Source organism: Heloderma suspectum, chromosome W (genome assembly GCF_057233095.1).
Source record: "Heloderma suspectum isolate Gila_16-S chromosome W, 16-S_ref, whole genome shotgun sequence".
In the NCBI taxonomy this organism is placed as follows: Eukaryota; Metazoa; Chordata; class Lepidosauria; order Squamata; family Helodermatidae; genus Heloderma; species Heloderma suspectum.
The window spans coordinates 55,772,518-56,060,875 of record NC_139475.1 but is presented as its reverse complement, the minus strand read 5'-3'; the positions used below and the strand labels follow the sequence as shown (position 1 = coordinate 56,060,875).

The following is a 288,358-nucleotide window of genomic DNA, read 5'->3' as shown; positions in this document are numbered from 1 at the left end:
AAAGCATCTCGAGGGAGGAGACTCAGCATTGGGTCATGTCCATGGGTTCCAGACTTCAGGCAGTCACTGGCTGCAAAGGATTTTCATCTAGGTATTAAAGGCGATCCTTAAGTTTGAAATGATGTTGGTTTGTTCCATTACTTATGAGCCACCAACGATGGGTGTGTGTGTATGCCACTGGCTGTACTTTCTGAATGGTTAGTGCCCCACTTTTGTCAAGCCCCTTGAATTACAGCTGGAAGTCCTGACTTCACTCCCACCTGGGTGTGTCTCCTTTCAACTTCAATGTGGTGGTGTGCAGAGGCCAACTGCCAAAACAGTTATCCTTGTTCCAGTATTTCTGGCCCTGACGGTATATATAGTATCCACTGTGAATGGATACTTATTTGGATATTTGGTCTGCTTTTGTTGAGGTTTATGTATAGTTCTCAGAAACCTATATTTTCTCTCTGTCTCTGTCTCTCTCTCTCTCTCTCTTTCTCTCTCTCTCACACACACACACACACACACACACAGTATATGCATTGAAATTAATATATTAAAATCTATGTAGGCACCTTTTTTCTTATTTCTTTCTTTTCTTTTGTCAAAACTGTATAATAAAAAATAAGTTTTTAAAAAATCAGCCATGGTCTATTTGTGATTTCCACCCCCTCTCCTTCAGTAGATTGGAGATGGGGGAAGATGGCGACGGAGTAACATCGACTAGACGCAGCTCCCACCTACACTGGGACAAGTGAAGCCGCAAACATGAAAAATAATAAGGCTTTATTCACAGCCAAAGGGAGGAGGAGATTAAGAAAGAGACGGCAAACTATAAGTCCCAGAGAAGAAAAGTTGGAAAAGGAGAGGAAGAAGGAACAGCTTAGAATCAGAAGCTTCCTTCCCTCAAATGGGGCTACGTATGCCGTGAGTATCAAAAACAGTACTAAGAATGGACTGGCGGCATTGGCCACAACCCCTATAAGCACCTCAGTCTGCCAAGAGATAGAAAGCAGCCTATTAATTAAAACCCCTGTGAAGGAGAATGCAGGAAAGCATAAATCGCTGGGACGGGAAGTAAAGAAGGCAGGATATGCAAATATGCACATCCAAATTGCCCTCCTCAACAGCTGGGTGAAATCTGCTTTATATCTGCAGAAATGCCAATCTTAATTCTAGACCATTTAAATAGAATTGAAGGGCAATTAGGAGCCTTAATCCAAACGCACACTCACCCAGTATCCAAGTTAGAGCAAAGAGGTGAGAACAAGGACCATTGTTACACGCCCCCCCTCTTTTAACCCTGAGCGAACGCAGTATGTACAACACAAGACAAAAGGGAGAGTACAAAGAATACTCCAAACAAATCACAAATCATATGCTTCCCAAAGAAAGATGCACAGCTTTGGTCAAATAAGAAAAGAATCCTTACCTCTCTGGCAGAATTACTGAATTGTGTTATACCCCCATTGGATTTAAAACACTTCCACTTTCTGCCATCTCAAATGGACTGCAAAAGATTATTCCTAGACTTTAAGTCAACAACTGTGCCTTTGCAACTTTTCCACTCAGCACAGTACCTAAGAGGATATAGTATAACCCCTCAGAGAGTTTTTAAAGAGCTTGGAGTTAGAGCCCTTGCCAGAGTCAGAAGGGTTAACTATGGCACCACTTTATCATCGACAATTCGGACAGCTGTGGAGGAGTCTAGCCATGATAAGAAAGATAAACTGCTAAAAAAGGAGCCTGGGGAAGGAGGACCAGCCAGCAGCTGCACCAGGTGGATCCTGAGCCTGCTCCTGCCCCCGCCAACAGGTACTTAAGGTGGGGCTACCAGAGGCAGCGCCTCGACGTGCGCCTCGGCGTCGCGCCAAGTGCGAGGCTAAGTGCGCACTTAGTGTCGCACTTGGAGTCGCGTAGAACAGGACCTGAAGACCCACCCACCTGCCTCTCCAGAGACACCAGCAGCCACAGATACCAGCAGCAAATAGCAGCAGCAGAGGGCAGCAGCTTTGAAGTCCAGGGAGAAAGGGGCAAACGTGGACTTTATCTGCTCCTTCTTAGCTGCTGTTCTCTTTTATCTCTTTTATCTTTTATAATGTTGAACATTTTATACCCTACCATTTTAATATGTGCCTGGGAGGACTATTGGGCAACTCAGGGGGTCGGGGGGGTGCCACTATAACTGTGGTCACGGGCAGGGGGAGGTATGGCGTTGGGGGATTAACAGGCCAGCTGAGGAGAAGAGGGGCTGGACACCTTACAGCTGTCCCCTCTTCTGGTTCTTCCCCCAACCTGATGGTTCCTGGCAGCCTTACCACCCTGCCCTCGGGTCTGGTGGTGCTGCTGCTGAATGCCAGGTCGGCCCAGAATAAGACCTCCCTCATCCATGATTTCATTGTGGATGAGGGGGCTGACCCGGCATGTATTACTGAGACCTTGGTGGGGGAACTGGGAGGGGTCACTCTCTCCCAGCTGTGCCCTCCTGGGTACTCCGTGCAGCACCAACACCGACTTGAGGGTCGGGGAGGGGGGCTTGCCGTGGTCTATAGTAGGGGTGGACGAAAGTCACTTACCTGTCATCGAAGCTTGTTCGCGGTGGGGGGGAGGCGCTTCGCTGCTCCCCTCGCGAAGTTCAGGCCAGGGGGGGGAGGCTTCCCACCTCGCCCGGCCGAAATTCAGGCCGGGGGGAGGCTTCCTGCCTCGCCTGGCCGCGAACTCCAAAGTTTTTTTTTTTAAAAAAAAACGCCCCCGTGATAGGCTACGTGACGATTAAAGTAGCCTTTCACGGCTAGATCTGCAAAGTCAGCCGTGATAGGCTATGTTAATCGTCACGTAGCCTATCACGGGTGACTTTAAAAAAAAAAGCGCGTACGCTAATGGCGGCCCCCATAGGGAGCCGCCATTCGCGTTCCTTATTTGGTCGCTGTAGTCTACGTAAATCTTTACGTAGACTACGACGAAAATAAGGGCAACACAAATAGCATTGCCCTTATTTTCACCATAGTCTACGTAAATCTTTACGTAGACTACAGCAACCAAATAAGGAACGGGAATGGCGGCTCCCTATGGGGGCCGCCATTACCCGTACGCGCTTTTTTTTTTAAAGTCACCTGTGATAGGCTACGTGTCGATTTACGTAGCCTATCACGGCTGACTTTGCAAATCTAGCCGTGATAGGCTACGTTAATCGTCACATAGCCTATCACGGGGGCGTTTTTTTTTTTTCTTTCTTTTATTGGAATGGCGGCGTTGGCGGCAGCCGGTCGAAAGACCGGCTGCCGCTCCCGCCCCGCACGAACACCCGCCGAACCGCCGGCCAGACCCGCCGCTGGGAGGGACATTCGGCGAAGGTAAGTCCCGTCGCGGGGGGCGGGGGGGTGCGGAGAATTTCTCCCCAAAACTTGTTCGGGGGGCCGAACACGTTGGCGCTCGGCCCCCCGAAGTTTCGGGGAGAAATTCTCCGCCATCCGTAGTCTATAGGAATTCAATCTCCCTCTCCAGGCTTCCTGCTCATTCGAGTGCAGATCTTCAGTGCTTGTACCTTGTGTTGGGTACCCGGGACAGTTTAGGGATTCTGTTGGTGTACCGCCCACCCCGCTGCCCGTCAGACTCCCTGCCTGAGCTGACGGAGGTGGTCTCGGGCTTGGTGTTGAGGACCCCTGGGATGATGGTCCTGGGGGACCTCAACTTCTACGCCAGGGCTGCTGTATCCAGGGCGGCTCAGGACTTCATGGCTGCCATGACAACCATGGGGCTGTCCCAACATGTCATCGGCCCAATGCATATAAAAGGACACACGCTTGATCTGGTGTTCTCGACTGGGCAGGAGGATGGTGATCTGAAAGTGGAGGAATTAACATCTGTCCCTTTGTCGTGGTCAGATCACTTCCTGCTGAGGTTTAGACTCCTGGCGGCCTTCCCCCTCTGCAAGGGTGGGGGACCTATTAAAATGGTCCGCCCCCGGAGATTAATGGATTCCAGAGGGCTCTGGGGGATTTTCCTGCTGGTATGGCTGGTGCTCCTGTCGAAGCCCAGGTCGCTCTGTGGAATGCAGAGATGACTCGGGCGGTTGACACCATCGCGCCCAAGCGCCCTCTCCCTCTGAGCAGAGCCCGGCCAGCTCCTTGGTATACACCTGAGCTGAGGGCAATGAAGCAAGAGGGGAGACGGCTGGAACACAGGTGGAGGAAAACTTGTGCAGAGTCTGACCGAGCACAGGTAAGAGCCCACTATCGAGCCTACTCTGTGGCACTGAGGGTGGCAAAGAGACAGTTCTTTTCCACCAGCATTGCATCTTCTCAGTGTCATCCAGCGGAGATTTTCCGAGTGGTTCGCAGCCTGTTACATTCTGGGCCAGGGAGAGAGATGGTGGAACCCTTGGTGGCACGCTGTGACGAGTTTGCACGGCACTTTGAAGATAAAGTCGCTCAGATCCGTCATGAATTGGACACCACCATTAATGCCGTTCCGTTGGTAGAGGCGTTCAGAGCACCGTCTGGTCCAGTTTTATTGGATGAGTTTCAGTTACTGAGGCCTGAGGATGCGGACAAGGTGCTTGGCCAAGTCCGATCGACCACTTGTGTGCTTGACCCTTGCCCTTCATGGCTTATTAAATCAAACAAGGAGGGGATGTCCGGCTGGGTCCAGGAGGTTGTAAATTCCTCCTTGAGAGAGGGAGTGGTGCCGGCCGCTTTAAAAGAGGCAGTAATTAGACCACTCCTGAAAAAGCCTAACCTGGACCCAGAGGATGTTAACAATTATAGGCCAGTGGCCGACATCCCCTTCCTGGGCAAGGTGCTTGATCGGGTAGTTGTAGAACAGCTTCAGGCACTGTTGAATGAAACGGATTATCTAGATCCATTTCAATCGGGCTTCAGGCCTGGTTTTGGAATGGAAACTGCCTTGGTCGCCCTGTGGGATGACTTCTGCCAGGAGAGGGACAGGGGGAGTGCGACCCTGTTGATTCTCCTGGACCTCTCAGCGGCTTTCGATACCAGCGACCATGGTATCCTTCTGGATAGGTTGTCTGGGTTGGGAGTTGGAGGCACTGCACTGCAGTGGTTCCGCTCCTACTTGGATGGCCGATTCCAGAAGGTGGTGCTGGGGGATTATTGCTCTGTGCCATGGCAATTGTGCCATGGGGTTCCACAGGGCTCTATTTTATCCCCCATGCTGTTTAACATCTACATGAAACCGCTGGGGGAGGTTATCCGGAGGTGTGGGCTGAGGTGCCGTCAAGATGCGGATGACCCCCAGCTCTACCTCTCTTTCTCATCAAAGCCAGGTGAGGCAGTGGCTGTTCTGAATCAGGGCCTGGGCATGGTAATGGGCTGGATGAGGGCTGATAAACTGAAACTCAATCCAGACAAGACGGAGGTACTGTTAGTGGGTGGTTCGTCTGCCCGGCTAGGTGATATTCAACCTGTTCTGGAGGGGGTTGCACTCCCCCTAAAGGATCAGGTTCGTAGTTTGGGGGTGCTCTTGGATCCAGACCTGTCACTTGAGGCACAGGTGAACTCAGTGGCACGGAGCACTTTTTATCAGCTTAGGCTGGTATACCAACTGTGCCCTTCTCTGGACAGAGAGAGCCTAGCTCCAGTTATCCGTGCTCTGAGAACTTCTCGTCTGGATTGCTGCAATGCGTTATACGTGGGGCTGCCTTTGAAAACGGTCCGGAAACTTCAGCTGGTCCAAAATAGGGCAGCAAGATTGTTAACAGGGACTGGCCTGCAAGCTCATATTACGCCAGTACTTTTCCAGCTGCACTGGCTGCCAGTCCATTTCCAGGCCTGATTCAAAGTGCTGGTGTTAACATTCAAAGCCCTTAACGGCTTGGGGCCAGGTTAACTGAAGGATGGCCTCCTCCCATGTGCGCCTGCCCGGACCTAAAGATCATCGTCAGCGGCCCTTCTCCATGAGCCCCTGCCAAAGGAAGTGAGGCGGGTGGCTACTAGGAGGAGGGCTTTTTCTGCTGTGGCACACCGGCTCTGGAATGAGCTCCCTAGTGAGGTTCGCCTGGCGCCTACATTGTATTCCTTTCGGCGCCAGGTGAAGACCTTCTTATTTCCCCAGGCATTTTAGCATTTTAGCTTTCTAAATTTTTATCTTTGCTGTTTTAAATCTGTATTTTAAACTCTTGCACTGCTGCTAGGTTTTATTGTGGTTGTATTGTTATATTGTGGTTTTAATGTTCTGTATATTTTAAATTGTTTTATTGTGTGTTGTTTGGTTTTAATTTTTGTGAACCGCCCAGAGAGCTTCGGCTATTGGGCGGTATAGAAATGAAATATATACATACATACATACATACATACATAAAGAATAATTACCGTGAGCTGGCTGCTAACCACCCAGTTGAGCAGGATGGACTCTTAAAATTAAGGAACAAACTGGATGAGCTACTAATGCCAACGAGAATCAGATTACATGAAGAAGATCTGGCTTTGGAGAGAGATAGTGATACTTTAGAACTTGACACTTCTACCCACACAAGTCTAGCCCTTATGAGCTCCCTGGACCTAAATTTGGGCACCCCTGATAATCATTTAGACTCCGATATGAACCAGCTGATAATGTGGGACTGGATAATAGACTGCTCCACTTCTTATTGACCAAGGAAAAGCCTATGGTAACAATAACCCCAGAAATAACAGCAATATCAAACCTACAATCCTATTGCAGAATGGCTAAACCTGACACTGGAAATTCACCTGAGCTATGTATGCCACCCCTTCATTGATCACTGCCTTGTTGTGGTGAAGGGGCTTGCATAACTCAGTGAAGCCATAAGCTATGCCGTGCAGGGCCACCCAGGACCAACAGGTCATGGTGGAGAGTTCTAACAAAATGTGGTCCAATGGAGAAGGAAATGGCAACCCACTCCAGTATTCCTGCCAAGAAAACCCCATGGAACGTATCACAAGGCTAAAAGACATGACGCCGGAAGATGAGCCCCTCAGGTCGGAAGGTGTCCAATATACTACTGGGGAAGAGCAGAGGGAATTTCCAAGTAGGGCCAGAAAGAGTGAAGCAGCTGGGCCAAAGCCGAAAGGACACTCAGCTGTGGATGTGTCTGGTGGTGAAAAGGAAGTCCAATGCTGTTAAGAACAATATGGTTTAGGAACATGGAATGTAAGATCCATGAATCAAGGTAAGCTGGAGGTGGTCAAACATGAGATGGCAAGATTGAACATCGACATCTTGGGAATCAGCGAACTAAAATGGACAAGCATGGGCGAATTTAGTTCAGGTGACCATCATATCTACTACTGTGGGCAAGAATCCCTTAGAAGAAATGGAGTAGCACTCATAGTCAACAGAAGGGTGGGAAAAGCAGTCCTGGGGTACAATCTCAAAAACGACAGAATGATCTCAGTACGAATCCAAGGCAAACCATTCAACATCACAGTAATTCAAGTCTATGCCCCAAGCACTGATGCCGAAGAAGCTGAGGTTGATCGGTTCTATGAAGACCTACAACACCTTCTAGAACTAACACCCAAAAAAGATGTCTTCTTCATCATAGGGGATTGGAATGCTAAAGTAGGAAGTCAAGACATAACCGGGATAACAGGCAAGCATGGCCGTGGTGTACAAAATGAAGCAGGACAAAGGCTAATAGAGTTTTGCCAAGAGAACACGCTGATCATAGCAAACACTCTTTTCCAAAAGCACAAGAGGTGACTCTACACATGGACATCACCAGATGGTCAATATCGAAATCAGATTGATTATGTCCTTTGCAGCCAAAGATGGAGAAGCTCTATACAGTCAGTCAAAACCAGACCTGGAGCTGACTGTGGCTCAGATCATGAGCTGCTTCTTGCAAAATTTCGGCTTAAATTGAAGAACGTAGGGAAAACCACTAAACCATTCAGGTATGACCTCAATCATATCCCTTCTGAATATACAGTGGAGGTGAGGAATAGATTTAAGGGATTAGACCTGATAGACAGAGCGCCTGAGGAACGATGGATGGAAGTCCGTAACATTGTTCAGGAGGCAGCAACGAAATCCATCCCAAAGAAAAAGAAATGCAAGAAAGCCAAGTGGCTGTCTGAGGAGGCTTTCCAAGTAGCTGAGGAAAGAAGGGAAGCGAAAAGCAAGGGAGAAAGGGGAGGATATATCCAACTGAATGCAGAGTTCCAGAGAATAGCAAGAAGAGACAAGAAGGCCTTCTTCAATGAACAATGCAAAGAAATCGAAGAAAACAATAGAATGGGAAATACTAGAGATCTCTTCAAGAAAATCGGAGCTATCAAGGGAACGTTTTGTGCAAAGACAGGCATGATAAAGGACAAAGAAGGCAGGGACCTAACAGAAGCAGATGAGATTAAGAAGAGGTGGAAAGAATGCACAGAAGAACTATACAGGAAAGATCTGAATGTCCCTGATAGCCGCGATGGTGAGGTCACTGAACTTGAGCCGGACATCCTCGAGAGTGAAGTCAAGTGGGCCTTAGGAAGCATTACTAACAACAAAGCTAGCGGAGATGACAGTATTCCAGCTGAGCTATTTAAGATCCTAAAAGATGATGCTGTTAAAGTGCTGCACTCAATATGCCAACAAATTTGGAACACTCAACAATGGCCACAAGACTGGAAAAGGTCAGTTTACATTCCAATTCCAAAGAAGGGCAATGCCAAAGAGTGTTCAAACTACCGTACAATTGTGCTCATTTCACACGCCAGCAAGGTGATGCTCAAAATCCTACAAGCTAGGCTTCAGCAGTATGCGAACCGAGAACTACCGGAAGTACAAGCTGGGTTTCAAAGAGGCAGAGGAACTAGAGAGCAAATCGCCAACGTTCGCTGGATCATGGAGAAAGCAAGAGAATTCCAGAAAAACATCTATTTCTGCTTCATTGACTATGCTAAAGCCTTTGATTGTGTGGATCACAACAAACTGTGGCAAATTCTGAAAGAGATGGGGGTACCAGACCACCTTACCTGTCTCCTGAGAAACCTGTACGAGGGTCAAGAAGCAACAGTAAGAACCGGACATGGAACAACCGATTGGTTCAAAATTAGGGATGTATGAAACCCCACTTACCTGGCTCTGCCGGGTTCCGCTGGGGGGGGGGGAGGCTCTCCGTCCCTCCCCCCGGAATCCTGGCCGGCCGGCTCCGTGATAGGCTACGTGAATTCAGCCGTGATAGTCTACGTAAAGAGTTACGTAGACAATGGAGACTATCAAGCAGCACATTGCAGATATTGAGAGACAAAGTGACCTCAATAGTGCCCCAGAATTCTATCTCAGGGAGGACTATAGATACATTGTAACAGCTGCACCCTATCTTGAACACCTGGAACTGCATAAACATAGAAGGGCATTTACCTTGGCCCGCCTAAATGGACTCCCCTCGGCAGTTTTGGAGGGACAGTACAAAAAGATCCCCTGGTCAGACCGCCTCTGCCCCTGTGGCATGCAACAGATAGAAACTACAGAGCACGTTTTGCTGTGGTGTATATTTTATAGAGATATTCATGCCTCACTCATCTCCCCACTGATGAATCGCTTTCTGGGACGTACAGGACAACAATATGCCTACATATTGTTGTCTGACACTAATTCGACATTTGCGTATAGTGTTGCCAGTTTTTTTGCGGCCGCGATAGGTGTTCGAAGAAGGATGCTGAGGGAGCTCAGACTTACCTAGCTGGATGGAAGACAAAGTCTGGGGAGTAATGCCGTTCACCCAATATGGCTGATATGCATTACATTAGTACTACACTGTGTTGAAGTGTCTATTAATTTGATTGGGGATATATGGCAGATAATTTTAATGTAGTTCCTTTTTTGAGCTGGTCTTTGACCGTAATAAAGTTTTATTCTATTCTATTCATATAGTGTCACCAATTTTTTTGCGGCCGCGATAGGTGTTCGAAGAAGGATGCTGAGGGAGCTCACACTTACCTAGCTGGATGAAAGACAAAGTCTGGGGAGTAATGCCATCCACCCAGTATGGCTGATATGCATTACATTGGTACTACACTGTGTTGAAGTGTCTATTAACGTGATTGGGGATATATGGCAGATAATTTTAATGTATTTCCTTTTTTGAGCTGGTCTTTGACCGTAATAAAGTTTCATTCTACTCTATTCTTCAGTAGATTTGAATTCCCCTTGAGCACAGTTTGGGAGTTTTCTTTCCTTCCATTCGGCCCAGAACAGAGGCTGCTAATTCCACACTGTGTGTCCAGCACCAAGTCCTACAACTTCCAGTGCCATTCGTCTTTCTGTCATCACTTATCTAGGAGGGCACCCGGCCAGCCAACTTTCCCAGCATGAGATAAAGAGAGGTGAACTGTCAGCTCCTGCCAGCTGACTGCAGCTGGCGGCAATAAATCACTGGCCGATAACAGGGTCGTAAACATGTCCAAGGCTGGGGGAGCGAAAAAGGGGCTTGGAGCAAGGAATATTTTACCCAGGCAGTGAATCCAAAGAGTCAAGGCAAAGAGAAGTCTGTTGTCCAGTCCAAAGTCCAAAACACAAGAGAGCATGAGCAGGGTTCAGGTCCAGGGTCGAGGCTGAGTTCTGGCATGTGATACCAATGTTGTTCTCCAGCAGCCTTGCTCCTGCCTGCTTCCTGCTTTTAACTGCTGTGTCCTGAAGCAGCTGCATACTATCAGTCCCTCTTGCTTCTGAGAGTTTCCATGTCTTAAACGGACAGAGGCTTGCCTACGCTGCTCTCTTACATGCAGCCGCCTTCGCTCTGTGGGGGTCAGGGGCATTTTGCCCTCTGAATCCGGGGGGGGGCTCAAGCTCCTTCTGTGCCAGTCCCTTCCCCTGGGGCCAGAGCCTGCCATTCCCCTCTGTCCTCAAAGGAGTCCGAGGGAGGCATGACATCAACAAGCGAGTGCACGCCCAGCGATTGCCACCATCCTGCCCACAGCAACCCCTACAGTTGCCATTTTTTTTTGCTGGCCCACACTGCTGAGTCCTTAAGTACAGCTCTACCTGCAGTTATGAGCAACTGACCCTCAACCTGTTAACCTTGGGAAAGCTTGAAAAGATTTTTGAAAATTGAGCTACTCTCACAAGAGCAAGCCATGCCTATTCTGCCCCCGCCCCAGTAAGATGGCAACCTGACCCTTGCAAAGCTCCTCAGGATGTTTTGTGTACTGCCAGGAAGGGAAGTTGGAAAGAAGGAAGCCAGCCCCTTCCCTGGGCTCCTTCACACTGAGCTTTTATCCTGCGATTGAGATTGCTCCTTCACAGATGTTTGCAGGCTCTTAAATGATGCCGTGAACCTCCAAGGCATCTCCTGCACTAAATGCCCTCTGTTCCGTTTTTAAATAGATTGCAGATAATGATCTATCAAATTACCCCACTGTGTTCCACTTGAGTTCCCTCCATCAAAAGAGGAAAAGTGGCAAGAAGAGGCGCGAGAACAACAACAGATAATGGAAGGCTCAGATACGGGGAGAAGGGGGGCACATGTAAAGGGAGTCAGTAGTGATCCTGCATTTAAAATGGAAGCAGAAAGCCCCATTTTAAATGCAGGATTTTAGGCTGGTGTAGAGATGCCCCCTGTGGCTTTTCAGATAACTGAGTGTGGACCAAAGTACAATGTACCAAAAGTACAGTGTGTACCAAAGTACAGTGAACAGAAGCAAGCAGACTAAGTGTCTGGGTGGAAGGAAGTGTCGGGGTAAAGGAGGAAAATGCCAAGCCCCAAGTTTCAATGCCACCTGAGAAGCCAGATAAAACCAGAACAGTAAGAACTGCTTATCACACTGGCAACTAATACTCATTGTTTTGCTATGTGGCAGCTATGAACCAATCAGAAGTATAATACAACTCATCCTGCCTTTGCAGTGTTCATAGAATCATAGAACAGTAGGGTTGGAAGGGGCCTACAAGGCCATCGAGTCCAACCCCCTGCTCAATGCAGGAATCCAAGTCAGAGCATCCCCGACAGATGGCTGTCCAGCCTCGTCTTGAAGGCCTCCAGTGTGGGAGAGCCCACCGCCTCCCTAGGGAACTGGTTCCATCGTCGTATTGCTCTAACAGTCAGGAAGTTTGTCCTGATGTTCAGCTGGAATCTGGCTTCCTGTCACTTGAGCCCATTATTCCATGTCCTGCACTGATGGAGAAGAGATCCTGGCCTTCCTCTCTGGGACAACCTTTCAAGGACTTGAAGAGCGCCATCCTGTCTCCCCTCAGTCTTCTCTTCTCAAGGCTAAACATGCCCAGTTCTTTCAGTCTCTCCTCATAGGGCTTTATTTCCAGTCCCCTGATCATCTTTGTTGCCCTCCTCTGAACCCTCTCCAGCTTGTCTGCATCCTTTTTAAAATGGATGTGTCCAGAACTGGACACACTACTCCAGATGAGGCCTAACCAGTGCTGAGTAGAGGGGAACTCGTACTTCCCGGGATTTGGAAGGTATGCTTCTATTAATGCAGCCCAAAAGAGCATTGGCCTTTTTTTGCAGCCACATCCCATTGTTGGCTCATATTCAGCTTCTGATCGACAACAATTCCAAGATCCTTCTCGCTTGTCGTATTGCTGAGCCACGTATCCCCCATCTTGTAATTGTGCATTTGGTTTCCTCTTCCTAGGTGCAGAATGTCATGAGCGCCCTAGCGGCCTCTTTTTCAGTACACTCCAATAGCCAACTCAAGACACAGATGAAAGGATTCTTTTCAAGGCTTTAATCCTTTTACAACTTAATGACTCTTTCAGATGCTAATCACCAGCGACTAAGCAAGGAACAGCAGAGTAGCCTATGCTCCGAGTAGGCAGTTGATCCCCGTTTGAAGGAGAATCACTTGAAGACCCTGAACTTATGGGCTAGGGAGAGATCCTCCCTCTTTCCCTTGGGTCCATGGGAGGCGGCCGTTGCTTGCGCGCCAAATGTGTGCTATGCCTCCTTTCCGCGTCCTCCATTGCTTGGTCAGTCCCTGCATCTGCGTCGAGCGTCTAGCAAGCCCCGTTCCTGCACTTTCTCACTGCCAGGATCACTATCTATCTCAGGAATGCCGGCAGGAGGAATCTCTGCCAGCTGCTGTGCCTGTGAGGGAGGAGGTGGCTCCTCTCCCACGGATTGCTGATCCTCCTCAGAATCAGAACTGCTCTGGGGTTCTATCAGCTCAGTTTCCACACTGACACAGAACTTGGCATTGATCCCTATTAAATGCCATTCTGTTGTTTTCTGCCCAGCGCTCCAGTCTATCAAGATCACTTTGAATTTTGTTTCTGTCTTCCAAAGTATTAGCTATCCTGCCCAATTTTGTGTCATCTGCAAATTTGATCAGCATTCCCTGCACCTCCTCCTCCAAGTCATTAATAAAAATGTGGAAGAGCACTGGGGCCAGGACTGAGCCCTGCGGTACCCCGCTCGTTCCCTCTCCCCAGTTTGAGAAGGCCCCATTGATAAGCACTCTTTGAGTCCGATTCTGTAGCCAACTGTGGATCCACCAGATCGTTGTTTCATCTAGCCAACTTTGAGCTAGTTTGCTCATCAGGAGATCATGGGGCACTTTGTCGAAAGCTTTGCTGAAGTCGAGGTATATGTTGTCTACAGCATTCCCACGGTCCACCAGGGAGGTGACCTGATCAAAAAATGAGGTCAGATTTGTCTGGCAGGATTTGTTCTTGACAAATCCATGTTGGCTTCGAGGAATCACGGCATTGTTGTTAAGGTGCTTCCAGATGGATTGCTTTATGACCTGCTCCAGAATTTTCCCAGGGATTGATGTCAGACTGACTGCTCTGTAGTTCCCAAGTTCCTCCTTTTTGCCCTTTTTGAAGATAGGGACAACGTTAGTCCTCCTCCAGTCATCTGGCACTTCCCCCGTCCTCCATGGTTGCTCAAAGAGAATAGACAGCGGTTCTGAGAGTTCTTCTGCCAGTTTCTCTCTCTCTCTCCCTCTCCCTCTCTCCCTCTCTCCCCCTCCCTCTCTCTCCCCCCTCTCCCCCCCTCTCCCCCTCTCTCCTCTCCCCCCCTCTCCCCCCTCTCCCCCTCTCCCCTCTCCCCCCTCTCTCCCTCTCTCCTCTCCCCCCCTCTCCCTCCTCTCTCCCTCTCTCTCTCCCCCCTCTTCCTCTCTCTCCCCCCCTCTTCCTCTCTCTCCCTCTCCCCCCTCTCTCTCCCTCTCCCCCCTCTCTCTCCCTCTCCCCCCTCTCTCTCCCTCTCCCCCCTCTCTCTCCCCCTCTCTCCCCCTCCCCCCCTCTCCCCCTCCCCCCCTCTCTCCCCCCTCTCTCCCCCCTCTCTCCCCCCTCTCTCCCCCCTCTCTCTCCCTCTCCCCCCTCTCTCCCCCCTCTCTCCCCCCTCTCTCCCCCCTCTCTCCCCCCTCTCTCCCCTCTCTCCCTTTCTCTCTCCCTCTCTCCGTCTCCCCCTCTCTCTTCCCCCCCTCTCTCTTCCCCCCCTCTCTTCCCCCCCTCTCTTCCCCCCCTCTCTCTCTCCCCCCCTCTCTCTGGAAAGCAATGACACTAGCTGGGGATGGGTGGCTTTCCCCAATTTTAGTCCTTCATTGCTCTAGGGCTGCAGAGCTGAAGGGAAGCGCACGCTGGCCTCTGCCATCAGCCAGGGGACCAGGGGTTGCTGGGAGGTTGTGCCCCCTGCCTCCTCCCAGGATGAATGTAATGGCAAGGGGGAGACTTCCAAAGTTGCAAAGTTTCAGCATTTCATACAAAAATGAGAGAAATGTAACTGCTTGGGGGGGGGGGGTTCCCAGAGGGAGCGGACAGTGGGGTGAGCAACACTGTTGTCATTCAAAAACATCCTGCCAGGGTGCACCTACCAGTGTAATGGCAGGTAGCATTACGCAGTTAAAGAAAAACTAGCTGCGTAACAAGCCCATTTAAATCCTGAAAAGAATCCAGAAGAAGAAGGTGCAGTAAGTTGTGGGATAAAATCTTCTGTATGAAGGAGCCCTAAGTGGCTTGTCTCTGAGCCCTGTCAGTTCACTTTTTGTGAAATGAGTGTTGGAGCAGAAAACTGTGGGTTCAAAAGAGTGTGAAGGTTCAGATCCCACCTCTATCTCATACTTGGGCTTTTAGGCAAGTTGTTTTTCTTCTAGTCTCATGTGTTTGCTGTATGGGAAATAGGTGCTTTGTGACCAGCAGCACCCACCATGGCAAGTTGGCAACCATTTTGTGAATGGGCAAGGTCCCCCATGGCAGCCATTTTGTAAGAGCACCCACAACAGACTCCCAAAATCTGCCCAACCACCCAAAAAGGTTGGGGACCCTAAACAACCTAGCACAGAAGAATTCAGATGTAAAATAAGGTGTTGCGGTGAAGATGGACATAAGATAAAAACTGAGTGGGTCCCCCAGCTGCAGTGTAAGCGTGCTCCCTTCTGTCTTCTGAACTGAAATTACAAGGCATGCATACCAACAAATTGAACGTTGGCTCAACCATCAGGCAGGCACCCTTTTGAACCTTGGTATGAAGGTTCATGCATTTATCTGATCATTTTTTTGCTTTGTTAATTTTACAAAAAACTAAAAGTCTTTCAGTGATTGATTGTAAGCCACTCCAGGAAACCAGTTCTGAGCAGAGGAGCAGCATAAAAATACTTCAAGGGCATAATCCTATGCATGTTTAGCCAGAAAAAAAGTCCTACAACTCCCAGCATTCCCCAGCCATCATTGTTGGCTGGGGAATGCTGGGAGTTGTAGGTCTTTATCTAAACAGGCATAGGAGTGTGCTAAATCAATCAATCAATGAGCCCAGCCAAACTTCATTTAACTGAGAAAGTGCTCCAGAGATTGGTGCATCCTGTTTCTGCTTCACACTGGCAGAACTGTTTTGTACTCCCCACCCCACCAAAGCTCAGAGAGGAAACGCAGGTCCAGACTGAGCGCTATGAGGGTGCTGCTTGAAGCAGGCAAAACTCTCCAGCGATCTAACTTCAGAGGGGAGTTCCCTCATGAAAAGAGGAGGTGGTGCAATAAGAGGTACTAGCCATCTATTGGCTGTATAATGAAACATATAGGACATGCAGATAAGAGGGGGAAGGGGCGGGAACAGAAGCACATGTAAAGGGAGCCTATTGTGATCCTGCATTGAAAAAGAAACCAGAAAACACTGGTAAAGTTGCGGGACTTTAGGCTGGTATAGAAATGTTCTACATCCTGTGGTAGCGAATTCCATAGTTTAACGCCGCACTATGTGAAGAAGTTCTTCCTTTTGTCTGTCTTGAATCTCTTACTATTCATCTTCATGGGATGACCCCACGGGGTTCTAATATTATGAGAGAGGAAGAAAAACCTCTCCCTATCCACTTGCTCTACACCATGCATAACTGTGTACACCTCTATCATGTCTCCCCTTCCTAATCCTTGTTTCTAAGCTAAATAGTCCCAGATGTTGTAAGCTTTCCTCATTGGGGAGTTGCTCCAGCCCCTTTATCACTTCGGTCACTCTATTTCTTCCCCACTCTTACTATGAAATGCAAATGCCAAATATTAATGATGAATTTAAAAAATGTAAATAAGTAAAAAGTAGTAATTGTATTAAATGGAAGATACACAAAGACCCAAGCAGGTTCACAAAGAATTCTGGGTAACTGGTATAAAAAATAATTGTCAAGATGACCTGGAGAGTATCCAAAGAGAAAATGCTTAATTAAAGCCCTATTACTTGGGCCAAAGAGTTATTTGAGTAATGAACAGGTGTGAGACTATTATTCCAGGTCAAAAGTGTTTGCTTATCAATTAATGAGCAAACAATATCATTTAAGGTATACACATTAAAAAGCTTAATATACAGATATCTAGAAAAGTATAGACTTAGGTTTAATTAGACTTGGGTTTAATTGGCAAATTCTGAGTAAGAAGTTATCCTCTCAAAGGTATAATTTGGAATTGATTGTACCTAGCCTGAAAGGTGTGTGCGTAAGCCTTTTTTGTATGTTTTAATTATGTAGGAATGTTTAATAATAATGAGATAATTAAGACTGTGAGCCTTAATTATGGGACAGTAAATAATATCAGCTATGAGGTAATTTCTACACACAAAAATATTTACATATGTTCTGATTTTGGAATGCAGAGCTGCTTATTAGAAGCTCACCAGGCCTGTGTACCTATCAGCTGAGTAGCCTGTTCAGTACTGAATGGGGAACTTGGTTCTTAGATTAAGATCTCTGCTTTTTAAGCTATTAGGACCAGAAGTCTAACAACAAGAAATGTTTAGGAAATTCTATTTCCTGTTAAGCTATTAAGATTTAAGAATCTTTAGCAAAGCTCTGTTAACAACAAGAAATGTTTTAATGTTATTTTATGCAAGTTACATTTTAATGTGATGTTACAAGTATATTTCTAATAAACATGATAAGTGAATCAAAAGATATTTCCTTTCCTTTATTAATTCTTGTTAGTACAAAACCAAAATTGAATCCACCTAAAACAATTTTTGGTGTATGCTTTGGGTACTCTCCAATGTTAGATCTACATAGACTTAACCCATTGAAATGAATGAGACTTAAGTTAGTCACAACTGAGACTTAAGTTTGTCACAACTAACTTAAGTCCCATTCATTTCAATGGGTCTACTCTACCTAGTACTAACATAGGATACTACCCTTTGTTTGAAGTGTATTCATCAGCTATAGACAGTTAACTGGCAGCCAACAGCTTCCTAAATACTGGAACTATAGTTGGAAAATGCTCAGCAAAGGCCAAATCTGTAACACCAATCTTGATTTTTAAAAAGGTAATTATCTGAGCATGTGCAGTTTCCCATTTTAAATCATGGCACCACCATGACTATAGGAATAAAACAGAGTTTGCCTCTGCTGACCGGATGCTAAACACATTTACTGGGGAATAAGCACCATTTTGTTGCAGAAAAGGAGAATATATTTTTAAAGTAAAAATCATAAAATGAGCACACCTGCCTATAAAATGATTTTTAAAAGGAGAAGAAAGGATGGTACTGAGTGTCAGGCTCCCCAACCCCACCAGCGCACACCCTCAGGCAATCTGACACCGGACACCCAAATGGTGAGATTTCTTTATTGCAGGGAATCCCACGGCAAAAGCTTCATGGTTACACTCTTCAGAGATCATATAGCTGAGGGTCAGTAGCTGTAGGCTCCGTATAATTCCAGAACAGTCCAAAGCTAAACGCTACTACCGGGACTGAGAGCCTCATCAGCGTGGTTTCCCCGTTGCCATCTCCACGGTTCTGAACACAAGGGAAGGGCCTCTGGATTCCTGGGTACCTGACCCAGGCAATCCTTTCACGGGGCACCAACACAAGACATGGAAAGGGAACGATTCCTGGAATGAACCCATCAGGCAATCGGGGGATAACTTCTTGAAGGGCCTAAACAACCCACACCCATAGAGAGTACTTTGAATCTTTTCTTGGTAACTCCAGGCTACATGGTCGAGGCCCATCAAGATCAAGGGAAGGGCATATCCACACATGCAAGGAGCTCCTGGCCACCGGTTTTGCATTGTCAACTCCACGCTGCACGAGTTCTGGCAGGGGGAAGTCCAAAAGTCATAGATCAAACCCATCCTGCCGTATACTGAGCTGACCACAAACACGGACACATGATCCACAGCAATGAGAGTTCAAGTCTCCGAAAAGCCTCGCAGCGCTTTTCACGGCAAGGCCTCAACAGTCCAAAGTTCCAGTCCATGTGCAGAGTGCCTCCAAACGCCCAGACGATGACGGATCCAAGCAGGGAAGGCTTCGGGCAATGAGGACACGGTGTTCCTAGCAGGGGCTCGTCGCTCTGGCGCCAGCTTAAGAGGGGAGGCGTGACTGCAGGACACCCCCTCCGCATCCCTGGATGGACAAGGGCCTTCAGCCTTCCGGCAAGGCCCCTGTGGAAACAGGGCGGCGCTGCTCAGCCCCCCAGCATTGACGCCTCAACCTGGGCGGCCCTTCTGCCAAGCCCGCCCCACCTGTGTCTGGTGCTCACGGACAGCCTCCAGCCTCCCTGCCTGCCACGGCCAGACCAGCGGGCGGACAGGGAGTCGGGTGACTCCCCCTGGCTCTGCTCTGGGAACACTGGCAGCGAGACGCTCGCGCAGACTCTGGTCCTGGGAAACCCCAGGACACTTGTCCTGGGGGATTTCAGTATCCGTGTTGAGGCCACCTTAGGAGGGCCTGATTGGGACTTCATGGCTGCCATGACAACCATTGGTCTGTTGCAATAGGTGATCAGCCAGACACACTCTTGACTGGGTATTTTCAACCAAGCAGGGGGCTGGTGGGCTGGAATGGCAGGGAGTGTGTGTGTGTGTTCCCTTTAACCCCATTGTCATGGTCAGAGCATTTCTGGGTGGGATTTAGGTTGATGGTGGCTTCCCCTTCTGTGGTGGTGGGGGTCTCGTTAAGTTGGTCTGCCCTAGACACATATGGAATCCAATGGATTCCTGAAATTTTCCTATTGACACAGCTGGTGCTCCTGCCAGAGCCATGGCCTCATTATGGCATGGTGTGATGGCTAGGGCTGTCGATATGATTGCTCTCCAGCACTGTGGAGCCCAGCCAGCTCCCTGGTTTTCACTGTAGTGCATTGGCAAGGATTTCTGCCTCTCAGTTGTTCAACAATTTCAGCAACAAAAAGACTCCCTTCCCTTACCCTAGGTTGTACTGCTGTAATGAAGAAAGCTTGGAGTAACCAGGAGAGGATGATTGTGTGGAAGTACTGGAAGGCTCTTTTCAGTCCTCAAATTCAGGTACTCAAATCAAATTCCTGGGCTCAGAATTCTTTAAGTCTAAGCATGTCTTTTGCATCAGGCTCTGGTTAACAGTTCCAGTAAAGCGGGGGTGGGCCACATGTGGGCTCTGGCACTGCTCACAGCACCCCCCTGCTGCCCCCTGAATTCAGTTTTTTTTTATAAGCCACTAGAAAGCACCAAAAGGTCCAAATTAGCTTGCAAAGAAGCTAATTTTGAACCTTCGGGTGCCCCATAGCTGCTATGGACACCATTTACATTTATTGTGGTTTCACTTGTACCTGCAGGGTCAGTTTCAGAAGGTAGCACTGGGGGATTGTTGCTCAACCCCATAGCATTTGAGTGGTGGAGTCCCACATTGTATTCTCCATACTCTTTAACATCTATATGAAGCTGCTGGGTGAGGTCATCCAGGGATTTAGAGTGAAGTGTCATCAGTGCACTGATGATGCCCAACTGTATTTCTCATCAGATTTAGGTGAAGCTGTGAAGGTGCTAAGCCACGGCTTGTAGAAATGGGATAGGATGAGTTAGGGCCAGTAAATTGAAGCTAGATCTTGACAAGGTGAAGGCACCATGGGTAGGGGGTTCCCAGGTCCAGGAAGTTGGTGTACAACCTCTTCTGGATGGGTTGCACTCCCCCTGAAGGAGCAGGTGTGAAGCTTGGGGGTATTCGTGGATCCAATATTGTCTTTTGAGGCCCAAGTCGCTGTCAGGAGCACCCCAGCTGCCTCTTAAAGTCCCTCCCAGTAGCCCAAACAAGACGTAGACAACAGGGATTCTCTCCAAGGCTTTATTCCTTTACAGCTTAATGACTCTTTCAGATGCTAATTGCCAGTGACTAAGCAAGGAACTGCAAATGGCGTAGATGGAGCTTAGGTTACCCTGTTAGGATTAACAGGGTAACCTAAGCTCCATCTATGCCATTGGTCCCTGTTTGGAGGAGAAGGGTGGGAAAGCTCTGGAACTTATGGGCTAGGAGGGGAGGCTCCCCCCTTACTCGTGGGGCATCGGGGCACAGCCGTTGCCGTAGCGCCAAGCAGGCTGAGCGCCTCCTCTCGGCGCACTCCACCTCGCGCCTCTCTGCGCGCCGGTGCCTTGCGTCCAGCAACAACCGATCTCCCACTCTTTCGCTGCCAGGGTCACTATCTCTCTCAGGAATGCGAGCAGGGGGGCCTCTCCCTGCAGCTGCGCCTCTGGGAGACGAGCGGCTCTTCTCCCACGGGTTGCAGCTCTTCCTCAGAATCAGAGCTGCTTTGGGGCTCCATGGGCTCAGTTCCAACCCTGACAGTCGCCTCCATGGCTCGGAGCACCTTTTTCCAGCATCATCTAGTTTGTCAGCCTTTAGTTTGTCAGCCTTCATTTTGCCTTTCCTGGATGGGGATAGTCTGGCTACAGTGATCCCTGCTCTAGTAATCTCCAGGATGGATTACTGTAATGCACTATATGTGGGGCTGGAAGCTTCAAAGAGTATTCTGCTAGAATTCTGGCTGGTTTGCCTAGGTAGAGCCATATCACATCAGTTCTGAAGGAGCTACATTTGCTGCCTATTTGCTACTGAGCCTGATTCAAGGTGCTGGTGCTTACCTTTAAAGCCCTAAATGCTTTGGGGCCCAAATATCTGAAGGAGAGCCTCCTCCCATATCAACCTGCCTGTGGATTAAGGTCATCAGAGGAGGCTCTTCTCTGCACTCCTTCTATAAAAGACGTACATTAAACATGTACAGAAGAGAGGGCCTTTTCTGTGGTGGTGCTCCAACTGTAGAATGCCCTCCCACAGGAGATCTGTCTGGTGCCAACACTGCATTTTTTTCAGTGCCAGATAAAAATCTTTTTATTTGCACATAGGCATTTTAAAACAAACTTTCAGGCCAAATAGGGCAGGGGAAACCCAGGGCGCCTTGGGCAGGATCTCCTAATCCCCAGGCTCCTTCCGTGGGGCTTGAGTTGGGGAGAACAGGGGCTTTGGGCTTCACCTCAGAGCACACCATCATGACTTTACGATACTGACCTTTACATTTTCTTATCCAATTAGGATTTTTTTCAACATCTAAGCATCAATACAAGGAAATTGGTCTCAGTGACAGTCAGTAGTTACTTTAACATAAACCTTGGCAATAACAATATTTTCCCACTTCCCTTAGTCAGCCAGCCAACACTAAAAATTACTAATTCTCTGTTACAAAAATTTTATGAGCTCTTCTTTTGTCATTTTAACACCATAATCCAGCTTGAACAATTAAAAATTCCTAAGCATGCATCCTAGTGGGTCTTGGCCCTTCACTTCCATGGATTGTCCTGATCCCATCCCTGCTGGTCTAACATATATTCAACTGCTGCTTAAGCAAGTCTCAGCTGAATGAAATGGGAGGTTTTCACTCCCCAAATGGCCCAGACAAGGATGGATTTAACTCACCTCATGATTTTAGCTTCAAACAACCCCTCAGACAGTGTCCTGTCTTCCAAAAGACCTCTACTTGCCTCGTCTCTTCAGGAGTTCTTTGTTAGCCGGGTTGCCAGGCAACAACTGCCTCAAACCTCAGGGTGAACCAAACAAGGTCCAGGGCACCCTCTGCTTGGGTTGATCCATCATTTGCCCAGCTCCCAGGTCACACAGGGAGTCCCATCTGGGGTGCCAGAAATTGTTACAAAAACTGTGTTCTATCCCTGGTGGTTGTTGTTGTTCAGTCGTGTCCGACTCTTCGTGACCCCATGGACCATAGCACGCCAGGCCTTCCTGTCCTCTGCTCTCTCCCGGAGCGTGCTCAAGTCCATATTCATTGCATCAGTGATGCTATCTAGCCATCTCATCCTCTGCCGTCCCCTTCTCCTTTTGCCTTCAGTCTTTCCCAGCATCAGGCTCTTTTCCAGAGAGTTTTCTCTTCGCATTAGGTGGCCAAAATATTTGAGCTTCAGCTTCAGTCTCTGTCCTTCCAATGAGCAGTCAGGGGTGATTTCCTTTAGGATGGACTGATTTGACCTCCTTGCAGTCCAGGGGACTCGTAAGGGTCTTCTCCAGCACCACAGTTCGAAGGCATCAATTCTTCGGCGCTCATCCTTCCTTATAGTCCAGCTCTCACAGCCATACATTACTACTGGGAAAACCATAGCTTTGATTATACAAACCTTTGTCGGCAAGGTGATGTCTCCGCTTCTTACTATGCTGTCTAGGTTTGCCATAGCTTTCCTCCCAAGGAGCAAGCGTCTTTTAATTTCATGAGTTTCAAACCAGTTTTTGCAATTTTGAATTTGAGTTTCAAGCTAGCTTTTGCACTTTCCTCTTTCACCCTCAACAAGAGGCTCTTGAGATCCTCTTCGCTTTCTGCCATTAGGGTGGTATCATCTGTGTATCTGAGGTTGTTGATAATTCTCCCGGCAATCTTAATTCTGACCTGTGATTCATCCAGCCCGGCGTTTCTCATGATATACTCTGCATATAAGTTAAATAAGCAGGGTGACAATATGCAGCCTTGTCGTACTCCTTTCCCAATTTTGAACCAATTGGTTGTTCCATGTCTGGTTCTTACTGTTGCTTCTTGACCCTCGTACAGGTTTCTCAGGAGACAGGTAAGGTGGTCTGGTACCCCCATCTCTTTAAGAATTTGCCACAGTTTGTTGTGATCCACACAATCAAAGGCTTTAGCGTAGTCAATGAAGCAGAAATAGACGTTTTTCTGGAATTCTCTTGCTTTCTCCATGATCCAGCGAATGTTGGTGATTTGCTCTCTAGTTCCTCTGCCTCTTCGAAACCCAGCTTGTACTTCTGGTAGTTCTCGGTTCGTATACTGCTGAAGCCTAGCTTGTAGGATTTTGAGCATCACCTTGCTGGCATGTGAAATGAGCACAATTGTACGGTAGTTTGAACACTCTTTGGCGTTGCCCTTCTTTGGAACTGGAATGTAAACTGACCTTTTCCAGTCTTGTGGCCACTGCTGAGTGTTCCAAATTTGTTGGCATATTGAGTGCAGCACTTTAATAGCATCATCTTTTAGGATCTTAAATAGCTCAGCTGGAATGCTGTCATCTCCGCTAGCTTTGTTGTTAGTAATGCTTCCTAAGGCCCACTTGACTTCACTCTCGAGGATGTCCGGCTCAAGTTCAGTGACCGCACTAACATGGCTATAAGGGACATTCAGATCTTTCCTGTATAGTTCTTCTGTGTATTCTTTCCACCTCTTCTTAATTTCATCTGCTTCTGTTAGGTCCCTGCCTTCTTTGTCCTTTATCATGCCTGTCTTTGCACAAAACGTTCCCTTGAGATCTCCGATTCTCTTGAAGAGATCTCTAGTCTTTCCCATTCTGTTGTTTTCCTCCATTTCTTTGCATTGTTCATTTAAGAAGGCCTTCTTGTCTCTCCTTGCTATTCTCTGGAACTCTGCATTCAGTTGGATATATCCTCCCCTTTCTCCCTTGCTTTTCGCTTCCCTTCTTTCCTCAGCTACTTGTAAAGCCTCCTCAGACAGCCACTTTGCTTTCTTGCATTTCTTGTTCTTTGGGATCTATCCCTGGTAGACTCATCCAATTTGTTTACCAAGAACAAGAGGAGGCAGAGATCTGGTGCAACACGATTTTATTCTGCAGAATAAGGCAACCTTTGGGGCTAAATGCATCAACAAAGATGGCAACCAAGTAATGTGATCCAGAAGCTTATATACACAAAGTCTTTGAGGGTTGTCTTAGGCCTGCTCTCTACTAATTTCTTTGTCTAGCTGGCACAAACAACGCTCCTCCACACTCAAGCATGTGTAGAGAGACAGCAGAGAGATAGTCACGTACTCTTGCATACATTCTTGACATTCTGGAGTCTCTGATAAGGCACTGTGTCTTTGCCAGGATGGCAGTTTTATACAGAGGTAGAATAGACATAGCATAGCTTATAAATCATGGGATAATAAACATATTACAACTGAAATTTCTATAACAAACTGACTTCCCTTTCTCTCTCAGAGACTTGTGAGATACGATTTACTGACTGTTTGGAATGTAATTTGCCTGGAAACAAGATTGTTTTTTTTTTCTTTCTCTTCCTTTGAAGCGACTTGTTTGCTGCACAGTATAAAAGTGTGTAACACCCTTTGTTCACTGCTCATGTCTCTTTGAGACTTCTGCCTTGCTATAGCAATAAACACGTGTCTGATCCAGAAGCTTACCCATGTCTAGTTGATTACTAGCTAGCCAATGAACCGAGGGACCTTTTCCCTCTTACCACAATATCTGATTAGAAAAAGGACTTTACTACTGGCCTGAAGCATGAGAGAGGGGGCCCACTGAATTTATCTAGAAAAGAAGTTCCATAACTTGCATGCCACACTAGAAAAGGCCCTGCTTACTGGTGTCTTGACTGCAAGTGCTCATGAATGTGGTGGGACACATAGCAGAGCCTCCGATGTTGAATGCAGCAGACAGGCTGGAACATAATGAGAGAGCCAGCGTGGTGTAGTGGTGAGCCGGGAGATCCGGGTTCTAGTCCCCACTTGGCCATGGAAGCTCACTGGGTGACTTTGGGCCAGTCACAGACTCTCAGCCCAACCTACCTCACAGGGCTGTTGTTGTGAGAATAAAATGGTGAGGAGGAGGATTATATATGCTGCCTTGGGTTCCCTGCAAGAGGAAAAAAGGTGGGATATAAATGCAATAAATAAATACATAATAATAAATAATGGGAGGAGGCAGTCCTTTGAATGCCTGGGTCCCAAACTGTTTCCTAGGTAAGGATGAGCACTTTGGATTGCATTCAGAAAGCCAGTGCAGATGAAGCAAAACGGGTGATAAGGATCAGCGAAGCGAGCTCCAGGAAACAAGATGGCCACCACGTTTTGCAGCAGCTGAATGGTTTTCAGACACCCCCAAACACTCCCAACAGGTCTTGTTTACCAGGGATGGTCCTCTTTTCTGCCTCACATATGGCCCCAAAGTTAGTAGGGTCCCATCATTCTATGATCTTTGCTGTTCTCAGAAACACCAGGCTGCAATCCCCAATGTCTCAGGCATTCTGGAGATCTCCAATTCTCTCTGGCTGATTGCAAGAGCATGAGAAAGAAAGCAGATGCACGCCGATCTCGATGCTGTGGTTTTCCTCTAAAGTTCTGACAACTCTGCAAGGCCCGGGGGGGGGGGGGGGAGACCCAGCATAAGAACTCTAATGTGCACATTTTCTCCTGGAACAAGAGACTTAGCAGTTGTATCCCTCTGCTTCCTCCAGATAGACAGCTACGTAAATCCTTCCTGTCTGGACCAGCAGGAAGGAGAGTTTGAGGGCAGCCATGCAAAGCTCACTGGTAATACGGTGCAACAGCTGGGTTGAGGAGCGGCAACAAGGGCTTTGGTAGTAGCTGGCCCTTCTGAGGCAGCAGGGCCTGTGCAAGCACCTTGAGAAAATGCTGCCGAACAGCTATCTTGGTGTGCATACAGCTCCAATTGCATGAAATAAGATTCTTTCTGTGCCATGTTTTACTGATGCACATGTTTTAGAAGTGGAGCGTGCATAGTCTGCCACAGCCTTTGGCAGACCACATTCCCCTGTTCTGCACTTAAGTTTAGAAATTTCCCTCGTTAAGCCAGGGCTAAGAAGGAGTGTGAACTGCAGAACAGAGCAAAAGTCCCAGAACAATAACAGGACAGAATGAGGGAAATCCATGACTTGCACAAGTGGGATTGATGAATCCTTACTACCCCCCTAGAAGGTAAGCCCCCCTTGTAGAATGGAAAGGACTTTTGCCTTCACATCCTGCTTTGTCACTCTTCAGAAACTGCTGGCTGGCTACTGTTGGAAACGGGATGCTTGGTTAGATGGACCTTTTGGTCTGATCCCACAAGGCCCACAACTGCAGGCTTTGAGGCCAGCTCTCTTGGCTCCATCTCTCCACCTACTTGCAAGTTTTCTTCTCTTGCTCCTCTCATGTCAGCCATAGCCTTCTTCGCACATGGCCCCAGCAGCTTTCCTTCTCTGTGATCTGCCAGGGCTGTTTCAGCTATCCTTCTGGAGCCAAGCTGTTCCATTTTGCATTGGCATGCTCCCAGGCACATAATTCCCTCTCTAGGGAATGGGTGGCTCCACAGCCTTGATGCCAGAGCCCCCCTCAGAGCAACCCAAGGCAGCAATGCCAGGAACCATCCATTTTTCAGACCAAGAGGTCATCTGCCTCCCAGGCCTGAAACATCTTTTCCCTTTTTCCAAACTCCGCTTCACAGGAGTGACAGGACAGGGGAGGGAGGGACAGGGAGCCAAGCTCTTCCTCCAAATAAGTGGCAGCAGCAGTGACTGCTCTTCCTAGGCTTTGACAGATCTGGTTGTGTGGAAAGTGTGCTGCCGCCCTCTGGCAAGCATGATGAACCGCCAGCCATCTTATTTATTTATTCTAAAATCTATAAACTGCTCCACATTGGGAAATATCAGACTAGTGTACAATAATCTAAACACAAAATACAAAAAGTTAATAGTAAAACAAATAGATCAATAAGGTGGTGGCTGAAATTTATTCATCAGTCAGGCAATGTTTGCCTGAAAAGAAAAGTCTTCCGTAAATACTGAAAACAAAGTTTTCAGTGCCTGATCTCAGTTGGGAAGGCATTCCATAAGGTGGGAGCCAACACACTCAAGGCCCTTCTCCTGGTGGTTTGCAAGTGAATCTCTGACCCATGTGGGATCGCCAAGACTGCCTCTTCAGAAGACCCTGGTGATGATGATCAGACAGGATGAGAAGGGAGAAGGAACGTCCTCAAGTATCCTTGTCCCGATGAGCAGGTGCAGAGCCTTCAGCAGAGGTGTACATGTTGATATGGAGTAGCACCTGGCAACAGCTAGGCAGCTGCATTCTGCACTAGCTGTAGCTTATGGACCAGCCTCAAGGGCAGCCCCACATAGAGCACATTGCAATAGTCAAGGCTTGAGGTTACCATCATGGCCAAGCTATCTCCATTCAGGAGTGGTTGTAGCTGGGGTATCAGCTGAAGCTGGAAAAAGGCACTCTGAGCCTCCAGGGTCACTTGGACCTCCATCAACAACAATGGATCCAGGAGTACCCCCAGGCTATGAACCTGCTCCTTCAGGGGGAACACAACCCCATCTAGAATAGGTAATGAGCCCCTTTTCTTGACATGGGTGTCACTCACCCACCTTGTAACTGAAAGGGGGAGGGAGATTGTTTGGCAGTTGCACAGCAGCCTGCACCACCTCCCTGGCTCCAAAGCTGAGTGGAAGGCCAGGAGTGGTTTGACAGTTGTGGAGCAGAAAAGGTCGGCAGGGAAAGTTGCGCACTGCTCCCTGAAAGCACCAACCGGCTGATCTCCCACCAGCCCTTCTTTGGGGAAAGGCCCACGTGGGGGATGTTGCTCGGAGGCATTTGGGCTCCAACCAACAGTGCCCAACTTGATATGTTTCCTGTGCCCTTTTGCCAGGCAAGGCTGCGGGATGGAGACTTGCTTGGGAAGAAGGGGACTGGCAGCAACAATTTTTGGTTTAGCCAGCAAAAATTGGCTTTTCCTCTTTTTCCTCCTCCTCATCCTCCAGCAGCGCTGGCACTCTGGATGACTGAGTGTGCATCTGTAATGGCCAGGAGGAGTAATGATCATTCTGAGGCTGGCCACTGAAGGCATCTTCCCACCCCCACCTCCTGAGCCTCCACACTTTTCAACCTTCCACAAATGAAACGAGGGCTGTGTCAGAACACTCCCTCCTACTTCCATGATGACGCCTTGGGGAAAACCACACACTGCCTTCGTGCACTCTGTAATATCCTGTCCTCCACTGATCTAAAACACAAAGGGAAAATGCAGTAAAACATGTACTAAAAAGAAAAACACTGCTCTACGGAACAGACCTCGGCAGCTGAAGTGCGCGAAACTGCAGGCTGCACACTGCGTGATGACTTGATGTCCATGTGCTTACTTGCTGAAGACAAGAGGCACCCATCCATGCATATGCCCCTCAGAGACCATTTCTAAAGCAGCCTTCCCTAACTTGGTATGCTCTAGAAACTTTGGGCCACAAGTCTTGACATTCCTGATTTTTGGCCATACTGCCTGCGACTGATGGGAGCTGAGGGGGTCAGTTTTACTCCCCTGATCAATGCTAAGTGTGGATAGCCAAAGGTTGGTCAAAATGTTTGAACAGCACTTGGCTAGACTGGCCAAGGGGTCCTCCACAGTGGAAGGAGCTTGGGAATGTTCTAGATCAGAAGGACTCCCCCCCCGCCGCCCTCCCAATAAAACTCATGAGGTGTCAGTGGGAAAACCCTCGTAGTGCTGGCACGTTCCAGGGTCCCTCAACATCTGGCAAGTTGCTTTCTCACTCCTTCTTTAGAATGTCCTCCCATGACTCATTTCCTTAGCCCCATCCTCAATTCTGGTCCCAGGCCTTTGGAATGGGGTGAGCACTGTGGCCTTTTTCCATGCTCTGTGGGGTGCACATGTGTGCACGTGTGTTCTCTCCTAGCTGCCTGGGAAGACCCTCCAGAACTGCCTTCCCTAAAGGTCACCAGTCAAAGTGATCCTCCTTTTCCTGCCTTCCATGTGCGATCCTTTCTCTGCAGGGGGTGGAGGGCAGCGGGCGGGGGAGAGATAGCATCTTAAAAAGCAGCCAGCCTCTCTGCTCTGGGTCCCTCCTCCTTCCTGCCCACCTCTTTTCTCAAGTGTTCCTTCTCTCTCTCTTTGTACAGTTGCAGCAGGAAAAGCCACAGGACAGAACTGCTTGCTGCCTCCGCAGCACAACCCACCAGCTTTTCAAAACCCAGGCTGAAAGTTATGTGTAACCAATATAATTGTCTGCTTATTTTTTGCTGTACTGCATTTATAATAATTTTAGCAAGGGTCATATTTGACATACACAACTGGCAGAAATCAACAGTTTCATGAAATGTTCTAGATCAGTGGTTCTCAACCTTCCTAATGCCGTGACCCTTTAATACAGTTCCTCATGTTGTGGTGACCCTCAACCATAAAATTATTTTCATTGCTACTTCATAACTGTAATTTTGCTACTGTTATGAATCCTAATGTAAATATCTGATATGCAGGATGTATTTTCATTGTTACAAATTGAACATAATTAAAGCATAGTGATTAATCACAAAACCAATATGTAATTATATATTGTGAAATATTTATTTCTAATTACAAATAAATGAAATTTTGTCTTGAAGCATGGTGTAGCATGGGTAACAGTCTTAATATAACAACCCCAAATTGGGACTGGAGTATTGGACTGGAGAGGAGCAGACAGCATCTACAACTTACATAACTCATCAGATCAGACATGAACTCAGCTGGTGGAATTCAAGATGGTCAGAAAATAAGACACTTGGGTCTGGAAGTCCAAGAGCCTCCTCCTTGATTAGGTATCTCCCCGCTTGATTAGGGATCTCGGCAGGATGAAAGACATCCTCTGTGGTGAAAGAGACTCACCTTCTATCTAGGCCACTTTCCACAACCTGCTGCCTTCCTGATGTGCTGAACAACAACTCCTAGCATCCCCAGCCTGTTCAGTTGGCCAAGCTGGCTGGGGATGATGGGAGATGCTGTGCAACACATTGGGAAGGCACCAGATTGGGGAAGGCTATGTAGCATCCATGTCAGAGATCAGACTAAGTGGATTTATGTTCTTGCTGAGCTGGCATGATTTAGCAAGAACCACAATGTGGAAATTCCCTAAATTATTAACAGGACGAGGTCTCTCTGACTCTGATTTCTGCTACATAAATGGTGCCGTGACTCGGATGTGGCAGGCTCTGAGCCAGACTGGTGGCATTTGCCTGCTCTTAATCACCGCACCAGGAAGACGAGCTCAGTGCACGCCTCCCTTTCTTGGTGCCACCAACCTTTTTGTTGGGTGAACAGGAGAAAGCCTGCACTGGGATCGCCCGAACGGCAGCAAGCGGCAAGAGAACCTTGGGAAGCGGAGGAAGGAACTTGAGCCCTGCCTGTATTGCAGCTACAATTGAGTTGAAACCCACATTGGAAGCCTTCAGGAGAAAGGCAAGTATATGGGAAAAAGAGGGCCCCGCCTTTTGGGAGAAAGGCCACTGGGCAGAAAAAAAGAGGGCCCCGCCTTATGAAGAAGGTCAGTGTTAGTATACATATACGAAAAGAACCTACTCCTTGCAGGTAGAAGGGGGGCCTGATCACACCCCCGAGTGGGCGCCAGTACTCAGCACAGCCAGTACTCAGTAGGAAGCTGAGGAAGCCGCTTTCCGCTCTGGTAAAAAGTGGGGAAAGTGGGTGGCAGGGACATATGGATGCAGTGGAGAGATTGATGATCGTGTGAGTGGCTACTGCGGTTTCTGACGCATACCGTTGACCGTCCGGGTGCCCAGGCCAGTAGCAAAGTGTGTGGTGTGTAAAATCCTCTTGTGTCGGCCAGTGAGACCCCTTACACACTGACCAATTCCCCTTCCCTAATTGTGTCTGTCTTCAATTTAGGAGGGAGGCTATGGGTGGTGGGGGAAGCAAACCTTGCACCCCCTTGGGATGTATGCTAGCGAATTTTAAGAAAGGTTTTAGTGGAGATTATGGGGATCCCCCCATGAATCCTCAACAGTTGCGGACTTTGTGTGAAATAGAGTGGCCGTCTTTCGGTGTAGGATGGCTTACTGAAGGCTCTTTGGAGCCCAGCAAAATCAGCTGTGTATATGCCATTGTAGTTGGGAAACCTGGGCACCCCGACCAATTTCCCTACATAGACTCGTGGGATTCCATAGTCCGCATTTCTCCTCCATGGCTAAAGAAATGCCTAGAATCCCAGGCAAAAGTTTTGGTGCTCAGGAAAGAAAAATTGGCCAAGAAATTACAACCAGTGTTAGAAGCCCCGTGTGAGGATCTGGCAGAGCTAACGGCGTTTCCACCTGCTTATGCCCCGCTTCCACCACGGGCCCATGTTACTGTGAGACCGCCCCATCGAGATCCAGATCCAGAGGCTCCTGAGCCCCTGCCATCCCCCCCTTCCAGAGGCACTGCTCCTCGCTTTGACCTAGAACTGACGCCATCAGTTTCAAGCCCCACCGGCAGTAATTCGCCAATTTCAGCTACAGTCCTCAACTCTCAGATATTGCCTGCCGAGACTTTCATCTCTACGGGATCGGGAGGTTCCCCTCTTACACTTCAATCAGCATTAATAAAGGAAACGGAAGACTTGAAGAGTTGGATAGATGATTTAGTAAGATCAGCAGTGACCCTTACAGAGATGTGTTCTAAAAAGAAAGAGGAGGCGTGTCCGTCTACTACTCATCAGTCAGGGAGTGAAGCCCAGCCTCTGCTTCCTCTGAGGCAGGTAACTCAGATGGTGCACAACCCGGATCTCGAGGCGGCAGAGCATTATATCCCCGTCCAAGCTTACACCTATGCACCTTTCACAACTTCAGACTTATTGAATTGGAAAACCCATTATGCTTCATATACCACAAAGCCTCATGAGCTAGTGGAGCTATGCTCCAGCATTATGGCCTCGCATATGCCTAATTGGCAGGATTGCCAACAGCTGCTCTTGACCTTGTTCACCACAGAGGAAAGGCGATGAATCCATCAACAAATGGAACGTATCGCCCTAGAAAGAGCCCCAGAAAATCATGTAAATCCCCAAGGATGGATGAGAGAGAGAGTGCCCTTAGAAAATCCCAATTGGGATCCCAACACATCAGCAGGATTAGAACGCATCACCCAGTACCAAACCTTGCTGTTACAAGCCATGAGAGAGGGAATGAAAAAGTCTATTAACATGACAAAAGTCTCTGAAGTGCTGCAAGGTGCAACCGAAGCCCCTGGAGAATATTTAGAACGTCTCCTGGATGCATATCGCCAGTACACCCCTCTCGACCCAGAAGCCCAAGAGAACCTGAAAGTGGTTAATATGGCCTTTGTCGCTCAGAGTTATAAAGATATCTGAAGGAAGCTACAAAAGTTGAATGGTTTTGCCGGGAAGAATTTGACGGAATTATTAGAAGTCGCTCAGAAGGTGTACATGAATCGGGACCAAGAAGAAAAGAAAAAGAAGGAGAAGAGAATGGTTAGAAAAGCGGAACTGCTCGCTGCAGCACTAGTAGGGCCGCAAGATGGAGGACAGGGCAGAGGCAGAGGGCAAAGAGGACGTGGATGGGGGAGAGAGAGAGGAGGAAGAAGAAATTTTTTTGAGAAGGAATCAGTGTGCCCAGTGTGGACAAGATGGGCATTGGTGGCGTGAGTGTCCAAATGGAACCAACCAGACGTACGAGGAAGAAAATTGAGGGGGCTACCATGGGCAAGGGAGGGGACAGCCATGCTGGCAACCGAATAACTGGCAGATGCAAAGAGAATCAACTGAAAGATATGAAATGAATCCCTTCACGGGAATGGCCGCAACTGAAAGTCTCGAATAGGACAGACCGGGCCCCTTTAATCTTGGCCCCAGGGAGCCTATGGACACTGCCACTGTGGGGGGCCGAAATATTGATTTCATGATTGACACTGGAGCAGCTTCATCAGTGGTGACCTACCCAGTTGCTCCCCTCACCCATCAAAAAGTGTGGGTGATAGGGGCAACTGGTGTGGTAGAAGAAAAGCATTTGCTGCAGCAGAGGACTTGTTGGCTTGGGAGCCACATAGTAGAGCATCAGTTCTTATATTTGCCTGAATGTCCAATGCCATTGTTAGGACGTGATTTGTTGTCAAAACTGAGGGCCCAAATATCCTTTGAAGAAGATGGAACAGCTGCCGTCGCCTTCCATAGACCCCAGGAAGGCAAGCTTCTATCACTCACCTATCCACAGGAGGAGGAGTGGAGGCTACATTGGACCATGCCTGTACTCGATGAAGAGCCATGGGAGGCTTTCCATGTGCCTGGGGTGTGGGCTGAAGATAATCCGCCAGGAATGGCAAGATGTGTGCCCCCTGTTGTAGTTGAATTAAAACCAGGTGCAATACCAGTGCATGTACGTCAGTATCCACTGCCGCGACGAGCGGTGCTAGGACCGTCTGTTACAATATGGTATCCTCCGAGAATGTCAGTCTACATGGAATACACCCCTCTTGCCAATCAAGAAACCTGGCACTGAAGAGTATCATCCAGTGCAAGACCTGAGGCTGGTCAACCAAGCAACCGTAATGATACATCCGGTGGTCCCGAACCCATATCTCTTGTTGGGGTTGATTCCATCTGAAGCTACTCACTTTACTACCTTAGACTTAAAAGATGCCTTTTTCTGCATCCAACTGGCGCCTAAGAGCCAAACTATCTTCGCCTTTCAATGGGAAGATCAAATAACTGGGAGAAAGACCCAACTAACCTGGTCCCGTCTTCCCCAAGGTTTCAAAAATTCCCCCACCCTGTTTGGGACAGCCCTAAGTCAAGACCTCCAAAATTTTCACTCCGAACCGGGAAAAGGGTTTTGTTGCAGTACGTAGATGATTTGCTGCTGGCAGCATTGTCAAGACTTGAATGCTGGCAAAGCACCCAGGAACTGCTACAACTTCTGTGGGAACGGGGATACAAGGTATCTCGAAAAAAGGCGCAATTATGTAAAACCCAGGTCCGATATCTAGGGTTCATGGTGTCTCAACATCAGCGGGAATTGGGTCCTGAATGGAAAGAGACTGTGTGTGCCCTGCCGGAGCCAACCACTAGGAGACAGGTGCAGGAGTTCCTTGGGGCCGCCGGGTTTTGCAGAATCTGGATTCCTAACTTTGCTGTAATGAGTAAGCCTCTGTATGAAGCCACCAAAGGTCCGGAGGCAGCTCTGTTTCAGTGGGAAAAGCCACAAAGACAAGCTTTCATGAACATCAAGAAAGCGCTACTCCAAGCACCCGCTCTGGGACTTCCTGATGTGGCCAAGCCTTTTCTGTTGTATGTACATGAGCGAGACAATGTAGCCGTCGGAGTGCTGACACAGCAACTTGGATCATGGCAGCGACCTGTTGCATATTTATCCAAGCAATTAGATGCAGTTGCCAGAGGCTGGCCAGCATGCCTGAAAGCCATTGCCGCAACAGCCCTCCTGGTTAAAGAAGCAGATAAGTTGTCGATGGGACAAGAGCTAACCGTCCGGGTTCCACATGCAGTACTCACGCTAATGGAGTATAAAGGAAATTATTGGTTCACCAATGCGCGCATGACCAGGTACCAAGCTATGCTCTGTGAAAACCCGCGTATCAAGCTAGAAGTGTCTTCCAACTTAAATCCAGCCACGCTGCTGCCAATAGAGCCAGGAGGTCAGCCTGAGCACAATTGTATCAAAACTATGGATGAAGTTTACTCCAGCCGTCCAGACTTGCGTGATAGCCCATGGCCTCACCCAGACGTCACCTACTTTACTGATGGAAGTAGTTTTGTCCGAGATGGGAAAAGGTATGCCGGCTATGCAGTAGTAACTAAAGACAAGATCATCGAGGCCAGCCCTCTGTCTGTAGGAACTTCAGCCCAAAAGGCAGAGTTAATTGCCCTCATTCGAGCCTTAACGCTGGCTGCTGGACTCACGGTAAATATTTACATGGACTCTAAGTACGCCTTCAGCACCCTCCATGCCCATGGAGCATTATACCGTGAGAAAGGATTAATAAACTCAGCAGGACAAGGTATCAAAAATATAACAGAAATATCGGCTCTATTAGATGTCGTGTGGCACCCCAAACACGTGGCAGTAATACATTGCTGAGGACATCAAAAGGGAACTAGTGATGTGGCAGAAGGCAATCGATGGGCAGATCAAGTAGCAAAGGAAGTTGCCCTCAGAGGCGAGCAAGATAAAAAACAAGATGAGATAACAATCTCAGAAGCCCCATTATTCCAGGTTGACTTGACAGATGTGTGTCCAACCTACACTCCGGAAGGAGATCAAATGGCTGTTGAGACCCTACAAGCTAAGAAGATAGCCCAGAAGTGGTGGGAACTGCCAGATGGACGGATCTACGTGCCACAGCGGCTGGCTTGGAGTATTGTACAGACTGCACATAAAGCTACCCATCTAGGTAAAAGTGCCCTGGCAGCACTACTACAAAAGCAGGTCTACATCAATGGAATACACAGTTATGCCAATTCAGCATCTATGCGATGCATAGAATGTTCCAGAAATAACCCCAGACAAGGAAAGGGACCCCCGCCAGGAATTCAGCAACATGGCACACTCCTTTTTGAGGCCCTGGTTGTTGACTTTACCGACATGCCTGGAGTAGGACATTATCGCCATCTATTAGTTTTTGTGTGTTCTTATACAAGATGGGTAGAGGCCTATCCCACCCGAACTGAGAAAGCACGAGAAGTTATAAAAGCCTTAATGAAGGACATAATTCCGAGACACGGACTACCTCTATCTATTGGATCTGATAACGGCCCTGCATTCGTTGACAAAGTGTTACAAGGAGTTAACCATTTATTAGGCATCCAGTGGAAACTCCATTGTGCGTACCACCCACAAAGTTCTGGACAAGTGGAGAGGATGAATCAAACCCTCAAGACCCACTTGGCCAAGCTGTGTCAAGAAACCAAGCAAAAATGGATAGAAATGCTGCCCTTAGCTTTGTTCAGAGTTCGATGCACTCCCCACAAAACTACTGGTCTGTCTCCGTTTGAATTAATGTATGGTAGGCCTCCCCAAATTCTGGTGGGATTGAGGGGAGACCTACAAGAATTGGCCAATGTTAGTTTAACACAGGAGATTCAGGCGCTGGGCAAAGTTCTCCAAGCCCAGCACCGGTATGTCTTAGAAAACAGACCCCTGATTCCTATTACAGAGGTTCATCCTTTCCAGCCGGGAGACGAAGTGTGGGTCAAAGATTGGAAAAATGACCCTTTGACTCCCAGATGGAGAGGACCAAACACTGTTATACTTTCCACCCCTACAGCTGTAAAAGTAGCTGGAGTTAAACCCTGGATACATTGGACGCGAGTCAAGAGAGCAAAAGGGGGGGAGTGGATTGCAAACAGGAATCCCGAAGATCCTTTAAAAATTGTGTTAAAAAAAAAAAAGCAGTAAAAGAAGACTCAGGCTAGACCTTACTGGGGACGCACCAGGAGATTGTTCCCCCTGCGTAGGGTCAGACCTGCAGCTGGAGAATTGAAGAGGGGGACTAGACCCTACTGCAGCTTGCCACGTGAACAGCTGCCCAGCGTACGGTCAGATCCCAAAAGAAGATTAAACATGCATGTTGTAGTGTTAGTAGTGTTGAGTTGTACCTGTTCAGTATTGCGTGCTAAAGGGGGGGCTACCCTGGGAGAGGGAAGTATGCCCCAGAGGTTCGCTGGTAATTACTGGCTTCACCTAGCTAATATCACTGGAGTAAAGCATTTTTGTCTGCCAGAAGATATACCGGCCAATAGGCTTATTAGTTCCTGTTTAATACCTGTTTGTAAGCATCCTGAGGGAATTCAAAATGATACTATGTTGAGCCATTATAATATAAATTTGACTTATTCCCAAAATGCTAACTGGGGTGCAGTTACAAACACCCTGCCCCCTACTGAATTTACTTTGCGCACTCCCATTATGGCTGGCATAATTGCCACTTGTGCACGTATGATTAATTGTCAAAAATCCTCTGGAAAATGTAAAGCTATCCCTGGTCCCCCCTTCCACTGTACTGAAATTCAAAACGTATCTTTTAATTATGCACATATACTTCTGCCGCATGGGTGGTTTTGGACCTGTGGTTCCCGTACCTGGTCATTCATCCCAGCCAACTTGTCTGATAACCACCCATGTTGCCTTAGCCGTCTGGTGCCAATTCTCCCCCGTGGCCTGAGAAAATTCGCCAACGACAGCCTCGAGCACTCCAACTAACTGAGAGCTGTACTAGTCGTGTAAGCCTGTACTCTGATTCGGAAAAACTGGCATTGGCAGCATCTCTAGTTGGAGTGCCAGGCCTGGCCTTAGCCGATGGTCTGGAGATCAACAGGTTAGCCTGTAGCTTATCCAAGAGTATAAATGCCACCTCAAGAGCTCTGTCATTATTAAATAAAGAATTGCGTGACCTGAGAGGTGCCGTTCTAGAAAATAGAGCTGGTATAGATTATCTTTTCCTTCTCCATCACCTGGGCTGTGAGTCACACCAAAAGCTTTGTTGTTTTAATTTAACTGATAACAGCAACACTGTAAATCTTCAGATCAATAATTTGCGTAATATAGTGGCTGATATAACAATAGGAAAACATGATTGGCTCGACTGGTTAACCTCTTGGCTTCCAGATTTCAGGTGGCTAAAAGCATTGTTTGTTCTGATTTTACCAGTAGGTCTGGTAGGAATGCTGTTATGCTTCTGCATCCCCTGGTTCATGCGTTGCTTGAAAAATCAATTCACTGCCTCAGCCACAAAAACAGCCGCCCGCTACACTTTAATAGCTCAACAAGATATAAAATATAAGTTGCTATAATACTCCTGTGTTATGCTTCACCAACTACTTGTGTAACAAAATGCTATAATTGTAGTAAAATTATGCATTTAAGGGGGGAATGTAGCATCCATGTCAGAGATCAGACTAAGTGGATTCATGTTCTTGCTGAGCCGGCATGATTTAGCAAGAACCGCAATGTGGAAATTCCCTAAATTATTAACAGGACGAGGTTTCTCTGACTCTGATTTCTGCTACAGCTAAGCACCTCATCATATTCTCAACACATGGAAAAAGAGACTTTGATTGTTTATTATTTATTTCATAGATTTATTTATCTCTTATCATATTTTTAAAAAATATATCTGAGCAGTTAAAGATGTCAGGAGTGGGGGCTTTGGAGAAAGGAGGTGGGGCTTCAGGAGAGAGTGAGCCCACCCCAACATCATCCTGCCCCCAGAGGTTGTCCCAGGAGGCAATCCGGCCCCTGGGGCCAGAACAGTTCCCCATCCCTGGACCAGAGTTCATTCCAACTCTGATGGTATAATTTTATCCCTCTGCATCTTTATGTTCTCCTCCTGGTCTTTTCCTTTTCCTTCTCCCTTACTCCCTCACCCCACATCTTGCCATTTGCTTTGTGTCATTGCTCCCTTAAAAAACTGAAAGTTACTATAAAACTTTATAAACTAAAACACATACAGCAGTTGGAGGCAGATGGTCTGATCTCTGGCGCACAACCCACCAGGGTGTTCCTCTGTGTGTGCCCCACACTGAAAGCACTTGCCCTTTCAATGGGGCTTGTGCAGGAGCATGTCTTGGTGGGTCAGGTCCCATGTTAGCATGAATTTGGTAGCAGGAAGAATTATGTTTGGATGTTCTGCTTCAGGCACCCAAATACCTTGGTCCTGCCCAGGAAGTGAGCCCCACTGTCAGTTCAATAGGGGCTTACTCTCAAGTAAGCTTACTCCCACATAAGCACAAATTTAATTGCAGCCTTAATGACACCCATAGCTCACTCACCCCATTTGACTTCCTCTCCAGTGTTCCCTTCCAACAGGGCCATTTTGCACATGCCCAAGACCTTTTCACATGCTCAAGAGGCCCACTCTGCATCTTCTCACAGCTGCAACTCTGCACACGCTCAGAGACACTGTTCCTCTCTTTACGTAAAAGGCCAAGACAGGGGCGGGAAGCCAGGCAATAACTTCAAAATCCACAGCTGGGCAATTGGGCAACTCTGGATAAAATCCAACTAAAGCCCTTCTTAGAGTAGACCCATTAAAATGAACGGGACTTAAAACCGTCATGACTACCTTGGGGTTGGACTTGATGGCCTTATAGGACCCTTTCTACCCTACTATTCTATGATTCTATGAACGTCAGTCCCATTCATTTCAATGCGACCTCCTCATCCCATTCATTTCACGCAATAAGTAGGGCTTTAGTTGGATTTTACTCAAAGATTTTGGGCTTCTTTTGATGGTTAACCTCGAAGGGTTGGCTCAAGACCGACCTCCTCATCTCCATCCCTATCCTCTCTCACCTCCTGGATAGGCCCGTCTCTGGAACTCTTCACATGGTCGGAGGCAAGCCCTGGGCCTGTTGCGGAGCCTGCCCACGAAGCCTGCCACGAAACTCCACCGGTCCTGTCCAGCGCCTGGCGCCCCTCCGAGCTCACCCCGGAGCAGCGGGACACAACAGCGATGCCTTTGTGTAGCGAAGAGACGAGAGCGAGGCGAGACGGGAGCGGGGTGGCGAGGGAGAGAGAAGCCGGCGGGGGCGGGCAGAAAAGTCCCCTCGGGGGCAGCAGCTTGCCGTCGGCCCGACGCCTCCTCCACTCACCTTCGGAGCTGAGCGTATCGTATGCGTCGCGCTGGCGAGACACGCAGCGCACCCCGTCGGAGCCGCCGGGCTCGCTGTAACCCACCCAGCTGAGCCCTTCCAAGTTGTCGTAGTGATGGTCTAAGGCGACCCCTGTGAAAGGGTCGTTCGACCCCCAAAGGGGTCGCGAGATGAAATATTATCCTCTCCATCACAATAAAATAAATAACAGAAAGAGAGAGAGGGAGAGGGATGGTGGAGGCAAGGTGAGGCAGAGGGTGGGAGGGTGAGAGACAAAAGGAAAGGAAAAGAAGCCAAGTGGGAGAAGGAAAAGTTTCTGTCAGTCTAACTCCAAAATAATTACTTACAAAACAAACCCAATACCAATCCAACTAGGTTTAACACAGAGGGAAATTTCAAAGAGACTCAGCCAGCAAAGTAACAACAAAAAATTATGATAACATTACCAGTGGTCAATCAACAAAGAATAGCTGAACAACCTCTCAGGGTGTGAATCTGGCTTAATCTACACTAGTCACAAACTGGAACCAAGCTCCCAGAAATGCCTCTGGCTTTGCCTAAACTCACCTTTTGATGAATCAATTTCTCCATTTTAAAAAAAATGCCCCAGACTTTACTAATCACTACAATTTGGAGGAATTTCATTAGCATGCCACCTACTTGTCTGTTGTGATTTTTTATTGTAATTTGTATTGCTGTCATCAAACTGTGGGTCATATCTTTTTCAAAAAGAGACATGCCAAAGATCAAAACCAGCCTGCAAGCTACATTTACTAACCGAGAAGCTTCGATCTGTAATTCCAGTTGTTTGGGGTCTCAGAGTCATAGCTTAATGGCAAGGGAGATGTACTTTGCCCATGACCCAGGTACTGGATGCCCTGACTGCTCTTGTAGAAGGCAGGGCAAGTGATACAATACATTAACCCTCAGTTCCCAAGAGCCGAGTCTCCCACTGATATTTAAGATGCATCCTGGAGGTCATGTTTGATGTGTTCCAGCTCTGTTGTGTCTCTGTCAACACCACCAGAAATAATCTCTTCTTCACACAATGCACACTTTGACTGATGGAACTCAGTGCCACAATATGTGACAATGACCTTAAAAGGGATTACATTAATTCACTGAGGAGGAGGACTATCAACGGCTGTTAGCTGAGATGGCTATAAGGGGCTGCCATGTTCAGAGGCAGGGTGCCCCAGAAGCCAAACAACTGAGAAGCAGCAACAGGAGAGGACCATTGCTTTTACCCCCTGCTTGTGGGCTTCCTGGGGGAATCTGGCTGGACCCTGTGTGCAAGCAGGATGGCAGATGACATGAGCCCTGGGTCTTGATTCTGCAGGGCTATTTTTATGTTCTCTTCCAGGGTTCATCCCTGCATGGTGTGGTGAGGCTACTAGCTTCAACCAGCCTCGCCCAACCTGGCGCCATCCAGATGTTTTGGACTATTAATCTCATCAGCCCCAGCCAGCATAGCCAATGGTCTGGGATGATGGGAGTTGTCATCTGCAACATCTGGACAGCACCAGGTTCGGGGAGGCTGGATGAGACAAATGCACAGACAAGATCTATTTATTGACAGCTGTTAGCTCAGATAGCTAAAATGAAACTCCCTGTCCAGAGGCAGTCTACCCTGGAACACCAAAGTTGGTAATAAACAACAGGGAAGGGCTGTTTCCATCACAGCCTGCTTATGATCATAAGGGCTACCCACTCTTGGAAACAGGATGCTGGGCTAGATGAACCTTCAGGCTGATCCATTTGCTGCCACCTGTAGGCCCCCAGGCCTGTAAACAAGCTAACAGTAGTTTTAGAGAGGCTTAGAGACCCATAATGCTCTCTGCTTTGGTTCAGTATTTGCTGCAATCCCCTGCAGTTGGGCCTCTCAGCTCATAGGATGAGTCAAAGGCCAGTGTAGTACCCCCTCAGCACATTCCGTGCTAACGAGCTCTGGTACCGTTTATCTCATCAGAGCCTGGGATGTGCCTGAGAAGTGAAGCTCTGCTTATCTTGAGCCACAGGTGTCCATGCTGAGAAAATTACGATAGTCTCGCTTCTGCCAAATATGTTACTATGCACTGTTAGGCTATGCTGGGAAAGTTGTAGATGAGCTCTAATTAATGCTTGCACCCATCATACGACCTCACTGCTATGCCTGAATAACATGTATGATATAAAAGTCACCTTGTGGCACAACTCTTGGTTCAGAGCTTTTGTCTGATCCAACGACTGGGTATGCCTGTGCGCTGTAGGTACTCAATAAACGTCTCCTTGTAAGCAAACCTGGATCTGGCTTATCACTTTCTCGGCACCCCCAAATCTTGGAAGCCCACGGCCGGGGCATACAGGGATGAACAAAACTACTGTATGTAGATAAGCTGTTGGTCTGTCTTGTTCTGCGTCAGTTTCAAGCTTCTAGTCCTCTGTTGCTGCTGCTTCTTTTGGGTTTCTAACTACTCTATTTTATTGCTTGGGCCTTGTTCTTTTTAATGGGTTATATTTTATTGATTTGAACATTCTTATCAGCATATATATATTGTGAGCTGCTCTAAGGATGCTTTTGAAGTGTATTAGCATGGGAGAAATTTCAAAAATAAAACCAATTTTAAAATTAATTAATTCTGCCCTGAAAAGAATTCCCCTTCACCCCCTCCCTCAAAGATCTGGACTGAATTTTGGTTGTAGAAGAATAGGCTGTCATGCTTGGAAATTAATATTATGAATGGACTTTCTGCTTAATGGTGGTGGTGGGATATTTGAAAATGGTCTTCTGGTGCCATTTAGTGTTAAGGCAGAACAAAATCTTGCAGGGTGGAGTGTTCCTGTTCAGGGGGTCAGCTGGGCCCTCTTCCAACATACTCCATTACATTTCTCCTCCCTCCCTGCTGGTTTTCCATCCCCACACAGCATTCCATGCCCTCTGTGCATGCTCAGATGCACACTCAGACCTCATTGGGCGGTTTGTTTGTTTTTCTCCCCTAAAGATTTTTTGTACTTCTGCGAACCTCAGGGTTCCCTCAAGCCTGCGGATACCTCCCATTTGTGCCAGGATGGTGCCATTTTGGCTACAAATCTATCCAAACGCAGATAATTCAATTTCCTCTTAGTACATGCGTTATAGTATATATGCACTATATCCAGCAGATTGGGAAGGATTTATCACTTGCAATTGTTTAGCAGTGGAAGCAACAAAAGGACCCTATCCCCTAGTTTAAATTATACCACTGAAATGAAGAAAGGTTGGTGTAACCCAGAGCAGACTTTTGTGCAGAAGCTCTGTTCTGCTCTGGTCCAAACCAATTCCTGGGCTCAGAATTCTTTAATTCTAAGTGTTTGTCTTTCTGCACTAGGCTCCAGCTGGGGGTTTCAGGTCCTAGTAAAAAAGCAACATAGATCCTGCAAGACTGAAGTCTGCACACCCCTGGTATATATGGTAACTTCTTTAGGATTTGCAGATTATTTAAAAAATAGAGAGATAATGAAATCCCCTAAATAGCCCCCCTGCACACACATTTTCTTTGTTCCCGGGGTTAGCCAGAGAACCTGTGGCAGACCTAAAAATGAAATCCTCATGTCCCCACCCCCCCTCCACAGTTTAAATGACAAGTTTTAATTTTAATTTCCCCCTCCCCCCTTTAATCTGGCTCACACCAGACTTCATCCATGCTCAAGGAACCAGATTGAAAAAAATCAGTACTGACACATGGCAGAGAGGGGCCCAGGGAGCCTAGATGGATTTTCCTCTGTCCCTATCTGTGGATGCGGGGGGGGGGGGGATTACTGCTGTAGCCAGTAGGGGTCCATGGAAACCACAGGCTTCTAAAGAGTGTGGGAACTTCATCTCCCATCATCCTACATTAGAAAATATGTCCCATTCGCCTGTATAATGAATGACAGTGTCTGTCCTTCTCAGAGCACTCTTTCTGTGCACCTCCTGGCAGACCTCTGACCTAGAGTTGTGAAAAGTTGCAAAGCAGGCAGAAATCCAACCAGTGGTTTCCTCTGATTGCATTTCCATTTCATGGGAGAGCTGCACCTGTTGAATTTTTTTTTCAGGAAGTGGTTTTGAAGGTGCAGGAAAAGGTGGCAACCAGAGTCCATTACATTGTCCTTTTAAAGGTTAATCCACGCCCCTTTCAAGTCCTTTAAGGGGGTAACAAAATTCCATTGCTCTAATCCTTGGAGGGTGAGCCAATTCTCCCCTTCAGTCCTTTAACAGTTAAGCCCTTCCTCGCCTCTACTCCTAGTGGCTCTGATCCTTTAAGGATTAATCCCCCCTCCAGTCCTTTTAAGGTTTACCCAGTTTCCCACCCATCAATATTCCCCCCTCCCACACCACCCCCAAGTTTTTAAAGGGTTAATTGTCCCACCCTCTACCAACACTCCAGACCTCCAAGGGTTAAATCAATTCCCTCTTCTAGTCCTCCCCCTGGCCTAGCCCAATTTCCTTTTCCAGTCCTATTAAGTCAGTGCTCTCCCATCCCTCACTGAATGTTCCAGTCCTTTGTAGGCATTAACCAGTCCCACATGCCTAGTCCCTTTAAGGGTTAAACCAATTTGCCACCCCCTTCCCACTCTGCTATGGTATCTTCAGCCCTTTTAAGGGTTAAAGCAATTCCCCTCCCCCACAGCCCTCCAGACCTTTAAGGGCTAACCTGCTCCTGTCCTTTAAGGGCTTAACCAATTTCCCCCTTTCCTCCCCAACTTTAAGGGTAGTTTCCATGCTGCTGCACTACTGAATTTCGGCACTGCCGCAGTGTAGCCCACCCTTGTTCTAAAGGTTAATCAAATCTCTCTCCCTGCTGTTTAAAGAGTTAAACCCAGTGGAAGCTGGTGGCTCCGATTTCTGTGGGGCAGTGAATCCATTCTGGGTTTCAGTCAGAACCACCTCAAACTCTAAAGGAGCTGTCTAAGGCACTGAACCTAATTTGGGGATAGGGTTCAGCATATTCATTCACCAGCCTCCACTGGTTAAACCAAATTTCTCTCCCAGACCTTTAAGGGTTAAGCCACCCCCTTTATGTACCTGTCGTCCCCCAGTTTTTTAAAAGTTAATCAACTCCATAACCTCTGGTCCATTTAAAGTTAGAGCAAGCCCCCCCACCCCGCAACCTTCAAAGGTTACTCAACCTGCCCTCCTGCTCTTTTAAAGCTTAAGCCCCTCCCACCTTGCCCATGCCCTCCAGTCATTTATGGGTCAATCACCTCCTTCCCCCTCTGGTCCTTTTAAGGGTTAAGCCAAATCTTCCCCTCCCCTCCCAACCTTTAAGGGTTCATAGAATCGTAGAATGGTAGGGTTGGAAGGGGCCTACAAGGCCATCGAGTCCAACCCCCTGCTCAGTGCAGGAGTCCAAGTCAGAGCATCCCTGACAGGTGGCTGTCCAGCCTCGTCTTGAACGCCTCCAGTGTGGGAGAGCCCACCACCTCCCCAGGTAATTGGTTCCATTGTCGTATTGCTCTGACAGTCAGGAAGTTTCTCCTGATGTTCAGCCGGAATCTGGCTTCCTGTCACTGGAGCCCATTATTCCGTGTCCTGCACTCTGGGCTGATGGAGAAGAGATCCTGGCCTTCCTCTCTGGGACAACCTTTCAAGTCCGTGAAGAGCGCCATCCTGTCTCCCCTCAGTCTTCTCTTCTCAAGGCTAAACATGCCCGGTTCTTTCAGTGTCTACTCATAGTGTTACAGAAATTTCAGCTTTAATATGTCTGGCTTGGCCTGGGCTGTTCTGTGTAGCTAGATTTTTGTGTGTTCTACCTCTGTGTGAAACCACCATGCTGGCAAGATATAGTGCCTTATCAGGGACTCAAGAATGCCAAGAATGTATCATGTAAGAGAGCACGTGACTAGCTTCCTGTGCATGCTTGAGCGCTAAAAGGCGTTGTCTTTCTCCTGCCTCCTTCCAACTAGACAAAGAGTTTAGTAGGGATGTACGAAAGTGACTTACCTTTCCGCGGATTATGTTGATGGTGGGGTGAGGTGTTCTGTCCCTCCCCCCCGGAATCCTAGTCGGCCGGCTGTGCTCCGCAGCAATTCTGCGGAGCCACCGGCCGGCTCCGCCAGCAGCCGGACATCCGGCCGCTGGCTAACAGGGACGCAAATGGCAGCGGCCGTAGCCGCTGCCGTTTGCGTCCCTGCAGTCAGCTGTGATAGGCTACATAAATGTTTACGTAGCCTATCACAGCTGATTAAAAAAACAAACACACACATACGCAAATGGCGGCGGCCATGGCTGCCGCCATTTGTGTACGCGTGTTTTTTTGGTTTTTTTTTAAGTCAGCCGTGATAGGCTACGTAAATCTTTACGTAGCCTATCATGTTTTTTTGTTTTTTTTAACCTGGAAATGGCGGTGGTGGCAGCCGGTTGGAAGATCAGCCGCCGCCGCCACCGCACTGCCGCCGCCGCACCGCCGCCGCAGCCGTCGCCGGAGCCGCCACCGCCAGGAAGATCCGCCCCAGGTAAGTCTCCTCCGGGGGGGTGGGGGGGCATACCGTTCCGCCACCGATTTCGGGGGGCCGAATGCGCTGGCATTCGGCCTCCCCGAGATCCGTGGCGGAATTCTCTGACATCCCTAGAGTTTAGCAGAGAGCAGGCGTAAGACAGCCCCCAAAGACTTTGTGTATATAAGCCTCTGAGTCACATTGTTTAATCTGCGGTCTTTGTCTGGTGCACTAGCCCCAAAGATGGCCTTATTCTGCAGAATAAAATCGTGTTGAACTGACTTCCAGTTGGAACCAGTGTCGCCCTGGCAGCATCCCACGATCTCCGTGGGAGCTTTTTATTTTTTATTTATTTATTATTAAATTTATTAATCGCCCATCTGGCTGGTCACCCAGCCACTCTGGGCGATGTACAACGTACAATAAAACAGTTTAAAACAATAAAATTCTACCATAAAAACATTTTCTAAAATACCCTAACCCACCCCAAATGCCTGCCTGAACAAGCACGTTTTTAATGCATGACGGAAGCTCATTAAAGAGGGGGCATGACGGAGTTCCCTAGGGAGGGAGTTCCACAGAGTGGGGGCCACCACAGAAAAGGCCCTCTCTCTCGTCCCCACCAGTCTAGCTGTCCTGGCTGATGGGACTGAGAGAAGGCCATCCGAGGCTGATCTTGTTAAGCGGCCTGTCTGGTGTTGCTGGAGGCGCTCCTTAAGATAGGCTGGGCCAGAACCATATAGGGTTTTAAAGGTCAAAACCAACACCTTGCATTTGGCCTGGAAAACAACTGGTAACCAGTGCAACTCCTTCAGCACTGGAGTGATGTGATCTTGCCGGCGGCTGCCTTTAATCAGGTGAGCTGCCGCGTTCTGTACCAGTTGCAGTTTCCGAACCGTCTTCAAGGGTAACCCCACGTAGAGCGCATTGCAGTAGTCTAAACGAGAGGAGACCAGGGCATGTACTACCGATGGGAGCAGATGGTCGGGAAGGAAGGGGCGCAGCTGCCGTATCAGATGGAGTTGATACAGCGCTGTCCGGCACACAGCTGACACCTGAGCCTTCATGGACAGCTGGGAGTCCAAAATGACCCCCAGGCTGCGGACCTGGTCTTTCAAGGGTAGCCGTACCCCATTCAACACCAGGTCAACATCCCCCAGCCTCCTCTTGTCTCCCACCAAAAGTACCTCGGTCTTGTCAGGGTTCAGCTTCAGCTTATTCCTCCCCATCCAGCCACTCACCGTCTCCAGACATTTGGACAGGGATTCCACGGCCAACCTTGGTGAAGATTTGAATGAGAGGTAGAGCTGCGTGTCATCCGCATATTGATGACACCGCACCCCAAACCTCCTGATGATAGCCCTCAGCGGGTTCACATAGATGTTAAATAGCATCGGGGAGAGGATGGAATCCTGTGGCACCACACAAGTAAGTGGCCACGGGTCCGAAACCTCCTCTCCCAGTGCTACCCTCTGGTACCTGCCGGAAAGGAAGGACCGGAACCACCGCAATACGGTGTCTCCAATGCCCAACCCCTCCAGGCGGTCCAGGAGGATACCATGGTCAACGGTATCAAAAGCCACTGTGAGGTCGAGGAGAACAAGGAAGGAGCATTCACCCCTATCCAGAGCCCTCCTCATATCATCTACCAAGGCGACCAAGGCCATTTCTGTCCCATGCCCAAGCCTGAAGCCCGACGGAAATGGGTCTAGATAATCCGTTTCTTCCAAGTGTGCCTTCAACTGCACCGCCACCACCCGCTCAATCACCTTGCCCAAAAATGGCAGATTCGAGACTGGGCGAAAGTTGTTCAGAACTTGAGGATCCAAGGAGGGCTTCTTCAAGAGCGGTCTTATCACTGCCTCCTTGAGGGCTGATGGCATCACTCCCTCCTCAAGGGAGGCGTTCACCACCGCCCTGATCCCCTCACCCAGTCTCTCTCTGCAGCCCATAATGAGCCAAGATGGGCAAGGATCAAGTAAGCAGGTGGTCGGCCTTACAGATGAAAGCACCTTGTCCACTTCCTCAGGAGGAAGAAGCTGGAACCGATCCCACAAAACTGGTTTGCCACAGGCCGCCTCTTGCTCACTAACTGTATCCACAGTGTGCAGAGTAACACACCTAATCTGATCAATTTTATCTGCAAAGTGCCTTGCCAAGGCCTCACAGGAGGCCTTAGAATGCTCCAGTGGTTCCGGAGCCACAGGACCGACCAGGATCCGGACCACTTGGAACAGCCTCCTGGGACAGCACTCTGCAGACGCGATAGAGGCAGCATAATATTCCTTTTTTGCTGCCTTCACCGCCACGTGATAGGCTGAAGATGCAGCTCTAGCCCATGTCTGATCATCTTTGGAGCGAGACTTCCGCCACCGGCGCTCTAGCCGTCTCACCTCCTGTTTCAGAGCTCGTAACCGTGGATTGAACCATGGTGCAGTCCGAGCCCTGTTCAGGGGGAGAGGGCGTTTCGGAGCCACCTGATCTAATGCCCCAGTGATTGCAGCATTCCAGCCATCCACCAGGGTCTCGACTGAGTGGCCGTTGGCGTGCCCCAGAGAATCCCCAAGCACGTTCAGGAATCCATTTGGATCCATAAGACGCATGGGGCGGACCATTTTAATGGGTCCTCCACCCCTGCGGAGGGGTTGTGGAACCGAGAAGTCCAACGTCACCAGATAGTGACCTGACCATGACAAGGGGGTGGTGGATATACCCCCGACTTCCAGATCACTCCCCGCTTCTCCAGAAACAAACACAAGGTCTAGTGCATGACCGGATACATGGGTGGGCCCAGTTAGAATATGGTGCAGCTCCCAGGAGGCCATGGTCTCCATGAAGTCCCGAGGTGCTCCTGTGAGGATGGCCTCCGAATGTACGTTGAAGTCCCCCAACACCAATAAGTTAGGGGACTGCACACGCACATCAGAGACCACCTCAAGCACCTCGGCCAGGGAGTCAGTTGTGCAGCAGGGTGGACGGTACATGAGCAGAATCCCCAGACTGCCCTTCGGGTCCAACCTCCAGTACATGCAGTACATGCAGTACATGCAGTACAGCTTTCTAAAAGGTTGAAAAACCTTTTCATCTCCCCCCTGGAATTAAAAGGGGGGCAAGGCAGCATCTGGATAACATCTTGGAGAAAAGTACTCCCCACAAGATAGCAGGGGGGGGGCTGGATTCCAGGATTATCTCCCCAGAGCTTTACCAACACAAAAAGCTGTTCTGAAACTCCTATTTAATAGGAGATAACAGGCTGACGTGTTCCATTGTAATATGTTTTAAGAAATATCAACAACTCCTGAGGGATGTTTTAAGAAATATTAACAATATTTGAGAACATCTGAGGACCTGAAATATCTGTTTGAAGAGAAACTTGGCTACACTGAGGAGAAGAAAGGGGCTGGCATCACCGCCAAGTCCCCCTGTACCTCCTGTGTCAAAAGTTTAGAAAACAGAAGATATAGGGGAGTTATTTGCTCTGATAAAGACTTTATCTTCACAATTTACGGAGCAAGCCAAAAGGTTGGATTTAATCTAAAATTCCATCACCGCCTTGCAAGGAGCTGTGGATCTAATTAATGCATCTTGGCAAAAAATGGAGACGAAAATTAACGAGCTAGAAGACCGAGTGGCAGGGAATGAAACTGCAATACAAGTTTGTTTTAAAAATGCCTCTGACAGAATTTCTCAACTGGAGGCCTTCACGCGAAGATCCAATGTACATATTATTGGGATTAAAAATCTGTCTAATTATGTAAAATTGCCTATTTTTGTGGATAAACTTTTGCATGAGTTACTCCCTGCCCCATCTGATTATTTACTTGATATTGAGCAGGCATTTCATGTGCCAAATGCTAAAGGGACTGACTATACGATCATAGACCAATTTGCAAAACTCTCCACAAAGAATTATATCCTGCGTTCGGCAAGAGAGGGTGGAAGTCGTTCCTGGAAACAAGATAAAGTTATGTTATTTCCAGACTACATCAAAGAGGTGGTGAATAACAGAAGGCAATTCATCAAAGCAAAAAATATGGCAAAACAAATGAACTTACAATATCACTTAAAATATCCTGCTACACTTTGTATTGTGTCTGAAGGTCAGATGAAGAACTTTCTAAATCATGAAATGGTGGAGGCATAGCTGAACGTAAAAATGCGTGAGATTTCTGTCACAACCCCATGAACTGGAATCTTTAAACAAGCTTTGTTAACTGCTTGTGTTTAGTCTACATGATCTAGGCTAGGTCGGAAGATAAATGATTATACATATATTCGTTTATTCTCTTTCATCTTTCTTTTCTTTTCTTTCTTTTCTTTTTTATTTCTTTATTCCAAAATAGATAGGATATGCTTTATTTAAATATATTGTTTGAGGGTGTATTGTGCACATGCATTTATATATCTAGTATAAAATATATTACTGATTGTTGGAGGTTTATTTTAAGTTTTATTATTATATAACACTATATTTCTTTTTAATCATCATCATTATTATTATTAATATAGGCTCCTGGGAATGAACTGTAGGCCTGTTTCTTTGATATAAGATTGATGATATGATATTGAAATGTAAGGTTGTTTATTAAACTGTAAGACTGTCAATGTTATAGCTATAGTTTTTAAAAGAGAATGGCATTGGAGGCCGGGGGGTATTGGAGTTTTAACTTAATCCTATAAAGGGGAGGGGGAGGGAAAAGGAAAGAATTTTCTTTTCTTTCTCTTTACTTCTTTTCCTCTTTTTTAATTTTCCTTTCTTTTCCGTTTTCCTTCTCTTTTTGTTATTGTGGTGTCCTCATTAGAAAATTGTATTGCTGGGAAATTGTAGTATTGATCAGGTTGCTGGTATTTTTGGTATTGTTTATTTCATTTATAAAGATAAAATAAATAAAATATATTAAAAATAATAATAAAATAAAATCATGTTGAACCAAACCTATGCTTCTTTTTTGTTTGTTGTGTGCATGTGATATTTGCAAAACGTCTTTGCTGTTAGTTGCAACTCCAGATGACACTGAGTGTAGTTCCCAACAGTTGGTGTTAGTGCCACCCAAGACAAAGACAAAGAAAGTGTGAAGAGAGATAGAGTAAGTAGCAGACAAGGCAGAAGAAAGAAGAGGAAGGAGGCAAAGAGAAAGAACATTTGTAGAGAAAAAGTGTAGCCGTAGTTGCCCCCAGAGTGAATTGCCCCCAGGGTGAATTGGAAGCAGCTGATGCCTAGAGCCCATTGCCTAGGAGTGAAGTAGCCACAATAATGTAAGAGTTCTTTCAGATGAGAAAGTGTGACTAGAAAGAAAAGGGAGCTTATCCCAAATGTGTGTCGTTGAGATTAATGTAAGGCAAGAAGGTTTAAAAAGTGAGTTTCTGTTGAGACAATGGCAAACAGCCTAACTTGCAGAGAAGACAAGTACAGAGTTTGAAACATGATGTGCAGAACAGGCAAGTCAGAAAAATGAGTGTGCCTATTGCAAAGAGAAAAAGATATTGGCGAAAAGACTGCCTGAAGCTGAAGGGGCAGAAGAGGGAGGCCATGGTAGCCATAAAAAGAGAAGAACCAGACTGACGAAGACCAGGGTCCGGAACCTGCACCCTGAAGGGCTGCTTGGCTCTGAAGAACCCTTTAGTTACAATAAGAGTAAAAAGAAAAGAAAGAATGAGACTTGCTGACACAAGAGCGACTTATTGCATGAATTCGTTGTGTCTAAAAGGTGCCCAGTTGCACTACTCAGTCGAGACTTGTTGACAAAAATTACAAGCAGAGATTTTCTTTCAAGGTAATGCGATGGCTGTCAAGTTGCTTGCCAAACTTGCAAAAGAACAATACCAGAGTGTCGTTGTGGCGAGCAAAGCCCCTAAGAGAGTGTAAGCAAAAAGGCGCCTGCCAGGGCAGAGTTTGTTAAGCCCGTACAGACTGACCTTAAGCACAGAGCTCAATCGATAAAGGTTAAACAATACCCTTTGTCATTAGAAGTTAAAAAGAGACTGAAACCTTTGATTGACCTGATTACAGAAAGAAGGCGAAGCCCCTGTATGAAGCTTTGACAAAAGAAAATATTACCCACTAGAAGTGGACAATTGAAATAAAAAGGCTTTTCTTAAATTGAAGCAAGCCTTGATATCACCACCTGCTTTAGCCTTATCAGACCCCAGATCATGAAATTTTTAGATGCCTTGACAAAGCCAAAAGAAGTAGCTGCGATGCACGTGAGAGCACACAGAAAGAGTGCCATTCTGAAGAAAGAAAAGGCAATGCTTTGGCAGATAAGGCTGCAAAGGAAGCAGCACGGATGAGAGGTGAAGAAGTACATTATGAAGGAGCCCTAATCCCATACTTGAGCACAGACTTGGCTCCAATGTACTCCCTGGCTAAAAATGAAAAAGCCCTTGAATACAAGGCAAAACATTATTTCCTTCTTAAGTTTAGTTGTCTTAACACTCTCCACTCAAGTAAAAAGAAATTAGTTTGAGAGGTATGCTGAGTTTATGTTTAAGCAGAATAGAAATGATTCTGTTCTTTATTATAAACACCCATCAACTGTCAGAGACTTCACTTTGTTGTCTGCCTTGATTAGAGAACCGCATAGCTAAAGCAGCTTACAGTTGGTGTAGTTTTATTTGTTAATGATGGTTTGTGTGTTTAAGTGTGTAGTCCACTGTTGGGCCAAAGAAAAGTATAGGATTTAGGGATGTACGGAAGTTCCTCCACGGATCTCGGGGAGGCCGAATGCCAGTGCATTTGGCCCCCTGAAATTGGTGGCGGAACGGCCCGCCACCCCCCCGGGACGGGACTTACCTGGGGCGGATCTTCCTGGAGGTGGCGGCTGCGGCAGCAGCTGCGGCGGCGGTTCGGTCGTGGCGGCTGCTACGGCAGCCGGTCTTCCGACCGGCTGCCACCGCCGCCATTTCCAGTTTTTTTTAAAAAAAAAACGTGATAGGCTACGTAAAGATTTATGTAGCCTATCACAGCTAGATTTTTTTAAAAAAACACCGTGATGGGCTACGTAAATGTTTACGTAGCCTATCATGGCTGACGTAAAAAAAAACAATGCGCATACACAAATGGCGGCGGCCATGGGCGCCGCCATTTGCGTTCCTTATTTTGGCACGTCTTAGTCTACGTAAACATTTACGTAGACTAAGACGGCGAAAATAAGGGGAACGCAAATAGCGTAGCGTCTACGCTATTTGTGTTCCCCATATTTTCGCCGTCTTAGTCTACGTAAATGTTTACGTAGACTAAGACGTGCCAAAATAAGGAACGCAAATGGCGGCGCCCATGGCCGCCACCATTTGCGTACGCGCGTTGTTGTTTTTTTAAGTCAGACATGATAGGTTACGTAAACATTTACGTAGCCTATCACGGCTGACTGCAGGGACGCAAACGGCGGCGGCTATGGTCGCCGCCATTTGCGTCCCTCCTAGCCAGCGGCCAGATGTCCGGCTGCTGGCGGAGCCGGCCAGCGGCTCTGCAGAATCGCTGCGGAGCACGGCTGGCTGGCTAGGATTCCGGGGGGAGGGACGGAATGCCTCCCCCCGCACCATCAGCATAATCCCCGAAAGGTAAGTACCTTTCGTACATCCCTAATTAGGATTTGAGAAAAGCATTTTGAGGGGGGAGTGTTATACAAATTTCAGCTTTAATATGTCTAGCTTAGCTTAAGCTGTTCTATGTCGCTAGATTTTTGTGTGTGTTCTACCTCTGTTTGAAACTGCCACGCTGGCAAAGACACAGTGCCTTATCAGAGACTCAGGAATGTCAAGAATGTAGTATGCAAGAGTACATGACTACCTCTCTGCTGTCTCTCTACGCACGCTTGAGTGTTGAGGGGCGTTGTTTGTGCCAGCTAGACAAAGAAATTAGTAGGGAGCAGGGATAAGACAACCTCCAAAGACTTTGTGTAGATAAGCTTCTGAATCACACTACTTGATTGCCGTCTTTGCTGGTGCACTAGCCCCAAAGATTGCCTTATTCTGCAGAATAAAATCGTGTTGGACCAGATCTTGGTAAACAAATTGGATGAGTCTACCAGGGATAGTAACAGTTACACCTATCAAGCCATAATTTCCCTCCTGTATTGAGAGTCCAAGTTCGTTCTGTTTGTTTCCCATACTCTGGGCATTCATGTATAGACATCGAAGGCCATGTGCTTTATAGTCTGGCTTTCTTCCTACATGTTTCGGAAAACTATTATTGGGCACTCTTAGAGCTGTTCTCTGTGTTGCAGTGCATGAGCCTTCGTCCATTGTTACCCCCAACTTTACATCTCCCTACCCCATAGGATTCAGTTTAAAGCCCTCCTGATGAAGTTCTTCATGCTGTGGCCAAACACATTCTTCCCAGCCTTTGTGAGGTGCAACCCGTCCCTTGCCAACAGCCCATCTTCCAGGACGTATAGGCCGTGGTCCCAGAATCCAAATCTCTCATGCCAGCACCACCTTTGTGGCCAGTCATTCACCCAGAGTATTTTTCATTCCCTTTCCATCCCTCTTCTAACTACTGGAAGGATGGATGAGAAAACTATCTGGGGTTAGAGTTAGGGTTCTTGAGTTTCTTTCCCAAAGCTTCAAAGTCTGATGTGATTTATTTGTAGGTCTGCTTGGAGGTATCATTTGTTCCCACGTGGATGAGAAGAAAGGGATACCTGTCAGTGGACTTTCTGAGTGCAGGCAACCCTCCAGTCACGTCTCTAATCCATCCTCCTGGCAGACAGCATACCTGGCGAGTCCATAGGTCTTAGTGACATACTTGGGTTTCGATCCCATGCAGCAAGGAGTCTCCCACTACTGCTACTCTTCTCTTCTTCTTGTTGTAGGTTTCATCTGCTCTGCTTGGCTGACCTTCAGCCTCTTGCTCACTCTCCTGAGGGGTGTAATTCTTCCTCTGCAGGCTGCCCTCCAGTCTCACCCTCAAGTACCTGGAAACGGTCCCCTAGCTCCACGGCCTCCACGGGTGCAGAGTGGCATCTAGTTCTTGTGCTCCTAACTGTCACCCTTTTCCACGAAGTATCCTCTCCTTCATTTTTCCTCGCCTCAGCATTTTTCCTCTTCTGCCTCAGTTTGCTGTTGCTCTTCTGGCTCCTGTACTTCCCTTTGCTGCTGCAGTTCCCCTGTTCTGTCCAAGAACTATTCCCCGGAGGGCCGACAGTCACCGCTCCAGTCCTCTTACTTTCTCTTCCAGCAGCGTGATCAACTTGCACTTGTTGCAGGTGTGGGCCATGTTGGTCTCAGGCAAGAGAACAAACCTTGCACACACCTTGCAGGTCACCACCACTGGAGAGTCTTGTCCTCCCATGGTCTCCATTCCCTTTTTGTTTCTAGCTTTCTGGGATAGCCTGTGTTATCTACCGAGAGTCCTTGGTCTTCACCAGACCCCCTCTCTGGGAGACCAAGGTTGCTGAGTGCATGTACTGGAGGTTGGGCCCGAAGGGCAGACTGGGGATTCTGCTCGTGTAATATCCACTCCGCTGCACGACTGACTCCCTGGCCGAGGTGCTTGAGGTGGTCTCTGATGTGCGTGTGCAGTCCCCTAACTTATTGGTGTTGGGGGACTTCAACGTACATTCGGAGGCCATCCTCACAGGAGCACCTCGGGACTTCATGGAGACCATGGCCTCCTGGGAACTGCACCATATTCTAACTGGGCCCACCCATGTATCCGGTCATGCGCTAGACCTTGTGTTTGTTTCTGGAGAAGCGGGGAGTGATCTGGAAGTCGGGGGTATATCCACCACCCCCTTGTCATGGTCAGGTCACTATCTGGTGACGTTGGACTTCTCGGTTCCACAACCCCTCCGCAGGGGTGGAGGACCCATTAAAATGGTCCGCCCCATGCGTCTTATGGATCCAAATGGATTCCTGAACGCGCTTGGGGATTCTCTGGGGCACACCAACTGTTCCAAGTGGTCCGGAGCCTGGTCGGTCCTGTGGCTCCGGAACCACTGGAGCATTCTAAGGCCTCCTGTGAGGCCTTGGCAAGGCACTTTGCAGATAAAATTGATCAGATTAGGTGTGTTACTCTGCAAGCTATGGATACGGTTAGTGAGCAAGAGGCGGCCTGTGGCAAACCGGTTTTGTGGGATCAGTTCCAGCTTCTTCCTCCTGAGGAAGTGGACAAGGTGCTTTCATCTGTAAGGCCGAGCACCTGCTTACTTGATCCTTGCCCATCTTGGCTCATTATGGGCTGCAGAGAGAGACTGGGTGAGGGGATCAGGGCGGTGGTGAACGCCTCCCTTGAGGAGGGAGTGATGCCATCAGCCCTCAAGGAGGCAGTGATAAGACCGCTCTTGAAGAAGCCCTCCTTGGATCCTCAAGTTCTGAACAACTTTCGCCCTGTCTTGAATCTGCCATTTTTGGGCAAGGTGATTGAGCGGGTGGTGGCGGTGCAGTTGAAGGCACACTTGGAAGAAATGGATTATCTAGACCCATTTCAGTCGGGCTTCAGGCTTGGGCATGGGACAGAAACGGCCTTGGTCGCCTTGGTGGATGATATGAGGAGGGCTCTGGATAGGGGTGAATGCTCCTTTCTTGTTCTCCTCGACCTCTCAGCGGCTTTTGATACCGTTGACCACGGTATCCTCCTGGACCACCTGGAGGGGTTGGGCATTGGAGACACCGTATTGCGGTGGTTCCGGTCCTTCCTCTCCGGCAGGTACCAGAGGGTAGCACTGGGAGAGGAGGTTTCAGACCCATGGCCACTCACTTGTGGGGTGCCACAGGGTTCCATCCTCTCCCCGATGCTATTTAATATCTATGTGAAGCCACTGGGGGCTATCATCAGGAGGTTTGGGGTGCAGTGTCATCAATATGTGGATGACACGCAGCTCTACCTCTCATTCAAATCTTCACCAAGGTTGGCCGTAGAATCCCTGTCCAAATGTCTGGAGATGGTGAGTGGCTGGATGGGGAGGAATAAGCTGAAGCTGAACCCTGACAAGACCGAGGTACTTTTGGTGGGAGACAAGAGGAGGCTGGGGGATGTTGACCTGGTGTTGAATGGGGTACGGCTACCCTTGAAAGACCAGGTCCGTAGCCTGGGGGTCATTTTGGACTCCCAGCTGTCCATGGAGGCTCAGGTGTCAGCTGTGAGCCGGACAGCGCTGTATCAACTCCATCTGATACGGCAGCTGCGCCCCTTCCTTCCCGACCATCTGCTCCCATCGGTAGTACATGCCCTGGTCTCCTCTCGTTTAGACTACTGCAATGCGCTCTACGTGGGGTTACCCTTGAAGACGGTTCGGAAACTGCAACTAGTACAGAACGCGGCAGCTCACCTGATTAAAGGCAGCCGCCGGCAAGATCACATCACTCCAGTGCTGAAGGAGTTGCACTGGTTACCAGTTGTTTTCCAGGCCAAATGCAAGGTGTTGGTTTTGACCTTTAAAACCCTATATGGTTCTGGCCCAGCCTATCTTAAGGAGCGCCTCCAGCAACACCAGACAGGCCGCTTAACAAGATCAGCCTCGGATGGCCTTCTCTCAGTCCCATCAGCCAGGACAGCTAGACTGGTGGGGACGAGAGAGAGGGCCTTTTCTGTGGTGGCCCCCACTCTGTGGAACTCCCTCCCTAGGGAACTCCGCCATGCCCCCTTTTTAATGAGCTTCCGTGGTGCATTAAAAACGTGGTTGTTCAGGCAGGCATTTGGGGTGGGTTAGGGTATTTTAGAAAATGTTTTTACTGTAGAATTTTATTGTTTTAAACTGTTTTATTGTATGTTATACATCGCCCAGAGTGGCTGGGTGACCAGCCAGATGGGCGATTAATAAATTTAATAATAATAATAATAATAATAATAATAATAATAATAATTTGTCCTCTAGTCACTGGAGATTAACAACAGAGTCCCACTGGTATGGAAGTGTGTGTTACAAGAAAAATAATTTTTTAAAAGAAGTTAGGGGCCTACCCCTTGACCTCCCCTGCCAAACTCCTGTTTGCTCTCCCTGTTCACTCGCTCTGATCGCTCTCTCTCTGGGAGCTTGCTTCATTGTGTAGCTGGGGCAGCTTCCTCTGCTCTGCTCTGCTCTGCTCTGCTCAGCTAAGAGACGGGAAACAGAAAACCCTGGGCCCAGTGCTCTTCAACATTTTTATTAATGACTTGGAGGAGGAGGTTCAGGGAACGCTGATCAAATTTGCAGATGACACAATGTTGGGCGGGAGAGCTAATACTTTGGAAGACAGAAGTAAAATTCAAAGTGACCTTGATAGACTGGAGCGCTGGGCAGAAAACAACAGAATGACCTTTAATAGAGATCAATGCCAAGTTCTGCACCTAGGAAAAAGAAACCAAATGCACAGTAACAAGATGGGGCATACGGAAACTTCCGGTAAGGAGCCATGTTGTCCTGGCAGTGACTTGCGGGGTGCCGCAGGTCGCTTCTTTCAAACAGCTGTGAAAAGGTTGAGAAACTTTTCCCCCCCCCTGGAAGCAGTACCATCCGGATGAAATCTTAGAACCGCTGCCTTTGCAGAGGATGCAAAGGGGCTCAAAACTAAGGTCGATGTCAGGGTGGAAACTGAGCCCATAGAGCCCCAGAGCAGTTCTGATTCTGAGGAAGAGCAACAACCCATGGGAGAGGAGCCCGCTCATCTCTCACAGGCACAGCGGCAGGGAGAGATTCCTCCTGCCTGCATTCCTGAGAGAGAGAGTGACCCTGGCAGTGACAGAGCGGGGGATGGGGCCTTGTTGGATGCTTGGCGCAGACGCAGGGAGCGGCACCAGATGGAGGGCGCCGAGAGGGGGCGCTCTGCTCGCTTGGCGCTAAAACAACGGTAGCATCCCGAGAACCCACGGGAAAGAGGGAGGACCTCTCCCTAGCCCATAAGTTCAGAATCTTCCCACGGTTCCCCTTCAAATGGGGACCAACTGCCTTACCTGGAGCTTAGGCTACTCTGCTAACTACCCCAGGGCAGTTCCTTGCTTAGTCTGTTCCTTGCTTAGCCCTTGCTGTTTCGCGTCTCCCAGCTGAGCAGAGCAGAGCAGAGCAAGCAGCTCCAGCTGGTCCAGGGACTACAGAAGCAAGCAAGCGACCAGAGAGCGAGCGACCAGAGCGAGCGAGCAGGGGGAGCAAACAGGAGTTGGCCAGGGGAGTTCGGCAGGGGAGGCCAAGGGGGAGGCCCCTAACATTTTTTTTCTTTTTTAACAAACTTTTTCCCATTTATTTGTCTTGTAACACACACTTCCACACCAGTGGGACTCTGCTTTTAACCTCTACTGAGTTTAACAGGCACAGGCTAGTCTAGAACAGTCACAAAGCTAGACACAAAAAGGGAAAAGAGGCAATGGAAGGACAAGACTCTCCAGTGGTGGTGACCTGCAAGGTGTGTGCAAGGTTTGTTCTCTTGCCTGAGAACAACATGGCCTACACCTGCAACAGGTGCAAGGTGCTGCTGGAAGAGAAATTAAGAGGACTGGAGCGGCGACTGTCGGACCTCCGGGGAATAAGAGAACACGAAGAGTTCTTGGACAGAACGGGGGAACTGCAGCAGCAAAGGGAAGACCAGAAGCTTGAAGAGCAACAGCAAGCTGAGGCAGAAGTGGGAGATGCTGAGGTGAGGAAAAATGGAGCAGAGGATACTCCTTGGAAAGGGGTGACAGTTAGGAGCAGAAGAACTAGACGCCACTCGGCACCACTGGAGGCAGTGGAACTAGGGAACCGATTCCAGGTACTCAAGGATGAGACTGGAGGACAGCCTGCAGAGGAAGAATCACAGGGGAACCTGCACGAGAGCGAGCAAGAGGCTGAAGGTCAGTCAAGCAGAGGCGATGAAACCCAGGCCTACAACAACAAGAAGAGAAGAGTGGTAGTAGTGGAAGACTCCTTGCTGCGTGGGATCGAGATCCAAGTATGTCTCAAAGTCCCGTGGACTCACCAGGTATGTTGTCTTCCAGGAGGATGGATTAGAGACGTGACTGAAAGGTTGCCTGCACTCATAAAGCCCACTGACAGGTATCCCTTTCTTCTCATCCATGTGGGAACAAATGATACCGCCAAGCGGAGCTACGAAGAGATCACGTCAGACTTTGAAGCTTTGGGAAGGAAACTCAAGAACTTTGGGGCCCAGATAGTTTTCTCATCCATCCTTCCAGTAGTTAGAAGAGGGATAGAAAGGGAACGAAAAATACTCCGGGTGAATGACGAAGGTGGTGCCGATGAGAGAGATTTGGATTCTGGGACCATGGGCTGTACTTCCTGGAAGATGGGCTGTTGGCAAGGGATGGATTTCCGGCCGCGGAGGGATCTGGGTAAAAAAACAAAAAAACACAAAAAAACACAACCGCGTACGCAAATGGCGGTGGCTACGGCCGCCGCCATTTGCGTTCCTTCTTTTTTACCGTCTCAATCTAAGTAAATATTTACGTAGACTATGACGGCGAAAATAAAGGGGAACGCAAATAGTGTAGCGGGCGCTATTTGTGTCCCCTTTTGGTTCGCCATTTTAGCCTATGTAAATATTTACGTAGGCTAAAATGGTGAATGAAAAAGGGACGCAAATAGCGCCCACTACGCTATTTGCATTCCCCTTTATTTTCGCCATCGTAGTCTACGTAAATATTTACGTAGATTAAGATGGCCAAAAAGAAGGAACGCAAATGGCGGCGGCCATAGCCGCCGCCATTTGCGTACGCGGTTGTGTTTTTTTGTGTTTTATTGTTTTTTTACCCAGAGCCCTCCGTGGCCAGAAATCCGGCTGCGGACGGCTCTGGCCTGGCCGGGCCGGGCCTGGCCGGCTGCTCCACAGAGCTGCCGCGGAGCACAGCCGGCCATTCGAGGATTCCAGGGGGAAGAACAAAGCACCTCCCCCCCCAGCCAGGATTCCGGGGGGAGGGACGGAATGCCTCCCCCCCCACCATCAACATAATCCGCGAAAGGTAAGTCACTTTCGTACATCCCTAGAAGAGACTGAATCAAATCAGAGGCCCCATTTTGTTGGACAAGTGACACAAGCAGTGGCCCAGGCATTACAAATTAACTGGAAGCTACACCCTCTTGGATACCTCAATCCACAATTCAAGTTAAGAGGATGAACCACACCCTGAAGTCAACGTTTACTAGAAAATTTGTTCAGAGACTAAGTTGAAATGCTCACAGTTCTTGCCAATCACCTTGACTCTAGAATGGTGCACTCCCAAGGGAAGTATTAAATTGACACCTTTAAAATGTTATATGGGCACCCACCTCAGATAGTACCTATGGCTGATAGCTTAAATGTGAATTTCAAAGTAAGAGCTTTAGAGATCCACGAATATGTTACTGCCTTGCAGTCTGTTTTGTTTTGTCTTTACAGGTTCATAGTACCACACCAATCCTTGTCTTTAGATGCTCCAGTGCATAGTTTCAATCCCAGTGATTGGGTGCTGATCCAGTCCTAGAAAGATGAACCACCTACCAAGAAGCAGAAAGGTCCATTTCAGTTCCTACTCATCGCTCATTACACTTAAGTAAAGGCATCACCTGCACCAGAGAGGGTCACACCGGAAGCTGACCCACCAGAAGGCCACCGTTGGAGTAAGAAACCCTTAGAAGGACTCAAGTATTTGTTCATAAAAGAGCTTTCTCTTAACGTTTACTCATGTGCATTATTCTTTCCTTCTTATGTCTAGTTGTCTTAATACTCTTCACTCGAATAAAAATAAATTAGTTTAAGAGGCATGCTGAGTTAACGTTTAAGCAAGATAGAGATAATTCTATTATCTGTTACAAACACCCATCAGCTGTTAGAGACTTCACTTTGTTGCCTGTCTTGACTAGAGAACCGCAAGTAATAGAGCTCTACAAAAAGAGGGCACTCTCTTTTCAAGAGTTCCTGATGAATTAGACAAAACTAAGTTTTAAAAGTTCAAACTCCAGACTACACCTAGAGAATGTATTTTTGTTGTCAACATTCTGACAGCTAGAACAGAAAAAGCATCCTAGGCCTCACTTGTCATTTAGGGAAGGCCATGCAATCCAAAATTGAAAATCTCAGCCAGCAAGTGATCCTTAGTTATGGTTGATTTCCTGGCTCCCTGATTTTGCATAGTTAAAACAGCTTGTAATTGGCGCAGTTCTGTTTGTTATGATACTGTTGATAATAGTTTGCACCTTTAAGTGTGTAGTCCACTGCTGGATGAAAAAGAGGTATGAGATTTGAGAAAGCCTTTTGAGGGGGGAGTGTTGTAGAAATGTCAGTTGTAATATGTCTGTTATCCCATGATTTTATAAGCTAGGCTATGTCTATTCTACCTCTGTATGAAATTGCCATGCTAAACAAAGACACAGTGCCTTGTCAGAGACTCAGAAATGCCAAGAATGTAATTACGGTAGAGTACACAACTATCTCTCTGCCGCTTCTCTCTCTCCATGCATGCCTGAGTATGTAAAAGGTGTTGTCTGGTTCCTATCTCCCTTTCAGCTAGAAAAGAAAGTGGTAGAGAGCAGGCGTAAGACAGCCCCCAGAGACTTTGTGTATATAAGCATCTGGATCACATTACTTGACTGTGACCTTTGTTGGAGCGTTAGCCCCAAGGGTTGACTTATTCTGCAGAATAAAATTGTGTTGGACCAGATCTCTGCCTCCTCTCATTCTTGGTAAACAAACTGGAAAGTCTACCAGGGAAAGAACACAATTTTTGTAACATTATGACCAACATTTTGTGCCCCTTTTATCATACAATCTTTATTTATTTATTTATTTATTTATTTATTTATTTATTTATTTATTTCATTTCTATACCGCCCAATAGCCGAAGCTCTCTGGGCGGTTCACAAAAATTAAAACCAAACAACACACAATAAAACAATTTAAAATATGTAGAACATTAAAACCACAATATAACAATACAACCACAATAAAACCTAGCAGCAGTGCAGGAGTTTAAAATACAGATTTTAAACAGCAAAGCTAAAAGTCTAGAAAGCTAAAATGCTAAAATGCCTGGGAAAATAAAAAGGTCTTCACCTGGCGCCGAAAGGAATACAATGTAGGCGCCAGGCGAACCTCACTAGGGAGCTCATTCCAGAGCTGGGGTGCCACAGCAGAAAAAGCCCTCCTCCTAGTAGCCACCCGCCTCACTTCCTTTGGCAGGGGCTCACGGAGAAGGGCCGCTGATGATGATCTTAAGGTCCGGGCAGGCACACATGGGAGGAGGCGATCCTTCAGGTAACCTGGCCCCAAGCCGTTAAGGGCTTTGAATGTTAACACCAGCACTTTGAATCGGGCCCGGAAATGGACTGGCAGCCAGTGCAGCTGGAAAAGTACTGGCGTAATATGAGCTTGCAGGCCAGTCCCTGTTAACAATCTTGCTGCCCTATTTTGGACCAGCTGAAGTTTCCGGACCGTTTCCAAAGGCAGCCCCACGTATAACGCATTGCAGCAATCCAGACGAGAAGTTATCAGAGCATGGATAACTGTAGCTAGGCTATCTCTGTCCAGATAAGGACGTAGTTGGTATACAATCTTTTACTTGTTCATCTTCTGTCTCATACCTTAACAGTAATTTATACAGTTTAGCAATAACAGGTTCATCATTTGTACACAGTGCTGTTTCAAACTCAGATTCTGTTTGTTCAAATCCACCATTTTTCTCATCTATTTTAAATCTTTCTTTAACTTGCAAATATGAAAACCACTGACAGACATGACTAGGGATGTACGAAAATTCCACCACGGATCTCGGGGAGGCCGAATTCCAGCGCATTTGGCCCCCTGAAATCGGTGGCGGAACGGCCTGCCCCCCCACCCCCCGGGACGAGACTTACCTTGGGCGGATCTTCCTGGCGGCGGCGGCGGCTGCGGCGGTGGTTTGGCAGCGGCGGCTGCGGCGGCTGCGGCAGCCGGTCTTCCAACCAGCTGCCACCGCCGCCATTTCCAGTTAAAAAAAAAACAAAAACATGATAGGCTATGTAAAGATTTACGTAGCCTATCATGGCTAGGTTTTTTTAAAAAAAAACGTGATAGGCTACGTAAATCTTTACGTAGCCTATCACGGCTGACTTTAAAACAAAAAAACAACGCGCGTACGCAAATGGGTATTTGAGGAACATTTGCGTTCCTCATTTTGGCACGTCTTAGTCTACATAAACATTTACGTAGACTAAGATGGCGAAAATAAGGGGAACACAAATAGCGTAGACGCTACGCTATTAGCGTTCCCCTCATTTGCTGTCTTAGTCTACATAAGTCTTGACGTAGACTAAGACATGCCAAAATAAGGAATGCAAATGGCGGTGGCCATGGCCGCTGCCATTTGCGTACGCGCGTGTTGTTGTTGTTTTTTTAAGTCAGCCGTGATAGGTCCCTGCTAGCCAGCGTCCCTGCTAGCCAGCGGCCGGATGTCCGGCTGCTGGCGGAGCCGGCTGGCGGCTCCGCAGAATCGCTGCGGAGCACAGCTGGCCGGCCAGGATTCCGGGGGGGGGAGGAACGGAGCGCCTCCCCCCCAGCCATAAACATAATCCGCGAAAGGTAAGTGCCTTTCGTACATCCCTAGACATGACCTTCTTCCAATAAGCTTTCCCTCGATTTTAACTTAGATTCCCCTTGTGACAGTTCCATTAAATCGTTGTATCTTATCCATTTATGTGTGCTATCAAATTCTCTTCTATGCATTGCTTCTTTTGAAGATATCCAACGTGGTATTTTTTGATAGAACCTTAATTTATATTTATTCCAAATTCTTAATACAGCCCTTCTTATATAGTGATTATTAAAATCTACATTCCCTTTTGTTTTATCGTACCGCAAATAACCATGCCACCCGTATCTCAATTCATGTCCTTCTAGTTCTAAAAGTCTTCTATTTTTCAATGTCACCCATTCCTTCATCCCCATCAAGCAGCAGGCAGAAAAATAGGTTTTCAAATCTGATAATCCCAAGCCACCTCTTTCCTTTGCATCTTGTAAAATTTGTATTTTAACTCTTGGTTTTTTGCTTGCCATATAAACTTTGTTATATCTCTCTGCCACTGCTTAAAAGGTAAATCTGATGTAATAATGAAACAAAATAACATTCTAGAAATACATTCATTTTGATCATTGCAATTCTTCCCAAAAGTGATAGTTGTAATTTTCCCCATTTTAATAGGTCTTGTTTAATTTTATTCCACACTTTAACATAGTTATTTTGAAAAAGCATACAATTCATATTTGTCAAAATTCTCCCAAATATTTTACCTTTGTTTCAATTTGGAAGCCAGTCTTATCCATCAACTTTTTTTTTCTTGAACTTTCATATTCTTTGTTAAATTTTTTGTTTTCTGTTTATTAACTTTGAACCCTGCCACTGCTCCAAATCCTTTTAATTTTTTCATTAAAATTTCAATTCCCTTTACAGGTTCTTCCAACATAAACACCAAGTCATCTGCAAAAGCCCTCAGCTTACATTTCTCCTTTTTAATCTTTATTCCTGTAATTCAATCATCTTGTCTTATATCTCTGTTCAATAGTTCTAGAACCAATATAAACAGTAGCGGTGACAATGGGCAACCTTGTCTTGTTCCTCTTTGTATCTCACAAGGTTTAGTCAGATTCCCATTTATAATTATTTGAGCCTTTTGATCGGTATATACCGATTTCACCGATTTTATAAAGTTTTCTCCAAAGTCCATTTCTTCTAAAGTCTTAATTAAAAATTTCCAGTTGAGATTATCAAATGCTTTCTCTGCATCTAAAAAGATCAGAGCGGCTTGTTTTTCTGGATGTTCTGCTTTGTTTTGATTTTCTGGATGTTTTTCCAAATATTCCACCCCATTCAAGACCGTTCTTACATTATCTCTCATCTGTCTCCCTGGTAAGAAACCACTTTGGTCCTCATATACAAACTCCTGCAATATTTGCTTGAGCCTTTCTGCCAAAATTGTTGCAAATATCTTATAGTCATTGTTTAATAATGGGATTGGTCTGTAGTTTTTTGTCAAGGTTAAATCCTGTCCTTCTTTAGGTATTAATGTTATATATGCTGTTTTCCATGTTTCCAGTATCTCCCCCTTTTCTAAAATACTGTCCATATTTTTCAATGGTTGTAACATTTCTTCTTCACACTTCTTATAATATAATCCTGATATTCTATCTGGTCCCAGAGTTTTTCCCAATTTAATTTTTTTTAATGCTTCCACCATTTCATTTACTGTTATTGGGCCATTCATCATCTGTTTTTGTTCCTTAGTAATTTTTGGTAAATTTTGTTTATGAATATATTTATCCATTAATTCTGGGGAGATATCCTGTCCTTTATACAAATTTGAGTAATATTGATAAAAGGCTTTCTGAATTGCCACATTATCAGTTAATTCTAATCTACTTTCGCTTATTTTCACAATTGTTTTCTTTTTCTTTTCTAAGTTTATAGGCCAACCATCTTCCTGGTTTATTAGCAAATACAAAATGTCTTTGTTTCACAAAGTTTTATTTTTTTTGCATATCCTGGACTGTTAACATCGACAATTGTTGTTGGAGTAATTTAATCTGTCATAGAATAGTAATAGGGTTGGAAGGGGCCTACAAGGCCATCGAGTCCAACCCCCTGCTCAATGCAGGAATCCAGGTCAGAGCATCCCTGACAAGTGGCTGTCCAGCCTCGTCTTGAACGCCTCCAGTGTGGAAGAGCCCACCGCCTCCCTAGGTAACTGTTTCCATTGTCGTATTGCTCTGACAGTCAGGAAGTTTTTCCTGATGTTCAGCCGGAATCTGGCTTCCTGTCACTGGAGCCCATTCTTCCGTGTCCTGCACTCTGGCATGATTGAGAAGAGATCCTGGCCTTCCTCTCTGGGGCGACCTTTCAAGGGCTTGAAGAGCGCTCTCCTATCTCCCCTCAGTCTTCTCTTCTCAAGGCTAAACATGCCCAGTTCTTTCAGTCTCTCCTCATAGGGCTTTGTTTCCAGTCCCCTGATCATCTTTGTTGCCCTCCTCTGAACCCTCTCCAGTTTGTCTGCGTCCTTCTTAATGTGCAGTGCCCAGAACTGGACACAGTACTCCAGATGAGGCCTCAGCAGTGCTGAGTAGAGGGGAACTAGTACTTCCCAGGATTTGGAAGCTATGCTTCTATTAATGCAGCCCCAAATAGCATTTGCCTTTTTTGCAGCCACATCACATTGCTAGCTCATATTCAGCTTGTGATGGACAACAATTCCAAGATCCTTCTCGCTTGTAGTTTGTGAGCCACGTATCTCCCATCTTGTAGCTGTGCATTTGGTTTCTTTTTCCTAGGTGCAGAACTTGGCATTTATCCCTATTAAATGTCATTCTGTTGTCGGAGGACACTTGCCTTTCCCGGTTTTTTCTTTAGGAATTCTTCTTTCCCCTTTATCTGTTTTAGAATATTTTGTACCTTCTCTTCTCTTTTCTTTTTCAGTTGTATGTTTTGTTCTATAAAATCTCATATAGTCCTTACTTGCATCCCATACTGTTCGGATATTTGTTCCCTTGTCCAGATTCAATTCAAAAAATTCTCTCAATTTATTTTTAGTGTCATCCACAATACTTTTATTTTGAAATATCATTTCATTCAATCTTCATCTAAAAGTATTCTTTTCACATATGACATAGATATAGGGTTAAGGTCTGAAAATGATCTTGGTAGAACTTGTATTTTGCCAATCTTTGTAGCAAGCTCTTTGGTTGTCAAAGTCATATCAATCCTTGAAAAAGATTTATGTCTTTCTGAAAAATATGTATATTCTTTTGAGTTTCCATTTTTATCTCTCCATACATCTACTAAGGCCAATTGTCCATCAGTTCAAAAAAAACTTTTAGGCAATTTCCCTTGATTACTCTTTATTTTTTTCTCCCACATTCTATCAATTTGAGGTGCAGTCACCCCATTCCAATCTCCCATTAAACACCAACTGTCAAAAGTTAGATCCACAAGTTTAGATAAGAAATCCTCATAAAATTCTGCTTTGTGGTCATTTGGTGCATAAACCCCTAAAATCAACGTTGATACACCATTCAGTGTAATTTTAACTCCCACAAAATGACCTTGTTCATCTGACAATACCAATTCCGGTCCCAAATGTGGCTTAATATATAAAACTACTCCGTTTTTCTTTTTTTGGCTTGCAGTTATAAACTCTTCACCTAATTTTTTATTAATTAAATATTTGGTATCTTCATTCTTAATAAGAGTTTCTTGTAAGCATATTATATCTTGTTTCAATTTTTGTAAATAGTAAAATATTTTCTTTCTCTTTTGAGGAGCATTCGGCCCATTAATGTTCCAAGTTAAACATTTATAATCCATTTTTTATAAAATAAAAGATTAAGGTACATTCTTAATTTCCACCTGTTGCACCCTGAGTGCTGTCCTCTTCTTGTACATCAGGTTGTAGGTCTGTCCAGTCTTCTCCATAAGTTCGAAGGAACTCTCTTGCTTTTTGAACTGAGTTCAACTTAAATCTCTGTTCTCTGTAAGAGAAGACCCTAGGGGTGCACGAAAGTCACTTACCTGGTCTCGCAGCTTTTCGCGGTGGGGGGGAGGCGCTTCGCTGCTCTCCCTGCGAAGTTCAGGCTGGGGGGGGAGGCTTCCCGCCTCGCCCGGCTGAAATTCAGGCCGGGTGGGAGGCTTCCTGCCTTGCCCGGCCGAAATTCCGCGAAATTAAAAGTAAAAAAACCCAAAACAACTCCCCCGTGATAGGCTACGTGATGATTAACGTAGCCTATCATGGCTAGATCTGCAAAGTCAGCCATGATAGGCTACGTAAATCGTCACGTAGCCTATCACGGGTGACTTAAAAAAAAAAAAAGCGCGTATGCAAATGGCGGCCCCTATAGGGAGCCGCCATTCACATTCCTTATTTGGTCGCTGTAGTCTACGTAATCTTTACGTAGACTACAGCGACCAAATAAGGAACGGGAATGGCGGCTCCCTATGGGGGCTGCCATTATCCGTATGCGCTTTTTTTTTTTTAAGTCACCCGTGATAGGCTACGTGACGATTTACGTAGCCTATCACGGCTGACTTTGCAAATCTAGCCGTGATAGGCTACGTTAATCGTCACGTAGCCTATCACGGTGGCGTTTTTTTTTCTTTTATTGGAATGGCGGCGGCGGCAGCCGGTCGAAAGACCGGCTGCCGCTCCCGCCCTGGATGAAGACCCGACGAACCACCGGCCGGACCCGCCGCCGGGAGGGACATTCGGGAAAGGTAAGTCCCGTCCCGGGGGGGGTGCGGAGAATTTCTCCCCGAAACTTGTTCGGGGGGCCGAACACGTTGGCGCTCAGCCCCCCGAAGTTTTGGGGAGAAATTCTCCGCCATCCCTAAAGACCACACCTGGGAATTCCCCTCTAAACATGATCTTTTTCTGTTTCAGGATTGTTGTTAAAAATGCATACTCTCTCCTTTTCCTCAGAAATCTTACAGGAATTTCTTTCATGACAATAATCTCTTTGCCCACCATCTTCAATTTAGTTTTATAGTGTTTCTGGAGAATTGAATCCCTTGTAGTTTTCTTTACAAAATGGACAATAATATCTCTGGGTAGACCTTTCGTTTTTGCATATGTCAAATTCAGTCCATAAGCTTGATCTGTTTCCATTTCCATGATTTCTCTTCTTTACTCAAAAAGGCCGCTATAGTCTTTACCAATTCCATTCTGAGGTCAGGTTCTGCACTGCCATAACTTTCTGTGACCCCTCTAAAATGTAACGAGAGTTTCATGTCTTTAAGCTCAAGCCAAGCTAAGTGTAGGGATGTACGAAAGTCACTTACCTTTTCGAAGGGTGACATTCACGGTGGGGGGGGTGCTCTGTCCCTCCCCCCGAAATTCTCCCCGGCCAGCTCCGCTCTACAGCGACTCCATGGAGCCGCCATCTGGGGCTGCCTGCAGCCAGACATCCAACCACTGGGCAGCCTGCACAGGGATGCAAATGGCAGCCACCGTAGCCACCGCCATTTGCATCCCTGTATTTTGCCGTGATAGGCTATGTAAATATTTACGTAGCCTATCATGGCAAAAAAAAGGGGGGGAACGCAAATGGCGGTGGCTACAGTGGCCGCCATTTGCATTCCCTTTTTTTTTGCCGTGATAGGCTACGTAAATATTTCGTAGCCTATTACGGCAAAAGACAGGGGTGCAAATGGCGGCCACTACGCCATTTGCGCCCCTGTCTTTTGCTGTGATAGGCTACGTAAGTATTTACGTAGCCTATCACGGCTATAATGAAGAAGCGAATGGTGGCCGCAGATGCGGCCGCCATTCGCAAAGCAGCGCGAATGGCAGCAGGTAAGTGCTCCGTTTTGTGCGCTTTTCACGGGGTGGGGGGTGGGGGCGGGGGGCTTCGTTCCACCATGTACTTCGGGGGGCCGAATGCACTGGCATTCGGCCTCACCGTGATCTGTGGCGGAATTCTCTGACATCCCTAGCTAAGTGTCAGGAGCGCCCTAGCTGCCTCTTGCAGTCCCCTCCAATAGCCAACTGAGGACACAGGTGACGAGGATTCTTTCCGAGGCTTTATTCCTTTATGACTCTTACAGATATTAATCACTAGTGACTAAGCAAGGAACTGCACTGGGGAGATAGCAGGGTAGCCTAAGCTCCAGGTAAGGCAGTTGGTCCTCGTTTGAAGGAGAATCACTTGCAGACCCTGAACTCATGGGCTAGGGAGAGTTCCTCCCTCTTTCCCTTGGGTCCATGGGAGGCGGCCGTTGCTTGCGCGCCAAACGGGCGCTACGGCTCCTTTCCGCGCCCTCCATCGCTCGTTGCTTTTTGCATCTGTGTCGAGCATCTAAGAAGCCCCCCTCCCGCACTCCCTCACTGCCAGGGTCACTCTCTCTCCCAGGAATGCTGGCAGGAGGAATCTCTGCCAGCCGCTGTGGTTGTGAGAGATGAGCGAGCTCCTCTCCCACGGATTGCTGATCCTCCTCAGAATCAGAACTGCTCTGGGGCTCTATGGGCTCAGTCTCCACCCTGACACTAAGGCATCCTGCTCACATTCTAACTCCATAGTTACAAGTTCTACATTATTTTCCAGTACTTCCACTCTGTTTGTCATTATTTTAAATTCTTCTGTTTTTTGATTTAATGCATCATCTAATTTCTTAAATTCTTGTCTCAATTCTTCCTTCGTGTCTTTAATCTCCTCCTTTACTTCCAATACTTGCCTTTCCATCCATTTTTCTATACGTTGTTCAAAGGTGCCCATCCTTTGTTCTATGCATAGTTCAAAAGCCTCCATCTTTTTGCTTATAGCATCTATAATATTCTGTGTTTGTTCATCCAAGGCCATCTTCTGTATATCTTGCTTCTGCTCAGGTACCTCTTCCTTGCTTATAGACGTTGCTTTCACCGATAATTTCGTAGCTCCCATCGGAGTCTCGTTTAAGGAGCCTTTCCTGGATTTAGTATTTCTACTTAGATGTTCTGTAGGCATCTCCCAGGTATTCACTCTACTACGAGTTGTTCTGATATCCTTTGCTGGTTTATCCGAATTCATAGCACTCATTCAATTATCTTCTTCATTGCTTCCTTTATAAATTAATCTATCTGGATATCCAGTAAGTTATTGATCCTCCAATGCCAAAAGAGATCTCTTTCAGTATCAAAAGGAGAAAAAGAGATAAAAAAGAACACGAAAAGAACCATTTTTCATAAGCTGCTGGTTTTTTAACATCCAACAGGTGTCAGCAATGCGCCTTCTTTAGTCAGTTGATATATTATTCCAGCCTCTTCAAGGCTTTCTGCCAAAGATTTATTTATTTTGACTTCATCGCTTTCTCAAGGTCATGCAGAAGATAAAGGCAACAGGACAAAAACATAGTTTTCAGCCATATAAATTCAAACATTAAAACCTTCAAACAACGCTTTAAAGAAATAGAAAGTAAATTAGATTGTAATACTTATTCAAAAATGCAAACAGCCTTAGTATCTTTCTTTTTTCTTCTTTTGAAAGGACCTCTTGAGCTAAATTCACTTTGTAAAAGTCTGCAACTCCTTGATTTTAATTCCGGTTAGATTTATACAACTGCCATACTTTCGCTTTTTGCTGTGCAAGTGGTGCTTGGTGGTAGTTGAAGTATCCAAATACTATGTAAGATTGGAGCACGTCCTCCTTATATTCTCTTAATTAATTGTTTCAAAACAGCATTTCAGTAGGTGTTTATCTCTGGCGACTGACTGTCAGGAGCGCCCTAGCTACCTCTTACAGTCCCCTCCAATAGCCAACTCAAAACACAGACAAAAAGAATTCTTTCCAAGGCTTTATTCCTTTTACAACTTAATGACTCTTTCAGATGCTAATCACCAGCGACTAGAATCATAGAATCATAGAATAGTAGGGTTGGAAGGGGAATACAAGGCCATATACAAGGAATATGGTAGTAGGGTTGGAAGGGGAATACAAGGCCTACAAGGCCATCGAGTCCAACCCCCTGCTCAATGCAGGAATCCAAGACAGAGCATCCCCGACAGATGGCTGTCCAGCCTCGTCTTGAACGCCTCCAGTGTGGGAGAGCCCACCGCCTCCCTAGGGAATTGGTTCCATTGTCGTATTGCTCTAACAGTCAGGACGTTTTTCCTGATGTTCAGCCGGAATCTGGCTTCCTGTAACTTGAGCCCATGATTCCGTCTCCTGCACTCTGGGCTGATGGAGAAGAGATCCTGGCCTTCCTTTCTGGGACAACCTTTCAAGGACTTGAAGAGCGCTATCCTATCTCCCCTGAGTCTTCTCTTCTCAAAGCTGAACATGCCCAGTTCTTTCAGTCTCTCCTCACAGGGCTTTGTTTCCAGTCCCCTGAACATCTTCATTGCCCTCCTCTGAACCCTCTCCAGTTTGTCTGCATACTTCTTAAAGTGTGGTGCCCAGAACTGGACACAGTACTCCAGATGAGGCCTAACCAGTGCTGAGTAGAGGGGAACTAGTACTTCCCGGGATTTGGAAGCGATGCTTCTATTAATGCAGCCCAAAAGAGCATTGGCCTTTTTTGCAGCCACATCACATTGTTGGCTCATATTCAGTTTGTGATCTGCAACAATTCCAAGATCCTTCTCACTTTTAGTTTGTGAGCCACGTATCCCCCATCTTGTAAATGTGCATTTGGTTTCTTTTTCCAAGGTGCAGAACTTGGCATTGATTCCTACTCAATGTCATTCTGTTGTTTTCTGCCCAGCGCTCCAGTCTATCCAGATCGCTTTGAATTTTGTTTCTGTCTTCCGAAGTATTAGCTATCCCGCCCAATTTTGTGTCATCTGCAAATCTGATAAGCATTCCCTGCACCTCCACCTCCAAGTCATTAATAAAAATGTGGAAGAGCACTGGGCCCAGGACTGAGCCCTGCGGTACCCCGCTCATTCCCTCTCCGCAGTTTGAGAAGGCCCCATTGAGAAGCACTCTTTGAGTCCGATTCTGTAGCCAACTGTGGTTCCACTGGATCATTGTTTCATCTAGCCCACTTTGAGCTAGTTGGCTCATCATGGGGGCACTTTGTCGAAAGCTTTGCTGAAGTCGAGGTATATGATGTCTACAGCATTCCCACGGTCCACAAGGGAGGTTACTTGATCCAAAAATGAGATCAGATTCATCTGGCAGGACTTGTTTTTGACAGATCCATGTTGGCTTCGAGTAATCACTGCATTGTTTTCAAGGTGCTTCCAGATGGATTGCTTTATCATCTGCTCCAGAATTTCCACAGGGATTGATGTCAGACTGACTGGTCTGTAGTTCCCAGGTTCCTCCTTTTTACCCTTTTTGAAGATAGGGACAACATTAGCCCTCATCCAGTCATCTGGCACTTCCCCCATCCTCCGTGGTTGCTCAAAGAGAATAGACAGCGGTTCTGAGAGTTCTCCTGCCAGTTCCTTTCTTACTCTAGGATGCAGTTCATCTGGCCCTGGAGATTTATGCTCATTCAAAGTAATTCAGTGTTCCTTGACCGTATGCCTATCAATCTCAAGCTGCAATCCTGTCCCTTCCGCCTGTACTTCGCCTTTTCCAGGGGGGTCATAGACCCTCTTTCGGGAGAAGACTGAGCCAACGCAGGAATGGAGCTCCTCTGCCTTTTCTTTGTCATCTGTTATCGTTTTGCCATCCTTATTTAATAGCTGAACCACCATTTCTTGCCTTTGCCTTTTACTATGCACGTAGCTGAAGGAAGCCTTTTTGTTGCTTTTAGCCTCCCTCACTAACCTCAGCTCATTCTCAGCTTTAGCCTTCCTGACGCCATCCCTGCAATTCTGTGCTACCTGCCTGTACTCTTCCTTTGTTACTTGGCCTTCTTTCCACTTCCTATATGTGTCCTTTTTTGTTTTCAGGTAATCTCTAAGCTTTTTGTGAAGTCACATTGGCTTCTTCTGTTGTCTTCCACCTTTTCTTCTTTTTGGAATTGTTTGTAATTGTGCCTTGAGAATTTCCTTTTTTAAAAGCTCCCACCCATCTTGGACTCCTTTTCTCGTTAGCGTCGCTTGCCATGGGACTTTACTGATCATTGTTCTGAGTTTATTAAAATCAGCTTTCCTAAAATCCAGGGTACGCGTTTTGACTACACTCATCTTTCGCTTCCCTTACAACCAAGAACTCAAGTACAACATGGTCGCTTTCCCCCAGAGTTCCTGTAACTGCTACTTTATCCACTAAGCCATCTCTGTTGGTTAGGATCAAGTCAAGGATAGCCAATCCTCTAGTTCCTTCCTCTGCTTTCTGTAGGTGGAAGTTATCCTCCACACAAGTCAGGAATTTCCTGGAGGGGCTATGTTTTGCAGAATTGTCTCCCAACAAATATCGGGGAAATTGAAGTCCCCCATTACTACTACATCATGCTTCCTTGAAACACTGGCTATTTGCTTTTCAAAAGCCGGAGCCGCCGCCGCCAGGAAGATCCGCCCAAGGTAAGTCTCATCCCGGGGGGGGGGGAGGCCGTTCCGCCACCGATTTCAGGGGGCCAAATGCGCTGGAATTCGGCCTCCCCGAGATCCGTGGTGGAATTTTCGTACATCCCTAGTCTTGTCTGTCAGTGGTTTTCATATTTGCAAGTTAAAGAAAGGTTTAAAATAGATGAGAAAAATGGTGGATTTGAACAAACAGAATCCTAGTTTGAAACAGCACTGTGTACAAATGATGAACCTGTTATTGCTAAACTGTATAAATTACTGTTAAGGTATGAGACAGAAGATGAACAAGTAAAAGATGGTATGATAAAAGGGGCATAAAATGTTGGTCATAATATTTCTTCTCAGTGTAGCCAAGTTTCTCTTCAAACAGATCTTTCAGGTCCTCAGATGTTCTCAAATATTGTTAATATTTCTTAAATCATCCGTCAGGAGTTGTTGATATTTCTTAAAACATATTACAATGGAACACGTCAGCCTGTTTTCTCCTATTAAATAGGAGTTTCAGAACAGCTTTTTGTGTTGGTAAAGCTCTGGGGAGATAATCCTGGAATCCAGCCCCCCCCCCCGCTATCTTGTGGGGAGTACTTTTCTCCAAGATGTTATCCAGATGCTGCCTTGCCCCCCCTTTTATTTCCAGGGGGGAGATGAAAAGGTTTTTCAACCTTTTAGAAAGCTGTACTGCATGTACTGCATGTACTGGAGCTTGGGCCACAGAAAATGAAAAATGCTGAGGCGAGGAGAAATGAAGGAGAGGATATTTCATGGAAAAGGATGACAGTTAGGAGCACAAGAACTAGACACCACTCTGCACCCGTGGAGGCCATGGAGCTAGGGGACCGTTTCCAGGTACTTGAGGATGAGACTGGAGGGCAGCCTGCAGAGGAAGAATTACACCCCTCAGGAGAGCGAGTAAGAGGCTGAAGGTCAGCCAGGCAGAGCAGATGAAACCTACAACAAGAAGAAGAGAAGAGTAGCAGTAGCGGGAGACCCTTTCTTCTCATCCACGTGGGAACAAATGATACCTCCAAGCAGACCGACAAATAAATCACATCAGACTTTGAAGCTTTGGGAAAGAAACTCAAGAACCCTAACTCTAACCCCAGTTAGTTTTCTCATCCATCCTTCCAGTAGTTAGAAGAGGGATGGAAAGGAAAAGGAAAATACTCTGGGTGAATGACAGGCCACAAAGGTGGTGCTGGCGTGAGAGATTTGGATTCTGGGATCATGGAGGGCTCTGGGTAAAAAATACAAAAAAAACCCCAAAACAACCACATACGCAAATGGCGGCGGCTACGGCCGCCACCATTTGAGTTCCTCCTTTTTGGCCATCTTAATCTACATAAATATTTACATAGACTACGACGGCGAAAATAAAGGGGAATGCAAATAGCGTAGTGGGTGCTATTTGCGTCCCTTTTTCATTCACCATTTTAGCCTACCTAAATATTTACATAGGCTAAAATGGCCGTAGCTACCGCCATTTGTGTACGCGGTTGTTGTTTTTTTAAACCCACCCAACCATGATAAACTATGTAAAGATTTACGTAGCCTATCACGTCTTTTTTTTTTTTTTTAAACCTAGCCATGATAGGCTACGTAAATCTTTACATAGCCTATCACGTCTTTTTTTTTTTTTTTTTACACAAGCCTGGAAATGGTGGTGGTGGCAGCCGGTCAGAAGACCGGCTGCCGCAGCTGCCGCCACAGCCGCCACCGGAGCCGCCGCCGCCTGGAAGATCTGCCCCAGCTGAGTCTCGTCCCGGGGGGGATCCGCGGGGGGGTGGCAGGCCGTTTCGCCACGGAGTTCGGGGGGCCGAATGCACTGGCATTCGGCCTCACCGAGATCCGTGGTGGAATTCTCTGACATTCCTAGTCTCTTCAGGTAACAGGAACCCAGGGACTACTTTTAACAGGATCTTGGCTACTGTCTCTGCGAGTTGGGTATGCCTCAACCCATCTGGTCAATTGGTTTACTATTACTAGCAGGTACCGATAGCCATGAATCTGGGGCAAGTCTGAAAAGTCAATTTGAAGTCTCTGAAAAGGACAGTAGGCCCATGGGCGACTTTTCATTTCAGCTGGGGGCTCAAACATCTTTGGATTGTTTTTGAGGCACAAAGGGCAATTAACCACTGCTCTCAGGTCTTGCACCAACCTGAAAGAGGTGCTATCTGCCTTGGGCACATCCAAAATCCAGGGCCTGCAGGAGAAGCCACCACCACCGGGGAAGAGGCGTGCCTGCTGCTGCTGGGCTTGCTGCCGCTGCCACCACCACCACCACCAGGCCTTCCCTGCAGACTTCTGCTTGGCAGACCACCGGTCCCTGCAGGACCAGGCCCCCAGGTACCGAGCCAGCTGTGCTGCTTCCACCTGCCCCTCCCTGGAGGGGCTACATAAGCTGGCTGACTGAGGTGGCCTGGGAGAGCCAGGGCCTGCAGGAGAAGCCACCACCACCAGGGAAGAGGTGTGCCTGCTGCTGCTGGGCCTGCTGCTGCCACCGCTGCCACCACCACCACCACCAGGCCTTCCCTGCTGCAGACTTCTGCCTAGCATTATTTTAAGGGGATTTTTAATTGTTTTTTTTTAACTGTTTTTTGTTGTTGTTGTTTTCTGGGGGATTTTGTTGTGTTTTTAGGGGTGGGTAGCCTGCCTGATAGGCGGGAGCGAGGGGGCATGTGTCCACCTGATGGAGGTAGTAGAGGGGAGTGTTGGGGGCCAGAACATACCGAGGCTGGGCAGCAGGCGCTGGCGGAGCGCTAGGAGCAGGCCATGCCAGGTAAGGGGAACAAGGGGGAGATGTGTAGTATCTGTCCCCTGCTCCGGGCCTGTCTAGAGCCAAAGGATGGCTGGGGGAGGCATGACCCCATCTTCTGGCCTTCGTTTGCTTCTCTGCAATGCCAGGTCTGTTACCCAGAAAACCTCCCTCATCCATGACATGATCCTGGATGAGGGTGCAGACCTGGCATGTATTACGGAGACCTGGCTGGCCGAGGCTGCTGCTCCAACCCTTGCAGCCATGTGTCCAGCGGGATTTTCATCTGCACAGCAGCCGAGGGCTGGGGATCGGGGAGGGGGAGTGGCTGTTATCGACCAAGAGTCCTTGGTCTTCACCAGACCCCCTCTCCGGGAGACCAAGGTTGCTGAGTGCATGTACTGGAGGTTGGGCCCGAAGGGCAGACTGGGGATTCTGCTCATGTACCGTCCACCCCGCTGCATGACTGACTCCCTGGCCGAGGCGCTTGAGGTGGTCTCTGATGTGCGTGTGCAGTCCCCTAACTTATTGGTGTTGGGGGACTTCAACGTACATTCGGAGGCCATCCTCACAGGAGCACCTCGGGACTTCATGGAGACCATGGCCTCCTGGGAGCTGCACCATATTCCACCTGGGCCCACCCATGTAGCCGGTCATGCGCTAGACCTTGTGTTTGTTTCTGGAGAAGTGGGGAGTGATCTGGAAGTCGGGCGTATATCCACCACCCCCTTGTCATGGTCAGGTCACTATCTGGTGACGTTGGACTTCTCGGTTCCACAACCCCTCCGCAGGGGTGGAGGACCCATTAAAATGAATCGCCCCATGCGTCTTATGGATCCAAATGGATTCCTGAACGCGCTTGGGGATTCTCTGGGGCATGCCAACGGCCACTTGGTCAAGACCCTGGTGGGTGGCTGGAATGCCGCAATCACTGGGGCATTAGATCAGGTGGCTCCGAAACGCCCTCTCCCCCTGAACAGGGCTCGGACTGCACCATGGTTCAATCCACGGTTACGAGCTCTGAAACAGGAGGTGAGACAGCTAGAGCGCCGGTGGCGGAGGTCTCGCTCCAAAGACCATCAGACATGGGCTAGAGCTGTATCTTCAGCCTATCACGTGGCGGTGAAGGCAGCAAAAAAGGAATATTATGCTGCCTCTATCGCGTCTGCAGAGTGCTGTTCCAGGAGGCTGTTCCAAGTGGTCCAGAGCCTGGTCGGTCCAGTGGCTCCGGAACTGCTGGCACATTCTAAGGCCTCCTGTGAGGCCTTGGCAAGGCACTTTGCAGATAAAATTGATCAGATTAGGTGTGTTACTCTGCACGCTGTGGATACAGTTAGTGAGCAAGAGGCGGCCTGTGGCAAACCGGTTTTGTGGGATCAGTTCCGGCTTCTTCCTCCTGAGGAAGTGGACAAGGTGCTTTCATCTGTAAGGCTGACCACCTGCTTACTTGATCCTTGCCCATCTTGGCTCGTTATGGGCTGCAGAGAGATATTTTAAAGCCGCCGGTGAGATCACATCACTCCAGTGCTGAAGGAGTTGCACTGGTTACCAGTTGTTTTCCGGGCCAAATTCAAGGTGTTGGTTTTGACCTTTAAAACCCTATGTGGTTCCAGCCCAGCCTATCTCAAGGAGCGCCTCCAGCAGCACCAGACAGGCCGCTTAACAAGATCAGCCTCGGATGGCCTTCTCTCAGTCCCATCAGCCAGGACAGCTAGACTGGTGGGGACGAGGGAGAGGGCCTTTTCTGTGGTGGCCCCCACTCTGTGGAACTCCCTCCCTAGGGAACTCCGCCATGCCCCCTCTTTAATGAGCTTCCGCCGTGCATTAAAAACGTGGTTGTTCAGGCAGGCATTTGGGGTGGGTTAGGGTATTTTAGAAAATGTTTTTACTGTAGAATTTTATTGTTTTAAACTGTTTTATTGTACGTTGTACATCACCCAGAGTGGCTGGGTGACCAGCCAGATGGGCGATTAATAAATTTAATAATAAATAAAAATAAATAAAAATTGAGGTGTTAAAGGGAGATGAGCCCTTTATTAGCCAACCATAATGTTTTAAACTTCTCAGTGAGTGGCTTCAAGCCTGCACGGGTGGCTTTCTTCAGAGGATACTGCCTCACGCACACAGGGCTCTCTCCCTTCTTTAAGAAGATTTTAACTGGTGTTATGCATTTTGCTCAGGCAGGGGTTGTCTGCCCACACACATGGGTCAATGTTCTCTAAAATCTCAGTCCTTCTGGCCTCTGACACAATCTCGATTGCCTGAAGGGCCATCTATAATTTGAGCCCTGCTTTACTGGTAGCTGTACTACAATCTGATAATCACGGAAGAAGATTTCAGTTTTGTCAACAAATCTCCTCCCAAGAGGACAACTGGGCATGCGGGTGAAACTACAAAGGCATGTTCCAGTATGCTATTTCCAATCTTTGTGAGGAGGGGCTTACACACGGTCAATCTAGTTCTTCTTTTTTTAAAAATTCCTTCTACAGTCACATGCTTTCCACTTTTTAGGCAGAGGGGGTTTCATAGGGATCATAGAAAATGTGGCTCCAGTATTTACTAGGGCCTCACAGTCTCTGCCACCAACCCTTACCTTTATCATGGGATCCTCCCGAGCGTTTGCTCATAGGGTGGTGGTCTTAGATCCCAGTCCTCTTCAGCTAGACTCCCCCCACCAAAGGACTCTGCCCGCATTTGGCAGCCTTCGGGGTGAGTCTCTTTTCTCTTCTCTTTCAACTCTGGACAATCCTTTTTCCAATGTCTCTTCTCTCGACAATACGCACATTTATCGAGTCCCGGTCAGCCCTTTCCTTTTCTGCCCCCCCCCCCGTCGCTTTTGTGCTCTCCAGCCGCGGTTTATATCTCCGCCCATGGTGGCTGCCAGCATTGCCTTTTCCTTTTTTCAGGAATGGCACTCTTTTCAAGTGCTCTCATGTGCACCATAGCTACTTCTTTTGGCTTCATCAAAGCATTTAAAAATTTCATGATCTGGGGTCTGACAAGAGTAAAAGAGGTGGCGATATCAAGGCTTGCTTCAATTTAAGAAAAGCCTTTTTATTTCAATTGTCCGCTCGTAGTAGGTAATATTTTTGTCAAAGCTTCATATGGCAGCTTCACCTTCTTTCTATAATCAAGTCAATCAAAGGTTTCAGTCTCTTTTTAACTTTTATTGTAACTAAAGGCCTCTTCAGAGCCAAGCAGCCCTTCAGGGTGGAGGTTTCGGACCCTGGTCTTCGTATGGCTATTGTGGCCCCCCTCTTTTTCCCCTTTAGCTCTGGGCAGTCTTTTGCCAATATCTTTTTTCTTCACAATAAACACATTTATCTTTCTGACTTGCCTGTTCTGCAGATCATGTTTCAAACTCCCTGTGCCATGCACCAGCTTTAACTCTTTACTTTCCTTCTCTGCAAATTAGGCTGTTTGCTATTGTCTCAACAGAAACTCACTTTTTAAACCTTCTTGCCTTACATTAATCTCAACAATGCACACTTGGGATAAGCTCCCTTTTCTTTCTAGTCACATTTTCTCATCTTAAAGAACTCTTACATTGTTGTGGCTACTTCAATTCGAAGTGATGGGCTCTAGGCATCAGCTGCTTCCAATTCACCCTGGAGGCAATTCATTTTGGGGGCAACTACCGCCACGCTTTCTCCCTACAAATGTCCTTTCTCCGAGTTCTAAAATCCTTCTTTAAGCCTTTATTTACTTAATCAGGGACTCGCCTTGTGACTGCCACTGCAGTCAAAGCTACATTTTGTCTAGCCTTTTATCTGCTTCTTTCTTCTGCCTTGTCTGCTTTACACCATTAAAATCTAACACCATGACTGAAAAACATTTCTTGCATCGTAGGGCATGGTGGACCAGATCCAGCAATCGTACTGTTCCTCCGGCCGCAGAGTCAGGGCCCATCAAGATCAAGGGAAGGGCATTTTCATACACGCAAAAAGTTTTAAGCTACCATTTTTGCATCGGCAACTCCACACTGCATGAATTTTGACAAGAGTGTCAGGCTTGCCTCTGAGCATATAGAGTGTCCAGACAGTTCAGATTTTGAGAAAGAGCTGGGACACGTGGGGCAGGAACTTTCTCAGGCTTTAGAAGCACAGCTGAGCTTAGAAGTGTCACGGGAGGAGTGGGGGGGATTTTCCTCTCTCACCTCTTAAGAGAATTTACTGCCCCCTTTTTTCTAAATGGAAACTTTCGTAGTTTCTCTCTGAACTTTTTGAAGGCTGTTTCCTTTGTAGTCTGTGACTCTAGAAATTTGCATCTGTATGCTTCATTAGAGTAAATGGAATCAAAGCCTTGGAAATGCAGCTTTTTATCTGAGTGTTGAAATCACAAATCAAACTGTACACTGAGCTGATCACAAACAAACACACAGTCTACAACAACGGGAGTTTAAGGCTATGACAAGCCTCACAGTATTTTTTACGGCAAGTCTCTAACAGTCTAAAGTTCCAGTCCATGTGCAGAGTGCCTCTCAAAAGTCTAAACAATGATGGATCCAAACAAAGAAGGCTTTGGGCAATAAAGATGGGATGTTTCTAGCAAAGCCTCTCTGTCTCTTCATCAGTTCAGATGGGGACGGTGTAACCTTACACCTCCTCTAGATTCCTCCACAGATAAGAACAGAGCAGTGCTGCTCGGCTTGCCAGCTGTGATGCTTTAACTTGGGCAATTCTTTTGCAAATCTTACTGTTTCTATTAGGTCCTCACATACATCTTCTAGTGGGGCCAGGCAACCCCCTCTTAGCTCTGCTCTGAGCACACTGGCAGAGATAAGCTCACACAGACTCTGACATTTTAAGAACTTTCTCTGTCTTTGCTTCTTGATTTTGCCACAGTCTTTAAGACTTCAAACAAATCTCTTTCTTCAGAGTTTACAACTTTCTCAGCTGTTCTTGCTTCCTCTAACAAACCTGAATACGGTGGAGGATTTTTCAACATGAGGGAGTGAGATGTGGGGATGTAACAGATGGGTTCTCCGTGGAGGGGGGGGCTTCCCTCCCTCCCTCCCTCCCTCTCCCAGCAACCTCTCCTCCCAACCTAACAGGCCGAATAGGGCAGGGGAAACCCAGGGAGCCTTGGGCAGGATTTCCTAATCCCCAGGCTCCTTCTGTGGGGCTTGAGTTGGGGAGAACAGGGGCTTTGGGCTTCACCTCAGAGCATACCATCATGACTTTACAATACTGACCTTCACATTTTCTTATCCAATTAGGATTTTTTCAACATTTAAGCATCAATATAAGGAAACTGATCCCAATGATTATCAACAGTCACTTTATTCTAAACCTTGGATACAACATTCTTTTCCCAACTTCCCCTAGTCGGCCAGCCGACACTAAACATTTCTAATTCTCTGTTACAAAATTTTATGAGCTCTTCTTTTGTCATTTCAACACCATAATCCAACTTAAACAACTTAAAATTCTTAAGACCCCCAGTGGGTCTTGGCTATTTTCTCCTATGGAATGTTTCGATCCCCTCCCTGTTAGCCCTATATATATTTTTCTTCTTTATCCAATAGCTGCTTAAGGCAAGGCCCAACTGGACAAGATTGGGATATGTACACTCCCCAGATGGCCCAGACGGTGCGTTCCCACTTACCTCGTAGCTCAGCCTCCAAACGACCCCAGAGTCAGACAGCGTTTCATCCTGTCCTCCAAAGACCGTCACTCGCCTCGTCTCTTCAGAAGTCCTTTGCTAGCCGGGCTGCCAGGCGACAGCCGCCTCGAACCTCACGGTGAACCAGACAAGGTCCAGGGCGCCCTCCGCTTGGGTTGATTCAGCGTTTGCCCAGCTCCCAGGTCACACAGGGAGTCCCATCTGGGTGCCAGAAATTGTTACAAAAATTGTGTTCTATCCCTGGTAGACTCATCCAATTTGTTTACCAAGAACGAGAGGAGGCAGAGGTCTGGTCCAACACGATTTTATTCTGCAGAATAAGGCAACCCTCGGGGCGAACGCTCCAACAAAGGTCACACTCAAGTGATGTGATCCAGACGCTTATATACACAAGTCTCTGGGGGCTGCCTTATGCCTGCTCTCTACCACTTTCTTTGTCTAGCTGAACGGCAGACAGGAAACAGACAACACCTTTTACATACTCAGGCATGCGCAGAGAGAGGCAGCAGAGAGATAGTTGTGTACTCTAATGTAAATAGATCCTTGGCATTCCTGAGTCTCTGATAAGGCGCTGTGTCTTTGTTTAGCATGGCAATTTCATACAGAGGTAGAATAGACATAGCCTAGCTTATAAAATCATGGGATAACAGACATATTACAACTGAAATTTCTATAACAATAATATATCAATGGAAGAGTGGGAAAGTATGTGGGGAAAAGATCTAAAATCTACTTTATGTAAAAGTCTTAAATAGGGATGTACGAAAGTTCCACCACGGATCTAGGGGAGGCCGAATGCCAGCACATTCGGCCCCCCGAAATCGGTGGCGGAACGGCCTGCCCCCCCCACGACAAGACTTACCTTGGGTGGATCTTCCTGGCTGCTGCGGCTGTGGCGGCAGCTGCAGTGGCGGTGTGGCGGCGGCCGGTCTTCCGACCGGCGGCCACCGCTGCCATTTCCAGTTAAAAAAAAAAAAAGTGATAGGCTACGTAAAGATTTATGTAGCCTATCACGGCTGACTGCAGGGACGCAAACGGCAGCGGCTATGGTCGCCACCATTTGCATCCCTCCTAGCCAGCGGCCGGATGTCTGGCTGCTGGCGGAGCTGGCCGGCAGCTCCGCAGAATCACTGTGGAGCACAGCCGGCCGGCCAGGATTCCGGGGGGGGGGAGGAATGGAGCACCTCCCCCCCGTCCAGTATTCCGGGGGGAGGGACGGAGCGTCTCCCCCCCCCACCATCAGCATAATCCGCTAAAGGTAAGTGATTTTCGTACATCCCTAGTCTTAAAGAGAATTTTTATAAAATGATGGTATATGTCACCGTTTAAATTGTCAAAAATGTATAAAGGTGTTTCTAGAAAATGCTGGAAACGTGAAGACCAAGAGGGAACGTTTTATCATTTATGGTGGACTTGTAAAAAAGCTAAAACATTTTGGAAACGAATACAGTCTTTAGCTCTTGCGTAACTCAGTGAAGCCATAAGCTATGCCGTGCAGGGCCACCCAAGACGGACAGGTCATGGCAGAGAGTTCTGACAAAATGTGGTCCACTGGAGAAGGAAATGGCAACCCACTCCAGTATTCTTGCCAAGAAAACCCCATGGAACGTATCACAAGGCTAAAAGATATGACGCCGGAAGATGAGCCCCTCAGGTCGGAAGGTGTCCAATATGCTACTGGGGAAGAGCAGAGGGTATTTCCAAGTAGCGCCAGAAAGAGTGAAGCGGCTGGGCCAAACCCGAAAGGACACTCAGCTGTGGATGTGTCTGGTGGTGAAAAGAAAATCCGATGCTGTAAAGAACAATATTGTTTAGGAACCTGGAATGTCAGATCAATGAATCAAGGTAAGCTGGAGGTGGTCAAACATGAGATGGCAAGATTGAACATCGACATCTTGGGAATCAGCGAACTAAAATGGACAGGCATGGGCGAATTTAATTCAGGTGACCATCATATCTACTATTGTGGGCAAGAATCCCTTAGAAGAAATGGAGTAGCACTCATAGTCAACAAAAGGGTGGGAAAAGCAGTACTGGGGTACAATCTTAAAAATGATAGAATGATCTCAGTACAAATCCAAGGCAAACCATTCAACATCACAGTAATTCAAGTCTATGCCCCAACCACTGAGGCCGAAGAAGCTGAGGTTGATCGGTTCTATGAAGACCTACAACACCTTCTAGAACTAACACCAAAAAAAGATGTCCTCTTCATCATAGGGGATTGGAATGCTAAAGTAGGAAGTCAAGAAATCACCGGGATAACAGGCAGGCATGGCCTTGGTGTACAAAATGAAGCAGGACAAAAGCTAATAGAGTTTTGCCAAGAGAACATGCTGATCATAGCAAACACTCTTTTCCAACAGCACAAGAGGTGACTCTACACATGGACGTCACCAGATGGTCAATATCGAAATCAGATTGATTATGTCCTTTGCAGCCAAAGATGGAGAAGCTCCATACAGTCAGTCAAAACAAGACCTGGAGCTGACTGTGGCTCAGATCATGAGCTGCTTCTTGCAAAATTTCGGCTTAAATTGAAGAACGTCAGGAAAACCACTAAACCGTTCAGGTATGACCTAAATCATATCCCTGATGAATATACAGTGGAGGTGAGGAATAGATTTCAGGGATTAGACCTGATAGACAGAGTGCCTGAGGAACTATGGACGGAGGTCCGTAACATTGTTCAGGAGGCAGCAACGAAATCCATCCCAAAGAAAAAGAAATGCAAGAAAGCAAAGTGGCTGTCTGATGAGGCTTTACAAGTAGCTGAGGAAAGAAGGGAAGCGAAAAGCAAGGGAGAAAGGGGAAGATATACCCAACTGAATGCAGAGTTCCAGAGAATAGCAAGGAGAGACAAGAAGGCCTTCTTAAATGAACAATGCAAAGAAATCGAGGAAAACAACAGAATGGGAAAGACTAGAGATCTCTTCAAGAAAATTGGAGATCTCAAGGGAACGTTTTGTGCAAAGACGGGCATGATAAAGGACAAAGAAGGCAGGGACCTAACAGAAGCAGATGAGATTAAGAAGAGGTGGCAAGAATACACAGAAGAACTATACAGGAAAGATCTGAATGTCCCTGATAGCCATGATAGTGCGGTCACTGAACTTGAGCCGGACATCCTCGAGAGTGAAGTCAAGTGGGCCTTAGGAAGCATTAGTAACAACAAAGCTAGCGGAGATGACAGTATTCCAGCCGAGCTATTTAAAATCCTAAAAGATGATGCTGTTAAAGTGCTGCATTCAATATGCCAACAAATCTGGAACACTCAACAGTGGCCACAAGACTGGAAAAGGTCAGTTTACATTCCAATTCCAAAGAAGGGCAACGCCAAAGAGTGTTCAAACTACCGCACCATTGCGCTCATTTCACATGCCAGCAAGGTGATGCTCAAAATCCTACAAGCTAGGCTTCAGCAGTATGCGAACCGAGAACTACCAGAAGTACAAGCTGGGTTTAGAAGAGGCAGAGGAACTAGAGATCAAATCGCCAACATTCGCTGCATCATGGAGAAAGCAAGAGAATTCCAGAAAAACGTCTATTTCTGCTTCATTGACTATGCTAAAGCCTTTGATTGTGTGGATCACAACAAACTGTGGCAAATTCTTAAAGTGATGGGAGTACCAGACCACCTTACCTGTCTCCTGAGAAACCTGTACGAGGGTCAAGAAGCAACAGTAAGAACCAGACATGGAACAACCGATTGGTTCAAAATTGGGAAAGGAGTACGACAAGGCTGCATATTGTCACCCTGCTTATTTAACTTATATGCAGAGTACATCATGAGAAATGCCGGGTTGGATGAATCAGAGGTCGGAATTAAGATTGCTGGGAGAATTATCAACAACCTCCGATATGCAGACGATACCACCCTAATGGCAGAAAGCGAAGAGGATCTCAAGAGCCTCTTGTTGAGGGTGAAAGAGGAGAGTGCAAAAGCTGGTTTGAAACTCAACATTAAAAAAACAAAGATCATGGCATCTGGCCCCATCACTTCCTGGCATATAGAAGGGGAAGAAATGGAAGCAGTGACAGATTTTACTTTCTTGGGCTCCAAGATCACCGCAGACGGTGACTGTGGCCATGAAATTAAAAGACGCTTGCTCCTTGGGAGGAAAGCTATGGCCAACCTAGACAGCATAGTAAGAAGCAGAGACATCACCTTGCCAACAAAGGTCTGTCTAATCAAAGCTATGGTTTTCCCAGTAGTAATGTATGGCTGTGAGAGCTGGACTATAAGGAAGGCTGAGCGCCGAAGAATTGATGCTTTTGAACTGTGGTGCTGGAGAAGACTCTTACGAGTGCCCTGGACTGCAAGGAGGTCAAATCAGTCCATCCTAAAGGAAATCAACCCTGAGTGCTCATTGGAAGGACAGATAATGAAGCTGAAGCTCCAATATTTTGGCCACCTAATGCGAAGAGAAAACTCCCTGGAAAAGACCCTGATGCTGGGAAAGACTGAAGGCAAAAGGAGAAGGGGACGGCAGAGGATGAGATGGCTAGATAGCATCACGGATGCAATGAATATGAACTTGAGCACGCTCCGGGAGAGAGCGCAGGACAGGAAGGCCTGGCGTGCTATGGTCCATGGGGTCACGAAGAGTCGGACACGACTGAACGACTGAACAACAACAAAGCCAGAAACTTTTTTATTGGGACTAACAGATAAACACATAAAAGAGAAGGGGGGAACACTCTTTCTCTACATGACAACGGCTGCAAGGTTACTGTATGCCCAAAAGTGGAAGACTGAAACCATACCAACTGTGAGCGAGTGGATCATGAGCTGGCAGAGATGGCAAAACTTACTATTATAACTCAAGAAGGGTCAACAACTAAATTTATGTTAGATTGGAAACCTTTTACAGAATTTGTGCAAGAAATAGAGAAAAATGATATCTATGTATGTGGATTTTGAACTCTGAGATGTTCTTTTGTTGTTGTTGTTGTTGTTGTTAAAATTAGGAGAGAAATGAGATGATGTCTGTGAACTCAATGTATGATATACAACTAAGATAAGAACTTGAGAATAATAATAAGCATTTGTTGTGTAAGGGGAGCCAAAGGTAGATATCTTACAATCTTAAGAGATATTTTAGTGTATGTGTATTGTGTGTTTATGTTGTTGTTGTGTTTTTTTGTTTTGTTTTAATAAAAAAATTAAAATCGGGAAAAAAAAACACCACAAGATGGGGGATACTTGGCTCAACAATACTACAAGCGAGAAGGGTCTTGGAATTGTTGTAGATCACAAGCTGGATATGAGCCAACAATGGGATGTGGCTGCAAAAAAGGCAAATGCTGTTTTGGGCTGCATCAATAGACGTATAGCTTCCAAATCCCATGAAGTACTGGTTCCCCTCTACTCAGCACTGGTTAGGCCTCATCTGGAGTACTGTGTCCAGTTCTGGGCACCACACTTTAAGAAAGATGCAGACAAACTGGAGAGGGTTCAGAGGAGGGCAACAAAGATGATCAGGGGACTGGGAACAAAGCCCTACTGTTACAAAAAAATTGTGTTCTATTCCTGGTACTCTATCCAATTTGTTCACCAAGAATGAGAGGAGGGAGAGGTTTGGTTCAACACGATTTTATTCTGCAGAATAAGGCCATCTTTGGGGCTAGTGCACCAGACAAAGACTGCAAATTAAACAATGTGACTCAGAGGCTTATATACACAAAGTCTTTGGGGGCTGTCTTACGCCTGCTCTCTGCTAATCTCTTTGTCTAGTTGGAAGGAGGCAGGAGAAAGACAACGCCTTTTAGCGCTCAAGCATGCACAGGAAACTAGTCACGTGCTCTCTTACATGATACATTCTTGGCATTCTTGAGTCCCTGATAAGGCACTATATCTTGCCAGCATGGTGGTTTCACACAGAGGTAGAACACACAAAAATCTAGCTACACAGAACAGCCCAGGCCAAGCCAGACATATTAAAGCTGAAATTTCTGTAACACTCGCCCTGCAAAAGGCTTTTCTCAAATCCCATACTTCTCAGCAGTGGACTACACACTTAAATGCACAAACCATCATTAACAAATAAAACTATGCCAACTGTAAGCTGCTTTAGCCATGCGGTTCTCTAATCAAGGCAGACAACAAAGTGAAGTCTCTGACAGTTGATGGGTGTTTATAATAAAGGACAGAATCATTTCTATTCTGCTTAAACATAGACTTAGCATGCCTCTTAAACTAATTTCTTTTTACCTGAGTGGGGAATGTTAAGACAACTAAACTTAAGAAGGGAAGAATACTGTGCATGAGTAAGTGTTAGGAGAAAGCTCTCTCTTAAACAAATACTTGAGTCTTTCTAGTGGTCTGCTACTCTAATGGTGGTCTTCAGGTGGGTCAGCTTGTGGTGTGACCCTCTCTGGTGAGTGGTGAGTAGGATCTGGAATGGACCCTTCCACTTCTCGGTAAGTGGTTCATCTTTCTAGGACTGGATCAGCACTCAATCACTGGGGTGGTGCTGCAAACCTGTGAAGACAAGACAAAGCAGACTGCAAGGCAGTAACATATACTTGAATCTCTAAAACTCTTATTTCTAAATTTACATGTAGGTTATCGGCCAAAGGTAATATCCGAGGTGGGTGCCCATATAACATTTCAGAAAGTGTCAATTTAATACTACCCCTGGGGGTGCACTGTACACGGGTCAAGGTGATTGGCAAGGCCTGTGGCCATTTCAACTTAGTCTCTGAACAAATCTTAGTAAGTATTGACTTTAAAATGCAGTTCATCCTCTCAACTTGGCCTGAGGATTGAGGTCTCCAAGGGGAATGTAGCTTCTAGTCAATTTGTGGCACTTAGGCCATTGCTTTATTTTCATGTACATAAAACTGACATGGTTTGCTGGGGTCTAGTAAGGCTAAAGCAGGTGGTGATATCAAGGCTTGCTTCAATTTAAGAAAAGCCTTTTCTATTTCAGTTGTCCACTTCTAGTGGGTAACATTTTCTTTTGTCAAAGCTTCATACAGGGGCTTCGCTTTTTCTCTATAATCAGCTATCCACATTCTGAAAAATCTAGTAAAGTCCAAGGAAGGCTCGCAACTCTCAAGGGTCTTTAGGCCTTGGTGTCTTCTGTATGACATTCAACTGAGCAGTGCTCAGATCTCTGGTCTTCATCAGTCTGATTCTTTTCTTTTTATGGCCACCATGGCCCCCCCTCTTCTGCCCCTTCAACTTCGGGCAGTCTTTTCGCCCATGTCTTTTTTTCTTTGCAATAAGCACACTCATTTTTCTCTAAATGCTTCTTCTGACTTCTAAAATCTTTCTTTTCTACTTTCTCACGATTTATAAACACCTTATAAACAATTTCCACCAACTGAGACAGGGGCATTGCCGCTGCTCCCTCGGTCTTCTGTAACTTTCTCTTATTGTCTGTTGCTGCTTGGGCAATGAACATCATGTTAACTATCTGCCTTTCATCTGGAGTCAAACGCTCATTAAACATGGATTGTACATCTCCTCAAGCAGGATTATGGCTTCAGAAAATAGACTCAAACAGTCTGTACATTTTCTGGGGATCCTCCTCTCTTTGTTTGGGAAGAGAAATCTTTCTCTCTCTCTCTCTTTCTGACTTGCCTGTCTTGCAGATCATGTTTCAAATTTTCTGTGCCATGCACCAGCTTTAACCCTTTACTTGTCTTCTTTGCAAGTTAGGCTGTTTGCCTTCGTCTTAGCAGAAGCTCACTTACGTAAACCTTCCTGCCTTACACCAGTCACAATGACGCATATTTGGGATAGGCTCTTCTTCACTTTCTAGTTACATTTTCTCGTCTTAAAGAACTCTTACATTATTGTGGCTACTCCACCCCCAGGTAATAAACTCTAGGCATAATCAGCTGCTTCCAATTCACCCTGGGGGCAACTACAGTCATGCTTTTTCTCTCCACTGTTCTTTCTCTTTGCCTCCTTCCCTTTCTCTGTCTGCCACTTGCTCTATCTCTCTTCACACTTTCCTTGTCTTTACTTCTATCTTTGTCTCAGTAAACCATTGGGGACCACACTCAGTATCATTTGGAGTTGCAACTGACAGTAAAAACATTTGCAAATACCACATAGCATTTGAGAAATCATAAAATGCACACAACAAACTTTTCATTGAAATCAAACACCATGACTGGAAAACATTTCTTGCATGGTAAGGCATGATGGAGGGCCCATCAAGATCAAGGGAAGGGCATTCTCGTGCATGCAAAGAGTTCTAAGTCACCATTTTTGCATCGGCAACTCCACGCTGCATGAGTTCTGGAAGAGTGTCAGGGTTGCCTCTGAGCATATAGTGTCAGAACAGTTCAGATTTTGAAGAAGAGCTGGAACACGTGGGGCAGGAACTTTCTCAGGCTTCAGAGGCACAGCTGGACAGAGAGGCCCTCTCTTTACACAGCTCTGTGAGTGATGGAGGACAGGGGGAGGCGAGGGAAAGACAACCTGAACTCTTTAGACGCAAGGCGCAGATGCAGGCACAAGCGAGAATTCGCAGGGGCTGAGCTTCCGTGCTCTGCCCGGTTGGCTCAGCGTCAACAGCTTCGCCTAGGGGTGTCACGGGAGGGGGGGGGATCTTCCCCTCTCACCTCTTAAGTTAAGAGAATTTGCTACCCTTTTTTTTCTAAACGGAAACCAACTTTCGTAGTTTCTCTTTGAACGTTTTGAAGGCTGTTTCCTTTGTCGTCTGTGACTCTAGCAATTTGCATCTGTATGCTTCATTAGGGTAAATGAAATCAAAGCCTTGGAAGTGCAGCCTCTTATCTGAGCGTTGAAGTCACAAATCAAACTCAGCCTGCCGTACACTGAGCTGACCACAAACACAAACACAAAATCCACAGCAGCAGGAGTTCAAGGCTATGACAAGCCTCACAGTACTGTTCACAGCAAGTCTCTAACAGTCTAAAGTTCCAGTCCATGTGCAGAGTGCCTCCAAACGCCCAGATGATGATGGATCCAAACAAAGAAGGCTTTGGGCAATAAAGATGGGATGTTTCTAGCAAAAGCTCTCAGTCTCTTCATCAGTTCAAAAGGGGAAGGTGTAACCTTACACCTCTTCTAGATTCCTCGACAGATAAGGGGGCCTTTAACCTTTCAGCAAGGCTTCTGACTAAACAGAGCAGCACGGCTCAGCTTTCCAGCTGTGACGCTTCAACTTGGGCAATTCTTTTGCAAATCTCACTCTGTCTCTGTCAGGTTCTCACAGACATCTTCCAGCCTCTCTGCTTGCCAAGGCTAAACCAGTGGCGGCAAGGGAGTTGGGTGACTCCCCACTGGCTCTCCTCTGAGCAAACTGACAGAGATAAGCTCACACAGACTCTGACATTCTAAAAACTTACTCTGTCTTCGTTTCTTGACTTTGCCACAGTCTTTAAGGCTTCAAACAAGTCTCTTTCTTCAGAATTTGCAACTTTCTTAACTGCTTTTGCTTCTTCTAACAAACGTGGATACGGTGGTAGATGAGCTCTCCCTGGAGGACCCCCTCCCATCTCGAGCAACCTCCCCTCCCAACCTAACAGGCCAAATAGGACTGGGGAGACTCAGGGCACCTTGGGTGGGGGCTCCAGGCTCCTTCCGTGTGGCCTGAGTCGGGAGAACAGGGACTTTGGATTTCGCCTTGGAGTGTACCACCATGACTTACAATATTGACTTTACATTTTCTTATCCAATCAGGATTTTTCAATATCCACATTTGCTGAGCATCAATATAAGGAACCTGGTCTTAGTGAATGTCAGTAGTTACCTCAACATGAACCTTGGCAATAACAATATTTTTCCAATTTCCCCTAGTTGGCCAGCCAACACTAAATGTCACCCATTCTGTTACAAAATATTATGAGCTCTTCTTTTGTCATTTTAACACTACAGTCAGGATTAAACAACTCAGAATTACAAAACATGCATTCCAATGTGTCTTGGCCCTTCTCTTCCATGGACTGTCCTGATCCCATCCTGCCAGTCCTGGGTTGCCAACTGCTGCTTTAAAGCAAGGCTCAGTTGAACTGCAAATGGGAGATTTTCACTCCCCAAATGGCCTGGACAGTGCGGATCTGACCAACCTTGTAGCTTAGCCTCCAAATGACCTCCAGACAGCGTCCTGTCTTCCAAAGACCACCACTTGCCTCATCTCTTCAGGAGTCCTTTGTTGGCCTGGCTACCGGGCAGCAGCTACCTCAAGTCCTCACAGTGAACCAAAACGTGGTGCGGGGTGCCCTCTGCTTGGGTTGATCTGGCGTCATCTCGGCTCCCAGGTCACACAGGAAATTCTCCTGACTAGCTCGCCAGAATTGTTACCAAAAATTGTGTTCTATTCCTGGTAGACTATCAACTTGGGCAATTCAACTTGGGCAATTCTTTTGCAAATCTCACTCTGTCTCTGTCAGGTTCTCACAGACATCTTCCAGCCTCTCTGCTTGCCAAAGCTAAACCAGTGGCGGCAAGGGAGTTAGGTAACTCTCCCTTAGCTCTGCTCTGAGCAGACTGACAGAGATAAGCTCACATAGACTCTGACATTTTAAAAACTTGCTCTGTCTTTGTCTCTTGATCTTGCCACAGTTTTTAAGGCTTCAAACAAATCTCTTTCTTCAGAATTTGCAACTTTCTCAACTGCTTTTGCTTCTTCTAACAAACGTGGATACGGTGGTAGATGAGCTCTCCCTGGAGGACCCCCTCCCATCTCGAGCAACCTCCCCTCCCAACCTAACAGGCCAAATAGGACTGGGGAGACTCAGGGCACCTTGGGTGGGGGCTCCAGGCTCCTTCCGTGGGGCCTGAGTCGGGAGAACAGGGACTTTGGATTTCGCCTAGGAGCATACCATCATGACTTTACAATACTGATCTTTACATTTCTTATTCAATTAGGATTTTTCAATATCCACGTTTGCCAAGCATCAATATAAGGGAGCTGATCCCAATGGCCATCATCAGTCACTTTAACATGAATCTTGGCAATAACAATATTTTCCCAACTTCCCTTAGTCGGCCAGCCGACACTAAATGTCACCCATTCTCTGTTACAAAATATTATGAGCTCTTCTTTTGTCATTTTAACATCATAATCCAGCTTGAACAACTTAAAATTCCTAAGCATGCATCTAGGGATGTTGGAGAAATCCTCCACGGACCCCAATGAGGCTGGATTCTATTGAATCCGGCCCCCTGAAGTCTGTGGAGGATCGGATCTTTTACCTCTGCCTCCCCGTGAAGTCCTTGCCAGGTGGATCCTGCCTGCTGCCAGCTCCAAAGCCCCAGCGATACAGCCGCCATTGCTGTATCGCTGGCTGGACTGACAGACTGCGGATGCAAATGGCATCTGCTATGCCATTTGCGTCCCTGCTCTTTGACGCAAATATGCCATTTGTGTCTGTTTTTTCACACAATAGACTACGTAAAGATTTACGTAGCCTATTGCGTGAAAAAACAGGGACGCAAATGGCGTATTTGCGTCCCTGTTCCTTCACGCAATAGGCTACATAAAGATTTACGCAGCCTATCACGTCAAAGAGCAAAAACACAAATGGCGTCTGCTACGCTGGACGCCATTTGCATCTGCAGTACGTCAGTCCAGCCAGCAATATGGCAATGGCGGCCGTATCGCTGGGGCTTCGGAGCCAGCTGGTGGCTCCGTGGAATTGCCGCAGAGTGGAGCTGGCCGGCGAGGATTCGGGGGGGGGGGGGAGGGACAGATCACCTCCCCCCCGCGGACCCCCTCCCCCGCTGGAACGGCAGGTAAGTAATTTGTACATCCCTACATGCATCCTAATGGGTCTTGGCCCTTCTCTTCCACGGACTGTCCCGATCCCATCCCGCTGGTCCTATATATATTGAACTGCTGCTTAAGCAAGGCTCAGCTGAATGGCAAATGGGAGGTTTTCACTCCCCAGATGGCCCGGACAAAGATGGATTTAACTCACCTCGTGGCTTTAGCCTTCAAACAACCCAGACAGCGTCCTGTCTTCCAAGACCATTTGCTTGCCCCATCTCTTCAGGAGTCCTTTGCCAGCTGGGTTGCCAGGCAACAGCCGCCTCAAACCTCAGGGTGAACCAAACAAGGTCCAGGGTGCCCTCCGCTTGGGTTGATCCGGTGTTTGCCCAGCTCCCGGGTCTCACAGGGACTCCTGCCGCAATCACAAGAAATTGTTACAAAAATTGTATTCTATCCCTGGTAGACTCATCCAATTTGTTTACCAAGAACGAGAGGGGGCATAGATTTGGTCCAACACGATTTTATTCTGCAGAATAAGGCAATCTTTGGGGCTAGTGCACCAGCAAAGATGGCAATCAAGTAGTGTGATTCAGAAGCTTATCTACACAAAGTCTTTGGAGGTTGTCTTATCCCTGCTCCCTACTAATTTCTTTGTCTAGCTGGCACAAACAACGCCCCTCAACACTCAAGCGTGCGTAGAGAGACAGCAGAGAGATAGTCACATACTCTTGCATACTACATTCTGAGTCTCTGATAAGGCACTATATCTTTGCCAGCATGGCAGTTTCATACAGAGGTAGAACACACACAAAAATCTAGCTACACAGAACAGCTTAAGCTAAGCTAGACATATTAAAGCTGAAATTTCTATAACGTAACTGAAACTTGGTGGGATGACTCCCATGACTAGAATACAGCAATTGAAGGATATAACTTGTTCAAAAAGAACAGGAGGAACAGAAAGGGAGGTGGGGTTGCACTATATTTGCACTACATTCCCCAATATTTGTTGGGAGACAAATTCTGCAAAACATGGCCCCTCCAAGAAATTCCTGACTTGTGTTGCTGATAACTTCCTCCCACAAAACGTGGAGGAAGGAACTAGAGGATCGGCTATCCTTGACTTGATCCTAACCAACAGAGATGACTTAGTGGATAAAGTAGCAGTTACAGGAACTCTGGGGGAAAGCGACCATGTTGTACTTGAGTTCTTGGTTCTAAGGGAAGCAAAAGCTGAGTGTAGCCAAACGCGTGCCCTGGATTTTAGGAAAGCTGATTTTAATAAACTCAGAACAATGATCAGGAAGGTCCCATGGCAAGCAACGCTTACGAGAAAAGGAGTCCAAGATGGGTGGGACCTTTAAAAAAGGAAATTCTCAAGGCACAATTACAAACCATTGCAACAAGAAGAAAAGGCGGAAGACAACAGGAGAAGCCAATGTGGCTTCACAAAAAGCTTAGGAATTACCTGAGAACAAAAAAGGACACATATAGGAAGTGGAAAGAAGGCCAAGTAACAAAGGAAGAGTACAGGCAGGGAGCACAGAATTGCAGGGATGGCATCAGGAAGGCTAAAGCTGAGAATGAGCTGAGGTTAGCGAGGGAGGCTAAAAGCAACAGAAAGGCTTTCTTCAGCTACGTGCACAGTAAAAGACAGAGGAAAGAAATGGTGGTTCAGCTATTAAATAAGGATGGCAAAATGATCACAGAGGACAAAGAAAAGGCAGAGGAGCTCCATTCCTGCGTTGGCTCAGTCTTCTCCCGAAAGAGGATCTATGACCCCGCTGGCAAGGCAGGATTGCAGCTTGAGATCGATAGGCATATGGTCAAGGAACACCGAATTACTGTGAATGAGTTCAAATCTCCAGGGCCAGATGAACTGCATCCTAGAGTAATAAATGAACTGGCAGAAGAACTCTCAGAACCGCTGTCTATTGTCTTTGAGCAATCATGGAGGACGGGGGAAGTGCCAGATGACTGGAGGAGGGTTAATGTGGTCCTCATCTTCAAAAGGGCAAGCTAATTGCCTCATCCCTCTTTCTACAGCCTCCAGCTTTATTTAGGTGGGGGGGAACCTGCCCCCTACTGACGTTGTTGGACCCCAAGTCCCATCAGCCTCAACCAACATGGCCAGGGTTGATAGGAACTGGAATCCAACATCTGGAGGAATATGGGCTCCAAACCCTTGCTTTAAAGGTTAAACCAATTTCCCCCCTCAGTTTCCAGACCTATAACAGGTAATAATGTTGTTGGCTGGGGCTGATGGGAGTTGTAGTTTTTTGGGGGAGGGCACAGCTCCCCCCACCTTCATGGATCACTGCCTTGTTGTAGCGAAGGGGCTTGCGTAACTCAGTAAAGCCATAAGCTATGCCGTGCAGGGCCAACCAAGATGGGCAGGTCATGGTGGAGAGTTCTGACAAAATGTGGTCCACTGGAGAAGGAAATGGCAACCCACTCCAGTATTCCTGCCAAGAAAACCCCATGGAACGTATCACAAGGCTAAAAGAGATGACGCCGGAAGATGAGCCTCTCAGGTCAGAAGGAGTCCAATATACTACTGGGGAAGAGCAGAGGGAATTCCCAAGTAGCGCCAGAAAGAGTGAAATGGCTCGGCCAAACCTTACCTGTCTCCTGAGAAACCTGTACGAGGGTCAAGAAGCAACAGTAAGAACCGGACATGGAACAACCGAGTGGTTCAAAATTGGGAAAGGAGTACGACAAGGCTGCATATTGTCGCCCTGCTTATTTAACTTATATGCAGAGTACATCATGAGAAACACCGGGCTGGATGAATCACAGGTCGGAATTAAGATTGCCGGGAGAATTATCAACAACCTCCGATATGCAGACGATACCACCCTAATGGCAGAAAGCGAAGAGGATCTAAAGAGCCTCTTGTGGAGGGTGAAAGTGGAGAGTGCAAAAGCTGGTTTGAAACTCAACATTAAAAAAATGAAGATCATGGCATCTGGCCCCATCACTACCTGGCATATGGAAGGGGAAGAAATGGAAGCAGTGACAGATTTTATTTTCTTGGGCTCCAAGATCACTGCAGACGGTGGCTGTAGCCATGAAATTAAAAGACGCTTGCTCCTTGGGAGGAAAGCTATGGCAAACCTAGACAGCATAGTAAGAAGCGGAGACATCACCTTGCCGACAAAGGTCCGTCTAATCAAAGCTATGATTTTCCCAGTAGCAACATATGGCTGTGAGAGCTGGACTATAAGGAAGGCTGAGTGCCAAAGAATTGATGCTTTCGAACTGTGGTGCTGGAGAAGACTCTTACGAGTCCCCTGGACTGCAAGGAGGTCAAATCAGTCCATCCTAAAGGAAATCAACCCTGAGTGCTCATTGGAAGGACAGATACTGAAGCTGAAGCTCAAATATTTTGGCCACCTAATGCGAAGAGAAAACTCCCTGGAAAAGACCCTGATGCTGGGAAAGACTGAAGGCAAAAAGAGAAGGGGGTGACAGAGGATGAGATGGCTAGATAGCATCACCGATGCAATGAATATGAACTTGAGCACGCTCCGGGAGAGAGCAGAGGACAGGAAGGCCTGGCGTGCTATGGTCCACGGGGTCACGAGGAGTCAGAATCATAGAATAGTAGGGCTGGAAGGGGCCTACTAGGCCATCGAATCCAACCCCCTGCTCCATGCAGGAATCCAAGTCAGAGCATCCCTGACAGATGGCTGTCCAGCCTCGTCTTGAAGGCCTCCAGCGTGGGAGAGCCCACCACCTCCCTAGGGAATTGGTTCCATTGTCGTATTGCTCTAACAGTCAGGAAGTTTTTCCTGATGTTCAGACGGAATCTGGCTTCCTGTAACTTGAGCCCATGATTCCGTCTCCTGCACTCCGGGATGATCGAGATCCTGGCCTTCTTCTCTGTGACAACCTTTCAAGGACTTGAAGAGCGCTCTCCTATCTCCCCTCAGTCTCCTCTCCTCAAGGCTAAACATGCCCAGTTCTTTCAGTCTCTCTTCACAGGGCTTTGTTTCCAGTCCCCTGATCATCTTCGTTGCCCTCCTCTGAACCCTCTCCAGCTTGCCTGCATGCTTCTTAAAGTGTGGTGCCCAGAACTGGACACAGTACTCCAGATGAGGCCTAACCAGTGCTGAGTAGAGGGGGACTAGTACTTCCCAGGATTTGGAAGCTATGCTTCTATGAATGCAGCCCAAAATAGCATTTGCCTTTTTTGCAGCCACATCACATTGTTGGCTCATATTCAGCTTGTGATCTGCAACAATTCCAAGATCCTTCTCGGTTGTAGTGTGGTTGAGCCACATATCCCCCATCTTGTAACTGTGCATTTGGTTTCTTTTTCCAAGGTGCAGAACTTGGCATTTCTCCCTATTAAATTTCTTTGTGATCATGGCTGAATCTGCTGAATTGGTCCAAAGCCCTGTCTAGCCCAGCACTCTGTTCCCACAGTGGCCAACCAGATACCTATGAGTCACCCACAAGCAGGACATGAGCACAATACCAGCCTCCCACTCATGTTCCCTGACAACTGGTGCTGACAGGCATGCTGCCTCTGATAACTGGTAGTAACAGAGAGCCCTCAAGACTAGTAGCCATTGATAGCCTTCTCCTTGTGAAAGTAGGCCTGACTAGGCCGTGTAAGTAGTTTGGTTCAGGCCTGATGGGATTGTGTGTGTGTCTGACTATGAGAAGGTAACTGTGACTTCCCCATAAGCAAGAAATTCCTATCCAACAAAGCAGCTCATCCCTAAAGATAAGAAGGCTTATCTTTAATAATTTGGAAGTGATGCTTCTATGAATGCAGCCCAAAAGAGCATTTGCCTTTTTTGCAGCCACACCACATTGTTGGCTCATATTCAGCTTGTGATTGACAACAATTCCAAGATCCTTCTCGCTTGTAGTGTGGTTGAGCCACGTATCCCCCATCTTGTAACTGTGCATTTGGTTTCTTTTTCCGAGGTGAAGAACTTGGCATTTCTCCCTGTTAAATGTCATTCTGTTGTTTTCTGCCCAGCGCTCCAGTCTATCCAGATCACTTTGAATTTTGTTTCTGTCTTCCAAAGTATTAGCTCTCCCGCCCAATTTGGTGTCATCTGCACATTTGATCAGCATTCCCTGCACCTCCTCCTCCAAGTCATTAATAACAATGTAGAAGAGCACTGGGCCCAGGACTGAGCCCTGTGGTACCCTGCTCGTTACCTCTCCCCAGTTTGAGAAGACCCCATTGAAAAGCACTCTTTGAGTCCGATTCTGTAGCCAACTGTGGATCCACCGGATCGCTGTTTCATCTAGCCCACTTTGAGCTAGTTTGCTCATCAGGATATCATGGGGCACTTTGTTGAAAGCTTTGCTGAAGTCGAGGTATATGATGTCCACAGCATTCCCACGGTCCACAAGGGAGGTGACTTGATCAAAAAATGAGATCAGATTCATCTGGCAGGATTTGTTCTTGACAAATCTGTGTTGGCTTCGAGTAATCACTGCATTTTTTTCAAGGTGCTTCCAGATGGATTGCTTTATCATCTGCTCCAGAATTTTCCCAGGGATTGATGTCAGACTGACTGCTCTGTAGTTCCCAGGTTCCTTTTTGAAGATAGGGACAACATTAGCCCTTCTCCAGTCATCTGGCACTTCCCCTGTCCTCCATGATTTCTCAAAGAGAATAGACAGCGGTTCTGAGAGCTCTTCTGCCAGTTCCTTTCTTACTCTAGGATGCAGTTCATCTGGCCCTGGAGATTTGAACTCATTCAACGTAATTAGGTGTTCCTTGACCATATGCCTATCGCTCTCAAGCTGCAATCCTGCCCCTTCAGCCTGGACTTGTCCTATGCCAGGGGGGTCATAGACCCTCTTTTGGGAGAAGACTGAGCCAAAGGAGGAATTGAGCAGCTCTGCCTTTTCTTTGTCATCTGCTATCATTTTGCCATCCTTATTTAAGGATGAACCACCATTTCTTTCCTCTGTCTTTTACTGTGCACGTAGCTGAAGAAAGCCTTTCTGTTGCTTTCAGCCTCCCTCGCTAACCTCAGCTTGTTCTCAGCTTTAGCCTTCCTGACGCCATCCCTGCAATTCTGTGCTCCCTGCCTGTACTCTTCCTTTGTTACTTGGCCTTCTTTCCACTTCCTATATGTGTCCTTTTTTGTTCTCAGGTCATCCCTAAGCTTTTTGTGAAGCCACATTGGCTTCTTCTGTTGTCTTCCACCTATTCTATTTGTTGGAATGGTTTGTAATTGTTCCTTGAGAATTTCCTTGTTTAAAAGCTCCCACCCATCTTGGACCCTTTTTCTCGTTAGCGTTGCTTGCCATGGGACCTTCCTGATCATTGTTCTGAGCTTATTAAAATCAGCTTTCCTAAAATCCAGGGTACGCATTTGGCCATACTTGGGTTTTGCTTCCCTCACAACCAAGAACTCAAGTACAACATGGTTGCTTTCCCCCAGAGTTCCTGTCACTGCTGCTTTATCCACTAAGTCATCTCTGTTGGTTAGGATCAAGTCAAGGATAGCCGATCCTCTAGTTCCTTCCTCTACTTTCTGTAGGAGGAAGTTATCTGCCACACAAGTCAGGAATTTCCTGGAGGGGCCGTGTTTTGCAGAATTTGTCTCCCAACAAATATCGGGGAAATTGAAGTCCCCATTACTACATCATGCTTCCTTGAAACATTGGCTATTTACTTTTCAAAAGTTTCATCCTTGTCTTCTCCTTCATTGGGTGGCCGGTAGTAGACTCCAACCACCAGGTTCCTTTTATTCTTTGCTCCATTTATTTTGATCCCGATGCTCTCGCTGGGGCTACCAAGCTCATCCTCCCGTATTTCTGTGCAGAGATATGTATTTTTCACATACAGTGCAACCCCACCTCCCTGTCTGTTCCTCCTGTTCTTTTTGAACAAGTTACATCCTTCCATTGCTGTATTCCAGTCATGAGAGTCATCCCAAACACATCCTTCCCAGCCTTTGTGAGGTGCAACCCGTCCCTTGCCAACTGCCCATCTTCCAGGAAGTATAGCCCGTGGTCCCAGAATCCAAATCTCTCTCGTCGGCACCACCTTCGTAGCCAGTCATTCACCCGGAGTACTTTTCGTTCCCTTTCTATCCCTCTTCTAACTACTGGAAGGATACATCGGACACGACTTAACGACTGAACGACAACAGCTCCCCCAGCCCTGACTTAAAGTCCTGACCATTCTCCCACCCAATCCCCTTCAGAACTTGAATAGTTAAGCCACCATTCCCGAAACCTGCTATCTGGGGATGATGGGAGTCGCAGTTAAACATCTGGAAGGCTGGGTTAAGCCGATCCCCTCTTCCGCCGCATCCTTGCAGTTTTTTAAGGGTCAACCAGCTTCCTCTGGTCCTTTTAAGGGTTAAACCAATGATTCCCTCTCCAAGCGCGAAAGGGTTACCGCCCCGCCCATAACACATTTTCTACGGGAGATCGCCTCGGACCAATCATGCGCCTCCACCAGCTTTGTGCACCCTCCTCCACGTGGGCACCGAATGCCCCTTTTATTTATTTAATTCCCCCCCTTCTGCCTCCTGATTGGCTGCGGCGCGCTGGGCTGTGGCGAAAGGGAAGGAGCCAGACCCCTCGTGGAGCGGGTGGTCGTTCATTGATCGCTTCTCCCCCACAAAGCTGGTTGGGGGAGGGGGAAAAGGGCTTTCTCTCTCTCTCGCGCGCGCTCTCTCGCTCTCATACCCACCCTCTCCCTTCCTTGCTGGAGGCGGCTTGGCTTCAGGTCCCCGATCCTGGCTCCTGTAAGAGCCCTCCCCGCCCCGGCTGAGCAGAAGGCTGAAGACGCCTCTCCCCGCTCCCCTGCAAAGGCTAGAAACGAAAGACCAGGATCCATTGTTTGCATTGAGAAAATGATGATGTGGGGAGGGGAAATGGGCGTGGCGTGGCAGAGGGGGCTGCAATTAAGAAGAGGGGGAAGGGTATAGTTTTTGGGGGAGGGGAGGATTGGGAGGGAGTTCCTTGGGAAGTTAGGTGGGGTGGTTTCAAAGAAAAATGGGGGTTAGGGTGGGTGTGGGTGAGGGGGTTTCCTTAATCAGGAGAAAGGGAGGAGTGTATATGTGTTGTGGAGTGAAGCAGTTTTTATTTTTTTTAGAGGGATGCAGACGTGTGTGTCGGTGTAGTTTTAAAGGCTCTTCACCCTGTGTGGGCCACCCCCTCCCCAAACACACATATACAAACAATAGCATGCAAGTTTGCCTATGCTTATTTCCCTCTTCTCTCCCCCCCCCGCACCCCTTTATCTGTATCTCCCTGAACGTGAAGAGTTGACTACCTAGTGGGAAAAATCTCTTTATTTGAGTTAGGGGCCCTCTGGGGCTGACACTTGTTGTTTTCTTCCTCCATGTTTCTTCTCCTCTGAAGGAATTAACAGGGCACTCCTGGGCATATACAGAGTGCTTTCCTGTAGTGCCTGAATAACCTTGGCCAACTCCAGCCTCCCACTGCTATGGGTCTATAGGTGAGGGAAGAAGGGTGGGGGGGTTCCAAGCAGGCTTCAAAAGCCCCTCATCTAAAAATGAGTAGGGGAGAGGGAGAATAATTGAGTGGCTGTTGGGACATATCTGGGCTGGTGGGGTGTCTTAAGGCCACACGTGGGGTGGTTTTGAGAGGTGTGTCCAAAATCGCTGTTTCAATGTCAGCCTTATGTATGATATCCTTCCCTGACCCTCACTCTAGATCTGGTTGCACACAAGGTGTGTGATTTGGAGTAGTGCAGTGCCTAGAACACAGGAGATGTGCGGGTGGATTTCAGTCCAAAGTGGAACATCCAACACCATCCACAATTACACTAACTAAGGCAGGGGCTGACATCTTACCAAGCGCCCCCCCGCCCATGCATCAACACTGTACTTCTGACGGCTCTGTTCATTTCACTATTTGGAGTCTGTCCTAGTGGATTGGGCCCTGTAGGTCAGATCTCTTGACTGGGTTTAACTGCAAGTTAAATCTGTGGCCTGAGGCAGCTGCTTCCTAGTGGTTTGCAGTAGGGCTGCCTTGGTGGAGGAGAGCCCTGGATTCAAATCCCCATTGGGCCACTAGCCCAGATCCCCACTGCATGAATATGCAAGTGAGAGAGGAAGGGAATCTTAATGGACTCTGGCTGAAGTCCCAGCATCCCTGACCTCGTCTTGATTGCCTACAGTGTGGGAGAGCCCACCACCTCCCTAGGGAATTGGTTCCAGTGTCACCTTGCTCTGCTGTTCAGCCAGAATCTGGCTTCCTGTAACTTGAGCCCATTAGTCCGTGTCCTGCACTCTGGGATGAGCGAGAAGAGATCCTGGCCTTCCTCTCTGTGACAACCTTTCAAGTCCTTGAAGAGCGCCATCCTATCTCCCCTCAGTCTTCTCCTCTCAAGGCTAAACATGCCCAGTGCTTTCAGTCTCTCCTCATAGGGCTTTGTTTCCAGTCCCCTGATCATCTTTGTTGCCCTCCTCTGAACCTTCTCCAGTTTGTCTGCATCCTTCTTAAAATGTGCCCAGAACTGGACACAGTACTCCAGATAAGGCCTGACCAGTGCTGAGTAGAGGGGGACTAGGACTTCCTGGGATTTGGAAGCTATGCTTCTATGAATGCATCTACAACAATTCCAAGATCCTATATACGTCTACTCAGAATTGGGTCCCATTGAATTCAGTGGGGCCTACTCTCAGGAAAGTGGGTATAGGTTTGCAGCCTGAGCCACTTTGAGTTTGCAGTGAACTTGCTAGGCAACCCATTATTCTTTCAGCCTCAGTCACTCTTCTTCAAAATGGGGTTAAGTATACTGCCCTACCTTATAGACTTGTTGTAAGGATTGCAGTAAGTGTGTTGGTGATGTTCTATATTAATTATAATTAAGGCTGCAATTCCCTACACACTCACTTGAGAGTAAGCTCCAGTAACACAGTGTAACTTCCTTTTGAGTAGATGTGCATAGGATTGCTCTTCGTGTCTCTAAAAGTCCCTAGCCTGATTTGCTCAAAACCTACTAACCAATTTGTTTGTGTCACCTCAGCAATCTATTTCTGTGTGTTTGTTTTTAATTTCTTTCCAATTTAACCAAAACTCCTGTGCCTGGTCACTTGTGGACAATTCTCAATTGCCATAGGTGATCAGGCATGGACTTGATAGGCCATTGGCCTGATCCAGCATGGCTCTTCATATGTTCTTAAAATGTGGGTAATGTGGGGAGGGAACTCATGAACCCCATTGTTGTGGCCACTCATCTAGGGTTACTTTTAGTGCTTGAAGTGTCTGCGGAATGATGTCCTGTTCTCTCCACCCCCATTCATATTTTTATCGCAGCCTTGCTAATAACTCCTCTAAAGTTACTAGACCTTCATGTTTTCTTTCTAGACAGTCTGCCCGTTCTAGACAGTCTGCCCATACTTATTTGGGGCACATTTGATGGCATGAGAAAAGCAACAGTTCTGTCTTAAAGGGTTTGGTTGCCTGTAGAAGTTTCTTATCCTCATATAAGGATAAAAACATATCTGAACATACCAGACCAATTCTGGCCTGCTTGCACTGGCTGCCTATATGCTTCTGAGCCCAATTCAAAGTGTTAGTTTTGACCTGTAGAGCCTTACAGGGCTCGGGACCACAGTACCTGATGGAACGCCGCTCCCAGCGTGAATTGACCCATACACTATGCTCTGCATCTAAGGCCTTCTTCCAGGAGCGTCCTCCGAGGGAGGCTTGGAGGGTAGCACCAAGGGACAGGGCCTTCTCAGTGATAGTTCCCCATTTATGGAATAATCTCCCTGACAAGGCCTGCCTGGTGCCAACATTGTTATCTTTTTGGCACCAGGTTGAAACTGCCCTCTTCTCTCGGGCATTTGGCAGCATATAAGGAGTCTCTTTGGTTGTCTCTGGCTGATGGTTTTAAATTGTTCTAGATATATGTTACAGGGGGCCGCGGTGGCTTAGTGGTGAAGACGCTGAACTGCAGACCGGAAGGTCGGCAGGTCAGCAGTTCGAGACCCGAGTGCCGCGTGATGGAGTGAGCTCCCGTCTTCAGTCCCAGCTCCTGCCAACCTAGCAGTTTGAAAGCAAGAAATCGCAAGTAGATAAATAGGCACCGCTTTGGCGGGAAAGGTAACAGCATTCCGTGCACCTCGGTGTTCAGTCACGCCAGCCACATGACCACGGAAGCGTCTTCGGACAGCGCTGGCTCTTCGGCTTAGAAACGGGGATGAGCACCGCACCCTAGAGTCGGACACGACTGGTTGGGGACACCTTTACCTTTACCTTTTTAGATATATGTTGCTGTCATGTGTGCCATTTGTTCTGTGTCATTATGTGAATGTTCTATGTCATTACCTGAATGGTTTTATACTTCATATAATGTATTTTTATGGTTTTTAAAATTTTTGTGAACTGCCCAGAGAGCTTTGACTATGGGGCAGTATAGAAATATAATAAATGAAATGAAATACTCCACAGGTCAGCCCAGGGGAGTGCATATAGCCATACAGGAGCAGAAGTGACATAGCTGAAACCGCAATTCTATGGTTTTGCTCCAAGGATGTTCCCCCCAAACTGGTCCCCGGTGAGTTACTTCCTGACTTAAAGTTCCACAGAGTTTGGTTCCTGAATTCCCCTCACCCCACCCCCAGCCACACAATATGTTAATTGGGGTCTGTTAGACCACAGTTTCAGATTTAAGGCTGCAATGCATGGGAATAAGTCCTGTTGAAGTTGGTGGGACTTCACTTCAGCCCCTTTTCAAAGGTTTTACACTGATTTAACTGACAGCTTGAATTTTAATTGTTTCTTCTGGACTAAAGTTTTACACAATGCAAGCCCTTGGGGTAGTTGCTGTGTGTGTCAGGGGGTCAAGAAGTAAAGGGATGTTTTCCCTGGACATGAGAACTTGCATCAAACCAGGAATGTTATTTCTGGTAGTAACATATAAGAGCAAAGAAATAAAAAAAGGTTAATAACTTTTATTAAACATTATAATAAGCAAGTTGATTGTTTATTAACACAGTAAACAAGTTCAGGTCGCACAGATACTGCATGTGAAAGATTGAAATGTTTTCCCTTCGTTCTGCATTATTGATTCTGATAGTAACATATTGGAGGCCAAATATACTGAAGACCCATCATCGTTGGAGAAGACCCCTGTATAACTTCCCTATGCATAATCTCTAACACAGTATTAAAAATATGTGAATGCCTCTGTACCTGTGCGTGTATTCTCCTACAGTAAAGGGGTTTTGATGGTTCCGTGGCATTTCAACCCTTCCTTTTTTTGTGTGTGTTTAATGTGAGTGCATCACTAAACAGATATTGAGATCAGTAGAATAAATGGGGCGAAAAATGACACACATTGCATCCAAGGTATTTCGGGGCGGTAACATGGTGACAGCTTTCATTTAACTAGAGCTGTGTGCAAAGGGCCTCTCAAAATTCTCCAGCCTGCTTGTGGGCAGAGAAACTGGGGGGACAGTTTCACTGAATTTCTCCTAGGGGAGGAGAAATTCTGCAACGGTTTCTCACAGATAGGGCTCACTGTCGGCAGGGGTTGTAGCACAGGCCCTTTCTTTTCTCCTAAGGGTTTTGGGTTTCTTGCGTTGCTTCCGTAGGCGGCAACAGCATCAACCACGTTGAGGCTTCCACTCTTCCGAGGCAGAATTTTGAATTTCTTTTGGTGGTATTTTTGCGCTTCCCTAATCGCTGCGAGGGGGCCGAGGGGGCTGCGTGTGTTTTCTCTCTCTATTGCACGTCTTTCCATTGCTCTGCAGCCTCCCGGGCCACCTGCGCTTTCTGAACTGAAAAAGCCCCATGTGAGGAATTGCCTCCTGCCACTATGTCACGGTGAGCAGTCCGCCAGGTGTTCGGGTGGGTTGTGGGGGGGGGGAGCAGGTGGTCCCAAACAAAGCTCACAGCTCACATGTCTCTTTCTATACCAGCCTTCCCCAGCATGGTGCCCTCCAGATGTTTTATTTATTGCTTTATTTGATGTGCACCCTCCCTTTCTACCAAGAAAAAAGGCAATCCAAGCAGCTCAAGGGAGGTTTGGACTGCAATTCCCATCCGCTCCTGCCAGCATGGCCAAAGGTTTGGGATGATGGTGGTTGCGCCCCTTCCTCCCAGCTTCCTGTCTTCACTCCACCTCCCCCCCCCCACCCCAAGAAGTATTTTCCTGGTGCTCACACTCTCCTGTCGCTACAAAGCTCTGCGACATGAGACGCCTGTTATTTTGGTTCTTCCCCATCCCCGCACGGTTGGGGCTTTGCAAACCCCACACCTTTTGAAATCATGGCCGGGCATTGAGATGCTGGAGAAACTCAAAAGGGGCACATGGGATGGCCTTGGGGGGGTGGGCCGGGGCAGAATTAAGGCAGGGGCTGGTGGTGACTGTGCCCATTGGAAGCAGAACAGTGCCTACTTGCATAGCTCTGCCTCCTTCATCTGCGTAGCCCTACCCTGGTTCTGTTTCTTGGTCACACTACAGGGTGACCGAAAACTGGCAAGTGACTTTTCAAGATAGATGGATAGATAGATCTAAGGTGCCTCCCCTTAGATTAAGGTTATTGGGCGGTATAAAAATGTAAGAAATAAATAAGATTGTTAACCGGGGCTGGCCAACGAGATCACATTACGCTACTACTTTTCCACCTGCACTGGCTGCCGGTCCATGTCTGGGCCTGATTCAAAGTGCTGGTATTAACATTCGAAGCCCTAAACAGCTTGGGGCGAGGTTATCTAAGATTGTCTCCTCCCATATATGCCTGCCCAGACCCTAAGATCATCTTCAGGGGTTCTTCTCCGTGAGCCCCTGCCAAAGGAAGTGAAGTGGGTGGCGGCCAGGAAGAGGGCCTTTTCTGCTGTGGCACCCTGGCTGTGGAATGAGCTCCCTAGAGAAGTTCACCTGGTGCCTACGTTGTACCCCTTCTGGCGCCAGGTGAAGACCTTTTTATTCTCCTGGTATTTTAGCACTTTAGCTTCCTAGTCTTTTAGCTCTGGTGTTTTAAATCTGTATTTTAAATCTCTGCATTGCTGCTAGGTGTTATTCTGGCTGTACTGTTATATTGTGGTTTCAAGCTTTCATATTTTATATTGTACTTTGTGGTTTTAATTTCTGTGGACCGCCCGGACAGCTTTGGGTATTGGGTGGTATTTTGTTGTTGTTCAGTTGTTCAGTCGTGTCCGACTCTTCGTGACCCCATGGACCATAGCATGCCAGGCCTTCCTGTCCTGCCCTCTCCCGGAGCGTGCTCAAGTTCATATTCATTGCATCGGTGATGCTATCTAGCCATCTCATCCTCTGCCGTCCCCTTCTCCTTTTGCCTTCAGTCTTTCCCAGCATCAGGGTCTTTTCCAGAGAGTTTTCTCTTCGCATTAGGTGGCCAAAATATTGGAGCTTCAGCTTCAGTATCTGTCCTTCCAGTGAGCACTCAGGGTTGATTTCCTTGAGGATGGACTGATTTGACCTCCTTGCAGTCCAGGGGACTCATAAGAGTCTTCTCCAGCACCACAGTTCGAAAGCATCAATTCTTCGGCTCTCAGCCTTCCTTATAGTCCAGCTCTCACAGCCATACATTACTACTGGGAAAACCATAGCTTTGATTAGACGGACCTTTGTCGGCAAGGTGATGTCTCCGCTTCTTACTATGCTGTCTAGGTTTGCCATAGCTTTCCTCCCAAGGAGCAAGCGTCTTTTAATTTCATGGCTACAGCCACCATCTGCGGTGATCTTGGAGCCCAAGAAAGTAAAATCTGTCACAGCTTCCATTTCTTCCCCTTCTATATGCCAGGAAGTGATAGGGCCAGATGCCATGATCTTAGTTTTTTTAATGATGAGTTTCAAACCAGCTTTTGCACTCTCCTCTTTCACCCTCCACAAGAGGCTCTTTAGATCCTCTTCGCTTTCTGCCATTAGGGTGGTATCATCTGCATATCCGAGGTTGTTGATAATTCTCCCGGCAATCTTAATTCCGACCTCTGATTCATCCAACCGGCATTTCTCATGATGTACTCTGCATATAAGTTAAATAAGCAGGGTGACAATATGCAGCCTTGTCGTACTCCTTTCCCAATTTTGAACCAATCAGTTGTTCCATGTCCGGTTCTTACTGTTGCTTCTTGACCCTCGTACAGGATTCTCAGGAGACAGGTAAGGTGGTCTGGTACTCCCATCACTTTAAGAATTTGCCACAGTTTGTTGTGATCCACACAATCAAAGGCTTTAGCGTAGTCAATGAAGCAGAAATAGACGTTTTTCTGGAATTCTCTTGCTTTCACCATGATGCAGCGAATGTTGGCGATTTGATCTCTAGCTCCTCTGCCTCTTCGAAACCCAGCTTGTACTTCCGGTAGTTCTCGGTTCGCATACTGCTGAAGCCTAGCTTGTAGGATTTTGAGCATCACCTTGCTGGCATGTGAAATGAGCGCAATTGTGCGGTAGTTTGAGCACTCTTTGGCGTTGCCCTTCTTTGGAATTGGAATGTAAACTGACCTTTTCCAGTCTTGCGGCCACTGTTGAGTGTTCCAAATTTGTTGGCATATTGAATGCAGCACTTTAACAGCATCATCTTTTAGGATTTTAAATAGCTCAGCTGGAATACTGTCATCTCCGCTAGCTTTGTTGTTACTAATGCTTCCTAAGGCCCACTTGACTTCACTCTCTAGGATGTCTGGCTCAAGTTCAGTGACCGCACTACCATGGCTATCAGGGACATTCAGATCTTTCCTGTATAGTTCTTCTGTGTATTCTTTCCACCTCTTCTTAATCTCATCTGCTTCTGTTAGGTCCCTGCCTTCTTTGTCCTTTATCATGCCCATCTTTGCACAAAACGTTCCCTTGAGATCTCCGATTTCCTTGAAGAGATCTCTAGTCTTTCCCATTCTATTGTTTTCCTCGATTTCTTTGCATTGTTCATTTAAGAAGGCCTTCTTGTCTCTCCTTGCTATTCTCTGGAACTCTGCATTCAGTTGGATATATCTTCCCCTTTCTCCCTTGCTTTTCGCTTCCCTTCTTTCCTCAGCTACTTGTAAAGCCTCATCAGACAGCCACTTGGCTTTCTTGCATTTCTTTTTCTTTGGGATGGATTTCGTTGCTGCCTCCTGAACAATGTTACGGACCTCCGTCCATAGTTCCTCAGGCACTCTGTCTATCAGGTCTAATCCCTGAAATCTATTCCTCACCTCCACTGTATATTCATCAGGGATATGATTGAGGTCATACCTGAATGGTTTAGTGATTTTCCCTACGTTCTTCAATTTAAGCCGAAATTTTGCAAGAAGCAGCTCATGATCTGAGCCACAGTCAGCTCCAGGTCTTGTTTTGACTGACTGTATAGAGCTTCTCCATCTTTGGCTGCAAAGGACATCATCAATCTGATTTCGATATTGACCATCTGGTGATGTCCATGTGTAGAGTCACCTCTTGTGCTGTTGGAAAAGAGTGTTTGCTATGATCAGCGTGTTCTCTTGGCAAAACTCTATTAGCTTTTGTCCTGCTTCATTTTGTACACCAAGGCCATGCCTGCCTGTTATCCCGGTGATTTCTTGACTTCCTACTTTAGCATTCCAATCCCCTATGATGAAGAGGACATCTTATTTTGGTGTTAGTTCTAGAAGGTGTTGTAGGTCTTCATAGAACCGATCAACCTCAGCTTCTTCGGCATCAGTGCTTGGGGCATAGACTTGAATTACTGTGATGTTGAATGGTTTGCCTTGGATTCGTGCTGAGATCATTCTATCGTTTTTAAGATTGTACCCCAGTACTGCTTTTCCTACCCTTTTGTTGACTATGAGTGCTACTCCATTTCTTCTAAGGGATTCTTGCCCACAATAGTAGATAGGATGGTCACCTGAATTAAATTTGCCCATGCTTGTCCATTTTAGTTCGCTGATTCCCAAGATGTCGATGTTCAATCTTGCCATCTCATGTTTGACCACCTCCAGCTTACCCTGATTCATTGATCTGACATTCCAGGTTCCTAAACAATATTGTTCTTTACAGCGTCGGACTTTCTTTTCACCACCAGACACATCCACAGCTGAGTGTCCTTTCGGGTTTGGCCCAGCCGCTTCACTCTTTCTGGCGCTACTTGGAAATTCCCTCTGCTCTTCCCCAGTAGTATATTGGACACCTTCCGACCTGAGGGGCTCATCTTCCTGTGTCCTATCTTTTAGCCTTGGGATACGTTCCATGGGGTTTTCTTGGCAAGAATCCTGGAGTGGGTTGCCATTTCCTTCTCCAGTGGACCACATTTTGTCAGAACTCTCTGCCATGACCTGTCCGTCTTGGGTGGCCCTGCACGGCATAGCTTATGGCTTCACTGAGTTACGCAAGCCCCTTCGCCACAACAAGGCAGTGTATAGTGCTACTAATCTACTTTGCTGGAAGGATTACAAGAAAGCACTTGTGAAATGCTCTGAATACTCAAAAGTGCTATATGAATGATGAGATTATTTTATTAATTATTATGTTCCCCCCTTCCTGCATCAGTTCTTGCGCCATTGATGTAGATGGTGCTAACAAAAGGAAATGCAGGCAGGTCCCTGCCTCAAGGTCCACATAATTCTTTCTACACCAGCCTTCCTTAGGAGTGACCTCCAGATGTTTTAGGAAACTCCCATCCGTCCCAGCCAGTGTGGCCAGTGTTCAGGGATAATGGATGTTGGAGTCCAATGCACCAGGTTGGAAAAGGCTGTTGTATAACGTCTGCAGTTTTCTGTTTCCACAACAGTATTTTGCTGCACAGTATTTTGCTGCACGGTATTTTGTGGGCATTTTTGTGCGCATGAGAATTCATTCACTTTTTTGTGAGTTGTTCCCCTGCCGCACACATGTTTTGCACACCGTGTTTGATCAGAGAACTACATTACAAGATTAAGAGAAATGTAAAAAACTAAGGATAGTTTCCTTCCGGTCTGTGTATTGGTTTGGGAAGTGCCAATGAGGTCAGAGCATATTAAAAAGCGAAACAAATGAATTTCCTTCCCATCTCTACCTCAAGGAGCTCACAATCTGGGCAGCAGGGGGGATAAGTGGGGAACAGGGGAGGAAAGGAGCAATGGGGACTCCCAGTTTTATTCCTCTCCAAATGCCAATGAATGGTTGATGTGCACATTTAAAAGATACAGCAGCAGGCTGTTAATGGTGGGGAAGGATTTTTGCACGCTAACCTGTGGAATAGATGACTGGAGGGTAGGGAGCCCAGAAGGTAGTGTAAATGGCAGGTGTGGGTGGAGGCCTGAGTTTAAGCAGTTTGAGAACAGCTTTCTTAATCGAGCGGTTTTGCATGCCAGTGGGTTCCGAGGAGGCATGTGAAGGGAGAAGAAAGGAGAGGTGGTGCCATGTGTAAGTGTTTTGGGATGGGGTTCTGGGCATAAGGGCCAGTGAAGGAGAGTGGCCAGAGGCATTAAAGGGAGCAGGAGTTCCAGGCACAGAGGGCAGTAAGTGAGAATGGGCAGAGGTGACAAGGGATCAGGGCATCTGTGGAATGTCAACGGTGGTGGATTTAGAGAAGCAAAGATCACGGCTGGGGAGATGGTGAAAGGGTAAGTCTGTAAAGTGCTCTCTGTGTGGTGCTTCATAGACCTGTACAGTTGTGTTCATGCCCAGCCAGGCACTGCCCCAAGAAGCTTCCCTCTCCTCTTGTGCTCCTGGCCACCCTTGAAAACAGGACACGTTGGGTCTGACCCAGCAAAGCTGCTGTGTCCATTTTAAAAACTGTACTTACTTCATGGAGGTTTGGCCTGTTGGCAGCAGTGAGCCCTGACCACAAAATGGAGCCGCCTTGTTTTGAAGCGGTCTACCTGCAAGCACCAGGCAGGCCACAAGCACCAGGATCAGCCCACACTGCTTTTCAGGCTTCCCAGAGGCAGGGGACCTCAACATCAGCCTGAGTCAGCCATGAGCCACTCGTGGACCTGTAACTGCACCACAGAGCGGCTTCAGCCTGGCCTTCTCTCCCTCCCGCTCTGCCCGTGTTTTAATTTTTTTCCCCTCGGAGAATTCTCCAGCCGCAGTCCCTCCGCCAGCTTCCTTTGGCTGCTCCTTGTGTTGCGCAAATGGCGGGATTTGCAGCTGGCTTCAGGTGCAACTGGCCAGCTGCCAGCAGGCTGTCTACGCTTTTTTTCTCCCCCCTTTCCCTCCCCCCCCCCATTTTAGTGAGAGCTCATAGGTCTGGGTTCTGACAGCCCCTGCGTGACAAATGGGAGCTGCTGCGGCAGGTGCCTTCGGGGTTATCACCTTGGCACGCTGATGGATCTTTCTCTCCTTCTCCCCCCTCCCTCTCTCCCTCTCTCCCCCCCAAACTGCTTCCTCTCGCAGCTGGGTGCCTCCCCTTAGATTAAAGCCCCATGGCCCTGCCCAGCAGGTGTCTTTTTAATGCCACTCAGCCCCTGCCCCCGTTCCACCCTCCCTCCATTCCCCCATGGCAAGCTTTATTGCCAGCAAAGAAAGGTCACGCTGTTCATGTTGACTTGGTGGCCAAGGCAATTCATGTGGCTTGTGTGTACACTTCCCCCACTCCCTCCCTGGGCTTAATTTATTCCACCCCCAAGTTGGGCTGGAACCCCCACCCTGAAATGATTGCCTTTGGTCTGCAGACCCTCCCCCTCAAAGTGAAACGTGAATTATAGTTTTTAATGTCACAATTGGACTACCGTAATGTGCTCTACGTGGTGCTGCCCTTGTGCCTGGTTTGGAAGCTGCAGCAAATGCAGGATGTAACGGCTCAGATGCTCTGTGCAGCACCTAGATTCACTACCGAGCCATGTGCAAGGTTTTGTTGTTAACATTCAAAGCCCTAAATGGTACCTAGCAAACCGTCTTCCCTTATATACATCCAGCCAACCCCTAAGACCTTCTGAGGAGGCCTTGTTAATTGTCCCATGAACAGCAGTATGTCATTGGGTAATGGCACATAAACAGGCCTTCGTGGTCATGGCAACCACCCTCTGGAACACTCTCCCATGTTGTGGGTTGAGAGACAGAAACTGTGGCAAGCCTCTTGTAATGTGTTCCTTCATACAGGCTTTCCCTGATCTGTAAGGGACTCTGTTTCTACCCTGTTTTATTGTTCTGGTGTTGTAATGTTTTTAATGACTTATTTTTTCTTTAAAAAATATGGTTATATTGTATTTTGATGCGAATTGCATAGGGATTTTAATATACTAAGTGGTGTAAAAGTCTTATAAATGAATACATAATGTGAAGTATTTATTAACTAACAGCAGCCCTGCAAGGTAACCTCACTGAGAACTTGGGTCTGTATTCTTGACCTGAATATGGATTAGGTGAGGTCTTCCCCAATCTGGTGCCCCCCCCCCATTGAGTTGGACCCCAACTCCCATTACCCACTGCCAGAAATGGCCAGGTTGGCTGAGGCTGACTGGAGTGGGAGGCCAACCTATTTGCTGGGCACCAGGTTGGTTAGTCTGGTCTATGGATATTTGGAGTGAGATGCTCTGGTTTCAAATCCTGGACAAGCCCATATCATGGCTGCACCTTTACTTTTTGAAGGGTCACCGTGTTGGTTTGTTGCAGCCAAAACAGCGACTCTTGTAGCACCTCCAAGGCCAATGAATTTAATGTGGTGTAAGCTTTTGTGGGCTGCAGTCCACCTCATCTGAGAAAGCTTATGCCAGAATACATTTGTTAGTCTTCAAGGGGACCCAAGACTCTTGTTTCTGTACCTTCTTAAAGAAATTGTATGGGAAGGGTCTGACAGCAGAGCATCCACTTCATGTGCAGAAGGTCCCAGGTTCAATCCATAACGCTTCCAGTTTAAAAATGAAAATGCATGCACGGACTCAGAAACTGTCCAAAAATGCACATGACGTTGGGAAACGTCTGGGCACAAGTGGCAGTGGCCACAGGAGAAATGCAAATGGTAATTTTAAATGGGAAATTTTAAATTTAAATGAAATGGGGAGCTTTAAATTATAATACCAATATATAAATCTGCATTTTTAAAAATCGCCTTTAAAAAAAAAAAGAGAATGAGAGAGTGAAACAAGGACTCTGTCCATAATGTTCCTGGAAGCAGATGCACTGCTTAGCCATGGTTTTCATGCAAACCTGCTCCCAACCACGGTTTGGCATTCTGATTTGTGGCTGATCCTTATCAGTAGCTTGGGTATTTGGGGGTAACCAAAAGCCCTGTCATGGTTTGGGGGAAAAACAAACCGTAGCATAGCCCCAGGCCTGTGTGCCCCCCCACTTTTTAGAAGGGTTGGTTGGTGGGGACAGAAGCAGTCTTCTGTTGGGTGCTGTCCTCCCCCCCGCAAACAGAGAGGAGAGGAAGGGAAGAGGGAAGGCAGAGAAGGGAGGGGGACGTCTTGCAAGGCGGCCTGGTCATTTTTCATACTGCAAGTGTTAAAGTGCCACTAAATTGAACATTAACGAGCGCGACTGAATTGGAGGTAGCTCTCCCCCAGGAGTGGGCTGCCCATTAGTGCATTAGAAAGGAGAATCCATTACCGCAGGCCCCAGGAGAGAATTAAATCTTTCCCAGAAAGTACCTACTGCCAATGCCTCTGCCTCAATACCTCTGTCCTGATTTCCTCTCTACATCTCTCCCCCCACCACCCTTCTTTCCTTTTGCGAGGTACAGATGTGATTGTATGTCTCTGTTTTGGGTTTCTTCAGTCTGTGAGATGCTTAATTTCCCAAACCACAATGGAAACAGATGCTTTCAAAATATGAAGTGGCAATCCACAGTACAAACAGGACCCCCCCCCCGGCATCCAAAATATCTGCCCCCCCTCCGCAATGTCAGGTGTGCTGTATGTGTGTACCTGGGTGCCCCTGTGATGGAAGTGCTCGTCCCCTCTAGCACTGAGAGGAAGGCTCTGTGCATGCTCAGAGGTTGTCTAAAACTAAAGGGCTTTGCATCTTTTTCTTTAAATGAAGGGGGCACAGCTAGGGACGGAAGGGGATGTCTCCATTCCCTTGCACGAGGAGGGTGGGAGATACTGTGTGGATGGCTGTTTACCCCCAGGTGAAAAGTAGAGGCATTGGAACATTGGCAGCTGCACTGTACTGGCTCAGACCTTGGTCCATCTAGCCCAGTATCGTCAGCACTGGCAGTGGCTCTGCAGGGTCTCAGACAGGGCTCTTTCCGAGCCCTACCTGGGATCGAACCTGGGACCTTCTGCACGTAAAGCTGGGGCTCTACCTCTGAGCTATGCCGGTGCTGGTGGCATCCTCATGATGGCTGACCTTTTGTAGTAGTGTTCTGTGTTTTTGTGTGTTTCTTCTCTCTCCTCCCCACCCTTGCAGACGGAGATTGCCAAGCGACTCAATGTCATTTACGCTCAGCTCATCCCATTCCTGTCCCAGGAGGTGAGTGTTTCCAATGGCTGCCCTTGCTTGATCCCTCCCCCATAGCTGTGTTTTAACTTACTCAGCCCCTTTAAGATGTGAGGATAGCGTTGGGAAATCAGGGTCGAGCCTTAGGTGTGCCTGGCTACAAACCTGAACATTAGGATTATTCGTATCTGTGGGACCTGCAACAAAACCTTGCAGCATAGAGTGCTCTTATAAAGTGTTCGAGCCAGCAGTGCCCTTTCCCAAGTTACTCTATTCCATTCCCCTCCCCTTGGAGTTCTGTGGCCACTGAGCATGCTCAATCCTCTTGGGCTGTTTCAGGTTCTCCTCTACCCATTGGATGTTTTTTTTCGTACTTCTGCAAACCTGGGAAATCTCCCAAGCCTGCTAATACCTCCCTTTAGTGTGTGGGTGGTGCTGTTCTGGCACTCAGAAGGAGCTCGCTATTAGGACATATGATTGCTGTTGCTGCACCACAAGAAAGGTACAATAGAGCTGGAAGAGGTTCAGCAAAGGGCAGCCCAAATGATCGAGGGGCTGGAGGAATTCCCCCATGAGGAAAGGTAACATCATTTGGGGCTCTTTAACTTAGAAAGTCAAGTAATGGGATTAGGGGATGTATAAGGATTTTGTTAATGTTTGCTAATCGGGCAAACATGTCCTGTTCGCAACCCTGAACGTGAGCAGGAGAACATGTCCTCTGAAAACATTTGCAAATCCTGAACTCATGTTCACACCCCATATGTTTTTATGCTTTACTGGGGGGGGGGGGGAGTGTGCATTTTTGGTACGCTTTTCAAAAATGCACATTTTCCTCTTCAAAATGAGCACTTTCCCCATTTGAGTGAAACAAAATGCTCAAATGAATGCAGGGAACGAGCTTCAAATTGATGTTCGGAGAATCTGGGCAATTGTAAACATTGCTGGTTCACCCATCCCTAAATGGGACATGATGGAGGTGCATAAAATGATGGCACGGTGTAGGGAAAGTGGATGGGGTGACGTTTTTCTCCCTCTCTCATCCTACTACAATCCAGTGAAGTTGAATGGCGGGAGATTTCAGGACAGATGAAAGGAAGGGCTGCTTCACACGGAGCAGAGTGAAACTATGGAACTCACTGCCACAAGACGTAGTGATGGCCACCAACTTGGATGGCTTTAAAAGGGGACTTAGGTGACCTTTTTGATGTCTCAGCATACCAATCCAAGAATGCATTCCCATTGACCCAGTGCCACCTTGGACCCTGAGATTCCAAGGCTCCCTTTAAAGGCACAATTCTGTCCAAATCAAAGGTCTCAACCAAGGGAATTTGTTTGGACGGGTCAAAACATTTGTCCAAAACGTGCAAGTCTTAGGTCTGTAATTCCCATACATGTACACTGCGGAATTTCTTTGGAAGAATCTGACCCCACCCTCCATTCACGCAGGAGCACACAGGGAAACCATCAGGGGGCTTCTACAGGTTGCGAGAACCAAAAGGCACCGCCAAATTCCGAAGTACAGTCACAGACCGACTCCCACTGAATTGGAGGCACCGTCAGTCACTTGTGGTCAAGGGAGCTCATACCATGGCAGGGAGTGAAGGAATGGTCGGGTCACTCGCTGCCATCTCCATTCATTCAGGAATGATTTATTCAGGAGGTCCGTGCCTGGCTGGCTGGCTCATACCATGGAGGGAAGGAGGAAAACTCACACCAGACTCCAGCGACTACAATTTGCCCTGCTCCTTTTTACCTCAGTTCACACCAGGCAACTCCTGTTCACCTGACCCCATATACCACGGACCTCTGTAACCCCCCAAACCAAACAAAAACTTACCAAGTGCTTAAATTACTGACTGTCTCTTTAAAGGTGGTAGCCAAGGCAGAATCATCCCACGGGCAGCCCCACACTGAGTCCCAGACTTGGAGATTTCAAAAGGTCTCTCTCCTTGGTGCGCGTTTCTGGGATGTTCAGTGAGTGGCGGTCCAAATTGGTTTGATTCTCCTCAGCGTTTGGGATCCGAGTCACGGCACCAAATTGTTAGGGAAATATCCAAGGCAGATTAGATTGAACAGTCAGAAATGTATTAAAGCACATCACAGCCATGGGAGAGACAGGCAAAACTGTGTCTCCCCCCGCAAAAGAAATCAGGATGCATTTATACAGACTGAAAGTTGGAGAACAAAGGAAGACACACTACGCATGCTCAGAAACCAGTTAGTGCTCAGCACATTCTTCTCAGCACAGCGGCCTTCTTATCTTTAGGGATGAGCTGCTTTGTTGGATAGGAATTTCTTGCTTATGGGGAAGTCACAGTTACCTTCTCATAGTCAGACACACACACAATCCCATCAGGCCTGAACCAAACTACTTACACGGCCTAGTCAGGCCTACTTTCACAAGGAGAAGGCTATCAATGGCTACTAGTCTTGAGGGCTCTCTGTTACTACCAGTTATCAGAGGCAGCATGCCTGTCAGCACCAGTTGTCAGGGAACATGAGTGGGAGGCTGGTATTGTGCTCATGTCCTGCTTGTGGGTGACTCATAGGTATCTGGTTGGCCACTGTGGGAACAGAGTGCTGGGCTAGACAGGGCTTTGGACCAATTCAGCAGATTCAGCCATGATCACAAAGAAATTTAATAGGGACAAATGCCAAGTTCTGCACCTTGGAAAAAGAAACCAAATGCACAGTTACAAGATGGGGGATATGTGGCTCAACCACACTACAACCGAGAAGGATCTTGGAATTGTTGCAGATCACAAGCTGAATATGAGCCAACAATGTGATGTGGCTGCAAAAAAGGCAAATGCCATTTTGGGCTGCATTCATAGAAGCATAGCTTCCAAATCCTGTGAAGTACTAGTCCCCCTCTACTCAGCACTGGTTAGGCCTCATCTGGAGTACTGTGTCCAGTTCTGGGCACCACACTTTAAGAAGCATGCAGGCAAGCTGGAGAGGGTTCAGAGGAGGGCAACGAAGATGATCAGGGGACTGGAAACAAAGCCCTATGAGGAGAGACCGAAAGAACTGGGCATGTTTAGCCTTGAGAAGGGAAGGCTGAGGGGAGATAGGAGAGCGCTCTTCAAGTCCTTGAAAGGTTGTCACAGAGAGGAAGGCCAGGATCTCTTCTCGCTCATCCCAGAGTGCAGGACACGGAGTAATGGGCTCAAGTTCCAGGAAGCCAGATTCCGTCTGAACATCAGGAAAAAATTCCTGACTGTTAGAGCAATACGGCAATGGAACCAGTTATCCAGGGCGGTGGTGGGCTCTCCCGCACTGGAGGCCTTCAAGATGAGGCTGGACAGCCACCTGTCAGGGATGCTCTGACTTGGATTCCTGCATGGAGCAGGGGGTTGGACTCGATGGCCTTGTAGGCCCCTTCCAACCCTACTATTCTATGATTCTATGGAGGCTCTACCGTCATGACAGATGTGATAAATGGGCAGGAAGAGCTTGAAGACTGCAAGGACAGTAGAACCGGAGGGGGAAGTAGAAGGATGCATCTTGCCCTGTATTCCTTCCATCCCAACAGCATCTGTGTCAGTGTGAGCCAGCCCACCCCGATTCTCAGAGATGAGACTCCTTGCTGCATCCATTGGAGTGAAACGCAGTCTCTTGCTTGTACGTGGGTAGACAAATCCCATGCCCCACAAACATTGTTTAAATGCGTGGAACAGGACTGGAAGTAACCTAAAACTTCTCAGAGCCCTAAAATGTGCATACAAGTGGTTGCTGGTTCAAAATCCCAAATGCCAAGTGGTTATATTATTATTTGAAGTCTATTTTTGTATCGCTCTTTGGCCTGGGGTGACCACGCAAAAGTGGTGGACAGTGTGTGTGTGTGTGTGTGTGTGTTTTAACAAGCAATAGAAACAGTAGGACAAAAATCATCACTAGCTCAGCAGGATGATGCAACCTGATAGAGGCAGGAGGGGGTGGGCTTCCAGCCACTCTCCCATGCATCCAGTGAACCTGTGATGGGGAGCAGAAATGTGTCTGGTAGCCCTGCCCCCTGCCACTGATGTGTTCACGGATGTACACACACAGCACCCCCTCCCCTTTTGCACTCCTGTATGCATTGCCTCCGGAGTGCACAGCCAGTGGACTCATAAGTGTGGCTACTGTGCACAATCCAACTCCCCCATTGTATGTTGACTAAATGCCCAGGATTGGGGGGGGGCTCTGCCTATCACAACACTTCCCCAAGAAACCCTTGGCAGGAGAAAAGCCTCTGGATTCAGTGGCCAACATCTTGCTGCCCCCACCTCACAAGGCGTGCAGGAAGCAGAGAGACACCCCTTCGTTGAGAAAACGGTTAGACGTAGTCATTGATTGTGCGTGCGCGTGCGTTATCAAAGGCTGTTAGTAATGCCATTTTAAATAGAGCCTCCATGTTTAGGGGCAGTATACCTTTCATTTCATTTATCACATTTCTATACCAACCAAAAGCCAAAGCTCTCCAAGCAGTTTACAAAGATTAAGTGTACCGATTTGGATATATACTGAAATCTTTTCTCTTTCTCTCATGATACTAGAACCTGGGGGTGGGAGGTTGTCTGGTAAAACTGCTTGGCAGGAGGTTCCAGTCAGGCACATTCCATGTTGGGCATAGTTAGAAAAGGAACTGAAAATATAACTGCCAGTATCAGGCAGTCCTTATACAAGTCTATGGCCTGACCATACTTGAAATACTGTGTACAGTTCTGGTCTTCACACAGTGCAGTGTCAAACTATGGAATTCGCTACCTCATGATGTAGTGATGGCCACCCATTTGGATGGCTTCAAAAGGGGGTTGGACAATTCCCAGAGGAGGCGGCTACCAATGGCTACTAGTCCCGAGGGCTGTGTGCTACCTCCAGTACCAGAGGCAGTGAGCCTATGTACACCAGTTGCTGGGGAACATGGGGGGGGGGTGCTGTGGCGCTCATGCCCTGCTGGTGGGTTCCCAGTCAGCAGCTGGTTGGCCCCTGCATGAACAGAATGCTGGACTAGATGGACCCTTGGCCTGCTCCAGCCATAGGGCTCTTCTGATGTTCTTATGTTCACCCCACCTAAAAAAGGATATTGTAGTATTGGGAAAGGTGCAGAAAAGAGCAACCCAAGTGATCAAAGGGTTGGAGAACTTCTCCTCTGAGGAAAGGCCACAACATCTGGGACTGCTGAGCTTAGAAAAAGACGAGTGAAGGGAGACATGTCAGAGGTGTACAAAATTATGTGTGGTGTAAAGAAAGTGGGTAATGCTAGAACCCGGGGTCAAACACTGAAGCTGAATGAAATTAAATACTCCATACAGCATATAGTTGTCAGGAGTGCCCTTGCTGCCTTCTGAAATCCTCAAGTAGCCAGAATCAACACGCAGATCATAGGGCTCTTTTCCAAGGCTTTATTTCCATTCAACCTAATGATGCTTACAGGTGCTAATTGCCTGAGCCTAATGAGGGAAACTCTAGAGAGATGCCTACCAGGGGTTTCTAGCCTTAGGGAATCAGTTGGTCTCTGTTTGGAGGGAAAGGGCGGGAAGCCACTGAACTTAAGGGCTAGGAGGCGAGAGTCCACCCCTTTCCTGTGGGGCATTGGGACGCAGCTGTTGACGTCACGCCAAGTGGGCTGAGCGCCTCCTCTCGGCGCCCTCTATCTCCTGCTTGTCCCTGCACCGGCACCTCGCGTCCCGAAGCTCCAGTTGTCCCTCCCCCTGCCTGCCAGGGTTGCTACCACTCTCATGAGTGTGAGCAGGGAGGGACTCTCCCTCCGGCGGCAGCTCTGAACAGTGCGCGGATTCCTCTCCCACAGTTTCTATCTCTTCCTCAGAATCAGAACTGAACTTGGATCCAACCCTGACAATAGTTAACTATGGACCTCTCTACCACAAGTGGTAGCAATGGCCACCAATTTAGATGGCTTTAAAAGGGGATTAGACAAATTCATGCAGGAGGAGAAGGCCATCAATGGCTACTTGTTGGAGGCTGTGTACTGGAGAATGTGAATGGGAGGGTGCTGATGCGCTCATGTCCTGCTTGTGGGTTCCTGGTCGACAGCTGGTTGGCCACTGTGGGAACAGAATGCTGGACTAGTTGGACCCTGGGTCTGATCCAGCAGGGCTCTTCTGATGTTCAGGAGAGATGAAAGGAAGCCCTTCCTCATCAATCTGAGAATTACCTTATGGAACTGACTGATACAAGATACGGAGATGGCCATTAGCTTTAAAGGGGGAGCAGACAAATTCATGGAGGAGGAGTGGGGAGACATCTATTGATGGTGGCTTAGACCATGGCAGTTAAGATGGAACTTCCATGTTCAGAGGCAGTATACTGGTGAATTCTGTTTGCTGGGGAATAATAGATGGTAGAGTCATTGATCCCCTGCATTTGTGGACTTCCCAGAGGCATCTGGCTGGGGCCTTTGGGAGCAATGTGCTGGACCATTTGAAATATGACTGCTGATGTTCATAGAGGATAGGTCTGCCAAAGAATATGTCTGTGTGTTTCCTTGCGTTCTTTCTTGTGTTCTTTTTAGCTTTCTAAGCCTTGTGGCCATCTGTAGGTCCTTTAAGTCAAATTATACTCTTGTGTAGTATTTCACTTTCTGTTTAGTTCTGAATCTCCTTCCAATCCGCTTCCTTGTTCCCTCTATTTCCAATGTCTGGGCTGTGAGTAGCCATCGTGGTACCACCCACACACAAGATGGAGGTATCAGCAGGCTGGGGAAAACCACTGTGGTTTGCAGAAGTATTAAATATTTTTACGGAGGAGGGGGTGTCTTGGGGGGGAACAACTCCCCCAAAACAGCTCAGTGAGGACTAGTGGCCATGGAAAGCTGACCAACTGACAGATGGGGTTGACAGAAAACCAGGATGGGAAAGGGAATGGAATGAGGTGGAGTATTGTGAAGGCTGGCTGGAACAGTGAACAGGAGTACTGCACTCTGCAACATTTTGTTGCATGTTGTTGTTATTTATTGTATTTCTATACCACCCCACAGCCAAAGCTCTCTGTGCGGTTTACAAAAGTTAACACATTAAAATACAATATGCAAAGTTTAAAAGCCATTTACATGAAAGCACACAGACAATATACACAAACAACATATAACTAAAACAACTTTGAAATGTCAGTCATAACTAAAGACACATCCCGGACCGATTAAAAACTCATCAGGTGCTGCCAAATGCCTGGGAGAAGAGAGAGGTCTTAACCAGGTCTTAACCTGCTGCCAGAAAGATGTTGGCACCAGATGGACCTCATCAGGGAGCTTGTTCCACAGATGGGGGGCCACCACCGAGAAGGCCCTCTCCCTTTCTGTTGTCTTCCGAGCTTCCCTAGGTGTAGGCAGCCAGAGGGCCTTAAGGTGTTGAGCGTAGTGTACAGGTAGGTTTGTGTTGGGACCGGTGCTCCATCAGGTATTGTGGTCCCAAGCCGTGTAGCGCTTTATAGGTTAAAACTAGCACCTTGAATCGGGCTCAGAAACATACAGGCAGCCAGTGCAGGTGGTCCAGAGTTGGTCTTCTATGTTCGGACCTTCTGGTCCTGGTCACATCTGGCCGCTGCATTTTGCACAAGCTGCAGCTTCTGAACTGTCTTCAAAGGCAGCCTGACGTAGAGTGCTAATACTTCTGGCAGAGAGAAAAGAAACATTTTGGAAAAATAAAGGCTGGATGCTTTTGAAGGAAAGGGACAGGCAGTTGTGTTGGATTGGACAGGGAGCTGGGTGTGGATGTGACGAGTGTTCGCACCATCTGAGCATTGCCCAGGTTGTGTTTGGTGCCCTCGCACCTTGAGCTGGAAGGGGTGTGGTGGCTGGGCGGGGCATAGGGCAGGGCTATTGGCATCTCCTGATTTGGATGCCTGTGATCACCCCTTTGGGCCCATTTGGTGGGAGGGTGGGATGTAAACACAACAAACTCATAATAATAATATTTTGGGGTCATGTCGTCCCTCTCTCCCATCAGCACCAGCAGCAGGTTCTCCAGGCAGTGGAACGTGCCAAGCAGGTGACTATGGCAGAACTGAACGTGGCGATCGGGGTATGTGCACCCTCGCATGCTCTTGGAGTCCCAAATATATATATATATAAAAAAGCCTTTTCCTACCTAGAGATACAGTTATCACCCTTTCTGGTCTCCAGCAGATGGCTAGTCTTGGCACCATCCACAGACCCGTTCTTGTGATCTCTTCCAGCCCTTTCTTGCCTTGGACGCCCCCCCCCCCCCGCCCCGCCCCAGATATGGGGATGCTATCAGTGGTGGAGGCTGGTGGCTCCGATGTCAGTGGGGTGGTGAATCCGCTCCGGGTTTCAACCAAAACCATCCAGAATTCTAAAGGAGCTCTCGAAGATGCAAAGCTCCTTTAGCGGTCTGCCTGGTTCTGACTGAAACTCAGAGCAGATTCACCACCCCACTGACATCGGAGCCACTGGCTCTCACTGGATGATGGGCTACCCAGTCTTCCATTAGAGTCATCTAGTCCCGTCCCCCGTCCCCCCTGCGTTCTGCAGGGTAGGATAGAACTGCAGTGTCCCTGAGAGATGTCCATTCATCCTCTGCTTACAAACCCCCAGCAGTGTCCAAACATTTCCCTCCTCCATGCACTGGGCCAACTGTTAACCAAATTCCAGCTGATGTGCAAGTAGCACAACTATTTGGAGGTAATGCTTTATGCCTGTGTCTTCTTTCAAAGCTGAGAAGTTCAAAAAGCATTCAACTTTTCCCATGATCAGTCTGATTTTGCTTTATCCCTCCACCAAATTTCAGGCTTCTGGGTGATGCAGAGGTACTGTACTGGGTTATGTTTTATTTTGCCCCATTTTAAGGGAGACATCTATGGACAGATGTCCTAGTTGGTTTGTTTTTCTCCCCACCCCACTTTTTTTCACTCAAGATCCCAGCAGAAAAGCATGGTTCTTCATGGTGGGAGTCGGGGAAGGAAACGGGATCTGTTTGAAGGTGCCTTGGTGGAGATTGCTTGCTCCATTGCTGCAGTGAATGAATGGTGTAGGAGACCCCTGAACCAGAGGGATGTGATCATGATAATGGCACTGACTAATTGGGTTTAGCGCGGTGGGCCTGGTGGGCCTGAATGGAACTTCTGGAAGAGCAAGAGGCACACAGTTGCAAGGAGAATCCTAGAATAGTAGGGTTGGAAGGGGCCTACAAGGCCATCGAGTCCAACCCCCTGCTCAATGCAAGAATCCAAGTCAGAGCATCCCTGACAGATGGCTGTCCAGCCTCGTCTTGAATGCCTCCAGTGTGGGAGAGCCCGCCACCTCCCTAGGTCATGGGTTCCATTGCTGTACTGCTCTAACAGGAAGTTTTTGGAGGCCCGCTACCTGCCATGCTGAGGCAGAAGTAGAACCAGGAGAAACTTGAGTTGGCAAGCTGTCAAAGATTAGGCAAAAATTGTCTGTAACTAGTGGGGCCTGCAATGAATTGTTGCAGCATGAAGTGGTCCTGTTCAGGGTGCCTTTTACAGTCAAGACCAGAAGTAGTGGAACAAAGATAACTGTTTTGGCAGTTGGCCTCTGTACACCACCACATTGAAGTTGAAAGGAAACACGCCCAGATGGGAGCGAAGTCAGGACTTCCAGCTGTAATTCAAGGGGCTTGACAAAAGTGGGGCTCTTGTGTATTCAGGAAGTACAGCCAGTGGCACGCGCACACACACACACCCGTTTTTGCGGGCTCATAAGTAATGGAATGAATGGCTGACAAGCAGCTGCATGGCCAGGTGTGGCCTGTTTCCTGTGTACCCCGTGACCAATCCAGCAGATGAAAGGCCTGGAGGTGGTTCTGAGTGTCACATTTGCATTTGGTGGCTGTTCACTGGAACTCTCAACATGAGGTCCAAAGAGCTGTCCATGCGAGTGAAGGAGGCCATCATTAGGCTGAGGAAACAACATAAACCCATCAGAGAGATAGCAGAAACTGGGAGTGGCCAACACAACAGTTTGGAACATCCTGAAAAAGAAGGAATTAACTGGCAAGCTCAGCAACAACAGCAGGCCTGGCAGACCACGGAAGACAACTAAAGTGGATGACTGCAGAATGCTGCTCATGGTGAAGAGGAGCCCTTTCACAACATCTAGCCAGGTCAAGAACGCTCTTGAGGAGGTAGGCATGTCATGGTCTACATCTGCAGTCAAGAGACGGCTTTATGAATGTAAATACAGAGGCTTCACAACAAGGTGCAAACCGCTGGTAATGCTCAAGAACAGACAGGCCAGATTAGCCTTTGCCAGCAAACACCTAAGAAAGCCTGCCCAGTTCTGGAATAAGATTTGGACTGATGAAACCAAGATTAACTTGTACCAGAATGATGGGAAGAGAAAAGTATGGAGAAGGAAAGGAACAGCTCATGATCCAAAGCATACCATATCATCTGTCAACCATGTGTGGCTGCCCATGGAACCGGGTCACTGGTGTTTGTTGATGACCTGACTGCTGATCAAAGCCGCAGGACGAATTCTGAAGTGTATAGGGCTATACTTTCTGCTCAGATTCAGCCGAATGCTGCCAAACGGATAGGATGCCGCTTCATATTGCAGATGGACAATGACGCAAAACATAGAGCGAAAGCTACCCCAGAGTTTCTCCAGGCAAAGAAGTGGGATGTTCTTCCATGGCCAAGTCAGTCACCTGATCTCTCCACCCAATAGAGCATGCTTCTCACTTACTGAAGACAAGACTGAGGGCAGAAAGACCCACAAACAGGCAGCAGCTGAAGGCAGCTGCGGTGAAGGCCTGGCAAAGCATCTCAAGGGAGGAGACTCAGCATTTGGTCATGTCCATGGGTTCCAGACTTCAGGCAGTCACTGACTGCAAAGGATTTTCATCCAGGTATTAAAGGTGATCCTTAAGTTTGAAATGATGTTGGTTTGTTCCATTACTTATGAGCCACCAAGGATGGGTGTGTGTGCATGCCACTGGCTGTACTTCCCGAATGGTCAGTGCCCCATTTTTGTCAAGCCCCTTGCATTACAGCTGGAAGTCCTGACTTCGCTCCCATCTGGGTGCGTCTCCTTTCAACTTCAGTGTGGTGGTGTGCAGAGGCCAACTGCCAAAACAGTTATCCTTGCTCCAATATTTCTGGCCCTGACTGTATATGATATTCCATTCCATCCCTTTAAGTTTTCTGTCCTCCCCCACCTCATGCACAATAGCTTTACAGTCCTCCACAGCCACTGAGCATGTTTAGTCCTCCATCTATTCTTCAGTGTCCTGCCCTCCCCTTTAGGGTCCCTCTCAAAGTGTTTTTGTACTTTTGCAAACCACAGTGGTTCTTCCAAGCCTCTTATGTGTGCATAGTGCCGTTTTGGCTGCAGAAGCAACAGCATGTGCAGCCCGGATGTCAGAAATAGAGGGAAGGGTAATTTGCATGAAATTCTGTGCATGCAACAAGCATCAGGTTAGGCCCGCTACCCTCTGAGGTATGGAAGACTGGGGTGCAGGATAAGGTCATCTTGGTAGCAGCGCCTGTGGAACTGCTACCTCCACTGGGGATTCAGCAACCCCCAGTGGAGGCTGGTGGCTCCGATATCAGTGGGGTGGTGAATCCACTCCAGGTTTCATTCAGAACCAGTCAGAACTCTAAAGGAGCTATCCAAGGTGCTTTCAGCCATGCCTAACATGGAGTTTGCCTTTTTTACAGTGGCCGCACACTGTGTTGGCATCTTCCTCGAGCTGTCCACCACAGCCCCAAGATCTCTTTCCTGGTCGATCACTGCTAGCCCAGATCCCATCAGGCTATACTGAAGTTGCGATTTTTTGCCCCAACGTGCATAACTTTACATTTGCTTACGTTGCACCGTATTTGCCATTTAGATGCCCATTCTCCCAGTTTGGAGAGGTCCTTTTGGAGCTCTTCATGATCCCTTTTGTTTTAACCACCCTAAATAATTCGGTGTCATCGGCAAACTTGGCCGCTTCACTGCTCACTCCTAATTCCAGATCATTTATGAACAGACTGAAAAGCATTGGTCCTAATACAGATCCCTGTGGGACCCCACTATTTACACCCCTCCATGGGGAGGATTTACCATTGATTCCTACTCTCTGCTTTCTGTTCTTGAACCAGTTACTGATCCATAGGAGGACCTGTCCTCTTCTTCCAGGACTGCTAAGTTTGCTCAGGAGTCTTTGGTGAGGGACTCTGTTAAAAGCCTTTTGGAAGTCCAAGTAAACAATGTCTACTGGATCACCCCTGTCTACATGTTTATTGACACTCTCAAAGAACTCCAGAAGGTTAGTGAGACAGGACTTAACTTTGCGGAAGCCGTGTTGATTCTTTTTCAGCAGGGCTTGTCCTTCTATATGGTCACTAATTTTATCTTTAATAATGCCTTCAACCAGTGTACCCAGAACGGACGTTAAGCTAACCGGCCTGTAATTTCCCGGATCCCCCCTGGATCCCTTTTTGAAAATTGGTGTTACTTTGGCCATCTTCAGTCCTCTGGTATAGAGGCTGATCTTAGGGGCATGCTGCATATTTTGGTTAGAAGATCAGCAACTTCATATTTGAGTTCTTTGAGAACTCCAGGATGGGTACCATCTGGGCCCGGTGATTTATTTGCTTCCAGTTTATCAATAAGGTTGAGAGCTTCATCTTTTGTCGCCACTCTTTGCCTCAGTTCCTCAGACTCCCTTCCTGAAAACATCTGTTCAGGCACAGGTATCTGCGCTGTATCTTCTGCAGTGAAGACAGATGAAAAGGATTCATTCAGCCTCTCTGCAGTTTCCTTGCCCTCCTTCAGTCCTCCTTTCGCTCCATTGTCATCCAGCGGTCCAACGGCCTCCCTGGCTGGTTTCCTGCTTCTGGTATATTTAAAGGATTCTTTACTGTTGGCCTTGATGTTGTTAGCGATATGCTCTTCAGAATGCTCTTTTGCATCTCTTACTGTCTGCTTGCGTCACCTTTGTGCCAGCTTGTGCTCCCTTTCGTTTTCCTCACTTGGGCAAGACTCCCATTTTCTGAAGGGAGCTCTCTTTTCTCTAACGCTGCTTGTGAACCATGCCGGCGGCCTCTTGGACCTGGTGCTGCCTCTCCTAACCTGTGGTATGCATTTTAGCTGGGCTTCCGTTATTGTGGTTTTGAGTACACTCCAAGCATTCTGAAGGGATTGAATCCTCTTGACTGCCCCTTTTGACTTCCTTTTGACCAGTTCCCTCATTTCAGAGAAGTTTCCACTTTTGAAGGCAAATGTGACTGTGTTGGACTTCCTGGGCAATTTCCCACTTAAATAGATATCAAATCTGATAGAACTGCGATCACTGTTTCCGAGTGGTTCGACAGCAATTACATCTCGTACTAGGTCCCGGGCGACACCATTTAGGATTAAATCCACGTTGGCCTCCCCTCCGGTCAGTTCTATGACCAACTGTTCTAGGGCACAGTTGTTTAGGGCATTGAGAAATTTACCCGCCTCGTCATGGCTGGAACACGCATTTACCCAGTCTGTGTGGGGGTAGTTGAAGCCGCCCATCCTTACAGCACTTCCTCGTTTGGCGGCCCCCCTGATTTCCTTTCCATCTCAAGGTCGCTCTGAGCATTCTGGTCTGGGGGACGATAGCACGTTCCCAGCACTAAAGTAGTTTTGGAGCCTGGTACTGGCGCCCACAGCGCTTCTCTGGAAGAGCCTACCCCTTTTAGGTGCGCTGGTCCGCTCGACACTGTCCCCTCTCTGACGTACAGGGCAACACCTCCCCCAGTACGCCCTTCCCTGTCCTTCCTACAGAGTTTATATCCAGGGATGACTGTATCCCACTGGTTCTCTCCGCTCCACCAGGTTTCTGCAGTGCCCACTATAGCCAGGTTTTCCTTTAAAATCAGGCACTCCAACTCCCCCATTTTGGTGCGGAGGCGTCTCGCATTTGCATAAAGACACCTCGACAGGGTGTCCCTCCCCAGAGGCCTCTGGCATGTGCCTCTTTTGCAATGGGACGTTGGCACCTTTGATTGGCTATTATGTTCTACCATGTGCTCCCGCCCCATTTCCTCCCCTTCTACATTTGGGCAATCAAAGACATCTTCATCCCTTTGGGATGATTTATAACGTGAACCAGATGCTTCCCAGCTCCTGTCGGCTTCTCCCACGGTTGAGTTTAAAAGCTGCTCAGCCCCCCCCTTCTATGTTTAGCGCCAGCAGTCCGGTTCCATTTGGGTTCAAGTGGAGCCCGTCCCTCTTGTACAGGCCCGGCTTGTCCCAAAACGTTCCCCAGTGCCTAACAAGTCGGAACCCCTCCTCCCGGCACCACCGTCTCATCCAGGCATCGAGGCTCCTCGGCTTCGCCCGTCTAGCTGGCCCTGCGTGTGGAACAGGTAGCATTTCCGAGAAAGCCACCTGGGTGGCCCTGGATTTCAGCCTCCTACCTAGCAGCCTAAATTTGGCTTCCAGGACCTCACGACTGCATTTCCCCATATCACTGGCACCAACATGGACCTCGACCGCCGACTCCACCCCAGCACTATCCGCTAGGCTATCTAGACGGCGCGTGATATCCGCAACCGTCGCAGCAGGCAGGCCATTCACCATGCGGGCTACACGCCCATCACAGACCCAGCTGTCTGTGTGTCTAATGATCGCATCTCCCACTACCACAAGCCCCCCTGCCTCCGGAGGCACATCCTCGGTGCGAGAGGATGTTTGTTTGTCTTCCGAGGAATGGGTCCCTTCTAAGGGACCATTTCCCTCTTCCTCAGAACAACGCCCTCCTTCCCTGGTATGCCTAACGGTATGCCTAAGAGAGTGTTCTTGGTTGAAGGGCTGCAGCTCAGTGGTAGAACACACACTTCGCATGCAGAAGTTCCCTGGTTCCGTCCCCGGTATCTCTGGGTAGGGCTGGGAAGGACCCCTCTCTGAAACTCTGCCGATCATCACAGACAGACCCGAGCTGAATGGACCAATGGTTTGACTCCAGGTAAGGCAGCTTTCTGTGTTCCCATTTAGATCAGCCCTGTATGCCGAACCATGAGGACTGGAACCTTACACTATTTTCAGGGGAATGCCCACAGCTCAGTAGCAGAGTGCCTACTTTGCATATAGAAGGTTGTAGGTTCAACCCCTGGCATCTCTGGGCAGGACTGAGAGAGTGACTCCTGTCTGAGATCCCACCGCAGCTGAGTTGTTGAACTGCAGCTCCCATCATTGTTTACTGCTGGTGATGCTGGCTGGGGCTGATGGGAGTTGGGAGTCCAGTAGCACAGTGGAGGCTGCTGAGCACCTTGGATAGCTCCTTTAGAGTTCTGACTGAAACCCGGAGTGGATTCACTGCCACACTGATATCGGAGCCACCAGCCTCCACTGGCAATCACATCTGGAGGGCTGCAGATTCCTCATGCCTGATGCACACAATGCTCTGTGAGATGGAGCAATGCTCTGTCTTGGAATAAGGCATCTTTCTGGATTCCTGTGGCCTTACGATGAAAGACAAGGGTGCAGACCGTTTAGGACTTGGTGGATGGTGGGTTTCTGTGGCTTTAAACTGTGGCTTTGAAGTTCTTGGCTTCTTCACTGTGGCTCACTAGCATGCTGTGAGAGATCTAGTGTGTCAAAAAGCATTAAATTTTGAAGTGTGGATTTACCCAAAACTCCTAGGTACAGAGGGAGCTGCCCACTGCATCTCTGTATGATCCTCTGCTCTGGCCATACCTCTTTCAACGGAACCTTTGCTTGAGCCCAGCTCATTCTGCCATGTTTCTGCGACTTTAAAGTGCTAAAAGGGCTGTATCGGCGGGTGTGCATTCGTTGTCAGAAGTGAGCGAACGCAACGCGGAGGGTGAAGAGATGAAATCCAGAGGGGGAAACCAGATTGTGGTAATGTGGGTTAACTGATGAGGGGAGGCGTCAGCACGCTATTGGTTGCCTTTTTGATAGCTGCTCTTCTTTTTCTTCTTCCCCTTTCAGAGCATGAGTGGTGATATTTAATTTAAAAGGCTGGGGAAGGGAAAAGCTGACCCAGTTTCTTGGGCTCTGTCAAAACCCATGTACCTAAAAAATAAAATTTAAATTAAAAAAAAAACCTGGGGAGCTGAGGGAATGGAAAAGAAATAAGCCATCCTTCCTACAAGAGGATTTTCTCCTTGGTCAGCCTGTGTTCCATGTTGAACTGCACCCCATCTCCCCACCCCACCAGAAGCAGTTGTGGAAACCACCACACTGACTGAGGTGAGGGTATTCTTGGGTGGCAGAGAGAGGTGGGCGCCTCATTTAAAAATAAATAAATCCATGCCTGGGAGATGAAGAGGCCTCTTTCTGTTAATCAACATGCATGTAACAGTCTGCAAATGGTCTGGCGCTAGTGTTTATGTATGTAGGCAATTTAGATTCCACTTGTGTTCTGCCAGTGGAGACGGACCATCTTGGCTGCTAGGGTACCACCCTGTCTGCTGTGAGGAATTCCCACATCCACAGCCTGCAGTGGGGCATCAGTCAACAGAATCCGCCCCCTCCCCAATATGTGGTTTTGTGTTCTGTACTGAAGGCACTGGCCTCCATTACGAGGTGAATTGACCATTAAGATGTACAAAATGTCCTTTATCCAGGCATTGATCAGCCTTTGGCTGTGGCGGTGCCAAATCTGAGATCTCCAGATTGTGTGGAAGGCCCCTCCTGCCCCTGAGAGTGAACAAGGGCCCAGCCCAGATATGCTGATAATATATGCAGATATATTGAGAAAGGGACTTGGGAGTTACTGAGTGTCTGACCCACTCAAAACATATGTCCAGATGGACCTAGAAATCCCAAATGTGTCGCACATACAGGCCAGGGGAGGGAGGTACAATTTGGCTAAGATTGGAGGGAGTCAGTGGGTGGGTTTTGTGGACTTAATCGAGGTCCCCCCCACATCTTTCCCCGAAATTTGAGCACTGCCACCTACTGTTTAGTTTCCCACTGCCCTGCCAGTAGTAATAGAACAGAGCTTTGATATAACACTTTAGGGAGAGTTTAAAATGCTTTCCACCCATTGTCTTCAAAATCCTCATAACAGCCCTGTAAGGGAGACAAGTATTCTTATTATCTTCATCCGGCTGTTGTGGGTGGTGGCTGAGACTGAGAAAATACGGAGTTTGAGGCACGGGCAAGTTTTGAACGCTTTAGGGCAGCCTCCCGAACCCGGAGCCCCCCACATGAGTTGAGCTACCACTCCCGGCATGCCCCAGCCAGCAGAGTTTAAAGTTCTGATTTGTAGCTCGGTCTTTTAACCATGATGCTTCTGTTTCTTGTTAGCTCTGTGGCTAACACAGATCAAGATCTCATGCTTGGTGGTTGCTTTCCCTGAATCACATGTGCCAGTGGCAGAATACAGCTCTTCTTAGCCTACAGACTTTTTATTTATTTTCACGATGGGCATGCTGAGCTTAGAGCTCTTTAGTTTGTGAATTTGCCACAGAGTTCCGTGCCCCTCTCTGCACAGAGAAGAGTTTCATGGCTGGAGCTTGGAGGAGCCGTTCCTCCCAGCACTGTGCAGAGAAAGCCATGGAGCTCCAAGCCTCTCTGCAGAGAAAAATGTAAACGTGGGTGGAGATGACATTGGGGGAGGGGGCTGAGGGAGGGGTGGGAGAGGGAGAGGGCTGCACCAAATCATTTCTGTAACGTTTTGGCAGAGGGGTAGCAGATTTGTGCTGTTGAATCCTTTTCCCCTTGGTGCCGTGTGGGTTTTTTTTGGGGGGGGGGGGCTAGGAACCCCAGTGAGCAGGAAGCTGCAGGCAGGGAAGCCTGTGTCCCCATCATGTTTGGGTGGATAGAATACAAACAGAGCCAGTGAGGTGTTGTAGTCCTACCTCAACAGGTTGTTAGGAGGATAAGTCATGTGAGGAATGGTAGAAATTGCTGGGTACATTTAGCCTGGAGAAAAGAAGCAAGCCAACAAAAAAGCAAACCTTATGGCATTGTGCTCAGATGCCAAAGGAACCCAATTTTAGCGCACCATCCAAAGGAGATGGCAGCTTAAAGCGTGGACAGGAGTTGAGCAGTGAGTTGAACCTAAGATCTAGTCCATTGTTCTCTGGGGCAGCAGCAGGAACATGTCCTTGCCCTCTTCTACATAACAGCCCTGCTCTCATGTCCTCTCTCAGTCTTCTCTTCTGCAGGCTAAACATCCACAGTTCCTTCAGCCCTTCTTCATAGGACTTGTTTTCCATACCCCTGACCATCTCTGTTGGTCTCCTCTAAGCCCCTTCCACCTTATCTACATCCTTCTTAAAGTGTGGTACCCACAACTGGACACAGTGCTCCAAGTGGAACAAAGACATTTTGTGACCTGGACGCTATGCTATTGTTAATGTGGCCCCAAATCACATTCACCTTTTTTGCCGCCACCTTGCACTGCTGGCTCATGCTTTCAGCTTCTCTTCCCTCCTGCAGAGTTCCTTAGTGCTATCAAATGGAGAAAGGATGCGGGCCATTCCAGAGTACTTGAATAGTAGCAAAAAGAGGAAAACAGAAGACAAAGAATACAGCACAGACTATGTAAGTTGTTCCATCGGACACAGGGGGTGTAGGTGAACAGGCTGTAGACCAGGAATGGGAGCTGAGCCCTGGAATCTTAGTGGTGGGGAGGTGGAGTTGTGTGGTGCTCAGCTCTAGAAGAGTGCCTTTCCAGGTGTGAGTAGCCACAACTGGAATTCTCCCACCCTCTCAGAAAACCTGTATTTGTTTATTTTATTGTATTGTATTGATTTTTAGACCACCTTTAAGGGTAGAACCCTCTCAAGGTGGCATACAGGAGAAAAGCAATACAAAACTATGCAAAATACAATAAATGAGCAATGGATATATGTTCAATAAGAAGCCTATTAAAAGCAGATACAACCAATAAAACCTGCAGCCCACAGACTTCAGAGCCTTCCTGAAGACCTGCAGAGAAAGGGCCTGATGAACCCCTGATGGAAGCTGATTCCAGAAGTGCTTCAGCTTGGGGCAAGGTCAATCCTGTCTTCTTAACAAGCTGCTCCCTTCAACTGTGTGCTGTGTTTTGATGTGGCCCTTTTAGAGCGCAATCCTGTGGCCCCTAGACAAAGCCTGGGGAGCCATAGAATACTTGGGATTCCTGGGTCTGAGGCTGGAGACAGTGTTCTGCCCTCAGACCCAGGAGTCCGAGCTCCCCTCCCAATTGCAGATGGGGCGGAGAGAATCCCACCGGCTGCCTCTACAAGCTTGCAAATGCGAACTCGGAGAGGAGGGGAAATGGGGCAGTTCTGTGGGCAGGGAGGGGAGGAGACTGGGGCAGCCAGTTTACAAAAAATCCTCCGGCTGCCCTAGCCTCCTTCCCTCCTGCTCCACAGAGCCCCAGCTAGACGGACAAAATCACCCATCTAACGAAAATGTCAGGCAAGAGCAACACAGAGGCGGTGATAGGACTGTGTGCTTTAAAAAAACAAACACACCTTCTATAAATCTTTTCCTTACTTTTCTTACATGTTTTCAGGGGAGTGATGGAGACAAAAGTGAGGACAACCTGGTAGTTGATGAGGTCTGTATGTGTCTGTATTTAGTGGCTCGTGGCCCTGTGAGCAAACATGGTTGTGTGTGTGTGTGTGGGGGGGTGTTATGAGAAGGCCAATGAGGCCTTTCTGGCGACAAAGCTGACGCTCTCAACACTGAGGCTGGGCAGAGGTGAAATTTACAAGTTGCGAGGGGTGGGGGGACTGTGGGGGGCTTATAGCTCTCATGCAAAATTTTGAATTGGGATGTGAAACCCAGCTGGGTTCTTGTGCATCAAAGGAGAGGAGAGTTTGACATTAGAGATACAGAGAAACACACACACGCCCCCCCCCCTCTGAATTCTGCAACCTGTAGTGTTTAAACATCTATCAGTCCAGATATTATCAGTCTGCCTCTATAACTGGAGAGATCGGAGGCTTCCCATCAGACCTGACAGCTCCTAATGGTACTGCATAACACACTTGTGAACTTTTCTGACTTTTTCGGAACCTCCACTGAATGCATAAGGTCTGAGAAACACCCCCCCACACACACACAACACCCCCACAGATGGCCAGTCTAGCAAGCAAGAAAGTTTCACCTGCTTCCTGTCCCAACCGTCACTGCCCCAGGTGCCAAGTTGAGAAGAGAGGCTGCCTGTTGGCTACCTGTTGTATATAAGAAATGGTCAGTGGTCAGGCTGTTGGTCTGGTGGCTACTGCCCAGGAAGCTTGGGCAAAGTTTTATTTTCCCTCTGCTTCCTGCCACCCTTTTAAAAGATTGAACCTGGGACCTTCTGCATGCAAAGTGAGGGCTCTACCACAGAGCTGTGGCCCTTTCCCTAAAAATGGAGAGGAAGATTCTACTCCTCAGGGTTCTGATTTAAATAAGGGCTGAAGCTGATGTATACTGAGTCAGAGCATTGGTCCATCTATCCCAGTATTGTCTGCACTGGGCATACTTGACTGGCATACAAAGCAGGGGCTCTACCAACAAACTGCGGCTCTTGCAGGCTTGTGCTCCTCTTCCTGCAATAATCCCCCCCCCCCCCTGCAATAAACCCTTTTAGGCATCAGGATAGCACAGAGGAATCCTTGTTCTCCTCAATCCAGTTATGGGCTGGTCGCTCTATAGAGAGGTGCTATAGCAGAGTGTATGCATTTACCTGGAAGTCAATCCCAGTGAACTTAGTCAGACTTAGAGTTGCACTGTGAGTAATGAACTGGGAACCCCCTGTATTGAAACTCCCTCTGCCATGGATTCATTTAGTTTGAGACTTTTGGTTCAATTGGAGGGCGGTGGGTGATTTCACAGGGAGAGTAGTGAAATACTCTCTGATTGGCAGCACAGGGCAACTTACTGGTGGGTGGCACTTTCCTTTTTACCAGTTTTTGAGGGGAGGTGGGTGGTGGCAATGTTGAAACTGCTCTTGGCAGCCTCCATTTACCCTTGGATGTTGCATTATTCAGGGCGGTGGGGGAGAAAAAGATTGCAAAGCGGCCAAGGGATAAGGCCCAACTCCCCCCAAAATTGTTGAAATGCCTGCCCCTATCTCACCACCTGCAAATGGGGTGGGGAAATGGGGGTCACTGGGGAAAGCACCAGTGAAAGCACCATTTTTAGAGCTCAGCTCTAAAAATGTATTATTGTTCAGGTTCCATAGCAAATTCATTTTTTAGGCACAATCCTATGCATGTTTAGACAGGAAAAAGTCCTACAACTCCCAGCATTCCCCAGCCAGCATGGCTGTCCAAGTATATAAGGAGGAGACACTCCTTCAGGTTACCAGTCCCCAAGCCCCATAGGCTAGCTTATATTTATTAGAGAATAAGTGTTCCCTCTGATACCGATCTCTCTCCCTCCCTCCCTCCCTCCCTCCCTCCCTCCCTCCCTCCCTCTCTCTCTCTCTCTCTCTCTCTCTCTCTCTCTCTCTCTCTCTGTCTTCATTTCCCCCTCCCAGGACCCTCTTCTCCTCACAGCGTCCACTCCTCCTCATCTCAGGAGAACAGGGTCAATAAAGTCCCCCTGCAGAGGAAAGAGGTGGTGCAGCTCAGCCCCACGTCCATGGCTTCCTCTAGCAGTGCCTCCCCGACCCAGACGGTCAAGGATGTGGCCACGGTATGTAGCAGCATCAGGGCTGTGTGTGTTGGGGGACCAGAAAGCTTTTTGGGGGAGCTGGGCAGTTACAATTACTTTTTGAAAAAAAGACTGTTCTTGCTCAGCTTCCCACAAGGTTTGACTTTCAGGGTTTCAATTTTTCAAGGTGGTTTTTAGCCCCACCCCACTGATCCCAAACCTGGCACCCTGAATTCTTTTACATACAGGTGAAACCAATGGGACTTTTCCAAGCTGGAGGCAGTGTGGTGTAGTGGTGAGAATATCAGACTAAGAACGGGGAGACCCAGGTTTAAGTCTCCACTGGCTGATCTTGAACCAGGCCCCAAATGGGGGTGGGTTGGAGAACCACAGCTGCTGCTGTTCGCTCATTGGAAGAAAGGCAGAGAATGAATGAATGTGCCTTGGGGCGTTGGCATTGGCATTGGGCGATAAGAATGTTTTGTCTGCAGGAGGGCCGTTCCTCCGTGGTGGAGCCTTGCCTGCAGAAGGTTGCAGGTTCAATCCCCAGCACATCCAGTGGAAAAACTGATTAGGTAGCAGGTGACGGAGAAAGAAATCTACTACAGAGCAACTGCCAGTCACAGCCCAGGTGTTTTGAACTACACCTCCCAGCATAGCTAATGGCCAGGGATTATGGGAATTGTAGTCCAAAACGTCTGGAGGGCACCCTGGAGAAGACCATACTGGCCTAGATGCAGTGGAGGGTGGTGGCTCCGATGTCAGTGGGGTGGTGAATCTGCTCTGGGTTTCAGTCAGAACCAGTTAGAACTCTAAAAGAGCTACCCAAAGTGCCATCCGCACCTTGGATAGCTCCTTCAGAGTGCTGACCGACACCTGGAGCACATTCACTACCCCACTGACATTGGAGCCACCAGCCTCTACTGGCTAGATGAATCAGTTTTCCACCCTTGTTTGAGCCAGCTTGCTGGTTCTGTGGTGTTAGATCTGTCATTGACTGGGTCCCTTTTACTCACTCAGTCCTGCACAGATGATGATCCATTGATGAGCCAGCCAAAATGACTGGTAGCAGTGGTGGCCAACTGGAAGCCATGGGTTCCTTCTATTGGCCGAGCTCAACATTCTAAGAGCTGGGAGGGTAGAACAGGCAGTCATGGAATGTGGACAGCTGGTCTCCCTCTGCCACAAAACCCCCTCTTGTGCATGGAGATATGGACTAGGGCTGCTGTTGTGGTCTGTCTTGTGTACTGTAGCCCAGAAAGAGGAAAGGAAGGGAGGTGCCTTGAAGCAGGGCTGGAGAGAGGAACCCCTCAAATTGCTCTCTTGGGGAAGTGAGGTTTTTCTGTTTTTCTTTCTTTTCTTCTCCCCTTTTCTACTTCTGACACCAGTTGTGGAAGCTGCAACAAGAGGCCCATGAGAAGGGCAGCAGTCAGGTTTTCCAGAATGTTCACATTTTGGAGGTTGCAGCGGAGGGAGGGAGGTGTTTTGTTCACTGGGATCTCTTCTTTAATCTTTTCTGATCTCATCTTGTTCCATAACATCACAATATACTCTACTGTTCATTCCCCAGCCCCCACAATATGTGATCTACTATGTCAGCTTTCCCCAACCTGGCACCCTCCAGATGTGTTGGACTACAACTCTCATCTTCCCCAGCCAGTGGCCATGCTGGTTGGGGTTGATAGAAGGTATAGTCCAACACATGTGGAGGATGCTAGGTTGGGGAAAGCTGTACCTCGCATTGTTATTAGCTGTAATCTTGGGTTTCTTTATGTGTTGGGTTACAACAACACAGGCTTAGAGATTAGCCTGTAATAAGAACCTGAGACAAGCCGTGCTGGATCAGACCAAAGGGTCCACCCAGTCCAGCATCCTGCTTCCCTGCAGTGTCCGACCAGATGGCCAAGGCAGGGCACAAAGGCAATAGCCCCCTCTCACTGAAGGCCCCCCAGCAACTGGCATACACTGGTATACTGCCTCTGGACATGGAGGTTTTGTTCCATTTTGCCATCAGGACTAATGAACTTGGTGAATTGGTTTGCGCTCTCCTTCTTAGTAGCCATCGTCACATCTTGGGGAAGCAGGTTCCACAGGTTAATTATGTCTTTGTGTGAAGAACTCCTTCCTCTTGTCTGTCCTGAACCTATTGCCTCTCCATTTCTTTTCCTTTAAAGGAAGTTGCTCCAGCTGTCTGATAATTGTCTGGAACTTTCCTGGCTCTAAATCAGGGGTAGGGATAGGGGTGAAATTTGTTCGGGGTGCATTTTAATGTGAACAGACCTGTGTCACGCTTCCTGAATCAATACGCAAATAAAAGTGCAGTCCAGTTTCAGTATCCATACGTTTCAGAATTTCCCGATGCAGTTCTCTGATCAAAAAATCCATGGGGGCGGGCTGCACACAAAAATAGGTATGTTCATTAAAATAACGCACAGAAATGCATTCCACTGGGCGACATTGCTCGCAGAAAACGTGGAGATTACAAAGAGTTTGCAGGAAAGTGTATAATGGGAGACCTGCACAAAAAGGTGTACATGGTGTTTTTTTTAAAAAAATACTTTTTATTCTACTGTTATCTTTATAAATGAAATTAAGAACACCAACAACATAATCATCTTCTACAGTTCCCAACATTGCAGTATTCTTAAGAGAATATTAATTCAGTATTCATCAATAATAAAATAGAAAAAAAAAGAGAGAAAGAAAAGAGAAAATATAAAAAGAGAGAAGGACAAAGGGGAAAGAAACAGGAAAAAACAAAACAAAGCAAAATATAAACTACATTACACATAAACTTCAAATATCACTCTACTTAGAAATTATACCCATAATATTACCAATCTTATAAATCAATACAGCATAAGAAATCAATTTCAATATTATATCTTCAGGTTTATAACTAGGAAGCCAGCTTACAATTCATTTCCATTGGCCATATAATGCCTTTTAGCTAATATAAAAGCTTAAAATCAACTAGCCAGAAATATTACTAATCCTAGTATCATAATATTGATAATATTAATAATAATAACTAAAAAGAAAAGAACTATAAAGGATAAAAAAATACAACAATCACTAATGTATCTTGTGCTATCTATATTTTAGATAGTATCATTTCCAAATATATAAATTGAGTGTGCACATTTCTATACACCCTCACACAGTAGATTTAAGTACAGTATATCATATCCATTTTTTTAAAAAAATGAGAGAAAAAAGACGGATATATATATAAGCAGTTATCTCTGGCCTAGCCTGGATCTGACAGACTAAACATAGCCAGTTAACAAAACATGTTTATAAATTCCAGTTCATGGGGCTGGAACAGAAGTCTCGCATGTTTTTCCGATTAGCCACCCCTCTGCCATGTCGTGATTTAGAAACGTCTTCGTCTGACCTTCAGAAGAAATGCAAAATGTAGCAGGATATTTTAAATGATATTTTAAGCTCATTTGTCTTCCCAGGTTTCTCGCCTTGGTAAATTGCCTTCTTTTATCAGCAACTTCTTTGGTGTAATCCGGAAATAACATAACTCTATCTTGTTTTGATCCCCAAAAAAGATTTCCCCCCCTCTTGCCAAACGCAGGATGTAATTTTTTGTGGAGATACTTGCAAATTGAACTATAATCGTACAATCAGTCCCTTTGGCATTTGGCACACGGAATGCATGCTCGATGTCAAGTAAATAATCAGATGGCACAGGGAGTATCTCATGCAGGAACTTACCTACAAAAGTCGACAGATTTACATCAGTAGGTAAATATTTAATGCCAATAATACGCACATTTGCCCTGCACGTGAAAGCCTCAAGTTGGGAGATTCTGACAGAGAGGTTGTTGTAAAAAGCTTGTGATGCAGTCTTGTTCGCTGCCACCCAATCTTGCAGCTTGTTAACCTTCGCCTCCGTCTTTTGCCAAGAAGTGTTAATTAAGTCCACAGCCCCTTGCAGGGTGGTGATGGAATTTTGAATTGTATCCAGCCTCTTAGCCTGTTCAGCAAATTGCAAGGACTGGATCATGTCCTTAGTGTGTCTAGCTCTGAATAGCCTGCACCTGCCTTCCCAAAACTGTTCCCCTCCAGATGTGTTGGCCTACAAGTCCCATCAGCCCCAGCCAGCATGGCCAGTGGTCAGGGACAATGGGTGGGAATAACCAGGGTCGGCTGCCCCCTGAGCTCTCTGGAGGAATGGGTGGGAGATGAAATGAGTAAACGGCAATACCTTGCAGGTCGAGAAAATGGTCACCCCTGGCTTGCAGTCCAGTACCCTGACTTTGCAAGGTGAAGGGATGGCACCAGGATCCTCCAGCAGCAGCAGCAACTCGCCGCAGTTCCGTCCAGGAGTTGCAAAGCAGATGGTGGAGTCACTCGGTAACGGGCAGGGGAGGGCCAGTGGGGATTTGTGGCTTATTGTAGGTGGGGAGGTGTGAACTGGGGAAGAGCTGCCCCTCGACCCATTTCTCCTGTTCTGTTCTGTGTATACGATGGGCAGCATGAAAGCTCTTCCTGCGCTGTTTGTTTGTTTATTATTTGATTTGTATCCTGCCTTTCCACCCAAAAATGGTACTCAGGGTGGCTAGCAATAATAAGACCAAGACTAAAACAAATACATACTTAAAGCTCACTACCAGCTTGTAAAAAAAACACAACAACCCACCTTCTACCAAGCAGGCAAGGGATGGAGCAGAAAGTCCCTCCTCTGCCTGCTGCTCCTCACCTGCATAGAATTCCTGGTCATCTCTGGCGATCAGGCAACAAATTAAATACAAGGCCACTTTGGAACATGAGCTTGAAGCAGCTGTGGAAACACAGAACGCTTCCAGCGTCAGCGTGGTCTACTGCCTCCCTGTCACGGCAAACTTTCTAAACCTCTTCTTCAACTTCAGCCTTGAGTCTGCGCAATCCGGTCACCGTCCAGAGCTCCTACCAAGCCGCCTTCAACACGCATCTGTCAACAGCGACATGGTGGGTGCCGGGACCTACACTGGGCTGCACCTCGTGACTCCGCAGCTCAGCAGGGCAGCTGTCGTTGGGGCTGCTGGTTATGGCCACGCCCCTCTGGTGAGCAGCTGGGATATGTATACATATATATTATTTGTATACTGCTAGGGTCTCCAGTGTGGTGCCCGTGAGCACTCATATGCCCACAGACACCTCTCTTGGCTCCCTACCCCTCCTGGTTTTTATTTTATTTCTTAAGATTTTTTTTTAAATTAGCACTATTTTTTCTTAACTGTGAGGCTGGCATGCTGCAAAGCAAAGTGCTGTCCTCCAGCACTTTCTGTATTGGGCACCGAAAGGCCGTTTTTGTGTTTTGGAGCTGTACTTAGGTTCTTGGGTAAGTTACTTTTCTGTTAGTCTCACCAGTGTGCTTCCTGGGAAAGGAGTGTTTTGTGGCTGGCCGTGGCAGCCATTTTGTGAGAACACCCACAACACTCAAAATTCCAGATGTGCCCACTGACCCAAGAGGCCTGGGGACCCCTTATACCACCACCTTTGCTAAAAAGCCAATAACCCCCCCCCCCCCCCCCACACACACACACATACACACACACACCAACAAATAAACCAAAGCTTCCCCTCTCTTCCGGTTTGACTAGGTTGCCTACAATCCTCACTCGCACTTGCGCATTCCAGGACTCTCAACGGGGATGCAGACGGGCGTTCTTTCTGCCAAGCTGTGAGTGATGGGGGAAGCCATGGAGGCATGTTTGGGGAGGGAGAGCAAGTGGTCCCTTTGGAGGTGATCTCCCTTGTTCTAAAACTAGCGTGGTGTAGTGGCTGGACTGTTGGACTGGGAGCCGGGAGATCCAGGTTCTAGAACACACTCGGCCATGGAGGCTCACTGGGTGACTTTGGGCCAGTCACAGACTCTCAGCCCAACCCACCTCGCAGGGCTGTTGTTGTGAGAGGATAAAATGGAGAGGAGGAGGATAATGTACTCCACCTTGGGTTCCTTGAGGAGGAAAAACAGTTGCCCTCCTCTGAACCCTCTCCATCTTGTCTGCATCCTTCTTAAAATGTGGAGCCCAGAACTGGACACAGTACTCCAGATGAGGCCTGACCAGTGCTGAGTAGAGGGAATGGTGAGGGATTGTGGGAGTTGTAGGCCAACAGCCTGGAGAGCAACAAGTTGCCCACCCCCACAGTTTAACTCTCAACCTTGCTAGGTAAGTGTTATGCAAATCCCTGTTGCCACAGTGCTTTTCCCACCCCCTGCGTTACAATGGGGTGTGTGTGTCATAATACTGGCCTACCTCACAGGGATGTTGTAGGGGTGTAGTGCAGGGGTGAGCAGATCTGAGTCTACTAGAAGATCTCTTGGCTCTGAATCCTTGGTTCTGAATCTGAGCGTCTGTCTTTTGCACCTGGCTCCAGCTGGTGGATCTCAGGGTTCTAGTAAAAAGCTTAAGTAGATCCCACAAGCCTAAAGACTGCCCACCCCTTTTGTAGTGGCAAAGAGTGTCTGGCCTGGGAAGATCCAGGTTCATAAGAACATCAGAAGAGCACTGCTGGATCAGAGCCAGGGTCCATCCAGTCCAGCATTCTGTTCACGCAGTGGCCAACCAGCTGCACATGGGAAACCTGCAAGCAGGACAGGAGTGTGACAGCACCCTCCCACCTATGTTCCCCAGCAACTGGTGTACATGGGCTCACTGCCTCTGATCCTGGAGGTGGCACACAGCCATCAGGACCAGTAGCCATGGATAGCCTTTTCCTCTAGGAATTTGTCCAACCCCCTTTTCAAGCCATCCAAGTTGGTGGCCATCACTACCTCTTGTGGCAGTGAATCCCATAGTTTGACTCTGCATTGTGTGAAGAAGGTTCACACCCCCCCCCCCCGGGCTCCTGTCATGAAGGTTGCTGGCTGACCTTGGGCTGGGTGCTCTCAACCTACCTCACAGGGTTGTTGTGAGGCTAAAACTGGAAGGGGGAGAATCATGTACAATGCGTTGCACTCCTGGGGGAAAGATGGGTTAGAAATGTAATAGCGCTGTGCCAAAGTTTTTGATCTATTTCGGTTTGACCATTCGTTTGGGGGGGGGGGGAGGAGAGAAAAGAAACTGCACCCAGAAAATTGTGGGATGGGGTGAGGATTTTGGAGAAATTTCTCTGGGTGCAGGGCTTCAGTGCTTTCCTCATTGTAAGGAGGTGGCTGAGGGGGGGGTGTGCTCTTTCCTTTTACCATTTTTCCCTGTTCTGTCCTTGCAGCCTCTCCAGCTGCTTGAGCTTCCTGGAAATAAAACTGAAAATGTCAACCCAGTGTGCAGCTGCCATAAAAAAGTCGATCTCCATGTTAGGCATAGTTACGAAAGGAATGGAGAATAAAACTGCCAATATCCTACTGCCCCTATACAAATCTATGGTGCAGCCACACTTGGAATACTGTGTCCAGTTCTGGTCACCACACCTGAAAAAAGGTGTGGTGACACATTCCAAAATGAAATTTGATGTGTCAATGGTGACCAAGGAATCAAGATTTATGAGCAAGGCATTATGGAGTAATAAAAGTAATAGATTGATTAATATGTACTGGGTAGAAATTGAAATGTCAGATATTGAATAAAGATTTGTTTGACTTCTGTAACATTATGTAACCAGAATTTTTTTTAAAAAAAAATATATATGATGCGGCCACACTTGGAACACTGTGCCCAGTCCTGGTCGCCACACCTAAAAAGAGATATTGTAGAGCTGGGAAAAGTGCAGAACAGGGCAACTCAAATGATCAAGGGGCTGGAGCATCTCCCCTGGCTGTGAGGGAAGGCTGCAACAGCCAGGATTGTTCAGCTTGGAAAAAAGGAGGGTTGGGGGAGACACGAGAGAGGTGCACAAAATGATGCACAGTGTGGAGAACGTGGAGAGGGAGACCTTTTTCTCCCTCTCTCAAAAGATTCAGGACAAATAAAGGGAAGGATTTCTTCACACAGTGCAGAGTTAAACTGTGGAACTCGCTACCACAGGATGTAGTGATGGCCACCGACGTGGATGGCTTCAGAAGGGGGTGGACAAATTCCTGGAGGAGAAGGCTATCCGTGGCTACTAGTCCTGATGGCTCTGTGCCACCTCCAGTACCAGAGGCAGTGAGCCTATGTGCACCAGGTGCTGGGGAGGGTGTTGTTGCGATCATGTCCTGCTTGTGGGTTCCCGGTCAGCAGCTGGTTGGCCCCTGTGTGAACAGAATGCTGGACTAGATGGACCCTGGGTCTGATCCAGCAGGGCTGTGCTGATGTTCTCTAATCCCGAGAGGACTTAGCCAGGACAGGAGGCTCATTTTGGGCTTTCTAGTGTTCCCTTGGGGCTTCCCAGTGCTGCTGCCTGCTCAGTGCCTGAAAGCTGAGCAAGGAGTTGTCGTTATTCTCTTTTGCCTCTTTCTGTTTCTCTGCCTCTCCCAGCCTTCAGGCTGTGAGCAGCAGCCCCAAGGGAGGAAGTCCTCACCTTCTAAGGGGCTTTCCAAGAAGCGGGAGAGTCTGAAAGTACAGAATGGGGAGGAAAATGGTGGTAGGATGTCCAGTATGGTAAGCACTGAAGCCCTGCACTGGGAGAGATTTCTCAGGAATTCTCTACAACCCCACGAAAGAGGCAGAGAAACAGCTGCCTCTCACAGGGAAACTGTGAGGTTTCAAAAGGGCAGGTGGGGTTTCGGAACAACACTAAAATTAGTTCCTCTACCCTAGCTGTACTTAGACTTTTCAAGGCTGGTTCTTCCTGCTCACTCTTCAGGCTGTGCTCCTACTTCAGGCTCTGGCTGTCTCTGCTCTTACTGGCTCTCTCACTCTCTTTATATACCCTCCTCCCTCAAAACTGAAAGCACTGCTTCAAACTAACTTGGACTTGGATTCCTGCATCTGACTTGGATTCCTGCATTGAGCAGGGGGTTGGACTCGATGGCCTTAGAGGCCCCTTCCAACCCTACTATTCTATGATTCTATGAAACCTGAAGAAAACCAGGGAAATGAAACTACTCTGCTCAGGGATACCCCCTCCCAACAAAAAACTCCAGGCCTCCAAGCCTGACCTTTTTCCTTTTCTTGCCTCTATAGGCCTCAAACCTTCACAAATGCGTACCTCTATAGAAATGCTCAAAAAGTAGAAATAAATAAAAGTGAATTTGTAAGTTTCTCTATATTTAAAAAGTGGGTCATTTAAATATGTAGAAAGATAAATACATAAATTAAATATATCTAAATGTATCCAATGAAATGCTCACCACAAGGTGTATAAATGAGCTGGTTTAGCACTTAAGTCATGCTTGCTCATCCATTCTTGATCCTGTGATTAAGCAAAGGCCATCTTTGCTCCCTTCCTTAAGCATGGCTTTTGGTTGGTTGGTTGCTAGCCGTGCAAATAGGTGTGAGATTGGGAGTGCAGGGGTGTGGTAGACACAGAAGAATTGGAGGTGATGGAAGTTATGCTTCTATTTGATTGATTGATTGATTGATTGATTGCATTTATATCCCGCCTTTTTTCCTCTTGCAAGGAACCCAAGGCAGCTTACATTATCCTCCTCCTCTCTATTTTATCCTCACAACAACAACCCTGTGAGGTAGGTTGGGCTGAGAGTCTGTGACTGGCCCAAACTCACCCAGTGAGCTTCCATGGCTGGAGACTAGAACCCGGATCTCCTGGCTCCCAGTCCAACACTCTAGCCACTGCACCACACTGGCTTGGAGAGAGTAAAAGTGGACATTTTAGGAGAGACATAGAGGTGGTGAACATCATATGCAAAGACCTTCAATTAGTGTCAGGATTCCCTTAGCCCCCACTTCACTTCAACGCAGAGAACAAACACAGAGGAGAGGCTTCAGTCTACAGCTTTTAATCCATTACTTCACAGGGTCATACAGATGCAAATTCTCAGAGACTCTCCGTCTACAGAGGAATGCCCTCAGGGAATCCAAATGGAATTTAGTCTGAAGAGGGAGGCAGTCTCACTAGCCTAACTTAAGTGGGGGAGGTCCCTCTCTTCCCGTGAGGCCTCTAAGCGCAGCTTCCCAAGCAAGGCCAGTTGGGTAGACCGTCTAAGTTCCGCCCCTGCCTTCTTTCTCTTTGCTCTGCGCCTGTGCCTGGCATCTATTAGGTCAACCTCCTGTTCGCTGCCTCTCATGGCGAGCGGGTGGGTGGGGAGGAGGGACCCTCAAGCTCAGCAATCTGGACGTTTGTAACCTGAGAAGCAGACCTACTCATATCTGGACTAGCCTGGGAAAACACCTCCCCCGTGTCTGGTGGTTCCCCTTCAGAATCTGAACTGCTATCCCACTCCCTGCGCTCAGAAACACTCCTGACAATTAGCAGCACAATATCTTGTGCTGCAGAGAACCATAATTCTAGGTTGGGAACCTCTAGACCTCCAGATGTTGTTGGACTCGAACTCCCATCATCCCTGGCCATTGACCATGCTGGCTGGGGGCTGATGGGAGTTTGAGTCCACCTCATCTGGAGGGCCAGAGGTTGCCTGCACCTGTTTTGGATCTTCCGGAAGAGCTTTACAAGATACAGTCGGACGTTCCTTTTTTAAAAAAAGCTTTTTCTGCCCCCCTTTCCCTCCCACCCCAGGGCATATTCCTTCCACATGAGCACTGACGGGCAAATGCAGCCAGTCCCCTCCCTGCCTGATGCCCTGATCAGCTCTGGCATCCCACGCCATGCCCACCTGCTCCACACGCTGTCCCACGGTGAGGTGGTCCGCGCCGTCACCATCAGCAACTCCACCCAGCACGTCTACACAGGAGGGAAAGGCTGTGTGAAGGTGTGGGATGTGGGCCAGCTGGGTGCCAAGACCCCCGTGGCGCAACTCGATTGCCTGGTAAGCGGAGTGGGAGCATCTCTTGCAGGCAGAAACCCCAACCTCGAAACAGCCCAATGAGCTGCCCCGTGGACATGGAACACCGAGTGTGTGTTTGGGATAGGGTAGGAAAGGAATGGTGTAGTGTGGAGAAGGGCAGGGCTGGCTGGAACCCTGAACGTGCTGCAACATTTAGCTGCAGGTCCCATGTGTATGTGTGTGCAAAGTGCTAAGTTTTTGGCAACCGTCGGAGCGTCTCCACACACGCTGGAAGGCAGGATCCAGGTTTATTTCGTTTCCCTGAGGTATTGGACAGAATCCTGCTTACCTGTTGTGTTTTGTCTTTTTCCCTTATCTCTGTTAGGGCCAAATCCACATGTGACACAGGAGCTAATGCAACAGGGTCTCCAGATCTTCTGCTCTTTTTTTAAAACCAAACTGGTGCAGGGGACCCCTAATTTGATCAGAGCAGCAGCAGAAATTGAGGAGAGAGTTACATGCACCCAGTGTTTCACTCATCTGAATCTCTCCAGGAGCTGCTGTGACCCACACGGGGGCATGAGGGTAGGGGGTGGGGGAGGGTTAAACACCACTTCACCCAGCAGCATCACTGCTACCATTGCACTTGGACCAAACTACACCTGATTTTAAATGCAGAACTTGGGGTGTCCAATTGCAGGTCATCAGCATCACGTTATGTGATTCGACCATTAGCAAAGGGGCTAGAAACATGGTTTCTGCTTTAAAAAGAAAAGTTGATCAACTTTATGGGAAGGGGTCTGGGATTTCTCTGGGGGTGGGGGCAGCCCTGAAAGAGCTGCTGCTCCATTCTGAATGATCGCACATCTGCTAGGGGCAGAAACATCCTTATTCTCGTCCTCCTGCCCTAGAACCGTGACAATTACATCCAGTCCTGCAAGCTTCTTCCTGACGGCCACAGCCTCATCGTAGGCAGGGAGGCCAGCACCCTGTCCATCTGGGACCTGGCGGCTCCTATCCCCCGGATCAAGGTGGAGCTGACCTCTTCCACCCCCGCCTGCTACGCCCTGGCCATCAGCCCCGACGCCAAGGTCTGCTTCTGCCGCAGCGACGGAAACATCGTGGTATGGGATCTGCAGAACCAGACGCTTGTTAGGTAAGCTTTCTGCGTCCATCGGGGAGGAATCGGGTCCACATTGTTGGGCCAACGTGCTGTAGTGGTTTGAGTGTCCAGCTGGGACCAGGTAGCCCCAGGTTCAAGTCCCTACTTGGCCCTGAAGCTAACTGGACGACCTTGGGCCAATTAGCTGCTCTTGGCCTAACCTACCTTGCAGGGTTGTTGTGAAGATGAAATAAAAGCTTAATTTTGGAGCCACTGTGGTGTAGTAATTAGAATGTTGGACTGGGTCTGGGGAGACCCAGGTTCAAGTCCCTTGGGTTCCTTGCATAAGAAAAAAGGGTGGGATTTTTAAACAATTAGAAAACAACAACAGTATATCTTATGCAAATTGATTTGTATCAATGTCTCCTAGTTTGCATACTTTTTTTCCTGGGCTTTGCTAATCATGGGCATGTTAAAGACTGATATATCCAGCCACCCCTCTGGCTTATGAGATTTCTGCAGTTGTTGCTTACATGCTTTCAAGTTTATCTTCACATCCATAAGGACTAGAAACTTGTTTAAAAAAGAAAAAGAAAGCGGAGATTCGCAGGAAGCAAATTTGCCCACGTACTATGTTTTTTTCACATTCCTGCAGAATTGCAGGATACACACACAGACTTACCAGTCCAATTAATTTCCGCACAGTTAATCAATTCAAAGTGTTTTTTATTCAGTTCGGCAGGCCTGGCTAACTGCTGTTCTAACGTGGTGTGCAATTCATCATTCCTGGATCATGAACATCTATTCTTTTTCATCTATTTTTGATCTTTTTGATGTATTTTAATCAGTTTTTTCATCTATTTTCATTTATTTCTTCCATCTATTTTCATTTTATTTTTCATCTTTTTCATCTATTATTTTTCATCTATTTCATCTATTTCTTTTTCATCTTTTTCATCTATTTTTTTATCTATTTCATCTATTTTTTTTCATCTATTCCTGGGCCATAATCATCTATTCGTTTTCATCTTTTCTTTTTCCTTTTCCTCTTGCCAGGGTCACACGGATGGCACCAGTTGCATTGACATCTCAAAAGATGGCACCAAACTGTGGACGGGGGGACTGGACAACACGGTCCGGTCCTGGGACCTGCAGGAGGGCCGGCAGCTCCAACAGCATGACTTCAGCTCGCAGGCAGGAGGCGGGGAAAGTGGCAGAGCCTGTGCAAGGTGGTGGGAAATAAAGGGGCAGGGACTCACTGAGTGTGGCCCTGATTGAAGTGGCTGTGGCCAGTGTGGACAGCTGGTATTCGGTGGCATCCTGTCTCTGAATGTGGAGATTGCTTCTTGCTGTTATTTATAGTAGAGTTGTTGAACCTCTCTTACATAAGAGGATAAGGCTACCAATGGCTATACGTCAGGGGTGCAGAAGCTCAGGCCAGTGGGGCAAGTCCAGACAGCCTGGGGCCCCTAACAGACCTTCCAGGGTGCTCCAGATGGCCACACTCCCTTACCCCTCCTAAAGCCATCTGGGCTAGTGGCCATCACCTCTCTCTCTTCCTTTCTCCCCTATTTCCACACTGGGTTTAATTTTACAATCGTTTATCATGTGCCGTTTCCCTGACCCCCTTTTAGGGTCAAACTGCACATTCCTTTTTAAAGGCATCGCTAGCAGCTGTGTCTGTCCCACTACAGAATCAAACATAAGCATGAGGGACCGGATCCAGTTTGAGAACCTAGAGCGGGTTGGGGGACTTTAACCCTTTGTCCCTCGCTGCACTCCCAATCCTGACAGCAGCTCCCACTCCTGCAATTTACATGGCCAAAAAAGGATCTGTTGAAATGAACTGAGCTCAGTACTCCAAAATCTCGCCCTCCCCAAACCACTGGCAAACTTTTCCCACCCTTCTCTTTGGTTTCCAAGAGATTTTGACAGGTGTTGCTGACATTCTACAGGAGCCCTGGATGCAGTATTATTCGCTGCGCAAGGAATTCATGCCCAAATTTCTAGCCCTCCTCATTGGAAAGTGTGCTTTGCAATTACAAGGACTAGAAATTTGGGCATGACTTCTTTGTGCATCAAATAATACTGCATCCTGGGCTGCTGTAGAATGTTGGCATCTGCAAAGTCCCAGTTCTGCTGGGTCAGAGTTCCTGTCCAACTCCTGCCTCCTCTTTCTCCTCCTGCCCCCCAGGTTTTCTCTCTGGGGTACTGCCCCACAGGTGAGTGGCTGGCAGTCGGGATGGAGAGCAGCAACGTTGAAATCCTGCACGTGCTGAAGCTGGAGAAATATCAGCTGCGCCTTCATGAGAGCTGCGTTCTCTCCCTCAAGTTTGCCTCCTGTGGTAGGTGTGACACCCCCCGCCCATATGCTGCACAGTAGACTGCTCCTGTTGCGGGTGCCAGCCAACCATACCAAATTCTGGAATGCTCCATTCCATTCCCCTATGGTGCCAGCCAGCTAGCTAAGCCCTCTTCCATTCCATCCCCCTTTTGTAGTTTTTCTGGTTGTCCCCTCCCCCCAATAGTTTCCTTTTCTTTTTTGGTATGGGGGGGTGACGACTTCTGCAAACTGTTGGATCCCCCCCCAAGACTGATGATACCTCCCTCTTGTGCATGGAGGGTGCTGTTTTGGCTACATAAGGATGCATGCTCAGAAAATGAGTTTGGTATTAGTTTGGTATTCGTTTCTAAGATTTGGTTTGTAAATTCCACTGTTTCACCTGAATAACCTGGTTCTCCTGGAGGAGAGGGTGTCTTTTCCAAAGCCTGAGGATGATTATTCACTGGGGGGGGGGGGCAGGGAAGATACAATAAAAGCTTTTTTCCACTCATCTCTGCTACAGGGAAATGGTTTGTAAGTACTGGGAAGGACAACTTGTTGAATGCCTGGAGGACGCCCTATGGAGCAAGTATATTCCAGATAATGGGGAGACTGGGCCTGGGGTATGTGTGTGTTTGAGAACACATCCAGTGAGGCTGCAGACAGACAGTCGTCTTTAAGAGAGTAAATAGAGTTTTGACAGACACTTTGTCTTCCTGTCCACAAGCTTTCTTGGTTACCTCTGACCCATACAGGTTGTACAGGCTTTTCTGAGACACATGCAAACCTCTCATTGAATGGAGGCAAGAGTGGGTGTATGCTACAAGCAACGTCCCCTCCTTACTACCACCTTCAACTCTCCAAAGGCTGATAGTTAGTTTCCCTTTCCAGGAAGCTGAGGGTGGCTTTGAAAGAAGGGGAGCTTCCACTTACCATGTGCAGTGGAAGTGAAGGCATGTGGGGCATTATCAGGACTGGCAGGTTTTCTGTCACTTTTGAAAGCCAGCATGACCAGCGGGCCGAAAGGAAATCTGTATGCACTCTGTGGGAAGTGAAGACTTGTGTCTCTCTGAATAACCATCAGGTGACATCAGTGGCTAGGAGGGCTGTTTACCAGGTTCGGCTGGGCCTTTTCCAGAGAAGGTGGACCAAACCCCAGTTACCACTGGTTACATCCAGACTGGACTACTGATATGCTGTCTGCGTGGGGCAGTCTTCCTCTGTGCAGACATATATCTCCCTCTTGTTTCTCATTGGCCCAATTTTGGCTCCAGTCCTGTTGGCACTCACCCACCTGAGTTTGCTATTAGCAAGAGTGCTGTCTCTCCTGCCATGATTGTTACTGTTTTTCTTGTGGGTTTCCTCCCCATGCAGCTACATCTACATAAGCCCCCCGCCCTTCATTTCAGTCTAAGGAGTCATCCTCTGTCCTCAGCTGTGACGTCTCCACTGATGACCAATTCATCGTCATCGGCTCCGGGGACAAGAAGGCGTCTGTTTATGAGGTCATGTACTGAGGCAAATCGGCAACTTTGTCAAACCCGAATCTGGGAAAAGGGGCTAAACATGTCCCCCCAGCTTTTTCCAGCCAAAGAATACACTTACAGATACTTAGCCTGCAGCAAAGAGAGTGTCAGGTGATCACCTTGAACTGCAGCTCACCACCCTGCTTTTGCAAACGAGGGGATGGAAACAGTCACTAGTTTCAGAAAAAGGACTCTGGCAGCTGCTGTCTTGCTTTCCCCTGGTCTTATTTTTCTGGGGCGTTGGGGGCGGGGAGGGCCTTTCTTTTTTGGTGTGTGTTCAAATCTAAATTCCTTGGAAGAGTTTCTTGTGTGTTTAATTTTTTAAAATCTTTAAATAAAAACGTGAGGGGTGTTTGTTGGAGACCAGTCTCAGTCCATTTGCTTTTGAGACTTGATTTCATTAGAAACGCCACCAGTTGTGACAACACTACATATGCTTACACGTCAAAAAGACCGTGATTTCCACATACCGCCAAGGTGAGGGACTAGGAACTTGATTTCAAGTAGCACAGTTTGAAAATCTGGGTAGAAAAAAGCCACCTGCTGTGTAATCAGATGTCTTGGCTTTTTTTTAAAAACAAACAACACTCACTTTTCTGTGCTTTTCCAGGGTCCCAAACAATCCAGCAGAAGATGTACTACCTGCTTTTGTTAATTATAAACTAGTTCCCAGTATCATTCAGTCACTTGATAAGCACTGAGCTCTTGTAGCATGCCATCTGTGCAGGCTTATTCAAAAATAAATCCCATGATGTTCAACAGAGCTTCATCTTGAGCAAAGTGAATATGCAACTTTTTCCTTAAAAAAGCAATGAATCCTGGTCAATGTCAGGAGCGCCCTAGCTGCCTCTTGCAGTCCCCACCAATAGCCAACTCAGGACACAGATGACAAGGAATTATTTCCGAGGCTTTATTCCTTTATTCCTTTATGACTCTTTCAGATACTAATCACTAGCGCCTAAGCAAGGAACAGCACTGGGGAAAGATAGCTGAGTAGCCTAAGCTTCAGGTAAGGCAGTTGGTCCCCGTTTGAAGGAGAACCGCGGGAAGACCCTGAACTTACGGGCTAAGGAGAGATCCTCCCTCTTTCCCTTGGGTCCACGGGACGCGACCGTTGCTTGCGCGCCAAACGGGCGCTACTCCTCCTTTCCGCACCCTCCATCGCTCGTCGCTCCCTGTGTCAGCGTAAAGCGTCCAGCAAGCCCCCCTCCAGCACTCTCTTGCTGCCAGGGTCACTATCTATGCCAGGAATGCTGGCAGGAGGAATCTCTGCCAGCCGCTGTGCTTGTGAGAGACGAGCGAGCTCCTCTCCCACGGATTGCTGTTCTTCCTCAGAATTAGAACTGCTCTGGGGCTCTATGGGCTCAGTCTCCACCCTGACATCATCCCTGCTCCCATGAGGCCCCCCCCCTCATGCTCCTCCCCTGGGGCTCCGGGTTTGTGGGGGTACAGCTGGTGGAAGCGCCTCAGCAGCAACGGAGCATGCACATTTTCCGCAGGTTCCCAGGATCGCTCATCAGGCCCGTACCTAGGGATGGACGAAAGGGACTTACCTTGTCCCGCAGCTTGCTTCGCGGTGGGGGGGAGGTGCTTCGGTTCTCCCCCCGAAGTTCAGACGAGGGGGGGAGGCGCCCTGCCTTGCCCGGCCGAAATTCAGGCCGGGGGGGAGGCGCCCCATCCCTCGCCGGTGAAATTCAGGCCGGGGAGGAGCGCCCCGTCTCCCCGGCCGCGAAAAAAAAAGTAAAAAAACCCAAACAAACACACACCCGTGATAGGCTACATAAAGATTTGCATAGCCTATCACGGCTGGATTTCCAAAGTCAGCCATGATAGGCTACGTAAATCGTCACGTAGCCTATCACGGGTGACTTAAAAAAAAAAAAAGCGCGTATGCAAATGGCGGCCCCTATAGGGAGCCGCCATTCACATTCCTTATTTGGTCGCTGTAGTCTACGTAATCTTTACGTAGACTACAGCGACCAAATAAGGAACGGGAATGGCGGCTCCCTATGGGGGCTGCCATTATCCGTATGCGCTTTTTTTTTTTTAAGTCACCCGTGATAGGCTACGTGACGATTTACGTAGCCTATCACGGCTGACTTTGCAAATCTAGCCGTGATAGGCTACGTTAATCGTCACGTAGCCTATCACGGTGGCGTTTTTTTTTCTTTTATTGGAATGGCGGCGGCGGCAGCCGGTCGAAAGACCGGCTGCCGCTCCCGCCCTGGATGAAGACCCGACGAACCACCGGCCGGACCCGCCGCCGGGAGGGACATTCGGGAAAGGTAAGTCCCGTCCCGGGGGGGGTGCGGAGAATTTCTCCCCGAAACTTGTTCGGGGGGCCGAACACGTTGGCGCTCAGCCCCCCGAAGTTTTGGGGAGAAATTCTCCGCCATCCCTAAAGACCACACCTGGGAATTCCCCTCTAAACATGATCTTTTTCTGTTTCAGGATTGTTGTTAAAAATGCATACTCTCTCCTTTTCCTCAGAAATCTTACAGGAATTTCTTTCATGACAATAATCTCTTTGCCCACCATCTTCAATTTAGTTTTATAGTGTTTCTGGAGAATTGAATCCCTTGTAGTTTTCTTTACAAAATGGACAATAATATCTCTGGGTAGACCTTTCGTTTTTGCATATGTCAAATTCAGTCCATAAGCTTGATCTGTTTCCATTTCCATGATTTCTCTTCTTTACTCAAAAAGGCCGCTATAGTCTTTACCAATTCCATTCTGAGGTCAGGTTCTGCACTGCCATAACTTTCTGTGACCCCTCTAAAATGTAACGAGAGTTTCATGTCTTTAAGCTCAAGCCAAGCTAAGTGTAGGGATGTACGAAAGTCACTTACCTTTTCGAAGGGTGACATTCACGGTGGGGGGGGTGCTCTGTCCCTCCCCCCGAAATTCTCCCCGGCCAGCTCCGCTCTACAGCGACTCCATGGAGCCGCCATCTGGGGCTGCCTGCAGCCAGACATCCAACCACTGGGCAGCCTGCACAGGGATGCAAATGGCAGCCACCGTAGCCACCGCCATTTGCATCCCTGTATTTTGCCGTGATAGGCTATGTAAATATTTACGTAGCCTATCATGGCAAAAAAAAGGGGGGGAACGCAAATGGCGGTGGCTACAGTGGCCGCCATTTGCATTCCCTTTTTTTTTGCCGTGATAGGCTACGTAAATATTTCGTAGCCTATTACGGCAAAAGACAGGGGTGCAAATGGCGGCCACTACGCCATTTGCGCCCCTGTCTTTTGCTGTGATAGGCTACGTAAGTATTTACGTAGCCTATCACGGCTATAATGAAGAAGCGAATGGTGGCCGCAGATGCGGCCGCCATTCGCAAAGCAGCGCGAATGGCAGCAGGTAAGTGCTCCGTTTTGTGCGCTTTTCACGGGGTGGGGGGTGGGGGCGGGGGGCTTCGTTCCACCATGTACTTCGGGGGGCCGAATGCACTGGCATTCGGCCTCACCGTGATCTGTGGCGGAATTCTCTGACATCCCTAGCTAAGTGTCAGGAGCGCCCTAGCTGCCTCTTGCAGTCCCCTCCAATAGCCAACTGAGGACACAGGTGACGAGGATTCTTTCCGAGGCTTTATTCCTTTATGACTCTTACAGATATTAATCACTAGTGACTAAGCAAGGAACTGCACTGGGGAGATAGCAGGGTAGCCTAAGCTCCAGGTAAGGCAGTTGGTCCTCGTTTGAAGGAGAATCACTTGCAGACCCTGAACTCATGGGCTAGGGAGAGTTCCTCCCTCTTTCCCTTGGGTCCATGGGAGGCGGCCGTTGCTTGCGCGCCAAACGGGCGCTACGGCTCCTTTCCGCGCCCTCCATCGCTCGTTGCTTTTTGCATCTGTGTCGAGCATCTAAGAAGCCCCCCTCCCGCACTCCCTCACTGCCAGGGTCACTCTCTCTCCCAGGAATGCTGGCAGGAGGAATCTCTGCCAGCCGCTGTGGTTGTGAGAGATGAGCGAGCTCCTCTCCCACGGATTGCTGATCCTCCTCAGAATCAGAACTGCTCTGGGGCTCTATGGGCTCAGTCTCCACCCTGACACTAAGGCATCCTGCTCACATTCTAACTCCATAGTTACAAGTTCTACATTATTTTCCAGTACTTCCACTCTGTTTGTCATTATTTTAAATTCTTCTGTTTTTTGATTTAATGCATCATCTAATTTCTTAAATTCTTGTCTCAATTCTTCCTTCGTGTCTTTAATCTCCTCCTTTACTTCCAATACTTGCCTTTCCATCCATTTTTCTATACGTTGTTCAAAGGTGCCCATCCTTTGTTCTATGCATAGTTCAAAAGCCTCCATCTTTTTGCTTATAGCATCTATAATATTCTGTGTTTGTTCATCCAAGGCCATCTTCTGTATATCTTGCTTCTGCTCAGGTACCTCTTCCTTGCTTATAGACGTTGCTTTCACCGATAATTTCGTAGCTCCCATCGGAGTCTCGTTTAAGGAGCCTTTCCTGGATTTAGTATTTCTACTTAGATGTTCTGTAGGCATCTCCCAGGTATTCACTCTACTACGAGTTGTTCTGATATCCTTTGCTGGTTTATCCGAATTCATAGCACTCATTCAATTATCTTCTTCATTGCTTCCTTTATAAATTAATCTATCTGGATATCCAGTAAGTTATTGATCCTCCAATGCCAAAAGAGATCTCTTTCAGTATCAAAAGGAGAAAAAGAGATAAAAAAGAACACGAAAAGAACCATTTTTCATAAGCTGCTGGTTTTTTAACATCCAACAGGTGTCAGCAATGCGCCTTCTTTAGTCAGTTGATATATTATTCCAGCCTCTTCAAGGCTTTCTGCCAAAGATTTATTTATTTTGACTTCATCGCTTTCTCAAGGTCATGCAGAAGATAAAGGCAACAGGACAAAAACATAGTTTTCAGCCATATAAATTCAAACATTAAAACCTTCAAACAACGCTTTAAAGAAATAGAAAGTAAATTAGATTGTAATACTTATTCAAAAATGCAAACAGCCTTAGTATCTTTCTTTTTTCTTCTTTTGAAAGGACCTCTTGAGCTAAATTCACTTTGTAAAAGTCTGCAACTCCTTGATTTTAATTCCGGTTAGATTTATACAACTGCCATACTTTCGCTTTTTGCTGTGCAAGTGGTGCTTGGTGGTAGTTGAAGTATCCAAATACTATGTAAGATTGGAGCACGTCCTCCTTATATTCTCTTAATTAATTGTTTCAAAACAGCATTTCAGTAGGTGTTTATCTCTGGCGACTGACTGTCAGGAGCGCCCTAGCTACCTCTTACAGTCCCCTCCAATAGCCAACTCAAAACACAGACAAAAAGAATTCTTTCCAAGGCTTTATTCCTTTTACAACTTAATGACTCTTTCAGATGCTAATCACCAGCGACTAGAATCATAGAATCATAGAATAGTAGGGTTGGAAGGGGAATACAAGGCCATATACAAGGAATATGGTAGTAGGGTTGGAAGGGGAATACAAGGCCTACAAGGCCATCGAGTCCAACCCCCTGCTCAATGCAGGAATCCAAGACAGAGCATCCCCGACAGATGGCTGTCCAGCCTCGTCTTGAACGCCTCCAGTGTGGGAGAGCCCACCGCCTCCCTAGGGAATTGGTTCCATTGTCGTATTGCTCTAACAGTCAGGACGTTTTTCCTGATGTTCAGCCGGAATCTGGCTTCCTGTAACTTGAGCCCATGATTCCGTCTCCTGCACTCTGGGCTGATGGAGAAGAGATCCTGGCCTTCCTTTCTGGGACAACCTTTCAAGGACTTGAAGAGCGCTATCCTATCTCCCCTGAGTCTTCTCTTCTCAAAGCTGAACATGCCCAGTTCTTTCAGTCTCTCCTCACAGGGCTTTGTTTCCAGTCCCCTGAACATCTTCATTGCCCTCCTCTGAACCCTCTCCAGTTTGTCTGCATACTTCTTAAAGTGTGGTGCCCAGAACTGGACACAGTACTCCAGATGAGGCCTAACCAGTGCTGAGTAGAGGGGAACTAGTACTTCCCGGGATTTGGAAGCGATGCTTCTATTAATGCAGCCCAAAAGAGCATTGGCCTTTTTTGCAGCCACATCACATTGTTGGCTCATATTCAGTTTGTGATCTGCAACAATTCCAAGATCCTTCTCACTTTTAGTTTGTGAGCCACGTATCCCCCATCTTGTAAATGTGCATTTGGTTTCTTTTTCCAAGGTGCAGAACTTGGCATTGATTCCTACTCAATGTCATTCTGTTGTTTTCTGCCCAGCGCTCCAGTCTATCCAGATCGCTTTGAATTTTGTTTCTGTCTTCCGAAGTATTAGCTATCCCGCCCAATTTTGTGTCATCTGCAAATCTGATAAGCATTCCCTGCACCTCCACCTCCAAGTCATTAATAAAAATGTGGAAGAGCACTGGGCCCAGGACTGAGCCCTGCGGTACCCCGCTCATTCCCTCTCCGCAGTTTGAGAAGGCCCCATTGAGAAGCACTCTTTGAGTCCGATTCTGTAGCCAACTGTGGTTCCACTGGATCATTGTTTCATCTAGCCCACTTTGAGCTAGTTGGCTCATCATGGGGGCACTTTGTCGAAAGCTTTGCTGAAGTCGAGGTATATGATGTCTACAGCATTCCCACGGTCCACAAGGGAGGTTACTTGATCCAAAAATGAGATCAGATTCATCTGGCAGGACTTGTTTTTGACAGATCCATGTTGGCTTCGAGTAATCACTGCATTGTTTTCAAGGTGCTTCCAGATGGATTGCTTTATCATCTGCTCCAGAATTTCCACAGGGATTGATGTCAGACTGACTGGTCTGTAGTTCCCAGGTTCCTCCTTTTTACCCTTTTTGAAGATAGGGACAACATTAGCCCTCATCCAGTCATCTGGCACTTCCCCCATCCTCCGTGGTTGCTCAAAGAGAATAGACAGCGGTTCTGAGAGTTCTCCTGCCAGTTCCTTTCTTACTCTAGGATGCAGTTCATCTGGCCCTGGAGATTTATGCTCATTCAAAGTAATTCAGTGTTCCTTGACCGTATGCCTATCAATCTCAAGCTGCAATCCTGTCCCTTCCGCCTGTACTTCGCCTTTTCCAGGGGGGTCATAGACCCTCTTTCGGGAGAAGACTGAGCCAACGCAGGAATGGAGCTCCTCTGCCTTTTCTTTGTCATCTGTTATCGTTTTGCCATCCTTATTTAATAGCTGAACCACCATTTCTTGCCTTTGCCTTTTACTATGCACGTAGCTGAAGGAAGCCTTTTTGTTGCTTTTAGCCTCCCTCACTAACCTCAGCTCATTCTCAGCTTTAGCCTTCCTGACGCCATCCCTGCAATTCTGTGCTACCTGCCTGTACTCTTCCTTTGTTACTTGGCCTTCTTTCCACTTCCTATATGTGTCCTTTTTTGTTTTCAGGTAATCTCTAAGCTTTTTGTGAAGTCACATTGGCTTCTTCTGTTGTCTTCCACCTTTTCTTCTTTTTGGAATTGTTTGTAATTGTGCCTTGAGAATTTCCTTTTTTAAAAGCTCCCACCCATCTTGGACTCCTTTTCTCGTTAGCGTCGCTTGCCATGGGACTTTACTGATCATTGTTCTGAGTTTATTAAAATCAGCTTTCCTAAAATCCAGGGTACGCGTTTTGACTACACTCATCTTTCGCTTCCCTTACAACCAAGAACTCAAGTACAACATGGTCGCTTTCCCCCAGAGTTCCTGTAACTGCTACTTTATCCACTAAGCCATCTCTGTTGGTTAGGATCAAGTCAAGGATAGCCAATCCTCTAGTTCCTTCCTCTGCTTTCTGTAGGTGGAAGTTATCCTCCACACAAGTCAGGAATTTCCTGGAGGGGCTATGTTTTGCAGAATTGTCTCCCAACAAATATCGGGGAAATTGAAGTCCCCCATTACTACTACATCATGCTTCCTTGAAACACTGGCTATTTGCTTTTCAAAAGCCGGAGCCGCCGCCGCCAGGAAGATCCGCCCAAGGTAAGTCTCATCCCGGGGGGGGGGGGAGGCCGTTCCGCCACCGATTTCAGGGGGCCAAATGCGCTGGAATTCGGCCTCCCCGAGATCCGTGGTGGAATTTTCGTACATCCCTAGTCTTGTCTGTCAGTGGTTTTCATATTTGCAAGTTAAAGAAAGGTTTAAAATAGATGAGAAAAATGGTGGATTTGAACAAACAGAATCCTAGTTTGAAACAGCACTGTGTACAAATGATGAACCTGTTATTGCTAAACTGTATAAATTACTGTTAAGGTATGAGACAGAAGATGAACAAGTAAAAGATGGTATGATAAAAGGGGCATAAAATGTTGGTCATAATATTTCTTCTCAGTGTAGCCAAGTTTCTCTTCAAACAGATCTTTCAGGTCCTCAGATGTTCTCAAATATTGTTAATATTTCTTAAATCATCCGTCAGGAGTTGTTGATATTTCTTAAAACATATTACAATGGAACACGTCAGCCTGTTTTCTCCTATTAAATAGGAGTTTCAGAACAGCTTTTTGTGTTGGTAAAGCTCTGGGGAGATAATCCTGGAATCCAGCCCCCCCCCCGCTATCTTGTGGGGAGTACTTTTCTCCAAGATGTTATCCAGATGCTGCCTTGCCCCCCCTTTTATTTCCAGGGGGGAGATGAAAAGGTTTTTCAACCTTTTAGAAAGCTGTACTGCATGTACTGCATGTACTGGAGCTTGGGCCACAGAAAATGAAAAATGCTGAGGCGAGGAGAAATGAAGGAGAGGATATTTCATGGAAAAGGATGACAGTTAGGAGCACAAGAACTAGACACCACTCTGCACCCGTGGAGGCCATGGAGCTAGGGGACCGTTTCCAGGTACTTGAGGATGAGACTGGAGGGCAGCCTGCAGAGGAAGAATTACACCCCTCAGGAGAGCGAGTAAGAGGCTGAAGGTCAGCCAGGCAGAGCAGATGAAACCTACAACAAGAAGAAGAGAAGAGTAGCAGTAGCGGGAGACCCTTTCTTCTCATCCACGTGGGAACAAATGATACCTCCAAGCAGACCGACAAATAAATCACATCAGACTTTGAAGCTTTGGGAAAGAAACTCAAGAACCCTAACTCTAACCCCAGTTAGTTTTCTCATCCATCCTTCCAGTAGTTAGAAGAGGGATGGAAAGGAAAAGGAAAATACTCTGGGTGAATGACAGGCCACAAAGGTGGTGCTGGCGTGAGAGATTTGGATTCTGGGATCATGGAGGGCTCTGGGTAAAAAATACAAAAAAAACCCCAAAACAACCACATACGCAAATGGCGGCGGCTACGGCCGCCACCATTTGAGTTCCTCCTTTTTGGCCATCTTAATCTACATAAATATTTACATAGACTACGACGGCGAAAATAAAGGGGAATGCAAATAGCGTAGTGGGTGCTATTTGCGTCCCTTTTTCATTCACCATTTTAGCCTACCTAAATATTTACATAGGCTAAAATGGCCGTAGCTACCGCCATTTGTGTACGCGGTTGTTGTTTTTTTAAACCCACCCAACCATGATAAACTATGTAAAGATTTACGTAGCCTATCACGTCTTTTTTTTTTTTTTTAAACCTAGCCATGATAGGCTACGTAAATCTTTACATAGCCTATCACGTCTTTTTTTTTTTTTTTTTACACAAGCCTGGAAATGGTGGTGGTGGCAGCCGGTCAGAAGACCGGCTGCCGCAGCTGCCGCCACAGCCGCCACCGGAGCCGCCGCCGCCTGGAAGATCTGCCCCAGCTGAGTCTCGTCCCGGGGGGGATCCGCGGGGGGGTGGCAGGCCGTTTCGCCACGGAGTTCGGGGGGCCGAATGCACTGGCATTCGGCCTCACCGAGATCCGTGGTGGAATTCTCTGACATTCCTAGTCTCTTCAGGTAACAGGAACCCAGGGACTACTTTTAACAGGATCTTGGCTACTGTCTCTGCGAGTTGGGTATGCCTCAACCCATCTGGTCAATTGGTTTACTATTACTAGCAGGTACCGATAGCCATGAATCTGGGGCAAGTCTGAAAAGTCAATTTGAAGTCTCTGAAAAGGACAGTAGGCCCATGGGCGACTTTTCATTTCAGCTGGGGGCTCAAACATCTTTGGATTGTTTTTGAGGCACAAAGGGCAATTAACCACTGCTCTCAGGTCTTGCACCAACCTGAAAGAGGTGCTATCTGCCTTGGGCACATCCAAAATCCAGGGCCTGCAGGAGAAGCCACCACCACCGGGGAAGAGGCGTGCCTGCTGCTGCTGGGCTTGCTGCCGCTGCCACCACCACCACCACCAGGCCTTCCCTGCAGACTTCTGCTTGGCAGACCACCGGTCCCTGCAGGACCAGGCCCCCAGGTACCGAGCCAGCTGTGCTGCTTCCACCTGCCCCTCCCTGGAGGGGCTACATAAGCTGGCTGACTGAGGTGGCCTGGGAGAGCCAGGGCCTGCAGGAGAAGCCACCACCACCAGGGAAGAGGTGTGCCTGCTGCTGCTGGGCCTGCTGCTGCCACCGCTGCCACCACCACCACCACCAGGCCTTCCCTGCTGCAGACTTCTGCCTAGCATTATTTTAAGGGGATTTTTAATTGTTTTTTTTTAACTGTTTTTTGTTGTTGTTGTTTTCTGGGGGATTTTGTTGTGTTTTTAGGGGTGGGTAGCCTGCCTGATAGGCGGGAGCGAGGGGGCATGTGTCCACCTGATGGAGGTAGTAGAGGGGAGTGTTGGGGGCCAGAACATACCGAGGCTGGGCAGCAGGCGCTGGCGGAGCGCTAGGAGCAGGCCATGCCAGGTAAGGGGAACAAGGGGGAGATGTGTAGTATCTGTCCCCTGCTCCGGGCCTGTCTAGAGCCAAAGGATGGCTGGGGGAGGCATGACCCCATCTTCTGGCCTTCGTTTGCTTCTCTGCAATGCCAGGTCTGTTACCCAGAAAACCTCCCTCATCCATGACATGATCCTGGATGAGGGTGCAGACCTGGCATGTATTACGGAGACCTGGCTGGCCGAGGCTGCTGCTCCAACCCTTGCAGCCATGTGTCCAGCGGGATTTTCATCTGCACAGCAGCCGAGGGCTGGGGATCGGGGAGGGGGAGTGGCTGTTATCGACCAAGAGTCCTTGGTCTTCACCAGACCCCCTCTCCGGGAGACCAAGGTTGCTGAGTGCATGTACTGGAGGTTGGGCCCGAAGGGCAGACTGGGGATTCTGCTCATGTACCGTCCACCCCGCTGCATGACTGACTCCCTGGCCGAGGCGCTTGAGGTGGTCTCTGATGTGCGTGTGCAGTCCCCTAACTTATTGGTGTTGGGGGACTTCAACGTACATTCGGAGGCCATCCTCACAGGAGCACCTCGGGACTTCATGGAGACCATGGCCTCCTGGGAGCTGCACCATATTCCACCTGGGCCCACCCATGTAGCCGGTCATGCGCTAGACCTTGTGTTTGTTTCTGGAGAAGTGGGGAGTGATCTGGAAGTCGGGCGTATATCCACCACCCCCTTGTCATGGTCAGGTCACTATCTGGTGACGTTGGACTTCTCGGTTCCACAACCCCTCCGCAGGGGTGGAGGACCCATTAAAATGAATCGCCCCATGCGTCTTATGGATCCAAATGGATTCCTGAACGCGCTTGGGGATTCTCTGGGGCATGCCAACGGCCACTTGGTCAAGACCCTGGTGGGTGGCTGGAATGCCGCAATCACTGGGGCATTAGATCAGGTGGCTCCGAAACGCCCTCTCCCCCTGAACAGGGCTCGGACTGCACCATGGTTCAATCCACGGTTACGAGCTCTGAAACAGGAGGTGAGACAGCTAGAGCGCCGGTGGCGGAGGTCTCGCTCCAAAGACCATCAGACATGGGCTAGAGCTGTATCTTCAGCCTATCACGTGGCGGTGAAGGCAGCAAAAAAGGAATATTATGCTGCCTCTATCGCGTCTGCAGAGTGCTGTTCCAGGAGGCTGTTCCAAGTGGTCCAGAGCCTGGTCGGTCCAGTGGCTCCGGAACTGCTGGCACATTCTAAGGCCTCCTGTGAGGCCTTGGCAAGGCACTTTGCAGATAAAATTGATCAGATTAGGTGTGTTACTCTGCACGCTGTGGATACAGTTAGTGAGCAAGAGGCGGCCTGTGGCAAACCGGTTTTGTGGGATCAGTTCCGGCTTCTTCCTCCTGAGGAAGTGGACAAGGTGCTTTCATCTGTAAGGCTGACCACCTGCTTACTTGATCCTTGCCCATCTTGGCTCGTTATGGGCTGCAGAGAGATATTTTAAAGCCGCCGGTGAGATCACATCACTCCAGTGCTGAAGGAGTTGCACTGGTTACCAGTTGTTTTCCGGGCCAAATTCAAGGTGTTGGTTTTGACCTTTAAAACCCTATATGGTTCCAGCCCAGCCTATCTCAAGGAGCGCCTCCAGCAGCACCAGACAGGCCGCTTAACAAGATCAGCCTCGGATGGCCTTCTCTCAGTCCCATCAGCCAGGACAGCTAGACTGGTGGGGACGAGGGAGAGGGCCTTTTCTGTGGTGGCCCCCACTCTGTGGAACTCCCTCCCTAGGGAACTCCGCCATGCCCCCTCTTTAATGAGCTTCCGCCGTGCATTAAAAACGTGGTTGTTCAGGCAGGCATTTGGGGTGGGTTAGGGTATTTTAGAAAATGTTTTTACTGTAGAATTTTATTGTTTTAAACTGTTTTATTGTACGTTGTACATCACCCAGAGTGGCTGGGTGACCAGCCAGATGGGCGATTAATAAATTTAATAATAAATAAAAATAAATAAAAATTGAGGTGTTAAAGGGAGATGAGCCCTTTATTAGCCAACCATAATGTTTTAAACTTCTCAGTGAGTGGCTTCAAGCCTGCACGGGTGGCTTTCTTCAGAGGATACTGCCTCACGCACACAGGGCTCTCTCCCTTCTTTAAGAAGATTTTAACTGGTGTTATGCATTTTGCTCAGGCAGGGGTTGTCTGCCCACACACATGGGTCAATGTTCTCTAAAATCTCAGTCCTTCTGGCCTCTGACACAATCTCGATTGCCTGAAGGGCCATCTATAATTTGAGCCCTGCTTTACTGGTAGCTGTACTACAATCTGATAATCACGGAAGAAGATTTCAGTTTTGTCAACAAATCTCCTCCCAAGAGGACAACTGGGCATGCGGGTGAAACTACAAAGGCATGTTCCAGTATGCTATTTCCAATCTTTGTGAGGAGGGGCTTACACACGGTCAATCTAGTTCTTCTTTTTTTAAAAATTCCTTCTACAGTCACATGCTTTCCACTTTTTAGGCAGAGGGGGTTTCATAGGGATCATAGAAAATGTGGCTCCAGTATTTACTAGGGCCTCACAGTCTCTGCCACCAACCCTTACCTTTATCATGGGATCCTCCCGAGCGTTTGCTCATAGGGTGGTGGTCTTAGATCCCAGTCCTCTTCAGCTAGACTCCCCCCACCAAAGGACTCTGCCCGCATTTGGCAGCCTTCGGGGTGAGTCTCTTTTCTCTTCTCTTTCAACTCTGGACAATCCTTTTTCCAATGTCTCTTCTCTCGACAATACGCACATTTATCGAGTCCCGGTCAGCCCTTTCCTTTTCTGCCCCCCCCCCCGTCGCTTTTGTGCTCTCCAGCCGCGGTTTATATCTCCGCCCATGGTGGCTGCCAGCATTGCCTTTTCCTTTTTTCAGGAATGGCACTCTTTTCAAGTGCTCTCATGTGCACCATAGCTACTTCTTTTGGCTTCATCAAAGCATTTAAAAATTTCATGATCTGGGGTCTGACAAGAGTAAAAGAGGTGGCGATATCAAGGCTTGCTTCAATTTAAGAAAAGCCTTTTTATTTCAATTGTCCGCTCGTAGTAGGTAATATTTTTGTCAAAGCTTCATATGGCAGCTTCACCTTCTTTCTATAATCAAGTCAATCAAAGGTTTCAGTCTCTTTTTAACTTTTATTGTAACTAAAGGCCTCTTCAGAGCCAAGCAGCCCTTCAGGGTGGAGGTTTCGGACCCTGGTCTTCGTATGGCTATTGTGGCCCCCCTCTTTTTCCCCTTTAGCTCTGGGCAGTCTTTTGCCAATATCTTTTTTCTTCACAATAAACACATTTATCTTTCTGACTTGCCTGTTCTGCAGATCATGTTTCAAACTCCCTGTGCCATGCACCAGCTTTAACTCTTTACTTTCCTTCTCTGCAAATTAGGCTGTTTGCTATTGTCTCAACAGAAACTCACTTTTTAAACCTTCTTGCCTTACATTAATCTCAACAATGCACACTTGGGATAAGCTCCCTTTTCTTTCTAGTCACATTTTCTCATCTTAAAGAACTCTTACATTGTTGTGGCTACTTCAATTCGAAGTGATGGGCTCTAGGCATCAGCTGCTTCCAATTCACCCTGGAGGCAATTCATTTTGGGGGCAACTACCGCCACGCTTTCTCCCTACAAATGTCCTTTCTCCGAGTTCTAAAATCCTTCTTTAAGCCTTTATTTACTTAATCAGGGACTCGCCTTGTGACTGCCACTGCAGTCAAAGCTACATTTTGTCTAGCCTTTTATCTGCTTCTTTCTTCTGCCTTGTCTGCTTTACACCATTAAAATCTAACACCATGACTGAAAAACATTTCTTGCATCGTAGGGCATGGTGGACCAGATCCAGCAATCGTACTGTTCCTCCGGCCGCAGAGTCAGGGCCCATCAAGATCAAGGGAAGGGCATTTTCATACACGCAAAAAGTTTTAAGCTACCATTTTTGCATCGGCAACTCCACACTGCATGAATTTTGACAAGAGTGTCAGGCTTGCCTCTGAGCATATAGAGTGTCCAGACAGTTCAGATTTTGAGAAAGAGCTGGGACACGTGGGGCAGGAACTTTCTCAGGCTTTAGAAGCACAGCTGAGCTTAGAAGTGTCACGGGAGGAGTGGGGGGGATTTTCCTCTCTCACCTCTTAAGAGAATTTACTGCCCCCTTTTTTCTAAATGGAAACTTTCGTAGTTTCTCTCTGAACTTTTTGAAGGCTGTTTCCTTTGTAGTCTGTGACTCTAGAAATTTGCATCTGTATGCTTCATTAGAGTAAATGGAATCAAAGCCTTGGAAATGCAGCTTTTTATCTGAGTGTTGAAATCACAAATCAAACTGTACACTGAGCTGATCACAAACAAACACACAGTCTACAACAACGGGAGTTTAAGGCTATGACAAGCCTCACAGTATTTTTTACGGCAAGTCTCTAACAGTCTAAAGTTCCAGTCCATGTGCAGAGTGCCTCTCAAAAGTCTAAACAATGATGGATCCAAACAAAGAAGGCTTTGGGCAATAAAGATGGGATGTTTCTAGCAAAGCCTCTCTGTCTCTTCATCAGTTCAGATGGGGACGGTGTAACCTTACACCTCCTCTAGATTCCTCCACAGATAAGAACAGAGCAGTGCTGCTCGGCTTGCCAGCTGTGATGCTTTAACTTGGGCAATTCTTTTGCAAATCTTACTGTTTCTATTAGGTCCTCACATACATCTTCTAGTGGGGCCAGGCAACCCCCTCTTAGCTCTGCTCTGAGCACACTGGCAGAGATAAGCTCACACAGACTCTGACATTTTAAGAACTTTCTCTGTCTTTGCTTCTTGATTTTGCCACAGTCTTTAAGACTTCAAACAAATCTCTTTCTTCAGAGTTTACAACTTTCTCAGCTGTTCTTGCTTCCTCTAACAAACCTGAATACGGTGGAGGATTTTTCAACATGAGGGAGTGAGATGTGGGGATGTAACAGATGGGTTCTCCGTGGAGGGGGGGGCTTCCCTCCCTCCCTCCCTCCCTCTCCCAGCAACCTCTCCTCCCAACCTAACAGGCCGAATAGGGCAGGGGAAACCCAGGGAGCCTTGGGCAGGATTTCCTAATCCCCAGGCTCCTTCTGTGGGGCTTGAGTTGGGGAGAACAGGGGCTTTGGGCTTCACCTCAGAGCATACCATCATGACTTTACAATACTGACCTTCACATTTTCTTATCCAATTAGGATTTTTTCAACATTTAAGCATCAATATAAGGAAACTGATCCCAATGATTATCAACAGTCACTTTATTCTAAACCTTGGATACAACATTCTTTTCCCAACTTCCCCTAGTCGGCCAGCCGACACTAAACATTTCTAATTCTCTGTTACAAAATTTTATGAGCTCTTCTTTTGTCATTTCAACACCATAATCCAACTTAAACAACTTAAAATTCTTAAGACCCCCAGTGGGTCTTGGCTATTTTCTCCTATGGAATGTTTTGATCCCCTCCCTGTTAGCCCTATATATATTTTTCTTCTTTATCCAATAGCTGCTTAAGGCAAGGCCCAACTGGACAAGATTGGGATATGTACACTCCCCAGATGGCCCAGACGGTGCGTTCCCACTTACCTCGTAGCTCAGCCTCCAAACGACCCCAGAGTCAGACAGCGTTTCATCCTGTCCTCCAAAGACCGTCACTCGCCTCGTCTCTTCAGAAGTCCTTTGCTAGCCGGGCTGCCAGGCGACAGCCGCCTCGAACCTCACGGTGAACCAGACAAGGTCCAGGGCGCCCTCCGCTTGGGTTGATTCAGCGTTTGCCCAGCTCCCAGGTCACACAGGGAGTCCCATCTGGGTGCCAGAAATTGTTACAAAAATTGTGTTCTATCCCTGGTAGACTCATCCAATTTGTTTACCAAGAACGAGAGGAGGCAGAGGTCTGGTCCAACACGATTTTATTCTGCAGAATAAGGCAACCCTCGGGGCGAACGCTCCAACAAAGGTCACACTCAAGTGATGTGATCCAGACGCTTATATACACAAGTCTCTGGGGGCTGCCTTATGCCTGCTCTCTACCACTTTCTTTGTCTAGCTGAACGGCAGACAGGAAACAGACAACACCTTTTACATACTCAGGCATGCGCAGAGAGAGGCAGCAGAGAGATAGTTGTGTACTCTAATGTAAATAGATCCTTGGCATTCCTGAGTCTCTGATAAGGCGCTGTGTCTTTGTTTAGCATGGCAATTTCATACAGAGGTAGAATAGACATAGCCTAGCTTATAAAATCATGGGATAACAGACATATTACAACTGAAATTTCTATAACAATAATATATCAATGGAAGAGTGGGAAAGTATGTGGGGAAAAGATCTAAAATCTACTTTATGTAAAAGTCTTAAATAGGGATGTACGAAAGTTCCACCACGGATCTAGGGGAGGCCGAATGCCAGCACATTCGGCCCCCCGAAATCGGTGGCGGAACGGCCTGCCCCCCCCACGACAAGACTTACCTTGGGTGGATCTTCCTGGCTGCTGCGGCTGTGGCGGCAGCTGCAGTGGCGGTGTGGCGGCGGCCGGTCTTCCGACCGGCGGCCACCGCTGCCATTTCCAGTTAAAAAAAAAAAAAGTGATAGGCTACGTAAAGATTTATGTAGCCTATCACGGCTGACTGCAGGGACGCAAACGGCAGCGGCTATGGTCGCCACCATTTGCATCCCTCCTAGCCAGCGGCCGGATGTCTGGCTGCTGGCGGAGCTGGCCGGCAGCTCCGCAGAATCACTGTGGAGCACAGCCGGCCGGCCAGGATTCCGGGGGGGGGGAGGAATGGAGCACCTCCCCCCCGTCCAGTATTCCGGGGGGAGGGACGGAGCGTCTCCCCCCCCCACCATCAGCATAATCCGCTAAAGGTAAGTGATTTTCGTACATCCCTAGTCTTAAAGAGAATTTTTATAAAATGATGGTATATGTCACCGTTTAAATTGTCAAAAATGTATAAAGGTGTTTCTAGAAAATGCTGGAAACGTGAAGACCAAGAGGGAACGTTTTATCATTTATGGTGGACTTGTAAAAAAGCTAAAACATTTTGGAAACGAATACAGTCTTTAGCTCTTGCGTAACTCAGTGAAGCCATAAGCTATGCCGTGCAGGGCCACCCAAGACGGACAGGTCATGGCAGAGAGTTCTGACAAAATGTGGTCCACTGGAGAAGGAAATGGCAACCCACTCCAGTATTCTTGCCAAGAAAACCCCATGGAACGTATCACAAGGCTAAAAGATATGACGCCGGAAGATGAGCCCCTCAGGTCGGAAGGTGTCCAATATGCTACTGGGGAAGAGCAGAGGGTATTTCCAAGTAGCGCCAGAAAGAGTGAAGCGGCTGGGCCAAACCCGAAAGGACACTCAGCTGTGGATGTGTCTGGTGGTGAAAAGAAAATCCGATGCTGTAAAGAACAATATTGTTTAGGAACCTGGAATGTCAGATCAATGAATCAAGGTAAGCTGGAGGTGGTCAAACATGAGATGGCAAGATTGAACATCGACATCTTGGGAATCAGCGAACTAAAATGGACAGGCATGGGCGAATTTAATTCAGGTGACCATCATATCTACTATTGTGGGCAAGAATCCCTTAGAAGAAATGGAGTAGCACTCATAGTCAACAAAAGGGTGGGAAAAGCAGTACTGGGGTACAATCTTAAAAATGATAGAATGATCTCAGTACAAATCCAAGGCAAACCATTCAACATCACAGTAATTCAAGTCTATGCCCCAACCACTGAGGCCGAAGAAGCTGAGGTTGATCGGTTCTATGAAGACCTACAACACCTTCTAGAACTAACACCAAAAAAAGATGTCCTCTTCATCATAGGGGATTGGAATGCTAAAGTAGGAAGTCAAGAAATCACCGGGATAACAGGCAGGCATGGCCTTGGTGTACAAAATGAAGCAGGACAAAAGCTAATAGAGTTTTGCCAAGAGAACATGCTGATCATAGCAAACACTCTTTTCCAACAGCACAAGAGGTGACTCTACACATGGACGTCACCAGATGGTCAATATCGAAATCAGATTGATTATGTCCTTTGCAGCCAAAGATGGAGAAGCTCCATACAGTCAGTCAAAACAAGACCTGGAGCTGACTGTGGCTCAGATCATGAGCTGCTTCTTGCAAAATTTCGGCTTAAATTGAAGAACGTCAGGAAAACCACTAAACCGTTCAGGTATGACCTAAATCATATCCCTGATGAATATACAGTGGAGGTGAGGAATAGATTTCAGGGATTAGACCTGATAGACAGAGTGCCTGAGGAACTATGGACGGAGGTCCGTAACATTGTTCAGGAGGCAGCAACGAAATCCATCCCAAAGAAAAAGAAATGCAAGAAAGCAAAGTGGCTGTCTGATGAGGCTTTACAAGTAGCTGAGGAAAGAAGGGAAGCGAAAAGCAAGGGAGAAAGGGGAAGATATACCCAACTGAATGCAGAGTTCCAGAGAATAGCAAGGAGAGACAAGAAGGCCTTCTTAAATGAACAATGCAAAGAAATCGAGGAAAACAACAGAATGGGAAAGACTAGAGATCTCTTCAAGAAAATTGGAGATCTCAAGGGAACGTTTTGTGCAAAGACGGGCATGATAAAGGACAAAGAAGGCAGGGACCTAACAGAAGCAGATGAGATTAAGAAGAGGTGGCAAGAATACACAGAAGAACTATACAGGAAAGATCTGAATGTCCCTGATAGCCATGATAGTGCGGTCACTGAACTTGAGCCGGACATCCTCGAGAGTGAAGTCAAGTGGGCCTTAGGAAGCATTAGTAACAACAAAGCTAGCGGAGATGACAGTATTCCAGCCGAGCTATTTAAAATCCTAAAAGATGATGCTGTTAAAGTGCTGCATTCAATATGCCAACAAATCTGGAACACTCAACAGTGGCCACAAGACTGGAAAAGGTCAGTTTACATTCCAATTCCAAAGAAGGGCAACGCCAAAGAGTGTTCAAACTACCGCACCATTGCGCTCATTTCACATGCCAGCAAGGTGATGCTCAAAATCCTACAAGCTAGGCTTCAGCAGTATGCGAACCGAGAACTACCAGAAGTACAAGCTGGGTTTAGAAGAGGCAGAGGAACTAGAGATCAAATCGCCAACATTCGCTGCATCATGGAGAAAGCAAGAGAATTCCAGAAAAACGTCTATTTCTGCTTCATTGACTATGCTAAAGCCTTTGATTGTGTGGATCACAACAAACTGTGGCAAATTCTTAAAGTGATGGGAGTACCAGACCACCTTACCTGTCTCCTGAGAAACCTGTACGAGGGTCAAGAAGCAACAGTAAGAACCAGACATGGAACAACCGATTGGTTCAAAATTGGGAAAGGAGTACGACAAGGCTGCATATTGTCACCCTGCTTATTTAACTTATATGCAGAGTACATCATGAGAAATGCCGGGTTGGATGAATCAGAGGTCGGAATTAAGATTGCTGGGAGAATTATCAACAACCTCCGATATGCAGACGATACCACCCTAATGGCAGAAAGCGAAGAGGATCTCAAGAGCCTCTTGTTGAGGGTGAAAGAGGAGAGTGCAAAAGCTGGTTTGAAACTCAACATTAAAAAAACAAAGATCATGGCATCTGGCCCCATCACTTCCTGGCATATAGAAGGGGAAGAAATGGAAGCAGTGACAGATTTTACTTTCTTGGGCTCCAAGATCACCGCAGACGGTGACTGTGGCCATGAAATTAAAAGACGCTTGCTCCTTGGGAGGAAAGCTATGGCCAACCTAGACAGCATAGTAAGAAGCAGAGACATCACCTTGCCAACAAAGGTCTGTCTAATCAAAGCTATGGTTTTCCCAGTAGTAATGTATGGCTGTGAGAGCTGGACTATAAGGAAGGCTGAGCGCCGAAGAATTGATGCTTTTGAACTGTGGTGCTGGAGAAGACTCTTACGAGTGCCCTGGACTGCAAGGAGGTCAAATCAGTCCATCCTAAAGGAAATCAACCCTGAGTGCTCATTGGAAGGACAGATAATGAAGCTGAAGCTCCAATATTTTGGCCACCTAATGCGAAGAGAAAACTCCCTGGAAAAGACCCTGATGCTGGGAAAGACTGAAGGCAAAAGGAGAAGGGGACGGCAGAGGATGAGATGGCTAGATAGCATCACGGATGCAATGAATATGAACTTGAGCACGCTCCGGGAGAGAGCGCAGGACAGGAAGGCCTGGCGTGCTATGGTCCATGGGGTCACGAAGAGTCGGACACGACTGAACGACTGAACAACAACAAAGCCAGAAACTTTTTTATTGGGACTAACAGATAAACACATAAAAGAGAAGGGGGGAACACTCTTTCTCTACATGACAACGGCTGCAAGGTTACTGTATGCCCAAAAGTGGAAGACTGAAACCATACCAACTGTGAGCGAGTGGATCATGAGCTGGCAGAGATGGCAAAACTTACTATTATAACTCAAGAAGGGTCAACAACTAAATTTATGTTAGATTGGAAACCTTTTACAGAATTTGTGCAAGAAATAGAGAAAAATGATATCTATGTATGTGGATTTTGAACTCTGAGATGTTCTTTTGTTGTTGTTGTTGTTGTTGTTAAAATTAGGAGAGAAATGAGATGATGTCTGTGAACTCAATGTATGATATACAACTAAGATAAGAACTTGAGAATAATAATAAGCATTTGTTGTGTAAGGGGAGCCAAAGGTAGATATCTTACAATCTTAAGAGATATTTTAGTGTATGTGTATTGTGTGTTTATGTTGTTGTTGTGTTTTTTTGTTTTGTTTTAATAAAAAAATTAAAATCGGGAAAAAAAAACACCACAAGATGGGGGATACTTGGCTCAACAATACTACAAGCGAGAAGGGTCTTGGAATTGTTGTAGATCACAAGCTGGATATGAGCCAACAATGGGATGTGGCTGCAAAAAAGGCAAATGCTGTTTTGGGCTGCATCAATAGACGTATAGCTTCCAAATCCCATGAAGTACTGGTTCCCCTCTACTCAGCACTGGTTAGGCCTCATCTGGAGTACTGTGTCCAGTTCTGGGCACCACACTTTAAGAAAGATGCAGACAAACTGGAGAGGGTTCAGAGGAGGGCAACAAAGATGATCAGGGGACTGGGAACAAAGCCCTACTGTTACAAAAAAATTGTGTTCTATTCCTGGTACTCTATCCAATTTGTTCACCAAGAATGAGAGGAGGGAGAGGTTTGGTTCAACACGATTTTATTCTGCAGAATAAGGCCATCTTTGGGGCTAGTGCACCAGACAAAGACTGCAAATTAAACAATGTGACTCAGAGGCTTATATACACAAAGTCTTTGGGGGCTGTCTTACGCCTGCTCTCTGCTAATCTCTTTGTCTAGTTGGAAGGAGGCAGGAGAAAGACAACGCCTTTTAGCGCTCAAGCATGCACAGGAAACTAGTCACGTGCTCTCTTACATGATACATTCTTGGCATTCTTGAGTCCCTGATAAGGCACTATATCTTGCCAGCATGGTGGTTTCACACAGAGGTAGAACACACAAAAATCTAGCTACACAGAACAGCCCAGGCCAAGCCAGACATATTAAAGCTGAAATTTCTGTAACACTCGCCCTGCAAAAGGCTTTTCTCAAATCCCATACTTCTCAGCAGTGGACTACACACTTAAATGCACAAACCATCATTAACAAATAAAACTACGCCAACTGTAAGCTGCTTTAGCCATGCGGTTCTCTAATCAAGGCAGACAACAAAGTGAAGTCTCTGACAGTTGATGGGTGTTTATAATAAAGGACAGAATCATTTCTATTCTGCTTAAACATAGACTTAGCATGCCTCTTAAACTAATTTCTTTTTACCTGAGTGGGGAATGTTAAGACAACTAAACTTAAGAAGGGAAGAATACTGTGCATGAGTAAGTGTTAGGAGAAAGCTCTCTCTTAAACAAATACTTGAGTCTTTCTAGTGGTCTGCTACTCTAATGGTGGTCTTCAGGTGGGTCAGCTTGTGGTGTGACCCTCTCTGGTGAGTGGTGAGTAGGATCTGGAATGGACCCTTCCACTTCTCGGTAAGTGGTTCATCTTTCTAGGACTGGATCAGCACTCAATCACTGGGGTGGTGCTGCAAACCTGTGAAGACAAGACAAAGCAGACTGCAAGGCAGTAACATATACTTGAATCTCTAAAACTCTTATTTCTAAATTTACATGTAGGTTATCGGCCAAAGGTAATATCCGAGGTGGGTGCCCATATAACATTTCAGAAAGTGTCAATTTAATACTACCCCTGGGGGTGCACTGTACACGGGTCAAGGTGATTGGCAAGGCCTGTGGCCATTTCAACTTAGTCTCTGAACAAATCTTAGTAAGTATTGACTTTAAAATGCAGTTCATCCTCTCAACTTGGCCTGAGGATTGAGGTCTCCAAGGGGAATGTAGCTTCTAGTCAATTTGTGGCACTTAGGCCATTGCTTTATTTTCATGTACATAAAACTGACATGGTTTGCTGGGGTCTAGTAAGGCTAAAGCAGGTGGTGATATCAAGGCTTGCTTCAATTTAAGAAAAGCCTTTTCTATTTCAGTTGTCCACTTCTAGTGGGTAACATTTTCTTTTGTCAAAGCTTCATACAGGGGCTTCGCTTTTTCTCTATAATCAGCTATCCACATTCTGAAAAATCTAGTAAAGTCCAAGGAAGGCTCGCAACTCTCAAGGGTCTTTAGGCCTTGGTGTCTTCTGTATGACATTCAACTGAGCAGTGCTCAGATCTCTGGTCTTCATCAGTCTGATTCTTTTCTTTTTATGGCCACCATGGCCCCCCCTCTTCTGCCCCTTCAACTTCGGGCAGTCTTTTCGCCCATGTCTTTTTTTCTTTGCAATAAGCACACTCATTTTTCTCTAAATGCTTCTTCTGACTTCTAAAATCTTTCTTTTCTACTTTCTCACGATTTATAAACACCTTATAAACAATTTCCACCAACTGAGACAGGGGCATTGCCGCTGCTCCCTCGGTCTTCTGTAACTTTCTCTTATTGTCTGTTGCTGCTTGGGCAATGAACATCATGTTAACTATCTGCCTTTCATCTGGAGTCAAACGCTCATTAAACATGGATTGTACATCTCCTCAAGCAGGATTATGGCTTCAGAAAATAGACTCAAACAGTCTGTACATTTTCTGGGGATCCTCCTCTCTTTGTTTGGGAAGAGAAATCTTTCTCTCTCTCTCTCTTTCTGACTTGCCTGTCTTGCAGATCATGTTTCAAATTTTCTGTGCCATGCACCAGCTTTAACCCTTTACTTGTCTTCTTTGCAAGTTAGGCTGTTTGCCTTCGTCTTAGCAGAAGCTCACTTACGTAAACCTTCCTGCCTTACACCAGTCACAATGACGCATATTTGGGATAGGCTCTTCTTCACTTTCTAGTTACATTTTCTCGTCTTAAAGAACTCTTACATTATTGTGGCTACTCCACCCCCAGGTAATAAACTCTAGGCATAATCAGCTGCTTCCAATTCACCCTGGGGGCAACTACAGTCATGCTTTTTCTCTCCACTGTTCTTTCTCTTTGCCTCCTTCCCTTTCTCTGTCTGCCACTTGCTCTATCTCTCTTCACACTTTCCTTGTCTTTACTTCTATCTTTGTCTCAGTAAACCATTGGGGACCACACTCAGTATCATTTGGAGTTGCAACTGACAGTAAAAACATTTGCAAATACCACATAGCATTTGAGAAATCATAAAATGCACACAACAAACTTTTCATTGAAATCAAACACCATGACTGGAAAACATTTCTTGCATGGTAAGGCATGATGGAGGGCCCATCAAGATCAAGGGAAGGGCATTCTCGTGCATGCAAAGAGTTCTAAGTCACCATTTTTGCATCGGCAACTCCACGCTGCATGAGTTCTGGAAGAGTGTCAGGGTTGCCTCTGAGCATATAGTGTCAGAACAGTTCAGATTTTGAAGAAGAGCTGGAACACGTGGGGCAGGAACTTTCTCAGGCTTCAGAGGCACAGCTGGACAGAGAGGCCCTCTCTTTACACAGCTCTGTGAGTGATGGAGGACAGGGGGAGGCGAGGGAAAGACAACCTGAACTCTTTAGACGCAAGGCGCAGATGCAGGCACAAGCGAGAATTCGCAGGGGCTGAGCTTCCGTGCTCTGCCCGGTTGGCTCAGCGTCAACAGCTTCGCCTAGGGGTGTCACGGGAGGGGGGGGGATCTTCCCCTCTCACCTCTTAAGTTAAGAGAATTTGCTACCCTTTTTTTTCTAAACGGAAACCAACTTTCGTAGTTTCTCTTTGAACGTTTTGAAGGCTGTTTCCTTTGTCGTCTGTGACTCTAGCAATTTGCATCTGTATGCTTCATTAGGGTAAATGAAATCAAAGCCTTGGAAGTGCAGCCTCTTATCTGAGCGTTGAAGTCACAAATCAAACTCAGCCTGCCGTACACTGAGCTGACCACAAACACAAACACAAAATCCACAGCAGCAGGAGTTCAAGGCTATGACAAGCCTCACAGTACTGTTCACAGCAAGTCTCTAACAGTCTAAAGTTCCAGTCCATGTGCAGAGTGCCTCCAAACGCCCAGATGATGATGGATCCAAACAAAGAAGGCTTTGGGCAATAAAGATGGGATGTTTCTAGCAAAAGCTCTCAGTCTCTTCATCAGTTCAAAAGGGGAAGGTGTAACCTTACACCTCTTCTAGATTCCTCGACAGATAAGGGGGCCTTTAACCTTTCAGCAAGGCTTCTGACTAAACAGAGCAGCACGGCTCAGCTTTCCAGCTGTGACGCTTCAACTTGGGCAATTCTTTTGCAAATCTCACTCTGTCTCTGTCAGGTTCTCACAGACATCTTCCAGCCTCTCTGCTTGCCAAGGCTAAACCAGTGGCGGCAAGGGAGTTGGGTGACTCCCCACTGGCTCTCCTCTGAGCAAACTGACAGAGATAAGCTCACACAGACTCTGACATTCTAAAAACTTACTCTGTCTTCGTTTCTTGACTTTGCCACAGTCTTTAAGGCTTCAAACAAGTCTCTTTCTTCAGAATTTGCAACTTTCTTAACTGCTTTTGCTTCTTCTAACAAACGTGGATACGGTGGTAGATGAGCTCTCCCTGGAGGACCCCCTCCCATCTCGAGCAACCTCCCCTCCCAACCTAACAGGCCAAATAGGACTGGGGAGACTCAGGGCACCTTGGGTGGGGGCTCCAGGCTCCTTCCGTGTGGCCTGAGTCGGGAGAACAGGGACTTTGGATTTCGCCTTGGAGTGTACCACCATGACTTACAATATTGACTTTACATTTTCTTATCCAATCAGGATTTTTCAATATCCACATTTGCTGAGCATCAATATAAGGAACCTGGTCTTAGTGAATGTCAGTAGTTACCTCAACATGAACCTTGGCAATAACAATATTTTTCCAATTTCCCCTAGTTGGCCAGCCAACACTAAATGTCACCCATTCTGTTACAAAATATTATGAGCTCTTCTTTTGTCATTTTAACACTACAGTCAGGATTAAACAACTCAGAATTACAAAACATGCATTCCAATGTGTCTTGGCCCTTCTCTTCCATGGACTGTCCTGATCCCATCCTGCCAGTCCTGGGTTGCCAACTGCTGCTTTAAAGCAAGGCTCAGTTGAACTGCAAATGGGAGATTTTCACTCCCCAAATGGCCTGGACAGTGCGGATCTGACCAACCTTGTAGCTTAGCCTCCAAATGACCTCCAGACAGCGTCCTGTCTTCCAAAGACCACCACTTGCCTCATCTCTTCAGGAGTCCTTTGTTGGCCTGGCTACCGGGCAGCAGCTACCTCAAGTCCTCACAGTGAACCAAAACGTGGTGCGGGGTGCCCTCTGCTTGGGTTGATCTGGCGTCATCTCGGCTCCCAGGTCACACAGGAAATTCTCCTGACTAGCTCGCCAGAATTGTTACCAAAAATTGTGTTCTATTCCTGGTAGACTATCAACTTGGGCAATTCAACTTGGGCAATTCTTTTGCAAATCTCACTCTGTCTCTGTCAGGTTCTCACAGACATCTTCCAGCCTCTCTGCTTGCCAAAGCTAAACCAGTGGCGGCAAGGGAGTTAGGTAACTCTCCCTTAGCTCTGCTCTGAGCAGACTGACAGAGATAAGCTCACATAGACTCTGACATTTTAAAAACTTGCTCTGTCTTTGTCTCTTGATCTTGCCACAGTTTTTAAGGCTTCAAACAAATCTCTTTCTTCAGAATTTGCAACTTTCTCAACTGCTTTTGCTTCTTCTAACAAACGTGGATACGGTGGTAGATGAGCTCTCCCTGGAGGACCCCCTCCCATCTCGAGCAACCTCCCCTCCCAACCTAACAGGCCAAATAGGACTGGGGAGACTCAGGGCACCTTGGGTGGGGGCTCCAGGCTCCTTCCGTGGGGCCTGAGTCGGGAGAACAGGGACTTTGGATTTCGCCTAGGAGCATACCATCATGACTTTACAATACTGATCTTTACATTTCTTATTCAATTAGGATTTTTCAATATCCACGTTTGCCAAGCATCAATATAAGGGAGCTGATCCCAATGGCCATCATCAGTCACTTTAACATGAATCTTGGCAATAACAATATTTTCCCAACTTCCCTTAGTCGGCCAGCCGACACTAAATGTCACCCATTCTCTGTTACAAAATATTATGAGCTCTTCTTTTGTCATTTTAACATCATAATCCAGCTTGAACAACTTAAAATTCCTAAGCATGCATCTAGGGATGTTGGAGAAATCCTCCACGGACCCCAATGAGGCTGGATTCTATTGAATCCGGCCCCCTGAAGTCTGTGGAGGATCGGATCTTTTACCTCTGCCTCCCCGTGAAGTCCTTGCCAGGTGGATCCTGCCTGCTGCCAGCTCCAAAGCCCCAGCGATACAGCCGCCATTGCTGTATCGCTGGCTGGACTGACAGACTGCGGATGCAAATGGCATCTGCTATGCCATTTGCGTCCCTGCTCTTTGACGCAAATATGCCATTTGTGTCTGTTTTTTCACACAATAGACTACGTAAAGATTTACGTAGCCTATTGCGTGAAAAAACAGGGACGCAAATGGCGTATTTGCGTCCCTGTTCCTTCACGCAATAGGCTACATAAAGATTTACGCAGCCTATCACGTCAAAGAGCAAAAACACAAATGGCGTCTGCTACGCTGGACGCCATTTGCATCTGCAGTACGTCAGTCCAGCCAGCAATATGGCAATGGCGGCCGTATCGCTGGGGCTTCGGAGCCAGCTGGTGGCTCCGTGGAATTGCCGCAGAGTGGAGCTGGCCGGCGAGGATTCGGGGGGGGGGGGGAGGGACAGATCACCTCCCCCCCGCGGACCCCCTCCCCCGCTGGAACGGCAGGTAAGTAATTTGTACATCCCTACATGCATCCTAATGGGTCTTGGCCCTTCTCTTCCACGGACTGTCCCGATCCCATCCCGCTGGTCCTATATATATTGAACTGCTGCTTAAGCAAGGCTCAGCTGAATGGCAAATGGGAGGTTTTCACTCCCCAGATGGCCCGGACAAAGATGGATTTAACTCACCTCGTGGCTTTAGCCTTCAAACAACCCAGACAGCGTCCTGTCTTCCAAGACCATTTGCTTGCCCCATCTCTTCAGGAGTCCTTTGCCAGCTGGGTTGCCAGGCAACAGCCGCCTCAAACCTCAGGGTGAACCAAACAAGGTCCAGGGTGCCCTCCGCTTGGGTTGATCCGGTGTTTGCCCAGCTCCCGGGTCTCACAGGGACTCCTGCCGCAATCACAAGAAATTGTTACAAAAATTGTATTCTATCCCTGGTAGACTCATCCAATTTGTTTACCAAGAACGAGAGGGGGCATAGATTTGGTCCAACACGATTTTATTCTGCAGAATAAGGCAATCTTTGGGGCTAGTGCACCAGCAAAGATGGCAATCAAGTAGTGTGATTCAGAAGCTTATCTACACAAAGTCTTTGGAGGTTGTCTTATCCCTGCTCCCTACTAATTTCTTTGTCTAGCTGGCACAAACAACGCCCCTCAACACTCAAGCGTGCGTAGAGAGACAGCAGAGAGATAGTCACATACTCTTGCATACTACATTCTGAGTCTCTGATAAGGCACTATATCTTTGCCAGCATGGCAGTTTCATACAGAGGTAGAACACACACAAAAATCTAGCTACACAGAACAGCTTAAGCTAAGCTAGACATATTAAAGCTGAAATTTCTATAACGTAACTGAAACTTGGTGGGATGACTCCCATGACTAGAATACAGCAATTGAAGGATATAACTTGTTCAAAAAGAACAGGAGGAACAGAAAGGGAGGTGGGGTTGCACTATATTTGCACTACATTCCCCAATATTTGTTGGGAGACAAATTCTGCAAAACATGGCCCCTCCAAGAAATTCCTGACTTGTGTTGCTGATAACTTCCTCCCACAAAACGTGGAGGAAGGAACTAGAGGATCGGCTATCCTTGACTTGATCCTAACCAACAGAGATGACTTAGTGGATAAAGTAGCAGTTACAGGAACTCTGGGGGAAAGCGACCATGTTGTACTTGAGTTCTTGGTTCTAAGGGAAGCAAAAGCTGAGTGTAGCCAAACGCGTGCCCTGGATTTTAGGAAAGCTGATTTTAATAAACTCAGAACAATGATCAGGAAGGTCCCATGGCAAGCAACGCTTACGAGAAAAGGAGTCCAAGATGGGTGGGACCTTTAAAAAAGGAAATTCTCAAGGCACAATTACAAACCATTGCAACAAGAAGAAAAGGCGGAAGACAACAGGAGAAGCCAATGTGGCTTCACAAAAAGCTTAGGAATTACCTGAGAACAAAAAAGGACACATATAGGAAGTGGAAAGAAGGCCAAGTAACAAAGGAAGAGTACAGGCAGGGAGCACAGAATTGCAGGGATGGCATCAGGAAGGCTAAAGCTGAGAATGAGCTGAGGTTAGCGAGGGAGGCTAAAAGCAACAGAAAGGCTTTCTTCAGCTACGTGCACAGTAAAAGACAGAGGAAAGAAATGGTGGTTCAGCTATTAAATAAGGATGGCAAAATGATCACAGAGGACAAAGAAAAGGCAGAGGAGCTCCATTCCTGCGTTGGCTCAGTCTTCTCCCGAAAGAGGATCTATGACCCCGCTGGCAAGGCAGGATTGCAGCTTGAGATCGATAGGCATATGGTCAAGGAACACCGAATTACTGTGAATGAGTTCAAATCTCCAGGGCCAGATGAACTGCATCCTAGAGTAATAAATGAACTGGCAGAAGAACTCTCAGAACCGCTGTCTATTGTCTTTGAGCAATCATGGAGGACGGGGGAAGTGCCAGATGACTGGAGGAGGGTTAATGTGGTCCTCATCTTCAAAAGGGCAAGCTAATTGCCTCATCCCTCTTTCTACAGCCTCCAGCTTTATTTAGGTGGGGGGGAACCTGCCCCCTACTGACGTTGTTGGACCCCAAGTCCCATCAGCCTCAACCAACATGGCCAGGGTTGATAGGAACTGGAATCCAACATCTGGAGGAATATGGGCTCCAAACCCTTGCTTTAAAGGTTAAACCAATTTCCCCCCTCAGTTTCCAGACCTATAACAGGTAATAATGTTGTTGGCTGGGGCTGATGGGAGTTGTAGTTTTTTGGGGGAGGGCACAGCTCCCCCCACCTTCATGGATCACTGCCTTGTTGTAGCGAAGGGGCTTGCGTAACTCAGTAAAGCCATAAGCTATGCCGTGCAGGGCCAACCAAGATGGGCAGGTCATGGTGGAGAGTTCTGACAAAATGTGGTCCACTGGAGAAGGAAATGGCAACCCACTCCAGTATTCCTGCCAAGAAAACCCCATGGAACGTATCACAAGGCTAAAAGAGATGACGCCGGAAGATGAGCCTCTCAGGTCAGAAGGAGTCCAATATACTACTGGGGAAGAGCAGAGGGAATTCCCAAGTAGCGCCAGAAAGAGTGAAATGGCTCGGCCAAACCTTACCTGTCTCCTGAGAAACCTGTACGAGGGTCAAGAAGCAACAGTAAGAACCGGACATGGAACAACCGAGTGGTTCAAAATTGGGAAAGGAGTACGACAAGGCTGCATATTGTCGCCCTGCTTATTTAACTTATATGCAGAGTACATCATGAGAAACACCGGGCTGGATGAATCACAGGTCGGAATTAAGATTGCCGGGAGAATTATCAACAACCTCCGATATGCAGACGATACCACCCTAATGGCAGAAAGCGAAGAGGATCTAAAGAGCCTCTTGTGGAGGGTGAAAGTGGAGAGTGCAAAAGCTGGTTTGAAACTCAACATTAAAAAAATGAAGATCATGGCATCTGGCCCCATCACTACCTGGCATATGGAAGGGGAAGAAATGGAAGCAGTGACAGATTTTATTTTCTTGGGCTCCAAGATCACTGCAGACGGTGGCTGTAGCCATGAAATTAAAAGACGCTTGCTCCTTGGGAGGAAAGCTATGGCAAACCTAGACAGCATAGTAAGAAGCGGAGACATCACCTTGCCGACAAAGGTCCGTCTAATCAAAGCTATGATTTTCCCAGTAGCAACATATGGCTGTGAGAGCTGGACTATAAGGAAGGCTGAGTGCCAAAGAATTGATGCTTTCGAACTGTGGTGCTGGAGAAGACTCTTACGAGTCCCCTGGACTGCAAGGAGGTCAAATCAGTCCATCCTAAAGGAAATCAACCCTGAGTGCTCATTGGAAGGACAGATACTGAAGCTGAAGCTCAAATATTTTGGCCACCTAATGCGAAGAGAAAACTCCCTGGAAAAGACCCTGATGCTGGGAAAGACTGAAGGCAAAAAGAGAAGGGGGTGACAGAGGATGAGATGGCTAGATAGCATCACCGATGCAATGAATATGAACTTGAGCACGCTCCGGGAGAGAGCAGAGGACAGGAAGGCCTGGCGTGCTATGGTCCACGGGGTCACGAGGAGTCAGAATCATAGAATAGTAGGGCTGGAAGGGGCCTACTAGGCCATCGAATCCAACCCCCTGCTCCATGCAGGAATCCAAGTCAGAGCATCCCTGACAGATGGCTGTCCAGCCTCGTCTTGAAGGCCTCCAGCGTGGGAGAGCCCACCACCTCCCTAGGGAATTGGTTCCATTGTCGTATTGCTCTAACAGTCAGGAAGTTTTTCCTGATGTTCAGACGGAATCTGGCTTCCTGTAACTTGAGCCCATGATTCCGTCTCCTGCACTCCGGGATGATCGAGATCCTGGCCTTCTTCTCTGTGACAACCTTTCAAGGACTTGAAGAGCGCTCTCCTATCTCCCCTCAGTCTCCTCTCCTCAAGGCTAAACATGCCCAGTTCTTTCAGTCTCTCTTCACAGGGCTTTGTTTCCAGTCCCCTGATCATCTTCGTTGCCCTCCTCTGAACCCTCTCCAGCTTGCCTGCATGCTTCTTAAAGTGTGGTGCCCAGAACTGGACACAGTACTCCAGATGAGGCCTAACCAGTGCTGAGTAGAGGGGGACTAGTACTTCCCAGGATTTGGAAGCTATGCTTCTATGAATGCAGCCCAAAATAGCATTTGCCTTTTTTGCAGCCACATCACATTGTTGGCTCATATTCAGCTTGTGATCTGCAACAATTCCAAGATCCTTCTCGGTTGTAGTGTGGTTGAGCCACATATCCCCCATCTTGTAACTGTGCATTTGGTTTCTTTTTCCAAGGTGCAGAACTTGGCATTTCTCCCTATTAAATTTCTTTGTGATCATGGCTGAATCTGCTGAATTGGTCCAAAGCCCTGTCTAGCCCAGCACTCTGTTCCCACAGTGGCCAACCAGATACCTATGAGTCACCCACAAGCAGGACATGAGCACAATACCAGCCTCCCACTCATGTTCCCTGACAACTGGTGCTGACAGGCATGCTGCCTCTGATAACTGGTAGTAACAGAGAGCCCTCAAGACTAGTAGCCATTGATAGCCTTCTCCTTGTGAAAGTAGGCCTGACTAGGCCGTGTAAGTAGTTTGGTTCAGGCCTGATGGGATTGTGTGTGTGTCTGACTATGAGAAGGTAACTGTGACTTCCCCATAAGCAAGAAATTCCTATCCAACAAAGCAGCTCATCCCTAAAGATAAGAAGGCTTATCTTTAATAATTTGGAAGTGATGCTTCTATGAATGCAGCCCAAAAGAGCATTTGCCTTTTTTGCAGCCACACCACATTGTTGGCTCATATTCAGCTTGTGATTGACAACAATTCCAAGATCCTTCTCGCTTGTAGTGTGGTTGAGCCACGTATCCCCCATCTTGTAACTGTGCATTTGGTTTCTTTTTCCGAGGTGAAGAACTTGGCATTTCTCCCTGTTAAATGTCATTCTGTTGTTTTCTGCCCAGCGCTCCAGTCTATCCAGATCACTTTGAATTTTGTTTCTGTCTTCCAAAGTATTAGCTCTCCCGCCCAATTTGGTGTCATCTGCACATTTGATCAGCATTCCCTGCACCTCCTCCTCCAAGTCATTAATAACAATGTAGAAGAGCACTGGGCCCAGGACTGAGCCCTGTGGTACCCTGCTCGTTACCTCTCCCCAGTTTGAGAAGACCCCATTGAAAAGCACTCTTTGAGTCCGATTCTGTAGCCAACTGTGGATCCACCGGATCGCTGTTTCATCTAGCCCACTTTGAGCTAGTTTGCTCATCAGGATATCATGGGGCACTTTGTTGAAAGCTTTGCTGAAGTCGAGGTATATGATGTCCACAGCATTCCCACGGTCCACAAGGGAGGTGACTTGATCCAAAAATGAGATCAGATTCATCTGGCAGGATTTGTTCTTGACAAATCTGTGTTGGCTTCGAGTAATCACTGCATTTTTTTCAAGGTGCTTCCAGATGGATTGCTTTATCATCTGCTCCAGAATTTTCCCAGGGATTGATGTCAGACTGACTGCTCTGTAGTTCCCAGGTTCCTTTTTGAAGATAGGGACAACATTAGCCCTTCTCCAGTCATCTGGCACTTCCCCTGTCCTCCATGATTTCTCAAAGAGAATAGACAGCGGTTCTGAGAGCTCTTCTGCCAGTTCCTTTCTTACTCTAGGATGCAGTTCATCTGGCCCTGGAGATTTGAACTCATTCAACGTAATTAGGTGTTCCTTGACCATATGCCTATCGCTCTCAAGCTGCAATCCTGCCCCTTCAGCCTGGACTTGTCCTATGCCAGGGGGGTCATAGACCCTCTTTTGGGAGAAGACTGAGCCAAAGGAGGAATTGAGCAGCTCTGCCTTTTCTTTGTCATCTGCTATCATTTTGCCATCCTTATTTAAGGATGAACCACCATTTCTTTCCTCTGTCTTTTACTGTGCACGTAGCTGAAGAAAGCCTTTCTGTTGCTTTCAGCCTCCCTCGCTAACCTCAGCTTGTTCTCAGCTTTAGCCTTCCTGACGCCATCCCTGCAATTCTGTGCTCCCTGCCTGTACTCTTCCTTTGTTACTTGGCCTTCTTTCCACTTCCTATATGTGTCCTTTTTTGTTCTCAGGTCATCCCTAAGCTTTTTGTGAAGCCACATTGGCTTCTTCTGTTGTCTTCCACCTATTCTATTTGTTGGAATGGTTTGTAATTGTTCCTTGAGAATTTCCTTGTTTAAAAGCTCCCACCCATCTTGGACCCTTTTTCTCGTTAGCGTTGCTTGCCATGGGACCTTCCTGATCATTGTTCTGAGCTTATTAAAATCAGCTTTCCTAAAATCCAGGGTACGCATTTGGCCATACTTGGGTTTTGCTTCCCTCACAACCAAGAACTCAAGTACAACATGGTTGCTTTCCCCCAGAGTTCCTGTCACTGCTGCTTTATCCACTAAGTCATCTCTGTTGGTTAGGATCAAGTCAAGGATAGCCGATCCTCTAGTTCCTTCCTCTACTTTCTGTAGGAGGAAGTTATCTGCCACACAAGTCAGGAATTTCCTGGAGGGGCCGTGTTTTGCAGAATTTGTCTCCCAACAAATATCGGGGAAATTGAAGTCCCCATTACTACATCATGCTTCCTTGAAACATTGGCTATTTACTTTTCAAAAGTTTCATCCTTGTCTTCTCCTTCATTGGGTGGCCGGTAGTAGACTCCAACCACCAGGTTCCTTTTATTCTTTGCTCCATTTATTTTGATCCCGATGCTCTCGCTGGGGCTACCAAGCTCATCCTCCCGTATTTCTGTGCAGAGATATGTATTTTTCACATACAGTGCAACCCCACCTCCCTGTCTGTTCCTCCTGTTCTTTTTGAACAAGTTACATCCTTCCATTGCTGTATTCCAGTCATGAGAGTCATCCCAAACACATCCTTCCCAGCCTTTGTGAGGTGCAACCCGTCCCTTGCCAACTGCCCATCTTCCAGGAAGTATAGCCCGTGGTCCCAGAATCCAAATCTCTCTCGTCGGCACCACCTTCGTAGCCAGTCATTCACCCGGAGTACTTTTCGTTCCCTTTCTATCCCTCTTCTAACTACTGGAAGGATACATCGGACACGACTTAACGACTGAACGACAACAGCTCCCCCAGCCCTGACTTAAAGTCCTGACCATTCTCCCACCCAATCCCCTTCAGAACTTGAATAGTTAAGCCACCATTCCCGAAACCTGCTATCTGGGGATGATGGGAGTCGCAGTTAAACATCTGGAAGGCTGGGTTAAGCCGATCCCCTCTTCCGCCGCATCCTTGCAGTTTTTTAAGGGTCAACCAGCTTCCTCTGGTCCTTTTAAGGGTTAAACCAATGATTCCCTCTCCAAGCGCGAAAGGGTTACCGCCCCGCCCATAACACATTTTCTACGGGAGATCGCCTCGGACCAATCATGCGCCTCCACCAGCTTTGTGCACCCTCCTCCACGTGGGCACCGAATGCCCCTTTTATTTATTTAATTCCCCCCCTTCTGCCTCCTGATTGGCTGCGGCGCGCTGGGCTGTGGCGAAAGGGAAGGAGCCAGACCCCTCGTGGAGCGGGTGGTCGTTCATTGATCGCTTCTCCCCCACAAAGCTGGTTGGGGGAGGGGGAAAAGGGCTTTCTCTCTCTCTCGCGCGCGCTCTCTCGCTCTCATACCCACCCTCTCCCTTCCTTGCTGGAGGCGGCTTGGCTTCAGGTCCCCGATCCTGGCTCCTGTAAGAGCCCTCCCCGCCCCGGCTGAGCAGAAGGCTGAAGACGCCTCTCCCCGCTCCCCTGCAAAGGCTAGAAACGAAAGACCAGGATCCATTGTTTGCATTGAGAAAATGATGATGTGGGGAGGGGAAATGGGCGTGGCGTGGCAGAGGGGGCTGCAATTAAGAAGAGGGGGAAGGGTATAGTTTTTGGGGGAGGGGAGGATTGGGAGGGAGTTCCTTGGGAAGTTAGGTGGGGTGGTTTCAAAGAAAAATGGGGGTTAGGGTGGGTGTGGGTGAGGGGGTTTCCTTAATCAGGAGAAAGGGAGGAGTGTATATGTGTTGTGGAGTGAAGCAGTTTTTATTTTTTTTAGAGGGATGCAGACGTGTGTGTCGGTGTAGTTTTAAAGGCTCTTCACCCTGTGTGGGCCACCCCCTCCCCAAACACACATATACAAACAATAGCATGCAAGTTTGCCTATGCTTATTTCCCTCTTCTCTCCCCCCCCCCGCACCCCTTTATCTGTATCTCCCTGAACGTGAAGAGTTGACTACCTAGTGGGAAAAATCTCTTTATTTGAGTTAGGGGCCCTCTGGGGCTGACACTTGTTGTTTTCTTCCTCCATGTTTCTTCTCCTCTGAAGGAATTAACAGGGCACTCCTGGGCATATACAGAGTGCTTTCCTGTAGTGCCTGAATAACCTTGGCCAACTCCAGCCTCCCACTGCTATGGGTCTATAGGTGAGGGAAGAAGGGTGGGGGGGTTCCAAGCAGGCTTCAAAAGCCCCTCATCTAAAAATGAGTAGGGGAGAGGGAGAATAATTGAGTGGCTGTTGGGACATATCTGGGCTGGTGGGGTGTCTTAAGGCCACACGTGGGGTGGTTTTGAGAGGTGTGTCCAAAATCGCTGTTTCAATGTCAGCCTTATGTATGATATCCTTCCCTGACCCTCACTCTAGATCTGGTTGCACACAAGGTGTGTGATTTGGAGTAGTGCAGTGCCTAGAACACAGGAGATGTGCGGGTGGATTTCAGTCCAAAGTGGAACATCCAACACCATCCACAATTACACTAACTAAGGCAGGGGCTGACATCTTACCAAGCGCCCCCCCGCCCATGCATCAACACTGTACTTCTGACGGCTCTGTTCATTTCACTATTTGGAGTCTGTCCTAGTGGATTGGGCCCTGTAGGTCAGATCTCTTGACTGGGTTTAACTGCAAGTTAAATCTGTGGCCTGAGGCAGCTGCTTCCTAGTGGTTTGCAGTAGGGCTGCCTTGGTGGAGGAGAGCCCTGGATTCAAATCCCCATTGGGCCACTAGCCCAGATCCCCACTGCATGAATATGCAAGTGAGAGAGGAAGGGAATCTTAATGGACTCTGGCTGAAGTCCCAGCATCCCTGACCTCGTCTTGATTGCCTACAGTGTGGGAGAGCCCACCACCTCCCTAGGGAATTGGTTCCAGTGTCACCTTGCTCTGCTGTTCAGCCAGAATCTGGCTTCCTGTAACTTGAGCCCATTAGTCCGTGTCCTGCACTCTGGGATGAGCGAGAAGAGATCCTGGCCTTCCTCTCTGTGACAACCTTTCAAGTCCTTGAAGAGCGCCATCCTATCTCCCCTCAGTCTTCTCCTCTCAAGGCTAAACATGCCCAGTGCTTTCAGTCTCTCCTCATAGGGCTTTGTTTCCAGTCCCCTGATCATCTTTGTTGCCCTCCTCTGAACCTTCTCCAGTTTGTCTGCATCCTTCTTAAAATGTGCCCAGAACTGGACACAGTACTCCAGATAAGGCCTGACCAGTGCTGAGTAGAGGGGGACTAGGACTTCCTGGGATTTGGAAGCTATGCTTCTATGAATGCATCTACAACAATTCCAAGATCCTATATACGTCTACTCAGAATTGGGTCCCATTGAATTCAGTGGGGCCTACTCTCAGGAAAGTGGGTATAGGTTTGCAGCCTGAGCCACTTTGAGTTTGCAGTGAACTTGCTAGGCAACCCATTATTCTTTCAGCCTCAGTCACTCTTCTTCAAAATGGGGTTAAGTATACTGCCCTACCTTATAGACTTGTTGTAAGGATTGCAGTAAGTGTGTTGGTGATGTTCTATATTAATTATAATTAAGGCTGCAATTCCCTACACACTCACTTGAGAGTAAGCTCCAGTAACACAGTGTAACTTCCTTTTGAGTAGATGTGCATAGGATTGCTCTTCGTGTCTCTAAAAGTCCCTAGCCTGATTTGCTCAAAACCTACTAACCAATTTGTTTGTGTCACCTCAGCAATCTATTTCTGTGTGTTTGTTTTTAATTTCTTTCCAATTTAACCAAAACTCCTGTGCCTGGTCACTTGTGGACAATTCTCAATTGCCATAGGTGATCAGGCATGGACTTGATAGGCCATTGGCCTGATCCAGCATGGCTCTTCATATGTTCTTAAAATGTGGGTAATGTGGGGAGGGAACTCATGAACCCCATTGTTGTGGCCACTCATCTAGGGTTACTTTTAGTGCTTGAAGTGTCTGCGGAATGATGTCCTGTTCTCTCCACCCCCATTCATATTTTTATCGCAGCCTTGCTAATAACTCCTCTAAAGTTACTAGACCTTCATGTTTTCTTTCTAGACAGTCTGCCCGTTCTAGACAGTCTGCCCATACTTATTTGGGGCACATTTGATGGCATGAGAAAAGCAACAGTTCTGTCTTAAAGGGTTTGGTTGCCTGTAGAAGTTTCTTATCCTCATATAAGGATAAAAACATATCTGAACATACCAGACCAATTCTGGCCTGCTTGCACTGGCTGCCTATATGCTTCTGAGCCCAATTCAAAGTGTTAGTTTTGACCTGTAGAGCCTTACAGGGCTCGGGACCACAGTACCTGATGGAACGCCGCTCCCAGCGTGAATTGACCCATACACTATGCTCTGCATCTAAGGCCTTCTTCCAGGAGCGTCCTCCGAGGGAGGCTTGGAGGGTAGCACCAAGGGACAGGGCCTTCTCAGTGATAGTTCCCCATTTATGGAATAATCTCCCTGACAAGGCCTGCCTGGTGCCAACATTGTTATCTTTTTGGCACCAGGTTGAAACTGCCCTCTTCTCTCGGGCATTTGGCAGCATATAAGGAGTCTCTTTGGTTGTCTCTGGCTGATGGTTTTAAATTGTTCTAGATATATGTTACAGGGGGCCGCGGTGGCTTAGTGGTGAAGACGCTGAACTGCAGACCGGAAGGTCGGCAGGTCAGCAGTTCGAGACCCGAGTGCCGCGTGATGGAGTGAGCTCCCGTCTTCAGTCCCAGCTCCTGCCAACCTAGCAGTTTGAAAGCAAGAAATCGCAAGTAGATAAATAGGCACCGCTTTGGCGGGAAAGGTAACAGCATTCCGTGCACCTCGGTGTTCAGTCACGCCAGCCACATGACCACGGAAGCGTCTTCGGACAGCGCTGGCTCTTCGGCTTAGAAACGGGGATGAGCACCGCACCCTAGAGTCGGACACGACTGGTTGGGGACACCTTTACCTTTACCTTTTTAGATATATGTTGCTGTCATGTGTGCCATTTGTTCTGTGTCATTATGTGAATGTTCTATGTCATTACCTGAATGGTTTTATACTTCATATAATGTATTTTTATGGTTTTTAAAATTTTTGTGAACTGCCCAGAGAGCTTTGACTATGGGGCAGTATAGAAATATAATAAATGAAATGAAATACTCCACAGGTCAGCCCAGGGGAGTGCATATAGCCATACAGGAGCAGAAGTGACATAGCTGAAACCGCAATTCTATGGTTTTGCTCCAAGGATGTTCCCCCCAAACTGGTCCCCGGTGAGTTACTTCCTGACTTAAAGTTCCACAGAGTTTGGTTCCTGAATTCCCCTCACCCCACCCCCAGCCACACAATATGTTAATTGGGGTCTGTTAGACCACAGTTTCAGATTTAAGGCTGCAATGCATGGGAATAAGTCCTGTTGAAGTTGGTGGGACTTCACTTCAGCCCCTTTTCAAAGGTTTTACACTGATTTAACTGACAGCTTGAATTTTAATTGTTTCTTCTGGACTAAAGTTTTACACAATGCAAGCCCTTGGGGTAGTTGCTGTGTGTGTCAGGGGGTCAAGAAGTAAAGGGATGTTTTCCCTGGACATGAGAACTTGCATCAAACCAGGAATGTTATTTCTGGTAGTAACATATAAGAGCAAAGAAATAAAAAAAGGTTAATAACTTTTATTAAACATTATAATAAGCAAGTTGATTGTTTATTAACACAGTAAACAAGTTCAGGTCGCACAGATACTGCATGTGAAAGATTGAAATGTTTTCCCTTCGTTCTGCATTATTGATTCTGATAGTAACATATTGGAGGCCAAATATACTGAAGACCCATCATCGTTGGAGAAGACCCCTGTATAACTTCCCTATGCATAATCTCTAACACAGTATTAAAAATATGTGAATGCCTCTGTACCTGTGCGTGTATTCTCCTACAGTAAAGGGGTTTTGATGGTTCCGTGGCATTTCAACCCTTCCTTTTTTTGTGTGTGTTTAATGTGAGTGCATCACTAAACAGATATTGAGATCAGTAGAATAAATGGGGCGAAAAATGACACACATTGCATCCAAGGTATTTCGGGGCGGTAACATGGTGACAGCTTTCATTTAACTAGAGCTGTGTGCAAAGGGCCTCTCAAAATTCTCCAGCCTGCTTGTGGGCAGAGAAACTGGGGGGACAGTTTCACTGAATTTCTCCTAGGGGAGGAGAAATTCTGCAACGGTTTCTCACAGATAGGGCTCACTGTCGGCAGGGGTTGTAGCACAGGCCCTTTCTTTTCTCCTAAGGGTTTTGGGTTTCTTGCGTTGCTTCCGTAGGCGGCAACAGCATCAACCACGTTGAGGCTTCCACTCTTCCGAGGCAGAATTTTGAATTTCTTTTGGTGGTATTTTTGCGCTTCCCTAATCGCTGCGAGGGGGCCGAGGGGGCTGCGTGTGTTTTCTCTCTCTATTGCACGTCTTTCCATTGCTCTGCAGCCTCCCGGGCCACCTGCGCTTTCTGAACTGAAAAAGCCCCATGTGAGGAATTGCCTCCTGCCACTATGTCACGGTGAGCAGTCCGCCAGGTGTTCGGGTGGGTTGTGGGGGGGGGGAGCAGGTGGTCCCAAACAAAGCTCACAGCTCACATGTCTCTTTCTATACCAGCCTTCCCCAGCATGGTGCCCTCCAGATGTTTTATTTATTGCTTTATTTGATGTGCACCCTCCCTTTCTACCAAGAAAAAAGGCAATCCAAGCAGCTCAAGGGAGGTTTGGACTGCAATTCCCATCCGCTCCTGCCAGCATGGCCAAAGGTTTGGGATGATGGTGGTTGCGCCCCTTCCTCCCAGCTTCCTGTCTTCACTCCACCTCCCCCCCCCACCCCAAGAAGTATTTTCCTGGTGCTCACACTCTCCTGTCGCTACAAAGCTCTGCGACATGAGACGCCTGTTATTTTGGTTCTTCCCCATCCCCGCACGGTTGGGGCTTTGCAAACCCCACACCTTTTGAAATCATGGCCGGGCATTGAGATGCTGGAGAAACTCAAAAGGGGCACATGGGATGGCCTTGGGGGGGTGGGCCGGGGCAGAATTAAGGCAGGGGCTGGTGGTGACTGTGCCCATTGGAAGCAGAACAGTGCCTACTTGCATAGCTCTGCCTCCTTCATCTGCGTAGCCCTACCCTGGTTCTGTTTCTTGGTCACACTACAGGGTGACCGAAAACTGGCAAGTGACTTTTCAAGATAGATGGATAGATAGATCTAAGGTGCCTCCCCTTAGATTAAGGTTATTGGGCGGTATAAAAATGTAAGAAATAAATAAGATTGTTAACCGGGGCTGGCCAACGAGATCACATTACGCTACTACTTTTCCACCTGCACTGGCTGCCGGTCCATGTCTGGGCCTGATTCAAAGTGCTGGTATTAACATTCGAAGCCCTAAACAGCTTGGGGCGAGGTTATCTAAGATTGTCTCCTCCCATATATGCCTGCCCAGACCCTAAGATCATCTTCAGGGGTTCTTCTCCGTGAGCCCCTGCCAAAGGAAGTGAAGTGGGTGGCGGCCAGGAAGAGGGCCTTTTCTGCTGTGGCACCCTGGCTGTGGAATGAGCTCCCTAGAGAAGTTCACCTGGTGCCTACGTTGTACCCCTTCTGGCGCCAGGTGAAGACCTTTTTATTCTCCTGGTATTTTAGCACTTTAGCTTCCTAGTCTTTTAGCTCTGGTGTTTTAAATCTGTATTTTAAATCTCTGCATTGCTGCTAGGTGTTATTCTGGCTGTACTGTTATATTGTGGTTTCAAGCTTTCATATTTTATATTGTACTTTGTGGTTTTAATTTCTGTGGACCGCCCGGACAGCTTTGGGTATTGGGTGGTATTTTGTTGTTGTTCAGTTGTTCAGTCGTGTCCGACTCTTCGTGACCCCATGGACCATAGCATGCCAGGCCTTCCTGTCCTGCCCTCTCCCGGAGCGTGCTCAAGTTCATATTCATTGCATCGGTGATGCTATCTAGCCATCTCATCCTCTGCCGTCCCCTTCTCCTTTTGCCTTCAGTCTTTCCCAGCATCAGGGTCTTTTCCAGAGAGTTTTCTCTTCGCATTAGGTGGCCAAAATATTGGAGCTTCAGCTTCAGTATCTGTCCTTCCAGTGAGCACTCAGGGTTGATTTCCTTGAGGATGGACTGATTTGACCTCCTTGCAGTCCAGGGGACTCATAAGAGTCTTCTCCAGCACCACAGTTCGAAAGCATCAATTCTTCGGCTCTCAGCCTTCCTTATAGTCCAGCTCTCACAGCCATACATTACTACTGGGAAAACCATAGCTTTGATTAGACGGACCTTTGTCGGCAAGGTGATGTCTCCGCTTCTTACTATGCTGTCTAGGTTTGCCATAGCTTTCCTCCCAAGGAGCAAGCGTCTTTTAATTTCATGGCTACAGCCACCATCTGCGGTGATCTTGGAGCCCAAGAAAGTAAAATCTGTCACAGCTTCCATTTCTTCCCCTTCTATATGCCAGGAAGTGATAGGGCCAGATGCCATGATCTTAGTTTTTTTAATGATGAGTTTCAAACCAGCTTTTGCACTCTCCTCTTTCACCCTCCACAAGAGGCTCTTTAGATCCTCTTCGCTTTCTGCCATTAGGGTGGTATCATCTGCATATCCGAGGTTGTTGATAATTCTCCCGGCAATCTTAATTCCGACCTCTGATTCATCCAACCGGCATTTCTCATGATGTACTCTGCATATAAGTTAAATAAGCAGGGTGACAATATGCAGCCTTGTCGTACTCCTTTCCCAATTTTGAACCAATCAGTTGTTCCATGTCCGGTTCTTACTGTTGCTTCTTGACCCTCGTACAGGATTCTCAGGAGACAGGTAAGGTGGTCTGGTACTCCCATCACTTTAAGAATTTGCCACAGTTTGTTGTGATCCACACAATCAAAGGCTTTAGCGTAGTCAATGAAGCAGAAATAGACGTTTTTCTGGAATTCTCTTGCTTTCACCATGATGCAGCGAATGTTGGCGATTTGATCTCTAGCTCCTCTGCCTCTTCGAAACCCAGCTTGTACTTCCGGTAGTTCTCGGTTCGCATACTGCTGAAGCCTAGCTTGTAGGATTTTGAGCATCACCTTGCTGGCATGTGAAATGAGCGCAATTGTGCGGTAGTTTGAGCACTCTTTGGCGTTGCCCTTCTTTGGAATTGGAATGTAAACTGACCTTTTCCAGTCTTGCGGCCACTGTTGAGTGTTCCAAATTTGTTGGCATATTGAATGCAGCACTTTAACAGCATCATCTTTTAGGATTTTAAATAGCTCAGCTGGAATACTGTCATCTCCGCTAGCTTTGTTGTTACTAATGCTTCCTAAGGCCCACTTGACTTCACTCTCTAGGATGTCTGGCTCAAGTTCAGTGACCGCACTACCATGGCTATCAGGGACATTCAGATCTTTCCTGTATAGTTCTTCTGTGTATTCTTTCCACCTCTTCTTAATCTCATCTGCTTCTGTTAGGTCCCTGCCTTCTTTGTCCTTTATCATGCCCATCTTTGCACAAAACGTTCCCTTGAGATCTCCGATTTCCTTGAAGAGATCTCTAGTCTTTCCCATTCTATTGTTTTCCTCGATTTCTTTGCATTGTTCATTTAAGAAGGCCTTCTTGTCTCTCCTTGCTATTCTCTGGAACTCTGCATTCAGTTGGATATATCTTCCCCTTTCTCCCTTGCTTTTCGCTTCCCTTCTTTCCTCAGCTACTTGTAAAGCCTCATCAGACAGCCACTTGGCTTTCTTGCATTTCTTTTTCTTTGGGATGGATTTCGTTGCTGCCTCCTGAACAATGTTACGGACCTCCGTCCATAGTTCCTCAGGCACTCTGTCTATCAGGTCTAATCCCTGAAATCTATTCCTCACCTCCACTGTATATTCATCAGGGATATGATTGAGGTCATACCTGAATGGTTTAGTGATTTTCCCTACGTTCTTCAATTTAAGCCGAAATTTTGCAAGAAGCAGCTCATGATCTGAGCCACAGTCAGCTCCAGGTCTTGTTTTGACTGACTGTATAGAGCTTCTCCATCTTTGGCTGCAAAGGACATCATCAATCTGATTTCGATATTGACCATCTGGTGATGTCCATGTGTAGAGTCACCTCTTGTGCTGTTGGAAAAGAGTGTTTGCTATGATCAGCGTGTTCTCTTGGCAAAACTCTATTAGCTTTTGTCCTGCTTCATTTTGTACACCAAGGCCATGCCTGCCTGTTATCCCGGTGATTTCTTGACTTCCTACTTTAGCATTCCAATCCCCTATGATGAAGAGGACATCTTATTTTGGTGTTAGTTCTAGAAGGTGTTGTAGGTCTTCATAGAACCGATCAACCTCAGCTTCTTCGGCATCAGTGCTTGGGGCATAGACTTGAATTACTGTGATGTTGAATGGTTTGCCTTGGATTCGTGCTGAGATCATTCTATCGTTTTTAAGATTGTACCCCAGTACTGCTTTTCCTACCCTTTTGTTGACTATGAGTGCTACTCCATTTCTTCTAAGGGATTCTTGCCCACAATAGTAGATAGGATGGTCACCTGAATTAAATTTGCCCATGCTTGTCCATTTTAGTTCGCTGATTCCCAAGATGTCGATGTTCAATCTTGCCATCTCATGTTTGACCACCTCCAGCTTACCCTGATTCATTGATCTGACATTCCAGGTTCCTAAACAATATTGTTCTTTACAGCGTCGGACTTTCTTTTCACCACCAGACACATCCACAGCTGAGTGTCCTTTCGGGTTTGGCCCAGCCGCTTCACTCTTTCTGGCGCTACTTGGAAATTCCCTCTGCTCTTCCCCAGTAGTATATTGGACACCTTCCGACCTGAGGGGCTCATCTTCCTGTGTCCTATCTTTTAGCCTTGGGATACGTTCCATGGGGTTTTCTTGGCAAGAATCCTGGAGTGGGTTGCCATTTCCTTCTCCAGTGGACCACATTTTGTCAGAACTCTCTGCCATGACCTGTCCGTCTTGGGTGGCCCTGCACGGCATAGCTTATGGCTTCACTGAGTTACGCAAGCCCCTTCGCCACAACAAGGCAGTGTATAGTGCTACTAATCTACTTTGCTGGAAGGATTACAAGAAAGCACTTGTGAAATGCTCTGAATACTCAAAAGTGCTATATGAATGATGAGATTATTTTATTAATTATTATGTTCCCCCCTTCCTGCATCAGTTCTTGCGCCATTGATGTAGATGGTGCTAACAAAAGGAAATGCAGGCAGGTCCCTGCCTCAAGGTCCACATAATTCTTTCTACACCAGCCTTCCTTAGGAGTGACCTCCAGATGTTTTAGGAAACTCCCATCCGTCCCAGCCAGTGTGGCCAGTGTTCAGGGATAATGGATGTTGGAGTCCAATGCACCAGGTTGGAAAAGGCTGTTGTATAACGTCTGCAGTTTTCTGTTTCCACAACAGTATTTTGCTGCACAGTATTTTGCTGCACGGTATTTTGTGGGCATTTTTGTGCGCATGAGAATTCATTCACTTTTTTGTGAGTTGTTCCCCTGCCGCACACATGTTTTGCACACCGTGTTTGATCAGAGAACTACATTACAAGATTAAGAGAAATGTAAAAAACTAAGGATAGTTTCCTTCCGGTCTGTGTATTGGTTTGGGAAGTGCCAATGAGGTCAGAGCATATTAAAAAGCGAAACAAATGAATTTCCTTCCCATCTCTACCTCAAGGAGCTCACAATCTGGGCAGCAGGGGGGATAAGTGGGGAACAGGGGAGGAAAGGAGCAATGGGGACTCCCAGTTTTATTCCTCTCCAAATGCCAATGAATGGTTGATGTGCACATTTAAAAGATACAGCAGCAGGCTGTTAATGGTGGGGAAGGATTTTTGCACGCTAACCTGTGGAATAGATGACTGGAGGGTAGGGAGCCCAGAAGGTAGTGTAAATGGCAGGTGTGGGTGGAGGCCTGAGTTTAAGCAGTTTGAGAACAGCTTTCTTAATCGAGCGGTTTTGCATGCCAGTGGGTTCCGAGGAGGCATGTGAAGGGAGAAGAAAGGAGAGGTGGTGCCATGTGTAAGTGTTTTGGGATGGGGTTCTGGGCATAAGGGCCAGTGAAGGAGAGTGGCCAGAGGCATTAAAGGGAGCAGGAGTTCCAGGCACAGAGGGCAGTAAGTGAGAATGGGCAGAGGTGACAAGGGATCAGGGCATCTGTGGAATGTCAACGGTGGTGGATTTAGAGAAGCAAAGATCACGGCTGGGGAGATGGTGAAAGGGTAAGTCTGTAAAGTGCTCTCTGTGTGGTGCTTCATAGACCTGTACAGTTGTGTTCATGCCCAGCCAGGCACTGCCCCAAGAAGCTTCCCTCTCCTCTTGTGCTCCTGGCCACCCTTGAAAACAGGACACGTTGGGTCTGACCCAGCAAAGCTGCTGTGTCCATTTTAAAAACTGTACTTACTTCATGGAGGTTTGGCCTGTTGGCAGCAGTGAGCCCTGACCACAAAATGGAGCCGCCTTGTTTTGAAGCGGTCTACCTGCAAGCACCAGGCAGGCCACAAGCACCAGGATCAGCCCACACTGCTTTTCAGGCTTCCCAGAGGCAGGGGACCTCAACATCAGCCTGAGTCAGCCATGAGCCACTCGTGGACCTGTAACTGCACCACAGAGCGGCTTCAGCCTGGCCTTCTCTCCCTCCCGCTCTGCCCGTGTTTTAATTTTTTTCCCCTCGGAGAATTCTCCAGCCGCAGTCCCTCCGCCAGCTTCCTTTGGCTGCTCCTTGTGTTGCGCAAATGGCGGGATTTGCAGCTGGCTTCAGGTGCAACTGGCCAGCTGCCAGCAGGCTGTCTACGCTTTTTTTCTCCCCCCCTTTCCCTCCCCCCCCCCATTTTAGTGAGAGCTCATAGGTCTGGGTTCTGACAGCCCCTGCGTGACAAATGGGAGCTGCTGCGGCAGGTGCCTTCGGGGTTATCACCTTGGCACGCTGATGGATCTTTCTCTCCTTCTCCCCCCTCCCTCTCTCCCTCTCTCCCCCCCAAACTGCTTCCTCTCGCAGCTGGGTGCCTCCCCTTAGATTAAAGCCCCATGGCCCTGCCCAGCAGGTGTCTTTTTAATGCCACTCAGCCCCTGCCCCCGTTCCACCCTCCCTCCATTCCCCCATGGCAAGCTTTATTGCCAGCAAAGAAAGGTCACGCTGTTCATGTTGACTTGGTGGCCAAGGCAATTCATGTGGCTTGTGTGTACACTTCCCCCACTCCCTCCCTGGGCTTAATTTATTCCACCCCCAAGTTGGGCTGGAACCCCCACCCTGAAATGATTGCCTTTGGTCTGCAGACCCTCCCCCTCAAAGTGAAACGTGAATTATAGTTTTTAATGTCACAATTGGACTACCGTAATGTGCTCTACGTGGTGCTGCCCTTGTGCCTGGTTTGGAAGCTGCAGCAAATGCAGGATGTAACGGCTCAGATGCTCTGTGCAGCACCTAGATTCACTACCGAGCCATGTGCAAGGTTTTGTTGTTAACATTCAAAGCCCTAAATGGTACCTAGCAAACCGTCTTCCCTTATATACATCCAGCCAACCCCTAAGACCTTCTGAGGAGGCCTTGTTAATTGTCCCATGAACAGCAGTATGTCATTGGGTAATGGCACATAAACAGGCCTTCGTGGTCATGGCAACCACCCTCTGGAACACTCTCCCATGTTGTGGGTTGAGAGACAGAAACTGTGGCAAGCCTCTTGTAATGTGTTCCTTCATACAGGCTTTCCCTGATCTGTAAGGGACTCTGTTTCTACCCTGTTTTATTGTTCTGGTGTTGTAATGTTTTTAATGACTTATTTTTTCTTTAAAAAATATGGTTATATTGTATTTTGATGCGAATTGCATAGGGATTTTAATATACTAAGTGGTGTAAAAGTCTTATAAATGAATACATAATGTGAAGTATTTATTAACTAACAGCAGCCCTGCAAGGTAACCTCACTGAGAACTTGGGTCTGTATTCTTGACCTGAATATGGATTAGGTGAGGTCTTCCCCAATCTGGTGCCCCCCCCCCATTGAGTTGGACCCCAACTCCCATTACCCACTGCCAGAAATGGCCAGGTTGGCTGAGGCTGACTGGAGTGGGAGGCCAACCTATTTGCTGGGCACCAGGTTGGTTAGTCTGGTCTATGGATATTTGGAGTGAGATGCTCTGGTTTCAAATCCTGGACAAGCCCATATCATGGCTGCACCTTTACTTTTTGAAGGGTCACCGTGTTGGTTTGTTGCAGCCAAAACAGCGACTCTTGTAGCACCTCCAAGGCCAATGAATTTAATGTGGTGTAAGCTTTTGTGGGCTGCAGTCCACCTCATCTGAGAAAGCTTATGCCAGAATACATTTGTTAGTCTTCAAGGGGACCCAAGACTCTTGTTTCTGTACCTTCTTAAAGAAATTGTATGGGAAGGGTCTGACAGCAGAGCATCCACTTCATGTGCAGAAGGTCCCAGGTTCAATCCATAACGCTTCCAGTTTAAAAATGAAAATGCATGCACGGACTCAGAAACTGTCCAAAAATGCACATGACGTTGGGAAACGTCTGGGCACAAGTGGCAGTGGCCACAGGAGAAATGCAAATGGTAATTTTAAATGGGAAATTTTAAATTTAAATGAAATGGGGAGCTTTAAATTATAATACCAATATATAAATCTGCATTTTTAAAAATCGCCTTTAAAAAAAAAAAGAGAATGAGAGAGTGAAACAAGGACTCTGTCCATAATGTTCCTGGAAGCAGATGCACTGCTTAGCCATGGTTTTCATGCAAACCTGCTCCCAACCACGGTTTGGCATTCTGATTTGTGGCTGATCCTTATCAGTAGCTTGGGTATTTGGGGGTAACCAAAAGCCCTGTCATGGTTTGGGGGAAAAACAAACCGTAGCATAGCCCCAGGCCTGTGTGCCCCCCCACTTTTTAGAAGGGTTGGTTGGTGGGGACAGAAGCAGTCTTCTGTTGGGTGCTGTCCTCCCCCCCGCAAACAGAGAGGAGAGGAAGGGAAGAGGGAAGGCAGAGAAGGGAGGGGGACGTCTTGCAAGGCGGCCTGGTCATTTTTCATACTGCAAGTGTTAAAGTGCCACTAAATTGAACATTAACGAGCGCGACTGAATTGGAGGTAGCTCTCCCCCAGGAGTGGGCTGCCCATTAGTGCATTAGAAAGGAGAATCCATTACCGCAGGCCCCAGGAGAGAATTAAATCTTTCCCAGAAAGTACCTACTGCCAATGCCTCTGCCTCAATACCTCTGTCCTGATTTCCTCTCTACATCTCTCCCCCCACCACCCTTCTTTCCTTTTGCGAGGTACAGATGTGATTGTATGTCTCTGTTTTGGGTTTCTTCAGTCTGTGAGATGCTTAATTTCCCAAACCACAATGGAAACAGATGCTTTCAAAATATGAAGTGGCAATCCACAGTACAAACAGGACCCCCCCCCCCAGCATCCAAAATATCTGCCCCCCCTCCGCAATGTCAGGTGTGCTGTATGTGTGTACCTGGGTGCCCCTGTGATGGAAGTGCTCGTCCCCTCTAGCACTGAGAGGAAGGCTCTGTGCATGCTCAGAGGTTGTCTAAAACTAAAGGGCTTTGCATCTTTTTCTTTAAATGAAGGGGGCACAGCTAGGGACGGAAGGGGATGTCTCCATTCCCTTGCACGAGGAGGGTGGGAGATACTGTGTGGATGGCTGTTTACCCCCAGGTGAAAAGTAGAGGCATTGGAACATTGGCAGCTGCACTGTACTGGCTCAGACCTTGGTCCATCTAGCCCAGTATCGTCAGCACTGGCAGTGGCTCTGCAGGGTCTCAGACAGGGCTCTTTCCGAGCCCTACCTGGGATCGAACCTGGGACCTTCTGCACGTAAAGCTGGGGCTCTACCTCTGAGCTATGCCGGTGCTGGTGGCATCCTCATGATGGCTGACCTTTTGTAGTAGTGTTCTGTGTTTTTGTGTGTTTCTTCTCTCTCCTCCCCACCCTTGCAGACGGAGATTGCCAAGCGACTCAATGTCATTTACGCTCAGCTCATCCCATTCCTGTCCCAGGAGGTGAGTGTTTCCAATGGCTGCCCTTGCTTGATCCCTCCCCCATAGCTGTGTTTTAACTTACTCAGCCCCTTTAAGATGTGAGGATAGCGTTGGGAAATCAGGGTCGAGCCTTAGGTGTGCCTGGCTACAAACCTGAACATTAGGATTATTCGTATCTGTGGGACCTGCAACAAAACCTTGCAGCATAGAGTGCTCTTATAAAGTGTTCGAGCCAGCAGTGCCCTTTCCCAAGTTACTCTATTCCATTCCCCTCCCCTTGGAGTTCTGTGGCCACTGAGCATGCTCAATCCTCTTGGGCTGTTTCAGGTTCTCCTCTACCCATTGGATGTTTTTTTTCGTACTTCTGCAAACCTGGGAAATCTCCCAAGCCTGCTAATACCTCCCTTTAGTGTGTGGGTGGTGCTGTTCTGGCACTCAGAAGGAGCTCGCTATTAGGACATATGATTGCTGTTGCTGCACCACAAGAAAGGTACAATAGAGCTGGAAGAGGTTCAGCAAAGGGCAGCCCAAATGATCGAGGGGCTGGAGGAATTCCCCCATGAGGAAAGGTAACATCATTTGGGGCTCTTTAACTTAGAAAGTCAAGTAATGGGATTAGGGGATGTATAAGGATTTTGTTAATGTTTGCTAATCGGGCAAACATGTCCTGTTCGCAACCCTGAACGTGAGCAGGAGAACATGTCCTCTGAAAACATTTGCAAATCCTGAACTCATGTTCACACCCCATATGTTTTTATGCTTTACTGGGGGGGGGGGGAGTGTGCATTTTTGGTACGCTTTTCAAAAATGCACATTTTCCTCTTCAAAATGAGCACTTTCCCCATTTGAGTGAAACAAAATGCTCAAATGAATGCAGGGAACGAGCTTCAAATTGATGTTCGGAGAATCTGGGCAATTGTAAACATTGCTGGTTCACCCATCCCTAAATGGGACATGATGGAGGTGCATAAAATGATGGCACGGTGTAGGGAAAGTGGATGGGGTGACGTTTTTCTCCCTCTCTCATCCTACTACAATCCAGTGAAGTTGAATGGCGGGAGATTTCAGGACAGATGAAAGGAAGGGCTGCTTCACACGGAGCAGAGTGAAACTATGGAACTCACTGCCACAAGACGTAGTGATGGCCACCAACTTGGATGGCTTTAAAAGGGGACTTAGGTGACCTTTTTGATGTCTCAGCATACCAATCCAAGAATGCATTCCCATTGACCCAGTGCCACCTTGGACCCTGAGATTCCAAGGCTCCCTTTAAAGGCACAATTCTGTCCAAATCAAAGGTCTCAACCAAGGGAATTTGTTTGGACGGGTCAAAACATTTGTCCAAAACGTGCAAGTCTTAGGTCTGTAATTCCCATACATGTACACTGCGGAATTTCTTTGGAAGAATCTGACCCCACCCTCCATTCACGCAGGAGCACACAGGGAAACCATCAGGGGGCTTCTACAGGTTGCGAGAACCAAAAGGCACCGCCAAATTCCGAAGTACAGTCACAGACCGACTCCCACTGAATTGGAGGCACCGTCAGTCACTTGTGGTCAAGGGAGCTCATACCATGGCAGGGAGTGAAGGAATGGTCGGGTCACTCGCTGCCATCTCCATTCATTCAGGAATGATTTATTCAGGAGGTCCGTGCCTGGCTGGCTGGCTCATACCATGGAGGGAAGGAGGAAAACTCACACCAGACTCCAGCGACTACAATTTGCCCTGCTCCTTTTTACCTCAGTTCACACCAGGCAACTCCTGTTCACCTGACCCCATATACCACGGACCTCTGTAACCCCCCAAACCAAACAAAAACTTACCAAGTGCTTAAATTACTGACTGTCTCTTTAAAGGTGGTAGCCAAGGCAGAATCATCCCACGGGCAGCCCCACACTGAGTCCCAGACTTGGAGATTTCAAAAGGTCTCTCTCCTTGGTGCGCGTTTCTGGGATGTTCAGTGAGTGGCGGTCCAAATTGGTTTGATTCTCCTCAGCGTTTGGGATCCGAGTCACGGCACCAAATTGTTAGGGAAATATCCAAGGCAGATTAGATTGAACAGTCAGAAATGTATTAAAGCACATCACAGCCATGGGAGAGACAGGCAAAACTGTGTCTCCCCCCGCAAAAGAAATCAGGATGCATTTATACAGACTGAAAGTTGGAGAACAAAGGAAGACACACTACGCATGCTCAGAAACCAGTTAGTGCTCAGCACATTCTTCTCAGCACAGCGGCCTTCTTATCTTTAGGGATGAGCTGCTTTGTTGGATAGGAATTTCTTGCTTATGGGGAAGTCACAGTTACCTTCTCATAGTCAGACACACACACAATCCCATCAGGCCTGAACCAAACTACTTACACGGCCTAGTCAGGCCTACTTTCACAAGGAGAAGGCTATCAATGGCTACTAGTCTTGAGGGCTCTCTGTTACTACCAGTTATCAGAGGCAGCATGCCTGTCAGCACCAGTTGTCAGGGAACATGAGTGGGAGGCTGGTATTGTGCTCATGTCCTGCTTGTGGGTGACTCATAGGTATCTGGTTGGCCACTGTGGGAACAGAGTGCTGGGCTAGACAGGGCTTTGGACCAATTCAGCAGATTCAGCCATGATCACAAAGAAATTTAATAGGGACAAATGCCAAGTTCTGCACCTTGGAAAAAGAAACCAAATGCACAGTTACAAGATGGGGGATATGTGGCTCAACCACACTACAACCGAGAAGGATCTTGGAATTGTTGCAGATCACAAGCTGAATATGAGCCAACAATGTGATGTGGCTGCAAAAAAGGCAAATGCCATTTTGGGCTGCATTCATAGAAGCATAGCTTCCAAATCCTGTGAAGTACTAGTCCCCCTCTACTCAGCACTGGTTAGGCCTCATCTGGAGTACTGTGTCCAGTTCTGGGCACCACACTTTAAGAAGCATGCAGGCAAGCTGGAGAGGGTTCAGAGGAGGGCAACGAAGATGATCAGGGGACTGGAAACAAAGCCCTATGAGGAGAGACCGAAAGAACTGGGCATGTTTAGCCTTGAGAAGGGAAGGCTGAGGGGAGATAGGAGAGCGCTCTTCAAGTCCTTGAAAGGTTGTCACAGAGAGGAAGGCCAGGATCTCTTCTCGCTCATCCCAGAGTGCAGGACACGGAGTAATGGGCTCAAGTTCCAGGAAGCCAGATTCCGTCTGAACATCAGGAAAAAATTCCTGACTGTTAGAGCAATACGGCAATGGAACCAGTTATCCAGGGCGGTGGTGGGCTCTCCCGCACTGGAGGCCTTCAAGATGAGGCTGGACAGCCACCTGTCAGGGATGCTCTGACTTGGATTCCTGCATGGAGCAGGGGGTTGGACTCGATGGCCTTGTAGGCCCCTTCCAACCCTACTATTCTATGATTCTATGGAGGCTCTACCGTCATGACAGATGTGATAAATGGGCAGGAAGAGCTTGAAGACTGCAAGGACAGTAGAACCGGAGGGGGAAGTAGAAGGATGCATCTTGCCCTGTATTCCTTCCATCCCAACAGCATCTGTGTCAGTGTGAGCCAGCCCACCCCGATTCTCAGAGATGAGACTCCTTGCTGCATCCATTGGAGTGAAACGCAGTCTCTTGCTTGTACGTGGGTAGACAAATCCCATGCCCCACAAACATTGTTTAAATGCGTGGAACAGGACTGGAAGTAACCTAAAACTTCTCAGAGCCCTAAAATGTGCATACAAGTGGTTGCTGGTTCAAAATCCCAAATGCCAAGTGGTTATATTATTATTTGAAGTCTATTTTTGTATCGCTCTTTGGCCTGGGGTGACCACGCAAAAGTGGTGGACAGTGTGTGTGTGTGTGTGTGTGTGTTTTAACAAGCAATAGAAACAGTAGGACAAAAATCATCACTAGCTCAGCAGGATGATGCAACCTGATAGAGGCAGGAGGGGGTGGGCTTCCAGCCACTCTCCCATGCATCCAGTGAACCTGTGATGGGGAGCAGAAATGTGTCTGGTAGCCCTGCCCCCTGCCACTGATGTGTTCACGGATGTACACACACAGCACCCCCTCCCCTTTTGCACTCCTGTATGCATTGCCTCCGGAGTGCACAGCCAGTGGACTCATAAGTGTGGCTACTGTGCACAATCCAACTCCCCCATTGTATGTTGACTAAATGCCCAGGATTGGGGGGGGGCTCTGCCTATCACAACACTTCCCCAAGAAACCCTTGGCAGGAGAAAAGCCTCTGGATTCAGTGGCCAACATCTTGCTGCCCCCACCTCACAAGGCGTGCAGGAAGCAGAGAGACACCCCTTCGTTGAGAAAACGGTTAGACGTAGTCATTGATTGTGCGTGCGCGTGCGTTATCAAAGGCTGTTAGTAATGCCATTTTAAATAGAGCCTCCATGTTTAGGGGCAGTATACCTTTCATTTCATTTATCACATTTCTATACCAACCAAAAGCCAAAGCTCTCCAAGCAGTTTACAAAGATTAAGTGTACCGATTTGGATATATACTGAAATCTTTTCTCTTTCTCTCATGATACTAGAACCTGGGGGTGGGAGGTTGTCTGGTAAAACTGCTTGGCAGGAGGTTCCAGTCAGGCACATTCCATGTTGGGCATAGTTAGAAAAGGAACTGAAAATATAACTGCCAGTATCAGGCAGTCCTTATACAAGTCTATGGCCTGACCATACTTGAAATACTGTGTACAGTTCTGGTCTTCACACAGTGCAGTGTCAAACTATGGAATTCGCTACCTCATGATGTAGTGATGGCCACCCATTTGGATGGCTTCAAAAGGGGGTTGGACAATTCCCAGAGGAGGCGGCTACCAATGGCTACTAGTCCCGAGGGCTGTGTGCTACCTCCAGTACCAGAGGCAGTGAGCCTATGTACACCAGTTGCTGGGGAACATGGGGGGGGGGGTGCTGTGGCGCTCATGCCCTGCTGGTGGGTTCCCAGTCAGCAGCTGGTTGGCCCCTGCATGAACAGAATGCTGGACTAGATGGACCCTTGGCCTGCTCCAGCCATAGGGCTCTTCTGATGTTCTTATGTTCACCCCACCTAAAAAAGGATATTGTAGTATTGGGAAAGGTGCAGAAAAGAGCAACCCAAGTGATCAAAGGGTTGGAGAACTTCTCCTCTGAGGAAAGGCCACAACATCTGGGACTGCTGAGCTTAGAAAAAGACGAGTGAAGGGAGACATGTCAGAGGTGTACAAAATTATGTGTGGTGTAAAGAAAGTGGGTAATGCTAGAACCCGGGGTCAAACACTGAAGCTGAATGAAATTAAATACTCCATACAGCATATAGTTGTCAGGAGTGCCCTTGCTGCCTTCTGAAATCCTCAAGTAGCCAGAATCAACACGCAGATCATAGGGCTCTTTTCCAAGGCTTTATTTCCATTCAACCTAATGATGCTTACAGGTGCTAATTGCCTGAGCCTAATGAGGGAAACTCTAGAGAGATGCCTACCAGGGGTTTCTAGCCTTAGGGAATCAGTTGGTCTCTGTTTGGAGGGAAAGGGCGGGAAGCCACTGAACTTAAGGGCTAGGAGGCGAGAGTCCACCCCTTTCCTGTGGGGCATTGGGACGCAGCTGTTGACGTCACGCCAAGTGGGCTGAGCGCCTCCTCTCGGCGCCCTCTATCTCCTGCTTGTCCCTGCACCGGCACCTCGCGTCCCGAAGCTCCAGTTGTCCCTCCCCCTGCCTGCCAGGGTTGCTACCACTCTCATGAGTGTGAGCAGGGAGGGACTCTCCCTCCGGCGGCAGCTCTGAACAGTGCGCGGATTCCTCTCCCACAGTTTCTATCTCTTCCTCAGAATCAGAACTGAACTTGGATCCAACCCTGACAATAGTTAACTATGGACCTCTCTACCACAAGTGGTAGCAATGGCCACCAATTTAGATGGCTTTAAAAGGGGATTAGACAAATTCATGCAGGAGGAGAAGGCCATCAATGGCTACTTGTTGGAGGCTGTGTACTGGAGAATGTGAATGGGAGGGTGCTGATGCGCTCATGTCCTGCTTGTGGGTTCCTGGTCGACAGCTGGTTGGCCACTGTGGGAACAGAATGCTGGACTAGTTGGACCCTGGGTCTGATCCAGCAGGGCTCTTCTGATGTTCAGGAGAGATGAAAGGAAGCCCTTCCTCATCAATCTGAGAATTACCTTATGGAACTGACTGATACAAGATACGGAGATGGCCATTAGCTTTAAAGGGGGAGCAGACAAATTCATGGAGGAGGAGTGGGGAGACATCTATTGATGGTGGCTTAGACCATGGCAGTTAAGATGGAACTTCCATGTTCAGAGGCAGTATACTGGTGAATTCTGTTTGCTGGGGAATAATAGATGGTAGAGTCATTGATCCCCTGCATTTGTGGACTTCCCAGAGGCATCTGGCTGGGGCCTTTGGGAGCAATGTGCTGGACCATTTGAAATATGACTGCTGATGTTCATAGAGGATAGGTCTGCCAAAGAATATGTCTGTGTGTTTCCTTGCGTTCTTTCTTGTGTTCTTTTTAGCTTTCTAAGCCTTGTGGCCATCTGTAGGTCCTTTAAGTCAAATTATACTCTTGTGTAGTATTTCACTTTCTGTTTAGTTCTGAATCTCCTTCCAATCCGCTTCCTTGTTCCCTCTATTTCCAATGTCTGGGCTGTGAGTAGCCATCGTGGTACCACCCACACACAAGATGGAGGTATCAGCAGGCTGGGGAAAACCACTGTGGTTTGCAGAAGTATTAAATATTTTTACGGAGGAGGGGGTGTCTTGGGGGGGAACAACTCCCCCAAAACAGCTCAGTGAGGACTAGTGGCCATGGAAAGCTGACCAACTGACAGATGGGGTTGACAGAAAACCAGGATGGGAAAGGGAATGGAATGAGGTGGAGTATTGTGAAGGCTGGCTGGAACAGTGAACAGGAGTACTGCACTCTGCAACATTTTGTTGCATGTTGTTGTTATTTATTGTATTTCTATACCACCCCACAGCCAAAGCTCTCTGTGCGGTTTACAAAAGTTAACACATTAAAATACAATATGCAAAGTTTAAAAGCCATTTACATGAAAGCACACAGACAATATACACAAACAACATATAACTAAAACAACTTTGAAATGTCAGTCATAACTAAAGACACATCCCGGACCGATTAAAAACTCATCAGGTGCTGCCAAATGCCTGGGAGAAGAGAGAGGTCTTAACCAGGTCTTAACCTGCTGCCAGAAAGATGTTGGCACCAGATGGACCTCATCAGGGAGCTTGTTCCACAGATGGGGGGCCACCACCGAGAAGGCCCTCTCCCTTTCTGTTGTCTTCCGAGCTTCCCTAGGTGTAGGCAGCCAGAGGGCCTTAAGGTGTTGAGCGTAGTGTACAGGTAGGTTTGTGTTGGGACCGGTGCTCCATCAGGTATTGTGGTCCCAAGCCGTGTAGCGCTTTATAGGTTAAAACTAGCACCTTGAATCGGGCTCAGAAACATACAGGCAGCCAGTGCAGGTGGTCCAGAGTTGGTCTTCTATGTTCGGACCTTCTGGTCCTGGTCACATCTGGCCGCTGCATTTTGCACAAGCTGCAGCTTCTGAACTGTCTTCAAAGGCAGCCTGACGTAGAGTGCTAATACTTCTGGCAGAGAGAAAAGAAACATTTTGGAAAAATAAAGGCTGGATGCTTTTGAAGGAAAGGGACAGGCAGTTGTGTTGGATTGGACAGGGAGCTGGGTGTGGATGTGACGAGTGTTCGCACCATCTGAGCATTGCCCAGGTTGTGTTTGGTGCCCTCGCACCTTGAGCTGGAAGGGGTGTGGTGGCTGGGCGGGGCATAGGGCAGGGCTATTGGCATCTCCTGATTTGGATGCCTGTGATCACCCCTTTGGGCCCATTTGGTGGGAGGGTGGGATGTAAACACAACAAACTCATAATAATAATATTTTGGGGTCATGTCGTCCCTCTCTCCCATCAGCACCAGCAGCAGGTTCTCCAGGCAGTGGAACGTGCCAAGCAGGTGACTATGGCAGAACTGAACGTGGCGATCGGGGTATGTGCACCCTCGCATGCTCTTGGAGTCCCAAATATATATATATATAAAAAAGCCTTTTCCTACCTAGAGATACAGTTATCACCCTTTCTGGTCTCCAGCAGATGGCTAGTCTTGGCACCATCCACAGACCCGTTCTTGTGATCTCTTCCAGCCCTTTCTTGCCTTGGACGCCCCCCCCCCCCGCCCCGCCCCAGATATGGGGATGCTATCAGTGGTGGAGGCTGGTGGCTCCGATGTCAGTGGGGTGGTGAATCCGCTCCGGGTTTCAACCAAAACCATCCAGAATTCTAAAGGAGCTCTCGAAGATGCAAAGCTCCTTTAGCGGTCTGCCTGGTTCTGACTGAAACTCAGAGCAGATTCACCACCCCACTGACATCGGAGCCACTGGCTCTCACTGGATGATGGGCTACCCAGTCTTCCATTAGAGTCATCTAGTCCCGTCCCCCGTCCCCCCTGCGTTCTGCAGGGTAGGATAGAACTGCAGTGTCCCTGAGAGATGTCCATTCATCCTCTGCTTACAAACCCCCAGCAGTGTCCAAACATTTCCCTCCTCCATGCACTGGGCCAACTGTTAACCAAATTCCAGCTGATGTGCAAGTAGCACAACTATTTGGAGGTAATGCTTTATGCCTGTGTCTTCTTTCAAAGCTGAGAAGTTCAAAAAGCATTCAACTTTTCCCATGATCAGTCTGATTTTGCTTTATCCCTCCACCAAATTTCAGGCTTCTGGGTGATGCAGAGGTACTGTACTGGGTTATGTTTTATTTTGCCCCATTTTAAGGGAGACATCTATGGACAGATGTCCTAGTTGGTTTGTTTTTCTCCCCACCCCACTTTTTTTCACTCAAGATCCCAGCAGAAAAGCATGGTTCTTCATGGTGGGAGTCGGGGAAGGAAACGGGATCTGTTTGAAGGTGCCTTGGTGGAGATTGCTTGCTCCATTGCTGCAGTGAATGAATGGTGTAGGAGACCCCTGAACCAGAGGGATGTGATCATGATAATGGCACTGACTAATTGGGTTTAGCGCGGTGGGCCTGGTGGGCCTGAATGGAACTTCTGGAAGAGCAAGAGGCACACAGTTGCAAGGAGAATCCTAGAATAGTAGGGTTGGAAGGGGCCTACAAGGCCATCGAGTCCAACCCCCTGCTCAATGCAAGAATCCAAGTCAGAGCATCCCTGACAGATGGCTGTCCAGCCTCGTCTTGAATGCCTCCAGTGTGGGAGAGCCCGCCACCTCCCTAGGTCATGGGTTCCATTGCTGTACTGCTCTAACAGGAAGTTTTTGGAGGCCCGCTACCTGCCATGCTGAGGCAGAAGTAGAACCAGGAGAAACTTGAGTTGGCAAGCTGTCAAAGATTAGGCAAAAATTGTCTGTAACTAGTGGGGCCTGCAATGAATTGTTGCAGCATGAAGTGGTCCTGTTCAGGGTGCCTTTTACAGTCAAGACCAGAAGTAGTGGAACAAAGATAACTGTTTTGGCAGTTGGCCTCTGTACACCACCACATTGAAGTTGAAAGGAAACACGCCCAGATGGGAGCGAAGTCAGGACTTCCAGCTGTAATTCAAGGGGCTTGACAAAAGTGGGGCTCTTGTGTATTCAGGAAGTACAGCCAGTGGCACGCGCACACACACACACCCGTTTTTGCGGGCTCATAAGTAATGGAATGAATGGCTGACAAGCAGCTGCATGGCCAGGTGTGGCCTGTTTCCTGTGTACCCCGTGACCAATCCAGCAGATGAAAGGCCTGGAGGTGGTTCTGAGTGTCACATTTGCATTTGGTGGCTGTTCACTGGAACTCTCAACATGAGGTCCAAAGAGCTGTCCATGCGAGTGAAGGAGGCCATCATTAGGCTGAGGAAACAACATAAACCCATCAGAGAGATAGCAGAAACTGGGAGTGGCCAACACAACAGTTTGGAACATCCTGAAAAAGAAGGAATTAACTGGCAAGCTCAGCAACAACAGCAGGCCTGGCAGACCACGGAAGACAACTAAAGTGGATGACTGCAGAATGCTGCTCATGGTGAAGAGGAGCCCTTTCACAACATCTAGCCAGGTCAAGAACGCTCTTGAGGAGGTAGGCATGTCATGGTCTACATCTGCAGTCAAGAGACGGCTTTATGAATGTAAATACAGAGGCTTCACAACAAGGTGCAAACCGCTGGTAATGCTCAAGAACAGACAGGCCAGATTAGCCTTTGCCAGCAAACACCTAAGAAAGCCTGCCCAGTTCTGGAATAAGATTTGGACTGATGAAACCAAGATTAACTTGTACCAGAATGATGGGAAGAGAAAAGTATGGAGAAGGAAAGGAACAGCTCATGATCCAAAGCATACCATATCATCTGTCAACCATGTGTGGCTGCCCATGGAACCGGGTCACTGGTGTTTGTTGATGACCTGACTGCTGATCAAAGCCGCAGGACGAATTCTGAAGTGTATAGGGCTATACTTTCTGCTCAGATTCAGCCGAATGCTGCCAAACGGATAGGATGCCGCTTCATATTGCAGATGGACAATGACGCAAAACATAGAGCGAAAGCTACCCCAGAGTTTCTCCAGGCAAAGAAGTGGGATGTTCTTCCATGGCCAAGTCAGTCACCTGATCTCTCCACCCAATAGAGCATGCTTCTCACTTACTGAAGACAAGACTGAGGGCAGAAAGACCCACAAACAGGCAGCAGCTGAAGGCAGCTGCGGTGAAGGCCTGGCAAAGCATCTCAAGGGAGGAGACTCAGCATTTGGTCATGTCCATGGGTTCCAGACTTCAGGCAGTCACTGACTGCAAAGGATTTTCATCCAGGTATTAAAGGTGATCCTTAAGTTTGAAATGATGTTGGTTTGTTCCATTACTTATGAGCCACCAAGGATGGGTGTGTGTGCATGCCACTGGCTGTACTTCCCGAATGGTCAGTGCCCCATTTTTGTCAAGCCCCTTGCATTACAGCTGGAAGTCCTGACTTCGCTCCCATCTGGGTGCGTCTCCTTTCAACTTCAGTGTGGTGGTGTGCAGAGGCCAACTGCCAAAACAGTTATCCTTGCTCCAATATTTCTGGCCCTGACTGTATATGATATTCCATTCCATCCCTTTAAGTTTTCTGTCCTCCCCCACCTCATGCACAATAGCTTTACAGTCCTCCACAGCCACTGAGCATGTTTAGTCCTCCATCTATTCTTCAGTGTCCTGCCCTCCCCTTTAGGGTCCCTCTCAAAGTGTTTTTGTACTTTTGCAAACCACAGTGGTTCTTCCAAGCCTCTTATGTGTGCATAGTGCCGTTTTGGCTGCAGAAGCAACAGCATGTGCAGCCCGGATGTCAGAAATAGAGGGAAGGGTAATTTGCATGAAATTCTGTGCATGCAACAAGCATCAGGTTAGGCCCGCTACCCTCTGAGGTATGGAAGACTGGGGTGCAGGATAAGGTCATCTTGGTAGCAGCGCCTGTGGAACTGCTACCTCCACTGGGGATTCAGCAACCCCCAGTGGAGGCTGGTGGCTCCGATATCAGTGGGGTGGTGAATCCACTCCAGGTTTCATTCAGAACCAGTCAGAACTCTAAAGGAGCTATCCAAGGTGCTTTCAGCCATGCCTAACATGGAGTTTGCCTTTTTTACAGTGGCCGCACACTGTGTTGGCATCTTCCTCGAGCTGTCCACCACAGCCCCAAGATCTCTTTCCTGGTCGATCACTGCTAGCCCAGATCCCATCAGGCTATACTGAAGTTGCGATTTTTTGCCCCAACGTGCATAACTTTACATTTGCTTACGTTGCACCGTATTTGCCATTTAGATGCCCATTCTCCCAGTTTGGAGAGGTCCTTTTGGAGCTCTTCATGATCCCTTTTGTTTTAACCACCCTAAATAATTCGGTGTCATCGGCAAACTTGGCCGCTTCACTGCTCACTCCTAATTCCAGATCATTTATGAACAGACTGAAAAGCATTGGTCCTAATACAGATCCCTGTGGGACCCCACTATTTACACCCCTCCATGGGGAGGATTTACCATTGATTCCTACTCTCTGCTTTCTGTTCTTGAACCAGTTACTGATCCATAGGAGGACCTGTCCTCTTCTTCCAGGACTGCTAAGTTTGCTCAGGAGTCTTTGGTGAGGGACTCTGTTAAAAGCCTTTTGGAAGTCCAAGTAAACAATGTCTACTGGATCACCCCTGTCTACATGTTTATTGACACTCTCAAAGAACTCCAGAAGGTTAGTGAGACAGGACTTAACTTTGCGGAAGCCGTGTTGATTCTTTTTCAGCAGGGCTTGTCCTTCTATATGGTCACTAATTTTATCTTTAATAATGCCTTCAACCAGTGTACCCAGAACGGACGTTAAGCTAACCGGCCTGTAATTTCCCGGATCCCCCCTGGATCCCTTTTTGAAAATTGGTGTTACTTTGGCCATCTTCAGTCCTCTGGTATAGAGGCTGATCTTAGGGGCATGCTGCATATTTTGGTTAGAAGATCAGCAACTTCATATTTGAGTTCTTTGAGAACTCCAGGATGGGTACCATCTGGGCCCGGTGATTTATTTGCTTCCAGTTTATCAATAAGGTTGAGAGCTTCATCTTTTGTCGCCACTCTTTGCCTCAGTTCCTCAGACTCCCTTCCTGAAAACATCTGTTCAGGCACAGGTATCTGCGCTGTATCTTCTGCAGTGAAGACAGATGAAAAGGATTCATTCAGCCTCTCTGCAGTTTCCTTGCCCTCCTTCAGTCCTCCTTTCGCTCCATTGTCATCCAGCGGTCCAACGGCCTCCCTGGCTGGTTTCCTGCTTCTGGTATATTTAAAGGATTCTTTACTGTTGGCCTTGATGTTGTTAGCGATATGCTCTTCAGAATGCTCTTTTGCATCTCTTACTGTCTGCTTGCGTCACCTTTGTGCCAGCTTGTGCTCCCTTTCGTTTTCCTCACTTGGGCAAGACTCCCATTTTCTGAAGGGAGCTCTCTTTTCTCTAACGCTGCTTGTGAACCATGCCGGCGGCCTCTTGGACCTGGTGCTGCCTCTCCTAACCTGTGGTATGCATTTTAGCTGGGCTTCCGTTATTGTGGTTTTGAGTACACTCCAAGCATTCTGAAGGGATTGAATCCTCTTGACTGCCCCTTTTGACTTCCTTTTGACCAGTTCCCTCATTTCAGAGAAGTTTCCACTTTTGAAGGCAAATGTGACTGTGTTGGACTTCCTGGGCAATTTCCCACTTAAATAGATATCAAATCTGATAGAACTGCGATCACTGTTTCCGAGTGGTTCGACAGCAATTACATCTCGTACTAGGTCCCGGGCGACACCATTTAGGATTAAATCCACGTTGGCCTCCCCTCCGGTCAGTTCTATGACCAACTGTTCTAGGGCACAGTTGTTTAGGGCATTGAGAAATTTACCCGCCTCGTCATGGCTGGAACACGCATTTACCCAGTCTGTGTGGGGGTAGTTGAAGCCGCCCATCCTTACAGCACTTCCTCGTTTGGCGGCCCCCCTGATTTCCTTTCCATCTCAAGGTCGCTCTGAGCATTCTGGTCTGGGGGACGATAGCACGTTCCCAGCACTAAAGTAGTTTTGGAGCCTGGTACTGGCGCCCACAGCGCTTCTCTGGAAGAGCCTACCCCTTTTAGGTGCGCTGGTCCGCTCGACACTGTCCCCTCTCTGACGTACAGGGCAACACCTCCCCCAGTACGCCCTTCCCTGTCCTTCCTACAGAGTTTATATCCAGGGATGACTGTATCCCACTGGTTCTCTCCGCTCCACCAGGTTTCTGCAGTGCCCACTATAGCCAGGTTTTCCTTTAAAATCAGGCACTCCAACTCCCCCATTTTGGTGCGGAGGCGTCTCGCATTTGCATAAAGACACCTCGACAGGGTGTCCCTCCCCAGAGGCCTCTGGCATGTGCCTCTTTTGCAATGGGACGTTGGCACCTTTGATTGGCTATTATGTTCTACCATGTGCTCCCGCCCCATTTCCTCCCCTTCTACATTTGGGCAATCAAAGACATCTTCATCCCTTTGGGATGATTTATAACGTGAACCAGATGCTTCCCAGCTCCTGTCGGCTTCTCCCACGGTTGAGTTTAAAAGCTGCTCAGCCCCCCCCTTCTATGTTTAGCGCCAGCAGTCCGGTTCCATTTGGGTTCAAGTGGAGCCCGTCCCTCTTGTACAGGCCCGGCTTGTCCCAAAACGTTCCCCAGTGCCTAACAAGTCGGAACCCCTCCTCCCGGCACCACCGTCTCATCCAGGCATCGAGGCTCCTCGGCTTCGCCCGTCTAGCTGGCCCTGCGTGTGGAACAGGTAGCATTTCCGAGAAAGCCACCTGGGTGGCCCTGGATTTCAGCCTCCTACCTAGCAGCCTAAATTTGGCTTCCAGGACCTCACGACTGCATTTCCCCATATCACTGGCACCAACATGGACCTCGACCGCCGACTCCACCCCAGCACTATCCGCTAGGCTATCTAGACGGCGCGTGATATCCGCAACCGTCGCAGCAGGCAGGCCATTCACCATGCGGGCTACACGCCCATCACAGACCCAGCTGTCTGTGTGTCTAATGATCGCATCTCCCACTACCACAAGCCCCCCTGCCTCCGGAGGCACATCCTCGGTGCGAGAGGATGTTTGTTTGTCTTCCGAGGAATGGGTCCCTTCTAAGGGACCATTTCCCTCTTCCTCAGAACAACGCCCTCCTTCCCTGGTATGCCTAACGGTATGCCTAAGAGAGTGTTCTTGGTTGAAGGGCTGCAGCTCAGTGGTAGAACACACACTTCGCATGCAGAAGTTCCCTGGTTCCGTCCCCGGTATCTCTGGGTAGGGCTGGGAAGGACCCCTCTCTGAAACTCTGCCGATCATCACAGACAGACCCGAGCTGAATGGACCAATGGTTTGACTCCAGGTAAGGCAGCTTTCTGTGTTCCCATTTAGATCAGCCCTGTATGCCGAACCATGAGGACTGGAACCTTACACTATTTTCAGGGGAATGCCCACAGCTCAGTAGCAGAGTGCCTACTTTGCATATAGAAGGTTGTAGGTTCAACCCCTGGCATCTCTGGGCAGGACTGAGAGAGTGACTCCTGTCTGAGATCCCACCGCAGCTGAGTTGTTGAACTGCAGCTCCCATCATTGTTTACTGCTGGTGATGCTGGCTGGGGCTGATGGGAGTTGGGAGTCCAGTAGCACAGTGGAGGCTGCTGAGCACCTTGGATAGCTCCTTTAGAGTTCTGACTGAAACCCGGAGTGGATTCACTGCCACACTGATATCGGAGCCACCAGCCTCCACTGGCAATCACATCTGGAGGGCTGCAGATTCCTCATGCCTGATGCACACAATGCTCTGTGAGATGGAGCAATGCTCTGTCTTGGAATAAGGCATCTTTCTGGATTCCTGTGGCCTTACGATGAAAGACAAGGGTGCAGACCGTTTAGGACTTGGTGGATGGTGGGTTTCTGTGGCTTTAAACTGTGGCTTTGAAGTTCTTGGCTTCTTCACTGTGGCTCACTAGCATGCTGTGAGAGATCTAGTGTGTCAAAAAGCATTAAATTTTGAAGTGTGGATTTACCCAAAACTCCTAGGTACAGAGGGAGCTGCCCACTGCATCTCTGTATGATCCTCTGCTCTGGCCATACCTCTTTCAACGGAACCTTTGCTTGAGCCCAGCTCATTCTGCCATGTTTCTGCGACTTTAAAGTGCTAAAAGGGCTGTATCGGCGGGTGTGCATTCGTTGTCAGAAGTGAGCGAACGCAACGCGGAGGGTGAAGAGATGAAATCCAGAGGGGGAAACCAGATTGTGGTAATGTGGGTTAACTGATGAGGGGAGGCGTCAGCACGCTATTGGTTGCCTTTTTGATAGCTGCTCTTCTTTTTCTTCTTCCCCTTTCAGAGCATGAGTGGTGATATTTAATTTAAAAGGCTGGGGAAGGGAAAAGCTGACCCAGTTTCTTGGGCTCTGTCAAAACCCATGTACCTAAAAAATAAAATTTAAATTAAAAAAAAAACCTGGGGAGCTGAGGGAATGGAAAAGAAATAAGCCATCCTTCCTACAAGAGGATTTTCTCCTTGGTCAGCCTGTGTTCCATGTTGAACTGCACCCCATCTCCCCACCCCACCAGAAGCAGTTGTGGAAACCACCACACTGACTGAGGTGAGGGTATTCTTGGGTGGCAGAGAGAGGTGGGCGCCTCATTTAAAAATAAATAAATCCATGCCTGGGAGATGAAGAGGCCTCTTTCTGTTAATCAACATGCATGTAACAGTCTGCAAATGGTCTGGCGCTAGTGTTTATGTATGTAGGCAATTTAGATTCCACTTGTGTTCTGCCAGTGGAGACGGACCATCTTGGCTGCTAGGGTACCACCCTGTCTGCTGTGAGGAATTCCCACATCCACAGCCTGCAGTGGGGCATCAGTCAACAGAATCCGCCCCCTCCCCAATATGTGGTTTTGTGTTCTGTACTGAAGGCACTGGCCTCCATTACGAGGTGAATTGACCATTAAGATGTACAAAATGTCCTTTATCCAGGCATTGATCAGCCTTTGGCTGTGGCGGTGCCAAATCTGAGATCTCCAGATTGTGTGGAAGGCCCCTCCTGCCCCTGAGAGTGAACAAGGGCCCAGCCCAGATATGCTGATAATATATGCAGATATATTGAGAAAGGGACTTGGGAGTTACTGAGTGTCTGACCCACTCAAAACATATGTCCAGATGGACCTAGAAATCCCAAATGTGTCGCACATACAGGCCAGGGGAGGGAGGTACAATTTGGCTAAGATTGGAGGGAGTCAGTGGGTGGGTTTTGTGGACTTAATCGAGGTCCCCCCCACATCTTTCCCCGAAATTTGAGCACTGCCACCTACTGTTTAGTTTCCCACTGCCCTGCCAGTAGTAATAGAACAGAGCTTTGATATAACACTTTAGGGAGAGTTTAAAATGCTTTCCACCCATTGTCTTCAAAATCCTCATAACAGCCCTGTAAGGGAGACAAGTATTCTTATTATCTTCATCCGGCTGTTGTGGGTGGTGGCTGAGACTGAGAAAATACGGAGTTTGAGGCACGGGCAAGTTTTGAACGCTTTAGGGCAGCCTCCCGAACCCGGAGCCCCCCACATGAGTTGAGCTACCACTCCCGGCATGCCCCAGCCAGCAGAGTTTAAAGTTCTGATTTGTAGCTCGGTCTTTTAACCATGATGCTTCTGTTTCTTGTTAGCTCTGTGGCTAACACAGATCAAGATCTCATGCTTGGTGGTTGCTTTCCCTGAATCACATGTGCCAGTGGCAGAATACAGCTCTTCTTAGCCTACAGACTTTTTATTTATTTTCACGATGGGCATGCTGAGCTTAGAGCTCTTTAGTTTGTGAATTTGCCACAGAGTTCCGTGCCCCTCTCTGCACAGAGAAGAGTTTCATGGCTGGAGCTTGGAGGAGCCGTTCCTCCCAGCACTGTGCAGAGAAAGCCATGGAGCTCCAAGCCTCTCTGCAGAGAAAAATGTAAACGTGGGTGGAGATGACATTGGGGGAGGGGGCTGAGGGAGGGGTGGGAGAGGGAGAGGGCTGCACCAAATCATTTCTGTAACGTTTTGGCAGAGGGGTAGCAGATTTGTGCTGTTGAATCCTTTTCCCCTTGGTGCCGTGTGGGTTTTTTTTGGGGGGGGGGGCTAGGAACCCCAGTGAGCAGGAAGCTGCAGGCAGGGAAGCCTGTGTCCCCATCATGTTTGGGTGGATAGAATACAAACAGAGCCAGTGAGGTGTTGTAGTCCTACCTCAACAGGTTGTTAGGAGGATAAGTCATGTGAGGAATGGTAGAAATTGCTGGGTACATTTAGCCTGGAGAAAAGAAGCAAGCCAACAAAAAAGCAAACCTTATGGCATTGTGCTCAGATGCCAAAGGAACCCAATTTTAGCGCACCATCCAAAGGAGATGGCAGCTTAAAGCGTGGACAGGAGTTGAGCAGTGAGTTGAACCTAAGATCTAGTCCATTGTTCTCTGGGGCAGCAGCAGGAACATGTCCTTGCCCTCTTCTACATAACAGCCCTGCTCTCATGTCCTCTCTCAGTCTTCTCTTCTGCAGGCTAAACATCCACAGTTCCTTCAGCCCTTCTTCATAGGACTTGTTTTCCATACCCCTGACCATCTCTGTTGGTCTCCTCTAAGCCCCTTCCACCTTATCTACATCCTTCTTAAAGTGTGGTACCCACAACTGGACACAGTGCTCCAAGTGGAACAAAGACATTTTGTGACCTGGACGCTATGCTATTGTTAATGTGGCCCCAAATCACATTCACCTTTTTTGCCGCCACCTTGCACTGCTGGCTCATGCTTTCAGCTTCTCTTCCCTCCTGCAGAGTTCCTTAGTGCTATCAAATGGAGAAAGGATGCGGGCCATTCCAGAGTACTTGAATAGTAGCAAAAAGAGGAAAACAGAAGACAAAGAATACAGCACAGACTATGTAAGTTGTTCCATCGGACACAGGGGGTGTAGGTGAACAGGCTGTAGACCAGGAATGGGAGCTGAGCCCTGGAATCTTAGTGGTGGGGAGGTGGAGTTGTGTGGTGCTCAGCTCTAGAAGAGTGCCTTTCCAGGTGTGAGTAGCCACAACTGGAATTCTCCCACCCTCTCAGAAAACCTGTATTTGTTTATTTTATTGTATTGTATTGATTTTTAGACCACCTTTAAGGGTAGAACCCTCTCAAGGTGGCATACAGGAGAAAAGCAATACAAAACTATGCAAAATACAATAAATGAGCAATGGATATATGTTCAATAAGAAGCCTATTAAAAGCAGATACAACCAATAAAACCTGCAGCCCACAGACTTCAGAGCCTTCCTGAAGACCTGCAGAGAAAGGGCCTGATGAACCCCTGATGGAAGCTGATTCCAGAAGTGCTTCAGCTTGGGGCAAGGTCAATCCTGTCTTCTTAACAAGCTGCTCCCTTCAACTGTGTGCTGTGTTTTGATGTGGCCCTTTTAGAGCGCAATCCTGTGGCCCCTAGACAAAGCCTGGGGAGCCATAGAATACTTGGGATTCCTGGGTCTGAGGCTGGAGACAGTGTTCTGCCCTCAGACCCAGGAGTCCGAGCTCCCCTCCCAATTGCAGATGGGGCGGAGAGAATCCCACCGGCTGCCTCTACAAGCTTGCAAATGCGAACTCGGAGAGGAGGGGAAATGGGGCAGTTCTGTGGGCAGGGAGGGGAGGAGACTGGGGCAGCCAGTTTACAAAAAATCCTCCGGCTGCCCTAGCCTCCTTCCCTCCTGCTCCACAGAGCCCCAGCTAGACGGACAAAATCACCCATCTAACGAAAATGTCAGGCAAGAGCAACACAGAGGCGGTGATAGGACTGTGTGCTTTAAAAAAACAAACACACCTTCTATAAATCTTTTCCTTACTTTTCTTACATGTTTTCAGGGGAGTGATGGAGACAAAAGTGAGGACAACCTGGTAGTTGATGAGGTCTGTATGTGTCTGTATTTAGTGGCTCGTGGCCCTGTGAGCAAACATGGTTGTGTGTGTGTGTGTGGGGGGGTGTTATGAGAAGGCCAATGAGGCCTTTCTGGCGACAAAGCTGACGCTCTCAACACTGAGGCTGGGCAGAGGTGAAATTTACAAGTTGCGAGGGGTGGGGGGACTGTGGGGGGCTTATAGCTCTCATGCAAAATTTTGAATTGGGATGTGAAACCCAGCTGGGTTCTTGTGCATCAAAGGAGAGGAGAGTTTGACATTAGAGATACAGAGAAACACACACACGCCCCCCCCCCTCTGAATTCTGCAACCTGTAGTGTTTAAACATCTATCAGTCCAGATATTATCAGTCTGCCTCTATAACTGGAGAGATCGGAGGCTTCCCATCAGACCTGACAGCTCCTAATGGTACTGCATAACACACTTGTGAACTTTTCTGACTTTTTCGGAACCTCCACTGAATGCATAAGGTCTGAGAAACACCCCCCCACACACACACAACACCCCCACAGATGGCCAGTCTAGCAAGCAAGAAAGTTTCACCTGCTTCCTGTCCCAACCGTCACTGCCCCAGGTGCCAAGTTGAGAAGAGAGGCTGCCTGTTGGCTACCTGTTGTATATAAGAAATGGTCAGTGGTCAGGCTGTTGGTCTGGTGGCTACTGCCCAGGAAGCTTGGGCAAAGTTTTATTTTCCCTCTGCTTCCTGCCACCCTTTTAAAAGATTGAACCTGGGACCTTCTGCATGCAAAGTGAGGGCTCTACCACAGAGCTGTGGCCCTTTCCCTAAAAATGGAGAGGAAGATTCTACTCCTCAGGGTTCTGATTTAAATAAGGGCTGAAGCTGATGTATACTGAGTCAGAGCATTGGTCCATCTATCCCAGTATTGTCTGCACTGGGCATACTTGACTGGCATACAAAGCAGGGGCTCTACCAACAAACTGCGGCTCTTGCAGGCTTGTGCTCCTCTTCCTGCAATAATCCCCCCCCCCCCCGCAATAAACCCTTTTAGGCATCAGGATAGCACAGAGGAATCCTTGTTCTCCTCAATCCAGTTATGGGCTGGTCGCTCTATAGAGAGGTGCTATAGCAGAGTGTATGCATTTACCTGGAAGTCAATCCCAGTGAACTTAGTCAGACTTAGAGTTGCACTGTGAGTAATGAACTGGGAACCCCCTGTATTGAAACTCCCTCTGCCATGGATTCATTTAGTTTGAGACTTTTGGTTCAATTGGAGGGCGGTGGGTGATTTCACAGGGAGAGTAGTGAAATACTCTCTGATTGGCAGCACAGGGCAACTTACTGGTGGGTGGCACTTTCCTTTTTACCAGTTTTTGAGGGGAGGTGGGTGGTGGCAATGTTGAAACTGCTCTTGGCAGCCTCCATTTACCCTTGGATGTTGCATTATTCAGGGCGGTGGGGGAGAAAAAGATTGCAAAGCGGCCAAGGGATAAGGCCCAACTCCCCCCAAAATTGTTGAAATGCCTGCCCCTATCTCACCACCTGCAAATGGGGTGGGGAAATGGGGGTCACTGGGGAAAGCACCAGTGAAAGCACCATTTTTAGAGCTCAGCTCTAAAAATGTATTATTGTTCAGGTTCCATAGCAAATTCATTTTTTAGGCACAATCCTATGCATGTTTAGACAGGAAAAAGTCCTACAACTCCCAGCATTCCCCAGCCAGCATGGCTGTCCAAGTATATAAGGAGGAGACACTCCTTCAGGTTACCAGTCCCCAAGCCCCATAGGCTAGCTTATATTTATTAGAGAATAAGTGTTCCCTCTGATACCGATCTCTCTCCCTCCCTCCCTCCCTCCCTCCCTCTCTCTCTCTCTCTCTCTCTCTCTCTCTCTCTGTCTTCATTTCCCCCTCCCAGGACCCTCTTCTCCTCACAGCGTCCACTCCTCCTCATCTCAGGAGAACAGGGTCAATAAAGTCCCCCTGCAGAGGAAAGAGGTGGTGCAGCTCAGCCCCACGTCCATGGCTTCCTCTAGCAGTGCCTCCCCGACCCAGACGGTCAAGGATGTGGCCACGGTATGTAGCAGCATCAGGGCTGTGTGTGTTGGGGGACCAGAAAGCTTTTTGGGGGAGCTGGGCAGTTACAATTACTTTTTGAAAAAAAGACTGTTCTTGCTCAGCTTCCCACAAGGTTTGACTTTCAGGGTTTCAATTTTTCAAGGTGGTTTTTAGCCCCACCCCACTGATCCCAAACCTGGCACCCTGAATTCTTTTACATACAGGTGAAACCAATGGGACTTTTCCAAGCTGGAGGCAGTGTGGTGTAGTGGTGAGAATATCAGACTAAGAACGGGGAGACCCAGGTTTAAGTCTCCACTGGCTGATCTTGAACCAGGCCCCAAATGGGGGTGGGTTGGAGAACCACAGATGCTGCTGTTCGCTCATTGGAAGAAAGGCAGAGAATGAATGAATGTGCCTTGGGGCGTTGGCATTGGCATTGGGCGATAAGAATGTTTTGTCTGCAGGAGGGCCGTTCCTCCGTGGTGGAGCCTTGCCTGCAGAAGGTTGCAGGTTCAATCCCCAGCACATCCAGTGGAAAAACTGATTAGGTAGCAGGTGACGGAGAAAGAAATCTACTACAGAGCAACTGCCAGTCACAGCCCAGGTGTTTTGAACTACACCTCCCAGCATAGCTAATGGCCAGGGATTATGGGAATTGTAGTCCAAAACGTCTGGAGGGCACCCTGGAGAAGACCATACTGGCCTAGATGCAGTGGAGGGTGGTGGCTCCGATGTCAGTGGGGTGGTGAATCTGCTCTGGGTTTCAGTCAGAACCAGTTAGAACTCTAAAAGAGCTACCCAAAGTGCCATCCGCACCTTGGATAGCTCCTTCAGAGTGCTGACCGACACCTGGAGCACATTCACTACCCCACTGACATTGGAGCCACCAGCCTCTACTGGCTAGATGAATCAGTTTTCCACCCTTGTTTGAGCCAGCTTGCTGGTTCTGTGGTGTTAGATCTGTCATTGACTGGGTCCCTTTTACTCACTCAGTCCTGCACAGATGATGATCCATTGATGAGCCAGCCAAAATGACTGGTAGCAGTGGTGGCCAACTGGAAGCCATGGGTTCCTTCTATTGGCCGAGCTCAACATTCTAAGAGCTGGGAGGGTAGAACAGGCAGTCATGGAATGTGGACAGCTGGTCTCCCTCTGCCACAAAACCCCCTCTTGTGCATGGAGATATGGACTAGGGCTGCTGTTGTGGTCTGTCTTGTGTACTGTAGCCCAGAAAGAGGAAAGGAAGGGAGGTGCCTTGAAGCAGGGCTGGAGAGAGGAACCCCTCAAATTGCTCTCTTGGGGAAGTGAGGTTTTTCTGTTTTTCTTTCTTTTCTTCTCCCCTTTTCTACTTCTGACACCAGTTGTGGAAGCTGCAACAAGAGGCCCATGAGAAGGGCAGCAGTCAGGTTTTCCAGAATGTTCACATTTTGGAGGTTGCAGCGGAGGGAGGGAGGTGTTTTGTTCACTGGGATCTCTTCTTTAATCTTTTCTGATCTCATCTTGTTCCATAACATCACAATATACTCTACTGTTCATTCCCCAGCCCCCACAATATGTGATCTACTATGTCAGCTTTCCCCAACCTGGCACCCTCCAGATGTGTTGGACTACAACTCTCATCTTCCCCAGCCAGTGGCCATGCTGGTTGGGGTTGATAGAAGGTATAGTCCAACACATGTGGAGGATGCTAGGTTGGGGAAAGCTGTACCTCGCATTGTTATTAGCTGTAATCTTGGGTTTCTTTATGTGTTGGGTTACAACAACACAGGCTTAGAGATTAGCCTGTAATAAGAACCTGAGACAAGCCGTGCTGGATCAGACCAAAGGGTCCACCCAGTCCAGCATCCTGCTTCCCTGCAGTGTCCGACCAGATGGCCAAGGCAGGGCACAAAGGCAATAGCCCCCTCTCACTGAAGGCCCCCCAGCAACTGGCATACACTGGTATACTGCCTCTGGACATGGAGGTTTTGTTCCATTTTGCCATCAGGACTAATGAACTTGGTGAATTGGTTTGCGCTCTCCTTCTTAGTAGCCATCGTCACATCTTGGGGAAGCAGGTTCCACAGGTTAATTATGTCTTTGTGTGAAGAACTCCTTCCTCTTGTCTGTCCTGAACCTATTGCCTCTCCATTTCTTTTCCTTTAAAGGAAGTTGCTCCAGCTGTCTGATAATTGTCTGGAACTTTCCTGGCTCTAAATCAGGGGTAGGGATAGGGGTGAAATTTGTTCGGGGTGCATTTTAATGTGAACAGACCTGTGTCACGCTTCCTGAATCAATACGCAAATAAAAGTGCAGTCCAGTTTCAGTATCCATACGTTTCAGAATTTCCCGATGCAGTTCTCTGATCAAAAAATCCATGGGGGCGGGCTGCACACAAAAATAGGTATGTTCATTAAAATAACGCACAGAAATGCATTCCACTGGGCGACATTGCTCGCAGAAAACGTGGAGATTACAAAGAGTTTGCAGGAAAGTGTATAATGGGAGACCTGCACAAAAAGGTGTACATGGTGTTTTTTTTAAAAAAATACTTTTTATTCTACTGTTATCTTTATAAATGAAATTAAGAACACCAACAACATAATCATCTTCTACAGTTCCCAACATTGCAGTATTCTTAAGAGAATATTAATTCAGTATTCATCAATAATAAAATAGAAAAAAAAAGAGAGAAAGAAAAGAGAAAATATAAAAAGAGAGAAGGACAAAGGGGAAAGAAACAGGAAAAAACAAAACAAAGCAAAATATAAACTACATTACACATAAACTTCAAATATCACTCTACTTAGAAATTATACCCATAATATTACCAATCTTATAAATCAATACAGCATAAGAAATCAATTTCAATATTATATCTTCAGGTTTATAACTAGGAAGCCAGCTTACAATTCATTTCCATTGGCCATATAATGCCTTTTAGCTAATATAAAAGCTTAAAATCAACTAGCCAGAAATATTACTAATCCTAGTATCATAATATTGATAATATTAATAATAATAACTAAAAAGAAAAGAACTATAAAGGATAAAAAAATACAACAATCACTAATGTATCTTGTGCTATCTATATTTTAGATAGTATCATTTCCAAATATATAAATTGAGTGTGCACATTTCTATACACCCTCACACAGTAGATTTAAGTACAGTATATCATATCCATTTTTTTAAAAAAATGAGAGAAAAAAGACGGATATATATATAAGCAGTTATCTCTGGCCTAGCCTGGATCTGACAGACTAAACATAGCCAGTTAACAAAACATGTTTATAAATTCCAGTTCATGGGGCTGGAACAGAAGTCTCGCATGTTTTTCCGATTAGCCACCCCTCTGCCATGTCGTGATTTAGAAACGTCTTCGTCTGACCTTCAGAAGAAATGCAAAATGTAGCAGGATATTTTAAATGATATTTTAAGCTCATTTGTCTTCCCAGGTTTCTCGCCTTGGTAAATTGCCTTCTTTTATCAGCAACTTCTTTGGTGTAATCCGGAAATAACATAACTCTATCTTGTTTTGATCCCCAAAAAAGATTTCCCCCCCTCTTGCCAAACGCAGGATGTAATTTTTTGTGGAGATACTTGCAAATTGAACTATAATCGTACAATCAGTCCCTTTGGCATTTGGCACACGGAATGCATGCTCGATGTCAAGTAAATAATCAGATGGCACAGGGAGTATCTCATGCAGGAACTTACCTACAAAAGTCGACAGATTTACATCAGTAGGTAAATATTTAATGCCAATAATACGCACATTTGCCCTGCACGTGAAAGCCTCAAGTTGGGAGATTCTGACAGAGAGGTTGTTGTAAAAAGCTTGTGATGCAGTCTTGTTCGCTGCCACCCAATCTTGCAGCTTGTTAACCTTCGCCTCCGTCTTTTGCCAAGAAGTGTTAATTAAGTCCACAGCCCCTTGCAGGGTGGTGATGGAATTTTGAATTGTATCCAGCCTCTTAGCCTGTTCAGCAAATTGCAAGGACTGGATCATGTCCTTAGTGTGTCTAGCTCTGAATAGCCTGCACCTGCCTTCCCAAAACTGTTCCCCTCCAGATGTGTTGGCCTACAAGTCCCATCAGCCCCAGCCAGCATGGCCAGTGGTCAGGGACAATGGGTGGGAATAACCAGGGTCGGCTGCCCCCTGAGCTCTCTGGAGGAATGGGTGGGAGATGAAATGAGTAAACGGCAATACCTTGCAGGTCGAGAAAATGGTCACCCCTGGCTTGCAGTCCAGTACCCTGACTTTGCAAGGTGAAGGGATGGCACCAGGATCCTCCAGCAGCAGCAGCAACTCGCCGCAGTTCCGTCCAGGAGTTGCAAAGCAGATGGTGGAGTCACTCGGTAACGGGCAGGGGAGGGCCAGTGGGGATTTGTGGCTTATTGTAGGTGGGGAGGTGTGAACTGGGGAAGAGCTGCCCCTCGACCCATTTCTCCTGTTCTGTTCTGTGTATACGATGGGCAGCATGAAAGCTCTTCCTGCGCTGTTTGTTTGTTTATTATTTGATTTGTATCCTGCCTTTCCACCCAAAAATGGTACTCAGGGTGGCTAGCAATAATAAGACCAAGACTAAAACAAATACATACTTAAAGCTCACTACCAGCTTGTAAAAAAAACACAACAACCCACCTTCTACCAAGCAGGCAAGGGATGGAGCAGAAAGTCCCTCCTCTGCCTGCTGCTCCTCACCTGCATAGAATTCCTGGTCATCTCTGGCGATCAGGCAACAAATTAAATACAAGGCCACTTTGGAACATGAGCTTGAAGCAGCTGTGGAAACACAGAACGCTTCCAGCGTCAGCGTGGTCTACTGCCTCCCTGTCACGGCAAACTTTCTAAACCTCTTCTTCAACTTCAGCCTTGAGTCTGCGCAATCCGGTCACCGTCCAGAGCTCCTACCAAGCCGCCTTCAACACGCATCTGTCAACAGCGACATGGTGGGTGCCGGGACCTACACTGGGCTGCACCTCGTGACTCCGCAGCTCAGCAGGGCAGCTGTCGTTGGGGCTGCTGGTTATGGCCACGCCCCTCTGGTGAGCAGCTGGGATATGTATACATATATATTATTTGTATACTGCTAGGGTCTCCAGTGTGGTGCCCGTGAGCACTCATATGCCCACAGACACCTCTCTTGGCTCCCTACCCCTCCTGGTTTTTATTTTATTTCTTAAGATTTTTTTTTAAATTAGCACTATTTTTTCTTAACTGTGAGGCTGGCATGCTGCAAAGCAAAGTGCTGTCCTCCAGCACTTTCTGTATTGGGCACCGAAAGGCCGTTTTTGTGTTTTGGAGCTGTACTTAGGTTCTTGGGTAAGTTACTTTTCTGTTAGTCTCACCAGTGTGCTTCCTGGGAAAGGAGTGTTTTGTGGCTGGCCGTGGCAGCCATTTTGTGAGAACACCCACAACACTCAAAATTCCAGATGTGCCCACTGACCCAAGAGGCCTGGGGACCCCTTATACCACCACCTTTGCTAAAAAGCCAATAACCCCCCCCCCCACACACACACATACACACACACACCAACAAATAAACCAAAGCTTCCCCTCTCTTCCGGTTTGACTAGGTTGCCTACAATCCTCACTCGCACTTGCGCATTCCAGGACTCTCAACGGGGATGCAGACGGGCGTTCTTTCTGCCAAGCTGTGAGTGATGGGGGAAGCCATGGAGGCATGTTTGGGGAGGGAGAGCAAGTGGTCCCTTTGGAGGTGATCTCCCTTGTTCTAAAACTAGCGTGGTGTAGTGGCTGGACTGTTGGACTGGGAGCCGGGAGATCCAGGTTCTAGAACACACTCGGCCATGGAGGCTCACTGGGTGACTTTGGGCCAGTCACAGACTCTCAGCCCAACCCACCTCGCAGGGCTGTTGTTGTGAGAGGATAAAATGGAGAGGAGGAGGATAATGTACTCCACCTTGGGTTCCTTGAGGAGGAAAAACAGTTGCCCTCCTCTGAACCCTCTCCATCTTGTCTGCATCCTTCTTAAAATGTGGAGCCCAGAACTGGACACAGTACTCCAGATGAGGCCTGACCAGTGCTGAGTAGAGGGAATGGTGAGGGATTGTGGGAGTTGTAGGCCAACAGCCTGGAGAGCAACAAGTTGCCCACCCCCACAGTTTAACTCTCAACCTTGCTAGGTAAGTGTTATGCAAATCCCTGTTGCCACAGTGCTTTTCCCACCCCCTGCGTTACAATGGGGTGTGTGTGTCATAATACTGGCCTACCTCACAGGGATGTTGTAGGGGTGTAGTGCAGGGGTGAGCAGATCTGAGTCTACTAGAAGATCTCTTGGCTCTGAATCCTTGGTTCTGAATCTGAGCGTCTGTCTTTTGCACCTGGCTCCAGCTGGTGGATCTCAGGGTTCTAGTAAAAAGCTTAAGTAGATCCCACAAGCCTAAAGACTGCCCACCCCTTTTGTAGTGGCAAAGAGTGTCTGGCCTGGGAAGATCCAGGTTCATAAGAACATCAGAAGAGCACTGCTGGATCAGAGCCAGGGTCCATCCAGTCCAGCATTCTGTTCACGCAGTGGCCAACCAGCTGCACATGGGAAACCTGCAAGCAGGACAGGAGTGTGACAGCACCCTCCCACCTATGTTCCCCAGCAACTGGTGTACATGGGCTCACTGCCTCTGATCCTGGAGGTGGCACACAGCCATCAGGACCAGTAGCCATGGATAGCCTTTTCCTCTAGGAATTTGTCCAACCCCCTTTTCAAGCCATCCAAGTTGGTGGCCATCACTACCTCTTGTGGCAGTGAATCCCATAGTTTGACTCTGCATTGTGTGAAGAAGGTTCACACCCCCCCCCCCCGGGCTCCTGTCATGAAGGTTGCTGGCTGACCTTGGGCTGGGTGCTCTCAACCTACCTCACAGGGTTGTTGTGAGGCTAAAACTGGAAGGGGGAGAATCATGTACAATGCGTTGCACTCCTGGGGGAAAGATGGGTTAGAAATGTAATAGCGCTGTGCCAAAGTTTTTGATCTATTTCGGTTTGACCATTCGTTTGGGGGGGGGGGGAGGAGAGAAAAGAAACTGCACCCAGAAAATTGTGGGATGGGGTGAGGATTTTGGAGAAATTTCTCTGGGTGCAGGGCTTCAGTGCTTTCCTCATTGTAAGGAGGTGGCTGAGGGGGGGGTGTGCTCTTTCCTTTTACCATTTTTCCCTGTTCTGTCCTTGCAGCCTCTCCAGCTGCTTGAGCTTCCTGGAAATAAAACTGAAAATGTCAACCCAGTGTGCAGCTGCCATAAAAAAGTCGATCTCCATGTTAGGCATAGTTACGAAAGGAATGGAGAATAAAACTGCCAATATCCTACTGCCCCTATACAAATCTATGGTGCAGCCACACTTGGAATACTGTGTCCAGTTCTGGTCACCACACCTGAAAAAAGGTGTGGTGACACATTCCAAAATGAAATTTGATGTGTCAATGGTGACCAAGGAATCAAGATTTATGAGCAAGGCATTATGGAGTAATAAAAGTAATAGATTGATTAATATGTACTGGGTAGAAATTGAAATGTCAGATATTGAATAAAGATTTGTTTGACTTCTGTAACATTATGTAACCAGAATTTTTTTTAAAAAAAAATATATATGATGCGGCCACACTTGGAACACTGTGCCCAGTCCTGGTCGCCACACCTAAAAAGAGATATTGTAGAGCTGGGAAAAGTGCAGAACAGGGCAACTCAAATGATCAAGGGGCTGGAGCATCTCCCCTGGCTGTGAGGGAAGGCTGCAACAGCCAGGATTGTTCAGCTTGGAAAAAAGGAGGGTTGGGGGAGACACGAGAGAGGTGCACAAAATGATGCACAGTGTGGAGAACGTGGAGAGGGAGACCTTTTTCTCCCTCTCTCAAAAGATTCAGGACAAATAAAGGGAAGGATTTCTTCACACAGTGCAGAGTTAAACTGTGGAACTCGCTACCACAGGATGTAGTGATGGCCACCGACGTGGATGGCTTCAGAAGGGGGTGGACAAATTCCTGGAGGAGAAGGCTATCCGTGGCTACTAGTCCTGATGGCTCTGTGCCACCTCCAGTACCAGAGGCAGTGAGCCTATGTGCACCAGGTGCTGGGGAGGGTGTTGTTGCGATCATGTCCTGCTTGTGGGTTCCCGGTCAGCAGCTGGTTGGCCCCTGTGTGAACAGAATGCTGGACTAGATGGACCCTGGGTCTGATCCAGCAGGGCTGTGCTGATGTTCTCTAATCCCGAGAGGACTTAGCCAGGACAGGAGGCTCATTTTGGGCTTTCTAGTGTTCCCTTGGGGCTTCCCAGTGCTGCTGCCTGCTCAGTGCCTGAAAGCTGAGCAAGGAGTTGTCGTTATTCTCTTTTGCCTCTTTCTGTTTCTCTGCCTCTCCCAGCCTTCAGGCTGTGAGCAGCAGCCCCAAGGGAGGAAGTCCTCACCTTCTAAGGGGCTTTCCAAGAAGCGGGAGAGTCTGAAAGTACAGAATGGGGAGGAAAATGGTGGTAGGATGTCCAGTATGGTAAGCACTGAAGCCCTGCACTGGGAGAGATTTCTCAGGAATTCTCTACAACCCCACGAAAGAGGCAGAGAAACAGCTGCCTCTCACAGGGAAACTGTGAGGTTTCAAAAGGGCAGGTGGGGTTTCGGAACAACACTAAAATTAGTTCCTCTACCCTAGCTGTACTTAGACTTTTCAAGGCTGGTTCTTCCTGCTCACTCTTCAGGCTGTGCTCCTACTTCAGGCTCTGGCTGTCTCTGCTCTTACTGGCTCTCTCACTCTCTTTATATACCCTCCTCCCTCAAAACTGAAAGCACTGCTTCAAACTAACTTGGACTTGGATTCCTGCATCTGACTTGGATTCCTGCATTGAGCAGGGGGTTGGACTCGATGGCCTTAGAGGCCCCTTCCAACCCTACTATTCTATGATTCTATGAAACCTGAAGAAAACCAGGGAAATGAAACTACTCTGCTCAGGGATACCCCCTCCCAACAAAAAACTCCAGGCCTCCAAGCCTGACCTTTTTCCTTTTCTTGCCTCTATAGGCCTCAAACCTTCACAAATGCGTACCTCTATAGAAATGCTCAAAAAGTAGAAATAAATAAAAGTGAATTTGTAAGTTTCTCTATATTTAAAAAGTGGGTCATTTAAATATGTAGAAAGATAAATACATAAATTAAATATATCTAAATGTATCCAATGAAATGCTCACCACAAGGTGTATAAATGAGCTGGTTTAGCACTTAAGTCATGCTTGCTCATCCATTCTTGATCCTGTGATTAAGCAAAGGCCATCTTTGCTCCCTTCCTTAAGCATGGCTTTTGGTTGGTTGGTTGCTAGCCGTGCAAATAGGTGTGAGATTGGGAGTGCAGGGGTGTGGTAGACACAGAAGAATTGGAGGTGATGGAAGTTATGCTTCTATTTGATTGATTGATTGATTGATTGATTGCATTTATATCCCGCCTTTTTTCCTCTTGCAAGGAACCCAAGGCAGCTTACATTATCCTCCTCCTCTCTATTTTATCCTCACAACAACAACCCTGTGAGGTAGGTTGGGCTGAGAGTCTGTGACTGGCCCAAACTCACCCAGTGAGCTTCCATGGCTGGAGACTAGAACCCGGATCTCCTGGCTCCCAGTCCAACACTCTAGCCACTGCACCACACTGGCTTGGAGAGAGTAAAAGTGGACATTTTAGGAGAGACATAGAGGTGGTGAACATCATATGCAAAGACCTTCAATTAGTGTCAGGATTCCCTTAGCCCCCACTTCACTTCAACGCAGAGAACAAACACAGAGGAGAGGCTTCAGTCTACAGCTTTTAATCCATTACTTCACAGGGTCATACAGATGCAAATTCTCAGAGACTCTCCGTCTACAGAGGAATGCCCTCAGGGAATCCAAATGGAATTTAGTCTGAAGAGGGAGGCAGTCTCACTAGCCTAACTTAAGTGGGGGAGGTCCCTCTCTTCCCGTGAGGCCTCTAAGCGCAGCTTCCCAAGCAAGGCCAGTTGGGTAGACCGTCTAAGTTCCGCCCCTGCCTTCTTTCTCTTTGCTCTGCGCCTGTGCCTGGCATCTATTAGGTCAACCTCCTGTTCGCTGCCTCTCATGGCGAGCGGGTGGGTGGGGAGGAGGGACCCTCAAGCTCAGCAATCTGGACGTTTGTAACCTGAGAAGCAGACCTACTCATATCTGGACTAGCCTGGGAAAACACCTCCCCCGTGTCTGGTGGTTCCCCTTCAGAATCTGAACTGCTATCCCACTCCCTGCGCTCAGAAACACTCCTGACAATTAGCAGCACAATATCTTGTGCTGCAGAGAACCATAATTCTAGGTTGGGAACCTCTAGACCTCCAGATGTTGTTGGACTCGAACTCCCATCATCCCTGGCCATTGACCATGCTGGCTGGGGGCTGATGGGAGTTTGAGTCCACCTCATCTGGAGGGCCAGAGGTTGCCTGCACCTGTTTTGGATCTTCCGGAAGAGCTTTACAAGATACAGTCGGACGTTCCTTTTTTAAAAAAAGCTTTTTCTGCCCCCCTTTCCCTCCCACCCCAGGGCATATTCCTTCCACATGAGCACTGACGGGCAAATGCAGCCAGTCCCCTCCCTGCCTGATGCCCTGATCAGCTCTGGCATCCCACGCCATGCCCACCTGCTCCACACGCTGTCCCACGGTGAGGTGGTCCGCGCCGTCACCATCAGCAACTCCACCCAGCACGTCTACACAGGAGGGAAAGGCTGTGTGAAGGTGTGGGATGTGGGCCAGCTGGGTGCCAAGACCCCCGTGGCGCAACTCGATTGCCTGGTAAGCGGAGTGGGAGCATCTCTTGCAGGCAGAAACCCCAACCTCGAAACAGCCCAATGAGCTGCCCCGTGGACATGGAACACCGAGTGTGTGTTTGGGATAGGGTAGGAAAGGAATGGTGTAGTGTGGAGAAGGGCAGGGCTGGCTGGAACCCTGAACGTGCTGCAACATTTAGCTGCAGGTCCCATGTGTATGTGTGTGCAAAGTGCTAAGTTTTTGGCAACCGTCGGAGCGTCTCCACACACGCTGGAAGGCAGGATCCAGGTTTATTTCGTTTCCCTGAGGTATTGGACAGAATCCTGCTTACCTGTTGTGTTTTGTCTTTTTCCCTTATCTCTGTTAGGGCCAAATCCACATGTGACACAGGAGCTAATGCAACAGGGTCTCCAGATCTTCTGCTCTTTTTTTAAAACCAAACTGGTGCAGGGGACCCCTAATTTGATCAGAGCAGCAGCAGAAATTGAGGAGAGAGTTACATGCACCCAGTGTTTCACTCATCTGAATCTCTCCAGGAGCTGCTGTGACCCACACGGGGGCATGAGGGTAGGGGGTGGGGGAGGGTTAAACACCACTTCACCCAGCAGCATCACTGCTACCATTGCACTTGGACCAAACTACACCTGATTTTAAATGCAGAACTTGGGGTGTCCAATTGCAGGTCATCAGCATCACGTTATGTGATTCGACCATTAGCAAAGGGGCTAGAAACATGGTTTCTGCTTTAAAAAGAAAAGTTGATCAACTTTATGGGAAGGGGTCTGGGATTTCTCTGGGGGTGGGGGCAGCCCTGAAAGAGCTGCTGCTCCATTCTGAATGATCGCACATCTGCTAGGGGCAGAAACATCCTTATTCTCGTCCTCCTGCCCTAGAACCGTGACAATTACATCCAGTCCTGCAAGCTTCTTCCTGACGGCCACAGCCTCATCGTAGGCAGGGAGGCCAGCACCCTGTCCATCTGGGACCTGGCGGCTCCTATCCCCCGGATCAAGGTGGAGCTGACCTCTTCCACCCCCGCCTGCTACGCCCTGGCCATCAGCCCCGACGCCAAGGTCTGCTTCTGCCGCAGCGACGGAAACATCGTGGTATGGGATCTGCAGAACCAGACGCTTGTTAGGTAAGCTTTCTGCGTCCATCGGGGAGGAATCGGGTCCACATTGTTGGGCCAACGTGCTGTAGTGGTTTGAGTGTCCAGCTGGGACCAGGTAGCCCCAGGTTCAAGTCCCTACTTGGCCCTGAAGCTAACTGGACGACCTTGGGCCAATTAGCTGCTCTTGGCCTAACCTACCTTGCAGGGTTGTTGTGAAGATGAAATAAAAGCTTAATTTTGGAGCCACTGTGGTGTAGTAATTAGAATGTTGGACTGGGTCTGGGGAGACCCAGGTTCAAGTCCCTTGGGTTCCTTGCATAAGAAAAAAGGGTGGGATTTTTAAACAATTAGAAAACAACAACAGTATATCTTATGCAAATTGATTTGTATCAATGTCTCCTAGTTTGCATACTTTTTTTCCTGGGCTTTGCTAATCATGGGCATGTTAAAGACTGATATATCCAGCCACCCCTCTGGCTTATGAGATTTCTGCAGTTGTTGCTTACATGCTTTCAAGTTTATCTTCACATCCATAAGGACTAGAAACTTGTTTAAAAAAGAAAAAGAAAGCGGAGATTCGCAGGAAGCAAATTTGCCCACGTACTATGTTTTTTTCACATTCCTGCAGAATTGCAGGATACACACACAGACTTACCAGTCCAATTAATTTCCGCACAGTTAATCAATTCAAAGTGTTTTTTATTCAGTTCGGCAGGCCTGGCTAACTGCTGTTCTAACGTGGTGTGCAATTCATCATTCCTGGATCATGAACATCTATTCTTTTTCATCTATTTTTGATCTTTTTGATGTATTTTAATCAGTTTTTTCATCTATTTTCATTTATTTCTTCCATCTATTTTCATTTTATTTTTCATCTTTTTCATCTATTATTTTTCATCTATTTCATCTATTTCTTTTTCATCTTTTTCATCTATTTTTTTATCTATTTCATCTATTTTTTTTCATCTATTCCTGGGCCATAATCATCTATTCGTTTTCATCTTTTCTTTTTCCTTTTCCTCTTGCCAGGGTCACACGGATGGCACCAGTTGCATTGACATCTCAAAAGATGGCACCAAACTGTGGACGGGGGGACTGGACAACACGGTCCGGTCCTGGGACCTGCAGGAGGGCCGGCAGCTCCAACAGCATGACTTCAGCTCGCAGGCAGGAGGCGGGGAAAGTGGCAGAGCCTGTGCAAGGTGGTGGGAAATAAAGGGGCAGGGACTCACTGAGTGTGGCCCTGATTGAAGTGGCTGTGGCCAGTGTGGACAGCTGGTATTCGGTGGCATCCTGTCTCTGAATGTGGAGATTGCTTCTTGCTGTTATTTATAGTAGAGTTGTTGAACCTCTCTTACATAAGAGGATAAGGCTACCAATGGCTATACGTCAGGGGTGCAGAAGCTCAGGCCAGTGGGGCAAGTCCAGACAGCCTGGGGCCCCTAACAGACCTTCCAGGGTGCTCCAGATGGCCACACTCCCTTACCCCTCCTAAAGCCATCTGGGCTAGTGGCCATCACCTCTCTCTCTTCCTTTCTCCCCTATTTCCACACTGGGTTTAATTTTACAATCGTTTATCATGTGCCGTTTCCCTGACCCCCTTTTAGGGTCAAACTGCACATTCCTTTTTAAAGGCATCGCTAGCAGCTGTGTCTGTCCCACTACAGAATCAAACATAAGCATGAGGGACCGGATCCAGTTTGAGAACCTAGAGCGGGTTGGGGGACTTTAACCCTTTGTCCCTCGCTGCACTCCCAATCCTGACAGCAGCTCCCACTCCTGCAATTTACATGGCCAAAAAAGGATCTGTTGAAATGAACTGAGCTCAGTACTCCAAAATCTCGCCCTCCCCAAACCACTGGCAAACTTTTCCCACCCTTCTCTTTGGTTTCCAAGAGATTTTGACAGGTGTTGCTGACATTCTACAGGAGCCCTGGATGCAGTATTATTCGCTGCGCAAGGAATTCATGCCCAAATTTCTAGCCCTCCTCATTGGAAAGTGTGCTTTGCAATTACAAGGACTAGAAATTTGGGCATGACTTCTTTGTGCATCAAATAATACTGCATCCTGGGCTGCTGTAGAATGTTGGCATCTGCAAAGTCCCAGTTCTGCTGGGTCAGAGTTCCTGTCCAACTCCTGCCTCCTCTTTCTCCTCCTGCCCCCCAGGTTTTCTCTCTGGGGTACTGCCCCACAGGTGAGTGGCTGGCAGTCGGGATGGAGAGCAGCAACGTTGAAATCCTGCACGTGCTGAAGCTGGAGAAATATCAGCTGCGCCTTCATGAGAGCTGCGTTCTCTCCCTCAAGTTTGCCTCCTGTGGTAGGTGTGACACCCCCCGCCCATATGCTGCACAGTAGACTGCTCCTGTTGCGGGTGCCAGCCAACCATACCAAATTCTGGAATGCTCCATTCCATTCCCCTATGGTGCCAGCCAGCTAGCTAAGCCCTCTTCCATTCCATCCCCCTTTTGTAGTTTTTCTGGTTGTCCCCTCCCCCCAATAGTTTCCTTTTCTTTTTTGGTATGGGGGGGTGACGACTTCTGCAAACTGTTGGATCCCCCCCCAAGACTGATGATACCTCCCTCTTGTGCATGGAGGGTGCTGTTTTGGCTACATAAGGATGCATGCTCAGAAAATGAGTTTGGTATTAGTTTGGTATTCGTTTCTAAGATTTGGTTTGTAAATTCCACTGTTTCACCTGAATAACCTGGTTCTCCTGGAGGAGAGGGTGTCTTTTCCAAAGCCTGAGGATGATTATTCACTGGGGGGGGGGGGCAGGGAAGATACAATAAAAGCTTTTTTCCACTCATCTCTGCTACAGGGAAATGGTTTGTAAGTACTGGGAAGGACAACTTGTTGAATGCCTGGAGGACGCCCTATGGAGCAAGTATATTCCAGATAATGGGGAGACTGGGCCTGGGGTATGTGTGTGTTTGAGAACACATCCAGTGAGGCTGCAGACAGACAGTCGTCTTTAAGAGAGTAAATAGAGTTTTGACAGACACTTTGTCTTCCTGTCCACAAGCTTTCTTGGTTACCTCTGACCCATACAGGTTGTACAGGCTTTTCTGAGACACATGCAAACCTCTCATTGAATGGAGGCAAGAGTGGGTGTATGCTACAAGCAACGTCCCCTCCTTACTACCACCTTCAACTCTCCAAAGGCTGATAGTTAGTTTCCCTTTCCAGGAAGCTGAGGGTGGCTTTGAAAGAAGGGGAGCTTCCACTTACCATGTGCAGTGGAAGTGAAGGCATGTGGGGCATTATCAGGACTGGCAGGTTTTCTGTCACTTTTGAAAGCCAGCATGACCAGCGGGCCGAAAGGAAATCTGTATGCACTCTGTGGGAAGTGAAGACTTGTGTCTCTCTGAATAACCATCAGGTGACATCAGTGGCTAGGAGGGCTGTTTACCAGGTTCGGCTGGGCCTTTTCCAGAGAAGGTGGACCAAACCCCAGTTACCACTGGTTACATCCAGACTGGACTACTGATATGCTGTCTGCGTGGGGCAGTCTTCCTCTGTGCAGACATATATCTCCCTCTTGTTTCTCATTGGCCCAATTTTGGCTCCAGTCCTGTTGGCACTCACCCACCTGAGTTTGCTATTAGCAAGAGTGCTGTCTCTCCTGCCATGATTGTTACTGTTTTTCTTGTGGGTTTCCTCCCCATGCAGCTACATCTACATAAGCCCCCCGCCCTTCATTTCAGTCTAAGGAGTCATCCTCTGTCCTCAGCTGTGACGTCTCCACTGATGACCAATTCATCGTCATCGGCTCCGGGGACAAGAAGGCGTCTGTTTATGAGGTCATGTACTGAGGCAAATCGGCAACTTTGTCAAACCCGAATCTGGGAAAAGGGGCTAAACATGTCCCCCCAGCTTTTTCCAGCCAAAGAATACACTTACAGATACTTAGCCTGCAGCAAAGAGAGTGTCAGGTGATCACCTTGAACTGCAGCTCACCACCCTGCTTTTGCAAACGAGGGGATGGAAACAGTCACTAGTTTCAGAAAAAGGACTCTGGCAGCTGCTGTCTTGCTTTCCCCTGGTCTTATTTTTCTGGGGCGTTGGGGGCGGGGAGGGCCTTTCTTTTTTGGTGTGTGTTCAAATCTAAATTCCTTGGAAGAGTTTCTTGTGTGTTTAATTTTTTAAAATCTTTAAATAAAAACGTGAGGGGTGTTTGTTGGAGACCAGTCTCAGTCCATTTGCTTTTGAGACTTGATTTCATTAGAAACGCCACCAGTTGTGACAACACTACATATGCTTACACGTCAAAAAGACCGTGATTTCCACATACCGCCAAGGTGAGGGACTAGGAACTTGATTTCAAGTAGCACAGTTTGAAAATCTGGGTAGAAAAAAGCCACCTGCTGTGTAATCAGATGTCTTGGCTTTTTTTTAAAAACAAACAACACTCACTTTTCTGTGCTTTTCCAGGGTCCCAAACAATCCAGCAGAAGATGTACTACCTGCTTTTGTTAATTATAAACTAGTTCCCAGTATCATTCAGTCACTTGATAAGCACTGAGCTCTTGTAGCATGCCATCTGTGCAGGCTTATTCAAAAATAAATCCCATGATGTTCAACAGAGCTTCATCTTGAGCAAAGTGAATATGCAACTTTTTCCTTAAAAAAGCAATGAATCCTGGTCAATGTCAGGAGCGCCCTAGCTGCCTCTTGCAGTCCCCACCAATAGCCAACTCAGGACACAGATGACAAGGAATTATTTCCGAGGCTTTATTCCTTTATTCCTTTATGACTCTTTCAGATACTAATCACTAGCGCCTAAGCAAGGAACAGCACTGGGGAAAGATAGCTGAGTAGCCTAAGCTTCAGGTAAGGCAGTTGGTCCCCGTTTGAAGGAGAACCGCGGGAAGACCCTGAACTTACGGGCTAAGGAGAGATCCTCCCTCTTTCCCTTGGGTCCACGGGACGCGACCGTTGCTTGCGCGCCAAACGGGCGCTACTCCTCCTTTCCGCACCCTCCATCGCTCGTCGCTCCCTGTGTCAGCGTAAAGCGTCCAGCAAGCCCCCCTCCAGCACTCTCTTGCTGCCAGGGTCACTATCTATGCCAGGAATGCTGGCAGGAGGAATCTCTGCCAGCCGCTGTGCTTGTGAGAGACGAGCGAGCTCCTCTCCCACGGATTGCTGTTCTTCCTCAGAATTAGAACTGCTCTGGGGCTCTATGGGCTCAGTCTCCACCCTGACATCATCCCTGCTCCCATGAGGCCCCCCCCCTCATGCTCCTCCCCTGGGGCTCCGGGTTTGTGGGGGTACAGCTGGTGGAAGCGCCTCAGCAGCAACGGAGCATGCACATTTTCCGCAGGTTCCCAGGATCGCTCATCAGGCCCGTACCTAGGGATGGACGAAAGGGACTTACCTTGTCCCGCAGCTTGCTTCGCGGTGGGGGGGAGGTGCTTCGGTTCTCCCCCCGAAGTTCAGACGAGGGGGGGAGGCGCCCTGCCTTGCCCGGCCGAAATTCAGGCCGGGGGGGAGGCGCCCCATCCCTCGCCGGTGAAATTCAGGCCGGGGAGGAGCGCCCCGTCTCCCCGGCCGCGAAAAAAAAAGTAAAAAAACCCAAACAAACACACACCCGTGATAGGCTACATAAAGATTTGCATAGCCTATCACGGCTGGATTTCCAAAGTCAGCCATGATAGGCTACGTAAATCGTCACGTAGCCTATCACGGGTGACTTTGGGGGAAAAAAAAGCACGTACGCAAATGGTGGCGCCCCATGGGAATAGCGTTCCCTTATTTTCGCCGTAGTCTACGTAAATCTTTACGTAGACTAGACGTGCCGAAATAAGGAACGCAAATGGCGGTGCCCATGGGGTGCTGTCATTTGCATACGCGCTTTTTTTTTTCTTTTCCAAAGTCACCCGTGATAGGCTACGTGACGATTTATGTAGCCTATCACGGCTGACTTTGGAAATCTAGCCGTGATAGGCTACGTAAATCATCACGTAGCCTATCACGGGTATTTTGTGTTTTTTTTTTACTGTACTTTTTATTTTGTAATGGCGGTGGTGGCAGCAGCCGGTCGGGAGACCGGCTGCTGCCCCCGCCGAAACGCCGCCGGGACCCGCCGCCGAGAGGGACATTCGCCGAAGGTAAGTCCCATCCCGGGGGGGCGGGGGGCCGGCAGAGAATTTCCCCAACACTTTCGGGGGGCCGAATGCGTCGGCACTCAGCCTCCTGAAGATTCGTAGAGGAATTCTCCGCCATCCCTACCCGTACCCCTTCCAGTCCACCAGCTGTTTCCCGCCTCCCAGCAGAGCACAGCAAGCTGTTCCAGCTGGTCCAGGGACTACAGAAGCAAGCAAGCTCCCAGAGAGCGAGCGACCAGAGCGAGCGAACAGGGAGAGCAAACAGGAGTTGGCCAGGGGAGTGGCAGCAGTAGAAGAGACAACAGCGACATAGGCTAAGAGGTAAGTGGGCTGCAGGAAGCCCAGGGGGCTGCCCTTTATCCGTCTGAGTGGCTGTGAGCTCACCAGGTGCTTCTGAGAGCTCCAACTGAACTGGGTGTGTGTGGCCTGAGTACTCCCAGCAGCTGAGTGGGCAGGAAGCTTCAGTCTGTTTCCTGCCTCCCAGCAGAGCAGAGGAAGCTGCTCCAGCTGGTCCAGGGACTACAGAAGCAAGCAAACTCCCAGAGAGCGAGCGGACAGGGGGAGCAAACAGGAGTTGGCCAGGGAAGGTCAAGGGGGATGCCCCTAACTCGTTTCTCATTTTTAAAAATTTTTTTTCATTCATTTATTTTATTTTTTAACTAACTTTTTTTCATTTATTTGTCTTGTAACACACACTTCCACACCAGTGGGACTCTGCTTTTAACCACTGCTGAGTAGAGGAGCAGGCACAGGCTAGTCTAGAACAATCACAAAGCTAGACACAAAAAGGGAAAAGAGGCAATGGAAGGACAGGATTCTCCAGTGGTGGTGACCTGCAAGGTGTGCGCAAGGTTTGTTCTCTTCCCTGAGAACAACATGGCCTACACCTGCAACAAGTGCAAGTTGATCACGCTGCTGGAAGAGAAAGTAAGAGGACTGGAGCGGCAACTGTCGGCCCTCCGGGGAATAAGAGAACACGAAGAGTTCTTGGACGGAACGGGGGAACTACAGCAGCAAAGGGAAGACCAGAAGCTTGAAGAGCAACAGCAAGCTGAGGCAGAAGTGGGAAATGCTGAGGTGAGGAAAAATGGAGTAGAGGATACTCCTTGGAAAGGGGTGACAGTTAGGAGCAGAAGAACTAGACGCCACTCAGCACCCGTGGAAGCAGTGGAGCTGTGGAACCGATTCCAGGTACTTGCGGATGAGACTGGAGGACAGCCTGCAGAGGAAGAATCACAGGGGAACCTGTACGAGAGCGAGCAAGAGGCTGAAGGTCAGTCAAGCAGAGGTGATGAAACCCAGGCCTACAACAACAAGAAGAGAAGAGTGGTAGTAGTGGGAGACTCCTTGCTGCGTGGGATCGAGATCCAAATATGTCGCGAAGACCCATGGACTGGCCAGGTATGTTGTCTCCCGGGAGGACGGATTAGAGATGTGACTGGAGGGTTGCCTGCGCTTATAAAGCCCACTGACAGGTATCCCTTTCTTCTCATCCATGTGGGAACAAATGATACCGCCAAGCGGAGCTACGAAGAGATCACGTCAGACTTTGAAGCTTTGAGAAGGACACTCCAGAACTTTGGGGCCCAGATAGTTTTCTCATCCATCCTTCCAGTAGTTAGAAGAGGGCTAGAAAGGGAACGAAAAATACTCCGGGTGAATGACTGGCTATGAAGGTGGCGCCGACGAGAGAGATTTGGATTCTGGGACCACGGGCTATACTTCCTGGAAGATGGGCTGTTGGCAAGGGACGGGTTGCACCTCACAAAGGCTGGGAAGAATGTGTTTGGCCACAGCATGAAGAACTTCATTGGGAGGGCTTTAAACTGAATGCTACGGGGAAGGGAGAGGTAAAGTCAGGGGTAACAATGGATGAAGGCGCATGCACTGCAACGGAGAGAACAGCACTAATAGCGCACAATAATAGTCTTCACAAACATGTAGGAAGAAAGCCAGACTATGAAGCACATGGTCTTCGATGTCTATATACTAATGCCCAGAGTACGGGAAACAAACAGAACAAACTTGAATTCTTAATACAGGAGGGAAATTATGACTTGATAGGTGGAACTGAGACTTGGTGGGATGACTCTCATGACTGGAATACAGCAATTGAAGGATATAACTTGTTCAAAAAGAACAGGAGGAACAGAAAGGGAGGTGGGGTTGCACTGTATGTGAAAAATACATATCTCTGCACAGAAATACAGGAGGAGGAGCTTGGTAGCCCCATCGAGAGCATCTGGGTTGAAATAAATGGAGCAAAGAATAAAAAGAACCTGGTGGTCAGAGTCTACTACTGGCCACCCAATCAAGGAGAAGACGAGGATGAAACTTTTGAAAAGCAAATAGCCAATGTTTTAAGGAAGCATGATATAGTAGTAATGGGAGCTTTTATAATGGGTGGGAGCTTTTAAAAAAGGAAATTCTCAAGGCACAATCACAAGCAATTCCAGCAAGAAGAAAAGGTGGAAGACAACAGAAGAAGCCAATGTGGCTTCACAAAAAGCTTAGGGATGACCTGAAAACAAAAAAGGACAAATATAGGAAGTGGAAAGAAGGCCAAGTAACAAAGGAAGAGTACAGGCAGATAGCACAGAATTGCAGGGATGGCATCAGGAAGGCTGAAGCTGAGAACGAGCTGAGGTTAGCAAGGGATGCTAAAAACAACAAAAAGGCTTTCTTCAGCTACGTGCATAGTAAAAGGCAGAGGAAAGAAATGGTGGTTCAGCTATTAAATAAGGATGGCAAAACGATAACAGATGACAAAGAAAAGGCAGAGGTGCTCAATTCCTACTTTGGCTCAGTCTTCTCCCAAAAGAGGGTCTATGACCCCCCTGGCAAAGGCGAAGTACAGGCTGAAGGGGCAGGATTGCAGCTTGAGATCGACAGGCATATATATGGTCAAGGAACACCACATTACTTTGAATGAGTTCAAATCTCCAGGGCCAGATGAACTGCATCCTAGAGTCATAAAGGAACTGGCAGAAGAACTCTCAGAACCGCTGTCTATTCTCTTTGAGAAATCATGGAGGACGGGGGAAGTGCCAGATGCCTGGAGGAGGGCTAACGTTGTCCCTATCTTCAAAAAGGGTAAAAAGGAGGAACCTGGGAACTACAGACCAGTCAGTCTGACATCAATCCCTGGGAAAATTCTGGAGCAGATCATAAAGCAATCCATCTGGAAGCACCTTGACAGCAATGCCATGATTACTCGAAGCCAACATGGATTTGTCAAAAACAAGTCCTGCCAGACAAATCTGATCTCATGTTTTCATCAAGTCACCTCCCTTGTAGATCGTGGGAATGCTGTAGACATCATATCCCTCGACTTCAGCAAAGCTTTCGACAAAGTGCCCCAGGAGATCCTGATGAGCAAACTAGCTCAAAGGGGGCTAGATGAAACAACGATCCGGTGGATTCACAGTTGGCTACAGAGTCGGACTCCAAGAGTGCTTCTCAATGGGACCTTCTCAAACTGGGGAGAGGGAACGAGCGGGGTACCACAGGGCTCAGTCCTGGCCCCAGTACTCTTCCACATTTTTATTAATGACTTGGAGGAGGAGGTGCAGGGAATGCTGATCAAATTTGCAGATGACACAAAATTGGGCAGGATAGCTAATACTTTGGAAGACAGAAACAAAATTCAAAGTGATCTGGATAGACTGGAGCGCTGGGCAGAAAACAACAGAATGACATTTAATAGGGATCAATGCCAAGTTCTGCACCTAGGAAAAAGAAAGCAAATGCACAGTTACAAGATGGGGGATACGTGGCTCAACCACACTACAAGCGAGAAGGATCTTGGAATTGTTGTCGATCACAAGCTGAATATAAGCCAACAATGTGATGTGGCTGCAAAAAAGGCCAATGCTCTTTTGGGCTGCATTCATAGAAGCATAGCTTCCAAATCCCGGGAAGTACTAGTTCCCCTCTACTCAGCACTGGTTAGGCCTCAACTGGAGTACTGTGTCCAGTTCTGGGCACCACACTTTAAGAAGGATGCAGACAAACTGGAGAGGGTTCAGAGGGCAACGAAGATGATCAGGGGACTGGAAACAAAGCCCTATGAAGAGAGACTCAAAGAACTGGGCATGTTTAGCCTTGAGAAGAGAAGACTGAGGGGAGATATGATAGCACTCTTCAAGTATTTGAAAGGTTGTCACAGAGAAGAAGGCCAGGATCTTTTCTTGATCATCCCAGAGTGCAGGACACGGAATCATGGGCTCAAGTTACAGGAAGCCAGATTCCGGCTGAACATCAGGAAAAACTTCCTGACTGTAAGAGCAATACGACAATGGAACCAATTACCTGGGGAGGTGGTGGGCTCTCCCACACTGGAGGCCTTCAAGACGAGGCTGGACAGCCATTTGTCAGGGATGCTCTGACTTGGATTCCTGCATTGAGCAGGGGGTTGGACTCGATGGCCTTGTAGGCCCCTTCCAACCCTACTATTCTATGATTCTATGATAATGGGGGACTTCAATTTCCCCGATATTTGTTGGGAGACCAATTCTGCAAAACACGGCCCCTCCAGGAAATTCCTGACTTGTGTGGCGGATAACTTCCTCCCACAGAAAGTAGAGGAAGGAACTAGAGGATCGGCTATCCTTGACTTGATCCTAACCAACAGAGATGACTTAGTGGATAAAGTAGCACTTACAGGAACTCTGGGGGAAAGCGACCATGTTATACTTGAGTTCTTGGTTCTAAAGGAAGCAAAAGCCGAGTGTAGTCAAACGCGTAGCCTGGATTTTAGGAAAGCTGATTTTAATAAACTCAGAACAATGATCAGGAAGGTCCCACGGCAAGCGACGCTAACGAGAAAAGGAGTCCGAGATGGGTGGGAGCTTTTAAACAAGGAAATTCTCAAGGCACAATTACAAACCATTCCAACAAGAAGAAAAGGCGGAAGACAACAGAAGAAGCCAATGTGGCTTCACAAAAAGCTTAGGGGTGACCTGAAAACAAAAAAGGACACATATAGGAAGTGGAAAGAAGGCCAAGCAACAAAGGAAGAGTACAGGCAGGGAGCACAGGATTGCAGGGATGGCGTCAGGAAGGCTAAAGCTGAGAACGAGCTGAGGTTAGCGAGGGAGGCTAAAAGCAACAGAAAGGCTTTCTTCAGCTACATGCATAGTAAGGACAGAGGAAAGAAATGGTGGTTCAGCTATTAAACAAGGATGGCAAAATGATAACAGAGGACCAAGAAAAGGCAGAGGTGCTCAATTCCTACTTTGGCTCAGTCTTCTCCCAAAGGAGGGTCTATGACCCCCCTGGCAAAGGCGAAATCCAGGCTGAAGGGGCAGGATTGCAGCTTGAGATCGATTGGCATATGGTCAAGGAACACCTCATTACTTTGAATGAGTTCAAACCTCCAGGGCCAGATGAAGTGCATCCTAGAGTAATAGAGGAACTGGCAGAAGAACTCTCAGAAACGCTGTGTATTCTCTTTGAGAAATCATGGAGGACGGGGGAAGTGCCGGATGACTGGAGGAGGGCTAATATTGTCCCTGTCTTCAAAAAGGGTAAAAAGGAGGAATCTCGGAACTACAGAGCAGTCAGTCTGACACCAATCCCTGGGGAAATTCTGGAGCAGATCATAAAGTAATCCATCTGTAAGCACCTAGAAAACAATGCAGTGATTACTTGTCCTGCCAGATGAATGTGATCTCATTTTTGGATCAAGTCACCTCCCTTGTGGACCGTGGGAATGCTGTAGACATCATATACCTCGACTTCAGCAAAGCTTTCCACAAAGTGCCCCATGATTCCCTGATGAACAAACTAGCTCAATGTGGGCTAGATGAAACAACGATCCGGTGGATCCACAGTTGGCTACAGAATCGGACTCAAAGAGTGCTTCTCAATGGGACCTTCTCAAACTGGGGAGAGGGAACGAGCGGGGTACCGCAGGGCTCAGTCCTGGGCCCAGTGCTCTTCCACATTGTTATTAATGACTTGGAGGAGGAGGTGCAGGGAATGCTGATCACATTTGCAGTTGACACAACACTGGGCAGGATAGCTAATACCCTGGAAGACAGAAACAAAATTCAAAGTGATCTGGATAGACTGGAGCGCTGGGCAGAAAACAACAGAATGACATTGAATAGGGAGAAATGCCAAGTTCTGCACCTTGGAAGAGGAAACCAAATGCACAGTTACAAGATGGGGGATGCTTGGCTCAACAACACGACAAGTGAGAAGGATCTTGGCATTGCTGTCGATCACAAGCTGAATATGAGCCCACAATGTGATGTGGATGCAAAAAAGGCCAATGCTCTTTTGGGCTGCATTCATAGAAGCATAGCTTCCAAATCCCGGGAAGTACTAGTTCCCCTCTACTCAGCACTGGTTAGGCCTCATCTGGAGTACTGTGTCCAGTTCTGGGCACCACACTTTAAGAAGGATGCAGACAAACTGGAGAGGGTTCAGAGGAGGGCAACAAAGATGATCAGGGGACTGGAAACAAAGCCATATGAGGAGAGACCGAAAGAACTGGGCATGTTTAGCCTTGAGAAGAGAAGACTAGGGGAGATAGGATAGTGCTCTTCAAGTTCTTGAAAGGTTGTCACAGAGAGGAAGGCCAGGATCTCTTCTCAATCCTCCCAGAGTGCAGGACACGGAATAATGGGCTCAAGTTACAGGAAGCCAGATTCTGGCTGAACATCAGGAAAAACGTCCTGACGTTAGAGTAATACGACAATGGAACCAGTTCCCTAGGGAGGTGGCGGGCTCTCCCACACTGGAGGTGTTCAAGACGAGTCTGGACAGCCATCTGTCAGGGATGCTCTGGCTTGGATTCTTGCATTGAGCAGGGGGTTGGACTTGATGGCCTTGTAGGCCCCTTCCAACCCTACTGTTCTAGAATTCTATGAGATATTGCAGGCGGCCATGAGAAAGGCAGGAGTCCAGAATCTCCGTGACCTCAAACTCCTCCTCCCCCTCCACCAGCACTGGCGGCGGGGGGGGGGGGGAGCCGGGCGAGCGATGAGGGTCGCCAGAAACCAGGGGGGACAGCAAGGACCGATGAAAAACAGGATGGATCTTCATGGTGGGGGCGAGAGCCAGGCGAAAAGCAACAGGGTTAATCTGGGCCGTAATCTGGAAAGGCCCCGTGCGGCGAGGCGCGAGCCTCCTTGCGGGCGAGTGAGTGGGGAGGTATTGGATGGACAACCAAACCCAGTCCCCCAGTTGCAGAGACGGACCCGGCTGGCGCCACCGGTCCTCAGAGGCCTTGTAGGCTGTCTTGGCTTGCTCGAGGGAGTCCCGTAAGAGATGGTGTACCGCTCGCAACTCCTCTAAAAACGCATGGGCTGCCGGCACCGAAGAGGGAGCTAGGGTGGACGGGAAAGCCCTGGGGTAGTAACCAAAATGGAGTCTGGCGGGTGGAAGCATGGCAGGCATTGTTATCGTTGCAGAACTCAGAGTCAGAGAGACCACGGAGTGAAGGAAAAAGAGTTTATTTAACGCGCGGGCTTAAGGCTGGGATCACTTCCACAGAGCCAGAAGCCCCAATTTACATCGGCAGATTGTTTTTATAGATATTGTGACACATAGGAAATGGCTCCTCCTCTCCCTCCCATGTGGGGTTGCAGTCCTCAACATTTCTTCTCCTAGCACCATTGTTTATAATACAAGAAATGGGTTATAGAGTAGCCATGATAAGCAGAGAACAGCAGAGAACAAGATACACAATTCTATGACCTTAGCCTTTGTTGACAAGATAAGAAATTCCTGTGTCTCGTCATCTTACAAACATATATTTCAGAGAGCAAAAGCTCAGCAAGAACATGAGGCATGAGGCTACTTAGTCTGACCCCCGATATGGCTGCTACATTCCCCCCTTAAATGCATAATTTTATTACAATTATAGCATTTCATTATGCAAATAGACATTCTGGTTTGCGAAGCATAACACAGGACTCTTATAGCAACCCTCTTACTTAATATCTTGTTGAGCTATTAGAGCGTAGAGGGCGGCAGTTTTACTAGCCGAGACATAAAACAGATTGGTTAAACAGCGCATAAGACAAGGAATGCAAAGGCATAACAGTATCTCTATGAACAACACTGGTAGAATTAGGATGAACAATGCTTTAAGCCAGCTAAGATCTGGAAGCCAAGGGGTTAACCAATTTAGCCAATTGTTTTCTTATTGTTATGTCAGCCACTATATTATGCATGCAGATTATTGATTTGAACATCTACAGCATTACTATTATTAGTCAAATTAAATGATGGAGGAGAAAAAGATTAAAAAAAAGCCTGTTTGCAGGTATATCTCTTGGCAAACAAAAATGTTTTACTCCAGTGATGTTAGCCAGGTGAAGCCAGTAATTATCAGCGAATCGCTGGGACAGATTTCCCTCTCTAGGGCAGACCCCCGTTTTTCGCACCTTATTAAGGAAACACAATGCAACACTACTAACACTACAACACGCATGTTTGATCTTCTTTGGGATCTGACCGTACGCTGGGCAGCTATTCACCTGGCAAGCTGCAGTAGGGTCTAGTCCGCTTCTTCAATTCTCCCCAGTTGCAGGTCTGACCGTACGCAGGGTGGACAGTCTCCCGGTGTGCCCACAGTAAGGTCTAGCCTGAGTCTTCTTACTGCTTTTTCAGAATGATTTTTAAAGGATTTTTGAAAAGGAAAGAAATCCTTTCAAAGGATTTTTGTTTACAGTCTACTCCCGCCCCCCTCGCTCTCTTGACTCGTGTCCAATGTATCCAGGGTTTAACTCCAGCTACTTTCATAGCTGCAGGGGTGGAAAGTATAACAGTTTTTGGTCTTCTCCACATGGGAGTTAAAGGGTTATTTTTTCCCTCTTTAACTCATACTTCATTTCCTGGTTGGAAAGGATGAACTTTTGTGATGGGAATTGGGCTTATTTTCTAAGACAAAGCGATGCTGGGCTTGAAGAACTTTGCCCAGTGTTTGGACTTCTTGTTTAAGGCTAGCGTTTGCTTGCTCTTGATGCCACCCCAGTGTCAATCATGAAGTCAATGTCATGGCCCCTCACAGTCAGTGTCACGGCCCCTCTCAAGCTGTCTTCTCTCTCGCCCGTTCTGGCTCCTTTGGTTTTCTCCTTTGTGTATTTGATTCATTTTATTTGGGCATTCACGCCACCAATGTCTATCTTGTTCACACTGGGCACACTGGTTCTTTCTTAAGAATCCTCTGCCTCTGCTGGGTCTTCTTCTATTTTTTCGTCCACGTCTTCTTGGGTCTCTGGGTCGAGAGGGGTATACTGGCGATAGGCATCTAAAAGACGCTCCAAGTAAGCTCTGGGGCCTCGGTGGCACCTTGCAGCACTTTAGACACTTGGTCATATTAACTGACTTCTTCATACCTGCCTTCATGGCTTCTAACAGCAGGGTTTGATACTGGGTGAGGCGCTCTAGCCCCGCTTGTGTTTTGGGATTCCAGCGGGGGGTGTGTGTTTACTTACAAGGAGACTTTATTGGGTAACTTACAGCACACAGGCATACCTAATGGTTGGATCAGACAGCTTCTCTGAACCACGAGCTATTGGGCTAAATGGGTTTTATACCATACATGTTACCCATGAGGCAGCACAACACTAGCAAGCATTTTCAGCATAGGCTAGAAGTGTTTGGTTCTCAGGCACAGCTTCCTGTAAACAAACTTCGCTTCCCAAAGTGCTTGGGAAGCACTTTCACTCATTAATATGGGAAGAGAAATTTCTCTCTCTTTCTTTTGCTTTTTTTTTCTTGCTGATCTGCCTGTATTGCAGATCATGTTTCAAACTTTTTACATAAAACTTTCTGCTCCATGCACCAGCCTTGTCTCTTTATTTGTCTTTTTCAAGTTAAACTCACTTACTTAAACCTTTCTGCCCTACACTAGTCCCAATGACACACATTTGGGATAGGCTCTTCTTCTCCTTCTAGTTACATTTTCTCATCTTAAAGAACTATTACATTATTGTGGCTACTTTACCCCAGGTAATAAGCTCCAGGCACAATCAGCTGCTTCTAATTCACCCTGGGGGCAACTATGGCCACGCTTCTTCTTTATAAATGTTCTTTCTCTTTGCCTCTTGCCTTCTCTTTCTTCTCCCCCCCCCTTCTCTATCTGTCTGCCACTTTCTCTATTTCTCTGTCTTTCTCTACTTGTCTTTGTCTTTTCTCTTGTCATCCATTGGGAACCACACTCAGTATCATTTGGAGTTGCAACTAACACTAATCTGCAAACATCACATATATTTTATGATATCTAAGAAATCATAAAATATACACAACAAACTTTTTCTGCAATTTAACACAATGAATGGAAAACACTTCTTGCATGGTAAGGCATGATGGAGCAGATCCAGCAATTGGGGGGGGGGAGCTCTCGGGGCTATCTATCACTAGACAAGCTAGCCAGGGATTTACAATATCACCCCCCCCCCTTTTCTTCTCTTCCCCTTCAACTTGGTACATGAAAGCAAAGTGCCGAAACTCAGGACGCTGGGGGGTGATGGGCATCTATACTTGCATTTTTCAGGCAGCCATTAATCTTCTTCGGGGAGGCGGTGGGGTGATTTGCAGGACTTCAAAGGCAAGCTTTCCAGTTTGTTTGTATTTGTAAATCCCAAGCTCAAAACAGGACAGGATGAGGTACAGGGCAGCCAAATCTTTGCTTTGGCAAATAACTCAGGTCAGCTTTCTTCGCTGGGGTCTCAAACAGGAAAACAGTCTTAATTTAAAGTTGTAACATTACTGACAGCGTCAGCCAGCCAGCTACACAGATCTCACTGTTTTTTTAAGACAGTTACTCCAATATCTTCCTTTCTTCTCAATCAGGTTGGGTCTCCCAGCTTACACAGTTTATTGCCGCTTCCAGGAGCATGGTAGTAGCGTGATTTTGGCTTGGCCAGGAACATGCTGTCTGGTTTCTCGGTCTCTTAGCACACACACTCAGGCAGTCTAACACTGGACACTGGAATCAGTGAGATTTCTTCATTGCAGGGAATGCCACGGCAAAAGCTTAACGGTTACGCTCTTCAGAAATCATATAGCTGATGGTCTACAGGCTGTATGAAATTCTAGGACAGTTCAAAGCTAAACACGGCTACCTTGACAGAGATCTTCATCGTGGTCTTTCCGCTTCATTCTGCCTTGGGACAGTCTTATGGCACACTTTTCACTCGAAGAGGGGTCTAGCCTGTGCCCTGGGGGCTGATTCTTCACCTTTATTCTCCATTTTGCGCCTTCATCTTCTGGGTCTTCATTTTCAGTTTCCATTTCTTAGGGATTTCATCTCAATTAGGCGAGGTGATGATGTTGCACAACTCAGAAAGTTGTGAAAGTCGGGGGAGTGATCAAGTCCCCCCTCCACCCCCAATCGGGTGGGTCACCTTTTGTATACATATACGAACACTGGCCTTCTTCATAAGGCGGGCCCTCTTTTTTTCTGCCCAGTGGCCTTTCTCCCGAAGGCGGGGCCCTCTTTTTTCTCCATATACTTGCCTTTCTCCTGAAGGCTTCCAATGTGGGTTTCAACTCAATTGCAGCTGCAGTATGGGCAGGGCTCAAGTTCCTTCCTCCGCTTCCCAAGGTTCTCTTGCCGCTCGCTGCTGTTTGGGCGGTCCCAGCGCAGGCCTTCTCCCGTTCACCCGACAAAAAGGTCGGTGGCGCCAAGAAAGGGAGGCGTGCGCCGAGCCCTCCCTCCCGGTGCGGCGATTAAGAGCAGGCAACTGCCACCTCTCTGTCTCAGAGCCTGCCACATCCGAGTCACGGCACCATTTATGTTGCAGAACTCAGAGTCAGAGAGACCACGGAGTGAAGGAAAAAGAGTTTCTTTATTTAACGCGCGGGCTTAAGGCTGGAATCACTTCCAAAGAGCCAGAAGCCCCGATTTACATCAGCACATTGTTTTTATAGATATTGTGACACATAGGAAACGGCTCCTCCTCTCCCTCCTGTGTGGGGTTGCAGTATTCAGCATTTCCTCTCTTAGCACCATTGTTTATAATACAAGAAATGGGTTATAGGGTAGCCATGATAAGCAGAGAACAGAAGAGAACAGCAGAGAACAAGATATACAATTCTATGACCTTAGCCTTTGTTGACAAGATAAGAAATTCCTGTGTCTCATCAGCTTACAAACATATATTTCAGAGAGCAAGAGCTCAGCAAGAACATGAAGCATGAGGCTACTTAGTCTGACCCCCGATATGGCTGCTACAAATTCTGCGAGAGGCAGCAAGGAAAACCAGTCATCTTGCTGATAATTGACATAACAGCACAAATATTGCTCCAGAGTCGCATTGGTGCACTCAGTCTGACCGTCCGTCCGGGGATGGTGGGCGGAGGAAAGACGGAGCGTCACATGGAGAAGCCCAAGTAGCTCCCTCCAGAAATGGGCAGTGAATTGGGCCCCCCTATCCGAAATGAGACCCTCGGGCCATCCGTGGAGCCGGAAAACATGCACCAAAAACAGCTCCGCCGTCTCCCTGGCTGTGGGCAACCCAGAGCAGGGGATGAAATGGGCCATCTTAGAAAACTAATGCACCACCACCAGAATGGTGGTCTTACCGTGTGAGGGAGGCAAGTCAGTGATGAAGTCAAGGGAGAGCAGTTTCCAAGGTCCTGAGGGGGTAGGCAGGGGGTGAAGCAAGCCTGTGGGCTTGCCGGAGGGGGCCTTCGCCCACTGGCAGGTTGGGCAGGAGGCGACATAGGTCTTGACATCCTGACACACACGAGGCCACCAAAAATCCCGCGTCACTCCGTGCAGGGTCTTGGCGGAGCCAAAATGCCCAGTGGTGGGGGAGTGGTGGCACTGATGGAGGACCGTCTCACAGAGGGGTCTAGAAGGCACATCGATCCGGCCGGAATGGTGAAGCAGGCCACCTCGGAAAGAGAAGGGGGTAGACTGGGGGGGGCAGAGCCTAGCCCCAATTCCTTCACTTTTGTGTGGATAAAAGCATCCTGACCCTGTGCAGAGTGAAGGAGCTCCTCCCAAGAGTGAGGCATCGCAGCTGCCGCCAGGCTCTAGGGGGGAAGAATCGGGGGGGGGGAATTTCCCTCAACCCCTGGCTGGAGGTCCGGCTTACGAGAAAGAGCATCTGCTTGTAGGTTGTCGGAGGCCTTCACATGGCAAATCGTAAGGTGGAACCAGGGAAAAAACAACAACCACCTAATCTGCCGCTGGTTTAAGGCACGGGCTGTCTGAAGATGTTCCAGGTTGCGCTGGTCGTTTCTAACTTCGACTGGGTGCTGTGCCCCCTCCAGCAGATGACGCCAGGTCTCCAAAGCGGACTTGATGGCCAAGAGTTCCTTCTCCCAGATGGTATAATTCCTCTCAGACATGGTCAGCTTCCTGGAGTGGTAGGCGCAGGGTTGCAACCCGCTGCCCACCCGATCTGGCTGAAAAAGCACCGCCCCCACCGCAAAGTCAGAGGCATCAGTTTGCACCACAAAAGGCTTCCTCGGGTTGGGATGTAACAGGATCGGCTCAGAACTAAAAAGCTTCTTAAGTTCCTCGAAAGCCTGTTGGGCAGATGCCGTCCAATGAAAAGGAGATTTCCTGCCCTTAAGGAGGTCCGTGAGAGGAGATGTCAGCCGAGCAAAGCTGGGCAGGAACTTTCTGTAGAAATCAGCAAACCCCAGAAAACATTGCAAGTCCGTCTTGGTGGATGGAGCCTGCCAGGAGAGGACAGCCTGGACCTTTGCAGGATCCATCCTGATACCGTCGGCTGAGATAATGTAGCCGAGATAGTCCAAAGAGGTTAGGTCAAATGCACATTTCTCCAGCTTGGCATAAAGCTGGTGCTCGCGGAGGTGCTGGAGGATGGCAGGGACATGGTGCTGATGGGCGTGGGGGTCCTCAGAAAATATAAGTAAATCATCGAGATATACAATGAGGAAAGTGTCCAAATAGTCCCAGAAGATGGCATTCATTAATTAAATGTGAAAATGGGGGGGGGGGGGCGCAGGCGAGCCCAAACGGCATCACTAGGTATTCATACGCTCCATACTGGGTGCCGAAAGAGGTCTTCCACTCATCCCCTTCCCGGATGCGAATCAGGTTGTAGGTGCCACGCAGGTCCAACTTTGTGAAAATCCTGGCTCGCCCCAGGCGCTCCAGCATCTCCGGTATGAGGGGGAGGGGGTACTTGTTGGGGATCGAGACTGAAAAAAACGCTCTGAAGTTGTGCACCGGGCGGAGTTCTCCCGATTGTTTGCGCACGAACATGATAGGGGCGCAGGCGGTGGAGGAGGAGGGGCGAATGAAACCACGGCTGAGGTTTCTGTCCAAAAACTCCCGCAGAGCTTGAAGTTCCGCCTCCGACATCGAATACAGCCAGCCGGCGGGGATGGTCACCCCAGGAATGAGGTTAGTGGCACAGTCGAAAGGGCGGTGAGGGGGGAGCTGGTCGGCCTCCTTCTTGTCGAATACATCCCAAAAAGCCACATACTTCTCTGGGAGGATCACGGTAGCTGAAGAACTGCCAGAAGCAGATGAGGAGGGGGAGGGAAGGGTTAAGGCCTGGGCTGGGACTGGCGCCTCGGTCGGGAGGCAATGTTCCCGGCACTAGGGAGACGCGAACTCCACCTGCTGAAGCCCCCAAGAAATCTGAGGATTATGCTTAGAGAGACAGGAAACACCCAGCACGAGTGGGTACTGGGGAACCTTGGCCAAGTGAAACTGGATCTGCTCAATGTGGGACTGGGCGCGCAGAGTGAGCGGAGCTGTAATCCGGGTCACCGCGCCCGAAGAGAGAGGATGCCCATCGATGGTCTCCACTGCCAAGGGGGCAGGAAGGGGCAGGGTAGGAATCTTGTGGAGGTGAGCGAACGTTTCATGCATGAAACTGGTCGTAGCCCCAGAGTCCACTAAAGCCAGGGCCTCCACCCCACCCCACTGGGAGGAGCGGAGGTGAACATGCAATAGCAGATGGGAGGGTGGGGGGGTTGTGGAAGGCACCTACCTGGTGTGGAACCGACCCCCACACTGGAGACCCCCAGCACGCTTGGGGGGCAGCCTAGTCAGGCCTGGGGAAGAGGAGGAAGGAGAGGAGGGGGAGGCAGTGGGGCTGCGGGTCTGGCGCAGCAGGTTTTGGCGAAATGTCCCAGCTTTCCACACTGAAAGCATCGGCACTCCGCGCACTGCCGCTCTAGTTCCTCCGGTGGCAGCGGGGCTCAGGTAGCTCCCGGCTGCATCGGGGTCTCCTCTGCCCCCACCACAGGAGCGGTGGGTGGGGGAATGGGAGGAGGGAAATCTCAGCCCCCGGCACCCTGCCTAGTCCGTCGGCGCCCCGCCAGGTCCACCGGCGCCCCTCCAGCCGACTATCTATCTGGAGGCAGGTCTGCATGAGGTCCTCCAAAGAAGGCGGGCTAGGCATGCGCACCAACTCGTCCAAGATCTCGTCGTTCAAACTGTCCAAAAACTGAGCCACCAGCGCGGCATCATTCCACTGTAAATCCTGCATAGGGATGGCGGAGAATTTCTCCACGAATCTTTGGGAGGCCGAGCGCCGAGGCATTCGGCCCCCCGAAAGTGTTGGGGAAATTCTCCGCCGGCCCCCCGCCCCCCCTGGGATGGGACTTACCTTCAGTGAATGTCCCTCTCGGTGGCAGGTCCCAGCGGCGTTTCGGTGGCGTTTCGTCGGGGGCGGGGGCGGCGGCTGGTCTCCCGACCGGCTGCTGCCGCTGCCATTACAAAATAAAAAAGTAAAAAAACGAAACAAAACACACACCCGTGATAGGCTACGTGACGATTTACGTAGCCTATCACGGCTAGATTTCCAAAGTCAGCCGTGATAGGCTACGTGACGATTTACGTAGCCTATTACGGCTAGATTTCCAAAGTCAGCCGTGATAGGCTACGTAAATCGTCACGTAGCCTATCACGGGTGACTTTGGGAAAAAAAGAAAAAAAGCACGTACGCAAATGGCGGCGGCCCATGGGCCGCCATTTGCGTACGACCTTTTTTTCTTTTTTTTCCCAAAGTCACCCGTGATAGGCTACGTGACGATTTACGTAGCCTATCACGGCTGACTTTGGAAATCTAGCCGTGATAGGCTACGTAAATTGTCACGTAGCCTGTCACGGGGGTTTATGTTTTTGTTTTTTTTTACTTTTTCTTTTGCGGCCGGGGAGACAGTGCGCTTCTCCCCGGCCTGAATTTCGGCCGGGAGAGGCAGGGCGCCTCCCCCCCTGGCCTGAATTTCGGCCGGGCGAGACGGGACGCCTCCCCTCCCTCGCCTGAACTTCGGGGGGAGAAGCGAAGCGCCTCCCCCCCACCGCGAAAAAAGCTGCGGGACAAGGTAAGTCCCTTTCATACATCCCTAATCCTGCATCAGCAAGCAAAAAGTTGTTGCGTAGCTGGAAACTGAGTCCTTGCCCTGCCTGAGGTGGTGAATCTCCTGAGAAGCCATCTGCGTGCGCAGGGGGTCACCGAAAAATCTGGCCATCGCTGTCATGAAACATTGATAGTCCCCGAGCAGGGCATCATTAGCGAGAAGAAGTCCTGAAGCCCATCTAGCTGCCACGCCTGAAAGTAGGTTAATGATGAAGTCCACACGAACCTGTTCCGTCAGGAAATCCTCAGGTCGAAGGCGCATGTACAGCTCCGATTGGACCCGGAAAATCTGAAAAAGTCCTTTCTCACCAGAAAACATCTCTGGCAGAGCCACCAGGCACTTGCGGCGGGGGGGAATCGGAGGTGGCGGGGGTTGAGCCACTTGATCACGAACAGCTTGGCTCTCTTGCACGAGAGCTTGCACTGCTGGGTCCATGGCAACCTCCAGTGGCAGTAGGAGCTGAGAAAAAAAAAGGAATGCAGACCAAGCTGTCAGGAGCGCCCTCGCTGCCTCTTGCAGTCCCCACCAATAGCCAACTCAGGACACAGACGACGAGGATCCTTTCTGGGGCTTTATTCCTTTATGACTCTTTCAGATACTAATCACCAGCGACTAAGCAAAGAACTGCACTGGGGAGATAGCAGAGTAGCCTAAGCTCCAGGTAAGGCACTTGGTCCCCGTTTGAAGGAGAACCGCGGGAAGACTCTGAACTTATGGGCTAGGGAGAGCTCCTCCCTCTTTCCCTTGGGTCCACGGGAGGCGGCCGTTGCTTGCGCGCCAAACGGGCGGAGCGCCTCCTCTCGGCGCCCTCCATCGCTCGTTGCTTTTTGCGTCTGCGTTGAGCGTCTAAGAAGCCCCCCTCCCACACTCCCTCACTGCCAGGGTCACTCTCTCTCCCAGGACTGCCGGCAGGAGGAATCTCTGCCAGCTGCTGTGCCTGTGAGGGATGAGGGGGCTCCTCTCCCACGGATGGCTGTTCCCCCTCAGAATCAGAACTGCTCTGGGGCTCTAGGGGCTCAGTCTCCACCTTGACAGCCAATGGAGTACAGCTTCTAGTCTCAATCTTACATTTGGCAGGCTCCATGTAGTACATGGGGAGATAATTGTCGAAATGAGTTGAAACCCTCATATGCTTGCAAGAAGCACTTTACAAAAGTAGGTATTAGGCTCAACAAGAGACTGGTTTCACTAATTGCATTTGTGCATTTGACCACATTGTGAATTCAATGTAAAAAAAAATGCAGTTGTATGATTGTTTGATAGTACAGGGTACAGTTAAACAGGGATGTAGCTGGGGTATCTGTGAATAGAAGCTCCACCACCACCCCATGTTAATTTGAACAGACCCCAGGTCTCTTCACTTGTGCATATTTTTCTTTCAGCTCAATGCCTCCTGGACGTATGAATTAAAAAACCTGTACCTAACGGTAAACAGCAGCTTAGCTTAAATCCCTAGATCTTCCTTAAAAGACAGCTGCTGCTTTTCCCCTCTAAGGCTCAGAATGGGTGAGAATTTTGTTCAGTTATTTTTTTGTTTAAAGAAGGTTCCAAAATTCACAGTTTCTTCCTAAAGAGATAGAAAGAACATGAGATTTCAAAAATCAAACCTGAGAGAAAGTGAAACACACAATTGTTGATTCCAAAGCTTTGGGTACTTCCCCCTTAAAATTCTGGTTTTGAATCTTGGTGTATTCAGACAAGTTTGTGGGTTTGAATTTGAAATGCCACCTTTTCTGACTAGCTCCTCATCATTAACAGGTACATTGCAGGCAGATACATCAGGGTCCTCTCAATGCTGGGAATAGAATTTGGCTGGTGCAGAGGGGTGAGAGTTTGGTTTGTTTTGTTTTTCTGATAAGAACTTAACAAAATTTCAAAATCCCTTATAAATGGGACAGAAGATAAGAGCCTTGCTGGATCAGACCAGGGGTTTATCTAGTCCAGCATTCTGTTCACCCAGGGGCCAACCAGCTGCCCAGGAGAAACCCACAACCAGGCCATGAGAGGAAGAACCTGAGATTTCAAAAACTGAAGGTGGGAGAAAGTGAAACTGACAGATTCGTCCATCCCTATCTTTGGAAGCCCTTAAGGAGGTTCCCCTGTCCTGCGAAGGGAGGAACCCACTTCTACATTTTTTTCTATACCACGCAGAGCTGCAGCAGCAGCTGTCAAAGGGAAAAGATCTGTCAAAGGATGATGTTTGGTAACCATAACTGCTCCACACAGAGGGCGACAGAGAAACGGCCCTTTAAAGAGTTATGCTAACAGTGTGATCCCCTCACACTGCCAGTGGCAAAACACACTATGTGGAAGAGTCAAGTAAGCTGGAGAATAAATTATGCCAGCCTTTGGCAACCTGGTGGCTTCCAAATGTTTTGGACTACAACTCCCATCATCCCTGACCCTTGGCCATGCAGGTTGGGTTGATGGGCTTTGGTGTCCAAGGACATCAGAGGGCTGCAAGGTTACCCATACCTGCCTTAGTTTCTACTAAGGCAGGCAAGAGCCAGTGTGGTGTAGTGGCGAGAGTGTTGGACTGGGAGTCAGGTTCTAGTCCCCACTCGGCCATGGAAGCTCACTGGGTGACTTTGGGCCAGTCACAGACTCTCAGCCCAACCTACCTCACAGGGCTGTTGTTGCGATGCTAAAATGGAGAGGGGGAGGATTATGTACACCACCTTGGGTTCCACAATGTGGAAAAAAGGTGGGATATAAATAACTAAATAAAATACTAGATTTATTTTCCTCCCACCCACTCCCACATGGACCAACATAGTGTCACGGCTGTAATGGACATCCAGCTTTGGCCAACGAGACTCCATTTGACGTTATCAGCCATAATAAGATTAAAGCAAGGATGCCAAGCAAGGACACGGATTGAAGGCTTAGCTTCATGCAAAGGTAGACAATAACAGGATGTAGTTTGAGGGTTTCTGCAGTTTCCTACAGAGCTTGCGGTTAAGCTAGTGTTTTCCTGTTATTTATCATAACCTTTATGACCTTACAGCTAAGCTCTTAGAACAACAGAGTAACACACGGATGCTTTATATGAGAAACCACAATGATGAATAGCAAATAAGGGGGGGAGCACGGAGGAATGTGGTTTGGCGCAAGTTATTTACCACTGCCTATATGAGGGAGCTGGAAGCGCCACTTGGGGTCGCTCAGTTGTAGAGGAGTGACCCATCGCGATGACTCAATATTCCGTCTTGAATAAAGCTTTGGCGAGTGCAGGCCGTGTCGGTGTGGCCCTTGAAAGTCCAGCTGAGCCGCTGCCCTGACACCACCATGGCAGCCATTTTGTGAACAGGCAAGCCCCCCATGGCAGCCATTTTGTAAGGCTGCCTACAACACACTTTCAAAATTACAAATGTGCCCTCTGGTCCATAAAGGTTGGGGACCCCTGGTTTAGGCATACTTGTTCATGAGGGAAATGTCCTTTATAGTTGCTCAGTACAACTCTCTTTATTATTCCTTCCCAAGTTCTAGGACAGAGAACTAGCACAGACTGTATTTCAGGCTGGGGGGAAGGGGGAAGAAAACAAGCATCTGTATTATACTCATAATTTTTATTTTTAAGAAGGGGGCCTAAAGGCAAAGTGCACTTGAGCATGTAGAGAATGTTTTGCATTTGTGAAGTCAATGCTTTCTTCAGAGACTGCTCTGCTATGAAATTGGTCTTGTTTTGTGCCTTTCTTGGAAACTTTTCTACCCAAGACTATTAATCGGCTCTTAATCTGCTGTATCTACTTTCAGTTTCATCACAGAATTGAGATTTGAGCATTACATGAGGAGGAGTTTCTTTCCTGCTTTTCTGGTACATTTCCCCCCCCCACCCAATTTTTTATTGTAAATTTTAAGAAAACAAAACTAACCAAAAACATAACAAAACCGCAAAAAAGAACAAAACAAAAAGAAAAAGTAGGAAAAATAAAGCAACATATTCTTATATCCTCAGTTTCAAATATTACAATATTCGAGAAAGAAAAAAGGAAAAAATAGGTTTCACATAAATGTCAGTGAAAGCAGACCAAAGATCTGCATATAAGTACATCAGCAAGTTACACCTATGTATCACTCTTTCGACAAAGTGCCCCATGATACCCTGATGAGCAAACTAGCTGAAAGTGGGCTAGATGAAGCAACGATCCGGTGGATCCACAGTTGGCTACAGAATCGGACTCAAAGAGTGCTTCTCAATGGGACCTTCTCAAACTGGGGAGAGGGAACGAGTGGGGTACCGCAGGGCTCAGTCCTGGGCCCAGGGCTCTTCCACATCTTTATTAATGACTTGGCGGAGGTGGTGCAGGGAATGCTGATCACATTTGCAGATGACACAACATTGGGCGGGATGGCTAATACCTTGGAAGACAGAAACAGAATGCAAAGTGATCTTGATAGGCTGGGGCGCTGGGCAGAAAACAACAGAATGACATTGAATAGGGATAAATGCCAAGTTCTGCACCTTGGAAGAGGAAACCAAATGCACAGTTACAAGATGGGGGATATGTGGCTCAACAACACGACAAGCGAGAAGGATCTTGGCATTGTTGTCGATCACAAGCTGAATATAAGCCAACAATGTGATGTGGCCACAAAAAAGGCAAATGCTGTTTTGGGCTGCATTCATAGAAACACAGCTTCCAAATCCCAGGAAGTACTAGTTCTCCTCTACTCAACACTGGTTAGGCCTCATCTGGAGTGCTGTGTCCAGTTCTGGGCACCACACTTGAAGAAGGATGCAGACAAACTGGAGAGGGTTCAGAGGAGGGCAACAAGGATGATCCCGGAACTGGAAACAAAGCCCTATGAGGAGAGACTGAAAGAACTGGGCATGTTTAGCCTTGAGAAGAGAAGACTGAGGGAAGATAGGATAGCGCTCTTCCAGTACTTGAAAGGTTGTCCCAGAGAGGAAGGCCAGGATCTCTTCTCAATCATCCCAGAGTGCAGGACACAGAATACTGGGCTCCAGTGACAGGTAGCCAGATTCCGGCTGAACATCAGGGGAAACTTCCTGACTGTTAGAGCAATACAACAATGGAACCAATTGCCCAGGGAGGCGGTGGGCTCTCCCACCCTGGAGGCCTTCAAGACGAGGCTGGGCAGCCACCTGTCAGGGATGCTCTGACTTGGATTCCTGCACTGAGAAGGGGGTTGGACTCGATGGCCTTGTAGGGCCCTTCCAACCCTACTATTCTATGATTCTATATCTTCCCTCTAATACCGCTAATGGTAAAATATTCAGCCAAGCCTTAGTGAAAGCCTTCCTGAGTCCAAAACTCCTTAAATCTGTGAAATAAGTTGGAAGTTTTAGGGGCAGGGAGGAAAGTGAGGAAAGATGCTTATAAATGGGCGCTGATTTTAAAATACACAACAGTCCATTATCTACTCGAACACTCACATTGAATATTCTTTGCCTCACTGAAGTCTTGGCAGCAAGGAAACCAAGGCTCCTCAAATATCCTTCTGAGAATCCAAATTTGAGCCACTAAGCTCAATACAAAGCTTTGTCATGAATTGGACTTCATTTCCCCTTATACCAATGCTAAAAAACCTGTAGATTCACCAAAAAAAAAAAAAAATTTTCAACCAATAATTGATGGTTGCTTTGTAAACCAGCACCTTTATGGGGAAAAGGGCTAACTCTCTAGGGGTTGGACTCGATGGTCTTGTAGGCTCTTTCCAACCCTACTGTACTATTCTATGATTCTGATCTAATCAGAACTGAGGCTATTGAAGGTGGAGTTACCAACAAGAGCCAAGCAAACTTATTTTGGATGACTTCGAGGGGATAAAAATTTCCCATTGCCCAAATTGGAGCTCCATAAAGCAACTGAGAGAGGATTTTCTTTTTAAAAATTTCCAAAATTGAGGGAACCAAACAACCTCTTCTAGATCTATAAAATCTCAGAATGCCAAACATAGCTTTTTCAAGCTTTTGCTTGGCATAATCAATATGAGCTACCCAGGAACCTGACTGATGAAATACAGCACCTAGGTATTTGAAACAAGACACGTGTTCTAATAACTTCCCATCCAATGTCCAATTATGAACCCGAGTTCCACTGAAGACCATGATCTTAGTTTTATCATAATTAACATTAAGCAAATTCTCTTTACAATATACACCAACCTGTTTTAATAATCACCTAAGGCCAATTTTGGAATGGGATATAAGTATTGTTTCTTCTGCATACAACAATATTCAGATAAGTTTGTCGCCTACTCTTAAAGGAAAAAACTGTGATCCTGATACAAATTCACCTATATCATTCAAATACAGATTGAAAAGTAACGGGGCCAAGATACATCCTTGACGTGCCCCTTTAGTGGTTTTGACTGAGTTGGACAATTGCCCGTGGGTACCTAATCTAACCTTTAAAGAGGTATCGGTATATAAGCCATGAATTCGCTCAAGCAGTTGGCTATTGATATGCAATTCATTTCTTCCACAAAAGATGCCTTGGCATGGAATCAAAAGCTGCTTTAAGCTCCATAAAAGCAACATATAATTGCCTAGATACTCTAGTCACATGTTTGTTGATAAGATGTTGCGACAAAAACAGTGCTCCATGGTTGAATGTCCAGCCCTAAATCCTGTTTGTTCTGGTGCCAGCAATTCATTACCATCCATCCAAGACTCCAGCTTCAAAAGGAGTAAAATTTCCCTATTGCATCCAGCAAACTGATTGGCCTGTAGTTAGCTGGATCAGTTCGCACCCCCTTCTTATAAATAGGGACTACAATAGAAGAAGACCAATCATGGGGGAACCTACCAGACCTATCAATGTGGGTTAACAAGGTAGCTAACAATGGTGCCCACCAATTCTCAAACCCTTTAAGCATGTCAGGGGGGACAAAATTCTCACCTGGTGCCTTATTCCTAATTGCAGAAATTAGAGATTTTATTTCACTCAGAGTGATAGGTGGCCAGATGTGAAGTAAATGCCCGAATGTGAAATATAAGTGGTTGGTGGTCACTTTCTGGAAGTGACCCTACTGTAAAATACAAAATATCCTCCACAAGAGCTGGTGATATAGCTATATAATCGATGACACTGGCTCCCCTCTGACTATGATAAGTTAACTCCCCTTCCTTATCTCCTTCAGTATTACCATTTCATATCACTAGATCAAAGTGGGCTCCAGTGACAGGAAGCCAGATTCCAGCTGAACATCAGGAGAATCTTCCTGACTGTTAGAGCAATACGGCAATGGAACCCATTCCCTGGGGAGATGGGGGGCTCCCCCACACCGGTGGCCTTCAAGATGGGGCTGGACAGCCACCTGTCAGGGATGCTTTGACTTGGGAGTCCTGCACTGAGCAGGGGGTTGGACTCGACGGCCTTGTAGGCCCCTTCCAACCCTACCATTCTATGATTCTATGAAAGTTGTCAATTTGTTGGCAAAAGGCTGACCCAGATTTATTAACATGAGAATCTTTTGAATTCCTATTTCTATTATAAAGATCATCAGCAATGTCATTCCTAACCCTTCCAATACGGGCATAAACATATATGCCCTGGGGTATTTAACCCCAAATTCATAGAGATAAACTTCCAGATCAGACCAACATTGCTTGTAATAGAAGGGTGAAGAACAGGGAGGAATATAAACATTAACCACCAAAATGGAATATTCTTTAAAAGTAAGAAGACAAGTCATTGCCAATGATCTTAAAGGTGGTAAATTTGATGCAGTACACACCACTGAAGTAGATATCAAACATGCCAACCGCCCACTGGGTTGGCCCGTAGTATTAGAGCATTGAGCACACGGGAGAGATATCCATTCAACATCAAATCTGATATTAACCAGGTCTCCTGGATGAAACTTCTGTCAAAAGATCTAATAACCTGTAAAAACATAACATCCTGAATTTTATTTGACCATCCTGTCACATTCCATGAGATACATTTTAAATGCTACTCACTCTGGATCTCTAAATGTCGATCTGCATCCATAGTCTGGATAATATCCTGTGAGGCACCATAATATATTACCCCATTACATCTTATCTTACCCTGCTTACCAACATGGTTTACTGCTACAGAATTATCGAAATGACCCAAAAGGGAGGGCTTGTAGAGTAATATAGATATTGCTGACTGCTCCATTACAACAACCTGCGCAGGCTGATGGATCTGCACTAGAATGTCTACCTTTGATTTCTCTGCAATTGATTTAATGGGTTAAAAGAACAGTACTGGGCTGGGGATTATCTAGTTCAGAATAAAAAGGCATATTGAAAGGCTCAGCTACTCAAGATGTGCCCAAATGAGGCGGTATGGAAGGGATAATCAGATCAATCATATCTGGCGAGGGGGTCTGAAATTACCCCCTCCTTGTCTATTCCCCCTTATTCTGATCAGACAACCCTAATCTATGAACACTGATCATCACCTTTTCCTCAGAGCACGTCTCTTCCATATCTCAATATGCACAATTATCCAAGGCTGCTTCTGCTTCTTATTACCAGATTGCTTACTTTTTGCAGTCCAGTCATTAAAATTAACTTTATGGCCAACTTGTTTGCCAGCTGCTTTAAACCTTTCCTCACTAAGCAGTGGGGTTATCACTCCATTCTTAAAGACGCATGTGATCCAAACATTGTGTCTCATCAGTAAGTGCCAGGAATGAATCTGAAGGTGTGGAGATGTCTAGCAGCTCAGACTCAGAATGGGAACAGCCAGAACAGGGGGAGGCTCCCTCCCTAGTGAGCTCAGACATGGCCAGGCCTTTTTCCCGAGACCTTGGCGCACAGATGGCTCAGCCTGAAGGGCCCCCCCGCCACTTTCCTCCTCCATGAGAACCCAGGTGTTGGGGGAGGAGGAGAGTGAGGGGCGTGACTTCAGGGATGCCAGGGTCCGTCGCAGAGCGAAGCGGGAAAGGTTAAAGGTGGAGCTCAGACGCTCCTCCAGGTTGGCTATGCGTGATAGCCTACGTAGGGGGGAGCAACTGTAAGGGAGGGGCATCCCCCCCCCCAGTTATTCTGGCCGGGAAGTTCTTGTTCAAACTGCCGGCAACTTCTCTAACTTCCACTTCGGCTCCTCTATTGGTATTCGTAATTGCGTGGAGTAGCTGTCTTCATTGTAGCCTGAGAGTTTCCTAGAATGTGCATTTGTAAGGAACCTAACCAATAAAGTAGTGAGCCTGAAGCCTGGTATCCTGGAGTGTGTGACTGAGAAGGGATTCTGACAGCAAGTCCTTACACTTCGATATAATTACAGGTAATTCCACCATGAAAGTTACAAACATGGCCCCTCCAGGAAATTCCTGACTTGTGTGGCAGATAACTTCCTCCTACAGAAAGTAGAGGAAGGAACGAGAGGATCGGCTATCCTTGACTTGATCCTAACCAACAGAGATGACTTAGTGGGTAAAGTAGCAGTTACAGGAACTCTGGGGGAAAGCGACCATGTTGTACTTGAGTTCTTGGTTCTAAGGAAAGCAAAAGCCGAGTGTAGCCAAACACATACCCTGGATTTTAGGAAAGCTGATTTTAATAAACTCAGAACAATGATCAGGAAGGTCCCATGGCAAGTGATGCCAATGAGAAAAGGAGTCCGAGATGGGTGGGAGCTTTTAAACAAGGAAATTCTCAAGGCACAATTACAAACCATTCCAACAAGAAGAAAAGGTGGAAGACAACAGAAGACGCCAATGTGGCTTCACAAAAAGCTTAGGGATGACCTGAAAACAAAAAAGGACACATATAGGAAGTGGAAGGAAGGCCAAGCTACAAAGGAAGAGTACAGGCAGGGAGCACAGGATTGCAGGGATGGTGTCAGGAAGGCTAAAGCTGAGAACGAGCTGAGGTTAGCGAGGGAGGCTAAAAGCAACAAAAAGGCTTTCTTCAGCTACGTGCATAGTAAAAGGCAGAGGAAAGAAATGGTGGTTCAGCTATTAAATAAGGATGGCAAAACGATAACAGATGACAAAGAAAAGGCAGAGGCAATTCCTACTTTGGCTCAGTCTTCTCCCAAAAGAGGGTCTATGACCCCCCTGGCAAAGGCAAAGTACAGGCTGAAGGGGCAGGATTGCAGCTTGAGATCGATAGGCATATGGTCAAGGAACACCTAATTACTTTGAGTGCAAATCTCCAGGGCCAGATAAACTGCGCCCTACAGTAAGAAAGGAACTGGCAGAAGAACTCTCAGAACCGCTGTCTATTCTCTTTGAGAAATCATGGAGGACGGGTGAAGTGCCAGATGACTGGAGGGGGGCTAATGTGCTCCCTATCTTCAAAAAGGGCAAAAAGTAGGAATCTGGGAACTACAGAGCAGTCAGTCTGACATCAATCCCTGGTAAAATTCTGGAGCAGATCATAAAGCAATCCATCTGTAAGCACCTTGAAAACAATGCAGCAATTCAAAGCCAACATGGATTTGTCAAGAACAAATCCTGCCAGACTGATCTGATCTCATCTTTGGATCAAGTCACCTCCCTTGTGGACCGTGGGAATGCTGTAGACATCATATACCTCGACTTCAGCAAAGCTTCCCAGTCATAGAATAGTCATATTCTATGACTAGTAGCCCTTTGTTAGAAAAAGGGGAAGTCTGGCGAGACAGTCACATAAGCATAATCAGAAATAAACATGTTGACACAGTCGTGCTGTAATGAGTCAGCTAACGGCTCAGTCAGTTGACATGTCTTGTGGCTAACAGAAAATTGTAAAGGGGGGGGTATAAAAGATTTGTGCATGCTTAGCTCGGGGTCCAGACTGCTCTGCACCCGTTTTGCAAAACGACTAATAAAATATTGTTGGATCCACTGCTGCCTGCCTGGCATCCTTTCTTTCAACCAGAAGCAAGAACTTTTTATCTAACAATTTGGTGCCGTGACTCGGATCCTGCTTTGGGGCGCGTCCCCTTTGTGCTGAACCAAGGGGCTGCGGAGGAGAAGTGGCCACAGGCGGTTGTTTTACACTGCCTTCTCCTCACTTCGGCGGCGGTGAAGGCGCTTGGGGACCAACGCCGGAGGAAGAGGGAGACATGATCACTCCTTTTAGGCACCGGCAGTGGATCAATAAAGCAGCTGGACGCAGCTGCGGGCGGGACAAAAGAGGCCTTTGGGGTAAGTGAAACAGCTTACATTAGGGGATAAACGCAGGACGGTGGTGTGTTTGTGCTTGTGTGAGACGCCTACGGGCGAAGCGAGTGAGGAGCCCCGATCTGCATTTCCCTACCCTGGCGACGGGCTGGGTCAGAGGAGGGCGAAGCGCGAGACTTGTTGATTGAAATTACCACCGTCATGGGCGGGTCCCAATCCAAGCCTGAAGAAGAGTCCCCTATGCCCTTAGAGTGTTGTTTGCGCAATTGGTCACATTTTAAGCAAGATTATGGAACTAAGATGACAAAGGATCGCCTTGTCCTTCTTTGTGCCCGGGAATGGCCGGTATTAGAACCCAAATGGCCACCCGAGGGGTCTTTTGACCCAACCCTGGTATTTGTTGTGCGTATAATAGTAACACAAAGGGGAAGTTGAGACCAGTTCTCCTATATTGATTCATGGGCGACCTGCGTACCCCTTGGTGGCAAGCCCGCTCTGTGAGTTGTCAAATGCATGTCTCTGGCCCTTCCCGTGGTGGTCAATAAGAAACCAACAAAGAAAGGGCCACCTAGGGTCGTGGCCACGGCACTGGAGGACCCACTGCTTCCTCCTCCCTATGGGACAGCCGTCACCAGACGACCGCGCCCATTACATGCACCACCATCTCCTGAGGAGCCCACTCGGTGGCCAAATGCCCCTGAGGAGGACACCTCTCGCGAAGTGGTGCCAGAGGACCCCGTCCCTCTAGTTGAGTTCCAGGACACTTTGCAAGATCGTCTAAATTCCCTTGAAAAAAGTTAGAAATACTAGAGAACACATGGGGACCCTCGTCACAGGAAAGGGCCCCCGAAAAGGGCGGAGAGACAAAAGGGGGCCTAGCTACAATTTGCAAAAAGTCCTGACTTTAAAACAAGACAAAAACGAACCTCCTGCCGTGTTCCTCCAAAGGCTAAGGGAAGCCTTTGCCAAGTATACTGATATTGACTTGAAGGACCCAAATAATGTAAGGATTCTCACGACTCAGTTTGTGGGAAATAGTTGCCAAGACATCAGAAAGAAGTTGCAGAAAGTTGAGAGAGGATTGGCGGCTGACCTAGGTGTTTTAGTAGAGGTAGCTCAGAAAGTTTATGAAAGACAAGAGGCAAGCAAAGCTCCTCACTGTGGTTCTCAGACCTGACAAAGGAGAAGCTAAAAAGAGAAGAAAAGGAGGGAGGAAGGGGTCCTCCCTGAGAAGAGACCAGAGTGCCTTCTGTAAGAAAATTAGGCACTGGAAGCGTGACTGTGAAGCCTTGAAGCAAAAAGAGAGAGAGGAGGGTGTGGGGGGGGGGCCAGAAAGGATTTTGCATGAACAAGAAAGAGACTAAGACAGACCGGGGCCCGGCCCCCTCTTAGCCGTCTCTGAGGCAAGACGGGACCCCATAGTCAAAATTAAAGTTGGGGCTGCTCCTACGATGCCCTTGTAGATACAGGGGCCGCCCTGTCCATCCTCCCCCCTTAGCCAACCACCAACGGGAAGTGGGGGATCTACCACCATAATGGGGGTCGAGGGAAGGGCAACCCGAGTGCCCCTTTCTCGTCCCTTGCTCACCAAGGTTGGGAAAACACACCTAGCACACGCCTTTGTCTGTACCCCCTCCTGTCCGGTGGCATTGTTAAGAAGGGACTTATTGACTAAGCTCCAAACTGAGATTGCTTTCACTTCTGACGGAAGGATGGAAGTACGGCTCCCCCTCTTTTGGATTCTCCTGATGCAAGCAGGGAGTCTATTGCAAAGGTCTCGGGCAAACTGGGCTCCGTCGGTCTGCGTGCCATCAGCCATTCCAGCTCTTCTGCTGACATTGGGGCCAACGACGCCCATGGCAACTGCGCCTTTGAGGGCATTGGTGATGAAGACCTCTAGGGGCCCTGCCCTGACGCAACTCTGTGGGATGTAAAATCTCCTCCTGGGTGGATCTCCATGTGCCTCAACCCCAGCCAGCTGCCCACCCTCTTGTCTACATGGATGGGGAGACGGCGCGACCGCTGTATGAGGCGCTGCAAAAAGATAAATTAGATAAATGGAAATGGACTAAGGAGATGAATAAGTCTTTCCTCAGTCCCAAAGCTGCCCTTGTGTCGCCACCTGCCCTGGCCATACCAAACCCCAGTCGACCATTTAGACTCTATGTGCATGGGAATAAAGGCGTAGCCTCGGGCGTACTTTGCCAGCGAAAGGGCCCCTCCTGGAGGCCGGTGGGATATTACTCCAAGGTCCTTGATGTCGCGCCAAGAGGCTGGCCGAGTTGCTCAAGGGCAGATGGGGCTGCAAAGAGGGCAGCCAAAGAAAGAATCCAAGAGACATTTCTCGTCTTACCCAGAAGAGAGGAGCCCCCACATACTCCCCTTCCGAGTTACAGATGGCGCAAGAACACAGAGTAAGTCCCCGTGGCGACGGATGGATCCAGATGACCGATGGGAGGCTGCTCCTACCGCAGACCCTGCAGGGAGCTATCTTAGAGCAAGTGCATCACTCTCTTGGACATCCTGGGGCATCAGCCATGATTGACCATTGCAAGAGGCTGTTCGTCTCTCCTGGCCTAACTGTACGCGCCCATTGACTAGCTGCAACCTGTGAGGTTTGCCAGAAAATTAATTCCCCCGGGGCACCCCCTCCACCAAGGGGAGGGCGACCATGGGCGCATTATCCCTTCCAGAGGGTGCAGATTGATTTTGCTGAAATGCCACCGTGTAGGGGTTGCAGATACTTGCTTGTAATAGTGTGTCAAATGACAGGGTGGGTAGAGGCGTTTCCATGCAGAAACTGTCAGGCAAAAACTGTAGTTGCTAAGTCGTTACAGGAGGTGGTGCCCCGGTTCTCCCTGCCTGAGGTTGTAGAGTCCGACCAGGGCTCACATTTCACCTCAGCTGTTACGCAGGGACTGGCACGAGCTCTGGGGCTAGAGTGGCGCTTGCATTGCCCCTGGAAACCCCAGGTGAGTGGACAGGTTAAAAGAACTAATCGGAGTCTCAAGGAGACCCTAACCAAGCTCCAGCAAGGGGTAAAGCTTACTTGGGTTGAGGCTTTGCCAATAGCTCTAACAAAGCTTCAAAGAATGCCAAGAAAAGACATAAAGTTGTCCCCCTTTGAGCTAATGTTTAGATTCCCGCCCCGGGTACACTGCGGAAGGAGGGAAGAAGTCAAGTGGGAAATGGGGGATCAGATGTTGAGGGGCCAGTTGACTTCTCTACAGTCCGTGCTTTCACAGCTACGAGCTTACTCCGTCCCGTTCCAGAGGTTGCCGCTAGATGCTCCCATCCATCTCTTCCAGCCGAGAGACGAAGTGTTGTTGAAAAAGTAGAATAAAGAAGCTCTAAAAGAAGGGTGAGAAGGGCCTACCTGGTGGGACCAACCAGCCATTCATGTGTGAAACTTGTAGGTTCTAGCAAATGGACACATTGCAGCCGGTTAAAGCCATTTAGATAACCCCTGCCTCCTCCTGTCACCCGGAAAGAACAGGAGGACACGGGCAACAGTCCTCTGCTCCCTGGCACCCCCCCGGAAGCTGCCAGGGACACAGGCAAAGAAGCCATCCAGGAGCCACAATCGCCTCTTGTTTATAAATCCCAGCGGTTAATTGAAACTGCCCTGTCAAAACAAATGCTTTTGCTTTACTGCACAGACAAAGAAACTCCGCTTTAAGACATGAGTAAAGACTTAAAGGAGGGAATTGTTAGAAAAAGGGGAAGTCTGGCGAGACAGTCGCATAAGCACAATCAGAAATAAACATGTTGACACAGTCGTGCTCTAAGGAGTCAGCTAACGGCTCAGTCAGTTGACATGTCTTGTGGCTAACGGAAAATTGTAAAGGGGGGGGGGTATAAAAGATTTGTGCATGTTTAGCTCAGGGTCCAGACTGCTCTGCACCCGTTTTGCAAAACGACTAATAAAATAGCGTTGGATCCACTGCTGCCTGCCTGGCATCCTTTCTTTCAACCAGAAGCAAGAACTTTTTATCTAACACCCCCGGCCCACGTCACACCCCCCGAAGTGGGGAGCTCGTGTCACAGAAGCCTTGAACAGCCGAGAAGATCCGGGGCCCCGGAAGTGAAAGTCCCTCAGCTGGACGGAGTGGCCCGGTGCGACACGCAGCGCATTAAATGGAGAGCATCAGTGCCCCTTCATGGATCACTGCCTTGTTGTGGCGAAGGGGCTTGCATAACTCAGTGAAGCCATAAGCTATGCCGTGCAGGACCACCCAAGACGGACAGGTCATGGCAGAGAGTTCTGACAAAATGTGGTCCACTGGAGAAGGAAATGGCAACCCACTCCAGTATTCTTGCCAAGAAAACCCCATGGAACGTATCACAAGGCTACAAGAGATGATGCCGGAAGATGAGCCCCTCAGGTCGGAAGGTGTCCAATATGCTACTGGGGAAGAGCAGAGGGTATTTCCAAGTAGCGTCAGAAAGAGTGAAGCGGCTGGGCCAAACCCAAAAGGACACTCGGCTGTGGATGTGTCTGGTGGTGAAAAGAAAATCCGATGCTGTAAAGAACAATATTGTTTAGGAAACTGGAATGTCAGATCCATGAATCAAGGTAAGCTGGAGGTGGTCAAACATGAGATGGCAAGATTGAACATCGACATCTTGGGAATCAGCGAACTAAAATGGACAGGCATGGGCGAATTTAATTCAGGTGACCATCATATCTACTATTGTGGGCAAGAATCCCTTAGAAGAAATGGAGTATCACTCATAGTCAACAAAAGGGTGGGAAAAGCAGTACTGGGGTACAATCTTAAAAATGATAGAATGATCTCAGTACGAATCCAAGGCAAACCATTCAACATCACAGTAATTCAAGTCTATGCCCCAACCACTGAGGCCGAAAAAGCTGAGGTTGATCGGTTCTATGAAGACCTACAACACCTTCTAGAACTAACACCAAAAAAAGATGTCCTCTTCATCATAGGGGATTGGAATGCTAAAGTAGGAAGTCAAGAAATCACCGGGATAACAGGCAGGCATGGCCTTGGTGTACAGAATGAAGCAGGACAAAAGCTAATAGAGTTTTGCCAAGAGAACACGCTGATCATAGCAAACACTCTTTTCCAACAGCACAAGAGGCGACTCTACACATGGACGTCACCAGATGGTCAATATCGAAATCAGATTGATTATGTCCTTTGCAGCCAAAGATGGAGAAGCTCCATACAGTCAGTCAAAACAAGACCTGGAGCTGACTGTGGCTCAGATCATGAGCTTCTTGTTGCAAAATTTCGGCTTAAATGGAAGAACGTCGGGAAAACCACTAAACCGTTCAGGTATGACCTAAATCATATCCCTGATGAATATACAGTGGAGGTGAGGAATAGATCTCAGGGATTAGACCTGATAGACAGAGTGCCTGAGGAACTATGGACGGAGGTCCGTAACATTGTTCAGGAGGCAGCAACGAAATCCATCCCAAAGAAAAAGAAATGCAAGAAAGCAAAGTGGCTGTCTGATGAGGCTTTACAAGTAGCTCACGAAAGAAGGGAAGTGAAAAGCAAGGGAGAAAGGGGAAGATATACCCAACTGAATGCAGAGTTCCAGAGAATAGCAAGGAGAGACAAGAAGGCCTTCTTAAATGAACAATGCAAAGAAATCGAGGAAAACAACAGAATGGGAAAGACTAGAGATCTCTTCAAGAAAATTGGAGATCTCAAGGGAACGTTTTGTGCAAAGACGGGCATGATAAAGGACAAAGAAGGCAGGGACCTAAAAGAGGAAGATGAGATTAAGAAGAGGTGGCAAGAATACACAGAAGAACTATACAGGAAAGATCTGAATGTCCCTGATAGCCATGATAGTGCGGTCACTGAACTTGAGCCGGACATCCTCGAGAGTGAAGTCAAGTGGGCCTTAGGAAGCATTAGTAACAACAAAGCTAGCGGAGATGACAGTATTCCAGCCGAGCTATTTAAAATCCTAAAAGATGATGCTGTTAAAGTGCTGCATTCAATATGCCAACAAATCTGGAACACTCAACAGTGGCCACAAGACTGGAAAAGGTCAGTTTACATTCCAATTCCAAAGAAGGGCAACGCCAAAGAGTGTTCAAACTACCGCACAATTGCGCTCATTTCACATGCCAGCAAGGTGATGCTCCAAATCCTACCAGCTAGGCTTCAGCAGTATGCGAACCGAGAAGTACCGGAAGTACAAGCTGGGTTTCGAAGAGGCAGAGGAACTAGAGATCAAATCGCCAACATTCGCTGCATCATGGAGAAAGCAAGAGAATTCCAGAAAAACGTCTATTTCTGCTTCATTGACTACGCTAAAGCCTTTGATTGTGTGGATCACAACAAACTGTGGCAAATTCTTAAAGTGATGGGAGTACCAGACCACCTTACCTGTCTCCTGAGAAACCTGTACGAGGGTCAAGAAGCAACAGTAAGAACCAGACATGGAACAACTGAGTGGTTCAAAATTGGGAAAGGAGTACGACAAGGCTGCATATTGTCACCCTGCTTATTTAACTTATATGCAGAGTACATCATGAGAAATGCCGGGTTGGATGAATCAGAGGTCAGAATTAAGATTGCTGGGAGAATTATCAACAACCTCCGATATGCAGACGATACCACCCTAATGGCAGAAAGCGAAGAGGATCTAAAGAGCCTCTTGTTGAGGGTGAAAGAGGAGAGTGCAAAAGCTGGTTTGAAACTCAACATTAAGTTTCAAAGTGGGCAGCAGCTTTAAAGACCAGGGGAAGGGGCAAACGTGGACTATCTGCTCCTTCTTAGCTGCTGTTCTCTTTTATCTCTTTTATATTCTTTTAAACTGTTGTATATTTTATATCTTAATATTTTAATATGTGCCTGGGAGGACTATTGGACAACTCAGGGGGTGGGGGAGGTGCCACCATAACTGTGGTCACGGGCAGGGGGAGGTATGGCGTTGGGGGATTAACAGGCCAGCTGAGGAGAAGAGGGGCTAGACACCTTACAGCTGTCCCCTCTTCTGGTTCTTCCCCCAACCTGATGGTTCCTGGCAGCCTTACCAGTCTGCCCTCGGGTCTGGTGGTGCTGCTGCTGAATGCCAGGTCGGCCCAAAATAAGACCTCCCTCATCCATGATTTGATTGTGGATGAGGGGGCTGACCTGGCATGTATTACTGAGACCTGGGTGGGGGAACTGGGAGGGGTCACTCTCTCCCAGCTGTGCCCTCCTGGGTACTCAGTGCAGCACCAACACCGACTTGAGGGTCGGGGAGGGGGGGTTGCCGTGGTCTATAGGAATTCAATCTCCCTCTCCAGGCTTCCTGCTCATTCGAGTGCAGATCTTGAGTGTCTGTACCTTGTGTTGGGTACCCGGGACAGATTAGGGATTCTGTTGGTGTACCGCCCACCCCGCTGCCCATCGGACTCCCTGCCTGAGCTGACGGAGGTGGTCTCGGACTTGGTGTTGAGGACCCCCAGGATGATGGTCCTGGGGGATCTCAACTTCCATGCCGAGGCCGCTGTATTCGGGGCGGCTCAGGACTTCATGGCCGCCATGACAACCATGGGGCTGTCCCAACATGTCATTGGCCCAACGCATATAAAAGGACACACGCTTGATCTGGTTTTCTCGACTGGGCAGGAGGATGGTGATCTGAAAGTAGAGGAATTAACATCTGTCCCTTTGTCATGGTCAGATCACTTCCTGCTGAGGTTTAGACTCCTGGCGGCCTTTCCCCTCTGCAAGGGTGGGGGACCTATTAAAATGGTCCACCCCCGGAGATTAATGGATTCCGATGGATTCCAGAGGGCTCTAGGGGATTTTCCTGCTGGTATGGCTGGTGCTCCTGTCGAAGCCCAGGTCGCTCTGTGGAATGCAGAGATGACTCGGGCGGGTGACACGATCGCACCCAAGCGCCCTCTCCCTCTGAGCAGAGCCCGGCCAGCTCCTTGGTATACACCTGAGCTGAAGGCAATGAAGCAAGAGGGGAGACGGCTAGAACGCAGGTGGAGGAAAACTTGTGCTGAGTCTGACCGAACACAGGTAAGAGCCCACTATCGAGCCTACTCTGTGGCGGTGAGGGTGGCAAAGAGGCAGTTCTTTTCCACCAGCATTGCATCTTCTCAGTGTCGCCCGGCGGAGCTTTTCCGAGTGGTTCGCGGCCTGTTACATTCTGGGCCAGGGAGAGAGACGGTGGAACCCTCGGTAGCACGCTGTGACGGGTTTGCGCGGCAGTTTGAGGATAAAGTCGCTCAGATTCGTCATGAATTGGACACCACGATTAATGCAGTTCCATTGGTAGAGGCGTTCAGAGCACCGTCTGGTCCAGTTTTATTGGATGAGTTTCAGTTACTGAGGCCTGAGGATGCGGACAAGGTGCTTGGCCAAGTCCGATCGACCACTTGTGTGCTTGACCCTTGCCCTTCATGGCTTATTAAATCAAACAAGGAGGGGTTGTAAATTGGGTCCAGGAGGTTGTAAATTCCTCCTTGAGAGAGGGAGTGGTGCCTGCCGCTTTAAAAGAGGCAGTAATTAGACCACTCCTGAAAAAGCCTAACCTGGACCCAGAGGATGTTAACAATTATAGGCCAGTGGCCGACATCCCCTTCCTGGGCAAGGTGCTTGAGCGGGTGGTTGTAGGACAGCTCCAGGCACTCTTGAATGAAACGGATTATCTAGATCCATTTCAATCGGGCTTCAGGCCTGGTTTTGGAACGGAAACTGCCTTGGTCGCCCTGTGGGATGACCTCTGCCGGGAGAGGGACAGGGGGAGTGCGACCCTGTTGATTCTCCTGGACCTCTCAGCGGCTTTCGATACCATCGACCATGGTATCCTTCTGGATAGGTTGTCTGGGTTGGGAGTTGGAGGCACTGCACTACAGTGGTTCCGCTCCTACTTGGATGGCCGATTCCAGAAGGTGGTGCTGGGGGATTATTGCTCTGTGCCATGGCAATTGTGCCATGGGGTTCCACAGGGCTCTATTCTATCCCCCATGCTGTTTAACATCTACATGAAACCGCTGGGGGAGGTTATCCGGAGGTGTGGGCTGAGGTGCCATCAATATGCGGATGACACCCAGCTCTACCTCTCTTTCTCATCAAAACCAGGTGAGGCAGTGGCTGTTCTGAACCAGTGCCTCGGCACGGTAATGGACTGGATGAGGGCCAATAAACTGAAACTCAATCCAGACAAGACGGAGGTACTGTTAGTGGGTGGTTCGTCTGCCCGGCTAGGTGATAATCAACCTGTTCTGGAGGGGGTTGCACTCCCCCTAAAGGATCAGGTTCGTAGTTTGGGGGTGCTCTTGGATCCAGAACTGTCACTTGAGGCACAGGTGAACTCAGTGGCACAGAGCACTTTTTATCAGCTTAGGCTGGTTTACCAACTACGCCCTTCTCTGGACAGAGATAGCCTAGCTACAGTTATCCATGCTCTGATCACTTCTCGTCTGGATTACTGCAATGCGTTATACGTGGGGCTGCCTTTGAAAATGGTCCGGAAACTTCAGCTGGTCCAAAATAGGGCAGCAAGATTGTTAAGAGGGACTGGCCTGCGAGCTCATATTACGCCAGTACTTTTCCAGCTGCACTGGCTGCCGGTCCATTTCCGGGCCCGATTCAAAGTGCTGGTGTTAACATTCAAAGTCCTTAACGGCTTGGGGCCAGGTTACCTGAAGGATCGCCTCCTCCCATATGTGCCTGCCCGGACCTTAAGATCATCAGCAGCAGCCCTTCTCCGTGAGCCCCTGCCAGAGGAAGTGAGGCGGGTGGCTACTAGGAGGAGGGCTTTTTCTGTTGTGGCACCCCGGCTCTGGAATGAGCTCCCTAGTGAGGTTCGCCTGGCGCCTACATTGTACTCCTTTCGGCGCCAGGTGAAGACCTTTTTATTTTCCCAGGCATTTTAGCTTTCTAAATTTTTATCTTTGCTGTTTTAAATCTGTATTTTAAACTCCTGTACTGCTGCTAGGTTTTATTGTGGTTGTATTGTTATATTGTGGTTTTAATGTTCTATATATTTTAAATTGTTTTATTGTGTGTTGTTTGGTTTTAGTTTTTGTGAACCGCCCAGAGAGCTTCGGCTATTGGGCGGTATAGAAATAAATAAATAAATAAATAAAAATAAATAAATAAATTAAAAAAACTAAGATCATGGCATCTGGCCCCATCACTTCCTGGCATATAGAAGGGGAAGAAATGGAAGCAGTGACAGATTCTACTTTCTTGGGCTCCAAGATCACCGCAGACGGTGACTGTAGCCATGAAATTAAAAGACGCTTGCTCCTTGGGAGGAAAGCTATGGCCAACCTAGACAGCATAGTGAGAAGCAGAGACATCTCCTTGCCGACAAAGGTCCGTCTAATCAAAGCGATGGTTTTCCCAGTAGTAATGTATGGCTGTGAGAGCTGGACTATAAGGAAGGCTGCGCGCCGAAGAATTGATGCTTTCGAACTGTGGTGCTGGAGAAGACTCTTACGAGTCCCCTGGACTGCAAGGAGGTCAAATCAGTCCATCCTAAAGGAAATCAACCCTGAGTGCTCATTGGAAGGACAGATACTGAAGCTGAAGCTCCAATATTTTGGCCACCTAATGCGAAGAGAAAACTCCCTGGAAAAGACCCTGATGCTGGGAAAGACTGAAGGCAAAAGGAGAAGGGGGCGGCGGAGGATGAGATGGCTAGATAGCATCACGGATGCAATGAATATGAACTTGAGCACGCTCCGGGAGAGAGTGCAGGACAGGAAGGCCTGGCGTGCTATGGTCCATGGGGTCACGAAGAGTCGGACACGACTGAACGACTGAACAACAACAACAATCGGTGCCTGCTCAGGGGCCACCACCCTCGAGTCACGTCTGGTGGGTGCAACGTTGGTCCCTGCTTGTCCCGTTCCAGTGGAGACGTCCCCGCTTGCAGAGCCTGCACATGTGGACTAGAGACTTGGGAGGAGTGAGGCCTGCCCCTGGCACGCTGCGCCCCGGCCCTTCCTGGCTCACGGAAGCAGCTGAAGGCCGCAGGGGCGGTGGGGACTCAGAATTATATTACAAGAATATAATTTTATATTAATTAGTCCAGCCGTCCAACAGGGCTGATGAACACCGAAGCGAAGGCCGGGCCCCGTCCTGGATTTGGGTGCCCAGACGTCCGCGAGCCGAAGGCTGTGATCTGAAGCTCCATCATCCCACGGCGCTGGACACGGAAGAGTGGGCCCAAGGGACAGGAAGCCAGATTCCGGCTGAGCTTCAGGAGAAACATCCCGGCTAGCAATAGGACAACGGGGCCCTGTATTTTCAAAGTCTGTGATAATACTGGAGGGCCATGTGCTTTGAAATACTAACCCTATTATATTTTAAATCCGAAATCCTGTATTTTAAATCCTAACCCTATTACATTCTTTCAAAGTCTGTGATAATAGTGGAGGGCCATGTGCTTTAATTTAAATTTAAATTTAAGAACGTAGGGAAAACCACTAAACCATTCAGGTATGACCTAAATCATATCCCTTATGAATACACAGTGGAGGTGAGGAATAGATTTCAGGGATTAGACCTGATAGACAGAGTGCCTGAGGAACTATGGACGGAGGTCCGTAACATTGTTCAGGAGGCAGCAATGAAATCCATCCCAAAGAAAAAGAAATGCAAGAAAGCCAAGTGGCTGTCTGATGAGGTTTTACAAGTAGCTGAGGAAAGAAGGGAAGCTAAAAGCAAGGGAGGAAGGGGAAGATATATCCAACTGAATGCAGAGTTCCAGAGAATAGCAAGGAGAGACAAGAAGGCCTTCTTAAATGAACAATGCAAAGAAATCGAGGAAAACAATAGAATGGGAAAGACTAGAGATCTCTTCAAGGAAATCGGAGATCTCAAGGGAACGTTTTGTGCAAAGATGGGCATGATAAAGGACAAAGAAGGCAGGGACCTAACAGAAGCAGATGAGATTAAGAAGAGGTGGAAAGAATACACAGAAGAACTATACAGGAAAGATCTGAATGTCCCTGATAGCCATGACAGTGCAGTCACTGAACTTGAGCCGGACATCCTCGAGAGTGAAGTCAAGTGGGCCTTAGGAAGCATTACTAACAACAAAGCTAGCGGAGATGACAGTATTCCAGCTGAGCTATTTAAAATCCTAAAAGATGATGCTGTTAAAGTGCTGCATTCAATATGCCAACAAATCTGGAACACTCAACAGTGGCCACAAGACTGGAAAAGGTCAGTTTACATTCCAATTCCAAAGAAGGGCAACGCCAAAGAGTGTTCAAACTACCGCACAATTGCGCTCATTTCACATGCTAGCAAGGTGATGCTCCAAATCCTACCAGCTAGGCTTCAGCAGTATGCGAACCAAGAACTACCGGAAGTACACGCTGGGTTTCGAAGAGGCAGAGGAACTAGAGATCAAATCGCCAACGTTCGCTGCATCATGGAGAAAGCAAGAGAATTCCAGAAAAACGTCTATTTCTGCTTCATTGACTACGCTAAAGCCTTTGATTGTGGGGATCACAACAAACTGTGGCAAATTCTTAAAGAGATGCGAGTACCAGACCACCTTACCTGTCTCCTGAGAAACCTGTACAAGGGTCAAGAAGCAACAGTAAGAACCGGACATGGAACAACCGAGTGGTTCAAAATTGGGAAAGGAGTACGACAAGGCTACATATTGTCACCCTACTTATTTAACTTATATGCAGAGTACATCATGAGAAATGCCGGGTTGGATGAATCAGAGGTCGGAATTAAGATTTGTGGGAGAATTATCAACAACCTCCGATATGCAGACGATACCACCCTAATGGCAGAAAGCGAAGAGGATCTCAAGAGCCTCTTGTTGAGGGCGAAAGACGAGGGTGCGAAAGCTGGTTTGAAACTCAACATTAAAAGAACTAAGATCATGGCATCTGGCCCTATCACTTCCTGGCATATAGAAGGGGAAGAAATGGAAGCAGTGCCAGATTTTACTTTCTTGGGCTCCAAGATCACCGCAGACGGTGACTGTAGCCATGAAATTAAAAGACGCTTGCTACTTGGGAGGAAAGCTATGGCAAACCTAGACAGCATAGTGAGAAGCAGAGACATCACCTTGCCGACAAAGGTCCATATAATCAAAGCTATGGTTTTCCCAGTAGTAAGGTATGGCTGTGAGAGCTGGACTCTAAGGAAGGCTGAGCGCCGAAGAATTGATGCTTTCTAACTGTGGTGCTGGAGAAGACTCTTACGAGTCCCCTGGACTGCAAGGAGGTCAAATCAGTCCATCCTAAAGGAAATCACCCCTGACTGCTCATTGGAAGGACAGATACTGAAGCTGAAGCTCCAATATTTTGGCCACCTAATGCGAAGAGAAAACTCTCTGGAAAAGACCCTGATGCTGGGAAAGACTGAAGGCAAAAGGAGAAGGGGACGGCAGAGGATGAGATGGCTAGATAGCATCACCGATGCAATGAATATGAACTTGAGCACGCTCCGGGAGAGAGCGCAGGCGTGCTCTGGTCCATGGGGTCACGAAGAGTCGGACACTACTGAACGACTGTACAACAAAATGTGCTTTGAAATCCTAACCCTATTATAGTTTAAATCCGAAATCCTGTATTTTAAATCCTAACCCTATTACATTCTTTCAAAGTCTGTGATAATAGTGGGGGCCATGTGCTTTTAAATCCTAAATCCTGTATGTTAAATCCTAACCCTATTATATTATTTCAAACTCTGTGATAATAGTGGGGGCCATGTGCTTTGAAATCCTAACCCTATTATAGTTTAAATCCTAAATCCTGTATTTTAAATCCTAACCCTATTATAGTTTAAATCCTAAATCCTGTATTTTAAATCCTAACCCTATTACATTCTCTCAAAGTCTGTGATAATAGTGGGGGCCATGTGCTTTTAAATCCTATCCCTATTATATTTTAAATCCTAAATCCTGTATTTTAAATCCTAACCCTATTATATTCTTTCAAAGTCTGTGATAATAGTGGGGGCCATGTGCTTTGAAATCCCAACCCTATTATATTTTAAATCCTAAATCCTGTATTTTAAATCCTAACCCTATTACATTCTTTCAAAGTCTGTGATAATAGTGGGGGCCATGTGCTTTTAAATCCTAACCCTATTATATTTTAAATCCGAAATCCTGTATTTTAAATCGTAACCTTGCTATATTTTAAATCCTAAATCCTATATTTTAAATCCTAACCCTATTATATTCTTTCAAATTCTGTGATAATATTGGGGGCCATGTGCTTTTAAATCCTAAATCCTATATTTTAAATCCTAACCCTATTATAGTTTAAATCCTAAATCCTGTATTTTAAATCCTAACCCTATTACATTCTCTCAAAGTCTGTGATAATAGTGGAGGGCCATACGCTTTTAAATCCAGGGCCATGGCGCATGCCTCCCCAGGGCGAGGTGCGGCTCGAGCTTGCCTAAAAGAGGCAGCGGCAGGTCCTGGGTTCGAAAGATGCCCTCCCTGAGCCCCATGGTGCTGGCTCGTTTCCCGCTGGCTCCCGGCCTAACCTCCTTGGGCCAGGCGCAGGGGCGTGTCACATCTCCTCAGCTCGGGGGATTTCGGGGCGAGACGGGTTGTCAGCCGGGCTCCAGGCCTGGTTAGGGGACAGAGACCGCCCCATAGGATAGTAGGGTTGGAAGGGGCCTACAAGGCCATCCAGTCCAGCCCCGCTTTGGGGCCCTGGGTGGGCGATCTACAACAGGGCCTGGCCAGGGGGAGCGCGTCCCTGTGTGTTCTGCCGGACCTTCCTTCTCTGGTGTCCTTCTCTCCCCCCCGCCTTTTTTTTGGAATCTATTTTTATTTCATTTTTATAAATGAAATAATAACAACAACATAATTCTGGGGGGGGGAGAAGGGAGGATAGCAAAAGAAGGGGGGAACGAAAGAAAGAAAGACAGACAGACAGACAGACAGACGGACAGAAAAGGATTATATTAAACTTCAGTAAGAAGAAAACTAATATCCAAATATAAATCCAATTGCAGATTATACCTATACAGCACTCTCCCAAACATTGCAGGTATTGCAGGGGGTTGGACTCGATGGCCTTGCAGGCCCCTTCCAGCCCTACTATTCTATGATACTACTCTCTGATTCTATTATTAAATCGCCAATCCGCTGCGCCACGAACGGCGAGCTTCTTCTTCAAGTGTCAGAACCTCCGTCTTGTAGCAAAGGAACCGGAGCAAACTATCCATTCCCACTGGCCACATATTACCATTCAGTTCATGCGTGCTGATAAACATTAAAGGTTTAGCCAGCAAGGAATGGTAATAATCATGATTCCATGATGATGTGAAGAAGAAGACGAAGAAGAAGAAGAAGAAGAGGAAGAGGAGGAGGAGGAGGAGGAGGAGGAGGGAGAAGAATAATCATAGAATCATAGAATAGTAGGGTTGGAAGGGGCCTACAAGGCCATCGAGTCCGACCCCCTGCTCAACGCAGGAATCCAAGTCAGAGCATCCCTATAGAATCCTAGAAGAGTAGGGTTGGAAGGGGCCTACAAGGCCATCGAGTCCGACCCCCTGCTCAACGCAGGAATCCAAGTCAGAGCATCCCTATAGAATCCTAGAAGAGTAGGGTTGGAAGGGGCCTACAAGGCCATCGAGTCCGACCCCCTGCTCAACGCAGGAATCCAAGTCAGAGCATCCCTATAGAATCCTAGAAGAGTAGGGTTGGAAGGGGCCTACAAGGCCATCGAGTCCGACCCCCTGCTCAACGCAGGAATCCAAGTCAGAGCATCCCTATAGAATCCTAGAAGAGTAGGGTTGGAAGGGGCCTACAAGGCCATCGAGTCCGACCCCCTGCTCAACGCAGGAATCCAAGTCAGAGCATCCCTATAGAATCCTAGAAGAGTAGGGTTGGAAGGGGCCTACAAGGCCATCGAGTCCGACCCCCTGCTCAACGCAGGAATCCAAGTCAGAGCATCCCTATAGAATCCTAGAAGAGTAGGGTTGGAAGGGGCCTACAAGGCCATCCAGTCCGACCCCCTGCTCAACGCAGGAATCCAAGTCAGAGCATCCCTATAGAATCCTAGAAGAGTAGGGTTGGAAGGGGCCTACAAGGCCATCGAGTCCGACCCCCTGCTCAACGCAGGAATCCAAGTCAGAGCATCCCTATAGAATCCTAGAAGAGTAGGGTTGGAAGGGGCCTACAAGGCCATCGAGTCCGACCCCCTGCTCAACGCAGGAATCCAAGTCAGAGCATCCCTATAGAATCCTAGAAGAGTAGGGTTGGAAGGGGCCTACAAGGCCATCGAGTCCGACCCCCTGCTCAACGCAGGAATCCAAGTCAGAGCATCCCTATAGAATCCTAGAAGAGTAGGGTTGGAAGGGGCCTACAAGGCCATCGAGTCCGACCCCCTGCTCAACGCAGGAATCCAAGTCAGAGCATCCCTATAGAATCCTAGAAGAGTAGGGTTGGAAGGGGCCTACAAGGCCATCGAGTCCGACCCCCTGCTCAACGCAGGAATCCAAGTCAGAGCATCCCTATAGAATCCTAGAAGAGTAGGGTTGGAAGGGGCCTACAAGGCCATCGAGTCCGACCCCCTGCTCAACGCAGGAATCCAAGTCAGAGCATCCCTATAGAATCCTAGAAGAGTAGGGTTGGAAGGGGCCTACAAGGCCATCGAGTCCGACCCCCTGCTCAACGCAGGAATCCAAGTCAGAGCATCCCTATAGAATCCTAGAAGAGTAGGGTTGGAAGGGGCCTACAAGGCCATCGAGTCCGACCCCCTGCTCAACGCAGGAATCCAAGT

At 47.8% G+C, this 288,358-nt stretch overlaps 1 protein-coding gene and 1 pseudogene across 1 annotated transcript; both read left to right on the top strand.

Annotated features, from left to right (window-relative positions):
- The first annotated feature begins 135,587 nt into the window (after positions 1-135,587).
- Positions 135,588-143,135, top strand: LOC146334039 (transducin-like enhancer protein 1). Its single transcript, XM_084825392.1, has 4 exons — positions 135,588-135,779; positions 136,738-136,782; positions 138,694-138,851; positions 143,036-143,135. The coding sequence occupies exons 1-4, from the start codon at positions 135,705-135,707 to the stop codon at positions 143,076-143,078; spliced, it is 321 nt and encodes a 106-aa protein (XP_084681518.1). The 5' UTR covers positions 135,588-135,704; the 3' UTR covers positions 143,079-143,135.
- On the top strand, positions 143,096-241,974 carry LOC146334038 (transducin-like enhancer protein 1; annotated as a pseudogene).
- Positions 241,975-288,358: the final 46,384 nt, after the last annotated feature.

Excerpts from the sequence above, each read along its gene's own strand:
- LOC146334039 (XM_084825392.1), top strand. The coding sequence starts at position 135,705 with ATGCGGGCCATTCCAGAGTACTTGAATAGTAGCAAAAAGAGGAAAACA. Across the intron at positions 135,780-136,737 it reads AAGAATACAGCACAGACTAT|GGGAGTGATGGAGACAAAAG; the intron begins GTAAGTTGTTCC and ends ACATGTTTTCAG. Across the intron at positions 138,852-143,035 it reads CGGTCAAGGATGTGGCCACG|GTCGAGAAAATGGTCACCCC; the intron begins GTATGTAGCAGC and ends AATACCTTGCAG.